Source organism: Gopherus evgoodei, chromosome 15 (genome assembly GCF_007399415.2).
Source record: "Gopherus evgoodei ecotype Sinaloan lineage chromosome 15, rGopEvg1_v1.p, whole genome shotgun sequence".
NCBI classification, from domain to species: Eukaryota; Metazoa; Chordata; order Testudines; family Testudinidae; genus Gopherus; species Gopherus evgoodei.
Window position 1 is genome coordinate 15,224,828 of NC_044336.1, and position 258,938 is coordinate 15,483,765.

At 46.6% G+C, this 258,938-nt stretch overlaps 12 protein-coding genes and 3 non-coding genes across 23 annotated transcripts; 6 read left to right on the forward strand and 9 right to left on the reverse strand.

Moving 5' to 3' along the window:
• Nucleotides 1-1,271: 1,271 nt before the first annotated feature.
• On the reverse strand, nucleotides 1,272-14,872 carry KCTD2 (potassium channel tetramerization domain containing 2). Its single transcript, XM_030533992.1, has 6 exons — nucleotides 14,286-14,872; nucleotides 10,445-10,553; nucleotides 9,597-9,688; nucleotides 8,391-8,486; nucleotides 6,190-6,315; nucleotides 1,272-5,057 (listed from the first exon to the last, which is right to left on the reverse strand). The coding sequence occupies exons 1-6, from the start codon at nucleotides 14,595-14,597 to the stop codon at nucleotides 5,028-5,030; spliced, it is 765 nt and encodes a 254-aa protein (XP_030389852.1). The 5' UTR covers nucleotides 14,598-14,872; the 3' UTR covers nucleotides 1,272-5,027.
• A 185-nt stretch (nucleotides 14,873-15,057) lies between these two features.
• On the forward strand, nucleotides 15,058-19,422 carry ATP5PD (ATP synthase peripheral stalk subunit d). 2 transcript variants are annotated; one of them, XM_030533994.1, is made up of 6 exons: nucleotides 15,058-15,170; nucleotides 16,070-16,200; nucleotides 17,160-17,256; nucleotides 17,670-17,741; nucleotides 18,998-19,060; nucleotides 19,212-19,422. In XM_030533994.1, exons 2-6 carry the CDS (start codon nucleotides 16,079-16,081, stop codon nucleotides 19,341-19,343), a joined length of 486 nt encoding a protein of 161 aa, XP_030389854.1. In that variant the 5' UTR covers nucleotides 15,058-15,170; nucleotides 16,070-16,078; the 3' UTR covers nucleotides 19,344-19,422. The 2 variants fall into 2 exon arrangements, with proteins under 2 accessions (XP_030389854.1, XP_030389855.1); XM_030533995.1 differs by lacking the exon at nucleotides 15,058-15,170 and adding an exon at nucleotides 15,428-15,514.
• Nucleotides 19,423-20,212: 790 nt separating this feature from the next.
• LOC115635618 (5-hydroxytryptamine receptor 3A-like) lies at nucleotides 20,213-29,962 on the reverse strand. The gene is made up of 9 exons (XM_030534632.1): nucleotides 29,914-29,962; nucleotides 29,468-29,625; nucleotides 28,175-28,219; nucleotides 27,976-28,085; nucleotides 26,830-26,996; nucleotides 25,212-25,372; nucleotides 21,388-21,598; nucleotides 20,945-21,109; nucleotides 20,213-20,475 (listed from the first exon to the last, which is right to left on the reverse strand). Exons 1-9 carry the CDS (start codon nucleotides 29,960-29,962, stop codon nucleotides 20,228-20,230), a joined length of 1,314 nt encoding a protein of 437 aa, XP_030390492.1. The 3' UTR covers nucleotides 20,213-20,227.
• An 8,962-nt stretch (nucleotides 29,963-38,924) lies between these two features.
• LOC115635736 (5-hydroxytryptamine receptor 3A-like) lies at nucleotides 38,925-46,591 on the reverse strand. The gene is made up of 9 exons (XM_030534882.1): nucleotides 46,543-46,591; nucleotides 46,097-46,254; nucleotides 45,046-45,090; nucleotides 44,846-44,955; nucleotides 43,724-43,893; nucleotides 42,066-42,202; nucleotides 40,144-40,354; nucleotides 39,675-39,842; nucleotides 38,925-39,196 (listed from the first exon to the last, which is right to left on the reverse strand). The coding sequence occupies exons 1-9, from the start codon at nucleotides 46,589-46,591 to the stop codon at nucleotides 38,925-38,927; spliced, it is 1,320 nt and encodes a 439-aa protein (XP_030390742.1).
• A 2,394-nt stretch (nucleotides 46,592-48,985) lies between these two features.
• On the forward strand, nucleotides 48,986-54,452 carry LOC115635737 (ATP synthase subunit d, mitochondrial-like). The gene is made up of 3 exons (XM_030534883.1): nucleotides 48,986-49,008; nucleotides 50,256-50,358; nucleotides 54,272-54,452. Exons 1-3 carry the CDS (start codon nucleotides 48,986-48,988, stop codon nucleotides 54,401-54,403), a joined length of 258 nt encoding a protein of 85 aa, XP_030390743.1. The 3' UTR covers nucleotides 54,404-54,452.
• Nucleotides 54,453-55,841: 1,389 nt separating this feature from the next.
• Nucleotides 55,842-63,316, reverse strand: LOC115635632 (5-hydroxytryptamine receptor 3A-like). The gene is made up of 9 exons (XM_030534678.1): nucleotides 63,268-63,316; nucleotides 62,822-62,979; nucleotides 61,767-61,811; nucleotides 61,566-61,675; nucleotides 60,418-60,587; nucleotides 58,739-58,899; nucleotides 57,041-57,251; nucleotides 56,591-56,758; nucleotides 55,842-56,168 (listed from the first exon to the last, which is right to left on the reverse strand). Exons 1-9 carry the CDS (start codon nucleotides 63,314-63,316, stop codon nucleotides 55,921-55,923), a joined length of 1,320 nt encoding a protein of 439 aa, XP_030390538.1. The 3' UTR covers nucleotides 55,842-55,920.
• Nucleotides 63,317-66,303: 2,987 nt separating this feature from the next.
• TRNAR-UCG lies at nucleotides 66,304-66,376 on the forward strand. The gene has a single exon. It is a non-coding gene; the product is annotated as a tRNA-Arg (tRNA).
• A 9,742-nt stretch (nucleotides 66,377-76,118) lies between these two features.
• Nucleotides 76,119-76,191, reverse strand: TRNAR-UCG. Its single transcript has one exon. It is a non-coding gene; the product is annotated as a tRNA-Arg (tRNA).
• A 1,314-nt stretch (nucleotides 76,192-77,505) lies between these two features.
• TRNAR-CCU lies at nucleotides 77,506-77,578 on the forward strand. Its single transcript has one exon. It is a non-coding gene; the product is annotated as a tRNA-Arg (tRNA).
• Nucleotides 77,579-79,879: 2,301 nt separating this feature from the next.
• On the reverse strand, nucleotides 79,880-86,808 carry MRPL58 (mitochondrial ribosomal protein L58). Of its 4 annotated transcripts, none has more exons than XM_030534370.1 (6): nucleotides 85,806-86,036; nucleotides 84,530-84,566; nucleotides 83,148-83,249; nucleotides 82,278-82,360; nucleotides 80,966-81,135; nucleotides 79,880-80,101 (listed from the first exon to the last, which is right to left on the reverse strand). In XM_030534370.1, the coding sequence occupies exons 1-6, from the start codon at nucleotides 86,001-86,003 to the stop codon at nucleotides 80,017-80,019; spliced, it is 675 nt and encodes a 224-aa protein (XP_030390230.1). In that variant the 5' UTR covers nucleotides 86,004-86,036; the 3' UTR covers nucleotides 79,880-80,016. The 4 variants fall into 4 exon arrangements, with proteins under 4 accessions (XP_030390230.1, XP_030390229.1, XP_030390231.1 ...); XM_030534369.1 differs by having other exon boundaries at nucleotides 83,148-83,255; XM_030534371.1 differs by having other exon boundaries at nucleotides 83,148-83,207; nucleotides 85,806-86,029.
• Nucleotides 86,809-90,740: 3,932 nt separating this feature from the next.
• CDR2L (cerebellar degeneration related protein 2 like) lies at nucleotides 90,741-117,954 on the reverse strand. Of its 2 annotated transcripts, none has more exons than XM_030534367.1 (5): nucleotides 117,545-117,954; nucleotides 99,149-99,261; nucleotides 98,108-98,256; nucleotides 97,030-97,194; nucleotides 90,741-93,919 (listed from the first exon to the last, which is right to left on the reverse strand). In XM_030534367.1, exons 1-5 carry the CDS (start codon nucleotides 117,621-117,623, stop codon nucleotides 93,034-93,036), a joined length of 1,392 nt encoding a protein of 463 aa, XP_030390227.1. In that variant the 5' UTR covers nucleotides 117,624-117,954; the 3' UTR covers nucleotides 90,741-93,033. The 2 variants fall into 2 exon arrangements, with proteins under 2 accessions (XP_030390227.1, XP_030390226.1); XM_030534366.1 differs by having other exon boundaries at nucleotides 96,997-97,194.
• Nucleotides 117,955-126,679: 8,725 nt separating this feature from the next.
• HID1 (HID1 domain containing) lies at nucleotides 126,680-171,650 on the forward strand. 3 transcript variants are annotated; one of them, XM_030534363.1, is made up of 19 exons: nucleotides 126,680-126,959; nucleotides 138,769-138,918; nucleotides 142,102-142,272; nucleotides 146,596-146,709; nucleotides 152,056-152,162; nucleotides 153,186-153,302; nucleotides 154,920-155,142; nucleotides 155,892-155,948; nucleotides 156,058-156,198; nucleotides 157,198-157,288; nucleotides 157,857-158,008; nucleotides 159,339-159,417; nucleotides 160,176-160,340; nucleotides 162,221-162,448; nucleotides 163,697-163,863; nucleotides 167,539-167,619; nucleotides 168,089-168,180; nucleotides 168,629-168,787; nucleotides 169,291-171,650. In XM_030534363.1, the coding sequence occupies exons 1-19, from the start codon at nucleotides 126,894-126,896 to the stop codon at nucleotides 169,352-169,354; spliced, it is 2,424 nt and encodes an 807-aa protein (XP_030390223.1). In that variant the 5' UTR covers nucleotides 126,680-126,893; the 3' UTR covers nucleotides 169,355-171,650. The 3 variants fall into 3 exon arrangements, with proteins under 3 accessions (XP_030390223.1, XP_030390224.1, XP_030390225.1); XM_030534364.1 differs by having other exon boundaries at nucleotides 126,681-126,959; nucleotides 163,697-163,830; XM_030534365.1 differs by lacking the exons at nucleotides 126,680-126,959; nucleotides 138,769-138,918; nucleotides 142,102-142,272 and adding an exon at nucleotides 145,799-145,906.
• Nucleotides 171,651-176,360: 4,710 nt separating this feature from the next.
• Nucleotides 176,361-186,750, reverse strand: OTOP3 (otopetrin 3). The gene is made up of 7 exons (XM_030534884.1): nucleotides 186,354-186,750; nucleotides 184,111-184,247; nucleotides 182,120-182,178; nucleotides 181,035-181,132; nucleotides 179,491-180,113; nucleotides 179,191-179,400; nucleotides 176,361-176,531 (listed from the first exon to the last, which is right to left on the reverse strand). The coding sequence occupies exons 1-7, from the start codon at nucleotides 186,748-186,750 to the stop codon at nucleotides 176,361-176,363; spliced, it is 1,695 nt and encodes a 564-aa protein (XP_030390744.1).
• A 10,105-nt stretch (nucleotides 186,751-196,855) lies between these two features.
• Nucleotides 196,856-202,400, reverse strand: OTOP2 (otopetrin 2). The gene is made up of 6 exons (XM_030534904.1): nucleotides 201,995-202,400; nucleotides 201,368-201,504; nucleotides 200,584-200,642; nucleotides 199,395-199,525; nucleotides 197,966-198,861; nucleotides 196,856-197,026 (listed from the first exon to the last, which is right to left on the reverse strand). Exons 1-6 carry the CDS (start codon nucleotides 202,398-202,400, stop codon nucleotides 196,856-196,858), a joined length of 1,800 nt encoding a protein of 599 aa, XP_030390764.1.
• A 5,298-nt stretch (nucleotides 202,401-207,698) lies between these two features.
• Nucleotides 207,699-224,509, forward strand: USH1G (USH1 protein network component sans). 2 transcript variants are annotated; one of them, XM_030534964.1, is made up of 3 exons: nucleotides 207,699-208,031; nucleotides 221,619-222,860; nucleotides 224,144-224,509. In XM_030534964.1, the coding sequence occupies exons 1-3, from the start codon at nucleotides 207,868-207,870 to the stop codon at nucleotides 224,145-224,147; spliced, it is 1,410 nt and encodes a 469-aa protein (XP_030390824.1). In that variant the 5' UTR covers nucleotides 207,699-207,867; the 3' UTR covers nucleotides 224,148-224,509. The 2 variants fall into 2 exon arrangements, with proteins under 2 accessions (XP_030390824.1, XP_030390823.1); XM_030534963.1 differs by lacking the exon at nucleotides 224,144-224,509 and having other exon boundaries at nucleotides 221,619-222,864.
• The last annotated feature ends 34,429 nt before the right edge of the window (nucleotides 224,510-258,938 follow it).

Genomic DNA, 258,938 nt, shown 5'->3' on the forward strand with positions numbered 1-258,938 from the left:
CGTGATCTTGAGCAAATCACTTCTCCATCCTGGTACTGATGGGAGGCTTATTTTACATTTAGTACTTTGAGATCCCAGCACAAGGATGACAATAGACAGAAGTTTGGCCTCAAACTGCTACATGCTGATCTCCTGAAGCAAAAGCCATGAAAGGAAAAAAGGGGATAGTGACCTTGCTCTTGGAGGTAGGCTGTCACCAGAGCAGAGGTATTTGTGCTAAGCAAGGAGCCAGAGCAGCATCAGGAACAGATGTAGGAGGCAGCAACGGCTTGGCTCCAAAATTTAGACATGTCTTTTAATATATGGAGATATACCTATCTCATAGAACGGGAAGGAACCCTGAAAGGTCATTGAGTCCAGCCCCCTGCCTTCACTAACAGGACCAAGTACTGATTTTTTCCCCAGATCCTTAAGTGGCCCCCTCAAGGACTGAACTCACAACCCTGGGTTTAGCAGGCCAATGCTCAAACCATTGCTTGGCTTTCAGGCTTATTACAGGCAGACTGAATTTTTTAAAACTTATTTAGTTCTTTCTCCGCTCTCTCCTCCATCCAATTCTCCATCTGTTGGTGCCTCTGTGTTCCAAGCCTTTCTGAAAATTAATCCCTCTAAAAAGGAAACAAATTGAATCTCTGCTAATCCATCAATCCTGTTTAAGAGACAAATAAGGAAAATGCTGGGTGCATTATGATTGGGGTAATGTAATTATTTAAAATACCTTCTAGAAGTAATGAGGACCATTTTTACTGTTAAACACTGCCGTACAACGTCTTTCCAAATGGACACTTGCAGATCACCATTTCATGCGGGGGAGAGGGGTTCTGTCTTTTGTGCTTCATGATGTACAGAGGTCTAAGATGTGGTGGTGTTTGAGGGTTGTCAATGGACAAATGCTTTTTACCTTGTACAGGTCTGTCGCATCTTGCGCGCATTTAACGTGTGATTTCAACTTTATGCGGTCGGCAAAAACAAAAAAAGAGAGAAATAATTTTAATACTGTACCTGTAGTGCAGGCAATTCTGCCTGCTATTCAGCTCAATGTAATTTTGACTATACACGATTTTCACTTTACGCATTAACCACGGAATGGAACCCCCGCGTAAGATGAGACTTGCCTGTAATCTTTACAGCTGGGTACTGTGAGTTTACACCAAAGCATCCTTCCTCCCAAGTGTTAGGCAGTGGAGTAAAACAGGTGTTCAAAAAGTTATATGAAAAGACAACAGCGCAGTTGAAAAGTCAATACAAACAAAGCAGCAGGACACAGGATGTTAGTTCAAACTTCCAACCCATTTCAGAATCTTTATTGAAAAAAATTCATCACAGCATCTGAATCATTATTCAAACACATTCAATAAACAAAGAGAAACAGTAGCAAAGGGCACTGACACGACAAACTGTACAAAACCTCTGGGTTTGCAGGCAAAACCTGAGGGGGAGGAGCCCATGGCCAAGCTGCAGAGGTCTGAGGAGCTGTGCCCCTACCCCTGTGGCTAACCCGCCCCCCCCCACTTCCCCTCAGACCAGTCACCCCTGAGAAGATTGATTTAAAAATGTGCAGAAACAAAGACACTTTCAGAGACGGTTAATTCCAGTCTCCCCATAATGGAACAATTTAGGCCACTGGGAAATTTAGATAAAACTTGCTATCAGTTCCCAGTGCTAATGCTTTAAAGTGAACCTTCCCCAGAGATTCAAAACCCCACAGCTATCTATCAGACCTCCTACCACTGCTTCCCCGCTCCCACTCACCAAAATATACTGCCCTCTAGGGTCAACAGGACTGATTTGAGGTGACACCCCTCCCCCCGTTTCAGATTGAGGAAATAGTTGTGACTGAGCTAAATGAAATGGAACAAAAAACCCCTTCTCCAGCCGTGCAGTGATGCAACTCGTATGGAATGCGGAAACCAAGCGAGACCAGTTCTTCAGACTTTCACAGGGCTAAAGGTGACCTATCACAGACAGTAAAGAGGAGAAACTCCCAGCTAGGTGATCTAGAAAGCATCCTGCTCTTGATGGATTGCAAGTCTTTGTACCTACAGGAGTCCATAGCCTTCCAGAAGACTACAACAGTCCCTTCTTATCACCAAAGAACTTGAGATCCAGTGAGGATGCAAACGACAGGAATCATTTTTTAGATCACTCATTCTATTGGATTTTAAGAAGAAGAAAAGGCAATTAGGTTCCAGTGGGGCATTAAATCCACTGATAAGCTCTAACAATTCTCACTGGAGGAGGAAGTTAGGGAGAGGATAGGATTTAACTTTTATAGTCTGTTCCCCAGGTATCTGGCAGAAATGTTCAATCCATTGCAATTTATACAGGACACACTCAACTGGTCTCTGCCTGTTGTAACTACCAGGTTCTTCTTGTTTGTTTTACTGGAGCCGTTCCCTCTGGTGTGGAGAAGGTAGGGCGGTAGTATTTTTCAAACTGATTCTGACAGCAGGCACTCCTCAAATGGGCTTCATGAGGCATGGTGTTTTTGATGACCCAAAAAAAGCAACGAGGTATCATTCTGTCAACTCAAATTGTACTGGATTAAAACATCGCCCTCCAAGCAAACCTAGCACTGCTTTGTACCCGCCAGCTTGAAAAGCAAGTCAGTTAGGCTTGTATTGACTGAGTCTGACAGGGCAGCAAAGTGACTCCCGTTATTAGAACAGGAGTACTTGTAGCACCTTAGAGACTAGTACTCCTGTTCTTTTTGCAGATGCAGACTAACATGGCTGTTACTCTGACTCCTGTTGTTGTTAGTCTGATCTTTCTTGACTAATTCCCAACTTCCCTTTCTCCCTAGGGGGAAAAGATAGATGGTGGTGTGAAGGCTAGTGTGATATGTGGCTTTTATGCTGCTAAACTGCATATGCATTTTTTAATTTCTCAGTTGTGACCACAAACTGACAATGGCTGGGTCTACAAGATACCCATAGATAAGAGCTATATGTACACATCACAGTGTTATTTGGGCCCAGCCAAGGCATCCAGTCCAAGCACACCCACACCATTTCATCACATGACAGACAGGGAAAATTGGGGGACTAGGAAAGCTGGATTGAGTATGGTGCCACACCAACTGAATTTCAGCAGCCCAAAACTGACACAATGAGTTCGGACATTTGGCACAGTCTGTTACCAAGACTAGCTACTACAGATAATCAACCTTCCTTCCTGAGAAAGAGGCGAAGACCCCACTGGAGGCGGTATGCTGACAGCAGCGTGGGGAAAAGCTGGACTGGAGAGTGTGTGTGGGGGGTATCCCTCTGAACTTCTTTACTGCACCTTGTTCACTGAAAAGGTCATCCATATCCACAGAAACCACTGGTCACAGCCCTCTGCCCCAAGTCAATAAGGAGACAGGATGGGGAACTTCCCCGTGCACAAAACACTGACAAGACCACAGTGAGCCCAATTCCTTCAGGGAGAATCCCACACTCATCAATCCAAACAAGGAATTCTGTGCTCATGGCCTACTCCAGGACTGTTCACTATGGCCTTGCTAATGCCAGTGAATTCCAATGTACCTGGAACTTTGGTTCAACGGCAATTTGGGACTCAACTCAAAAGCCCAGGTACCAGAGCACTGGGCTACAAAGGACAAAGCCAGGACAACAGGAAAAACATGCAGCAAACTCCTACGAAATTCCATTTACCAGATAGTAGGGACATGTCACTGCTTAGGGATGGCACCGATTAATTGAAGGGACCAGTGAGTCCAGTTTGGCTAAGATTAGAATTAAAGAGAGAGGCACAAACGAACATTTGCACGTCCATTCAAGGCATTCCAAAAAAAGTCACAAAAGTAGACACGTCACTTTGGACAAGAAACATTACAACACTTTGGCAACTTTCATCAAGCACCCCCCAAAGTCTCTGCAATGCCCCTTGGTACTTCAGGCTGACCTGCTGAAGGCGGGGTAATGAGCAGGCTGCAGATGTGGAATTGCCATATGTAAATAGGGGCTCTCCTCCCCAAACTATTGATGGATTTAAAACAAACCTACCTGCTTGCTACAGTACAAAATAAAGCCTCCCCTAACTCCTCCTGCTGGGAGAAGACAGCAGGAGATCAAGGGAGTCCATGCTGCTGGAGACAAACAAGGCAAAGCTGAACGTGGCAGCAGCAAGTCCCTAACCTGGGTGAATCAAATAACATCATGCCAGGCCAAGATAAAGCTGTGGCAAGGGACTGGAGGGGAAGTGGGACAGGATCCCTGTCACCACTTTCATCCAACCTGGAGAGAATAAAGGACAGAACCATTTACTCTCTCACTAGCATGGGCCAATGTAGATTTTTAAAAAATGCATGAAGAGCAATGGGCTTTGGGATATGCCAAGAGCCCATATATAATAGTGCCAGCAGTAGACCCCTCCCAAGGCCCACATTAGACAGAAACACAACTGCTCTCCCCACTAGGATTATTTTGTATCTAACTCAGCTCTCAGGAACCTGACAAGTACCAAATATAAAGCAAGAATGAAAAAAGTTTCAGTATAAAAAAAGACAGCTCTTGTTTTTGTCACTCACTTCTAAACCCTCTTCATCTGATTTGTGTGGTGCCAACTGGTGGGGAGGAACGCTGCAGGGTATCTCTACTTGATAAACCCGGGCACACAAAATGGCACAGCTCTAATACAAATCCTCTTTCACCTACTCCATCCCACTGGAGGCTGGGCTGACTACATGGGCTCATGGACCTGAACAACCCTCCCAAAGGCTCTGACTGGGAATCCGGCCCAGCCAGTGTTGGAAAAATTCAATACAGCGCCGGCCAAAAAACAAAAACAAACATTTGAAAAAGGGACTATCCGACTGGAAGAGTCTCTTCTTTCCTTTGTTTCCTGGGATTAGGGGGAAGCCTTTGGTTTTGACCGGAATTATTCTCTGTTGGCAGGACAGGCTCAGCTTTGCTTTGCGTTAGCTCGGTTACTGTACAAGAGCAAGGCTGAACTGCGAAGAAACGCTCTGCCCAGCTAGATTGCCCTTTTGACATCTTGGAGTATAACAGAACCAGACACGTGGATCACATCCTGGATCCTCGTTCCTGAAGAATCTGAAAAGAGAAGGACCGGTATAATAAAGGCTGAACTTGGACATATTTGGGTATTAGTTCTCATGTTTCGGAAAATGCTATTTGTGTCAGTAGGGGAAGGAAAAATTGATGGAGGAGGGAAATGCACAAAGAATCATCAGGAGTGGCCGCTGGTTTTTACGTAACTCTTATGAATGACTTATTTCCTTGGAAAAGACAGGCCTGTGCTAAAAACACTTGGCTTTTGGTCACCGCAAGGCATAACATTCTGCTGCATCTTGACAAAATCTTTTATGATTTGAGGCTGTGATCTGTGCGTGTTTAAAGATGCATAGTCTTGGTCCATAATGCAATTCTTTCCATTTTTCTACCCAGATACCTCACCCACTCAGATTCAGCAGCATGAGTTGTAGAAGGATTTTTAAAAAGTATATATTGTACTTCACAAATGTTAAGATGCTAATCCTAGTCACCTCTGTGAGGTAAGCATTATAACCATTTTACAGCTGGGAAAATGGAGGCACAGATTTTAAATGACCTGCCCAAGGCCACACACAGCGGCGTGTATGGCAGAGCTAGGAGTGGAGTCCCTAGTTCCAAGTTCTGTACTCAAGACCATTAAAACCTATGAGCCTCCCTCAGATCCTTAAGAGAAACTGGAGATAAGAGATGATAAAGCCTCTTCTAGAGACGGGTCAGCTGCACGCAGGAAATTCAGAAGGATAGTTTCATATTTTTCAGATCCTGATCAAAGGTTGATCAAAGGAAAACAACCAACCAACCTCCTTCACTCCCTGCAATGGCTGTCAGCTAGGAAATGTGATCTGCTTCAATCTTCCTAGTTGTGCTAACCCTTTCTTCCCTCCTTTTTACACTTTTAAAAACAAAAAAAAAAGGTTCATCTCTTTTTCCTATATATCTATGGCTCAATGTGAAATGTACGAAGAGCTTTGGATCTGGATATATTTGCTGTAATGTCATCTAGTAAAACTGCAAATCTCACTGGAGGAAGTGGGTTTGGAGGGAACAGTGGAAGAGAATAAGCATGTGCAAGGAATTACTATCATCAACCTCATGGCATTGTTAGAGCACAGAGGAATTTTTTTCTATGTACAGGGACATTTAAGACAACTCTCTTAACCAGGCTTCTCACCTTTGCCTTCTCACTAGGTTCGATGACAATGCCATTAGTAGAGTTATTGAGCTCCCTTGAGACGACACAGAGGAATTCTGCCTGGTCCTCATTCCCATAGTTATAGGAAGATCCAATGCTGATTAGCTGAAGAACAGGAAAATAACCGAGAGAATGTAAGGATTAATGCAGCAACAGCCAATCGATTTTGCTCTGTCCTTGTTATTGCCTTGTGTGTGGCTGGTTGAACCTAGTCAGAATTAAAATTTCAACAGGACAAAAATCTCTGGGATATTAACTTGTGTTATAAGCTTTCCTGTCAAATAGTACGCATATTCTTGGTCCATGACTGGCAGTGCTACAGAGCCCCCTGGTGGTGGCTAAACTCAGGGAAAAATGACTGAAAGGGTAACATGGAAAGCTGTGATGCATTTTCCAATTAATGAAAACACTGAAAATATTGATCATATTTTGTGATACAAAATATTAAGCCTTAGCCAAATACTTCAGAGACTGAATATGCTAGGCAATGTGGGCTCTATAGAAGGAGTCACTCAGTCTAGACGATACACCTGTTTAACGAAATTCTAGGAATACAGCTTCTGACTTTTTGATGCAGAAACACTGGACAGGCAATTTCTTTGTCACAAAGGTAGGGCAGTATATTCCAACAACTAAAGGACACCTGGCAAACTAGCACAATTCTTTTATCATTATTACATTAAAGTGACAGCCTGGAGTAAACAGCATAGCAGTAATTTGCATTTCTCAGCATTGCTCTTCAGACTAGTCTCGGATTTTACATCCTGAAGAAAAACAGTATGAATCTTATGTGTATTTGAATGGCTACACTAGTTCTGCCCCAAGGATTTTAGAAAAGAGAACCTCACACTTATAACAAGGGATAGATGCAGCTCCCTGTCCCCTGAGTATAATAATCATATCCATTGTTCTGTGGGTCTGAAGGAGGATTAACCAAGCTATAATAATGGAAATGGCTTGTACAATGAATGAGCTTTAATGGTTGCATTGACTCACTATTGAGGACAAAAGACTTGGTTTTAGGATGTCAATGGACTGTGTTTTCCCTTTGTATTTTACCACTTGACTGTCTAAACTATAATGAACATAAACAGCTGCACTTCAGACCACAAATCACTGTGGATACACAGAATCCATGTTAATTAGGAAAGATATTTAGCGGCTATCTGCCCTCCCTCAGCTACACTGCTATTTATACTCACACTAGCTCTCATTGAGCTAGTGAAGTATGTGTACATGAGCCGAGAAATCGCATCCTTAGCTCATAGCATAGATATAGCCATAGAGAGAACCTGTCAGGATAACAGGGGAATTGAACTCCTCTTCCTGGTCAATCCTCGGTGTCTGTGTTAAGACTGCTAATAAAGAGTAAACTGTGCCAAATGTGATATGGACACTTGTCCGTTGGAAAATGGCCACTGAACCATCACATTGATTTCACATTGGTGACTGCACAGCTAGCAGACAGTCACAGCTTTTTGTCACTACTAAACTGGGCTGGATTTGAATAGATCTACAAGTGAAGCCTCTGTCCTATTAGTCCTATGAGCCATTTGGTGTCATCGTATTTCATTGTAAACAGATATTGCAGATCTATCTCTGTCACAGTTCAGGAACTGTCATGAGGGCTTAAGTTCTTTGTATATCCACACAAGAGAACAGTTTGTGACTTCTGATACCAAAGTTGGGGCTGATTTATGCCCTCGGCAACTCCCTTGAAACATGGCCAGGGAACTTGTGTTGTAAATGCAGCATGTTTTGCATTTGCAGGGCAAGGTATTTCTCATGTCACAACACTTCTCTGTGAAGGGGTTGTGCTGCTGGGCTCTGAAGAAAGTAGTCTTCACTTCTCCTGGATCTCATTCATTCTCCTTGGATAAAAGCTCCACAATGGGGCCAGGAAAAAGTGGGAGGAGAGAAGAATTTCTCAAGAGTCCGATAAGGATTCAAAAGATCTCAAGGAAATATTATTTCTGGTTATGGGTTCAGTAAGCTACCGTTGTTCCCCTGCCAGTTATTCCATATAAGGTGGACTGATTCTGGATACAGACTCCCCGCCGCCAGCAGGAAGGAGTCGTGAGAGGGGTAGTTAAACAGAATCTAAACTCATTCCATATGCTGTTCCCACAGGGGGGATTTCTTTCTTTGGATATAGGAATGGCAATCATTGGCAACAGTACCTGTTCAAATTTCCATCCATCAGACATAGTGGACACCATCTGTGTGAGCTCTTCCTCTTGGCACTGCAGAACTCTGTACACATGTTTCACAGGTCCCTAAAGCACCAAGGGGAAAAAAGCAAAGCAGGAATTTTAAAATCAGGAGAGGGAGTTGGCTTAGCGGTGTTTGCTTTCAGACAAAGAAATACAGCTGAGGCTTTAGTGTCTTCTTGTAGGGAAACCTGATCTATTTTGTGCCTTGAGGATTATAAAAGAAGAGGAAGTCTGAGTTGCATAGACTTTCCCAAGCTAGTCTGCATGATATAGTTTTTTTTTTCTTGCTGAGGGTCGTGAGGATTTTGAGGTGACACTATCAAAAGCATGTAAATGACAGGAGCCCAAGTCCTCCAGGTGTGTTTTTGAAAATTTTACTCGTCTAGTATTGATTCTACAAATTAAAAACAGTTCAGCAGCAGCAAAAAGAATTGCAATAAAGAAATACTGAGAGAAGATGCTGGTCTGAGAAGGCTTATATTTGATGGAAATATTAAAATTGTCTGGGAAGGACAAGAAAAGCATATCCGTAGATCTCATTTTGTAAATATAATGAGAGAAAATCACCCAAGTTCCCTTTCTTAGGGTTGACTATAGAGAAAGAGCGACCCACAGTTCTGATAACGTCCCACACCAGGGAAAGGGAAATAGACTACACTGGGCACTCACCCAAACTGTTTATGCAACCTAACGTTTTCTGCCAAAATAGTATCACTGCACTTTTATTAATTGCAAATTTAGTAAAACATATTAAAGCAACTTCCATTTTCTAAATGGGATGCATGGCCCATGTACTCATAAGATCTTTTAGTAGGTCAGCTAGCTAATCTGCTTTTTGGAACTCAAAGTCCCATCTATTGCCTTGAGTCCTCATTTTCAGACCTTGTTTCAACTGACCCCATTTCCAGCCCCCTTCTATTCAATTGCTCCTGACCTCTACCTGCAAATATCGGAGTAGATTTGAGAGCCCTTGCCAGTAGCCATGAAGGATGCGCACTCTCAATCATATGTCGGATCAATCAGAAAATAGGGACACCCAACTACTTGAGAGACTAGACACCAAGTGTGCTGTCCTGTGTCTCCCCCTGCAGCGCACTGTCCCTCTGTCACATTTTTATTAATGACTGAATTCTGATGACTGAGTTTTTCTACTTAAGTTTTAACATGCGTTACTTGAGAGGTTCTGTTCTCATTGTCCCGTATCCGCTCCTTCACCAGACGCACCAGGGATGCAATATTGTAAAACTCAGCTTCTTCCAGTACCCCTACAAAAATCCAAAAGCAGAGGAAGAAATTCTGTTAGTCAATAGAAAACAGAATAAGCACAATTTTATCAAAAGTGCATGGTATCAATTTGTAGTTAGCTTTTATATTTGCAATCTAGCCTGTATGTGGTACAATAAATGGATGCAGAATGGATGGTGGTATGACCTGAGTCTGGAAGAAAATCCTCTGCTCAGATGGTCATAGCCTCCTTATGTGAAAGCATACATCATCTAACAGAAGCATACTCCCCCTTCTCTAGGATTATAGAAACCCACCAGGCTGTAATAGGGAAATACTGCTCTTTTATTGGAGGATTTTGGCAAAATAGGTTTAGCCATCTCAGATCAATCTGTTTCATCATCTCAGCATATTACAAAAAAGCCATTTACGTCTCTGGATATACAGGACTGCAGTTTTTGAAAACAGAACAAGAAAGATCATTCTCTCTCTCTCCTCTCTAAAAAACTACAATTTGCTGTTCAAAGCTAATGAGTTGAGCATAGCAAGGATAGCCTGCATTATGATCTAGAGGTCTCTGCTTCCAGTATATATCTGCTTCATATTATTCATGAGCGTCCTTTGTGGGAATCTAAAAGAAAACACAGTATTATTGCAAAATGGAGCTTACACACAAGGCACCATGTTAATGCATTAGGAAGCCTCCACACCCAGACTAACTCTAAGTAATTACTGGCAAGTCAAACCGTGCCAATGGGGCATTTACAGCTGTTTCCTCTGCAATAAATTTTCCTTACCTTCTTCTGCCAGCTCCTTGTTTATTATGAGTTTTCCATGTCGGAGGTAGTTCAGGATCGGACCAAAATAAGTGGGATCCCTGTCGATGAGATATGCCCCTGTCTCATCCTGTGAAACACACATGGGAGTCAAGCTAGATGCCCCCCTTCATGGGGACTCTAAAATTACTAACCCCGTTGAAGCTGTATTGGTGTTAGCAATGATGAGAAAACTTCGCAAAATTTCTGTAGCGTAGACAGGCCCATGTTTGCAATGTTGAGTAGTGTTTGGGTTGGGGAATGTATGGCAAGTGAGCCTGTTTACACTAATTTTCTTTCTGCAACTTCTGATCCAGCAGGAGTACCTGTTAAAGGGATGGTTAAAGTGCACCAGAGAAGTTGGTGTGTGGGAGTAATAGCATGAAATAAATCATCCTGATCACAGGAATTGGGCTCTCTTTCATGTAAAAAGAAGAGGCAACTCCAAATTTTGTTTAAAAATCTTCTGTTTATATGTAAATGCCAATCTCTAAACCTTATGCTAACTCCTAAACTCCTTCTTATTTATCTGAAAATTACACTAAGGGCAATCTTGATGATGCAAATTAGCATCAGCTCTAAAATTTAACTACTCTGAGATGCCTCTTGTTCCATAAAATGCATCTTTAGAACAAAACTTCCTTGCACATAGTCCAAATTTCAGTTTATCACTCAAGATACACATTTCACATTTTACTCATTTCTCTCTCTCAATCATGTTTCCATAGATACAGTCCTTGATAATCTTTATTTCAAATCTCTATCTTTATATACCATGCTGGATTCAGCATGTCTTATGTACCAGTTCATCTCTTAAATGCGACTACTGGCACAAATATCTGCTCCTAAAGCACCAAATGCTACTGATGAGGTTTAAAATTAATATAATTTCTACAGTATTTTACAGACAAATAAGGTAGTCTGTGACCTGAATATATTACAACTTTAGAACATAATCTTGCGAACTCTATTTCAAGGGAGTCAATGGGGCCTACTCTTATGAGGATTTGCTGGGATGGGCCCAATATTTAGACATAATGTGATAATGGAAGCAATACACAATTAGTAGGGTTGGGGAGAGGGTTACAATAAGGTAACTGTTTGTCTTGGTGGTTCTAACATTTATTGATATTGAAATTTTAAAAATATTTTTGGCTGTTTATGAACTAATCCTCAAATCCTATAACTGGATCCATGCAGGCAGACCTGAAACCTAGGCACCTTAAGGGACAAATGCTTTTTCCTATAAATCAAAATAAATAAAAATATAGGTCACCTTAGCACTCAGCACTGTGACAACAGGGACAAACATTATTGCTCCAACAAAAACTGCAGTCTTTTTAGGTCAGTCTGCTTTTTGTTTCTGTGACTTGTTCAATCAAAAAACAAAATAATGCTTCTGAGGAATTAAAGAAAAAAAGACACATGCAACCCAGGCCTCACTGCAAATTATTAATGGTTTGCATCTCCTCTAGACAACACATTGATTTCCAAACTATGCATCAGACACTTAAAGCAGATCCTTATTTTTCCACTTCTTAAAATCAACATTGCAATAACAAGTTAGATCTATGTATGGCCTTTCACATTGCACAAAATTGTAAATTTATCAATAATTAACAGGTATAAGAAAACATTTATTTCCCACATATGATTTAGTTGGGGATTGGTCCTGCTTTGAGCAAGGGGTTGGACTAGATGGCCTCCTGAGGTCCCTTCCAACCCTGGTACTCTATGAACCAAGTTTAATGTGTTGACACGGAACAACACAGACCTTTTAGAAATACACTGATACAGGAACATTCATGATCATTACAAGTAGGTCAAAGTGCTGTTTTAAACACCATGTATATGATTCAGCTTATTTTGTTCATTGAGTAAATTTGGTGCTACTGAGATTGGGGCAGTCTGATTTACAGCAGAATAAAGAATCCCCACCTGAAGCCCCTTCTTACTCTGTACTGAGATACTAAGGTAATGGGAGCTATTATAAATACCTTAATAAACAAATTATTTGACAGGCAGGAATTTTAACTCCTGATTAATCTTGTAGTTGGAAGGAGTGTTTATTTAATTATGTATCTAATCTCTCTGTTGTGTTTTGTGATAATTATATAAAGAATATTATAGAAAAAGATTGCAGTTACAGTTGATTTATTTGTGAAATACCCAGTACGGGTAGCAGGTTGAAATCTGAGTTTTCAAAGCCACAAATCAAAGTAAATAGCCTATACTAATATACTTAGTAAGTATTAAAGCAAGCCACAGAAGAATATAAAGAAAAGGATAAATGACAAATATATTCCTAGGCTGAGAAAAGTTACTAAATACTTAAATCTAGAGAACAGACAAGTGTTTTATAGTTGATGAGGACTTCCCCAAACTCATTAGTCCTCATAAATAAGTCACTGTTTAGGTGCAGCCTAAAGGATGTGGAGGCATGTGATACTTATCCGTGCTAAGTATACATGGGTGTGGGAAACAAAAAGCTGATAGTGTTGTGATGTGGGTAGAGCTGTAGTGGAAGAGTATGGGGAAGGGTAATAGGTTGTGTCTATGTCTAGCTCCGTTTATGACAGGAGATGTGCAGAGGCGGTCAAAAAAGCAAACAGGATGTTAGGAATCATTAAAAAGGGGATAGAGAATAAGACTGAGAATATATTATTGCCCTTCTATAAATCCACGGTACGCCCACATCTCGAATACTGTGTACAGATGTGGTCTCCTCACCTCAAAAAAGATATACTGGCACTAGAAAAGGTTCAGAAAAGGGCAACTAAAATGATTAAGGGTTTGGAGAGGGTCCCATATGAGGAAAGATTAAAGAGGCTAGGACTCTTCAGCTTGGAAAAGAGGAGACTAAGGGGGGATATGATAGAGATATATAAAATCTTGAGTGATGTGGAGAAAGTGGATAAGGACAAGTTATTTTTTAGTCCCAAAATACAAGACCTAGGAGTCACCAAATGAAATTAATAGGCAGCAGATTTAAAACAAATAAAAGGAAATTCTTCTTCACGCAGCGCACAGTCAACTTGTGGAACTCCTTACCAGAGGAGGTTGTGAAGGCTAAGACTATAACAGCATTTAAAAAAGAACTGGATAAATTCATGGTGGTTAAGTCCATAAATGGCTATTAGCCAGGATGGGTAAGGAATGGTGTCCATAGCCTCTGTTTCTCAGAGGGTGGAGATGGATGGCAGGAGAGAGATCACTTGATCATTGCCTGTTGGGTTCACTCCCTCCGAGGCACCTTGCATTGGCCACTGTCAGTAGACAGATACTGGGTTAGATGGACCTTTGGTCTGACCCGGTACGGCCATTCTTATATTCTTATATAACAGAGGAAAGATTTATACTCACAGCAGATGATCTGGATGAGAGGGGTATGGTTGGTGTTCATGCTGGATGAATGAATGCCCCCAACTTCAACCCCCTCAAGTTGTCTGATCAGAACTCGGTCCCCTCCTACCAGCAGAAGTAGCACAAAGCCTAGATTGGTGCGTGTGTGAGAGGAGCCTGCTGTAAATGGAGGGGGCGTTAGAGGCTGAAGGGACACACTGCCTCCGGCTATTTTGGGATGGTGGTTATGACTCACACGGGTTAAGTGAGTTTTGTATATATGTGGACGCTGCAGTCCTGCTATTGCGGGGGGGGGGGGGCACTGACCTTTTTGTATCTCTACCAGGGGGCAGGTTAGTCGGTGCGGGGGGAAGGGATGAAGTTTCCGTGAGGGTGCGATCGGGACTGTGGTCTCCATAGGAGTTTGCACGGCGTCGGCGGTTTCTATAGGGCCCGTTGCCCGCCCCGCACAGCCCCATACCTTGTCCGAGCTCAGCTCGGGCCCGTCCTGGCAGCAGAGGCGGCACAGGAAGGACTTGGGCTCCCGACACAGGGTCTGCCGGGTGCTCACGAAGTATGTGCCGCCCACATTGAGCCGGACCCACTTGGAACCGGAGCCAGGCCTGTCCGGGACGGGCGGCTCGGAGCTACGAGGGGACAGCCCCCCTCCGGAACAGGCAGGCCCGGCCAGGCGGGGGCTCGGTGGCCCGGGAGGAACCGAGATGCCCCCCAGCACCGGGCTGGGCGTACGGCCCCGGGGCGGTCCATCCCCCGCCGCCATCAGCTCCGCCATCCTGGACCGTCACTTCGTGGGGGCGGCCACCCTCGCTCAGCGCTGGGGAGAGAGCTGAGTCCGGCGCCCAGCAGCCATCGCTTCCCTCACCACTGTCCCCCTCCTCCCAGGAAGAGCCGGACTTAACTTCCGGGTCAGCACCGACCTCCCACTCACACCAAATTCCTCACGTGACGCACACAACTCAACGGCTAATCTGAGTTAAGGGGGGAATCGCTAGGCGCAAAACGGTAAAGAAAAACACAGGAATTCAATATAATAGGCAACCCCCGAGGAAGAGCGAAATATTACTTCCGGAGCAACCGGAAGTGAGATAGGGACATGCCCCTGGAAAACTCGGAATTTTGGAGGCTGGTGTTTGAAATGAAGAGTAAAAGGGAGGGGAAGATTTTTGGAAATTGCATTGGTGTTAAAAGAGCCGTTGAGAATCACTTCCCGGTTGTCTAAGGGGTGGGCGGAGAGTGCGATTGAGTACTTCCGGGGGCACCGGGCTATGATTGGTTGGCGTAGGGCCCGGTTTCCGGAGGGTGATTAGCTGGAGGGTGGCGGCTGCGGCGGCTGCGGTCGCTGAAGGTGAGACCAACCCGGGTGGGTTGGAGACCCCGGCGCGGGCGGGGCTGTGTGTCTGGGGTAGGGGGACTCTCACAGCAGGGCGATGTCTCTGGCTGGCCTTGGCCGGGGAGGGGAGCGGTGAGGCGCGCGGGGTCCCTAAAGTCCGCTAGCAGGTGGGGGAGGGGGCTGTATCCTCCTCGCAGCCGGCGCTCGGATCCCGTCACCTCCCCCGAGCTGTGCCGGCTTATGGGGGACTCGTGCCTGGAGGGGCGGTGGTGAGTCGAGGAGCACTTTCTCCCCCGAGTCAAACCTCCCGTGATGTCCCCGCTTGGCGTTAGTGGTGGCTTTGTGGTGCCGCCTTTCAGGTGAGAGGGGGCTGGACTGGTCTGTCGTGGCCCCTTCCAGCCCTCGAGCTATATGATAATTCTGTTAAATCAATGTAGTGATAACAATCAGAGTGCCCACAGCAAGAGCAGGGTGATATCCGGAGCCTGGCTGTGGCTAAGTAACTACACATTGGTGGTTATAATTCCAGTAACTGGGTGGAGTAACCTTGACTTTGTCTTAAACAGTTCGATAGTGTTACTGTGTGCTGCCATGTTCCACCCCAGGGATGAATGCATTTGAGTCCTGTTGAAATGAGCTCTGTATATCTCATCTAGCTAAGCGAAGTATTGTGGTGCTCAATTATTGCTTGTAAAGTGCTTCTCTCTTCTCAGCAACATAAGAAATGTCAAGTGTTCTTATGAGTATTACTCTTGGTGGGAATCAATAGAACGAGTGAAATAGCAGCAAAGAGAGAGCTGAAGTGATGTTTCAGTTGATAAAATGCCCAGACTTTTACATTGATTATGATAAACTTACCTGTTCTTCTATATCTCTCTTCAAATTTAAGTTTCTCTGCTCTTTAATTTTTCTAGAACACAAAAATGGCAGGTCGCAGAGCCGCTCTGAAAGCGATTGACTGGATGGCATTTGCAGAGAGAGTGCCTCCCAATCAGAGAGCTATGTTTAATGCCCTGAAAACACGAAACGATGCCCTTTCAGCCAAGTGAGTATATTTCAGTGTGAAAAGTTTGCTCTGGTGAGAAGACGGTGGCATTAGCAATTCAGCACTGGCAGTCCATGTGTAAACCAATGTAAAAATAGTTTGAAATGCCATTTTCATAACTGTGCACCTGCCATAAAGATGTTAAAGGAAGTCTTAATTCTTCATGCTTTTTTTTTTTTAAAGCAGACTTTAACAGCCAAATTTTGTTCTTTCTTGATCTTCTCCATGGTGCTACAGTAGCTATAATGTTAGAGGGAGTCCTGGGGGAGGTTACATATGCAGCTAAGATTTGGCCTTCACTTAAAATTTATACCTGCATTGCTATGTCGATCAGGTGTGAGAAAAATATACACCCCCCAGTGACATAGTTAGGCTGACAAAACCCTCAATGTAGATACAGCTATGCTGACAGAAGATGCCTTTTGTCAGCATTGCTGGTATCGCTGGCGGAGGTGGTGTTCCTGTGCTGGACAAAAACCTTGTTTTGTTTGTGTACATTGTGTCTACACTGGGGGCTGTGCCAGCACAGGTTCTCTAGTGTAGATACAGCTAAAATACCATTGCTTATTATCTGGCTTTTTTTTTTAATCCTTTGTCAGCCTTGCAAAACTGTAATGAAAACTACCTGTCCCATTCACAAACTCTCCTTGCTGGCTCCTACCAGTGTTCATGATGGAAAAAAAAATGAGAAAACTTGTCCATCCACTCCCCCCCCCCCCCAAAAAAGAAAAAAAAAAAAAGAAAAAAAGTAGAAATGTAGAATTTTGTGTGGCTCCTTTATTGCCATTTCTGTCTTAATGGTGAGTGAAAATATTGGCAACTAAAATTAGTGTAGTTGCTACTCTGGGGCCTGATGATGGGCGGAGCAATGGATACTGCACAGTTGTCTGATGTGAAACAGGGAGCTCTCTAAAATTACTGGGAGTTGTTCTATCAGCTGTTCTACTCCACCTGTACAGGTTGACCTCCTTGCCTGAGAAGCCCCCAGCTATTGATTGGGTTTATTACAAGACTGCAGTTGCTAAGGCTGGCATGGTGGATGAGTTTGAAAAGAAGGTGAGATTCTCATCCTCAATTAGATGTTGCTGCTGTTTTGAAATCCAAGTGGAGGCTGCTCATATGCTTTGTGGGACAAGATAGTAACCCTTTGACATTAGGTTGTTGTTAATGCTTCCATACAGCATGTTTTGGCTCTGTACAAGACTACAAACATCCTGGTGACAGTAGTGCTGAGTATGTTGTGTACATATGAGAACCAACCAATGCTATTTGTGAAGCTGGCATCAAGTTGACTCGATTGGTGACCTACTGCAGGAAGCCGATTCGCTTGGAAGGGTCCGAGAGTATTTTTGGGGAGACCAAAGAGCACTAGTCTGCCTATTGGGGAAATATTTGCTCTAGGAGCATGCAGGGCTTTTAATGGAATTGAGAGGCAACACATTTAGAATTTATTTCTTTTGAATTTACAGTACAATGCACTAAAGGTTCCTGAGCCTGTGGACACACAAACAGGCAAGATAAATGCCCAGGAACAGGAAGCTGTAAGTATTTAAAGACTCTTTCCTGCCACACAGTTTCTCTTTGATCTTTGAAGAGGTATAGAATAATTCTGTCTTGGAGTCTGCTGGTGGGTAACTGTGCTGAGGTACAGGAGCTGCACGTCTGGGTTTGTGCATATAGGCAGCTTATGAGCAAGAATAGTTCTCTCTACCTATACAGGAGCACACTTGGGGATTTAGAGTCTGGGACTGGATTGCAGTTCTGCTTGTTCTTCTGGTGTAGTAAACTTAATTCATGCAAAACAAAGGCAACCGAACTCTGATCAATTGAGGAGCATATTTGTATCTTGTCAGCAGCCCAGAGGATGCACCGATGTTGCATAAAATAGGCCTGACTCCTTTTTAATGTGGAGTTGGCGTTCTTGGAGACTGCAGGGGGTCAAGATGGAGCATTGCATAGTGGAACTTCTATTCTATGGATTCCTCCTCAGTGTGAAAGAGGAGGGTGGGTGTAACATAAACTCCATGGGTTGTGCTCAGATCATTGACGTTGTCTTTAGCCAGAGAATTTATCGGCCTCAGGAGCTCCTTGTGGCTTCCTGTTACAGAATGTGTCTCCCTAAAAACTTCTAGATCACTAAAGTCTTGTAAATCCGCTGTTCCAAACAAGTTTGAACAAAGCGGCGTACGTGACATTTTTGTAACACTTAGCCGCAGAGGCTGAAGCCTATGGCTTACAGAGTTTACCTGACTTCAGACTCTCCCTTCAATCTCTTCAAAAAAGGAGTTGAATCCACTTCCTAACTGATCAGTGCAGCAGGGAATGGTAACTTCAAAGCTCTCTCCATCTTTCCAGGCTTTGGGGGCAAAATCACTTAGCAGTTGTTACAACTAACACCTAAGATAACTAACTTCTTTCTGTTGTAGTAAAAAAATAATCTATTCAGGTTTTTTTTGTGCTTTTGAAAGCACTTTGGGGAAATGATTAAACTGACTATGTATTAATCGATTTCCCTCTTGTATCTCACATAGCAACAGGGGAGAGAGAACTTGTATTAGAAAACAGTTATTGTAAACCCACAAGTTGCAAGGAGGCTCAGGGGCAGGTATAGGGCTTGATATTACTTTTACCTGTTTTTATTTAAAGCAGATGCTATTTTAAGGTCCGTGCCTCTTTAAGGAAGAGGTAAGATGAGAAGGGGGACTGCCTCTAAATTGAAATAGGATGAGTGTCACAGCTTCACTGCAGGAAACAATCTAAGATTAATGTGCTCACCAAATTCTTTGTTCTCTTGCAGGCTAAGAGTGCTGCTGAATATGTGCAAGCCTCTAAATCCCGTATTGTCCAGTATGAGAAACAGGTAGGGTTGATGGGTTCTACCCTGTTAATTTCATGCTTAAAGCAGCTTGCAATATAACTTTGTTTTCATTTCTAATTGTACATCTAGTTTAAGTTGAATTCTTGCTTACAGCTGACTTTTAACATTTTCTTGTCTCTCCACCCACTTCAAGCTTGAGAAGTTCAGAACCATGATTCCATTTGATCAGATGACGTTTGAGGACTTGAATGAGGTCTTCCCTGAAACCAAACTGGACAAGGAGAAGTATCCATATTGGCCCCACAAACCCATTGAAGACCTGTAAATCTGTCTGAAAGCAGTTTCTGGTAACTGTCAAATTCTCTAGAACCTTTTAAATAAAGTAATTGTACAGGGCTCCAAAAGAGTGTCTTGTCTTGATCTCAAAACTAAAAGATTAAATCCACTAGGAGTTTTTGGTGGTTTTTTTTTTTTTTTTTTAAGTGGGTGATGAATGCTGTGAAGTAAGCAGGCAATTGGTATTGGAAGCTCTGCACTCCTTACAGGGTGGGGATAGTTCCTGAAGGAGGACAGGATTGAGTCTTCCAAGCAGGATAGCCAAGGTTGAGTGTTTGTAGAATACTCTCCCTGTTCTTGCTGTTCAGGTTAAACCTAAGGTTATTTGGGTGACTGAGATAACAGTCCAGCCACATGCATGTCCATCCCAGTTTAACTTTCAGCCTTTTTCTGTATTACAAACGCAAGCATCTCTCTGTAGCCTATCTATGATATGCTCATTGGACCTGGTTAGTGGTGGCCTGGACTCCAATCACAGTTGGAGGAGCCTGTCTCATCCCATCAAGACCAGCACTAATCTAGTCCATTGTGCTATTTCATGTATGCTTTGTTCCCCCCGGATCTCCATGTGTAGTTCAGCACTTTTGAGAGATACAGCTAAGATGACTTATACATACTCCAATAATTCCCTGTCAGCTGGAACACTAGCTCCATTAATGTATTTTATTCAAGTAAATAATTTGCTGATGGGATGCCCTAGGTGTACACATTGTTTTACATAGCACATGCAAGAACAAAGCTCCTGCCCTGCAGAGCTTGCACTGTTATTCAGACATGCAGTACATGACTTTAATTCAAGCATAAGAAGCAGGAAAACCTTGTTAGGGAGGAGGTTGAGGCAAGAAAGTATTAGAAAAGGCAATTAGCCCACATTTAACTGCTCCATTGTACAATGATGATGATGCTAAACAGTAGTGATAAAAGCAAATGACTGCAGAAAAGCGCCTTCTCCAGAACAAGCAGAGCTGACTTACACTCCTGTAGCTCTGCCTGGGTCCCAATTCGCTGCCCCTCTGCATTCATTCTTCTTGTAAGCATGGGTAGTTCTGTATTTCCCTTTCCAAGTGGGCTTGAATCCCTGCTCTCCTCTTGTCCCCTGGCCATCTCAATCAGCGAATCTCCTACAATGGGCAGAACAGCAGCCAAATCTAAATATATATTAGAGGAAATTGTGGACAAGAGCAGAGGTGTGCATGATGCTAAACTTGACTTTATTTGCTTGATAGTTTATTAAAACTTCACATTTTTCTATCAGAAAATCTCAGGTACTATTCTGGCTCAAGGGACTCATGGGGCTGGCCAGAGTTGGTGGACTTGGGAGTGGGCTGGGCTGCTGGGTTTACAGCTGCGCCTACATAAATAACACAGGTGCAGCTCCTTTGGATACATATGTTGCCTATATATATTTGATTCTTATAATATATACATCATCATGAGATTGAGAGGTAGATGTCTAAACTGTGTGTGAATTTATGATCAAATGTGGCCTGAAACACAATGGACTTGGGTTCTAAGCCTGATAGTATGATTGGTTCCCCACTGACAGAATCCTGGTTACGGAGTATCAAATATAGGTAACCAAACACCAACCCTGTTTGTGTAGGAGGCTTCCGGATGTTCTTTCTTCCTTGCGGCATCTCAGCAGTTTTCTAGCCTTGAGTAAAGGGTGTAGGGGTTTCTTCTTCAGATGCATTAATAGGCAGGTCTCCAATACACCCATAATCATTAGGACAAAGACACCTATGAAAAACATCACTGCAAAAGGAGATGAAGAGTATGTGCTTCATAAACTCTCTGCCTTCTTCTAGATCCATAATTCTATCTACTGTGGGCTTCTGCTTAATAGAAGAAATATAGTGTCCCAAATTCAGAAACTGCTCTTAATAGGACTTCTAGTATTACAGCTCAACCACAGTGACTAGTGTTCCTCTTCTTAATATCTTTGAACAGGTGACATATTTGTACTCTGCTCTCTTCCTTACAGCCAGTGCATGTCTAATATACAGTGACTTTTACTCAATAAAGACAAGTACCTATAATGGGTGGGTCATCGGAAGAAGTGGGAAGGATGTCCTTAAGAATCAGAGCTAACACAGACTCTCCAATGATGAGTGACAGCTGGAAGCTGATCTTGTCCCCATAAGAGCTGGCACTGAACAAAATAGCCATATCCAATAAGTAGAGAGCACATGTTGGGAAGATAAGGTTCAAAACATATAAAATGGGTCGTCTCTTCATGGAGATCTGGAGGGAACAAGACAAACATGAAATAACAGACTGGCCTGGATGAATGCTGGTCTCAATGGGATAAGATTGATGCCTCCAGCTGTGAAGATAAGAATGGCCATAGTGGGTCAGACCAAAGGTCCATCTGGCCCAGTATCCTGTCTTCTGACAGTGGCCAATGCCAGGTGCATTGGAGGGAATGAACAGAACAGGTAATCGTCAAACAATCCACCCCTGTTGTCCGTTCTCAGCGTCTGGAGGTTAGGGACACCATCGCTGCCCATTCTGGCTATTAGCCATTGACTGACCTATGCTCCAGGGGGGAAGGGATAGCTCAGTGATTTGTGCATTGGTCTGCTAAACCCAGGATTGAGAGTTTAATTCTTGAGGGGGCCATTTAGGGAACGGGGGTAAAAATCTGTCTGGGGATTGGTCCTGCTTTGAGCAGGAGGTTGGACTAGATGACCTTCTGAGGTCCTTTCCAAACCTAATATTCTATGTTTCTAACTTATCTAGCTTTTTTTAAACTGTGTCATTGTCTTGGCCATCACAACATCCTCTGGCAAGGAGTTCCACAGATTGACTGTATGTTGTGTGAAAAAATACTTCCTCTTGCTTGTTTTAAGCCTGCTGTCTATTCATTTCATTGGGTAATCCCTAGTTCTTCTGTTATGGGAAGGAGTTAAGAACACTTCCTTATTGACTTTCTCCACACCAGTCATGGTTTTATAGACGTCTATCATATCTCCCCTTAGTCGTCTCTTTTCCAAGTTAAAAAGTCCCAGTCTTATTAATCTCTCCCCATATGGAAGCCATTCCATACCACTAATCATTTTTGTTGCCTTCCTCTGAACTTCTTCCCACTCCAATATATATATATTTTTGAGATGGGGTGACTACATCTTCATGCAGTATTCAAGATGTAGGTGTACTATGGATTTATATAGAGACAATATTTATTCCTAACCTTTGTTTCCTATCTTTTAATCAGTTCCCAATCCATGAGAGGACCTTCTCTCATAGACTTTAAGGTCAGAAGGGACCAATGTGATCATCTAGTCTGACCTCCTGCACAAAGCAGGCCACAGAACCCTACCCATCCACTACTATAACAAACCCCTAACCTATGTCCGAGTTATTGAAGTCCTCAAATTGTGGTTTGAAGACCTCAAAGCTGCAGAGAATTCACCAGCAAGTGACCCGTGCTCCATGCTGCAGAGGAAGCGAAAAACCTCCAAGGTCTCTGCCAATCTGCCCCCGAGGAAAATTCCTTCCCGACCCCAAATATGGCGACCAGTTAAACCCTGAGCATGTGGGCAAGACTCACCAGCCAGCAGGAAAGAATTTTTTGCAGTAACTCAGATCCCATCCCATCCCATCCCATCCAACATCCCATCACCGACCACTTGGCATACTTATCTGCTGATAATCAAAGAGCAATTGTCAAAATTAAGCTATCCCATCATACCATCCCTTCCATAAACTTATCAAGCTTAGTCTTAAAGCCAGCTATGTCTTTTGCCCCCACTACTCCCCTTGGAAGGCTGTTCCAGAACTTCACTCCTCTAATGGTTAGAAACCTTCTTCTAATTTCAAGTCTAAACTTCCTAGTGTCCAGTTTATACCCATTTGTTCTTGTGTCTACATTGGTACTAAGCTTAAATAATTCCTCTCCCTCCCTAATATTAATCCCTCTGATATATTTATAAAGAGCAAGCATATCCCCCCTCAGCCTTCTTCTGGCTAAACTAAACAAGCCAAGCTCTTTGAGTCTCCTTTCATATGACAGGTTTTCCATTCCTCGGATCATCCTAGTAGCCCGGCTCTGAACCTGTTCCAGTTTGAATTCACCCTTCTTAAACATGGGAGACCAGAACTGCACAGAGTATTCCAGGTGAGGTCTCACCAGTGCCTTATATAATGGTACTAACACCTCCTTATCTTTGTTGGAAATACCTTGCCTGATGCATCCTAAAACCGCATTAGCTTTTTTAACGGCCATATCACAGTGGCGGCTCATAGTCATCCTGTGATCAACCAATACTCCAAGATCCTTCTCCTCCTCTGTTGCTTCCAACTAATGCGTCCCCAATGTATATCTAAAATTCTTATTATTAATCCGTAAGTGCATGACCTTGCACTTTTCACTATTAAATTTCATCCTATTACTATTACTCCAGTTTACAAAGTCATCCAGATCTCTCTTATCCCATGATAGCTTAACTCTCCAACTGTGGTTGGAATCCAGGCTACCATTTTCAACTCAAATGCGGGAACAGGCCCCAGTAGGCCTCCTACCCTTTAGTGCAGTCCAAACGTTAAGTGCCAGCCTTAAACACTCACCCTCATCCTGTCCCCGGCTTTCTTTCCTTGCTTGCTTACTGTCATTTCCTGCTTGCTAATCCCAACTTTCCATCCTCTCATAGTCTGACCCTTCTTCCACCTGTCCTGCTAACTCTTCCTTACCTGCCCATCTCTTTCTACCACCTGCTTCCCACCCCTTCACCTAATCCTCTTTGCCCTCATTTTGGGTGGAGCCCTATGGCTTCTCTGCACTCTTGCTATTTTCCTACTGGTATTCTCTTTATGAATATTCATGCACAGGTGCCCATTGAATACATATGCCCTCACTGATCTGGGTTTTTTTCCTTCTACTCCCCTAAACACACACATTGAAATGGGAGCAGACAAAAAGGTCCATCTGCAGGAAGCTGTCTGAGTGGCCTGTAATAGATGCCTCAAAGGAAGATGAAAACCATCTTGGCTGGTATAAATCAGTGTAGCTCCAGTAATGTCAGTAGGGCTATAACAATTTGTACCTACTGAGGATCTGGACCCATAACTGTATAGTGCTATATCATGAAAGTGTTTTTGTTACCAGCTATGAAGGAATCCAGTGACTTGCTACCATTCGTGTATGACCCCATGTGCTCCTATAAGAGCTGTACTGTCAAAGTTCATTTTGCCAAAGCATGATCTGGCTTGCACAGTAGACTGCTTTGGTTCCACCCTCTTTTTGGTCTTGCCTCTTGCATTGTTAGAAGCGAGCTGCTTGGAATGTGGCAGTGGAACTGGTACCACGAGTAGTCTTGGGCACATGTGCTGCTGGGATTTGTGAGACTGCTGTAATCCTCCCATTTAGACATGTGAGTTGCCTATTTCCTCCATGAACTCCTTGCAGAACAGAGCACTTGGTATGAACAGCAGATCGTGCTCTTTCTTGATTCAGCTCTACAGATCTACATTGTAGAGGTCAGGCAAATGCTGCAGAGGTGCCACATTCCGAGCCTTCCATTTAGAGGTATGTAACTTTCTTTTTTATCAGATCATTCTGTTTTGAGATTTTAAACTCCCACAAAGTTGCTAAGGTAGCAATACTAACTCTTGGATGTAAGTGAATAATATATATCTCGCTGGACCTTTTCTTAAAATACCTATACTTTATAAAGTGCTTTGCCTGCTGGGGAATGTGTACTTGTAATTCTGGGGGTTAGTCCTTGAAAGATGACTAGATTTTGCTTGGGTTGTGTTTTTAGTTTTTGTAGATTAGCCCTGATATTCTGAAGGGCACATTTGTGATAAATCAATGAATGAAATATACAGTGTATGAAATACACTGATGATGCAATACCTCATAGGTGATCACAACAAACTCTTCTTGCTCTAGTAAGTCCGTGTATTGTATGATGTTTATGTTCGTGAACTTCCATTCTCCATTGGTCAGGTGATAAAGTTGGCTTTGTTTGTTCGCCTCTTCTGTTGTCTGATTGGACAGGATTATAATGTCTGTTGCTATTTGAGGAAAGAAAGTGAAGACAGAATGGTTAAAAGGTGGTTCCTTTCTCAGTTCAGGGAGTTCAGATCAGCCACCATAGCCAGGTGTGTATTCAGAAGGAGGGAAGAGACGATTAGGATCCCTCGCCCTGGTGGAAAAATTACATCTCTTGCCCAAAACAGAACTGGCACAAAGGTCACTGCTTAAATGGGAACAAACGTCTGCTGACAGTAGGAGTTTCATAACTCCATTGGTCTTGGATACCTGGTTGAATTCTGTCTCCCATTTTATGGCCTTGATCCAAATCCTGTTGAAGTCAGTGGCAGTCTTTCCACTGACTCCAGTGAGCTTTAGCTCATGCACTTAGAGGAGCAGTTGGCAGTGGCTGTCTCTTTCCTGTGCTTCCATAAATACTTGGGAGTAGCTACTGTCTGGTCCTTTTCTGCACAGACTCACTGCAAGCACATTCCTTTAGCTACAGAAGGATGATCCTTAAGGTGGCAATTGTGCAAATGGAGCATTTTCTTAGGAAAAATATCTAGGTCTTGATACCGAGATGGCTAGCCCCCTTTCCTGGAATGTTTCACTTCCGGACCTGAACTGGGTGACTTTACTACTTGCATTCCTAGCAAAGAGTTTCCTCTTCAAATCATGGCTGGCTGGCTTTCTGGAAGAGCTGCTTTAGCCAAACACAAGCTATTGGGCTCAATTCACGGGTAACTGGGTGGCATTTAATGGCCTGTGATAAACAGAAAGGTCAGACTAGATGATCTAATGGTCCCTTCTGCCTTTAAACTCTAGGAATGTCATGAAACATTTGCTACTTTTAGTTTAATGAAGCCAGTTATTTTTCAAGGAAAACTGAATTATTAGAATAGTTGTAGCTAAATGGACACCTGTTCTATGCAAACAATAAAAGATCATGCTTGAAAGTGAGTCTTGCCTCTCCATTTCTGCACCTACCATGGGGATAAAATAAGAGAGCATGCAGCAGTCCAGACCCTAGATCTCTAGCCTGGAACTCAAATCTCTAACTCTGGGTCCCATTCTGCAGCCCTTTCTCAGTCATGTGAGAAAGCCCTTGGAGTTTTATTTTGAATCTAGACCCTCATGCACATTTTAAGGAGTAGACCTTGCAAACTCTTATACAAGTAATCCCTATTGCAGTCAGTGAGACTAGTCATTTGGCTAAGCTGTCCACTCCTGGGAGTAAAGGCTTTGCAGAGGCGGATCCTGGATTCTTTCAGGGATATACATATAGGAGACTCCATAGTGGGAGATCATACTATGGCCCAGTTTTTCCCTTGTGCCATAATATTTTTTTAGCGCAATAGACACTGTTGAGTAGTGAACATAAAAATGTCAATAGTAGATCAGACCTGTGATCCATCTAGTCCATTGACTAGTTGAGGACAGTGGCCAGCACCAGCCAATTCAGATTAGTTGCAGTAAAAGTGAATAAGAATGGACATACCTGAATACATTGAGGATATGGTCATGTTGCATGTCTGGGTATCAAATGGAAATTGGTGCATCTCCAAGCTGCATGTTATGGTGACCTGATGCTGTTGGATTGTGCTAACGATGCCGTTGTGAGTAATGGACAGAAGGGGCCTGCTGAGGGATTTCTCTTCATCCACTCTGAAGGAACCAATGATTCAACAACAATGAAAAGTAAAATGACAGAATGCTTGTTGCAGATCTAAAACAATATTTTTTTGCAAACTCACCGTTAGTCTGACTTTGAATGGTCAGTGAACCTTACTACATACAATGGGAAACAGAAGGGAGAGAGTGAGTGACAGCGAGTAACCAGGGATGAGAGATTTAAAACAAACGGGAGGACAAAAAGGCTGTGGGAGGAGATAGGAGAGATGGGAAGAGATAAAGCAAGCAGAGAAAGTCGGGGGCACAGAGAAGGGCTGATAATCCTCATCTACACCAAGACTTGTAGTGCACCCCATTAGCATGCCAGATGAGATAGGAAAGGCATACAAGGACATATGACCCACTTGCCCCATTGGACCAGGGACTGTTGGCCTAATTCTGATCTCACTCTGCTTCTACCTTCTAACTGAATTACTCCTGATTTCCACCATGTAAGTGAGAGCAGAATCAGGAACTATGTTTTTATTTGTGTCTTGTGCAGTGCTGAGCATGCTTTTGTGGCTTAACAAATAATCCTTAATAATTAACTATTTAGGGACAATACCAAATATCATAGTACAATGGGCATATCCTGGACCTCCAGAATAAACAGTGACAGGAGCCTCTAAGATACATTGTTGGAGTCTGTCTCCTTTTGATTGGCTTCCTTGTCTCTCAGATAGTTTTCCCATAGCCTGCACATGCTCTACTAGTGCCCTCTCACTCAGGGACTAAAAAAACCCACAGTTTTATTTAATAAATATTTTACTACTGTAGCATGAGATCAGGTAATTGATTCTTAGCTATTTCGTACCCCCTCTTCTCCCACACAATTCATCGTGCAAAACCTTTCCTTATGTGAGTGATCCTCATTCAGATGAGTCAGTCCCATTGATCTCAGAGACACCAATCATGTCCCTTGTAATTATCCCTCTTATGGAAGCAAGTTGAAATTAGCCAAGGAGAGTCTTACTGTTCATAAATGACGATATGTGGGGACCAAAATGTATCCACTGGCAGAACGAGTTTGGAAATGTTACAGAAATCCTGAGGATTCCAAGTCACAAAGACATTTTTCCACTTCTAGAGGAAAGAAAATCATAGAATGGAAACAATTTCTGGACTCACAGCACACAGGAAATAGCTTTGATTTTACAGAAAATAGCTCTTACCATGGTCACTAAGAAATAGATAGTGACAGTTTGTAGCTTTTCAGTCTAGAGAAATAAAATGAGAAAGTGATTATCCTGATTTCATTAACTAAGATAGGTACAGAGCTTGGAGGCTGTTCACCATTTTTCTTACAATGAAGGTGTGATGGGTGTCAGAGATATGAGAAAATCAGATCAAGGCAATAACTTACTGTTCTTGGTCTTACCCTCCCATTCTACTCTCCAGTTGTAAGATTCAATGTTTGGAAAAAATAGTTGCCTGATAGAATACACTTGCCTATGTAAATCTGTGCTAGGAGAGGATCCAGTGCAGTAGAATGGGAGAAGATTTGCAACATGGCTCAGGGAAATAGAGTCTACAGAATCTGATCATAAGAATGGCCCTACTGCGTCAGCCAAAGGTCCATCTAGTCCACTATCCTGTCTTCTGACAGGGGCCAGGGCCAGGTGCCTCAGAGGGAATGAATAGAACAGGTAATTATCAAGTGATCCATCCCTGGCTGCTCATTCCCAGCTTCTGACAAACAGGTCCCTGATATATAAGAAGGGAAAAACCAAACAAGAACTGCACAAATCTCTACTCACTCTCCCCGCTCCCACAACTCCACTTTGCTGTAACACCAGATAATAATGTGGGTTCCCTTCACCCAGGTTAAGCAGAGGGTGGTGTTTCCCTTGTAAGAGGGGCTTTTGTGTGTGTGTGTGTGTGTGTGTGTGTGTGTGGTGTGTGTGCAGGAAACAAAAATAAAGAAGTTCTGATGACATCCAAATTAAGGACTAAATTCCTGAATATTCTTGGACAATTTTGCAGTGCCTTGGCAGCACAGGGCAGCTTAACAGGCTAATTAAAAAGTTGATAGGAGGCTGCTATAGAAATGAATTTTGCCCTGGACTTTAAAACAAACAGGAGGACAAAAAGGCTGTGGGAGGAGATAGGAGAGACGGGAAGAGAGCTCATTTTAATGTGACATCTCTTCAATATGTGATCACTAAAATGATTTTAAACAACTCTCTGATTTGTGCAGATGTGACAAACTATTTTACACCTAGCACCTCTAAGAAACATTGCTCTGGATTCTACTTTCAATCCACAGCCATGAAGTCTGGAGAAGGTCAGTAGAAGACTGAATGTTTGGGTTCTACTCTTTCACATCAGTGACAGTAACTCCCGATTTCTGCTGGTATGAGTGAGAGAAGGATCCCTCATTTACTCTAGGATCATCAGCTGCCTCAACTTGTCAATTTAACAATATTTCCTACTATACAGAATAATAAAGAGGTTTGTTTTCTTACCACCAAGAGGATGGAAAGCAGTATAAATTCTACCTCCACTTTCAACGGCTCTTTCCAATTTTCCTTGGGTATTGTATGTAGTTGGGGTGTCTTTTCAGAGAAGATATTTAGGTGCTGAAGAATGTCATCGTACTTACAGAGCTGTTCTGTCGCAGCACCTGTGGAAATAAAATGGAAGTCTGGTTACATCCAAATTCATTTTATCAGAGCAATACCAGGCAAGATCTTAGCATACACCACACAGCCAACCTGTAGGATGGGAATGCATCCGAGAATAAAAGGCATTGGGCTGTAGCTTTTAGGAAACCACTGTCAGATCTTTGTTCCCTTTCGCACTGGCAGGACTAGGGTGCCCGTCTTAATCTTCCTCATCCATGTATGAGAATATATATTACTCATGGGTAATCCAGTTGGTTTTCCCCTAGTTCTACTACAATTTAACTTACCTGTTGCCAAAGACAAAGTGAGAATAGCTAAGAATGTGTCCCACATCATTCCCCTTTTCCTAATGAAGCAAATGGTACACCTAATGCTACAGCTAGTTGCCAGTGACTATTAGATGATATGCAGCTGGTGATTGAATATTAATCAGTGTAGGGAGGAAGCTTATGTAATTGAAGCCTTGTTTTTTTTTATGAAAAATTCAGTGATAATGGCACAATGCACTCAACTGGCTCTTGGGATTAGCTCGTCAAATTATTGTTGTTAAATTAATGTTGTGGGACCAGTGCTGTGGTAGGAATAATTTACTTTAACCCCATCATCATCATCATCACATCATGTTCCCATTACGCTTCTGGCCTTTAGGGCAGTGACGAAGCTCCTTCACTCCTATCCGTTTCTGGGAAGTCTTTCAATAGTTCCCCAATTGAGCCCCAGGTTTTTCAGCTCAACTGCCACAGCTCTTTGCCATGTTGTTTTCAGGCAGCCTTGTTTTTGCTTTCCTTCAGGTGTCCATCTTAATGCTATTCTGGTGATGGAAATAGTTTCCATTCGAAGTACATGACCGATCCATCTCCAACGCCTCCTGGTAATGATGGTGCTCAGATCCTCTTGACTGCGCTGTGTCAATAGGTTTTGGTTTGAGATTGTTCTGGGCCAAAAGATAGAGAGGATTTTTCTGAGAAAGGCTGTATGAAATGAAGACAGTTTGGACATGTCACGCTTTCTCATTCTCTGGCATTCTGCACTATAAAGTAGTGTTGAATGTATGCAGCTCTGATAAATCTTGAGTTTGGTTTTGGTGTTGTATTTTGATGATTTCCAGACTGCGTTTAAGCTCCTGAAGGTGTTCCTAGCTTTATTGATTTTGTTCCAGATGTCTTGGTTTGTTCCACTGTCCTGGCAGATGGTGCTGCCCAAGTATGTGAATATTTCTACCTTGGTGAGAACATGATCCTCTATCTGTACTGCTGATGGTGAGGCAATATTAAAGGTCATGATATCTGTCTTATTACAGTTGATTTTCAGTCCAATTTGCTGGCTGAATATGTTGAGTAGAGTTGTTTTTTCTTGTATATGGTGTTGGGTATGTGATAGGAGAGTGAGCTCATCTGCAAAGTCCAGGTCTTCAAAGGATGAGAAGGGTGTCCATTTAATGCCTCTCAGCATATCTTCTGTTGTACGCTGCATTACCCAGTCGATGGCAGTGTTGGAGAGGATTGCAGACATGATACACCCCTGATGTATTCCTGTTTTGACTTCAAAACTGTGATCAACACTGCATGTAAAGTTGAAATAGAAGCTTTTGATTATGTTGATTATATGGGGAGGGTATCTTAACTATAAAACCATTGGTCCACTCATCTGGCTTTTCCCCCCCTTTTTGATGTAAATAGAGGGGCAAGGATAGATGCTGCTAACTCAGGATTTACCTTGAGTAATTCTGCATTCAAGTTATCCTTGCCAGGAACTTTCCCATTGTTTAAGGATTTGAGGGCTTGAATGATCTCTTCCTTAGTTTGGGTGTCTGTGTTGATATCAAGAACTTCTTCTGCCTCCCGGATGTTTGTTTCCTCTTTAGGTGGCTCCTTGTTCAGCAATTCTCTGAAATGCTCTGTCTAGCGCAATTCATGTTCTTTTTCTGTTGTCAGTAGGTGGCCTTGTTTGTCTCTGATGAGAGTGTTTGTTGGTCTCTGTCATTTACCACTGATAAGCCGCATCATTTTGTAGACTGTTCCTTGTTCACCATGAACAGCTGCATCCTCTGCTTGTGTTGCCAAATTATCAATATAATGTCCTTTATCTGCTTCACAAGCCCTTTGACCTCCTGGTGTGCCTTGCTATACTGCTCGGGGTATTTGTCCTTTAGCTTCTGGGATTTTGTGTCAAAACCCATTTTCTTCAGGGCTTGTCTGGTTACTATGGCATTCCATGTGCTGGGTGTAATCCACTCCTTTCTTCTCTTCTGCCTGTAGCCTAGACAGGCTTCACTGCTCTGTTTATAGATTGTTGTTACTTTGTCCCAGTTCTTATTGATCTTCTTATGACGTTACATCCTGTATTCTTCATAGAAATATTGTTGATATGAATATGGCATAACTAAGATATGTTTTATGCAAGAGAGGTCATGTAAGGTATCATTGAAAAAGCGGCAGACAGCACATCCTTCGGCCCTCACAGCTTCCTGTAGCAGCGAACTGCAGCCAGTGGGAGCTGTGATCGGCTGAACTCATGGACGTGACAGGTAAACAAACTGGCCTAGCCCACCAGGGTGCTTACTCTGGCGGGCCACGTGCCAAAGGCTGCTGATCCCTGGTCTATGTTGACCCACACGTCTCAGTTTTAGCTTGATGGAGTTTGGCGTAAGGTGGTAGTCACTGCCAACATCTCCCCTTTTCACTTTCACATCTGTCAGTGAGCATTCCCATTTGCCATTGATCATCATATGGTCAATCTTGCTCTGTCGTTGTTTGTGTTGTCCTTATCAACCTTGGCATTCAGGTCTCCCATGACCATAGTTAGGTTGTGGCACCATACTCTCTTGAACTCCGCCTGTAATGTAATATAGAATTTGTCCCTTGCTTCTTCATCACTGTCATTTGTCAGAGCATAGCACTTATTCAGGGTGATATTATTGTGTTTCCCTTTCAGTTTGGCTTTCATAAGTCTGCGGCTGATGGACTTCCGCTCAAGCAGGGACTGCTCCGTTCCCTTCTTCAAAAGGATGGCAACGTGGTGTTGTACATCATCCCATCCAGAATACAGTAAAGTTTCTCCTGAGACTGTTGTTAATCTTCCTGATCCCATCAATCTGCTGTTGCTGACACCCAGGATGTGTAAGCTGTAGAGTCTCATCTCACTGTGACCTGAACTAGCTTCCCTGTTTCATACAATGTACATATGTTCCAAAACCCAAGTTTGGTTTTTGTCTTGGTGTTGAGAACTTCAGTCTTCATGCCAGTGGCTTCCTTTTGGCTTTCAGCACTAATCCTATAGCCCCTGTGCGCAAAAAACCCCAAACCTTATGCAGAGAAAAAAGGAAGGATTCAACCTCACAAAGTGTAATGCCAAAAGCTTTAGCCCTTTAAAGGCCAAATCTTGTTCATTTTTATGTGTCGGGTTTAAATCTGATCCAACTCCACTGACCTGCCTGGGTTTTCTCTGGAAATGGAGTCCCTCTGGGTTTTTACTGGCCTGACAGAGCATCATTTGGGGCTACACAACCCAATTAAGATTCTCTTTTATCTCTCTGAATTCCTGTCCCCATATGTAGGCTGCTCAGGAGAGGGAGAGGGAGTCACCCTGTGGTAGAAATTCTCCATTTTCTAAACCATCAGTTTTCTCCCATTCACCCCACCCGTATCTCTTTTACCTTTTGTGGGCTGAGCAGACAATTTCAGCACCTAGACATCATTCCCTAGAACTTCCTAGCCCTAATTCCCAGTGAGGGTTTGTCACTTTCCTTTATGTCACTTTCTTCAATTAAAAAATCCCTCTAACTTCTACATGTTTATTGTGTTAGACCCCTGGGAGACTTTGGCAGGAGCTGGAGAGGCAGCAGCAGGATACAGTTTCATCTCTGAAAGCATTTAAGTCCATGGAGTTGCATTAGGGGTGATTTGGCCTACGCATTATGTAGCTAATTGGTTCATTGTGTCATTTAACTGTGTTATCTATTGTCATGGCAAACTCCTCTGTTAGTCCACATGTAATCAATGTATGAGACATAGATTTCAGTTATATGTATAGTGTGACAGGGTCAGGCCAGATGGCTACAAGAGAGTGTTAGAAGGCAGATATATTAGTCCCAGATTAAGTAGATCCCTTTTTCCTGGGTAAGGTAACAGGGGCAGTTCCAGAACAAGCAGGAACTTGCTGGAACCACTTAATGCAGGCAGGCTAATTAGGACACCTGAAGCCAATGAAGAAGAAACTGCTAGAATCAGTTAGGAGAGGCTGGCTAATCAGGGCACCTGAGTTTAAGCAGGATCTCACTTCAGTTTGTAGAGTGCATGAGCGGAGCTGTGAGCAAGAGGCACTAGGAGCTGAGAGTGAGAAGGCGTATTGCTGGAGGACTGAGGAGTACAAGCATTATAAGAAACCAGGAGAAAGGTCCTGGGGTGAGGATAAAAAAGGTGTGGGGAGGAGGCCATGGGGAAGTAGTCCAGGGAGTTGTAGCTATCGTGCAGCTGTTCCAGGAGGCGCTCTAGACAGCTACTGTCCACAGGGCCCTGGGCTGGAACCCAGAGTAGAGGGCGGGCCCGGGTTCCCCGCAACCTCCAACTCCTGATCAGACACAGGAGGAGTTGACCTGGACTGTGGATTCCACCAGAGGGGAAGGTCTCTGGGCTGCTCCCTGACCCACATGGTGAATCTCTGAGGTGAGAAAATCTGCCAATAAGCACAGGACACACCAAGGTAGAGGAGGAACTTCTGTCACAATAGGTAAAGATACAAGTAAGATAGCATCATAGGAGTGTGAGACTGACAAGTAGTTAGGAGTGATGAGTGTGTATTGGGTAAATAAGAAAAGCAAGGCTGTAATGCAAGGCCTACAGGCTAAGGCTTGTAAGAGTTTAGCTTAACCATGCTAGGCCTCAGGCTTAAGGAAGCATGATATATGTAGGTGACCTAGGACTAACCTTGTGCCAGTCAAATTACAAGATTAGGTAAAGAATGTGCCAGTAGGTCAGGGTTTCTCAAAAAGGGGTTACGGCTTCTTTAGGGAAAGCCTCTGGCGGGCCAGGCCGGTGTGTTTACCTGCCCTGTCCGCAGGTCTGGCCGATCGTGGCTCCCACTGGCTGTGGATCGCTGCTCCGGGCCAATGGGAGCTGCTGGATGTGGCAGCCAGTATGTTCCTTGGCCCGCGCCGCTTCCAGGTTAGAGGTTAAACTGAGCGCTGCTGGAAAGGAGGGTGAGTTCCAGGAGCACCATAAACCAGAACATCATGGGCCAGATTCCACCCCTACTGCATTCCTCATCCCCCACCTGGGAGTCAGTGTGGTAACAACCAAGCCATGAATTCGCTGGGCTGGGATGGTGCATCCTCACCCAGCAGAGATGCTGGCAAAAGCCCACCCAGCAGAATCAAACCTCCTGGGGTGCATGTGTTGAATAGCGACCTCCCTCACCCCCAACAGCTGTGTGGAGAACAAACCCTGAGCCATGTGTCTAAAAGGGCAGACTGGCTTTCAGAGCCTCTGGTTGCCTGGTGCACAGGTGCTGGAACTTGAAGTGGTTTCCATGTTTATCTTTCTTTTTTTAAACCTTTTGTCAGCCTTGCAAAACTATAATGAAAACAAACCAACCCATTCACGAACTCTCCTTGCCTGCTCCTACCAGTGTTCATGATGAAAAAACAGAGAGTATTGTACTTGCCTATTGAAGGGTTGAAATCCATGTGCATTTTATATAACCACCTGGTACATGAATTGTGCCAGCTCTTTCTCAGACCCAAAGTCCAGAGTTTGGTCAAGACCAAAGGCCTAGCAAATAGTGATTGGTTAAGAGAAAGCTGGGGTAAACAAATAATATTGTTTTGCTAAAATAGGCCTGGTCAGCAAATTGCCAGGTGTTGGAGCTAAGAACTAAATAATTGTATCTTATTCAGAGTTGCAAATTGAACAACGGATCCCTGTTCCTATTATGTAAGTCTCTTCTGTAGGAAACAATCTTCCCACAGATCCAACCCTGAGTTTATAAAAAGTTGGCACATGTCAGTATAAGATATGGCATCCTTCCACCTCCCTTCTCAGGGACCAGTGCCTGCCTTAATACATAAAGGGGACAATCTTTATTGCCATATACTTTCACTGTTTCTCCCCTAGGAATGTACCTGGTGGACAATCAAAGGAGTTGCTCCATTCCTGTGGACCCCAAATCAGAATTCAACATATATATTTTATACTAATAACATTTTATCAAAATATTAATTAAATGTTAACTTGCTAACTTGAGACCATGGGCAGAGACATTATGTAACCTTTTAACCATTGGCTAATGTGCTATCTTGTCTTGCTGCAAAAAAACTGCCTACCCTGTCACCTTCCCCCGCCCATGGAAAATCTATATATTCTATTGTAATCAATTGATTGACAGTGTCTCTGAGCCTAATAAGCCAGGTGACACTCCACCAGCGCTGTGTGTAATAAAAACTCCTATGTTTGACGTCTACACGGTGTGGATTTATGTCCTTCACCTAATCCACACACCCAGATCCCTCCCCCCCAAAAAGGCAAAAGTAGGCTTTATAGAATTTTGTGTGGCTGCTTTATTACCATTTCCGCATTAATGAGGAGACTGAAAATATTGGCAAATAATATTAGCAAAGTTGCTACCCTGGGGCCTGATGATGGGAGGGCAATGGATACTGTAGAGTTGCCCTGTGTGGAACTGGGAGCTCTCTGAAATTACTGGGGGTGGTTCCATCAGCTGTTCTGCTCCATCTATACAGGTTGACCTCCTTGCCAGAGAAGCCCCCAGCTACTGATTGGGTTTATTACAAAACTGCAGTTGCTAAAGCTGGCATGGTGGATGAGTTTGAAAAGAAGGTGAGATTATTGTCCTCAATTAGATGTTGCTGCTGTTTTGAAACCCAAGTGGAGACTGCTCGTATCTGATTCACAAGATATAGAACTGTGAACTTTTTCTATAGCAGGCTGCTAGGAGAGATTATTAGGAGGTTTTGGCCCAGGTCCTTTAGTGTGGTGTGCAGCTATTTTGCATCACACTGCTAGCACAAAGCAGTCCAAAAGCTGGCATAGCTAACTATAGGAAGGGTCATTTTAGTGGAGGGTGATCCTCCAGTGGTATAAAGCTCACACTTTTTCTCTTCCAGCCTGCACAGGTTTTTTCCGGCTGTTGGTGTAGAAGTGACTCTAGAGCTTCCTTATTCCTTAAGCTGCCCCTAGAATTGTGCCACCCCAAGCACGTACTTGCTTTGCTGGTGCCTAGATCTGGTCCTAAATTTACAGTACAACGCACTAAAGATTCCTAAGCCTGTGGACACACAAACAAACAAGATAAATGTCCAGAAACAGGAAGCTGTAAGTATTTAAAAACTCTTCCCTGCCACGTGGTTTCTCTTTGATCTTTGTAAAGGTATAGAAGAATTCCCATCTGGAGTCTGCTGGTGGGTAATTGTGCTGAGGTACAGGAGCTGCAAGTCTGGGTTTGTGCATATAGGCAGCTTTTGAGCAAGAATAGTTTCTCTCTACCTATACAGGACCACACTTAGGGATTTAGAGTCCGAAACTGGACTGCAGTTCTGCTTGCTCTTCTGGTGTAATAAACTGGAAATTAGTATAAGATAAAGGCAGCCAAACTCTGATCAACTGAGGAGCATATTGGCATCTTGTCAGCAGCCCAAAGGATGTTCCTAAGTTGCATAAAGTAGGCCTGACTCCTTTTTAATGTGGAGTTGGCGTTCTTGGAGCCTGCAGGGGTCAAGATGGAGCATTGCATAGTGGGACTTCTATTCTATGGGCTCCTCCTCTGTGTGAAAGAGGAGGGTGGGTGTAACATAAACTCCATGTACTCAGGTCATTGAGGCTGGCAAATTCTCTGGCTAAAGACATCAAGAGCTTGTACCTGTTTTATTTAAAGCAGATGCTATTATAAGGTCTGTGCCTCTTTAAGGAAGATGTAAAATGAGAATGGTGACTTACTTACCATGGCTAAAGTGAAACAGGATGAGAGTCACAGCTTCACTGCCGGAAACAATCTAGGATTAATGTGCTCACCAAATCCTTTGTTCTCTTGCAGGCTAAGAGTGCTGCTGAATATGTGCAGGCCTCTAAATCCCATATTGTCCAGTATGAAAAACAGGTAGGGTTGATGGGTTCTACCCTGTGAATTTCATGCTTAAGGCAGCTTGCAATATAACCTTGTTTTCATTTCTAATTGTACATCTAGTTTAAGTTGTATTCTTGCTTACAACTGAATTTTAACATTTTCTTGTCTCTCCTCCCACTTCAAGCTTGAGAAGTTCAGAACCAAGATTCCTGTACATCTCCCAGCCACAGTGTGCCAGCTGTGTTTGTGCCTCGCTCCTATTATGTAGCTGTGCAATTATCCCATACTGCCTCAGTAGGGGTTAGGAGAGGGCCATCCTGGTTGTAGAGGCAGGGATGTGGGAGGGCTTTGCCATTACATGGCCAGATGAATATTATGGACTGATTACATGAACCTATCAAAGAATAGGCAGATATGCTGCTCTTGATCTAAAGGTTGTGTGTACCACTGGGGACTGTAGGTAAAATGAATAGGAGAGCAGCCTCACCACAGGTGCCTTCTGAGAGGATTGTAAGATTCTATTAGGTAGGTTTCACCTTCAGCCAAAGACATGACCATCTTTGTGTGTGTTATTTCTGAGTGGTCCAGGTCTCCCATTAGTAACGTGCAGTACTAATAAGGCAAACACTTCTAGTGGTCTGCAAAAATCAGATATATGGTATGTTTATGTAAGACAGCATGTTCTGTGACCAGCACTAACTGGCTGGGATTTTTGCTATGGTAAATATACCTTTTCCTCTGGAGATGATTATTCTCCTTTAAACTTGCATCCTGAGCTGTCGTTGAGGGTAGGGAGCCCACCCTGGCCTGTTCTCTCCTTTGAGTTGATAGTGGTGGCCTGGACTCCCATCACAGTTGGAGGAGCCTGTCTCATCCCGTCAACCAGCACTAATCTAGTCCATTGTGCTATTTCATGTTTGCTTTGTTCCCCCAGATCTCCATGTGTCGTTCAGCACTTTTGAGAGGTACAGCTAAGATGACTTATACATACTCCAGTAATTCCCTGTCAGCTGGAACACTAGCTCCATGAATGTATTTAATTCAGATAACTTATTTGCTGATAGGATGCCCTAGGTGTACACGTTGCATTACAAAGCACATGCAAGAACAAGGCTCCTGCCCTGCAGAGCTTGCGTTATTGTTCAGACATGCAGTACACAGCTTAATTCAAGCATAAGAAGCAGGAAAACCTTGTTAGGGAGGAGGTTGAGGCAAGCAAGTATTAGAAACGGCACTTGGTCCGCATTACACTGCTCCATTGTACAATAACAATGATGCTAAACAGTAGTGATAAAAGAAAATGACTGCAGTAAAGCACCTTATCCAGAATAAGCAGAGCTGACTCGCACTCCTGTAGCTCTGCCTGGGTCCCAATTTGCTGCTTTTCTGCATTGATTCTTTCTGTAAGCATGGGAAGTTCTGTATTTCCCTTTCCAAGTGGGCTTGAATCCCTGCTCTCCTCTTGTCTCCTGGCCATCTCAGTCAGAGAATCTCCTACAATGGGCAGAACAGCAGCCAAATGTAAATATACACTAGGGGAAATTGTGCACAAGAACAGAGGCCTGCATGATTCTAAACTTGACTTTATTTGCTTGATTTTATTAGAACTTCATACATCAGAAAATCTCAGGCACTTTGCTGGCTCAAGGGACTGGTGGGGCTGGCCACAGTTGGTGGTCTCTGCATGGGGCTGGGTTTTCAGCTGAGCCTACATAAATAACAAAGGTGCAGCTCTTTTGTATACATATGTTGCCTGTATATATTTGATTCTTATAATATGTGCACCATGATGACGTTGAGAGGTAGATGTCTTAACTTGTGTATAATTTTATGATCAAATGTGGCCTCAAACACAATGGACATGGGTTCTAAGCCTGCTAGCATGATTGATTTCCAGAGATAAGGGGCTCCCTACTCACAGAACCCTGCTACTGGTTACAAAGTATTCAAATGTAGGTAACCAAACACCAACCCTGTCCGCTTAGGAGGTTTCCAGATGTTGTTCTAGCTTGCTTGCGGCATCTCAGCAGTTTGATAGCCTTGAGTATAGGGTGTAGGGGTTTCTTCTTCAGCTGCATTAATAGGCAGGTCTCCAATATACCCATAGTCATTAGGACAAAGATACCTATGAAAAACATCACTGCAAAGAAGACAAAGAGCATGTGATTGATAAACTCTCTGCCTTACTTCCTCTAGATCCATAATTCTATCTAGTGTGGGCTTCTGCTTAATAGAAGAGAGATATATATATATAGAAGAATATAGTGCCCCAAGTCCAGAAACTGCTCAGAATAGGGACTTCTAGCATTATAGCTCTACTGCAGTGACTAGTGTTCCTCTTCTTACTATCTTTAATAGGCGACACGTTTGTACTCTGCTCTCTTCCTTACATCCAGTGCATGTCTAATATACAGTGACTTTTACTCAATAAAGACAAGTACCTATTATGGGTGGGTCATCGGAAGAAGTAGGAATAATGTCATTAAGAATCAGAGCTAACACAGACTCTCCAATGATGAGTGACAGCTGGAAGCTGATCTTGTCCTCATAAGAGCTGCTGCTGAACAAAATCGTCATATCCAATAAGTAGAGAGCACATGATGGGAAGATAAGGTTCAAAATGTATAAAATGGGTCGTCTCTTCATGGAGATCTGGAAGGAACAAGGCAAACATGAAATAACAGAATGGCCTGGGTTAGTGCTGGTCCCAATGGGACAAGACAGACTCTTCCTCCAGCTCTGGTTGGTGTCCAAACGATAAACTCAAAGGAGGGAACAGGGCCCAGTGGCTTCCTACACTGTAGTGCAGCCGTAAAAACTCACCCATATCCTGTCCCCAGCTTACTTTCCTTGCTTCCTTACCTTCATTTTTTACTTTCTTCCTACCTTCTAACCCCAACTTCCCCTCCTCTCATAGTCTGACCCTTTTTCCACCTGTCTTGCTAACTCTTCCTTACCTGCCCATCTCTTTCTACCACCTACTTCCCGCCACTTTACCTAACCCCCTTTGCCCTCATTTTGAGTCGAGCACTATGTTCTTCTGTGCACTCTTGCTATTTTCCTACTGGTATTCTCTATGAATATTCATGCACACTTGCTCGTAGAATACAGATGCCTCCACCTGTCTGATTTTTTTTTTCTTCTACTCCCCTAAACACACACATTTAAACTGGAGTGGACAAAAAGGTCCATCTAGTGCAGTAAGCAGTCTCAGAGTGGCCTATACCAGGTGTCTCAAAGGAAGATATAACCGCCTTAGGCCACATCCTCTGCTGGAATAAAGCAGTGCAGCTCCAGTGATGTCAATGGAGCTATAGCAATTTGTACCTACCGAGGATATGGACCCATAACTGTGTAGTGCTATATCATGAAGAATGTATTTTGTTACCAGCTATGAAGGAATCCAGTGACTTGCCAGCATTAGTGTCTGACCCCCTATGCTCCTATGAGAGCTGTACTGTCAAAACTCATTTTGCTGAAGCGTGATCTGGCTTGCACAGTAGACTGCTTTAGTTCTACCCTGTATTTGGCCTTGTCTCCTGCATTGTTAGGTGAGAGATGCTAGGAATGTGGCAGTGGAAATGGTACCATGAGTTGTCTTGGACACATGTGCTGTTGGGATTTGTGAGACTGCTGTAGTTCTCCCATTTAGACATGGGAGTTGCCTGTTTCCCCCATGAATTTCCTTGCAGAACAGAGCACTTGGCATGAGCAGCAGATTGTGCCCTTTCTTGATTTAGCTCTACAGATCTACATTGTAGGGGTCAGGCGGAGGGTGCAGAGGTGCCACATTCTGAGAGCTCTGTTTACAGGTTTATCATTTTGATTTTTATCAGATCATTCTGTTTTGAGATTTTTAGACTCCCACAAACTTGCTGAGGTAAGAACATTAACTCTTGGGCATAAGTCAGGGGTTCTCAAACTGGGGGTCAGGACCCCTCAGTGGATCATGAGGCTATTACATGGGGGGTTGTGAGCTGTCAACTTCCACCCCGACCCCCGCTTTGCCTCCAGCATTTATAATGGAGTTAAATTAAAAACAGTTTTTTCTATATTTATAAGGAGGGTCACAGTCAGAGGCACGTATGTGAAAGGGGTCACCATTAAAAAAGTTTGAGAACCACTTCCATAAGTGAATAATATATATCTCCCTGGATCTTTTGTCAAAATATCTGATTTTATAAAGCGCTTTGTCTGGTGGGGAATGTGTATTTGTAATTGTGGGAGTTAGTCCTTTAAAGATGACTAGATTTTGCTTGGGTTGTGTTTTTAGTTTGTAGCTGAGCCCTGATGTTCTGAAGGACGTGTTTATAATAAATCAATGAATACAATATATAGTGTGTGAAATACACTGATGCAATACCTCATACGTGATCGCAAGAAACTCTTCATGTTTAGTAATGTTTATGTTTGTGAACTTCCATTCTCCACTGGTCAGGTGAATAAGCTGGCTTGTTTTAGTCACCTCATCTGTTGTCTGATTGGACCAGAGTATAATGTCTGTTTGAGGAAAGAAAGATGCAGTGGTTTAAAGGTGTTTCCTTTCTAAGTGCAGGGAGTTCAAATCTTGTACCACAGTCCAGGTGTGTATTCAGAAGGAGGGAAGAGAAGGTTAAGATCCCCCACCCACCCACCCACGGTGGGAAAATTACATCTCTTGCCCAGAACAGAACTAGTTGTGTACTTGGAGCTTGATTCTTACTCCAGGGTAAAGTGAGAATAACGTCATTGAAATCAAAGGAGTTATACAAGTATGAGATCAGAATCCACCCCAAAGGTCACTGCTTAAATGGGAACAGATGTCTGCTGACAGTAGGAGTTTCAGAACTCTAGCAGTCTTGGATACTTGATTGAATTCTGTCTCTCATCTTACGGCCTTGATCCAAATCCTGTTGAAGTCAGTGGCAGTCTTTCCACTGACTCCAGTGAGCTTTAGATCATGCACTTAGAGGAGCAGTTGGCAGTGAATGTCTCTTTTCTGTGCTTCCATAAATACTTGGAAGTAGCTATTATCTGGGCCTCTTCATCACAGACTCACTATGGTGGCAATTGTGCAAATGGAGCATTTTCTTGAGAAAAATATCTAGGTCTCGATACCGAGATGGCTAGCCCCCTTCCCTAAAATGTTTCACTCTGAGATGTGAACTGGGCCTGTTTAATACTGGCATTCCTAGCAAAGAGTTTCCTCTTCAATTCGAGACTGGCTGACTTTCTGGAAGTGCCGCTTTAGCCAAACACAAATAATTGGTCTCAATTAACTGGGTGACATTGAATGGCCTGTGAGACACAGAAGGTCAGACTAGATGATCTAATGGTCCCTTCTGCCTTTAAACTCTAGGAATGTCATGAAACATTTGCTACCTTCAGTTTAACGAAGCCAATTACTTTTCAAGGGAAACTAAATTATTAGAATAGTTGAAGCTAAATGGACATCCGTTCTATGCAAACAATAAAAGATAATGCTTGAAAATAAGTCTTGTCTCTCCATTTCTGCGCCTACCATGGGGATAAAATAAGAGAGCATGCAGCAGTCCAGACCCTAGCTCTCTAGCCTGGAACTCAAATCTCTAAGTCTGGGTCCCATCCTGCAGCACTTTCTCAGTCATGTGAGTAATCCTCTCAACTTCAGCCCTTGGAGTTCTATTTTGAATCTAGACCCTCATGCACATTTTAAGGACTTTAGACCTTGCAAACTCTTATACAAGTAATCCCTATTGCAGTCAGTGGGACTAGTCATTTGACTATGCTACCACTCCTGGGAGTAAAGACTTTGCAGAGGCAGATCCTGGATTTTTTCAGGGATATTCATATAGGAGACTCCTTAGGGGGAGATGATGCCATAGCCCAGTTTCCCTCTTGCGTTATAATTTTTTTTAACACAATGGACACTGAGTAATGAACATAAAAATTCAATGGCAGATCAAACCTGTGATCCAACTTGTTCATTGTCTTGTTGCGGACAGTGGCCAGCACCAGCAAATCCAGTCTAGTTGTAGTAAAAGTGAATAAGAATGGACATACCTCGATGATTAATTGAGAAGAGGGTTATGCTGCACGTCTGGGTGTCAAATGGAAACTTGTGCATCTCCAAGTTGCATGCTATGGTGACATGGTGCTGTTGGGTTGTGCTAACAATGCCATTGTGAGTGATGGACAGAAAGGGCCTGCTGAGCGATTTCTCTTCATGCACTCTGAACAACAACAAGTAAAATGACAGAATACTTGTTGCAGATCGAAGATAATATTTTTTTTGCAAACTTTTTTGTTAGTCTGACTTTGAATGGTCAGTGAACCCTACTTAATAGAACGGGAAACAGAAGAGAGAGGGTGAGTGACAGCGACTAACCAGGGATGAGAGATTTAAAACAAACAGGGAAGGACAAAAGCTGTGGGAGGAGATAGGAGAGATGTGAAGAGGGACCGCAAGCAGAGAAGGTCTGGGGTGCAGAGAAGGGCTGATAATCCCCATCTACACCAAGACTTGTAGTGCACCCCATTAGCATGCTAGATGAGATAGGAAAGACATACAAGGACGTATGACCCACTTGCCCCATTGGACCAGGGACTGTTGGCCTAATTCTGATCTCACACTGCTTCTACCTTCTAACTATTGACTTCTGCTGAATTACTCCTGATTTCCACCGTGTAAATAAGAGCAGAATCAGGCCCTATATCTTTATTTGTGTCTTGTGCAGTGCTGAGCACATCACTGCTTCTTAATAAATAATATTTAATTGTTTAGAGACAATACCAAATATCATAGTACAGCGGGCATCTTCTGCACCTCCAGAATCAACAGTGACAGGACCCACTAAGATATGCTGTTGGAGTCTGTCTCTTTTTGATTGGCTTCCCTGTCTGTCAGATTTCGCATAGCCTGCACATGCTCTACTAGTGCCCCTCACTCAGGAACTAAAAAAACCCCATTTTATTTAATGAATGTTTTCTAATTGTCATGAGATCAGTTAATTGGTTCATAGTTATTCCGGAGCCTCCCCCCCAATTAGTCCCACAAAACCTTTGCTTATGTGAGTAATCCTCACTCAGATGAGTTAGTCCCATTGATTTCAGTGGCATCAATCATGTCCCTTGTAATTATTCCTCTTACGGAAGCAAGTTGAAGTCAGCCAAGGAGAGTCTTACTGTTCAAGAATTATGAGATATGGGGACCAAAAGGTATCCACTGGCAGAACGAGTTCGGAAACGTTACAGAAATCCTGAGGATTCCAAGTTGCAAAGACATTTTCCCACTTCTAGAGGCAAGAAAAATCACAGAATGGAAACAATTTCTGGACTCACAGCACACAGAAAATAACTTTGATTTTACAGAAAATAGCGCTTACCATGGTCACTAAGAAATAGACAGTGACAGTTTGAAGCTTTTCAGTCTAGAGAAACAAAATTGGAAAGTGATTATCATGATTTCATTTACTAAGATAGGTACAGAACTTAGACACTGTTCAGCATTCTTCTTACAATGATGGTGTGATGGGTGTCGAAGACATGAGAAAATCATGGCAGACCAATAACGTACTTTTCTTGGTCTTACAAACTGAGGTGTAGGTTGGAAGGGTAAAGTTCAATGTTTGGAAAAAATAGTTGACTGATTGAATACACCTGGCTATGTAAATCTGTACTGGGACAGAATCCAGAGAAGGAGAAATATTGCAACACGGCTCAGGGAAATTGAGTCTACAGAATCTGATCCCTGATATATAAGGAAGGCAAAACCGAACAAGAATTACCAAAGTCTCTCCTCACTCTTCCCTGCCCCCCCACCCTTACCTCACTTTGCTGTAACACTGGCTAATAACATGGATTCCCTTTACACAGGCTAAGCAGAGGTATTTCCCTTTGAAGAGGTGTTTTTTTTGGAGGAAACAAAAAAAGAAAGAAGTTCAGATGAAATGCAAATCAAGGGCCAAATTCCTGAGTATTCTTGGACAACTTTTCAGTGCTTTGGCAACACAATGCAGCTTAACAGGCCAATTAAAAAGTGGATAGGAGGCTGGTAGAGATATGAATCTTGCCCTGGACTTTGATCTTTTAGAGCTCATTTCAATGTGACACCTGTTCAACATGTGATGAGCACAAAAGCAATTTTAAACATCTTCTCATTTGTGCAGATGTAACAAACTATTTTACATCTGGCGCCTCCAACCATACATTGCTCTGGATTCTGCTTTCAAACCAGAGCCATAAAGTCTGGAGAAGACCTAACGTGCAGGTTCTACCCTTTCACATCAGTGGCAGTAATTGTGGAGTTACTCCTGATTTGCGCTGGTCTGAGTGAGAGAAGAGTCACTCACTCACTTTAGAATCATCAGCTGCCTCAACTTTTCAATCTCCACAATATTTCCTACTATTAAAAATAATAGAGGTTTGTTTCCTTACCACTGAGAGGATGGACATCAGTATAAATTGTATCTCCACTTTCAATGGGTCTTTCCAATTTTTCTTGGGTATTGTACGTAGTGGGGGTGGCTTTTCAGAGGAGATGTTCAGATACTGAATAACGTCATCGTACATACAGCGCTGTTCTGGGGCAGCACCTGTGGAAATAAAATGAAAGTCTGGCTACATCCAAATTCATTTTATCAGAACAATACCAGGCAGGATCTCAGCATACATCACACAGCCAGCCTATGGAATATGAATACATCAGAGGATAAAAGGCATTGGGCTGCATCTTCTAGGAAATCACTGTCAGATCTTTGACCCCTTTCACACTGGCGGGAGTAGAGTGCCTGTCTTAATCTTCCTCATCCATGTATGAGAATATAAATTCCTCATGGGAAATCCAGTTGGTTTTTCCCTGATCCTACTACAATTTAACTTACCTGTTACCATAGACAAAGTGAGAATGGCTAAGAATGCTTCCCACGTCATTCCCGTTTTCCTAATAAAACAAATGATACAGCTGGTGCTACAGCTGGTTGCCAGTGGCTATCAGATGAGGTGTAGCTGGTACTTTGATATTAATCAGTGTAGGGAGGAAGCTTATATAATTGAAGCCTTTTTTTTTTTTTAATGAAGAATTCAGTGATAATGGTGCAATGCACTCAGCTGGCTCTTGGGATTAGCTCGTGAATTTACCGTTAATGGATCTGATGTTATGGGACCAATACTGTGGTAGAAATAATTTGCTTTAACCCCATAGTCCCCTGCTGAAAGGTATTGCTTGTTGTTGGGATTTATTTACACAAAAGAAATCAGGGCTCTTTTGTCTTTAAGTTTGTCCAAAGTGGGCCTTGCTGCTTATTGGACAGCCTTGCCGCTGCACTCTGGCAGAGGGGAAGTGACCCCTGGGCTTCCATATCTCACGTAAGCTCCCTAAGAACTAAGGATGGCTGTCTTGTGAATGGAGTCATTTGAAAATGCTTGGGAACAAAATTTGCTGGGTTAAACATGTTTTGTTTGATCTGAAATCAACTTTTTTGATTCACTGAAATTTTTCATGACTTTCAGATTGTTTTGAAACCCGCCCATTTTATCTTTTCAACACTGCCAGCCAGCCGAATAGTCAATCATTTGCTGTAAAAGCGTCACCTAGCCCGAAAGTCGTATGAAGTTAACAAACTACCTTCCTGGTAAGAAAGTTACATGGTCTCTCAGTGCTGGCAGCAGTTTCTCCACCTTAGTTCCCTCTGCTTAAAGTGCTGGCTGTGTCCTGACGTCCATTCTTCACCGCTCTCTGCACTGTTTAGGTCCCATACGATTGGTGCCTTCACAACTGCCCAGCCCTGCTTTACACGGTGCAGCTCTAAAGCTCAATCTTTCTGACTTCAGATTCTCTGCACCTCCAACTTCTGTGCTTTGCAGGCTATATGAAGCTTAGGAACCCCAGAGGCTCATGACTCCAGATCCCTCTTATAACACACACCCTGTTGAAAACTAAAAAGATGTGGAAAGAGGAGCTCTTAGGTAGTGTGGAGAGAGAGAGGCTAGACTGGTAGTTAGCGAGACTTTGCAAAGCTCTCCCTTGCCTGCCATGGTCCCCCTGACTGTCTCTGCATTCTCTGGTTTGTTGTTTGATGTGGAGGATCCTTCCATGCTGAGCACGGCTGCTCCTTCACTAGTTTCTTGTCTAGCAAACAAAGCTGGCTCATATGCCTGTATGTCTGAGATTCAACTGGCTGTGTGTGTATATATGTAAATATACAGTGTGTGGGGTGTAAGTGCCACAGTGGAGTCAGGCTCTAGGGCACCCTCTCTATCATTCCCGCTTTCCCCCAGTCCTCTGATTTATAACCCATGGAGCCAAATCCTGCTCTTGTTAGAGCCTGGCAAAGCTCCCCAAGGGTGGAGACTCCATCCCCAGAATGTCCAGCTCTCTGTCCCAGCTAGATCATGGAGGCTGAATGATCTCACTGAACCCAGCTGCAGCAGAGGGGGGGTACAGGTCACCTGGGGAGAGGGGTTCCCCTCCCCAGCTCAGCCCCTCTCTGCGCAGTCTGGCCAGCCCTTCATGGGCCGGTGTTGGGATGAGTCTTGGTGTCCAGCCAGGGGTGTCTTCCCCTGTAGAGGCTGATCTAAAGCAGGGGGAGTTGGGACCAGCCTTTTCTGCTCTCCCCCATGGCCTGGGTGCCTTGGAAAGATGAAACTAGCCAAACAGCCCATGCATGGCTGTGGTTAAACTGAGTGTTGCTGGAAAGGCGGGTGAGTCCCAGGAGCACCATAAACCAGAACATCATGGGCCAAATTCCACCCTACTGCATTCCCCTCCTCCCAGGAGTCAGTGTGGTAACAACCAAGGAGTAAATTTCCTGAGCTAGGATTGTGCAACCTTAGCCAGCAGAGATGCTGGCAAAAGCCCACTCAGCAGAATCAGATCTCCCGGGGTGCATGTGTTGAATAGCGACACCCCCCCCCAACAGCTGTGTGGAGAACAAACCCTGAGCCATGTGGCTAAAAGGGCAGGTTGGCTTTCAGAGCCTCTGGTTGCCTGGTGCACAGGTGCTGGAACTAGGGGTGCTGCTGCACCCCCTGGCTTGAAGTGTTTCCATGTTTATTAGCTTTCTTTTTTTAAAACCTTTTGTCATCCTTGCAAAACTGTAATGAAAACAAACCAACCCATTCACGAACTTTCCTTACCTGCTCCTACCAGTGTTCATGATGAAAAAACAGAGTATTGTACTTGCCCATCCACCACCCCTGCCCTCACAAGGCAAATGTAGGTGTGCGGAATTTTATGTGGCTGCTTTATTACCATTTCCGCATTAACGACGAGACTGAAAATATTGTCAATTATAAGTAGCATACTTGCTACCCTGGGGTCTAATGATGGTCGGGGGGGGGGGGAATGGGTACTGCAGTGTTGCCCTGTGTGAACATAAGAATGTCCTTATTGGGTCAGACCAAAGATCCATCTAGCCCTGTATCCCATCTACTGACAGTGGCTGATACCAGGTGCCCTAGAGGGAGTGAACCTAAGAGGTAATGATCTCTCTCCTGCCATCCATCTCCACCCTCTGACAAACAGAGGCTAGGGACACCATTCGTTACCCATCCTGGCTAATAGCCTTTGATGGACTTAACCTCCATGAATTTATCTAGTTCTCTTTTAAACCCTGTTATAGTCCCAGCCTTCACAACCTCCTCAGGTAAGGAGTTCCACAAGTTGACTGTGCGCTGTGTGAAGAACTTCCTTTTATTTGGTGGCCCCTAGTTCTTATATTATGGGAACAAGTAAATAACTTTTCCTTATTTACATTCTCCACATCACTCATGATTTTATATACCTCTATCATATCCCCCCTTAGTTTTCTCCTTTCCAAGCTGAAAAGTCCTAGCCTCTTAAATCTCTTCTCATATGGGACTCGTTCCAAACCCCTGATCATTTTAGTTGCCCTTCTCTGAACCTTTTCTAGTGCCAGTATATCTTTTTCGAGATGAGAAGACCACATCTGTTCGCAGTATTCAAGATGTGGGTGTACCATGGATTTATATAAGGGCAGTAAGATGTTCTCTGTCTTAACTTCTATCCCCTTTTTAATGATTCCTAACATCCTGTTTGCTTTTTTGACCGCTGCTGCACACTGTGTGGACATCTTCAGAGAACTATCCATGATGACTCCAAGATCTTTTTCCTGATTAATTGTAGCTAAATTAGCCCCCATCACGGTGTATGTATAGTTGGGATTATTTTTTCCAATGTGCATTACTTTACATATATCCACATGAAATTTCATTTGCCATTTTGTTGCCCAATCACTTAGTTTTGTGAGATCTTTTTGAAATTCTTCACAGTCTTCTTTGGTCTTAATTATCTTGAGCAGTTTAGTATCATTTGCAAATTTTGCCACCTCACTTTTTACCCCTTTCTCCAGATCATTTATAAATAAGTAGAATTGGATTCGCCCTTTGGGAACACCACTAGTTACTCCTCTCCGTTCTCAGAATTTACCATTTATTCCTACCCTTTGTTCCCTGTCTTTTAAACAGTTCTCAATCTATGAAAGGACCTTCCCTCTTATCCCATAACAACTGGAACTGGGAGCTCTCTGAAATTACTGGGGGTTGTTCTATCAGCTCTTCTGCTCCACCTGTACAGGTTGACCTCCTTGGCAGAGAAGCCCCCATCCCCGGCTATTGATTGGGTTAATTACAAAACTGCAGTTGCTAAGGCTGGCATGGTGGATGAGTTTGAAAGGAAGGTGAGAGTCTCGTCCTCAATTAGATGTTGCCGCTGTTTTGAAATCCAAGTGGAGACTGCTCATATCTGATTTACAAGACAAAGAACTATGAACTTTTTCTCTAGCAAACTGGGTGCTAGGAGAGATTATTAGGAGGCATTGGCCCAGGTCCTGTGCTGTGGTATGTAGCTGCTTTCAGGACCCGCGCCAGGGTTTCTTGCGCCCTAAGCACACGGCCATTTCGTCGCCCCCCTGCACTGATCCCGCGGCTCCGGTGGAGCTGCCGCAGTCATTCCTGGTGAGGGTCCGTTGGTCCGCAGGTCCAGTGGAGCTGCCGCAGGCATGCCTGCGGGAGGTCCACCAGAGCCGCAGGAGCAGCCGACCATCTGCAGGCATGACTGCGGCAGCTCCATCGGAGCCGCGGACCAATGGACCCTCTGCAGGCATGCCTGCAGCAGGTCAACCGGAGCCACCTGCCGTCCCCCCGGCAAAATGCCACGCCCTCAATAATCCCGGCACCCTAGGTGATTGCCTAGACTGCCTAAATGGTAGCGCTGGCCCTGGCTGCTTTACATCACACGGCTAGCACAAAACAGCCGAAAAGCTGGCATAGCTAACCATAGGAGGAGTCATTTTAGTGGAGGGTGATCCTCCAGTGGCATAAAGCTCATGCTTTTTCTCTTACAACCTGTACAGGTTTTCCTAGCTGTAGGTGTAGAAGTGGCCTGAGGAAGGAGTATATAATCAGAGCTTCCCTATTCTTTGATGATTCCCAACTGCCAAAGAGCACTAGTCTGGCTATTGGGGAAATATTCGCTCTGGGAGCATGCACGGCTTCAACAGAATTGAGAAGTAACACATTTAGAATTTATTTTTTGAATGTACAATACAATGCACTAAAAGTTCCTGAGCCTGTGGTTTCTCTTTGATATTTGAAGAGGTATAGAAGAATTCTCACTTGAAGTCTGCTGGTGGGTTTGTGCTGAGGTGCAAGAGGTGCAAGTCTGGGTTTGTGCATATAGGCAGCTTTTGAGCAAGAATAGTTCTCTTTACCTATACAGGACCACACTTAGGGATTTAGAGTCCGAAACTGGACTGCAGTTCTGCTTGCTCTTCTGGTGTAATAAACTGGAAATTAGTATAAGACAAAGGGAGCCAAATTCTGATCAACTGAGGAGCATATTGGCATCTTGTCAGCAGCCCAAAGGATGCACTTAAGTTGCATAAAATAGGCCTGACTCCTTTTTAATGTGGAGTTGGAGTTCTTGGAGCCTGCAGGGGTCAAGATGGAGCGTTGCACAGTGGGACTTCTATTCTATGGGCTCCTCCTCTATGCGAAAGAGGAAGGTGGGTGTAACATAAACGCCAGGGGTTCTACTCAGGTCATTGATGTTGTCTTTAGCCAGAGAATTTGTCAGCCCCAAGAGCCTGTACCTGTATTTAAAGCAGATGCTATTTTAAGGTCTGTGCCTCTTTAAGGAAGATTTAAGATGAGAATGGTGACTCCTTTTCCATGGCTAAAGTGAAATAGGATGAGAGTCACAGCTTCACTGCCAGAAACAATATAGGATTAATGTGCTCACCAAATCCTTCGTTCTCTTGCAGGCTAAGGGTACGTCTACACTACGGGATTATTCCGATTTTACATAAACCGGTTTTATAAAACAGATTGTATAAAGTCGAGTGCACATGGCCACACTAAGCACATTAATTAGGTGGTGTGCGTCCATGGTCCGAGGCTAGTGCCGATTTCCGGAGCGTTGCACTGTGGGTAGTTATTCCGTAGTTATCCCATAGGTCCCGCAGTCTCCCCCGCCCCTTGTAATTCTGAGTTGAGATCCCAGTGCCTGATGGGGCAAAAATCATTGTCGCGGGTGGTTCTGGGGAAATGTCGTCAATCATTCCTTCCTCCGGGAAAACAATGGCAGACAATCATTTCGCGCCCTTTTTCCCTGGATTGCCCTGGCAGACGCCAAAGCACGGCAACCATGGAGCCCGTTCAGCTTTTTTTTTTTACTGTCACCATATGTGTACTGGATGCCGCTAACAGAGGCATTACTGCAGCGCTACACAGCAGCATTCGTTTGCTTTTGCATGATAGCAGAGACAGTTATCAGTTGTTCTGTACCGTCTGCTGCCATTGTAAATTGGCAGTAAGATGACGGTTATCTGTCGTTCTGTACTGTCTGCTGCTATCATGGGTGCCCCTGGCTGAGGTTGGCTGGGGGCGCAAAGGCAAAACTGGGAATGAATCCCCGAGTCAATTCCTCCTTTGTGGTTTCTAAAAATAGTCAGTCCTGCCTAGAATATGGAGCAAGTGTACTAGAGAAGCAGTGTATCAGAGAGCACAGCTGCTCCGTGTCAGATCCCCAGAAATGATGAGCTACATGCCATTCACGGGGGGTGCCCCTGCAACAACCCCACCCATTGCTTCCCTCCTCCTCCAACCTTCCTGGGCTACCATGGCAGTGTCCCCCCCATTTGTGTCATGAAGTTATAAAGAATGCAGGAATAAGAAACAGTGACTTGTTAATGAGATAAAATGAGGGGGAGGCAGCCTCCCGGTGCTATGACAGTCCAGGCAGGACATTAAGCGGTGCGGAGGAGAGGAGCCCAGCATCCCGCTGCTATGATAGTCCAGGCAGTACAGAATCTTTTCTTTGCACAGGAAAGGGAGGGGGCTGATGGAGATCAGCCCCCAGTTGCTATGATGAGGTCAGTTACCAGCCGTTCTATCCCATCTACTGGGAATGACCAGGAATCATTCCTATTTTACCCAGGCGCCCCCAGCCAGCCTCACCTGAGGCCAGCCAGGAGCACTCATGGGCTGATGGTGACAACAGATATCAGTCATATTGTACCGTCTGCCACCAGGGAGGGGAGAGGAACAGATACTGCTCTTCACTGCTGCAGCATCGCGTCTACCACCAGCATTCAGTAGACATAGGGTGATGTTGAAAAAAGTCAAGAAACGATTTTTCCCTTTTCTTTCATGTGGTGGGGAAAGGGAGTAAATTGACGAGCTATACCCTGAACCATGCTGGACAATGTGTTTGAACCTACAGGCACTGGGAACTCAGCCAAGAATGCAAATACTTTTCGGAGACTGCTGTGGACTGTGGGATAGCTGGAGTCCTCAGTACCCCCTCCCTCCCTCCATGAGTATCCATTTGATTCTTTGGCTTTCCGTTACGCTTGTCACGCAGCACTGTGTAGCCTGGAGATTTTTTTCAAACGCTTTGGCATTTCGTCTTCTGTAACGGACCTCTGATAGAACAGATTTGTCTCCCCATACAGTGATCAGATCCAGTATCTCCTGTACGGTCCGTGCTGGAGCTCTTTTTGGATTTGGGACTGCATCGCCACCTGTGCTGATCAGAGCTCCACGCTGGGCAAACAGGAAATTTAATTCAAAAGTTCGCGGGGCTTTTCCTGTTTACCAGGCCACTGCATCCGAGTTCAGATTACTGTCCAGAGCGGTCACAGTGGTGCACTGTGGGATACCGCCCGGAGGCCAATACCATCGATTTGCGGCCACACTAACCCTAATCCGATATGGTAATACCGATTTTAGCACTACTCCTTTCGTTGGGGAGGAGTACAGAAACCGACTTAAAGAGCCCTTTATATCGATATAAAGGGCCTCGAAGTGTGGACGGGTGCGCAGTTCAATCGGTTTAATGCTGCTAAAATCGGTTTAAACGCGTCGTGCAGACCAGGCCTCAGGGTGCTGCTGAATATGTGCAGGCCTCTAAATCCCATATTGTGCAGTCTTTAGAAAGAGGTAGGTTTGATGGTTTCTACCCTGTGAATTTCATGTTTAAGGCAGCTTGGCATGCAACCTTGTTTTAATTTCTAATTGTACATCTAGTTTCAGTTGAATTCTTGCTTACATCTGACTTTAACATTTTCTTGTCTCTCCACCCACTTCAAGCTTGAGAAGTTCAGAACCATGATTCCATTCGATCAAATGACATTTGAGGACTTGAATAAGGTCTTTCCTGAAACGAAACTGGACAAGGAGAAGTATCCATATTGGCCCCACAGACCCATTGAAGACCTGTAAATCTGTCTGAAAGCAGTTTCTGGTAACTGTCAAATTTTCTAGAATACTTTTACTTTTAAATAAAGTAATTGTACAGGGCTTCAGCAATGTGTCTCGTCTTGGTTTCAAAACCAAAAGATTAAATCCACTAGGAGGTTTTTTTTGTTTTTGTTTTTGTTTTTTAAAGTGAGTGACAAATGCCCTGAAATAAGCAGGCAATTGGTTTTGGAGGCTCTGCACTTTACAGGGTGGGGATAGTTCCTGAAGGACAGGATTGAGTCTTCCAAGCAGGATGCCAAGGTTTAGTGTTTGTAGAATACTCTTCCTGTTCTTGCTGTTCAGGTTAACCCAGGGGTCGGCAACCTTTCAGAAGTGCTGTGCCGAGTCTTCATTTATTCATTCTAATTTAAGGTTTTGTGTGCCAGTAATACATGTTAACGTTTTTAGAAGGTCTCTTTCTATAAGTCTATAATATATAACTAAACTATTGTTGTATGTAAAGTAAATAAGGTTTTTAAAATGTTTAAGAAGCTTCATTTAAAATTAAATTAAAGTGCAGAGCCCCCAGACTGGTGGCCAGAACCCAGGCAGTGTGAGTGCCACTGAAAATCAGCTTGTGTGCCGGCTTTGGCACACATGCCATAGCTTGCCTACCCCTGGGTTAAACCCAAGGTGATTTGGGTGACTGAGATAACTGTCCAGCCACACAAATGATCAGCCCAGTTTAACTTTCAGCCCTTTTCTGTATTACACGTGCAAACATCTCTCTGTAGCCTGTCCATGATACGCTCATTGGATCTGGTTACAAACCTGGCAAAGCCTACAGCAGTTTCCTTCCCCCACAGCTTGAATGTGCCAGCTGCACTTGTGCCTTGGCAACTACTATGTAGCTGTGCAATTATGCCATGCTGCCTCAGCAGGGGGTAGGAGAGGGACATCCTGGCTGTAGAGGGAGGGATGTGGCTTGTCCTGTGACTGGCACTAACTGGTTGGGATTTGTGCTATGGTAAATATATCTTTTCCTCTGGAGATGATTATTCTCCTATAAACTTGAATCCTGGGCTGTAGTTGAGGGTAGGGAGCCCACCCAGGTCTGTTCTCTCCTTTGAGTTGATAGTAGTAGCCTGGACTCCAATCACAGTTGGAGGAGCCTGTCTCATCCCATCAAGACCAGCAGCACCAATCTAGTCCATTCTGCTATTTCATGTTTGCTTTGTTCCCCCTAGATCTCCATGTGTAGTTCAGCACTTTTGAGAGGTACAGCTAAAATGACTTATACCTACTCCAGTAATTCCCTGTCAGCTGGAACACTAGCTTCATGAATGTATTTTATTCAGGTAACTTATTTGCTGATGGGATGCCCTAGGTGTACACATTGCTTTACAAAGCACGTGCAAGAACAAGGCTCCTGCCCTGCAGAGCTTGCACTGTTAGTCAGACATGCAGTACATGACTTAATTCAAGCATAAGAAGCAGGAAAACCTTGTTAGGGAGGAGGTTGAGGCAAGCAAGTATTAGAAAAGGCAATTGGCCCACATTTAACTGCTCCATTGTACAATAATGATGATGCTAAACAGTAGTGATAAAAGCAAATGACTGCAGAAAAGCACCTTATCCAGAATAAGCAGAGCTGACTCGCACTCCTGTAGCTCTGCCTGGGTCCCAATTTGCTGCCCTTCTGCATTGATTCTTTCCTTAAGCATGGGTAGTTCTGTATTTCCCTTTCCAAGTCGGCTTGAATCCCTCCTCTCCTCTTGTCCCCTGACCACCTCAGTCAGCGAATCTTCTACAATGGACAGAACAGCAGCCAAATGTAAATATACATTAGAAGAAATTGTGGACAAGAGCAGAGGCCTGCATGATGCTAAACTTTACTTTATTTGCTTGGTAGAAAAATGTATGACGTTTTAATAAAAACTATCAGAAAATCTCAGGGACTGTTCTCACTAAATGGGCTTGTGGGGCTGGCTCTTTTGTATAAATATGTTGCCTGTATATATTTGATTTGTATAATATATGCACCATAATGATGTTGAGAGATAGGTGTCTTAACTGTGTGTGAATTTATGATCAAATGTGGCCTGAACCACAGTGGACTTGGGTTCTAAGCCTGCTAGCATGATTGATTTCCAGAGATAAGGGGCTCCCTATCCACAGAACCCTGTTACTAGATACAGAGTATTCAAATGTAGGCAACCAAACACTAACCGTGCTTGCTTAGGAGGTTTCCGGATGCTGTTCTAGCTTGCTTGCGGCATCTCAGCAGTTTGATAGCCTTGAGTAAAGGGTGTAGGGTTTTCTTCTTCAGCTGCATTAACAGGCAGGTCTCCAATACACCCATAATCATTAGGACAAAGATACCTATGAAAAACCTCACTGCAAAACAAGATGAAGAGGATCTGATTGATAAACTCTCTGCCTTACTTCCTCTAGATCCATAATTCTATCTAGTGTGGGCTTCTGCTTAATAGAAGAAATGTAGTGCCCCAAGTCCAGAAACTGCTCTGAATAGGGATTTGTAGTATTACAGCTCTTGTGCAGTGGCTAGGTGTTCCTCTTCTAACTCTCTTAAAAAGCGGCACGTTTGTACTCTGCTCTATTCCTTACACCCAGTGCATGTCTAATATAAAGTGAGTTTTACTCAATCAAGACAAGTACCTATTATGGGTGGGTCATCGGAAGAAGTGGGAATAATGTCCTTAAGAATCAGAGCTAACACAGACTCTCCAATGATGAGTGATAGCTGGAAGCTGATCTTGTCCTCATAAGAGCTGCTGCTGAACAAAATCGTCATATCCAATAAGTAGAGAGCACATGATGGGAAGATAAGGTTCAAAACGTATAAAATGGGTCGTCTCTTCATGGAGATCTGGAAGGAACAAGGCAAACATGAAATAACAGAATGGCCTGGGTTAGTGCTGGGCCCGATGGGACAAGACAGACTCTTCCTCCAAGTATGGTTGAAGTCCAAGCTATCAACTCAAAGGAGGGAACAGGCCCCAGTGGGCTTCCTATGCTTTAGGGCATCCCAAGCTTCAAGTGCCAGCCATAAACACTCGCCCTCATCCTGACCCCAGCTTTCTTTCCTTGTTTTCTTACCTTCATTTCCTGCTCGCTCCCTACCCTCTAACCCCAAGTTCCCCTACTCTCATAGTCTGACACTTCTTCCACCTGTCCTGCTAATTCTGTCTTACCTGCCCATCTCTTTCTACCACCTATTTCCAGACACTTCATCTGGCCCCCTTTGCCCTCATTTTGGGTTGAGCCCTATGATGTTCTATGCACTCTTGCTATTTTCCTACTGGTATTCTTTGTATGAATATTCATGCACATCTACCTGTTGAATACATATGCCCTCACCTCTTTTTTTTTCCTTCTACTCCCCTTAAGACACCCATTCAAAATGGAGCGGACAAAAAGGTCCAATTAGTGCAGTAAGCTGGCTCAAAGTGGCCTATACTAGATGCCTCAAAGGAAGATGAAACTGCCTTAGCCCACATCCTCAGCTGGTATAAATCAATGCAGCTCCAGTGATGTCAATGGAGCTATAGCAATTGGTACCTATGGAGGATCTGGCTCCATCATGAAGAAATTTTTTTGTTACAAGCTATGAAGGAATCCAGTGACTTGCCAGCATTAATGTCTGACCCCATATGCTCCTATAAGAGCTGTACTGTCAAAGCTCATTTTGCTAAAGCATGATCTGTCTTGCACAATAGATTGCTTTGGTTCCACCCTCTTTTTGTCCTTGCCTCCTGCATTGTTAGAAGCGAGATGCTCGGAATGTGGCAGTGGAACTGGTACCAAGAGTTGTCTTGGGCACATGTGCTGCTGGGATTTGTGAGACTGCTGTAATTCTCCCATGTAGACATGGGAGTTGCCTATTTCCCCCATGAACTCCTTGCAGAACAGAGCACTTGGCATGAGCAGCAAATTGTGCTCTTTCTTGATTTAGCTCTACAGATCTACATTGTAGGGATCAGGCAGAGGGTGCAGAGGTGCCACATTCTGAGACTTCCGTTTAGAGGTATGTCACTTTGATTTTTATCAGATCATTCTGTTTTGAGAGTTTAGACACCCACAAACTTGCTGAGGTAGGAAAATTAACTCTTGGGCATAAGTGAATAATATATATCTCCCTGGAGCTGTTGTTAAAATACCTATACTTATAAAGTGCTTTGCCTGGTGGGGAATGTGTATTTGTAATTGTGGGAGTTAGTTTTTTAATGATGATTAGATTTTGCTTGGGTTGTGTTTTTAGTTTGTAGCTGAGCCCTGATGTTCGGGGGTGGTAGTGTTAATAATAAATCAATGAATGAAATATACAGTGTGCGAAATTCACTGATGATGCAATACCTCATAGGTGATCAAATTAGAGGTTTCCTCATTGTTCTGTAGTACGTCTGGTATAATGTTTATGTTTGTGAACTTCCATTCTCCATCGGTCAACTGATAAAATTTGCTGTTTTTATTCACCTCTTCTGTTGTCTGATTGGGCAGGAATATAATGTCTGTTGCTGTTTGAGGAAAGAAAGTGAAGACGCGGTGGTTTAAAGGTTGTTCCTTTCTCAGTACAGGGAGTTCAAATATACTGCCACAGTCTGGGTGTGTATTCAGAAGGAGAGAAGAGAAGGTTAAGACCACCCACCCACCCACCCACCCTTGGTGGGAAAATTACATCTCTTGCCCAAAACAGAACTAGTTGTGTACTTGGAGCTTGATTCTTACTCCAGGGTAAACCAGGAATGACTTCATTGAAATCAGTAGAGTTATAACACTATGAGATCAGAATCCAGCCCACAGGTCACTGCTTAAATGGAAACAGATGTCTGCTGACAGCAGGAGTTTCATAACTCCATTGGTCTTGGATACTTGGTTGAATTCTGTCTCCCATCTTATGGCCTTGATCCAAATCCTAATGAAGTGGGAGTCTTTCCACTGACTCGAATGAGCTTTACATGAAGCACTTAGAAAAGCAGTTGGCAGTGGCTGTCTCTTTCCTGTGCTTCCATAAATACTTGGGAGTAGCTACTATCTGGGCCTCTTCTGCACAGACTCACTGCAGTGGCAACTGTGCAAATGGAGCATTTTCTTGAGAAAAATATCTGTCTAGATACCGAGATGGCTAGCCCCCTTCCCTGAAATGTTTCATTCCTGGATGTGAACTGGGTCTGTTTAATACTGGCATTCCTAGCAAAGAGTTTCCTCTTCAGATTGAGACTGGCTGACTGGAAGAGCTGCTTTAGCCAAACACAAGTTATTGGACTCAATTCAGTGGTAACTGGGTGACACTGAATGGCCTGTGAGACACAGAAGGTCAGACTAGATGATCTAATGATCCCTTCTGGCTTTAAACTCCAGGAATGTCATGAACATTTGTTACCTTTAGTTTAATGAAGCCAATTGATTTTCAAGTGAAACTGAATTATTAGAACAGTTGTAGCTAAATGGACACCTGTGCTATGCAAACAATAAAAGATCACGCTTGAAAGTAAGTCTTGCCTCTCCATTTCTGCGCCTACCATGGGGATAAAATAAGAAAGCATGTGGTAGTCCAGACCCTAGATCTCTAGCCTGGAACTCAAATCTTTAAGTCTGGGTCCCATCCTGCAGCCCTTTCTCCGTCATGTGAGTAGTCCTCTCAACTTCAGCCCTTGGAGTTCTATTTTGAATCTAGACCCTCATGCACATTTTAAGGACTAGACCTTACAAACTCAACTAATCCCTATTGCAGTAAGTGGGACTAGTCATCTGACCAAGATGACCACTCCTAGGTGTAAAGGCTTTGCAGAGGCAGAACCCGGATTCTTCCAGAGATAAACATATAGGAGACTCCTTAGGGAGAGATCATGCCATAGCCCAGTTTTCCTCTTGCATTGTAATTTTTTTAACACAATGGACACTGTTGAGTAGTGAACATAAAAATTCAATTGCAGATCAGACCTGTGATCCAACTAGTCCATTGTCTTGTGGACAGTGGCCAGCACCAGCAAATCCAGTCTGGTTGTAGTAAAAGTGAATAAGAATAGACATACCTTGTACTATGTCTGAGAAGAGGGTTATGTTGCACGTCTGGGTGTCAAATGGAAACTTGTGCATCTTCAAGTTGCATGCTATGGTGACACGGTGCTCTTGGATTATGGTAATGATGCCGGTGTGAGTGATGGACAGATAGGGCCTGTTGAGGAATTTCTCTTCATCCACACTGAAGGAACCAATGTTCCAAAACAAAGAAAAGTAAAATGACAAAACGCTTGTTGCAGATAGAAGACAATATTTTATTTGCAAACTCACTGTTAGTCTGGCTTTGAATGGTCAGTGAACCTTACTACATAAAACAGGAAGCAGAAGAGAGAGGGTGAGTGACAGCAAGTAACAAGGGATGAGAGATTTAAAACAAACAGGGGAGGACAAAAAAAGCTGTGGGAGGAGATAGGAGAGATGGGAAGAGAGAAAGCAAGCAGAGAAAGTCTGGGGCTCAGAGAAGGGCTGATAACCCCCATCTACACCAAGACTTGCCATGCACCCCATTAACATGCTAGATGAGACAGGAAAGACATTCAAGGACACATGACCCACTTGCCCCATTGGACCAGGGACTGTTGACCTAATTCTGATCTCACACTGCTTCCACCCTCTAACTATTGACTTCAGCTGAATTTCTACCATATAAGTGAGCAGAATCAGGCCCTATGTCTTATTTGTGTCTTGTGCAGTGCTGAGCACACAGCTGCTTCTTAACAAATAATATTTAACCATTTAGGGACAATACCAACTATCATAATATAGTGGGCATCTCCTGGACCTCCAGAATCAACAGTGACAGGACCCACTAAAATATGCTGTTGGAATCTGTCTCCTTTTGATTGGCTTCCCTATCTGTCAGATTTCGCATAGCCCGCACATGCTCTACTAGTGCCCCCTCACTCAGGGACTAAAAAAACCACAGTTTTGTTTAATGAATATTTTCTTATTGTCATTAGATCAGTTTGTTTGTTTGATTGATTCTTAGCTATTCCACCCTCCGCCCTTCCCCCCCGCAATTCATCCTGCAAAACCTTTGCTTATGTGAGTAATCCTCACTCAGATGCGTTAGTCCCACTGATCTCAGTGGCACCAATCATGTCCCTTGTGATTATACCTCTTACGGAAGCAAGTTGAAATCAGCCAGGGAGAGTCTTACTGTTCATAAATGATGATATATGGAGACCAAAATGTATCCACTGGCAGTTTGAGCTTGGAAATGTTACAGAAATCCTGAGGATTCCAAGTCGCAAAGACATTTTCCCACTCCTAGAGGGAAAAAAAAATCACAGAATGGAAACAATTTCTGGACTCTCAGCACAAACAAAATAGCTTTGGTTTTACAGAGAAAGGCTCCTACCATAGACACAAAGAAACAGACCGTGACAGTTTGAAGCTTTTCAGTCTAGAGAAACAAAATGGGAAAGTGATTATCATGATTTCATTAACTAAGATAGGTACAGAATACAGAGACTGTTCAGCGTTTTTCTTACAATGATGGCGTGACGGTTGTCCGAGATATGAGAAAATCAGGGCAGACCAAGAACGTACTTTTCTTGGTCTTACAAAACTGAGGCATAGGTTGGAAGGATAAAGTTCAATGTCTGGAAAGAGCAGTTGCCTGATAGAATAAACCTGGTTATGTAAATCTGTGCTGGGACAGGATCCAAAGCAGGAGAAAAATTGCAACACGGCTCAGGAAAATCGAATCTATCGAATCTGATCCCTGATATATAAGGAAGGCAAAACCAAACAATAATTACCAAGTCTCTCCTCACTCTCCCCTCACCCTCCCCACTCCTCTTTGCTGTAACACCGGCCAATAACATAGGTTCCCTTTACCCAGGCTAAGCAGAGATGTTTCCCTTTTAAGAGGTTTATTTTTTTTGGGGGGAAGAAACAGAAAAAGAGAGAAGTTCAGATGAATACAAATCAAGGGCCAAATTCCTGAGTATTCTTGGACAACTTTTCAGTGCTTTGGCAACACAATGTAGCTTAACAGGCTAATTAAAAAGTGGATAGGAGGCTGCTAAAGAAATGAATCTTGCCCTGGACTTTGATCTTTTAGAGCTCATTTCAATGTGACACCTGTTCAACATGTGATGAGCACTAAAACAATTTTAAACAACCTTTTCATTTGTGCAGATGTGACAAACTATTTTACATCTGGCGCCTCCAACCATACATTGCTCTGGATTCTACTTTCAGATCAGAACCATGAAGTCTGGAGAAGAAGACCTAACGTGCAGGTTCTACCCTTTCACATCAGTGGCAGTAATAGTGGAGTGACTCCTGATTTGCACTGGTATGAGTGAGAGAAGAGTCACTCACTCACTTTAGAATCATCAGTTGCCTCAACTTTTCAATCTCCATAAGATTTCCTACTATAAACAATAATAATGTTTGTTTCCTTACCACTGAGAGAATGGACATCAGCGCAAATTGTATCTTCACTTTCAATGGGTCTTTCCAATTTTTCTTGGGTATTGTATGTAGTTGGGGTGCCTTTTCAGAAGAGATATTCAGATACTGAATAACGTCATCGTACTTACAGAGCTGTTCTGGGGCAGCACCTGTGGAAATAAAATGAAAGCCTGGTTACATCCAAATTCATTTTATCAGAACAATACCAGGCAGGATCTCAGCGTACATCACACAGCCAGCCTATGGAATATGAATACATCAGAGGATAAAAGGCATTGGGCTGCATCTTCTAGGAAATCACTGTCAGATCTTTGACCCCTTTCACACTGGCGGGAGTAGAGTGCCTGTCTTAATCTTCCTCATCCATGTATGAGAATATAAATTCCTCATGGGAAATCCAGTTGGTTTTTCCCTGATCCTACTACAATTTAACTTACCTGTTGCCATAGACAAAGTGAGAATGGCTAAGAATGCTTCCCACATCATTCCCGTTTTCCTAATAAAGCAAATGGTACAGCTGATGCTACAGCTGGTTGCCAGTGGCTATCAGATGAGGTGTAGCTGGTGCTTTGATATTAATCAGTGTAGGGAGGAAGCTTATATAACTGAAGCCTTTTTTTTTTTATGAAGAATTCAGTGATAATGGTGCAATGCACTCAGGTCGCTCTTGGGATCAGCTTGTCAAATTACCATTAATAGATTTGATGTATGGTAGAAATAATTTGCTTTAACCTCATAGTCCCCGTCCCCGGTGTGGGAAGAGGAGTTCTTAGGTGGTGTGGTGAGAGAGGCTAGACTGGTAGTTAGCGAGACTTTGCAAAGCTCTCCCTTGCCTGCCATGGTCCCCCTGACTGTCTCTGCATTCTCTGGTTTGTTGTTTGATGTGGAGGATCCTTCCATGCTGAGCACGGCTGCTCCTTCACTAGTTTCTTATCTAGCAAACACAGCTGGCTCCTATGCCTGTATGTCTGAGTATATATGTAAATATACAGTGTGTGGGGCTTAAGTGACACAGTGGAGCCAGGCTCTAGGGCAGTCTTTGTAGCATTCTGCCCCCTCCCACTCCAAATCCTTGGTATTTGTAACCCATGGAGCCAAATCCTGCCTCTGTTAGGTCTGGTAACGCTCCCCAATGGGGGACCCCACCCCCAGAATGCCCAAGTCTCTGACCCAGATGGATCTTGGAGGCTGAACTTCCTTACTCCTCCCAGTTCCAGGGCTGGATCCCTCTCCACGCTGCATGGCCAGCCCTCCGTGGGCTGGGATCGGGATGAGGAGCTGCCCAGCCAGGAGCGTCTTCCCCTGTAGAGGCTGATCTAAAGCAGGGGGAGCTGGGACCAGCCTTTTCTGCTCTCCCCCATGGCCTGGGTGCCTTAGAAAGATGAAACTAGACAAATAGCCCATGCATGGCTATGGTTAAACTGAGCATTGCTGGAAAGGAGAGTGAGTTCCCGGAGCACCATAAACCAGAACATCGTGGGCAAGATTCTATCCCCCACCTCTGGGAGTCAGTGTAGTAACAACCAAGGTGTGAATTTGGGGGGCTAGGATTGTGCAACCTCACCCAGCAGAGATGCTGGCAAAAGCCCACCCAGCAGAATCAAACCTCCTGGGGTGCATGTATTGAATAGCAGCCCCAACACCCTCTACAACAGCTGTGCAGTGAACAAACCCTAAGTCACTGGGCTAAAAGGGTGGATTGGCTTTCGCAGCTTCTGGTTGCCTCGTGCACAGGTGCTGGAACTAGGGGTATTGCTGCACCCTCTGGCTTGAAGTTGTTTTCATCATATACAGCAGATGTTCTCAAACTTTTTTTTTCCACAGACCACTTGAAAATTGCTGAGGGTCTCGGCAGACCCCTTACTGATCTTTCCAAATGTTGTTTGTACTGTTAGCTAACTATTGTAAAGCTCTTTGGATAAAGGCACCATATTAAAAAAAATAAAGTTTTTTTGTTCTACAAATAAAAGCCCACAACTCATATCTTAATATCAGTGGTCTTACCTTTCTAATGTGATGGATGTGCTCTCTCTCCCCCACCACTGCTCTCCCTGAGCTGGGGCTGGGAAGGCGGAGGGTCTATCACTCCACTTCCCCCTCCCACCTATCCCCTATTCCCCCAAGGGTGCCACCTCACCTTACATGTGCATCTTCTCCAGAGTCCAGGCACCTAATTAGTGGAGCCACACCTGCACGGCTCCACTAATTAGGTGGGTGGCCCTTCATTCTCTCACGTGCAGCCACCTTAGAGGAAACGATCCGTGCGGGGCGGCTCTAGCCATTTCGCTGTCGCAAGCACGGTGGCATGCCGTGGGGGGGGCTCTGCTGGTCGCCGGTCCCGCGGCTCCGGTGGACCTCCCGTAGGCGTGACTGCGCAGGGTCCACTGGTCCCGCGGCTTCCGACGAGCGGACCCTCCACAGGCACACCTGCAGGAGGTCCACCGGAGCTGCAGGACCAGCGGACCCTCCGCAGGCATGTTGCCGAAGGCTGCCTGGCTGCCGCCGTCCCGGCGAATGGCAGAGTGCCTCCTGCGGCAAGCTGCCCCAAGCACGCACTTGGCGTGCTGGGGCCTGGAGCCGCCCCTGGATCTGCGGACCACTTGAATAGAGCTCCTGGACCACTGGCAGTCCATGGACTACCGTTTGAGAACCTCTGATATACAGGGTTCAAGTTTGGTTCAATGGCTCTCAGCACCACCACTATACACGAGGTCAGGGCTGCTGGAACAATTTGTATGTGCTCCTCTCTCCATTGCAGGACCCCGATGCCTGCTCACCTCCCTGGCTCTGGGGGCAGAGCGTGGACACGGGCAAGCCGGGGCTGAGCCCTGGGACTCCTGCCAGCCTTGGGTATCCATCCAGGGCTCCCAGGGATGTGCGGGGAAGGGAGAGACACGAGGTGATGCGGGATCTGGCGCCACGCGGAGGTGGGATGCACCCGCGTACGTGCCCTGCTGTTCCGGGCGGAGGGGAGACAGACTGGGAAGGGAAGGAAAAATCCCCCAAGAGCAGCAGGGAGCGAGCCGCTCGTGAAGCGGGCCAGGGACAGCGGCTCCCGCAGCTGGTCTGCGTCCCTCTCCAGAAGCGATGGCGGCTGCGGAGGATGCTCTTGGCACGTGGGGCAGGAAGAGCAAAGCAGGCCGTCGGACTGGGGGGACCACAAAGGGCAGCTGCCCCCCTCCATCGCCCCAGGTCAGGCGCCCCTTCCCCCCGGAATGCCCGTGCAGACCAGGCACACGGTGCTGAGGGTATGTTCCCCTCTTCCCACGCTGCACCTGGGCAAAAATGTCTTCCTTGGTCTCCTTGCCCAAGCTGGGCGAGCACGTGGGTGGGGGACTGGTCAAGCTGCGGGTACCGGGCGCAGCCCTATTGCTCTGGATTAGCTTCTGCAGTGATGAATAAAAACCCTTCTGAGCGGTAGCCAGGTGACAGGGATGCTCTTTCCTATGATGTGTCAGGAATTTAGCTACGACGACCGCGTGGCCTAATGGATAAGGCGTCTGACTTCGGATCAGAAGATTGAGGGTTCGAGTCCCTTCGTGGTCGATCGGCTTTTTTTTTCTTTCTCAGAGGTTTGTTCTTCCTTTGCAGAACCAGTCCTGCCCATGCAAAATTAGCTGCCCAAGGAGCTTTAATACAACCAGCCGATCTCAGAGGCGCCACTAGAAAGTCATGCCAAATTCATTGGCATAAACCGAAGGCTAATCCCAGTGAAGTTTTTATAGAGGGTCCTAGCTTGACATACAGAGCCCAAGAGAACAAATAACACACTATCCTCTGTAAACCACAGATCAGGACTTGCAGATTTCTTCCTTTTTCCCTCTGAAGTTATTAAAGGATGGACAAGCATTAGTTAGCACCCGTGATGGCAAGAAAGGAGACATCAGCTTTAGTTATAATGAAGGAAGATGGTGGGGTGGAGAGAGGGCCCCCCACTGAGACAGGGGACTGCAAGTATGGGAAACCTGAGAAGTCTGGGACAGTTGCCTATGAAAACTACATGACTTCTAGTTCTGTGCATGTGTTGCAGACACATAAAAGTTCATCACTGAAGATGAAGGGCTGGCAGTGCATTTAGGTAGATCCCCTAGTCCCAAATCTCTACCTTGGGAAAGTCCCATGGGGGGTAGCCAGCTGACCTGTTTAATTTCTTTATCACAGCGCCTCAGAGTATAATGCCTTCATCCCTAAGGAGTATTAATTATCATAGAAAAATATGAACCACATGCTGTTGTGCATTTTTATGGGTCCTCAACAGAGAGCTGAACTTTCACTGTAGCTTGACTATACCAACCTGATCCCACTTCAAAAAATTATTTGGAGATCAAATGAGGACCAGGCCAATCTCTGTCAGCCCCAGCAAGTAAAAAATGAATGCATCTGTTGGGTCAGGGAAGGCAAAGTATGTATCAACACTGAGGTGTGTTTCAATACTGTTTAAAAAAAGCCAGACCACCTGGGCACTCTGATTTTAGGGATATTTCCATTTATCAGCCCCAGACACTGATTCCTAATGGACACACAGATTTCTATGTCCCACTTAATAGAATAAAGCACTAAAGATCATGTGAGTCTTGAAGCTCCTACAGCACAATTGCTGCCCTCTGAGTGACATTAGCTTATGGAATAAGGGTTGGGCTTTCAGACCTGGTGCTGGATGAGGGATAGTGGGTCAAGAAAGGACTATGTAAACTGGAAATTGGTTTGTGTGTCTTGTCTGTAAAAATCCTTGGACATGTAAATAGGGTGAAGCGGAGTGTTGTGAGGGAATTGTTAACTTCAGGTTCCCTCTCCATAATCCCCAACAAGACACTTTAAGAGGTAAAAACGAAAGGCCACAAAAATGGACCTGTAAAATAAAAACTAGATGAAGCCAGTGGGGCTGACAATGAAGAACAGACGACAGAAGAAGACAGGAAAAAGTAATTTTTTGTAGGAGGCCAGAAACTGGGGCTGGATGGCAGGGGGATCACTCAATAACTGCCCTGTTCTGTTTATTCCCTCAGAAGCATCTGGCACTAGCCACTGACAGAAGACAGGATACTGGGTTAAATAGACCATTGGTCTGATCCAGTATGGCCATTCGCTTGTTCTTAGGATAAGCAAAAATGTATTAAGTTGTCACTATTTATGCATGAGAATGTTTTAATTAGGGGGTTTAGAGTACATAGGTGCACAGATGAGGTAACTTGGTAAACTGAGTCTGTGCAAAATTATGGGACACAGAATTAAAATATAAGTGATGGACAATAGGAGAGTAAAGAAGACCAGAGATTTGAAGAGTTGCTATGTCCCCAGGAGAATTAACTTGTTCAATGATCTTTCTTGCCTGACATGCTTTTGCATGTATTCCTATGTTGTCACAGGTGACAACAGCATGTTCTTAAGCCATACAAAATAAAGGCTAAAATAAACTGTTTAAGCCTAAATTGAAATGGATCTTGTTTTTCACCCAACAGCCCCAATCTTTAGGGTAGGGTTGGAAGGACTGGGTCTGCTGAGGCCCCAAAAGTCTGTGTGCAAGTTCTGATCTGAGACTGTCATGGACTTGTATCCATAGAAGAAACCTCTTTTTGTGGGGTGTGAAAGGACTGCTCCCATGCAACACCTTTCCCAAAGCACCCCACATTTCTGGAAGTTCAGTTGGTATGACATTATACCCCATATTCTTCATAGTAATATTATGATATGAGTATGTAGGGTGTATGATATGATATGAGTATGTAGGGTGACCAGATGTCCCGATTTTATAGGGACAGTCCTGATTTTGGGGTCTTTTTCTTATATAGGCTCCTATTACCCCCCACCCCCTGTCCCGATTTTTCATACTTGCTGTCTGAGTATGGCATAATCATGATGTATTTCATGCAAGATAAGGTATGTGAGATCTAATTGAAAAAGTTACGATTTACTGAATATGTTGATCCTATTTGTATGCTTGGATCATTTTTGTATCTGAAGTTAGGAATATTGACTGTGTATATATATTTCATGCAGTTATTCCTGGGCAACACTCACTAGGCAAAAAGCTTTCAGTCTAAATGACTGGCTGGCAAGGACCCATGCAAGTTGGGTGTCCCATCAGGGGAACACTTGGCTATGAATGGACTGTGGAAGACACTCATCTACATCTAATGGGCTTTCCTGTAAACATTCTAACTAAAGTATGGGTAATAGCCTCTGCTATGACTAAGCGATGCAGCCATGGGCTTGTGACTTGCCCACGTGACTCTACAGGAACATGTGATCAGGTCACCTGGTGCTGGACTCCATCTTGGGATGTCAGTGCTTTTCCATAGGCTGGCATGGGACCCAAGCTTGGAGACAAAGGGGTCCCACCCTATGCAAAAGCTATTTAAGTCAGGGGAGTGACATAATCATGATTCTTCTCTGACTCCCTACCCAAAGAGACTTCTGGAAACACCTGAGAAACAAAGACTGGACTGAGGGGAAATGCTGGACCCAGGCTAGAGGGATTTTTAGCCTGTGAAAGGAACACCTGGGTTTTTTAAGCTCTAAGCAAGCGGAGACTGCCTGCATCATCATTTAGGATGAGAATTTGCTACTGGTGTCCAATTTCATTAGTATAGTAAGCTTAGTTTGTGTATTTTGTTTGTTTGCTAGGTAATCTGCTTTGATCTGTTAGGTTTTAATGATTATCAGGGATAGCAATCTTTTATAGTTAGTAAACTTATTTTTGCTTTGTCTAAAACCAGTGTATGTGAGTCATAACTTGGGCCAGAAAGCTGTTGCATAGCCTTCTCCACATTGAGGGAGGTGGCAAATTGCATAAGCTTATGCTGTACAGATCTCTGTGCAGTGCAAGGTGGTATAATTTTGGGTTTACACTCCAGAGGGGGGTGCATGTCTTAGGAACTGGGAGATACCTTAGCTGTGCCATCCCAGGCAGGAGCTGGTTAAGGAACCTGTGTGTAGGTAACTACAGTTGGGTGTGTCCCTACTTGTATTTGTGCTGGAGTCCGGAGGAGTGGGGAGGCTTGGCAGGCTAGTCACAGCAGTACAGTGTATAGGGAGCCCAGGCTGGTGGGTCAGGGGGGTTCAGTAGTACCCCAGTTCCAGGTGGCACCCCAGGGGAATCTGTCACAATTGGCTCTAGAAAGATCATTAAAACTGATGGTGTTGAGGAACTTCCTATTTTGTTTTAATTGTTTTCAATGTAAAGCAGAGGCGCACATCTCTTGTTTGTTTCTTCTCCATTTAACTTCAGTGTCTGGATAGAAATTTCCCTCCTAACCAAAGTCGACCTGCTGCTGGCACAATTGCAATCCAGTACCCAGCCTCCCCTCTGCAACTGGATTTTGCTTGCTGGACTTGTGTCAACCAAACAGATTGTAGATACAATTTATCAAGGTGCCTCCTCCCATTCTTCATGCTTCTGATTCTTTTCTACATAGGAGAGTTTATGGTATTGCTGGGATTTTCCTCCTCCCCACCCATTCTGACTTTAAAATGATCACAGATGTATGGGTGAAAGCATAACTCAACAGATTAAAAAAATCTCATATGGAAGGAGCTTTCATTTAAAAGCTTGCTTTGTTACTTCTCTCGTTGTTTTTGTGACACTAGCAGACCAGATGTCAGCTCACGCCAAGGCCCCTAACCCTCACTGAACACTGGTATGTGCATAGCTGGAAACCAGGTGGGCTAACCTGTGTGTTAGTATTGGTAAAATAGATATTAGAGTTATAAGAATATGTTTAGTGTTTGAAGTTCTTGTAGGGTTCTGGACATGTTAATCTTGCTTAACATCAGTACCCCATGTTATAAGGTTATATTAAGTGTCTGCATTGTAAACCTCTGGAGCTATTTAATGCTTCTTCCCTGTTTCAGTTACTGGCTTTCTTTCAGAAGGTGTTAGGTCCTACACACAAGAAGGCCCATTGAAACCAAATGATCCATTGTGAAACATCAAAAAACAGACTTTGTGCTGGTGGAGAAGCAATTAACACCTATGAATAGGAGATGTGCACAAGGCCTCGTCCCATCAGTTTGAATAAAAATCCCTGGAAAGAAGGAAGTGTATCCATTTGCTGCTTGGACTTCCTGGAGAGGGCAGGACTTCAATCAAAGCATAAGCAAGAGATCCCTGGCTGTTTAGCTTGTGTTTGCCCCAGGGGCAAACACAGGAATTGAAATGTGACAACTTTTGGAGAGGTATGTTCTGTGCCCCTGCTGTGGCAACAGGAATGAAGGGGCTCTGGGCCTTTGCAGATTACTGGGGGGACAAGGCTTGCCCCACTCTTGTGCACACCCCTAGCTAAAGGATCTATAGAGCTTGCATATTATAGCAGTTTTCTGACACCTTTTGGAACCCAAACTAGCTAGTGTGTGTGTGTGTATGTTTACCTGCTTTAACCTTGTAAATAACTCATTTCTTTTTCCTAGTTAATACATCTTTAGTTAGTTTATGAAAGGACTGGCTACAAGTGTTCTCTTAGGTGAGAGATTTAGGGTGCACTTTGTGACAGGTTCCCTCTGGGGTCCTGCCTGGAACTGGGGTACCACTGAACACCCCCCCAACCTACCAGCCTGGGTTTCCACTCACACAGTACTTCTGTCAAGCCCCCTCCCAGACTCTAGTACACACACAGGTAGGGACACCCCCAGCTGTAGTTACATACACACAGGTACTTTAACAAGCTCCTGCATAGGAAGGCACAGCTAAGGCACTACCCTGTTCCTAAGGCACATCCCCTGCCTCTGGAGTGGAAACCCACAATTATACCATCTTGCACTGCACAGCAAACTGGACAGTGTAAGCTCCTGAAATTCACCCTCTCCCTCAATGTGGAGAGAGAAATGCCACAGCTTTCTACCCCAAGTTATGACTCCCACACACCAGTTTTAGATAAAGCAAAAATAAGTTTATTTACTACAAAAGATAACTTTTAAGTGATTATAAGGAATAGCAATCAGATCAAAGCAGATTACCTAGCAAATAAGCAAAACACACAAACTAAGCTTAATATGCTACATAGGTCAGATGCGAATGGCAAATTCTCACCCTAAATGACGATGATGCAAGCAGTCTGCAGATCCTTAAGGCACAAGCTGCGCTGGCTTGCAGCTTAGAAACCCCAGATGTTTCATTTACAGGCTAAAAATCCCTCTAGCCTGGGTCCAAGACTTCCCCCCAATTCAATCCTTGTTCCTCAGTGTTTCCAAGAGTCTCTTTGGGTGGGGAATCAATGAAGAACCACAATGATGTCCCTCCCCAGCCTTAAATAACTTTTGCATAGGGTGGGAACCCTTTGTCCAGTTGGTGGTGCTGCCTGTCTAAGGCAGGCTGGTTCCTACCTTCTTCTGAAACCATACTGTGCCCTGGAAGCAGCCAGCAGCAGGTCCGGCTCCTAGGCAGGGGGGCCGCAGGGCTTTGTGCGCTGCCCTTGCCCTGAGTGCCGACTGTGCACTCCAGTTTCCGGCCAATGGGAGCTGGGGTGGGGGTGGTGCCTGGAGGCAAAACCATTGCAGAGCTGCTTGCATGCCTCCAACTAGGAGCTGGACCTGCTGCTGGCCGCTTTCAGGGTGCTGTGCAGTCCGCAGTGCCAGGAGAGGCAGGAAGCCTGCCTTAGCACCCCGGCTGTGCTGCTGACTGGGAGCTTCCTGAGGTAAGCCTGCACCCCAATCCCCAGCCCTGAGTCCCACCTCCAAACCTGAAGCTCCTTCACCCAAAACCCCTCATCCCTGTCCCCAGCCCAGAGCCTGCATCCCCAGCCCAGAGCCCTGACTCCCTCCTGCACCTCACCGCCCTGCCCTAGCCCAGAGCTCCCTCCCACACCCTGAACCCCTCATTCCAAGCCCCACCCCGCAGCCCTCACCCCCGCACTCCAAATCTCTGCCCCAGCCCTGAGACCCTCCAAACGCCTCATCCCCAGCTCCATTGTGTCATGGGGATCAATAATTTTCTTCAACTGTGTTGCCAGAAAAAAAGTTTGAAAACCACTGATTTAGACTGAAAGCCTTTTGCCTAGTGGGCATTGCCCAGGGATAACCACATGAAATACAGATACAGTCAATATTCCCAGCTTCAGATACAAAAATGAACATGCATACAAATAGGCTAATCATATTCAGTAAATCATAACCTTTCCAAAGACACCTTACATGACGTATCTTGCATAAAATACATTATGATTGTCATAATCATATCATAATAATATCTTGGTGAAGAATAGGGGGTGCAATGTCACAATGATAGGATACAAGTGTTCTCTTAGGTGAGAGATCTAGGGTGATCTTGACCTAGGGTGAGTGACTTGTTCTTTGGGACTGGGAGTCACCCGACTATGGTTGGGTGTAGGGTGTTGGGTGTGTAAGGGACCATCTATCACAGGGGTTCTCAAACTTCATGGAATCACAACCTCATCCTGACTACAAAAAAATATTACATGACCCCAAGAGGAGGGACTGAAACCTGAGCCTGCCCTAGCTCTGCTGCCCTGGGCAGGTTTGCCAAAGCCCGAGCCCCATGGCCCTTGGGAGGGGGACAAAGCTGAAGTATTTTATCAACTACAATTGGTTAATACCATAGTTAAAACATCCCTGACTGGTTAATAATTAAATCACAGTGTTTTAATATCATGTGCTGCACAGAGCCACTTGCAGCTCAAGAACCACTGGCTGAGTAGCCGTGTGTTAATGCCTTCCAGCATTACAACACCTCCATTTTATCTCTGCCCTTCTTCCCAATAGAACTGACTATGTTGATACCGTGAATGACTTATCTCCCAGACAGAAAGAAGAAGAATGGGGGTGGGGGGTAGAAGAGTGGAGTTGGGAATGGGGACACACACACAGCCCCTAACAAAGGGAAAGGGAGAATGGTGGACCTTGGTATGGGGAGAGGGGGCACACAGAATCCCCTAGCATGGAGGAAAGATGTGGCATGCAAACCCCACTCGAGGCAGGAAAGAGTTAATGGGGTACTGAAGATGCAATCAACCTGCTCTGCAACACCAGGGAGGCATTAAAGAGGAGAGGTGAGCACAGCTCTGTTGCTAAGAGGCAGGCTGGGTGAGCAGGTGTAGGGTGGGTGCTCATGATGGCTGGGCCTAGGGAGGCTATTGGTGATCAGGTATCCTGGAGGAAAGGGAAGAGTTGGTTTCTTTATGCTTGTGGTCTGGTGAGTGGGTACCCTGGAAGGGGTAGAGCTGTCAGAGGCCCAGCGGGAGCATGGAGCAGCGGAGGACCCATGAAGTTGGAGTGGCGGCTGTGCTGCTTGATGCTGTGAGGGGGATGTTCTGGTAAGTCTGTGCTAATCCAGTTGGGAATGGGGGTTGGAGGGGCAGACAGAGCACCTGGCATGGGGGGAAGTATGGGGGACATGGGAGTGGGTGGAGGGGGGAGATGGAGGATTCTAGTGAGGTGTTGAGAAGGGGGTGCACACAGAGCCCCTCTCAGGGGGACCCTAGGAGGGAGTAGTAATAGGGGCACACACCGCTATGGGGAGCAGGCTCACAAACAGCCCCTGGTGGTAGTAGAAGACTGAAGGACCCTGAAAAGAGGGAGGGGGTACACACACAATCCCTGCAAGGAGGGAATTGGGGGACTTACAGGAAGTCCCTGAAATAGAAGGTGATGGGAGGGTGGCACACAGGGTTTGTTGAGGGAATGGAGGGATACATCAGGGACTGTGTGTGCAATGATCTCCGCCTACAGAAGCTATAAAGTGTGTGACCACTGACCCTTCCCCCCATAATACATTTTGTGTGTGTCTATCCGTGGTGCTCAGCCTTTACATGAAGAAATGTTTGCTTTAAAAGTGAGAAGGGCTATAACCTTCAAAAATCACGTGCAGTGCCTTGAGAGAGTTACAAGTAAAGTCCTCATGGCTGGATCTCCAATTTCCCTGAATGAGGTGGATAGTGATTTAGTTCTACTGAAAGACTATTACTTAATATGAAAGAAATGCCAATAAAATGGAACATATAAAATAAATAGAGGATAACTTATCCCTGTAGGACAGATCAGATCACTCACTGACTACATCTACTACATCTTGGTCTGCAATAAATAAAAAGTATTCTGTTATCCTTTCCAAAATTGTTAGTTTTTCAAATTGTTTTATTTATTGTTCCTGGAAACAATAAATAGGCTAGATGATGCGTTAAATATATTTCAATTAAAATAGGCTCTAACTAAAAGGATAATATATAGCGATTTGAAACACTTTTTTTACAATTATGAAAGCAAGACTTCACCCTAGAGGTGAGACTTGAACCCCTAATTTCTAGGTTAGGAAGCTAGTGCCTGTATTAGGCCGCTAGAACTGGGCAAAAAGGAGTTTGCATCATTTGCCACTTGATTTCTCATATTGCTCTGAAGTAGAGTTGCATGAAGATTTTTGTTCCTTCAAGTCCCTTTTCTGCCTCTTGCTGAAACTAAGCCCTGTTTGTCCCCTCCTACTGCAAGCAGCTTTTTATCATCTGCTTTTTCCAGATGCATCTGCAAGAGTCCTCACTCAAATCATTTTAGCACTAAGCAACTGGTTTCATACCAGAGTGCCAGTGACTCAGGAGCTAGACAGCATATCTCTTTCCCAAACCTAGCTCACAAGAACAATATCACAGTGCTTTTCTTATTTGGACACTTTCAATACAGAAAGTGAATCACCCTGAGAGTAACACGCTCCTTTCTCTGTGAGCGTTTAACTCCGGGTGGGCATTTGGACACAAGCCCTTTTGATTATACACAGCGCGGCTGGGCATGATCACTTGTGTGCCTAGGTATATAGCACATCTGTGTATGCATTCTTTGTCCTGAAGCTTTATTTTTCATCACACCCACATCTGGTGGCAAAATCATCAAAGTATAAATTGTGGGTAATTTTCACATTACTTCCTTATGCATGCATTTGTAGCACCTCTTGTTTTTCCGGCTTATCTTCCTCCCCACCTTTCTATAGAGATGCTAGGCTGACACCATGCACTTGTCAAAAAGGAAAAGGGTTAAATTAGAGCTATAATAGTAGGACCTATTTCTCATGCATAGGGATCAATTCTGAATGGGTTGAGGAGGGCAGGATCGTTTTGTCTGTGTTGCAGTCTGGGAGCTAAGCTCTGCTTTCCCTACTCTTGTGGGGAAGCTGCTTTCTCAGCCTGGCACTGAGGGGCCCAAGTGTGTGCAACTACGTCTTGGCAAATCACTCTTCAAAACAATCTCCATGGCCTTTCTTCTAGACAGTCTCTTTAACACACACCTCCTTATTTTCCCTTTGAACGCTTTGATCTTTTCCCGCTGGTTGGAAATTATCTTATTAAAAGAAAATCGACCACGAAGGGACTCGAACCCTCAATCTTCTGATCCGAAGTCAGACGCCTTATCCATTAGGCCACGCGGTCACATTAAAAGAGGTCAATACAACTATCATAGCCAGCAGTTAGTTGTCACCTTTAAGGCTCGTTGGAGGTACGCAGAGGAGGCTCACGCTATAAGAACAGTGCGATGCTAGTTACAGTTACCCCTGTGCTGCGAGGGAAGCTCACGATACCGTTTGCATCTCTTCCGCATGTGTACTGGGTGTGGGAATATTCTCATCTGAGCCTCTTAAAAATGTTGTGGCCAAGTTAATTAAACCCAGAAGCTGTTTTTCCAGTTTTATTTCTTGTTCTAGGCAAACCCTCGTTTTCTTTCAAATATTATTTCAGTTCCTGTAGCTTTTCTGATCAAACTATCGATTTACATCCCAGCGCAGGCTGCTCGCGGCGGTTGTCGGAATTGAAGGACTCATTTCCCTGCTGTAACTGTAAAAGCGGCTGTCCAGGGTTGTGACAGTCACCTGACTCATTAGTGAGATCACGCTAATAAGCTGCTGTATAAAAATGTTGTCATTGCCCCTGATGAGGTGTGACAAAATTACCTTTGAAGGATGGGGAAGCAATGAAAAGTGAATTCAAACATTGTGACATGCTTCTATAACTGGCTGTTGCTTTCAACAGAGCTGCCTTTATGTTTCTTGTCTTGGCGGTCGGGGGCACATGGTAAGTAAGAGATATTATAGCACCCCTGGGCGCTAAGCTGGTAACTAACGCGGGATTCGAACGCGTGACTTGCCGCTCTACACTGGAAAGCTCTTTCCTCCAGGCCACGGGCTGACAGCGGTTCATCGCCCAGCCCTGTGGTAACTAGTATGTCGCGCGCAGCGCTGTAGCTGTTTGTGCGCGGCTGGGCGGGAGGGCAGCCCCGTGCCCCCAGGGCCCGGCAGCGGCTCTTTCCCGACCTCCCCCTGGGTTTGCAAGGGGACGTCACGCTAGTTTTGGCAGGAGTTTGACGTGATGGTGACATCATCCCTCAGGGGCTCGTTCCTCCTCTCCCCGCTGTCTGCGTTGGGCGGACAAGGCGGGGGGGGGTCCCTGCAAGGGACCGGGGGGGGGGGGGCAGAAGCATTTCGGCAGTTTTACTAACCAGTGTGAGGGAGGGCAGTCCGCGACGTTGGCGATTTCCTTACACACCCTCCCCACACACACACACACAGAGTTACTGATTTCAGGAGGCGCTGCGGGATGGGAAGCGCCAGAGGAGATTAGGCTGGAGGCTGTTGTAGGGCTTTATGGAAGAGAAATCCCAATTGTTTGCAGTGGAAAATATAAAATAGGAGAAATAAAATTCGGCCACCACAGAGTTAAGGAACAGTGTGAGTAGATTATTGTCGTAAAGCCCCAGTGGCCTAATGGATAAGGCACTGGCCTCCTAAGCCAGGGATTGTGGGTTCGAGTCCCATCTGGGGTGAAGAATTTTTCCTCCCCGTTTTTTAAAAGTAAACCCTATCTCCATCTCTAGGCTACATTACTGGCTACAAATTTAAACAGCACAGCGTTGTCCTCTTTGGTGCTCTCCAGTTTTCTCATCAGATAAAAGGTAAACCAACAAGGGACTCCGGATCTGTGTAATCAGTTCTTGGCTGACTGGCCTTTTCCAGCACAGCTTTGGCGCTGGGCACAGAGGGACAAAGGACCCTGAGCCCTTGAGGCAACAATCGCTTCTAAGGGACCAGAAGCAGGGAATGCCTTTTTGAAGGGGATGGGCCAACTGCCTCTGCAGAATAGCAGTTTGGGCCTGGCTAGTGACCATGGTAGTCTCAGTGCTATTCCACCAATGTCCCTCACTACGACTTTCTAATAGATCAGCTGCCTATTTAGCTGGTCCCAACCCCTGCATTGGGAGCAAAACATGTGTCTAAAGCAGTGGTTCTCAAACTTTTGTACTGGGGACCCCTTTCACATAGCAAGCCTGAGTGCGACCCGCTGCATAAATTAAAAACACTTTAAAACATATTTAACACCATTATAAATGCTGGAGGCAAAGCAGGGTTTCAGGTGGAGCTGACAGCTTGCAAACCCTCTCCCCCCAATAACGTCACCGCTGCCTGAGGGGTCACAACCCCCAGCTGGAGGACCCCTGGTCTGAGAGAGACCAGTTCCTCGCACTAGCTCCTTGCCATGTCTGAGCTCAGGGCGCCATCGTGTGGCTTTTTGATTCACTCAAGGAGTTTTGTGAAAACTTTATTTCCTCCTATTGATTTTTCCTTTTCTGTTTTACCCGGACAGGTTCACTGGGTGCTATTCAAATGTGTCCTGTTTTCCATTAACCATAAAAGCAGCAACTAAGTCATGCCTCTAACAGAGTTGAAGACATATTCCTTATACACCCACAAAGTACTTTAAAGGCCATTGAATCAATTTAGTGTGGACATCCTTTACAACTGAAACGAACATATTCTCCCAGCAAGCCTCAGCGTTTTTTTTTCTTAATTCATTGTTTATTTAGAGTAGACTCTGATAGAGCCCACAATATGCTAGGGGTTTCCATATTCATAAGCAAATGTAGTTCCCTTGCTTTGAAGAGTTTATACCCTCAGGGCAGAGGGTGGGGAGTTACCACAAGGGGGGGCTCAGGCTGGAGGGGGGGGGCGCTGCCGTGGGGGGGGCACGCTTCAGGGCAGGGGCGAGGGGAGCACAAGGTAGAAGTTTCACGTAGGGCACGAAACATCCTTGCACTGGCCCTGGTTGGGCTACAAAAAAATCATGAGTTTGGCTTTAAAGCAATATGCTTCAAAAAGCCCCTTGAATGCCTTTTCATTGGTTTCTGGGTTCTGAGCCTTTAGTTTACCCTTGCATCACCTTTTCCACCTTCCCCCCGCCCCCCCAATCATGAGGGCTATACATTTTTTGTATTTAACAAAAGCTGAAATTCTGATGTAATCACTAGTTTGCAGGAGATGGGATTTTAAAACACCAAATGTCACTAGACTTGTGATAAAATCACAAGAGCTGGCACCATTTATGCCTTTATATAAGCTTATAACACTTTATTCTATGTCATTTTTCATTCAAGGGAGACAAACATGCCCATTACGATCTTCTAACTCAGAGATATTCACTGTCAGCTGGTAATGATGTTTGCTTTTCTTTAATGAGACAAAACTTAAGTCACCCTTCTTTGCTTGAAAAGTTCATCAACATGCAAAAGTGTCAGTGAGAGATATGTGGCTTTATGTTAACGGAGTGAGCTATATAATAGCACCTCTGACTTCAGATCACAAAAGTGAGGGTTCACGTTCTTTTTGTACTGCAGCAGTCTGGTAAAATGTTAAACTTCCCGCAGCTCCCATTGGCTGGGAACAGTGAACCATGGGAACAGGGAGCTGAGGGGCTCCATACCTGTGAATGCTCCAGGTAAACAAAACAACAACGTATTAGATATTCAATTCAATGATTCCATAGAATTTGAAATCATCAAATTTTGGTGTAGACCCGTTCATAAGCTGACCCCCGCTCTTTGATGTGTCCCTTTTTTACCAAAAATATTTGTCTTATGAATGAGTATATATATTCTATAGAAGCAGGGATTGCTCTCACACATGAATACAGAAGGGCCTACAATAGGGGCAGGAGGAATTAAAAAAAAAAATTATGTCCAAAGAAAGCCTAAGCATTTGGCTCTCTTTTAAAACATGGAAAACTTCTGAGACATAAATATTCTACTGCAAATATTGTTACTGAAAACCCACTTTACTAAATACAAGAAAGCAGATGTTAAATCACATTTTATTTTTACATGTTTTAAGCAAAGACTTTTTTAAAGACAGTTTATAATTTTGAGTATTCTCTTCAGTTTCCAGGCCAATGTGTTTAAAATAAGGATATCCAGGCAATTTTTTGTTGTCTTCAATCAAAGTCTACCCTCCTGCTTTGTTTTATAGTTGAATGAATTTTTTTCTGTCGCAGTCGTTCACGATTCATTTTTTGCACCCTAAGAACAGAGAAAAAGTGCCTTAAACAGCCTAGCCCTAGAAACACATTTAAAAACAACTATTATTCCACACTTGTCTTATGATAACACACACCACATGTTACTAGGTGCTGTCCATGCATGCAAGGAGGCAATTCCTGCCCTTTGGATGTTGTAATCTAAGTAAATTGCTGAACTACAATGAATTATTCATGCTAAGGTAGGAGTAGAAAAATCTCATGTTTCAGAGTGTAAGTTGATCATCCCAGAGGCCAGGAAGGAATTCCAGCCCTTCTCAACCCAAAACAACATTACACAGTTGGCCATGGGGATCTTTCACCTTCCTTTAGAGCAGTGATTCTGAACCTGTGGGCTGCTTCCAGGGCTAGGCTTGTGGCCCAGTCAGCACACAGCTGCTGCCCATTGACATCCTCAGTGCTATACAAATAGGATATATACTGTGTGGATGTGGCCCATATAACACATAGAACGCTGCATGTGTGGCCTGCCGCAATGGTAAATAGGTTGAGAACCACTGCTCTAGTCACTTGTAGAATGTGGATACCAGATTTGATGGACCAGTGGTCTGATCAGGTATAAAAAAAATTATTACAGTGGCTAGCACAGAATAAAGTTGCATTAAAACACTCCAGGTCCAGAAGTGATACAACAGTGCAAGTTACTTTGAATGGTGTAGTAGAGCAGCCCTGCCTGATCCATTGGCTCCCTGTTGCAGCTCTGCTACAGTCCCTCCTAGCATCACGATAGCCCTGCCCAGGGACGGCTATCTTTGAACCACCTGCAAATTCCAATTGGATTGGGTAACTGGATTCTGTCTGGATAATCCAAATCTAGTTGAAGTGGAGCCCTGTTTTTGTTTTATACCTGGCTATGAGGAGCTGGGAGTTCTCCTTTGATACCACACTGGATTTCTGAGTGGCCTCCTTAATCATGTTTCTGATTTTTTCCAAGCAGTCTGCCAGATTCTTCATTTGGTAGCGACTCACTTCAGAGTTTATGATCAGCTCGCCAGATTTATTTATTTTATTCTTGTGCTGGGGAGGAAAAGAGGTAAAATATTTGACCATGAACAAACGTATCATTTCCTGGCATAGAAACTGTGACAGAAATGGCAATTTTCCACAAAATCTTTGAGAAATCTTTTGAATTAAGTTTAAATAGCTTTGAAATCCATTGTATTATAAATACAAAATGTATGTATTATTGTGGGATTGTAACTTCTTTAGGGGGCAGATGTGGCCAACATCAGCCCCCGGGAAGTGTTATGAGCTTCAAAGGACTATTTTAAACAATGTACCAGACAAAAAGGAACTTCTGGGACATAGTTAAGTGGGTTTCCTAGGAAATAATGGTGCAGAGAGGAATGCAAATTCCAACCTCTGGACCCAACCTTTTGAAGTGGAGCCCTAAGGAAAGAACCATAATCTGATGCATTACCTATGCATGGTCCCTGAAGATCACAAAATATTAGGGTTGGAAGGGACCTCAGGAGGTCATCTAGTTCAACTCCCTGCTCAAAGCAGGGCCAATCCCCAGACAGATTTTTACCCCAATTCCCTAAACGACCCCCTCAGGGAGTGAACTCACAACCCTGGGTTTAGCAGGCCAATGCTCAAACCACTGTATAAAGGAAAGGCTAACCCATGCATGTGTCCTAGGTCTGAGCTAACTGTTATAAATTTGTAACTGCAGAAAACCCCCTTGGGGGTTTGAAGGTCTGATCACCTGCCAGAGCCCCTGTTGAAGCTGGAAGTGATCTCTGATAAGCTTAGCAACATGGGTGTAGGTTTTGTTGCTCTACTTCCACAGTTTTTAATGTTTTCTTTGCAATGCTTTCATAAACATGCTGGCCTGGAAAGGACTGTTTGGTGATTTATAACTGTGGACAATTATGCTGTTTATAGCCTCTGAGGAGAAAGCAAAGCAGGCCTGCTTAGGCAGTCTGACTTGCTGGGGAAATCATAATGTAGGTAGGGAATCGCGCAGCCCAGAAAAACTGAGGTCCGGAGAGAGAAAGATGCAGGTCTCCACCCAAAGGAGATGATAGCTGAGGAGCTGCAAGCCTAGACTGGGTGCCCAAGCCCATGCTCGTGAGTAGGAAATGCCATCATCTGTGACAGAAGGCTGTAAAGTTAAACAAAATGGTTGGAAGGGGGAGGAAAAGTTTGACAGTTACCATCACTGCTATTTTCTGCCTCACATCTTCTGCAATCCAATCAGCTGATGCCAAATGGAATCTAATTTCTGCCTTACTATTCACTGTGAGTGAAAGAAAGAAGGGAATGTTTAATTCATCTCATGCAATTCACATTCAAAAGCAGCTGGTGATTAGATTGCCAGGTTGATTCTAATTTGAGTGCGCAGCAGGATCACAGCAGTTTCCTCTTTTTTTACATCCTTTTTCTGCTCTTCTTGGTGCCACGATTAAAGAAAAACCCTACCTAGCTGTTTATATGGACTTAATCATACTATCTGATCACCAGGGCATTATCAAATAGAATCTAACTGCTACTTCCAATTACAAAGACTAAATTACTTAATACTTACTTTAAAAAATTTTTATCCTGATATTTACCTTTTTTAAAAAAAGTTTCCCACCATATGTTGTTTGTAATACCTTAGTTAACTGGAAGCTGGTGTGGTTTTTTTAATCTGTTTTTAAAAACTCTGATTACTTTTTGCATGTTTCTCAGTCAGTTTCACTTTCAGGTTCTCATGCATTGCAGTGTTGCACAGTTCAAGTTGCAAACACTGCAGAGACCTGTTATTGTTTAAACAAAATTATTTCTATTGGAATAAAAATAAAATTATTAAACATTTCTCCTGGTCTTAAGTTTTGCGATGACTTCCTTTTACAACTCAAATTTTGGGTTAAGCTTGGCAGGTCTAAATGTCCCTTTGAATGTCTTAACAATGTTGCTCATTTTTCATTAATCAGAAGGTCAAGCTCAAATTTGATTAGGATATTTAAAAAGCATTGGCAATCCAAGTTTTCAAGTTGTTGTACAGTCTATAAATTTTTAAATCCACAGAATATTGTTTGTACCTTTATTAACATTCTGGCCTCCGGGTCCACTGCTCCGGCAATAGGAAATGGACAGACAATCTAAGAAGATGAACACAGAAGTACTTAATCCCACAGCCAGATCTACAACTAATCACAGAGTAAGAAACAGAGAAAAGAAATGATCTAAATCAGTGTCTCTCAATCTTTCCAAGCTACTGTCCCCTTGCAAGAGTCTGATTTGTCTTGGGTCCAGTTTCACCTCACTTAAACTACTTGCATATAAGATCAGACATAAAAACACAAGCGTCACAGCACACTACTACTGAAAAATTGCCGACTCCCATTTTTACTATATAATTATAAAATAAATCAATTGGAATATAAATATTGTACTTACATTTCAGGGTATAATATATAGAGCAGTATAAACAAATCATTGTTCGTATAAAATTTTAGTTTCTACTGACTTCATTAGACCTTTGTAAAACTAGGCAAATATCTAGATGAGTTGATGTACCCCAGAAGACCTCTGTGCACCCCCAAGGGTATGCACACCTCTGGTTGAGACCCACTTAAATGACGTGGGGATGGGGGAGAGAATGCAACTTGAAAGTTGAGATGGCCAACTCAGAATCCACATTGACTAGCTCTGGTAGAGTTAAGACAGCTCCTCAAGTGGAAAGGTAGCTACAACAGATACGATCCTCTGAGGTATTTGATATTTCTATGTCTAAACCCACTGTTTTGTTACAAGGAAACGTGCTTACAGATTATCTAATCAGGGCCTGATCCAAACCCTACTGAAGTCAGTGGAATGACTACTAGTGGAGCGGGTTTTGGACCAGTACTTTACTGCTTTAATCCCCAAAATGAGAGTTAAAGAATTCCACCTTATCCCGCCCCCCCAAATACTTTCCTTGCTCACGTTCAGAAAGGCTTTAACCATTACAGGCAAGATTTTCAGTTTCATTGCTTTATATTAAATACTGATCTGCCTTATCCAAGTCATTCTAAACTTTAATTGCCCTTCTGCATTACATTTCCTCCACCTATCCCATTTTCTATCATCAAATATCATAATCATCATATAGACTCTCTTCCAGCTCTTAGAGTGCACAAAATGAATTCAGAATTAATTCAGTTTCTTGTCAGGTTCCTCCACCCTCTTCTTCCAGTCATCAACACATCTTGTGCACAAAACTTATTCTGTGATCAATTCCTTATGTTTATGGGTAACATTTCAAAGCTAATGGAAGCTGTAGAAATTAATACTTTGCTAATGACTTACTACTTTGCTTTTTGTTGTTTCTGTGCAGGTAACTGAAATCCTTTAGATTATTTTGATTGATTTACTGGCAATAAAACCCCACTGAAAGCAACTTGCACAAAGAAAAGGCATTTGTCTTATACACTAGACTTACCCATAGGAATATCAGGAGAGGTCTGTCTTGTCCCATCCTATAAAATACACACATACAATGAAGCAACTGCCATTTGATGCTACAGAAGGCATTTTTGCAACAAAGTCAGTCTCCAGAGCAGTTTAGAAGAAAAAATAATTACAGAAACTATTGCTACATAACTACTCTCTCCTTCAGAAAATGACATGTTCAAAATAGCCTTGTGAAAACATCCCTGTAATCAGTTTTATATCATGGACCTAGAACTATTCTTTTATCTGGTGTATGCATCTGAGAGTGAGTTGCTGCAGTGGCCTGGTTTATAATTCTCATTTTTGCACCTTTCACCTATGGTGTCCATGTTGGGTATTTTCCTCTTTCCCTTGTATAAGAAAACACATGAGCTAATCTATTTACAATCCTGCTCTACAGGCTCTTTCCACACAAGCTGTTTTTATTGCCTATTTTAGGCATTTGTAATATGCCACCCAGACATTCCATACATGTTGTACTAGTACAGCCTTACCTTACCTCCTTACTGCTCTCCCTTTTTCCATAATTATGCTACATGTCACTTGGTGGTTTTCAACTTCCCACGGGAGATTGACATCTCTGCCATGACAGACATCACAACCAAGGATGCTGTTACTCTTTTTATCTTAGGCCTTGTCTATATTACCACTTTACAGTACTGCAACTTTCTTGCTGAGGGGTGTGAAAAAACACCCCCCTGAGGGCTGCAATTTTCGGCACTGTAAAATGGCAGTGCAGACAGTGCTCCCAGCGCTGGTAGCTACTGCTCTCGTGGAAGTGGGTTTTTTATACCTGGTGCCATGTTAAAGCGCTGAAGACATACCCTTGGAGTCTCCTAGTTTTTGTTGTTGAGGTTCTGCTTCCTGTAATGCCCAGGACAGAAACAGGTCCTCAAAGTAACTTCTATGGCCAAGAGACATCACATGAGGCTGTGTTGCAAGGCTGTTTCTCTAGCACAGGATAATGTCATGGGGCAATGGATCACAGGGAGGATTCTGAAACCACCCCACAGCCATGACATAGCCACTAAAGGGGGGTTTGTTTTGAATGAAACAAGAGGCAACAACAGATGCATATAACTTCCTAGCACCTATTATTTGCTACCCCTAGGCTCCCCCATTGCACTCAAGCCACGCCCATCATCTTCTATTACTATTAGGCCCCGCCCATTGCAGTATGCCCGCCCCTCTGTCCCCACCCACTTCTATCAGGTCCCACCCATTGCACTCAAGCCACGCCCCTGCCTTGACCCCTCCCCACGCACTTGGGTGCCCTCCGCCGCGTCGCTTCTGTTCTGCTCCGGATAGAGCCTGTCCAGGGCGTATTCGCTCCGGAACTCGGAGCTGGGGGCGGCGCCGGCGGCGGCTCGGTGTAGGATGCCTTGGGGGGTCCGCGCGGGGAGCAGCGCCGGCCTCGCCCGGCAAAGGCCCCGCAGCACGGCCGCCGCCATCTTGGTTCGCATGCGTGCACTCCCCTTAGGTGTCCGCCGCCTGGCCGGGAAACAGCGACTGCGCTGCGGGGGTTCCGGGGCAAGTTCCCTCGGCCCGTGCTGCTGTGAGTGCGGGCGGGGCTGCGGACACCAGGGGCGCCCACGCCGCGTGGGGCCTGCAGGATGGCGTGGCGTGGGCCTGGTTTCGCAGGGCTGTCCCGCTCTGACCCCCCCCTCCAATAGCCAAGACCCTGCCCCACGCCTCCCCATCTTCCCCAACACAGAGGGTTGCAGCGTCACTTGCTCAAATTTGGCCCCGTTGTGTCCTGCCCCCTCTCCCACCCCCAGTCGGGGATGCTGGGCCAAACCTGAGCAACACCGTGCCCCAGGACCAGCTTGCAACGCACGCAGGTCCAGCTGGGCCAATGGGGCAGGAGCCACCACAGAGGGGTGAGTGCAGGCCGCCTTGCTCTGCAACCACCCTTGCCCCCCAGTTCCCCACTCCTTGGGGACAGGACCCAACCCTGCAGCCTCTCTCTCCCCAGAGGCAGACATGGCCTACTACCCTACTGGGGACAGGAGGACCCATCTTGCTTTAACCGCTGGAATTTGGAGGGATGTGGAATGGTGGTGAGGTTGCATGGTCAAGCAGAGTGTCCTAATTCCAAGGCTAGAAGGGATCCTTGTGATTATCTAGGTCAGGGGTCATCAAACTGCGGGTCATGAGCTTATTACATGGGGAGTCATGAGCTGCCAACTTCCATCCCGGAGTTCCAAACTCTGCTTCTCCTCCAGCATTTATAATAGTATTAAGTATAAAAAAATGTTATTAATTTATAAGGGGGAGTGGGTTGCACTCAGAGGCTTGCTGTGTGAATGGAGGTCACCAGTACAAAAGTTTGAGAGCCACTGATCTAGGGTGACCGTTTAACACAGGCCAGAGAATGTTCCCTAATTTCCTTTGGGGAGTGGAGTGACACGTGGTAGTGTGTGGCTCTGATAATGCGTATTGTGGGGTGCGCAAATGTCTTGGCTTTGTGTGCAGATGTTACCTGGCCCTGTGTCATAAACAAAGTGTTAAGCGTTAATGTCTCTTATACCTATAAAGGGTTATAAGCAGGAAACTGGACAGCTGACCGGAAGACCAATCAGAAGACAAGATACTTTTAAATTCGGGTGGAGGGAAGTTTGGGTGTGAGTTCTTTGTTCTTCTCTCAGAGGGTCTGAGAGAGACCAGATATTACTACAGGCTCTCTAAGTTTCTTTTCATATAGTAAGTAAAACAGGCGGTTTAGGCTTTTTAATTGTTTTACACTATTTGCATTTGTGGATCTGGCTGGTTAACTTTTATATGTGTAGTTGCTGGGAATATTTTGATTTGTATTAGTGCTGGTGGGAAAGTCTCTTTCTGGTGTCTGTAAGCTATAAGACCCTGTAATATTTACATCTTGAAGTTACAGAGATAATTCTTTACTTTTTCCTTTCTTTTATTAAAAGATTTCTTTTTAGAGAACCTGATTGTTTTTTCTCTGTTTCCCTTATTTTATCCCAGGGGATTGGGATAACTCACCAGGACTGGTGGGGAGACGGGAGGGAGAAAGATAAAATATCTCTCTGTTTTCCTTGAATCTGTTTGCCTCGTTGTGGAAGGGAAGGGAGATGCTTCTCTGTATCGTGATTTAAGAGGTTAGATCAGTATCTCAGGATAGCCCAGGGAGGGAAGTTCTGAGAGGGGGAAGGTGCGGGAATGGTTTATTTCTCCTTCTTTTAAGAACCCAAGGGGTCTGGGTTCTTGGGGTCCCCAGGGAAGGTTGGGGAGGTCAGAGTGCCCCAAAACACTATATTTTTGGGTGGTGGCAGCCTATCAGATCTAAGCTGGTAATTAAGCTTAGGGAAATTCATGCTAGTATCTCATTCCTGGACTCTAAGGTTCGGATTTGAGAAAGAATGCTGACACTCTGTATTGTGCATTGATCAGTATTTCTGTTTTGGCAATGCCAAGTGTTCAAAAATCACGAGTACTCATCTCCCCCTCTCAAATCATAGGATTGATTTAAAAATCATGAGATTGAAGATAACAGGATTTTGAATTCTTTATTTGCATTCCGGCTTTTGCATGGTTAGGGTTCATTTGTTCAAGCTTCTCTTTGCAATCATGATGACTAGAAACTTTTTAAAAAATGAAAGCTGAGATTCTGGTGTATTTCCTTGATGCCAGGCTCTAGGGCCTTAACAGAACATCAAGTATATTAAGTCTTGCATAAAATCGTGAGAGTTGGTAACATTGGTATTTTACAGTAAATCCCCCAGTCCCAACAGCATATGCTAATGTTACTACAGTATCTTGGGCCAATTCCTATAAAATCCCGGAGTATTTTCTTTTTGTATGAGAGGGTGCATATCACAAGTCGTTATCTGTCTCCACCCCCTCTTTAATGATTACATATAGTAATGATGAAGTGTTTTCTGGGCACCTGGACTTCTCCAATAGACCAGAGATAAGGCCTAGTCCTGTGAGATTCTGAGAGCCTTATGCAAAGTGCTGAGCACCCTCCATTTCCTTTGAAATAGGAACTTTACTACTTGACAGAGACAGGCAGGAGTCACTGCTTCTGGCAGTAGGATAATGGGCAAAGTGGGGACAGTACTGCCAGAGCCTCTTACGGTTTTGGCAGGAGTAGAAATGGTATTAGAGATAAGAAGTCAAAATATTTGAAATGTTGGCGTGGCGGGAGGCTACTCTGCACGTGTAGGGGTTGCATAACAGGGATCTGAGCTTGGGTCTCTGGTAACATGCTCACCTCCTTGGGAAAGGAGTTAAATGTTTTATGTCCTGCTATGGCTGATGCTAAGCAGTGCTAATGGGCCATGGAGGGCACTGTGTTTTAATCTGATCTGTGTAGTACCATGGCAACGCAGTTGTTTGGGAAGGGAGACCCTGGGGACATCTGCTCTGATAATTGAATGCTTTAAAAAAAAGAGTCAGTCATCAGAGCCAAGTCATGCCATCTGGTGACCTTAATTTCAAGCAACAAGCAGGTAAATGTTTTATGATTTGTAGCCGAAGGGATGGAGAAGAAATAGCGGTAGCAGGAGGACTCATTTTGCCAACTGTTGTTAAACCTGTCAGCATTATTGTCTCACTGGCTGTACATGGCAAGAGGATATTAGAACGAAGGTGACTGAAGTGACCCAACTGAACCCAAACTTTGAAGACACCTTTCCTCTTTTTCCACCTTGTGTCAGTTGAGAGCTCTGCCACAAGAACCCTGTGTGAAGCAGAGACGATATTGGGTTACAACCAGCACCCTTTCACCTTTCTCTTGTTTAGGGGAAGGGTATGGATGAGAGATGTGCATGTAGAGGTGGTTTGGATAAGACTTGACTTTGATGTAACTTAAACAGAATCAGGCTTTTAAGGCTTAATGAAGCATGGAGAATTAAAACTACCAATGTTGGGGCTTGTTTTTAAAGCAGGTTCATTCCATCTGGTTCATTCCATCTGGTGACATATGTTATTGTGGAGCAAGGGCTGTACAAAACCATCCCATAATTTGTGATGGTGAGGCGATGTGCCTAAGGATGTATTCACACCTTGCACAGTGATCCTGGCAGATTTCACAAGCCAGTTGGGCTGGGCCAGGTCCATACTTGGATGGGAAACTTCCATAGAAACCATAGGTGCTATAAGAAATGATGCAGGTGACTCTGTAGATGGCATTCTTCTCTCTGAGGTCTCAGTTCTGAAAAGCAATTAAGCTTTGCTTAAGGAAATCCATTCCTATTCCTGATTGCGGAGGCTTTTCAGATTTGGGACTTGAATTGGAACCAACTCATTGTCCCAGAGTGGTGCCAATGGAGCTGGGCTGGGTGTAAGTGCTGTCTTTCAAACACAAAGTAAAACTGAGTTTTAGACCACGTGGTCATTAAAGATTCTCTCACACCTATTCTGATGAACCTAGGTTTTCTGGCCAAATTCTGATCCTGCTGCTCTAAATTTCCCCTGCAATTGCAATTAGGTACAGTTTGTTATTCACTTCCTGTCCTAAACTGTTTTAAGGGTGTTTCTGTGTGGTGTTACACAGATGCCACCTTCCATTAGACAGCTGTCTACATTTCCATGGTGGGTAAAAGGATCATTATAGCTTCTTGACCTACCTCTTAATAGTGTTGGGATGCTTAATTAATATTTGTAAAACACTTTGAGACCCTTAAATATAAGATTCTGTCGAAGGGCAAAAATGCTTATTTTGTCCTTTTTGTAGAGACGCAGTTCACTGGAACCCTCATTTAAAACAGACAAACAAACTCCCTCCCCCAATTGACTGTGAATCACAAGTCTCTCTCTGTGTATGGCCACTAATACTTTTGGATACAGAAAGGATGCTCTCAGCACTTTGCTGTACAAGCAGCTGATATGCTGCAGCTGTTCCTTTGTTAAGCCAAGTGTTAATACCTTGTCACTTGCATTAATAATTTGTCTGGATCCTGTTTTTAAATTTAAAAAAAAAATCTGCCTTTGTCTTGGGAACTCAGAATTTTGCAAGTTAACAGACTGTTGAGAATTGGTAAGGCAGTGCATTTTCATGATGTGGTTGGTAATGATAACCCAAATACATGAAATGTATGTTATATAAATAACTGTAGCTGTATATTCACTCTGCTGCATTCTCTCCGACTCTCCCAAGGAGCCTAAAGCATTTTCTTGCCCTACATCATGCCAGAAATCAAAGAAACAGCACTACCTGATATTCTTGGAATCAGAAACAGCCACAAAGAAAGTTTCAGCTTTCAGAATACCGGGGTTTCTTTTTATTTAGGAAGAGAATAAAGCATTTTTAAATATATTTATCTGATGTACACTTAAACTCAGATGCTGGTTCATACTTTACAGTGTTTGAAACTGAAAGTGATAGTGAATCCCCTTCGCAATGATGCAACAAACAGATGACTTTAGAATAGACGAAGGTTCAAAAGTCCCCTAGTATAAAGATTTAGGAAAAGGAACATTAATAATCAGCACACTAAGTATCATGACAGTGGCAACAAAGAGCATGATGAATTATCTGAGAAAATCTACTTGACGCATACTTTTTTTTTTTTTTTTAACAACTGCTTTCCATTATAAATAAATAAGGCATGAAGGTTCTCCATACGGTTACCAGACTGGTAGCCACAATCATGTGTGTGGCTCCTAATACTTAGAGTTTGGGGCCACTGGCCATCTGAAAATGTCAAGGGAGCAAGAGAGAAGCTTTTGGCATTGGGCAGGAAGGGGGAGGGTATTTGTAGAACTGGGCCCCTCTGGCAGGCCAATCTAAGAGGCAGCAGTGGTGATGGTTTGGAGATTGCACCTTTGCAAACTGCCATGATGGCAGCTTTTTGAAAAGAAAGGACAGAGGGACTGATCCTGCAAAGTTCTGAGCACCCTCAATCCTCACTAATTTCAGTGGGAGCGGAGGGTGGTTGGCTTCTCACGGGGTCAGGTCCTGAATTTGGAGAATAAGACAAGGGAGAGGGGAAAAAAAAGAAAATTAGATACATTATGCTAAAAAATAACCAAAAGCCAGATTCTGATCTCGTTTATACCAGTGTAACTCCAGAAAAACAGACTTTGGGATTTAAGCTGGTGTAAATGAAATCAGAGTCCAGCCCAAGGTTTCCTTAAGTGCATGTTGAATACTGTTCAGTAATTTATAGACCCAGTAACTTATACCAGCTGTCAGGATCCTCCCCTGCAGCTGAGCGCTCTGGGTCTGTATCTGAAGCTCTAGTGAAATGCTGTTTATCTGCATATATTCATGAGCCCTGCAAGATGCCACATACAAATGTCTGACCAAACAAGGCCCACTCTTGGTTTCTGAGAAATGGATACTGGTGATTCCTGAGATTGGGGAGGGGGTGTGTGTGTGTGTGCGCTTGGATTATTGTCAGCAGAAAATGCTATCTGTCAGCTCAGTCAGGAGTATTAACGGTGAAGGTCTGGAGACAGTGTGATAAATACTGTTGTTGGTAATCACTGCTCTTAACACTTTAAGAATGTGGTGCTTTGTTGTTATCCCTCCACGGCTGAGTCACTGCTAATCTGTCTTTGCAAACCCAGACAAGTCATATTTTAAGAGCTTGCTAGGAGGGGCAATGATGATCTCTTGAATAGCAAGGCACAGAGGACCAATACCCAAACCTAGAGATGAGGGGTATCTCTCTGAACCAGTAACGGTACTTCTTGTTTGGCTTCTGGGAAAGCCCTGGTCATCAGTTTCAACCATTAGATGAATTCAACCAGACTGTGATTCACCTGGAGTGTAAAAGAAGGATATCCTATATGCTTAAAGTCCTAAGACTGACTCATCCGGGGAGGCTGCTGAAGACATAACAGTAACCAGTTCTACATTTCTCTTCAAGTTTTTCCAGTTGCAATGAGTTTGCGTTGTAAATCTCTGAAAAACCTGTCTGATAAGAGAATGGCTTAAATAGGAAGAACATACGGCCCTTTGTGGAACAGAAAGGTCAAACGAAAGTGTCTCAGGTACAATTGTGGGTCCTTTGCAGTAAACCAAAGAGAGAGAGAAGGGCTGAATGTTTTGAAGCAGTCTCTGGAAGTCCTGATGGCTTTTTTGTAACACTGCACCCATGCCATTCCAGGACACTGCAGGAGATCCAAGCTTTTGCCTGCAGATAATCAAACACAATAGCTGGAGGAGAAGCTGAAAGGGTGGGTAGTTGGTTGGTTTCCGGTGTTTGTGATTTCTGGCTGCTGTAGCAATACATGCAGGAATTCATTGTAAAGTTTCTGAAACAATCTAGAACTACAATATACAGCTTTTCCAGCAGGTTCAGAAACCCTGGCAGCTGGGTTCACTTGGAGCACTAACTTACAAAAGTGACTTGAGTCTTCATGGCACTTTCTTGTCCTTGAGCCGTGTAGGCCCCCTTCCTACACAAGAAAACAAAGTGAGAGGCCTCAAGGCAGCAGGGCCACTCGATATTTCCTGGAGCAAAAGAGAAGAGCTGGTTGTTGAGGTTGCATGTGGGAGAAAAAGAAACACAACGGCGGTGGGATTCATTTGCTAGACTTGTTTTTCACCTTGGTGGCATGGATGTCAGCTTTCGTCTTCTGGATGCGTGAGAAGATCTCCTTGAAAAGGGCCTTGTACTCTGGCTGACTCTGCTCCAGCCGCTTGTCCACAGCCTCCACGTGTTTGCTAAGGCTCTTCTCTAGTGTCTTCCGCTCTTCCAGCTCGTGACCCTCTCCCCGGAAGTCCCTGAAGGAGCTGTCACGAGAGATAGGGCGGGAGGTCTGGACTCCGGTGTGGCGCACGCTGTCCTTGTGCTGCCGGCACTTGCTGAGGAGCTCTTCGTACTTCTCCAGCAGGGCGTGGTACTGCTCGTCCACCTCCCTCAGGATTGACATGCCCCGCTTGCGCACGTTGTTGGCGTGCAGCGTGTAGTTGCCTTCGTGCCGGCTCACAGCGTCCTTGGCCACGATGGCATTGAGGGCAGTGTCGCTGCAGCTTTTCCGGACGGGGTGATTTGGGGACACTGTCATGGATGCACAGTGAGTTTTACTCCCGTCTTCCTCTGGGAGGTCGATGTAATCTGCTTCGGGGGCATTGTTTAATGGCTCCAGAAGTGCTTCAGATAGGTTGTCTTCTCTGCTAAGAAGATACTTCTTGACTTGTTTCATCTGCTGTAGCTCCAGGAGCTCAGCCTCCAGCTCCTTGATGCGCAGTTTGCCGCTCTCCATCTCGCACACCCGTTGCTCAAGGTCTGAGTACTCCTGGATGACGGCAGTGTATTCGCGCTCCACCCTTTCCTTCCGCTGCTTCTCCTGGTTGACCTGGGACCTAAGGGAATTCACCATGGCCTGGAGACGCTCATTCTCTCTCTCCATAGGGTTTTGGTTGAGCTCCATTGAAGAGCTGTGGACCTGGAACGCATCTTCAGACCTGTGGCAGAGGGAGACTGTAGTGAGTTATTGACAAAATAATGATCCCTTAAGGATACTGGAGTCAAATTCTCCTCTCAGTTACACTAGTAATTTCACTGAAGTCCATGGAGGAGCTACCCTGGATAGACACTGGTGTAACCAAGTGAGATTTGGTTTGAGTGCTTTGTTATTATTTGTATTACTGTTATGCCTACAGGCCACAATCAAGATTGGGTCTCCATTGTGCCAGGTACTGTACATAAAAATGAAAGACAGCCCCTGCCCCAGAGAGTTTACAGTCTAATTATATGAGAGACAAAAGAGTAGGAGGGGAAATGAGAGACACAGAAAGGAAGTGACTTGCGCAAGGTCACATACAAGTCAGTAGTAGAGATAGGAACAGAACCCAGAACTTCTGACTCCCACTCCAGTATCCTACCCAGGCTGCTTTATTCTTTCCCTTCACATGGAAACCTGTATCATGGATTCAGCAGCTGGGAGTTCTCCCTTATAACTGTGTTACTTTGCAAAGGATCTGGTGAAATGCTACCTGCCCAAGAGCACTGGAGATGGAACTTGTCCCCCTATATACAGACTAGCTATAGCTCAAGCACTGGCCGTGTTAGCTTCCCTATTCTGCCCCTCCCACATGCCTCCACTTTGTCCTGGAGAACCATTGGTAGGGGTGAGAGGATTGTTCACCCTCCATGATCCATATTCAGTCACTAAGATTTCTGACAGGATTGCCAGTTGGGGCTGCACTTTTGTGACTTGGATGCTTGGACCTTGTCTGTATGAGAGTCATCCCAATTTAACTTAAACTGGCTTTGAGACTGATTCCGACCCCTGTGCCGGTTAAACTAAATCACTCCGTTAGTTAAACCAGTGCAACTTTCTCATGCAGATAAGGCCTTCGCTTTTGGCAACATGAGTGACAGCCGCCATATTCATTTTCCACAAACCACCTCACAGCCATTTCATAATAGTATCTTCAAGGCACTACCAACTTGGGCTGAAAATACAGGGCTTGAGATTTTTCCTCCCTGGGCTGGTAGGGATTTGTTGCATCAACTTTCTATCCTGGAGAAGGACGGGGACGTGAGCCAAATGCTAGTCACCTTGCGTTAGGAGTATTTGCCCACCTCTCACTCTCTGGTAGTGATTCAACATCACTGGCCTAGTCAGCAGGGAAGGGTCTTAGTCCGTTCCCGCCCCCTCTGTCTGAAATGAAGACAAAGCACTAGTGGCACCTAGGATTGGAGGGAGAGGAGGAATTGGCAATAATGGGAATAAAGTCTACACAAATGTAGTGCACTAGGAACCTGCAACCCATCTCCCCTTCCCCCTGTGCCAAAGGCTAACATTGTAAACTGCTGCTGTGGGAATTTGTGCTCTTCAGGCATTTGGCTTTGCCCACCCAGGGAGGCCAAAAGTGGGAGAACCTGCCCTGAAAAACTGTGTTGTCTAAAACAACAAAGTAGTAAAATTGTGGAATGTGTGTTGCAGCCTCTGAGCTTAACCCCTCCCTGAACAACAAACAAACAAAACTTGATTGTGCTGTTCTGTGTCCAGGAAGTTCCAGCTCTCCAGAAAGAGTAGGAGGAGGTTTATAAAATGAGGGTAATGGAAAAAGACTCTTGCTGGAGTAACCCCTCTTCCAGTGCTTCTGTATCATGGAAACCACATGAAATATTCTCCCCCATAGTGGTCAGGAAATCTGTTTTCCTTCTCCACTCCAATAAACACTCGAGTTAGAACAGATTGGAAAGGATAAAATACCATTCCTTCCCCTCTAGGGCTTGGATGGTGATGGGGTGTATTGAACAGATTTCCTAATTACTGTAGGTCAGAGTGACCTGCAAACCCCAAATGCAAATTTAAAAGCCAAACTGTGCAGTGAGGCAATGTGGGTAAAGTGCTACAGGGGCATGGTGGGAAAACAACCACATGGATATTGAGTAGACTTTGCCTGGAGGTAGATTATGCCCTTGTAACATCCCCTTCATTGCTCCAGTAGAATGCCGTGCATTTGTATCCCCTGGCAGTGCAATGCTTTCTTATAGGATAGCAGGTTTATTGATTCTCTAGTTAGAGAAGATTCCATCATATAGGAAGCTGAGCAAGAAATGTCCCCAGGAGGTCAATGAATTACTACCGTGGCTCGATTTTAGACAGGGTGGGATGAACATGTGTTTGTACAGCATCTAGCACAATAGGGGCCTGGTTCATGATTTGGGCTCCTGGGTGCTACTACAATACAAATAAATAGCAGTAACATGCGTGTAAAACCCATGGCTGCTCTATTGTAGCTGCAGCAGAAGGAGAGGATGCAGGATTTCCCACTCCTCTACATCATCTATCTGGGTGCAGTTGATAGGGAGGTGCTGGCTGTGTCAGCTGCCTCACCAGGGAGCCTGTTGGGGTAAGGCTTTGCCCCCCCCCGTGCACTAGCCAGTGGTGGGAGAATCATCGTGGAGAAATACTGGCTACAGCTTTTTGGATGTAGATCCTGCCCTGCTGCCTAACGTGTTTCTCTATAGCACTCAGGAAGCAGCGTGCATGAGAAAGGTGAAACCACTCCAGGCCTTTCCACTTGGGCTGGGCACCTCCTTTCCTTCCCTCGGTGCAGCTCCATTTCATAACGGTGTATGAGGCCCCACACCCCCCAAAGGGGTAATCAATCTCATGATTCAAGGCATCAACTAATATAGTGACCAGGAAGGAACCTACCAATTACAGAACGGAACAACTGTGTGCATTGCCTGGGGGTGGGGCTTGCCTTCCTCTCAAGCATCACGTATTGGGCTCAGTTGCAGAGATGAGATACTAAACTGATGGTAAATGGCAAATCCTGTGTTACTATCCCTTTTTTTTAAGAGTCATATCCAATGTTCCCTGACTTGTGCTACTCTAATGGACTGGGGTAGATAGGAATAAAACCTGCCCTCATCTCGTGCTGCTGGTTTTCCCCTTCCCCTCTCGGCAGAAATGCCAGGTTGAATGGGAAACGTGTTCCACATACAGTCCAGGGTAATTAAGGCAAAGGAGTATTTGCTAATTCCTAGGACCTCGCTGATAGTCCCATAGTCTCCGCACCTGCCTTTCCCTCTCCTGGCTTCATGGTGATACCTGGGACTCAAGCACAGCTCCTTAAGGCAGGGGAAGGTATGAATGGTTCGGCGCCGCTCCCTTTTCTCCCGCCGTATGCGCAGCTGCTCTAAGCTCCGCAGCTCCTCCACCTGCTTCTGCAGCTCCTCCACTTGGTTCTGCAGCCCTTCGATGGTCTCTGTCAGGCTGCCAGGGTCAGAGAGAAAGAGAAGTGAGGCGAGGCAACAAGGAAGTTTAGGCACTCATCTGCCGAAGGTCTTGTTTAACAATCCCCTCTCGCTGTAGGGGAAGAGTGCACTCCTCTGAGGGCAGATCCTGCATTCCTTGCATAGACCAAAGTCCTAGACAGGGAACATTTTGGGTGCACTTCCACCTGTGACAAATTCTGCCCGAGTGTTTTCTCTCTTGATTTAGATGAGGGGTGCTTATGTGTGGAGGGGGCAGGTGGAGGTGGCAGACGAGTGCAATCATTTGGGATTCTATTCTTGAATCAATTGGCTAGAACAATAACCTCCTGGGAATTTGCTCAATCCTAGGATATCTCAGCATTTAAAAGATGAAAGTAGGATGATGGTGAGTTTATTCCTTCTTCTCTTTCTCCCATAGAAATAAAAGGCAGAGACTGGCCAGGGATGGTTTCTACGCCAGTTGTGAGTTCAATTTGTCATATAGTAAGTAGAGCAGTGACACTAAAGCTTTCTGCATGTGTAGCCATTTTTAAAAGACATGGTGTTGTACAAGACACAGTGTAACAATCTGGTGCTCCCAAGGACTGACCTTGGTCAGGGTCTCCTTTTAGAAGGGAAAATGTTATTGATAAACTGGTGTTAGCTGGCAGGGAATAACCTAGTCTGGGCTGCTCTAGAGGTGGAACTAGTATCCTAGTACTGAGTGGTGAGCATTATTCTCCTTTAGTGCCTCTGCGCCTGTAGTTCAGGGAATGGGGAACTCAAGGTGTTTTCCAAACACTCATCTGTTCTTGTTCAGGACTGCCAGTCCTCTGCCCTACAAGGCAAAGCACCTTACCACATCCTGGTCCCCTGGTTACCAATCAGGTCGCTGACCTAAGGAATCCAGCACAAGCAGTGGGGAGCATTACCATTGTATCTTCTGCTGGGATGTCTTGCTCTCCAGCACAAGCTTCTGATTAGCCAGCTCCAGGTCCCGTGCTGTGAGGTCCAACTGCTCATAGACCTTAGCATGCTGTTCGTTCATCTGGCGCAACATCTCCAGCTGTTTTGTGAGGTACTGCAAAAAAAATTCAGGAGTCCGTGAAATGTGAGACAATCCAAGACCTGTGCTTGTGCACAAAGCCCATCCCTGAACCACCTCCCTTTTCACTTTGTCATCAAGGGACTCGATCGTGCAAGATACTGAGATCCCTCACTTTCCACTGACTTCCAGGGAAGTTCATGCTTTTGGTTCATCTGCCTAAAGGAACCATGTTATCCTCACTCTTCCCCAGCCTCCCAAACACTATTCTCTTGAGTATCTGCAATGACCCCTGCTGGCCAAAGACCAGTGATGTGCTGCTATTAAAATGCTTCCTCTCCACCTGTGGGGTAGGGTGAGGGACTGTGGAATCTATTCATTTGCAGTCATTGCATTGTTCACTCTCCCTTTCCCCCGCCCTGCATCTGTCTTGTCTTTGGGGCAGGGACAGTCTCTTATTCTGCATTAGTGCAGTGCGTAACACCATGCAGCTCCATGCTCAGATGGCTACTAACTACGGTCACTGATAAATGGAATCAGGCAGGCAGGCACTGGAATGATCGCACCCTTTCCTACAACGTTCTGAACAGAAGTCGGTTTGGAGTCTGGCTCGGGCAGAATAAGGCTGAACATAACCTAGAGCCATCCAAAACAGAGGCTCCCAATTGAGAGGGCAGAGGGACCTTCTGAGTGTGAAGCCCAGACTGGCTGATCTGCTCTATTAGGACTTAATCCACCACTGGTTCAGTCCCTTCCATATGTGGCTTTAACTCCCCTCCCCCTCTCAGCACATCCCTCCACTCTCTTAACAGCCTAGCAGCTCCCATTGGCTGCAGTGAGGCGGCTGAAATGTCCCCCGCTTTCTCTCAGCTAAGCCCCTCAGATGACAGCAGCAGGGAGTTACCCTGGCCTTAGGCAGTATCTGTACCTCTATCTCCTGCACTTGCTCCTCATTGGTTGCGTACATCTGTTGCAGCGAATCCTCCAGCTCTTTATTACGCTCCAGCAACGTCTTCCCCAGTTCGGCTGCCAAGTGCAGGTCTGAAAAGTAAAAGGGAAAAACTGCTGAGACTGGGGCTCCCTGGAACCATAGGTCTGAATACCAGCAGGCCAACTGGGCAGAGCTGCTGAGGTGTGGGTTGTTCAGACGAGACCCTGAAAACCAAGTTCCTGTCGTCTCTGCCTGGACGCTATGGCACCGTTGGTAATAGTTGTGGTTTGCCTGATTCCCTCCCGAGACCACGATTTTGCTCCCCTAACCGTGGTGCCATGCACTGTTGGTTGGTTGTCTGCTGTTCTCCATTTTCCAAATGTTGGCTGCATGTCAGGGGGGCTGTATGCATACAGGGGCCAGGCCTAGAGTCCTCAATCAGTGCTCAATCTTCTGCTTCACCCAACTGTAAAGGGGCCAGCTCAGCCCCTTGAGGCTGTTCTAAACTACATCCTACCTGCAATGGCCCTAAGGGGTATGTCTAACCGCTGGGGAGAACTGGAGCACAGGAGACTCTGGCCATGTCTCCTCACCCTGATGCAAGGGGGTTGTGTCCTGCCAGCTATACAGGTTTTATGCCACTCCTGGAGTCCCCATACATCAAGGGACTCCCCATTCGGCTATTTAAGCCAGTTAGATGGCCTCTTTGTGCCCTAACAGGATGACTGTAGGAGAGCTCAGGATGGCGCAAGGAGCCTATAAGGGCTGATCTCACAAGATGTTGAGTGCCTTCCACTCTCACTGTTGAGGTCAATGAGAGCTGGGGTGCTCAGCACCTCGTAGGGTTGAACCCGTAGTATGTAAAGCACCTGGAAGTCCTTGGTGGGGGGGAGGGAGGGAGAATCCTCAGTAGATATTTTTTTCTCCACTTAAGGGAGTGGCTAGCCCTCCCCCAGCATCCGTTGCCCATTAATAGTGTGACATGAGTAATAAAAGCTGCCTGCAGCCTGGGGGAGACCGCACGGTCTCTTCCACCAGCCTCCGCACAGCTGGCTCTGTCACTGTCTGTCATGGCACCGTACATCTGTCTATGGGCATCGGAGGCAGCGGTGTGGAGTGGCTGCCTGGAGGGCAAATTGGCATTTGGCCACTTAACTGGTTCCCAAGTTCTTCATCCTCCAGGCATGTGATTCAGACACTTGGCTAGCTCCTGAGTCTGCCTGTCTTTCCAGGAGAGCCTCTCTCTCCTAGTCCCTGGGAGAGCAGCAAGGGTAGCTGTCCCAATCATCCCTCCCTGGCGGGATGCAGAGGGGACAGTGCTGGCGCTGAGGTGCTAATTGATTCCCACCCTCTCTGCTTGCTGTCAGGGCGCTTTAATGAGCAGTCCCTCTGGGTGCTCACTGCTGGAGTCTGTTACCATGGTAGGAGAGAGAGATCAGAGCCCCTCTAGCTCTCCCCCCGCGTCCCCTCCCGCTCTTAGGCCTCGGCTTTCACAATGGAATTAGCGAGTTCCTGTTCCAAATGCCTTACCTGTGATTAGCTCTTATGGAATTGCATCCAGCTTCCATGGGATTTAGACCTTGTGCTGGCAGGGCTGTGTCTAATATGCTACAATCAGGACAGTGAATTTACTCACTGGCATCTGCAGTTCCCCAAATAGGGCTAGTAACTCTGCAATGTCTCCAGGTCACTCACATGCGCTCTCTTCTTCCCCCTGCCCCCGCAGCCTCCCCTTGGTAAATAAAAACAATCTTCTTTGCCTTTCAGCCTGGTAACGCAGTGTTGCCAACTCTCACAATATTTCTGTGAGTCTCACAATAATTGGTGGTTTTTCTTAAAGCCCCAGCTCCTGGAGTCATGTGATTATGTGAGACTCTCAGCTTTCATTTTAAAAAAAATGAATTGCTAACCCTCATGGTTGAAGAGAAAACCTTGAAAATGTAGACCCTACAGGCTCCAGAATCAGAAAGGAAATAAGATGAACTTCACAGTTTATTATTTTTTAAAGTCTCATGATTTTTTTTGAAGGGGCCTGGCTCATGACTTTAGAATGCTTGGGCTTGGCAATCCTGCTGTGAATATGAGAAACTGGACCCGATATGCTAATATTTCCCCAGTACATTACAACATCCACTCTGGCCCCTAAATAATCAAATGTAGGATGAATTTCAGGATAGCTATGCTGTGTCCTAAAGCATTTGCAGCTTCTTCCAGAGGTTAATTTGACTTGGCAGTCGATTAGGAGGCAGTGATATTTAATTGTTAGAGCAGGGGGTGGAGGTCTGGTCCACACTATGTGGTTAGGTCAACGTAAGGTGCCATGCATTCTGGAACTTTCTGTACTTAAACTTGGCTCCCATCAACGTAAGTGCCTCTCCACGCCGATTTAGTAACGCCCACCCTAAGTGGCGTAGAGTTACGGTCAATGTAATTAAGTCGACGCTGTGTCAGTGTAGACACTGCGTTGCTTACATTGACTGTTGCCGGCTTTCCGGAGCCACCCCACAATGCCCCAACCTGATAATACAATCAATACCAGCGTTCCTGGTGAGGGACGCGCACTGCCAATGCAAGGAGCCAAGCGTGTGTATACACAAGCGATTTAATAACTGCAGTGGCAGTGTGCCCACGTAAGTTAGGTTGATGTAATTTTGTAGTGAAGACATGGCCTGGGAGTCAGGACTCCTGGGTTGTATTCCCGCCTCTGCCACTGACTTGCCATATGACTTAGGGAAAGTCACTTAACCTCTCAGATTCCCCATCTGCAAAATGGGGATTATATCTACCACTTGATATGGGATCTTCAGAGGAATGATGCTCCACTGATGATGCAAGGTATTATTTTATTGTTACTAATTAGTTCTGGCACTTTCTGATTTTTATCTGTAGACATAATGGAGCCTATGTGGGAAGAGTGTTTGAGTGTATGTGGCAAATGGCAATGCATCTTGGCTGGTTGTGCTGAGAGACCTCAAATTATAGACAGGGCTAGCTCTCTGGATTTTGTCCTGTACTGGTTGGCTGGCAATCACATTCTTCTCCCTTTTCCCTGCGAATCTGCTCTCCAGCCATGGACTGTCCTGTGGGGGTTAGTCTGAGATCTGACCTTTGAATGACTATCAGAGTGACTAGGTCTGAGGGCTGCAATCATTGGAATGACTGTAATCAATATATCGGCACAACTACTGGTACATAGACGACCTTCACCTTCCTTTAGCCACGGAACAGCCCCCAATTTCCAAAGTGCTCTCAGGGAACCAAATGCCTGACAGAGACAGGGGAATGGTATATTAGACTCCAGCTGGGCTGGAGAGAATTGCTTCTCCTTCAGCTGCTTAGGTTGTGCTTAACCGCATTTTTGTTGACAATCCCCCATTCCTCCCCAGATCATGTATTTTTGCCAGTCATAGACATGTTGCAAATCTTCTCCTGTCCAGCCTGATCTGGTTGGCAAGGAAGTCACCCCCAGCACAGAGAAACCTGGAGAGAGGCATCCACGCTGCGTTCCGGGTAATGAGGCAAGAGACTCCCCCTCTGTGCGGGATTACATCAGCTCTTTCCCACCATATGGCATCCAATTTAATCAGCCGGGGTTGAGTTAAGTGGATTAGGCCACACAGGATCCTGCATCATAATTTAAAGGACCCTGTCAGCAATAATTGAACTAGAAAACAGGCAGTGTCTGGGGAGAGGTGTAAAGAGATTCTACAGATCAGAGGCAGAAAACTGTCATCTCCCTCCCCCCCATTTTTTTTTAAAGAGCGTGGGTAAGGGTCCAAGAGAGTCAGTAAGAGGCCAAGAGACGCAAGGCAGGAAAGAGGAGGATCATCTGCTCTGGTACTTGTAACTTGACTCAACCCTATAGTTCTCCACCATCCAGGGACCCTACACAAATGCAGCTCACCAGCCGCAATGCCACTGACCGTATTGTCTCGTCTCTAGTTCTTCTCACATCTGGGTCTCCTCTCACCCACTTCAGTTGGTTTCTTGATTGGCTTTTCCCTCCCACTAAGAGCTGTTGTGGGCACATGGATGTGTGTGGGCAGCTCCCTAATATCTTACTTCACATGGGTCCCAGCAGGACCTATGGCCAAGCGTGACTCCTGCTCAGCAGAACTCAGATGCCACATTCCTTTTTTCTTAGCTGCTGAGACCTTGGAAACTGCTGCCTGTTGTATTTTTGCCCACAGATCATTCAGGAGGTGGTTAGAGTGTTACACAAGGATTTAGTAGAACAGTTGTGGCCATCTCCTTGATTTAGATGTTATACTGAAACCTACCTCCACTCCCCTTCTGCACACACACAGTGCGAGATAACTCACCCCTTCAGCAAGTGTGAATTATGGTGCAACAATCCAGATACAAACTAAGGCTCTGTCTACACTACAAAGATAAGTTGACCTATGCTAGGTTGACTTACAGCCACCATATTAATTACTGGAGTGGCCGATGTCCCTGTTACCCTCCTTCTGTCGGAGGTGTATGCCCTCACCAGGAGCACTTCCACCGACTGACGAGGGGCAGTATGAGGACTGAGAGCCAGGGCTCTCGGCTCCATGCATCTCCCCACCAGGAGCCCAGCTGCCCCCCAGGATTCTCCCCTCCGTGCTCCGGACTAGGAGTGGAGGGGAAGCAGCCCGAGGTTGCTTGCCTTTGGTGGGGAGATCCGCACTGGGAGTCCAGTCAGCTGCTGTGCTCCCAGCAGGGAGTCAGGACCCCAAGGGCACCAGGGCTCTGACTGGGGAGCCCGGGTGGCAGCCCGCCTTGGAGCAGAGACCAGGTAGCAGCCTGGGAGTCAGCTTTCTTGTGAATTTCATGGCTCCCGCCAACAGCTGATGTGAAGAACTCACCCTAACTACACCAACATAAGCCCTGTGCTTCTCGCTGAGGTGCTTTTATTATGTTGGCATAGCAGGGGAGTTGCATCGATGGGAGGAGCATTTCAGACAAAAGCTGACTTTGGTTTACAAAACTGTATAGGGTAGACAAGGCGTAAGGCGCTCCTGCCCTTGGTAATGGGCTCTGCAGTTCACGCAGCACAGCTTCATTCTACAGGGCCAGCTTTGGCACCACCAGAGACCTAGGTGATACAGCTACAGAGTTAAAAAGGCATTAGTAGCCGAGACTGTTACACCGATATAAGAGCCCCGGGAGGGAAGGTGTGCTTTTCTCTGGGGTTGGGAGATGCAGGAAGGTTAGTGCAGATGCTGAGAGGCGCAGAGGAGAAAGCTCTGGCATTAACAATGATCAGGTTGTGTGGAGTGGCAGAGAGGCGGCCAGGGCTAGATGAGTGGAGGGACTGGGCAGGGGAGAAGGGCTCTGATTCTGAGGGGCTGCTAAGCTGAACTCAGGGCAAGAAAGAAAGGTAGCTCACTGCTGCCTTTTTAGTCTGCCCCCCCTTGGATTCAGGAGGCAGCTGGAGAACGTTCCAGTCTCTTGGATAAGTTAAAACTACTCCAAGGCTATTGCAGCAGCCCCGGATAGCTCTAGCCACATGCTTAGGGTACGCTTACCCTGGGATCTGAAAGAGAGGGCAGTGTCAGGGTATGCTGCTGGCCTTATGCCTCATGGGGAAAAACCCCAGTGAGCCTCCTTCAGGCAGTGGGAGTCTTTCCATTGACTTCAATGGGTGGTGGATCAGACTGTATGTCTGGGGCATTCCCAGGTGGCTCTTTCAGACAGGTATCCCGGCATAGCCAAAGACACGTTCTTCGCCAGCATATAAGGGTTGCCATGAAATAGAATCAAGCATCTCTTGGCTGCTCTGCTGTACACTAGTTGCTGCACCAGCCTACATAGCGCAACCCCTGATGGAGAGAGCACAAGGGTGACTTAATGTCATTGTTGCCCCTCACCCTCTGGGCTGAATCTGTGGAACACAGACCCCGGTGCAGAGGCCAGCCCCGAGGGGTATTTTCCTTCACCATCTGAAAATACCTTGGTTTGTTTGGGGGATTTGGGGTCTGATGTTTGTTTTACCTGCTCCTTGCTGCTAGCATTATGATCCTTTAATTGTGCAGGGTTCCTTATTCATATGGCCTTACTCAGGACGATATGATCCTGTCATATGGAGCAGGTAGTTCTGATTTTTTTCTCTTTACATTTAGATAATTGAGCTATTTAGACTACAAAAAGCAGCCCCTACGTAATAAGTTCCTGATTTTCAGCGGGGCTAGTCACCTGCAATTCTAATGGAAGCCAAAGGGAGGAGCAGGGTGCTTGGCAGCTTTAACCACCCCAACCTCGCACCCAGACCCTCCGCTGCTTGTTGTAATGAGCCAGATTCATCCATCATGGAATTATGCGGAAGTCTAGCCAATTACAACAGGGATCAAAGGGCTGATCCTCAGCTGGTGTAAACTGGAGGTACTCCACTGATTTAAGTGCACTTATTGGTCTCCAGGTGGAGCATAAGGTCCTATGACCTGGTATCGGCTTTCTCCCTGTGCCATGCGGCCACAGCTACAGTCAGCTACGGCACTTGAGCTGGATCCTCTTGATATAAGGGAGAGGGAACATCTAGCTGGGAGGGCTCTGGGGCTCTGGAATTTGCTCTCCACCTTGGTCTGAAATAGGCCAAAGTTGGTGATTTTTTTTTCCAGGCATGCTGCAAAAGGCACCTGCTTGAGAACGTCTCTGGAGAAGGCTGAGGGTCCGCAACCTAGCAGCTGAAGGTGGTAGTTGGCACAGATGATTTGAATGTCACTGAGATTGAATTTAATTGTAATTACTGTATAATTAACAATGTTAGGGTGCCAAGAGCCTTGGAGAAGTCTCTCTATCATTTTAAATCTAAATAAGGAGAACTACCCTGATTTACAGTAACTGGGGATCTGCCCCGAAGATTTTAGTGGAGGTTTGTGCATTCTGGGCCCATTGCAATGAGGATCAGCTCCAGTGAGGCTTTGCATATTGTATTACCATGGTCACTGCTCCACCACGGGCAATGCAGTGAGTCTGTACATTAAGCGGTTAGAGCTCTCAAGAAACCTTAACAATGGAACTTGCCAGAGTACGGAGAGAACAAGCTCCAGCTGACAGCAATCTGCAAGATGCTAAATAATCTGCAGCATGTGTACTCTTGTAGTGGGAGGGTGATTAAGGTGCGCTCTCTCTGGGGAACTGCTTCTTAAATAGGTGTAATGTGTGGTGCAATCTGGCACATTTCAAAGCCGAAATAACTGAGGCAGGGATGGCAGGGACAGGTGGAGTAGTGCCAGGAGAGGGGCATGGCTTGAGGACGTTCTGTTCCATGGCAACTTTTGAGGTTTTGAGATTTGGTTTAGTTTTGCATTGGAATGAAACCAAAACCTTTGGTGTCTGCAAAAATGAAATGTCTAGGGTTTTTTTGGTCAAACCGAGAGCTTTTTGGGTGTGTGTGTGTGTGTGTGTGTGTCTCTCTCTCGGCCTGGCCTGGCCTGGCCTGGCCTGGCGTGTATCAGATCCAGGATGAAGTCCTTGCTCTGCCTGATTTAGAGCAGAGTTTTTCATCCCAGATCACCGTAACTACCAGGCTGCATGCATGAGCGCACAATCTTCCTCCCCCTAGCCCCCCAACAAAAACCTCATGGGAACTGATAAGTCTCTGCAAAATGGAAGCGTTCTGACCCCTCTAGTCATTAAATCCACCAGAGACAGAGCTAGCTCCCCCTAACTTCCTTCCTTCATCTCAGATGGGTTATAATGATCATGAACAACCATGATGCATATGGATGTCATTGCTGATCTAATGAGATTTGCTGGGACTTTTTCTTGCTTTTGTCATTTCTTTTCTTTGTCCTTTCTTGGCCTCACTTCCTACCCTCTCCAATACCAGGCTGGATTCTGCTATCCACCAGCCTCCATGGCAGAGGCTGTTGGCAGTGGAAAATCCATGGAGGGAGAAGTTGTGGTGGTGCAGGAGTGGGAGCCAGTGCAGCCCACACAGTGAGCAGCTGACTGGGGTTGGAGCATGGCTTGGGCAGCTGAAGCATGTGCTGGATCAGGGGCCTGAACATAAGAACAGCCATGCTGGGTCAGACCACTGGTCCATGTAGCCCAATATCCTGTCTTCCAACAGTGGCCAATGCCAAGTGCTTCAGAGCCTGTGTGTGACAGGCTACTATAGAGCCCCAGCCACAAACTAAGGCCTGGTCTACATCTAAAACTTGGGTTGTTCTAGCTCCTTTGCTCAGGGCTGTGAACAATTCATCACCCTGAGAGACAGCGTTAAACTGGCCTATGCCCCCGGGGTGGATTTACGAGAGCAATGGGAAAGCCCCTTCTGTCACTGTGCTGCTGTAGTGTGTGTAGTGCAAATAGACCCTAAGCTGCCATCCTCCACCCAGTGGAAAACCCCAACCTACCTTCTCAGGGCACAGGGGCAAGGCTGGCCCAGAGAAGTATAATTTGCACCTCACTGTGGCAGCTTGAGTGAATCTGCCCCCTCCAACTTTTCCAGCATCTGTTGCTCTCACTCTCTTGCAATCTAACCCTCTTTCTTTATATTCCTTCCCTCTTCCCCATCTCTCTCTTTTTGCTAATGGATAAGAGAAATAGCTTCTTTTGTCCCTCCATTAGCATCTCTTTCTTCTCTTCTACCCCATGAAGAAATTCCCCTCTGAATGGTGACAGGTGTAGACTTTCCTGGCAGGGGTCACTTTGGAACACTAACCTATCACAGGGATTTTCACACTCTTTGTGAGTGCCTGTGTACACACACGTATATAAAGCTAGTGGGCCTAATCCTGCTCCTGCAAAGGCACCCTGTCTTTTGCACTGATTCCAATGGGAGCAGTGCGTTTCTGTGCCATTTTCCACCTCTTGTCTGAACAGCTGCTTTGTCACAGCCTCTCGCCTGTGTTTGTCTTTTAGGCACAGTAGTTTCAAAATGGCTCAGCGATCAGTCACATTGACTCTCCATTATCGGGCACCTATCATAAAAGTTTCATAAAGAAATAAAAAGCCTCAGCTGCCCAGGAGATAAGAGGATGCTGACACTTTCCTGTGCAATATCCTCCCCCAGGCAGCTCTACAGTGAAAGGAGAAGAAGCTTCCCTAGCCAGATCAGCTGATAAAATTTGCTGCCCATTGACAAATTCTTCAGGGAGAAGCACCTCTGTGTAAACTACTAAGGGTCTGTGTGAGAAGGTGGCCTGGCCTGGAGCACCTTCCTGTGGCAAGCTGCCATGTGACAAGTGCACCTGCCTCAGTGTCCCCAGAAATAGTCCAACAGTCTGTCTTAGGGCAAATGGCCCCCGTGCATATAAATCATAACAAAAGCCCCACAGCCCCAGCATCAAATACAGCCCTGTTGTCCCTCACCACACTGCTGCTCTCCATTGCAGCCGTGGCGCCTCTCAGCGCTCCCCAGCACAGCCCCAACTCTGTCTGTCTTTTCCTGTCCCTGGACCAGCACAGCCCCTCCAGCCCTTCGAACTGGAGCACAACCCTGCTCTTCCCAGTGGGAGCCCCCACAACCGCTTTGCTGGGAGTATCCTTTCCAGGGGTGTATCCCTCCCCCTGGCGCTCTCATCATTCCTATGGATCCAGCTGTCCATCCCTGGAGATGACTGAGGGGAAGCACCTCTGCAACTCCCCTGCCTTTCACCCTCTCCAGCGTTGGCTCATGGGCTTGGGGATGCCAGCCAGAAACCGCTTTATGCCTCCCTCTGGGACTCCTATACTCCCCTGCTCTCTGGCAGCTCTCACCTGCCCTTCCTGACTGAACCAGTCTGCTCTGATTCCCTTACCTGGCACCTCCAAGTGCTGCCCCACCCTCTTAACTGGTCAAATGGAACCACCTGCTCTGGCACAGAGGAGCTGGACCGGCTTCATTTACTGGGGCCAGCCACCCGGTGACAGTCTGATTCTCCTCTCCTTTACCCTGGTGTAAGTCAAGAAGCCAATGGAGCTGCACTGCTTTTAAAAGAGATTCATGCCCCTAATGTGCTCGTGCCTCTGGCTGTCTGTGCAAGTATCTTGTACGTTCTTCCTTCCCTTCTACTTCTTATTACATTGATTTGATATCTTTTGGTGCATCCGGCTCTCCTGGGCCATCGCCACCAGCCCTATTGTCTTTGCCTTCCATTTAATCAGCAAGAGTTGGCTCCATGCCTCTGAGCAGCATCCTGGTGGGAGGGGACAATGGATGCAGAGCAGTTAGTGGCTGGCCTCTTGATGAGTGACCACACTGATATCCATGCTATTCCAGCAGCAGTCCTTCAGATGTGGCAAGCTTGGAAGCCACCTACCTACCAATACTTCTGCCTCCGATTGCTCCATGTGCTCTGTCATATGATGACGGTGTATAGAAAGAGTTGCTTTCTTTTAGCACCGAACAAAGAACTTTAACAGAAGAATAAGGAAAACAGAATTATCCCTACCTTACCTTCTCTCTCTGCTACACCGGAGAGCATCTGCCTAGAATTTCCCCTAGTACTGCTCCTGCCTGGCTTCTTGCTTTAGTTTTCAAGAAACAGTACACACATCCTCACCACTTTCTTGCCTGTCATTTATTTCCTTTGTTCTCTATCTTTTCACAGCCACATATTCAATGTCTAGAAGTCCCATTAGTCCAAAGCGGCAGTCAATGGCCAGTAGAGGAAAAGATTAAACAGGGGGTATATGACCAGAATCTCCCCCTCTTTTGGCTGGGCTTGAGGGTCCCTTACCTACAGTTGAATCTGTGCCTTCCAACTCAAGCCATGCACAATCCTTCTAGCATAAGTTGCTTCAGGGGTAGGGAATAAGCTATAAAGCCATTTCCCTCTTAGATCAATGCTTTTCAGCCTTTTTTTATTTGCGGACCCCTAAACAATTTTGAATGGAGGTACATACCCCTTTGGAAATCTTAGATGTAGTCTGCGGACCCTGCCTCTCCCCCCCCCCCCCCCGAGGTCTGCAGACCACAGGTTGAAACCCGCTGTTCTGTGGTAATGACAACCTTTCGCAGACCCCTTAGACACAGTCTCTATGGCCTCCGACCATAGGTTGAAAAACACTGCTCTAGATTGTTAGTTCAAATACAGCCCAGCAATTAGTATCTGAAAGTCATTATCAGCTGGAGGCGATTGAGTGACCTACATGAAATGAATTAGTGATCTCAGTCCAGTTCTTGGTGGACAAGCTGTGATGGATTTGAAGCTGCCTCTAATAATGTATGAATTGTATATGTGTGTTGGACTGTTGTATGCAGTCTTGGTGTAGCTGTGTTGGTCCCAGGATATTGGGAGACAAGGTGGGGGAGGTCGTATCTTTTATTGGACCAGCGTCTGTTGGTGAGACCGATAAGCTTTTGAGCTACACAGAGCTCTTCCTCGGGTCAAGTCTGATTGTTGTAAGAAAGGGTTATAATGTGAATAACAGAGGTTAACTGGGCATATGCAGGAAAGAGGACAGTGGCTTCAGATAGCCACCCATTTCCACCCCCCCCCCGGGACAATGCTAGAGCCAGCCTCTTTGAAGTGTCACCTTTGACACCCTGCTGAGCTCAATGGACCAGTTCATCAAAGGTGCGGGCAAGGGGTCCCTGGCTGTAACCACAGGGAGGATCCAAAGCCCTGGAAAATTGAGACAAAGGACTGTTTGTGCTGTGTTTCTACAGTTAAGATTAAACAATACTTCATTTTGAGAATGCTGTTTTGGGTCTCTGTATTCACTGCTGATCACAGCTCCTGAAGGGAAGAACCAGAGGTGCCCAAGGCCAGTCACACGCGTTGAGTAATCATGGCTGGTACATGCGTTACTGTAGTTAAGCACCCAGTCTAGGAGCAGGAGGATCATGGGATTTCACTCTGAGAGATGAAAGCACAAGGCCAGAAACCTGAAGGGGTGCACTGAGACTACAGAAGTGAAGCTAGCTCTGCAACCGTGAGACAAGCATCCACATAAGGAAAAATATTGTTGCCCCTTCTTCCAATATTATTGTCCCTTGTGGTGGCAGATGTCTGGGACTTGCTGTTTGGCTTCCCAGTCCTGGAACAGAGGTTGATACAAACGACATGCAGGGCAATACCTTCTTTCAGGAGTCTCTGCCCAACACCAATGCCCAAGGAGTAGCTCTGCTTCAAGAACTAACTCTAACCAGAGCCCAAGGCAGAGAGCAAATTCCTCTGCTGCTTGCACAAGCTCTACCTCCAAGGACCACTGCCTCTACAGAGACCCTTGCATAACTTCAAGCTAACAACAACCAAACATGTCTTCCCATGACTGAACATTTGCTTGCAAACTTGGAAAAAGAACTTGGAAGACTATGTGTAACAGCACCACATGACACCTACGATAACCATATTGCTGTAACTGGCAGAGAGAGGTCAGAGACGACAGAATGGGCTTGGAGACTGAACCCTCTCACTCCTAGGATGAGGAATGTTATCAGGGCTAGGGAAAGCTTGCACTGTTAATGGCCATCCTGTACCCTGCAGGTGAGATCCCTGACTGGTACAAATCGGTACAGCTTCACTGAAGTCAATGGAAATGGGCTGATTTATACCATTGGAGATCTGACCTATTTCGTAGATGCACAGAGGAATTCAGTCTCTGGGGCTATCGGCCAGCACTTTTTACAAAAAACTAAATTTACTTTAAAAGAACAACAACAAAACAATTGCACTAGGTGCAAGGATCAGAAATGTGAGGCCCTGAGCTCTTTTTCCTCCAGAACATTTTCCAGGAAATGAGGTGTATGGATGAAAGAGCAAATATAACACCAGCTTCTGCAGCTAAGCCTGGCAGGTTGCTTGGGTTTGAGAAGAGACTGCACATTGCTACTGCATGTCGCCTTAAAGCCCTGAGCTGTGTAGATTTTCTGAGTGTGTCTAAAGGGCAGCGCAGCTCTAGCAGAAAGATGCATTCCTTGCAGTCACAAAGCTGCATTAAGTCCCACTGGTCAGAAAGAAATGTATGCTTAGGAGCTTCCAAAGGGAGATGAGGGAGCTTGCTTCCCCCTTCCCCTCTTCATTTAAAACTCTGGTAGCAATGGAGGCTGGTGGCCTCTGAAACTACGTGAGCAAGGTGTGCACAGCAGAACATGTTAAACAGAACTGTCCCATTATATGCAAAGGGTCTGATCACTGATGAGAACTCAGCACTTAGCAGGATTGAGCCCCCATCTTAACACTAATATTTGTTAAATATTAATTAAAATATTGTAATTAGAACTAGTTTTTCTGGACTGGGTTGCTTTATTTCTAACTTGGGACCTTATCCCCACCACCTCATGTGGAAAGTCAACCTGGAAGCTCCCATTGCCTTAGTGGTAGCAAGATCAGGCCTTTTGCCTTCTTGCTCTGAGTGGTTTCCCCCTCAGTCTGCCACTCTGGATAAAATCCATCTCCCTGTCACTAGCCAACTCTGTCTGGTACGGAGGAAAAGTGTGAAGAACTGAAGTCGTGAGAATGATGCATCAGACTGACTGGGCTGTTTTCTAAATGGTCGGTTGCTCTTAGGCTCTGACTTTCCTAGACCCAGCAATAATGTGGCCTGCTATGGCTGGAATGTCCTTTAGGATTCATACAGCAAATCCTCCAGGAACAGCCTAGCCAAGGAGAAATACCTCTGGTCAGCTGGGGCTGGAGACACAGAATCCATCTGGTTTTCCTCTCTTCTAATTCCACTGCCTCCCACATCTTGGAACTATGTGCCTGAATTTTAGCAGATGGTGTTGAAAGAAGCTTCTATGTGGGATTATGAAAGGAGATTCCTAAACAGATTCTACATGGGGTCCTCCTACTCCCCACTGTCCTGCCTTTTACAGCTGATTTGGGGATTTTTATACAGGGATCTTTTCAGATTTGGAGAATCTCAATTCTTCCCCAACTGGGGTGCAGAGCTAAATATTCTCCCTTTTCCACATCTTATCTGGCCATCCGGTCTGCTGTGCTTTGCTTGTTGTTTTAAGCATCTTATTTCCAAGTGGCTCAGCAATTAGTCACCGAAAACGTTCCATTACCCAAAGACACATTCAGTGTCACATTCATAAATAAATAAGAGAGATCCTGGGTCCTTCCAGCTGTGCAGCTTTGGAGGAAACAACCACTGCAATCCAGGTCAGGTAATCATTGTGACTTCTCTCCCTGTGCAGCCAGGGTTGTTGCATCAGGAGAGATGGAAATTGGGATGTCCTGTGCACCCTAGTGCAGTGATTAGTTCATTTCTGGATGAACTGAGTGGTAGTTGTAGCTTTATGGACCACCATGTTTTAATGTAGACTATGTTAGAAAACTGAGGGCTGAGTCTCTTAGGCATGCCAGGCGCTGTGGTTGTTAGTTAATGCAGATTCTAATCCTACTACACATCCCACATGTTTTGGGTCCATGGCAACATATAGGGCCTGATTTTTAGAGGTGCTGAACACTTGTGACTGCACTTTCAATCCTGTAAGTCAATAGGAGCTGTGAGTGCTCAGCACCTTGTGTCATTTTCATTCTGCGTATGTAATGTAATAAGCAATACAAATGCCCAGAGGAGGAATAAGGCACGATACTTAGGCCTGGAGATCTCAGGGATGTTGAAGCTGCAAGTAGTGACCAGAAGGGACCAGGCAGCAAGTATGAAAAATCGGGACGGGGGTGGGGTGGGGGGAAATAGGTGTGTATATAAGACAAAGCCCCAAATATTGGGACTGTCCCTATAAAATCAGGACATCTGGTCACCCTAGCTGCAAGGTCCAGATTCCGCACTGTAGTGAGGCTGCTTTGCACCACACTTCTGGTGCAGAATGGCACGGTCTGCAAAACCGGCCATGGGAAGATCACAGCAATGTAGGGGCATGTAGAGTGGCAGAGATCTCGCTTAGTGGTTTCTATGCTACCCCCCTTCCTGCTGCCAGCATGAAGAGGTGTCCGAGGGAAAAGGACTATGATCAGGGCTTCCTTCAATTTCTCTCAATGCCCCCTGTTGCTGTGTTAGCCCCTTGAAACTGTTAGCAGCTGGTATAACTTAGAGCAGCTTCCAGGCTGTTCTGATTGACAATAGGGGGATCTGGCCCTGAATCAGAGGAGTGCAAATGTCACCCTTGCAGCCTTCTTCCTGAGCTGCATTGTGTGCTTTTTGGCTGTAGATCTGAGCAAATGACCAAGGAGTCCATTGGGGAACATGTAGGACTCTGAGGCCTAAGGAGAGGGATGACAGAGAGAAGCACTTGTTTGGGAGGTCTGTAGAAGGAAGATGAAGGAACCCTGGGAGAGGAGTAGAAAGAGCTGCTGGATTCAGTGTCCACTTAGTTAGAATCCAAGTGCAATTTACTTTGAATGTGTTCATTTGTTTTTAGTGCAAATGCTATTTTAATGAACAGAAAAGGTGTCCCTTATTCTCTCCAGGTTGGGTTTTCTAATTCCAGCTCATCCTCTCTCTGGAGCTCTCTCAGCACAGACATTCCAGCTGCTAGGGAAAGGCTCATTGTCCCCTCTCTCTGTGACTTTACTGTCACTACACTCCTGTTTTATTCCTTTCTTAAAGTCACAAGACACCTGCCCCAATATGCCTTTCCCCAGCCCATGGAAAATGATGCTGTAGCTAAACTGAGCTCATACTGCCTGTATCCTCCTATGGAATGTCGTTCGTGTTAAGACAACTTGGAAGGAAGCATTGCTGGAATTGGAGAGGCACAACCCAGAAATCAGTAGCATTGTTTAAATTGTGTCAGAATAGCCTTAAAAAAAACATTAAAAAAAACAAACACAAAAGCATCTCCAGAGACAAATCATAGGCATGAAACAGTCCAATTAGATCCTCTGGTCCATCTCCCTGCTGGTCCTGGACTTTACAAGCTGTCAGATTTCAGGGCTGGAATTTAAATCTACATCTCTAGGGGAAATGGTGACCTTAGTACATCCCCTTAGACCATTCTGCAGTGAAATTAGCTAACTCATGCATCAGAACTGTTCTGTCTGTGTATGAACTACACACATACTACAAGCTCCTTAGGGGTAGAGACTGAATCTTTTTATACGTTAGCACCCCCATGGTGCCTGGTGGATAATTAGCAATTACGAGGGTGCTTTGGAAAGAAAATGATTGTGGTTTTATTTTCTCTTAAAAAATAGACAATTTCAGCAACATTTTTTAAGTGCTGAGGGCTCCAAAGGGCATATTGGGAAAGAAGCATGTGCTTGGCCAGCGCCGGAGTTGTGATTTATGTTACACACTTACCGGTACCCAAGTAGTTAATAAACATAAGCATCACAGAGCTCCCAGTTAAGCTGCCCGTTGCTTAGCAAACAGTTTTGGGCATAAATGTAATAAATATTTGATGACACTGCTAAATCATGATAAAGTCCCAGCAACCAACGGGTTCATCCAAACTGCCTCCCCCTTCCTGGTACTAGTTTGCCTTTCGCCCTCCCATCCCTTGCTCAAATAAACGGTCTTGTGGAATATCCTTTTATCATCTCACTGTCTGCCAAGCACTGCCTTTTCTCTGAGACCCATGGGCCACTGGCATTCTGATCCTCTTAGTAATACATAATGCCTAATAATGTCACTCTGTCTTGAGTTATCCCCCCTCCACTCTGCCACCTCCTAAGAACTAACAGCACCATGACCCGCATATTGTCATTGAAGATTTGACCATACATTATTTTGCTGTAACAAAAATGCTGTAATAGCAGTGTCCTTATTGAAGAGCTTTGTGCATCATGCAGATTAATTACTGTTGTAATTACCCTGCAGTACCATTTCATTGATTTCAATTAAGGGCTTCTCTGACATTCCCCTTCAGAGCTAGCTTAGATATAAATATTTGTATATAGCCCCCACTTTCATAGGAGACCGCAAACCCTTTAAATGAACATTGTTTTCTTCCATCCCCTAAAAACTGAGGGCTGGATTCTGATCTCAGTTACATGGTTGTAAGTCTGGAGTCAGTGGAGTTATTCTGGATTTACACCAGAGTGATGGAGATATGAATCTGACCTGGTTTTAAGATACTTTCAGTGTTGTAAATGTTTTACATCAGAAATGCTGACTCACGAAACAGAGGCTAGTTACAAGGCTAAAATAAACAAGCCCCTCATTGTTCTAAGTTTCCTGCATTAATTTTTGTTTTTTGGTTTGCATTTCTGTTCCATAGCAAGGCCTTTAGCAGCTATGGGAAGAAGCCCCCAACTAAGTGTATCCTGGATATTCAAAGAACCCATCATGTTTATTCAGTTGACTAGTCTGGGCCACCCAGGTCCCGGTTTAGTTCAGGCATCATATCTTGTGAAACAGGTTCTGCTATCCAGCAATATTTCTCTTCTAGCAGCTGAGAAAGCAGAGTTGGAAACTGACTGGGAGGGCTCTGTCTTCATTGTTAATTCCTCAGCTCATGCCCTTCAGATGAAGTTGTGAAAACTTTAGATCACAACCACCATCTACCGTAGTTATGGGTGACTAGCAATACACATGCAGCTGGACAACCTTATCAACTACTTATTTACAGTTGACTTTTAAAAACCCAAATCTATGCATATAACACACAAAAAATCACACTGGGACCTTATTTTAGTGTCATTGATTTTCATTGAGCATAGACAGTTAAGTTCATTCATGGGCCTTTGGTCTGAAATGGGAGAGCAGTTTTTCCAGTCATTTATTTACTGAAGTTTGACTCAAAAGATGAAGATAAGCAAAAACAACCCCTCCCACCACCAAACACACAATTCCACTAACTACCCCCCTCACCAGTCTTTAGAATGAACACTGGATGGAACAAATGCAAATGTTCAGGTGGAATTATGAATACAGACTGTTACTTTAAAACAAAACTTCACAAGTGAATATTCAGATTTTTTTTAAACTTCTGCTATTTCTCCCCCTCTCTAGTTCTCCGCTGCCTTTGAGGCAGATGGGGAAAATCTTCCAAAGTGCCTACAGGGCTAAGGAGCCTAAGTCCTATTGCATGTAGGCTCCTAAATCTTGCAGGAGCTTTTGGAAAATTTGCCATATGTCCTCAATTTGGGATAAGTCATTTCTGATTATTGGTTGAACTGCCTCGCCTGACTCTCTCTAATTTAATCTAATATATCTAAAATTTAAACAGCCCATCTAGGTTTTTTAACTTTCTGGCCTGGATTCTGCCCCTGCCAATCTGACACCAGTATAACTCCACTGAAGCGCATGGAGTTCCACCAGATTGACATCAGTGTAACGGAGCAGTATTTGACTCCCTCACTATATCCAGGGTTTGAAGTTTACAGTGGCTCTTCCCTATTAAATACCCGTGATGGTTACATTTAGATTTCCATCCCGATGCTGGTATCTTACAGGCATCAGAGTTGATGGGATTTGAAAATAAGGAGGGGTGTGTGAGTGCTGGGGAACAGACTATTTTCCCCTTAGAGGATTTGCTTTCCTCCTCATTATCCCCTCTGCAGCATGTCTGCACTCCCCAAAGCCCCCCCGGCTCGGATGTGGGTTCAAACCTTTCCTTACCCTGCTCCAGGTCCTGCTGGTCGTACCAAGGCTCCTCTTCCTCACTTGGAAACTCCTCCATCCTGTCAGCGCTCAGCATTTAGCACCCGCAGCCCAGGACACGCAGCATTAAAAACCAAATAAAAAAACCCTACTGCCGTAAACCCACGAGAGGGTGAAGGGGGCTACTGCTGCAGCGAGAGCAGAGGTGGTTAAGGACTAACGGGGGCGGCAGGGGTCCACTCCAGTGGATCAAAGCTCTGCTTGCGGAGGCGGGTAGGGACCGGGGGCCAGGCTGCAGGGCTGAGATTGGCCAGTATTGCCCGCTGATGCAGAGCTGAGGCTGGGACAATGCAGCTGTCCTATGGACTGAGCTGCTACAGCTGGTACCAGGCTCCAAACCCTCTCTCTGCTCTTGCATCACCTTCTCTGTCCTTCTCCATCATCCATCTGCCCTTGTAAGGGGGAGACGGAGGGGCGGGCAGGGAGCGGGGTTTGAGACGTGGCAGGCGTCCCTTTCCTTCCCTCTGCTCCCAGTCCGACTGTCCGGAGGGGCGGTTTTGTATGGATTAACTAGGAGCCTGGAGACTGCAGGGGTGGTGAGTGGTTGTGGTTTTTTTTTTGCACCGGGATATCTGAGTGATGCACAAAAGAAAGAGGAACCTTCCTAGGCAGCTAGTTCCTGTTTCTGCAGCTCGGTGGAGACCTCTAGCATGGTACTGCTGGATGCAAAGCCATGCAAAAGGCGGGTGCGGGAGGCTCTCCCTTCCCTGTTCTTCCACCCCCCATTTTAATCAGAGGAATTTCAGATGCATTTTAGCTAGGCGGATCTGAGGCGTGCAAGTCCCACCCACCCCTGCCTCCGAGATAGCCGGCGCAGGGGCTGCACCCGGAATGGTGCCAGGCAGGCGACGTAGGAACATGCACATTAGAGGGAGGAGGGATTGGCTCCAGCCGTCCTCACGGATGTTTGTTTGCAGGCGACGGGATCGCGTTGCACGGAGAAAGGGAAAGCGTCATGATCATTTGTGCTGCTTTGCTCCGGGGAGGGGGGGGGAGGATTCTCCCCAGCTGGAGAGAAGAGCGTTTCCTTCAAAACTCTGCTGCTGCTGTTGTGCATTCAGCAAGGAACGTGCCCGGGATTGATCATGTGGCAGTAGCACGATCATGGCAGCTGTAAGACGTGGCAATAAGGAAGAAGTGTGCTAAGGATTTCTGCAGGGCAAGCTCTTCCCCGCAGAGACAGCACCAATTAGCCAGCGGAGGCAACTGATAGCGGACAAGGCAAATCCCTAATAGTGGGCAAAAGTGAAATGGTGATGTGAGCAGCGATGGAGTGGTGTAACTTGCCATTCCAGTGTGCAAAACCAGTGTAACATACACCCCAAGCGGGCAGACGGGCCTAGCTGGGAAACGGGGAAGGATGGTGGTGTTAAGGCGCTGGATTGGGACTCAGTTCCTGGCTCTGTCACAGACGTCCTGGGTGACTTTGGGTAGAGCCCTGCAAAGCTGTGGATAGCTGCAGACCATGCATGCAGATACAAATGTATCCATGCAGGGCTCTAACTTTGGGCAAGTCACTGCGTGCCTCAGTTCCCCATCTGTAAATTGGGCAGAAGAATAGTTCCTCCTATCTTTTGTCTATTTAGACTGTATGCTCTGTAGGGCACAGAATATGTGTATGTACAGTGCAAAATACAATGGGACTCCAGGCTCCATTAGGGTCTGTAGGTCACTCTTAATAATAACAACTGAGGTCACACATTTGTAGCTTCTGTAGGCTGAACTCACTGCACAGACCAGGGGTTCTTTGCATTCCTTCATTTTCTCACAGTCGGCCTGTTTGCCACCTCCCCGTCCTTTTGTATTTCAGACTCCCTCATGCCAGGGGCTATGTATGTGTCCCCATCCCCCACTTTCCTCCATGTCCCCCTTGTCCCTTTATGCCTCACATTTCTCCTTTCCACTCATACCAGGGTATCCCATTCTCCCTTCACCAGGGGTTCTGTGATCTCCCCATTTCTCCACATACTATGGGGTCTCTGTGCCCTTATTCCCTCCATTTCAGGGGTACCTATTCTCCCCCATGCTGTGGGATTCTCTGTGCTCCTCCATTCCCCCATGCTCTCCTCCCAGTACCAGGGTCCACATATTCCCCATATGAGGGGCTTTGTGTGCATCCCCTTCTACCTCATATCAGAGTCCTCCATTCTCTGCCCCACCCTGTGCCAGGGGATCTCTGTGTCCCCTAGTCTGCCAACATTATTATTTCTCTCCTTTCTGTCTGGGGGATAAATCATTCAGGGTGTCAATATGTTAAACTCTATTGGGAGGATGGGCAGAGATGTGATGCGGTACTGTTATGCTGGAAGGTGTTAATTGGGGCCATCAACCTGTTCTTTTATCTATAGACAATTGCAGAGGTGCTTGAAGCTGTGGCTTGGCTAAGCAGATGGCAGGCGCATTACGTGTCCCCTGCATGCCGCCTATCAATTTTCTGATTTTTTCCCCCAAACCAGTGGGATTCTGCCCAACAATGCCTAGAACATTCCCTGAAATTCTGGAATTGATTTGAATGCTGTGTCCAAAAGTTATTGTATTACATCCAAACAGAGAAATGCCCTCAGGTTGAGTGAGGTCTCCAATCCTCCTCAGCCAATTATTTTTTTTAATGATTTTTATTATTCTTAACAGCAAGCCGGAAGCTGTAAACAAACCCCCCCCCCAATTCCACACACCCCAGACTTTTGTACATCTCCCATTAGTTACTTTTCCAGCTCTGCACCTTGTCCACCTCCTCAGCATGTGAGTGACCCTCATTTTGCACACCCGCTGAATGAGAAATCAGTGCAAATTATACTCCTTTATCACTTACGCACACTTCCACCCAAACCATCACATATGGCTTTGCTGCATTTGCTGCACTCACTTACCTCAGGGCTCAGCATTCTTATTTTCTGTAGGTTTCTGCTGCTTTTCTTTTACTCTCTAGTTCTCTGAAGTTTGTGCAGATCACTGAAAAGCAGGCCAGACACTGCCCACCAAGCCTGTTCTAGTCTGGATCAGCTGCTCCTGGAATGATCAAATACAGTGCAATCAGGTTCACCTAGGACAGCCAGGGGCAGTGTTCTCCATCCTTCATTACAATCCTGAAGTACTGCAAGCTGCTGGAGGAAAAGCAGGAGGGGAATTGTGGAGAGAGTCACCTCCCTTTGATGTCCCAGAATAGACGAGGAAGAGACAGACAACTAGGAAGTGGCCAAGTCTGAAAAGAGCCCGCAAAGCAATCAGCTGTTTGTGCTTACAGTCTGTCCTTATGAGTTAGAGGAGACCTGGGTTCAAATGATTGTAAGCTCTTTGGGGTAGGGACCATCTTTTTGTTCTGTGTCCAGCATCTAGCACAATGGAGTCCTGGTCCATGACTGAATCTCCTAGGTGCTAAAATAATAATTGGCAATGCCAGTCTCTGGGCTGGGAGTTAGTTATTGAGCTGGCTGAGCCTAAGGTGAGGAAATGCCTTGTCTTGCTCAAGATCAATCCCTCGCTTCAGTTAAGGAATAGCATTGATAGACTCTGAAGCAGGGGTGGCTCCAGACACCAGCATGCCAAGCACGTGCTTGGGGCGGCAAGCCGCTGGGGGCGCTCTGCCGGTCGCGGCGAGGGCGGCAGGCAGGCTGCCTTCAGCAGCATGCCTGCGGAGGGTCTGCTGGTCCTGAGGCTTCAGCGTACCCTCCGCAGGCAAGCTGCCGAAGGCAGCCTGCCTGCCGTGCTTGGGGCAGCAAAATGCCTAGAGCCGCCCCTGCTCTGAAAGGAAGTTCATCCAGTCCTCCTTGGCTAAGCAGATAGTGGTTGTGATGCAAGGCCTCAAGAGTGGAGGGAACTTAATTCAGAAAAAAATGAGGATCCATAGAGGCTTGACTGGGAATCAGGGAAGGGAACAGGAAGAGGTCTCACCGACATGTAGGTGAGTATGTGAGAAGCTGTGTGTTTTGATACCTGCAATTGAGGTCAGGGGGCCAAACTCATCCCTGGCAGAAGTGGATGCATTTGGACTGATGTCAGTAGAACTGAGCCTAACCTATCAGTTAACCTGTCCCAAGATGTGTAGCGCTGCCCAGTCTCTGTCATCCTTGAGCGCACTGCAAGACTCACTACCAAAGATGCCAATTGGTTGATATAGTGATGTTTTTGGAGGAGGTACTGCCCTCGGTGTGGTAGATCTATATCAGACCACAGCAGTCCCCCCCCGCCCCTTCCCTGCTCACACACAATGGTGGAGAGTTATCTGCAGAATCATAGAAATGTAGGGCTGGAAGGGACCTCGAGAAGTCATGAAGTCCAGCCCCCTGCGCTGAGGCAGGACCAAGTAAACCTAGACCAGGTGTTTGTCCAACCTGCTTTTAAAAACCTCCACTGATGGGGATTCCACAACCTCTTATTCCAGAGCTAAACTGCCTTTATAGTTAGAATTTTTCCCTAATGTCCAGCCTAAATCTCCCTTGCTGTAGATTAAGCCCATTACTTCTTGCTCTGCCTTCAGTGGTCATGGAGAACAATTGATCACTGTCCTCTTTATAACAGCCTTTAATGTATTTGAAGACAGTTATTAGATCCTCTCAGTCTTCTTTTCTCAAGAAATGCCCATTTTTTAAAATCTTTCCTCACAGGTCAGGTTTTCTAAACCTTTTGTCATTTTTGTAGCTCTCCTCTGGACTCTCTCCATTTTGTCCACATCTTTTTTAAAGTGTGGCACCCAGAATTGGACACCGCACTCCAGCTGAGGCCTCAGCATTGCCAAGTAGAGCATGGAAATTACCTCCCTCGTCTTGGACGCAACACTCCTGTTAATACATCCCAGAGTGATATTGGTCTTCATCACAACTGCATCACATTGTTGGCTCATATTCAATGTGTGATCCACTATAACCCCCAGATCCTTTTCAGCAGTGCTACCACCTAGCCAATTATACGTTGCACTTGTTGTTATTTAATTTCATCTTGTTGATTTTCGACCAATTCTCCAATTTGTCAAGATTGTTTTGAATTCTAATTCTCACCTCCAAAGTGCTTGAAAAACTCTTCCCATCTTGATGTCATCTGCTATTTTTATAAGCCTACTCTCCACTCCATTAACCAAGTCATTAAGGAAAATATTGAACGGTACCAGACCCTGGACTGATCTCCGTGGGACTCCACTAGCTCTGTCTTCCTAGTGTGACAGTGAACCATTTGGTAACTACTCTTTGAATATGGTCTTTCAAACAGTTGTGCACTCTACCTTAGAATAATATTATCTAGACCACATTTCCCTAGTTTGCTTATAAAAATGTCATGTGGAACTGTGTCAAAACCCTTACTAAAATCAAGATATATCATGACTAATGCTTCCCTTCATCCACTAGGCCAGTAACAAATGAAAGAAAGAAATTAGGTTGGTTTGGCATGATTTGTTCTTGTCAGATCTGAGCTGGCTGTTACTTATAACCCTATTATCCTCCAGGTACTTACACTTGATTGTTTAATAATTTGTTCCATTAGCCTACCAGATACTGAAGATAGGCTGACTGGGAGTGTTTAATTTGTACTAAAAGACGTGCCAGGGCTCAAGCAATTTTTTTACTTTCATAATTGATGTGGCAAGCCCAGAGGTGCTGGGGCGATGATCTGCCAAGCCTAGAGATGCCAGGCTCAGCCCTGGCACAAATTAAGCTGACTGGTCTATAATTTCCTGGGTCCCTCTTTGTTCTCTATTTTAAAGACAGGTACCATGTTTGCCCTTCTCCAGCCATCTGGGACCTCACTCATCCTCCATGAGTTCTCAAAGATAATTGCTAATGGTTCTGAGATTGTTTCAGGTAGAAAGGACAGTGTATGTGTTCCTGGAAGAACAGTGGACATTTTGCATGCCTAAATGCTGTGATATGTATCAGAAGACTCTGGTCAATCCATGAGCAGCACTGACTGACTCCAAGGAGGCTCTCTACTAGAAGATGAGTGGTCACAGTTCAGAGGGCCTCATGGGCGATGGTGGAAAAGGGAAATGAAGGAGGGAGGGATAAGGAATTTCTTTCCTATTTCCTCCCACAGCCTCAAAAAAATCGGTAGCCGATTTGTAAGTCTCCTTCCTTCCTTTAATCAAGCTGCAAATGAGGATCAAGGATTGTTTGAGTATCCTGCATTGTTGAGTTAATATGATGGGTCTGACATCCATGCCTGGGACTCAGGTGATCCTGCACTCCAGCTCCTTTCCACAGGCAGTTTAATGAACAAATTAAAAAATCTTATCTATGAAAAATAATCGCATGTGAAAAAGATTCTGCTCCCAGCTACAAATCATCCTCATCTGTCTATACCAGGGGTAGGCAAGCTATGACATGGGTACCAAAAGTGGCACGGGAGCTGATTTTCAGTGGCACTCACACTGCCCAGGTCCTGGCCACCAGTCCAGGGGGCTTTGCATTTTAATTTAATTTTAAATGAAACTTTTTAAACATTCTGAAACCTTATTTACTTTACATACAACAATAGTTTGTTTATATATTATAGACTTTTATAAAAAGAGAGCTTCTAAAAAGGTTTAGAATGTATTATTGGCACGCGAAACCTTAAATTAAAGTGAATAAATGAAGACTTGGCACAGCACTTCTGAAAGGTTGCTGACCCCAGATCTATACGGTGTGGCTATTCTGAATGTGTGAATGATTGGATGCAAACTCCTAGATCATTAGAAGGTGATGGTCATGCCATGTGACTCTGGGAAGGTAATTTCCTCTAGATTTACACTGAGGTCTCAGATCTGATCTATGTCCTTGATGTGAGAAGGTAGTAAGGATTTCTAGACAGGTAATATGCAGGCAAAATCACCATTGAATTATGCCAGCTGAGGACCTGTCCACTGTTGTTTTGTAAGTTTGGTAAACTTTTTATTATTTTACAAGAATGAACTCGTTTAATCCAAGTCTTTAAAATGCAATTTACTTCCACCAGAGAGACGTACTTCTAGTCCAAGGAGCACTAGAAAATACAAAACATATTGAGAATAGATTTAAAGACAATTGTAAATGTAAAAATATATTCCCCTTTGCCATCTTAAAAATGTACTGTCCTCTACCAGGTGCTTAGTACCTCAGTTCAGAGCACATTTTTAACTGCTCAGTATTGACCAAATCCTTCCCTGATCTCGAATCATGTCAATCCATGCACTTGTGTGCAGAGCCAGTGACTTCAATGCATGGAGCTTATTGCAAAACTGTCTTTTACTTAATCAAAACTTTCTTTGAAATCAATGGAATGAAAACTCAGTGAGGCCCTTAGGATTTGGGCCTCAGTTAAGGTAGGAGAAAAGCAGGTTTTCTTTTTCTTTCTGCTAACCCTGCCTCCCCTTCCATCTTCCTGATGGATCTTCTGTACAATTCACAATCCTATTCCACACAAATGTTATTACCTCTTGGACGTGAAGGATTTCATGATGAATGGTGGCAAGATGGTACTGTTGATAAAGTTTGGGCCTCAGACCAGCTAAGCATGGGGCATGAAAGGAGAAACACAAAGACATATGGAATTGAGAGGGATAGGATGAGATGAGGAGGCAAAGGAAATGGAGGGAGAAGAGGCTACAATGAAGGTGAAGAAATGCTGGGCTGCTGGCCTACCAGAGGCGTGAGGAAGAGCAAGGAGATGAGAGATTCAGGCTGTGTCCTGTTAGCATGGAAAAATGTCCTTGGAGATGAAAGCAAAGAGAAGGGAAGATAAGATACAGGACACAACCAAGGGAGAGGGAAGAATGACAGATAAAGCAGGTGAAGGCAAAGAAGGAATGATGGAAAAAAGAGGAAGGGGAAAGAGACAGAGGAAAAGAAGCAGGAGATCAAATGAAGCAGGGAAAAGGCCAGGTGAGGAAGAGGGAAGGGGTGTAACAGAGAAGAGAAAGGTGACACAGGGAGATGGAAAAGGAATGATATAATTGGGAAAGAAGGAAAAGTGCTGGGAAATCGAGAGGAGGAGAAATGAAAAGGGAGGGAGGGAGCAACAGAAGGGGAAAGAGATTGAGAGAGGAGGGGATGAAAGGGAGAGAGGAGATGAGGAGGAAGAAAGACTGAAGGAGGGAGAAGAAAGTGTGGAGGTGGAACTGGCAGGGATGTAAAAGACAGAGGAGGAAGGATGATTACAGAGTGGAGGATCAGTTAGCAGTAAAAGGAGGAAAGGGGACAATGGGTAAGATCAGGGCCGGCTCCAGGCACTAGTTTATCAAGCAGGTGCTTGGGGCTGCAACTCCGGAGCCAGGCGCCACTTTCAGGTATTCGGCGGCAATTCAGCGGAGGGTCCCTCACTCCTGCTCAGAGCGAAGGACCTCCTGCTGAATTGCTGCAGATTGCAATCAGGGCTTTGTTTTTTGGTTTTTTTTTTAGGCTGCTTGGGGCGGCAAACCCCCTGGAGCCGGCCCTGGGTAAGATAGGGACTTTGAAGGGACATGTAGGAGAGGAGAAGGGTTGAGAGAGGACTGGGCTGTGGGGGAGAGGAGATGGAAAAAAAACTGGAATGGAGGAGAAAATTGGGTAGCACCAGAAATGGGAGTGAAGGCGGTGTGCGGGGGCAGAAAGGGATGGGGGAAAAACCAGCAGCGATGAAAGGACGGGAGGGAGCAGGCAGGGATGGGAGAGGAAGAGGGGCTATGTGTGGCAGCAGGGAAGGAGGGATGGGGAAGAGGAGGGGCTGTAGGGTCTGTCTGGGAGGGAAGGAGGGATGAAGGGAAAGAGGGAGGAGGGGCTGTGTGCTGTGGCAGGCGGGAGGGAAGGAAGGAGGGATGAAGGGAAGGGGAGAGGAGAGGAAGAGGGGCTGTGTGTGGAGGGGGAAGAGAGGAAGAGGGGCTGTGTGTGGCTGGGAGGGAAGGAGGGATGAAGGGGAGGAGGAGGGGCCGTGTGCTGTGGCAGGCGGGAGGGAAGGAAGGAGGGATGAAGGGGAGAGGAAGAGGGGAAGTGGGGCTGTGTGTGGCTGGGAGGGAAGGAGGGATGAAGGGGAGGAGGAGGGGCTGCGTGCTGTGGCAGGCGGGAGGGAAGGAGGGATGAAGTAGGAGGAGGGGCCGTGTGCTATGGCTGGCAGGCAGGAGGGAGGGGGGTCGGCAGGAGCATCTGCGAGGCTGGGTTTGACAGGCGGGCAGCGCCGCGGCAGCAGGTGAGGGTCGGGGATGGAGGCAGCGTAGGGAGAGGAGGAGGAGGAGGAAGGCGGCGAACGGCGCTGTTCGCGCTGCCGGAGGGGAGGAAACGGCCCTGCCGGTGTAACGTGTTACACCGGCCGCCGGGACTCGCCGGGAGGAGGGGAGCGGAGCCGGAGCCGGAGCCGGGTCCGGCCTCGGGCAGGTCCGGCCGGGAGGATGGGCAACGCCGACTCCAAGCTCAACTTCAGGAAGGCGGTGATCCAGCTCACCACCAAGACCCAGGTGAGGGGCCGAGCCGGGCTGGGCCGAACGGAGCGGGACCAGGTGTCCCGGGGAAACCGGGCCGGGGCCGGGGCCGGGATGTGCCTGGAGATCCAGGCCGGGGGGGCGCTCGTCGGGCCCCTCGCCCTAGCGCCTGGGCGGGGGGAGGCACCGGGAGAAGGGGCTGCAGCGATCATCGTGTCAGATGGGAAAATGGGGGCCGGGTCCGCCATGATCCGTGTGGGAGCCGCCTGGCCGGGGGGTCATTAAGGGAGGCTCCTGTGAGGTGGCTGGGGGGGGGTAAGGGCAGACTGGGGGGTCGGTTTAGGGGAGGACTGGAGGAGGCCCTTGGGGGGCTGGTTGGGGGACCCCCGAGGCTCCTGGGCAGGTGGGTGTTGGGGTGGATAGTGGGGGTGGCCCCTGGCGGGTGTTGGTTTCCGGGGAGACTCCTAGGAGGTTCCTCTGTGCATTTCCCGGATCCCCTGGAAGGAGGTAACCCTGCCCTTTAATAACAGCTGGGTTTCCTCAAAGCCCTGCATGGTGGCACCCCTCCTCCTTATGCTTTTAAATAGCACCCACCGGAAGGAATGCCAGTTGGGTGTTCCCAGATTCTAAAGCTGTCCCCCTCTGGGGCTTAGACTGGCAAGGGTGGAGGTAAGCCAGGATCCTTGGGGACTGGGCCTTGCAGGTAGAGGGGGCCTGGCTGGAGTTAGAAGGTAGCAGGGGGCAGTGCCAAGGAAGCCACTGCCCATGTGTCTGAGCCATTCTCATCACACGTCTTTCACAATATCCCTACATGTGTGCAACCCTGCCCGGCAGCCTGGATAAATAATATGAATTTTATAACTCCCCTAGAGCTTCTTCCCATAATAACTGCCTTCCAGGCACAGGTGAGAGTGACTAGGTGTAACAGCTGTTGGATGTTAGCACCATCCCACACACAGAGCCAATTAGCTTGCAGTACTGCTCATGGACAGAGGTGGAGAGTAGTAGTGCCATGTGATTTTTAACTTGAACCTGGGCAAGCATGAAAACCTGAGTAAATGGAAATTCTCTCTGGGAGAAAGGCACATTCACCAGTACACTGCTCCTTGTTATGCTATCTAGTTAAGAGTGTCTCCATTTTCTGAAGATTAGGATTGGAATTTGAGACCTGTGGTTTTAATGTATTGGTGCTAATCTACAGCCCTGCTGTTTCATATCTGCCGACTTGTAACAGCTGGGGGATTCTAGTTCTGAGGACCTAGTAACTATAGTTAGAACCAGGCTGTACAAATTTCCGTATATTGCTCTGTCAATGCGTTTCAACCCTGACCACCAGCAGCCCATACTATTCCACTGCTGAGCCTTCCCTGTCTTGAGATTGGCAATTATGTGCTAAATTGTGTGATGACTTTGTGACATGGATTAACATCCTGTTAGGACTCAGTTTTAGCTGTGATTAAATCTGTATATGAACTCATATCTTTAGAAGTTAGATGCATTTATTAAAATAAGAGAAATAGATGCTAATCAAATCTTATGCTTCAGGGCACCAGCTCACCACCATAGGGGTCAGTAAGGATTTTCACCCTATGCAACATCGCACAATTACGTAGGTGCATTATGTTTTTCTTTATTGTCCTCTGATGCATCAGACTTTGGCTACTGCCAGAGGCAGGTTACTGAGCTTGGTGGACCAATTTTCTGATCTGATAAGGTAGGTTCTGTCTTCTTAAGGCATTCAGTTCCTCAAGGGTTTAAATCAACAGAGGATTCCTCCACTTTTTCTCATGTCTCTGCATTTTCATATAGCCCCTTCAGGAGAATCCTGTCTGTTGGACAGGAGGTAGCTGAATGAAACTGGTGTAGCTGGTGTGATTGTTGTTAGTTTCCTTCTAATCCTGACACACTGCTGGGGAAGAGCTAAGAGCCGCTTGTATCAGAGGAGGATCACACCTGTGGTGCTTCAGTAGGTGCTCTATCTCTGTAGGTTTAAGGGGGAGAAGGAAGTAAAACAAATATCAGAACTGTATATTATAGGGAAGGTGGCTGCCCTGGTGAAGTAGCAGCTGTGGATCTTAGTTTGGGACCGAACTGAAGTCTTCTTTTCTTATGACAGCAGATAATGGGAGTCTAATGGAGGCAGCTCATGTTACTCTTTGGACTCTAGCATCTCTAAGCATTTCTGAGCTACAAAGGAGAGCTGCCACCCTGAAGGATTTCTGATGGCAGGGGGATTATGGATCCTCTACAACTAATTGGAGGTGATAGTGGAAGGAAAGGTGACTGGAGGAGAAGAGAAACAAGGGAAGGGTGGGGGAAGAGAGACTTATTAATAAAGGGGTGCAGAGTAAAGAGAAACATTTATGAACATAGGGGTCTAGAGACAAAGATTTGGTTTGGGGAATGAATAACAAAGAGAGAATAGCTTCATTTTGGTGCTAATACAGTCATAGATTCCAAATCCGTACAATTCTGGATTCTCCTTCCACCATTTGAAAGTGTGTTTGTAGAAGGAGAGATTGCAAAATGAATGAAACCCTTGCCCCTCCATCACCTAATCTTGTCATATCTGGAGCTTACAAATAAAGCTCTAAGCATGGCAATCACCTGTACTGTAGGCCCAGAAGGCTGCGTGGCTCCTCTGGTTTGTTGACATATGTCGTGAGATAAAGTTCACGGTGACGCTGAATAAAACAAAGACAATCTATGTTCTTGGCTGGATTTGTTAGAGGCATCTGTAGAAATGTAGGTGAGACGTATGCCATGCGGAAAAGAGGGTGGGGTAGTGAAACGCCCATATTTACATACCTGAGAAGGGCACTGGTGTTTGCATGCGCGATATGCAACACTGGGCTTTCTTGCAATCTTTTGACCTTATAGAGGCAACAATCTCTGTGTAACCTCCCAGTCCACTGAGTTGCTGGAATTAAAAACAAAATGTTGGGTTGGTTTGGATAGTTTCCCCACAGGTATTTACCCAAACTAAGCTCTGCTCTCTCAGCAGCATATGTACTCTTTCTACTTTCTCTTCTAACACTGGGCAGCAGGACAAATGGAAGTTTACATTTCATTAAATCACTAGTAACTTAAAACCTTTAGCTGAGCAAGCAGGAAAGCACAATTGTGGTATTCTAAGGCTTTGATAGCAGGAAATGATCCAGCTAAGAACAATGTTCAGTCACTGGTTAAAAAGAGTCCCGATTTGGCCCAAGTTTAGATTTTTGTAAAAACAAGCTTTTCTAAACTGGAAACATTTCCATTAATTATAATTAACTTCCCCTGGAGTCAGTTTTTCTAAAAATCAACAAATACACATTTCCTTTCAACCCAAACAATGTGGGGTCCAGAACCTGAAAGTGAAATTGACTGTAAACAAAAATGAAATTGACTTAATCCATTTTAATGGCAAGAAAAATGCTAAAAGCCAATAAATAGCATAAAGGGTGAAAAGTACATTGGATTTTCAAAGTGCTTTCAGTTCCAATTATATAAATTGGTGGTAGTCACATAGGAAAGATATTTGTTTATAGTGCTGGTATACCTGCATTATAATCAGATCTGTTCCCTGAGCCGTTTAGATAATTGGAATTTATCTAGATATGATTTTTAAGTTGTTAATGCCCATTTAATAATACTACTTGTGCCTTTCATCTGAGTGTCTGGGGATGCTTTACCATCATGAATGAACTATCCTCACTGCCCCTGCAACACTCATGTTACTTAGATGGTATTTTACAAATGGATACTTTGAAGCACAGAGAAGTTGCGACCTGACAGGGTATCACAACAAGTCAGTTGCAGAGCTGGGAATCAAACCTAGGAGTGCTTTAATCATTAGACAAATTAACTCTCCCTCTTCCTAAATAGATTAGTGATAAAATTGTCTTTAAAGTTTCAAGAAGTGATCAGTTGATAATATAAAATTCATGATCTTCTGACATTTTCTTGTCATGTTTTATTGCCAGCCATGTAACTGTTTTTAAAGAGATGAGAAGGAACAAATGGGGGAAAAAAAACCAAACATTTGAGTCTTTCTCACACTGGTGTGCATCCGCCATATCTTGATAAAGTGTTAATCTGAGCCTGATAAGATAATGCCTTGTGTCTAAAGAGAGATCAATTTAGTAATCTATTAACCTGGTTCTGAAAATTTCCAGGCAACTCAGTCTTGGCTTCATCAAAAGAAAATCTTGAATGCATGGGTTAGCCTTTCATCTGTCAAGTGCACCTGTGCTTTTCGGACTATATTTTTTTATACAGCTGGCATTTATCTAGGTCCCTGCCAAAGTTCCATCAGCCTGTATCATGAGGAGCCTGCCATGAGCCTCCTCAGGAGCCTGTATTATGGCCACCATTCTTTTGGTAGTGGAGAACTACTAGTAAAGGGCTTTCTATGGAATCTCTCCATGCTGTTCAATTGTTGACTGAACGGGGCACTGTTGTGAAGCTCAAGATGCTCTTCCCCCATAACTACCCCCCAAAATGAATGCAGCCTCTGGCCTGGGGAGCTAAAATCAAAGTGGGCGCTCTCCAGGGCCGGCGCAACCCATTAGGCGACTGGGCACTAACATTTGGGGGGCGGTGACCGCAGCGGCTGGATGTTCGGCCGCCACGGTCATCAGCGCCATTTCGGGGGCGGGACCTTCTGCCACCTCTCTCGGGGGTGCCATTTCGGAGGCGGGACCTTCCACCACCTAGGGCGCCAAAAAGGCTGCTGGCGCGCCTGGCTCTCTCACTTGGGAATATTAGCACTAGGTCCATCCATAGACCTGTTTTAACCTTGGGTGTGCACCCTGGGTCAAAAGCAGGGACCTATACATGCCTATTCATTGCCACAAATTAACCATCAGGCTGTCCAGGCTACAGGGCAGATGGGATCTCTGGAGCCCTTTTTCATGGAGCTCAGTTAGGTGTTCCAGGGTGACTTCAATAGTCTTCACATTGCAGTTCTCCTTCATTTCATCTCTATGGGGTTGCAGAGACTGTCATCTCTTTGGTGTTTTTGTGGGTACAAGAGGAGAGGGTGGTGTCTACCCTTAGCATAAACAAGGCAAGTTACTTCTTGGGGCCCTGGATTTTTGATGTCCCCTGTATCTCCATCATGTCATGGCCTTATCTGTCTTTTTGACAGTGGGATTGATGGGGGAGACTGCTCATGGACTAATTCCCTTCAACCCACCCCTGGACTTGAGGGCGGTGATCAGTTATGATTTATTTTATTATTTGTATTGCTGTTGCATGAAGGAGCCCTAGTCATGGGAGAGGATCCCACTGTGCTAGGTGTTGAATAAACACAGAACAAAACATGGTCCCTATCCCAAAAAAGTTTATATCCAAATAGACTGGATATTTGCAGCAGTGAGAGGGGAGACAGTGGACAAGAGACAACAGGTGGATACAGAAGTCAGGCAAGTGGCTGACTGAGCTTGCAGATTACCCTCTGTAAGGGCTTGTCTACACAGGGATGCTCAGGGAAATTAATCTGAACTGAATTTAAAGTAGATTAGTTAAACTGCATTAAACCCCTGTGTGGACACACCCATTCAGAATTAAATTTGTGGATTAAACTAAACCAGATTAAGGCCACTTTAATTCTTGCAAATTGTAAAGCCGGTTCTGAGCTAAGCTGAATGGATTCTTGGGGACATTTTATTTAAAGGAATAACTCCACAGCAATGCTGAGTACTGGCATTTGAGATAAGGTGGTAAATGTTGACTCTGACTGAGGTCATGTATGATGGTGTCTGAGTGACAGCAAATTAGGATGTCAATGATGACAATAACAGGTGAGTGGGGCAGTACCCCAGGGCTTTCCTGTTTACAGGCTATTATTCGCACAGCTCTATTCTTCTGTTTCCTGTGACGTGTCCTGTTTGCACAGGGATCCTTTCCAGGGCTGTGATTTAGTGTTTGATAACTGGCAGGATCACTGACATCCAAGCTGCTTCCTCTTTGAATTCCCGCAATAAAAAAACCCAAACCCAAACTCTTAATGCCAAACTAAGACTGAGAAATAAGACAGAAAACATGCAGGAAACTTTCAATAAAGGTGCCTAGTATAATTGCTGCTTTAACCCTGTGCATTCATCTCCCCTTGCCCTCTCGCCACACCCTTCGCAACCATGTTTACCCTCTGTATCTGTGTCGGAAATAGCAATCCTCTCCACCCCACCCCCATGTGCCACATCAGCCTTAACTCTGCCCACTGTACTCTCAACAACTACTTCAGGCTCCAACAACCCTCTCTTTATCACTTTACCCTGGAAAGCTCAGCTTAGACAGCTGCATATTTGTTCTGCTGGCTGTCTCCTTTTAGGGAATTGCAGCAGGGGCAGCCTGTGTATTGACTTCAGGCCTTTTCTGTCCAGATGACCTAAGGTTGTGCTCTCAGAGGATAGACCTGGCTGTTAGTCCTGTAATACTAGGTTTTTGCTGCAATGTGACCCCACTGATAATCACCTGCTGTTCTTTGTCTCCCAGGAGCAACACAGCTCATTTGCAATGTGTTGAAGGCAAGTCTGGCACTCTGTTGTTTGGTGCACTCTACCATGCTGTCTTACTGTTCAGGACCAAGAATGCCTTGATTGTTTTGAACTGTGTGCTTGTTCTGAAGAGTTAAGGCTGCTGAAGTTTATAGCAACACCAGTGGGGATGCTGAGCCTTGTGAAACAGGACTGCCCAAACATCCTTTTACAAAGGCCCTGTGTGCACACATAAGCCAGCTTTGTGAGCCGATCTGCAATGTGCCTAAATATTTCTATCAGGGTTTCAGATTTAAGATGCTCATGATGGGTGAGTGAAGCAGCCTTCTGATCCTCCTCAACTCCCAACTTTAGAAACCAGATAGCAGGGCACCTGGTGAACTCAATCATGGTTTGGGCCAATTGCTATTTAATCCCCACTGAGAATCTCTCTGTCTCTGGAAGGAACCCCGAAAGGTCATCAAGTCCAGCCTCCTGCCTTCACTAGGAGGACCAAGTACTGATTTTTGCCCCAGATCCCTAAGTGGCCCCCTCTAGGATTGAACTCACAACTCTGGGTTTAGCAGGCCAACGGTCAAAACCAAAGTCTCTGTAAAGATCAAGTAGTGCTCTGTCAAGGGGATGAGCATACATATATTGAGCAATACTTGGAGGGGAGGCCCCTAAGAAAAAGCCAGGCGCTGCAGGAAGTGGTGTTAATGACTCGGTAAAGTGAACTCTTTCTCCAGTGTCCCAGGATGGTACTAGTGAGTGCTATGGTGCTGGTGCCACCTGCTTTGAGGTGATGTAAAATTAACCTCTTGCAATTATGAAGGAACCAGGAAATGGTGTGTTAATGTAACTCATTGGGCAGTCGTCACGTTAGCATTAGTGCTTTGATCAAAATTACAGCTGCTATTCCACCTCCCTAAGTTTCCCTTGTAGTTTCGGTTGAATATGTTATATTTCACTTCCTGTCTTAAACTGATCTGCACTTGTTGTGCATTGTAAAACAGCAACTATGTGCCACCCCAGAGATGGCTGCATTTCAGTGCTAGATGAAGTGATTATATAGTTTGGAAAAGGTTTGGAATCCTTCCGCATGGCAGGTGCTATAGAAATGTAAGATATTGTGTGTGTTACACAATTAGGGCTAGAGATATTCAAGAGTTCAGGGCCAGAATTTCAAGTGCTCAGCTCCCTTTTATGCATGTAAATAAGGCTCAGATTTCTGCACCCAGAAGCTCCCACTGAAACACTTGTGGGCAAATTTTCAAAACAGCGCAGCACCTATGTGCGACTAATAAGCTGAGCTCTATTGCAGAGCTGGCCCTAAACTCACGAGCATTTACAGTGATCTCCTATGGGACGCAGCATGCTGGATTCTTTGGAAAAATCCCTTGAAAGGGGTCTGATGGAGACTTACTGGGCGGCTCATTTGTTAAAATGAAAAGGGTTTCCGTACTAGCGCAGTCAGTCACCTGTGTCTAAGGACCTTCTTTCCTAGGTTGGAGAGAGCCTGGAGGATTCATTTCATGGCTGGCAGGAGCAAGACAAGGGCAGTGATAATAGGAAGGTTCTTGGCATCAGTGTGTTACGAAACAAAACCACAATGAAATGAACCTGCTCTACCAGTTTTGGCTCTGCTCGCCTGCTCCTCTTGCTTTCTGGCCTTTGGGTTTTAATGACACATCACCTGTACAGAGCTCTTAAGTGCCTCTGAGGTTAGGGCTGCTAGTTCAAAAGGTGCTCCCTCCTCATATCCGGCTAGAAGAATGTGAATCTGAGTGCTTCCCTCTGTCTCAGTGTGAAGAAGGCAGCCCCTAATTGAGGATCCTTGCATGCACTTAGAAACTTGTTGCAAAGGCGGACAAATTAACAATGAATTGTAGCAGATGTTGGGAAAATGTTTAAATTAAACTCACGTTAATCTTTTCCCCCCTGCACTGCAACACAATGGAACCACTCACTGCACGTAACAAGCATGGTTAGGCAAGAGCTGTTGTTTGTCTTTGAGTTTTTATTACGTCAATTGCAGGAGGCACCAGGCACCCTCTATCCCTAACCTAAGGGTCAGGAATGTTTAGCCAAGCTGGCGTTCTGACTGACTGAGCACTCCTTCTTCGTGTGTTTTGATGCTGGAAATTCCCCTTGGCTTCTGATGATCCAGTAATATTGTACACTTGCATACCATCTCCTGTTCAAGGAGCTCCCATTGCTTTACAGCCTCACAACACTCACTTGTCCAGCAAGGGGCAGAAAAACATATATTATCTTAATTTGACAGATGGGGAAACTGAAGCCCATTGGTTAAGTGTGTTGCTTCAAGTCACACAGTAAGTTGGTCGCAAAGCCAGGCGTAGAATCTTAGAAATGTAGGCATGGAAGGGGCCTCAAGAGGTCACCTAGTGCATCCCCCCACACTGAGGCAGGATTAAATATACCTAGAGCAGGACATAGACCCCAGGAGTCCTGACTTCCAGACCTCTAATCCTGGTACTGAGTTCTTATGTCCATTGGCTGCAGCCACTCACATGCCTCTTATGGCTGGGTTTTGGGCACTTTTAAATGAGATGTTCCCATTTCTTTTTCATAGTGTGGATCATGTCTTCATAGGGATGGTGTCTCTGAGAGGGGACCTGATATCAGTTTTCAGGTATCTAAAAGGGTGTCATCAGGAGGAGGGAGAAAACTTGTTCACCTTAGCCTCCAATGATAGAACAAGAAGCAATGGGCTTAAACTGCAGCAAGGGAGATTTAGGTTGGACATTAGGAAAAAGTTCCTAACTGTCAGGGTAGTCAAACACTGGAATAGATTGCCTAGGGAAGTTGTGGAATCTCCATCGCTGGAGATATTTAAGAGTAGGTTAGATAAATGTCTATTAGGGATGGTCTAGACAGTATTTGGTCCTGCCATGAGGGCAGGGGACTGGACTCGATGACCTCTCGAGGTCCCTTCCAGTCCTAGAGTCTATGAGTCTATGATATCACTGTTCCAGTCTCGAGTCCCATGGACCATCTCCAATCTCAGTTGTCATCACATAACATCTTTGTGGCTACAATGGCAGCCGCTTACGTGGAAGAATAACATTAGCAAAGTGGTCAGTGTAATTTCAGCTTCTCTAATGTGACTTAGAAGCTGGGAGCGAGAACAAGAGTGACTACCATGGACAGCCACCTCTCTATGGACCACAGCAAGTGTTCCGCAGTGGTCCATGGAGCAGTTTGAAAACTGTTGCTTTGCACCAAATAGAAACATGCTTCCCCAGATGGAGGTTCAGCAATGAGGATTCTGTGTCATATTAAAACCTAGGTTCTGATCGTGCAATTGGATTCACATGGTCAGATCTGGGCACCTTCATGGAGCCCCATAGACTTTGGTGTGTTTCCACAGGAGTCCACGGGTCCATGTGGTTCCAGTTGTGGGATCCAGGGCCTTTGTGTGCATCGGTCATGATCGTCACAGTTTTATCAAAGACTAACCCTGAGTGGGTAGCAGGTCTGGGTGGGAGCCATACACGGAGCCTCAAAACAACAGTGATGGTGCCGCGTCAGGCAACAGGTACAGCTGACTTATTTTTGGTTCATTTATTTGAATGTTTCTGTGGAGAGGTGGATTTTTTTTAAAGAATATTTTTAACCAAGTAAACCTTGACCAACCTCTTTCACACTGCACAGTATAAATACTCAAGTAGGTGAATATCGCTTCTGTATTTAAACCTTGTAAGCATTGTTGAATTGGATGGTCGCTCCCAGGCCATGGATTAGTTAAGGATGCCTTCACTTGTGGCGAGGCTTTTCTGCAGTGAGTGGCAGGGCTTCTGAGTGGTGAGTGATGTTTGGATTTGAGGTGGATGAAATGTTGAGCCCTTTCTGAGCTCTTCAGAGCTCTGTGCTCACTTACTTCCGATGCTCAGAAGAGTCCTGTGTAACAGTGGCACCTTCTTGCTCTACATATAGTGTCTGCTCCCTGCAGCCCCAACCCTTCCACAGCTTGGTGAGTTCCTACGCAGGCAAGTCCTTGCACTGATTGCAGTGGGAAGGGCTGCATATCTGGGCCCTGTGGCTCTCCGGTTCACTAGTGAAAAACATGGCAGTTGTTTCACTGCTGACAGTTATCCTCGTTAGCCCTGTAGATCCAGTACAGCTACAAGAGAGAGAAGTGGAGTCTAATCTGCTTTGTTCATCATCACTTAACCTGACCTGCAAATTTTAGCATCTCTATTAGTGGTGGTGATGCAAGCGGCAGAGCGAACACGGCTTGAAGAATCATTGTTCTGACTTACAGACCAAGTGTCCTCAGTTTATAAGTGTTTGCGAGGGAATAAGATTGGAACCCAACACTATCAGTTGCACAGAGTCACTTTTCTGAGTATAGATGGACATTATGGGGAAACCTGACAAACTGCTCTTGTTTCCAAGGATGAGAACTCCTGTTCTAACCTCTGTAAAAGGACTTGGAGAAAAATATGTGCTCCCATCTTCTGAAAGGGAGACAGCAGTGCTGGGAAGAGAGGAATGTCCCCTCCTCATAGAGCCTGCAAACTGGATAAGGAGAATTGTGTTTCCAGATGTGGAGCAGACATGTTCCTTTGGGGCAGCGAGCTATCAGACTGCGATAACTTGATTGTTTTGTACAGTACTTTTGCCCACTTTACTGTTGCCTTATCCTCCCCTTCTCAGCCCCAGTGTCTCATCCACTTGTTGCACCTTGGCATGACATAGATTGTAAGCTCTCTGGGGTGGGGGCTCTCATTTTCCCCTGTGTCTCTAGCCCAAAGAGCCCTGATCCCTCCCCTGAGGCATTACTGCAATACAGACAATAGCAGGTGAGTACTCAGAGCTTCCTCCATATGTCCAGGAACTGGCAAAGTGCAAAGAGCAGCTCAGCTCTCATGCTTTGAAAGTCATTGAACCTGGCATGTGCATCGTAGGTTGCAGACGTGCCATTCTGTACGTGGACTCATGCTCGTGTACTGTCTCTTTTGGTTCTCATTAGGACTGGCCCCTTAAAAGACTCAGAGAGTCCTACATTGGTACAAATGATACAAATGTGCCATGTAAAGAGCCTGCCTGTGCCCATTGGGCCTCACCAACATAAACACAGGTATAATGTATATACCATTTAGTAGTTCGGGATCCAACTACAGCTGTGTGTTATAACAGTTGAGGCTTTGGTACCAAGAGATGCCAATATACAGTATAGTACTGATGGATTGATACCAGTGCATATTCTCTCCTTCCAGCTCCTGAGCACTGACCAGGTCTGGCTTGGCCCCATCGCTGAGCAAGTCAGAATGGCTTGTGTTTGGCCCCCGTAGAATGAGCTCGTCCTCTGTTTCCTTGCTGTCCATACCTGTAACTCTGGATTTGTCTCTTCACAGCCTGTGGAGGCAACGGATGATGCCTTCTGGGACCAGTTCTGGGCAGACACTGCAACTTCGGTGCAGGATGTCTTTGCCCTTGTGCCAGCTGCAGAAATCCGAGCAGTGAGGGAAGAATCTCCTTCTAACTTGGCCACTCTGTGTTATAAGGTAAGGTGCCTTCTCCTTCTCACCTGGAATTAGTGGGAGTCATTCCTATGCAGAGTCCAATGCTGACATGGATCATAGGTGTTGAGCTGATCTGCACAAGGGTTAGTTTCACAAATAGGCACCTCTCGCTTACATTACCATCGTGCCTAGGAATCACGAACAAGAATCCCATTGTACTGGGCACTCTACAAACACAGGACAACAAGACAGTCCATGGTGCTGCTTTCTGTGATTAGCAGCTCCTCATATGTTTGCCAAGTCCAGACTTGGCATTTATGAGTATCAACCATATGAAAGAGTAAATGGTTGTAGCAGAAATGCTTGTTGGTTTTGGAGCAGATACAAAAGTGATCCAAGTCCTTGCAAATTCCATTCCTTACCCTACTCGCTGTGATCCTTTTCAGGGCTGCTTGCCCCTTTATCCTCCTGAGGTTTAACTGCAGCTCCCCTCTCTGCCCTGCAGGGCATGGGCAGTTTGTTCACGTTTCCTCTTCTGGTTTACCACAAACCACAGCTGGTATTTGATCAGTTCAGTCATCACCCATCACCTCCCCAACTCTTGGTTTAAACATAGGCTGCCATATACTTAAGGATCCTGGCATGCAAGCATTGTGTATCCTTGGTGGATCCAGTACTCTTGCTTTCTCATCAGAACATCTGATTGCTGCTCAACAGCAATCTCAGCTTCTGGAACATAGGAAGTCCCCAAAGGTTTGAGTTAACTATGGTGTTGGTCATCCTAAAAATGCCAAAGATGAATAAATATGGGAAAGAATTTTGAGCCTCTGTGTCCACAAAGAGTCTTAAGCCTATTTCCCCATTTCACTGCCCTGTCTCCTTTGGCATTAGCACTAGAGGTGGAATGTTTTTTCATTGAAAAACACTGATTTGTCGAAACAGAAACAATTAGTGAGAAAGCGTCAATTTCAGTGAATCTCCCGATTCAAAACATTTTTGGAAGAAGTAGTTCTGAAATTGTCAAGGTGTCCCATTTTTGACACTGTCAAAACAAAGTTTAGTTTTGCATAGACTCTAAAGCCAGAGGGACCACTGGGATCCTGTAGTTTGACCTTCTGCATAACACAGACCATAGAGGCCTTCCCTGAATCAATTCCTGTTTGAATTAGAGCAGATCTTTTACAAAACATCCAATCTGGATTTGAAAATTGTCTGCTTTGATTCCAAATGACTATTTGTTCTGAAATTTCAGTTAATTTACACTAAAAGTTCAAAAACAATAAGAAGATCTAAATTGATGTGAAACATTTTGAATGACTCAGAGTGAATGTTTATTTTCCTTCTTTCCCTCCCGCCAAGATTTTGACTTTTCCCATCCCAAAACGGGACGACAAATTTTGAAATATCAAATTCTTGCTGGATGGGAAAACCATTTCCCATGCAGCTCTATTAGCATTTCCCTTGATGCTTTTCTGTTGGCCTTGCCCTCTTGGCGTGTGCAACACAAGGGACATCTATTCATATTTCTTTCAGTGCCAGAGCTTGTCAGTTGTCAAGCCAATAGGACATGGCTTGCTGCTGGTGCTTGGGGAACAGTCTGGTCAGCAAGACTTAGCCTGCTTAGCAAGGCCTTGGCACTAATAATGCTTCCAGCTCTTGCAGCACTATGGTTTGCACCATGCCAACAACCACCATCTTCAGAAATAATTGAATGCAGATCTAGCAGAGCAGCACTTGACAACCGTTTCCCACCATGGCTGCTGTTAGCATGGTTTCCTTTTCCAGTGTAGATGGACTATAGACTTCTGAGAGAACCGTGCTGTGCTTTTGACGCCACACTTCATTCCTCACAAAGCAACTCTATGGTCTGTTCTACCCAATAGAGGCTAATGAGTTGAGAGACCTGGTTCCAGCATGGTTGTCCCTCCAGATGGTAAAGGATGGTTAGCTCTTGTGATGCAAGTGGGAGCTAAGTGCATTATTTTAACCATGTTTCTGATCTATGCAACAACGTGGATGTGAGTAGGGCTGTATCACAATTTGGGACTATGGTTTAGTGCTGCAAGGTAGTCTTACGCGTGGTGTTAATGGATTTTGCAACGCTGTTGTTTCTTTGGTTTAGATGAGGCTATGGCACAATTATAATGTCCTTTGCAACTGAGTTTGGTGCAGACTAGGGTTGTGTACAACATACTGAACAGTAACTGTTCCTGGCAAGAGATTCAAATGCAGTCCCAAGGCGGAGCACAGTCAGGCCCCGGGTAGCACAAATATGTCCACTGAGGCAGTGATGCAAACTGACAAAGTCAGTGAACCAGAGACATGGCTGGGAACCTCAACAGAGAGGCACAGCCTGAGAATTAAAACCTACAAGTCAAATCCTTAGTAAATGTCCCCATAATTCATCTGAGAGGGGAGGGGAAGGACCAGGACAGGAGACCCAGGGAGGAGAGAAAAAGGGCTTCACCTTCTGTCATGCAAATAAAGTGGTTTGCCTTTGACCTCAGTAAGCTGCAGTGGCTGTTTGGCAAGACTAGCGTCCCCATCCCGAAAAAACCAGCAGTGCAGTGCGACTGACCTCAATGCTCCCATCTTCGGCCTCAGCAGAGAAGCCAAGCAGTGGATGGCCCTGGGGATTGAACCCCCCTCTTAGCCTAGAGGTGGGCTCCCTGGGTCAGTGCAAAAGTACACGGAGAGGGTGGTAGGAGCTTGGGCTGCTTGTCTTGTAGATACCGGAGGACTTTCAGTCTCCAGGGCTTTCAATCCAGCACCATCTACCAGTGCTAAATTCACTTCTTCTGGGAGAGGGCAGAGGAGGCAGGAGGCTCTGTCTGGAAGATCTGCAATTTCCAATTGGCATATTCTAAGAAAGTGATTTCTTAGCATACAAGCTTTTTGCAGCTAGCACAATGTAGCTCTGGGCTATGGCTGGGGTTCCCAGGTGCTATGCCAATACACATTATAAGTGATAACAACAGGCATTCTCTTGGCTTCCACATCCTGCACAAGGTAAGATGCCTGCTGCGATCACAGGAGCGTTTAGAATAATCGTACATTTCTGCTGCTTGTTTCTAACTGCAACCTAGAGAGAGATTTTCCCCAGAGGAACCATAGCGAGCCCTTGGGAAGTGGAACCAAATGCTGTTTGTAATTTTGTGGCAGTGGGGCCTGTGTGTCCGCAAACCTTATGACTCCAGATTAATGCCTTTGTTTCGTTGCCATCAGGCCGTAGAGAAGCTGGTTCAGGGAGCGGAGAGCGGCTGCCACTCGGAGAAGGAGAAGCAAATCATCCTGAACTGCAGCCGGCTCCTCACCCGCATCCTGCCCTATATCTTCGAGGATCCTGACTGGAGAGGCTTCTTCTGGTCCACTGTCCCTGGGGCCGGCCGTGGAGGGGTTTGTATCTATTGGATTAGAATGTTCCTCTTTGGGAGGGAGGGAGAAGCTGCAGGAGGCAGAGACCATGTAGGCCCAACGTTAATTAGCTGGGAACAACCTTGTTTCAGTGGGTTCAAACTTTGTGGGAAGGCTTGTGATGGAGTAAGGGATAGGATGTAGCCTTGAAACTTAAATGTGCTGATAGCAAAACCCCGCTTCTCCCCCTCCCCCAGCAAGTGGCAGTTTTGCGGTAGCTGCCTCCATACTGAGCATGCTGGACAGGGCCAGCTCCAGGCACCAGCCCAGCAAGCAGCTGCTTGGGGCGGCCAAGGCTGAGGGGTGGCACATCTGAGTCTTCGGAGGCAATTCGGTGGCGGGTCCCTCACTCCCTCTCGGAGTGAAGGACCAGCCCTCGAATTGCTGCCGAGGACTGAAGCGGCGGCAGTAGAGCTGCAGGTTGCTATCGTGGCTTTTTTTTGCTGCTTGGGGTGGCAGAAACCCTGGAGCCAACCCTGATGCTGGGATGGACTGAAATTAACAAGACAGCATCGGCTCTATTGCCTTCCTCCCCTTCTCAGCTCTGTTTGTTTAGTGCAGGCTAATGGGTTTATTGGAGCATTTCAATCACTTGGGTGTAGCTGTGAGTAAGGGCTTGTTCATGCAAGAAAGTTGCTCTGATGTAACCTAAGTTGTCAATTTAAACTGATAGCTACACACGTGCAAAAGGCTGTGTGGATATTCTTATTTCACCTGAAGAGAGGCTTCTTTGCTTTAGCTTAAACTGTTTGGAAACAGGTTCATTTAAAATGGACATACACTACTCTTAAATCAAAATAAGAGTGTCCCAGGCAGCCTTTTGCAGTGGCTTAACTCTATTGCTTTAAAAGCAGATTCCAGCTTTACCAGCGCAACTTAATTGTGTAGAGAAGCCATAAGAGTCATGGTCAGTGGCCCATTCATGAACTGAACTTTACAGTTTTAAGCTGGGAGTATGGTCTAGTGCAGGGGTCGGCAACCTCTGGCACATGGCTCACCAGGATAAGCACCCTGGCAGGCCGGGCCAGTTTGTTTACCTGCTGTGTCGGCAGGTTCGACCGACCGCAGCTCCTACTGGCTGCGGTTCGCCACACCAGGCCAATGGGGGTGGCGGGAAGTGGTGCAGGCGAGGGATGTGCTGGCCGCGGCTTTCCGCCACCCCCATTGGCCTGGGACAGCAAACTGCGGCCAGTGGGAGCAGTGGTTGGCCGAACCTGCCGATGCAGCAGGTAAACAAACTGGCCCGGTCCACCAGGGTGCTTACCCTGGTGAGCCGCGTGCCAGAGGTTGCCAACCCCTGATCTGGTGGTTGGAACCAAGGACTGAGAATTGGATCCTAGCTTCTATTTCTGGCTCTATTGCTGACTTGTTGTGGAACTTTAGGCAAGTCATTGAAACTCTTGGTGTGCCTCTGTTTGTCCCTATCTGTAAAATAGGAATAATAATGTTTCCCTTCATCACAGGGAGAGTCGAGGTGGAATGTTTTTGAAGCACTTTGGGATCCTTGGCTGAAGTGCAAAGTATCATTATTGCTGTGAAAATTGACATGTCAGGAGAGGAGCAGTTACTGTGCCTTGCCCACTTGCTGGTACGGCAGCTGGTTCTTAATGTACCAGCAGCGCTGTCCTTGTGGACTCTGCATCTGCAGACTGGGCCTTTTGTGTTCAGCTGCTCCCACCATAAGCTGAGTGTTCTGCAGCGCTTTTCATAGCAGTTTAACAGAGATTTGCAAAGGGGGGGGTGCAGTATTGGTGCAGCCGGAACCTTGGGCTGTCTCAGCCTGTCCCGTCTAATCTTTTTTGCCTATGGCCACTTCAGTGGGAAGTTCTGGGCAGCAGGAGGAAGCAGGTTTGATGCCTCTTTTCTCTGCTGTGGGTTTGGGCAGGTGTCTGGGGATCCAGTCTCCCGATGGGGGCCTGAGTCTGCATGTGCTGGGTGATTAGACTTGCTTTGGGAAGGATAACACAATGTGGTGCATGTGGAGATACAGCCAGGCCATTGTTAGGAACTGAATTTGCACCTTACTCAGAAGCTGCCTGGGCCATCAGTGATTGACCCTAAGCATTCTGGCTTCTTGGGAGTGTGGGGGGTGGGTATGGCAAAGACTGACTGTGCAGTTGGCCGTCTCCTGGCCCATTTGTCGTTGTCTTGTGCCTCATGCATACTGCGTTTGGGCCCCTCCAATGAGTCAAAGCCCCACAATGGTGAATGAACTAACACTGTAGTTTTAGTAGTTCAAACTGATGTAATCTTTATGAATAAGGCTGAATAAGGCTGGCCAGAGCGTGAGGCAGCAGATCCTTATTCAAGGCTGGGACACTGAGGAAGCCAGCAGTTCGTTCCAGTAGTCATACCTCATCTCCACCTCACCCACCAATTTGGGAGAAGCCCCAATGCATGTTAAAGGGCGGCTCCACCCTCTCAACTGGAGCGTGAGTGGGTAGGAGTTACTGGGATGCTTGGCTCACTACCAGAGAGGACAGAAGTGAACATGTCCCCACCTTTTCACTGAGGTGAAGGTCATCAATGTGTGATGGAGAAAGCCCCTTTACCTGGGCCCCGAGTACTGTCCTCCTGGCCAGGCATGCCACCTGGAAGGGGCTGTGGTCTCTGTGTGGCTGAGACAGAACAGGTGGCAGATATCAGTTTTGAGAGGAGGGAATGGATGCTAGACCCCAGTTTGTTGGGGTTGTGTTTGGAAGTAGGGAAGATCCCGGGGGGTTGTGGATGACAGATATAAATTCAGCAAAGAATCCTGTGGCACCTTATAGACTAACAGACGTTTTGGAGCATGAACTTTCGTGGGTGAATACCCACTTCCTCAGATGCATGTCACATGCACCCACGAAAGCTCATGCTCCAAAACGTCTGTTAGTCTATAAGGTGCCACAGGATTCTTTGCTGCTTTTACAGATCCAGACTAACACGGCTACCCTCTGATACTAGATATAAATTCGGGGAGTTAGGGGAAGGGGAGGAGATGGTGAAGGAGGCAGACCACAGTTTAGTGGAGGTGATAAGAGACTTCTGGAGATCTCTTTGGGAACCAGGGACCTTCTCCAGCTTCCAGGTGGGTGGGACCTACTGGTTTGTTCTATTTTGTCTGAATCACAGCTGCCTGCAGGGCAGATACTCCCAGTGGGGAGGTGATTTGTCTGGAAGCCCAGGCTGAGGTGGTGCAGATTGTCCTTTTTATTTCCATTCTGACCTCAAGGCTCCTCTGTTTCATCTCTGATTTCAAAGCTGGAATAGAAGCGTCTCTGCTGATTGCTGGCTCCCCACCCCCGGCCTTGTTCCTGCGTCTAGGATCCTGTTATTGGCCTCTCCAATGTCGCATTAAAAGACGTCAATGCAGTGTAGGCTATTATCTCCCTTCAGCTTGCCTGCTGTTATTTAAGAGCTTTGTGTATCTGCGCACTAACGGTGGCCTGGCTGTCACCGATAAGCTGCCTTTTTGCCTCGCCCCCTCCTGGCAGAAGCCTGGATTTAGCCGTACCGGGTAAGACATGACATCCAGGATGCTCTTTGAATGGCAGGGCTGGTGGCTTACTGGAGATGTTCCCCTGGCAACGGCTGCAGAGGAGTAACCACGTGTGATGCTAGCAGCTGTCTCTGGGTAGGCTGGGGTTTGCTTTGAATGCCAGAGAGAGAAAAATCCACTCTGCAGGCAGCTGCTTGCTCTGCCATGGCTGACTGAGACACCCTCCTACCTGAGTGTTAGAGCCCTGTCTCCATAGCAGCCCCTCAGTTCTGGACAGGCCACTCTACTCTGAAAGGCTTTTGTTGCCTGCTAGGTGAATCCAATCCCTGCTCCCCATTGTACATGATCTGATCACCTGCCTGGTCATGATGGGGTGACTCTTTGCTCCCTTGACAGCTGTAGTCCCTATTCTAGGTAAATGGTTTCCTTTCCTCTGTATTAACTGGAGGATCCCAAGCAGACGAATAGCTCTCTGATGACTTCTTGTAACCCCCAACAAAGCCCAAAGAGGCAACTCCATGTCCGCTCTGATCTTTAGACCTTGAGTCCTTTTCCTTCCCACAGCTGTTTGATTGTCCCATCCTCACTGAAACTGCTCCCTCTCTGACTACATCTGCCACCTGCCTGCTCTCAGGGGTGGCTTCTCACTACTCCTATGGGTGGGTTGCGTACCTCTCCCTGTTTCCTTTCCCCCGCCCCATCTCTCTTTCTTGCCTGCTCTTGGGGAAAGTGCTCCTTCCCCTGCTGCCATGTTCTATTAATATTACTGTGCACTGACTCTCAAGCTTGGGCTGAGAATATTCTACCATATTTATCATTTTCAGAGTGATGAAGAGGATGAAAATGCCCGGCCCCTGGCTGAGTCATTGCTCCTGGCAATTGCAGATCTGCTCTTCTGTCCAGATTTTGCTGTCCAGAGCCACCGGAAGAGCACTGTGGTAAGCTGGGGGATATGCTATTTAGCTCCAGGTAGCTGAGCAGCGGGCCTGGCTTTGGTTCAGTTTCTAATAAGGCAGTCATCTTTTCTCTATACCAGTCCAGGCTATGTTTCCTTCCTGCTCATCTTGGTAAAGCTGGATAGCACTTCCCTTGCATGTGGTGGGTATGGGCTGATGAGATGCAGAGGAAAGGTGCCAAGCTGAAGATCGCCCAGTTAAAATTGAAATGGAATGAATTCTGAGAAAGGAGGAGATGGTTCTTAACTAGGCATATCAACCTGGTTACTCTGTGAGGGAGGCAGGACAGAATGTCAGTGTGCTGGTACATAACAGGGATGAATTGTGAAACATACTGCTTAGTAAAGAGCTCTGAGGAAAAACCTAACTGGTTTATTGCCCTGTGGCCAGCGACGTATTTCCCTGTGGTCTGAAATAAGCCTACTCTGGGCAGCATTGTCCTGTTAAACAAGAGGAGCTCACACATGATGTTGGTGGGAGCCATATAAGAACTTAGATCATGGAGCACCAGCAATGACACAATTGAGCTAGGCGTGAGGTTGAGGCCTCTTCCACTGAAATCCACAAAAAGTCGTAGTGGTGTCCAAATTGGTGAGCAACATCTAGAGCTAAGGTGGGATTATGCTACAAAAATTAAATAGGATTGGATAAGGAGTTCCTGATTCTACCAACCTAAAAATAGAGCCGCTCACCCAAGTGGCCAAATGTCTTCTCATATCTTTGCCACTTTGTAACAAAAATCCCTCTGAAAAGTAAAAGGCCATTTCCTGGGCTTCACTAGCTGAGATCTAGTGAGTAGCCCCACGTTTCTGAAGTTGAGATCTGACTTCAAAAGGAACTCCCTTCTACACATAGTATTTCCTGGGTTTCTAACATTTGAAGTTTTATTTGAACTGTAACATTCTTGAAAGGCCACTGATCTGTGCCTGCAACCTTCATTCCGCCTCCACAATGTGTTCTGTGTGGCAATAATGCTGCTGACCTTCATTGTAAAGCACTTTGACATCTAAAGATGAAAAGCTTTATATAAGGATTGTTATTATTATGTTACCCAACTGTGACATTCAAACTTTGCCCCACTGATGTCTGCATTGTCATCTTGTCAGGAGCCAGACGAATGGAGCAAATTGCAGATGCTGTTATCTTTGATACAGATGAGAGAGCCTGTGGAGATTACGGTTTCATTTGCTAATGTTTGTACAGCACTTTGAAAATGTGAAGCACTACATAAGCACTGAGCATTACAAATCTAGTCTTGCAGTGTGCAGGCATGATCCAAGCAGCCTTCATAAATCGCATATAATGCTCCATCCTAATTCAACCATATCTACCATTAAGATGGAGTCTTACAACCTGGACCGATAGTATCTATGGACCCTGTTGCCATGTTAAAGAGAGATGCAGTTGTGGCTGGGAATTCAGAGCTACCTCTGAAGTAGGATATCCAGGAAAACCGAGACCAAATCTGTATGAGATGGGCTGGGATGAAAAGGCTCGTGTGTCACTTGCTAAGTCATCCTCAAGGGTTTCAGGGCTGTTCTACACAGCTATAGGCGGCAGAATGGTGTGCCACTGTGATATGAACTTGCTGTGGCTAATGATGGAGCTGCCTTCTCTGTCCTTCTGCAGTGCTCAGCACTTGCTCCATTGTATCCATTTGTTGTAAAGGGACATTGATTAAAACAACCCATCATGATATCTTAAAAGATCAACCTGGTGTTGTCCCAGGCTAGTAGTCAGCTAGAAGCCACTGCTAAGCTTCCCAGAGATGGGATCCAGAAATAATGGAATTGTATACCTAACCATTAGACAACTTGCAGTGCTGTGAGGTTCAGTTCTTTGGTATCAATAACATTTTTTGTAACCTCATTCTCATGGTTCAACTTTTAAAATCAGATTAATCTATGAAATTCCAAGTGATCCTGCCAGGCCCCTCTGGAATTGGAGGTAAATATGAGGCTGAAATAAGGGACTCCTGAGTGGAATGTGAGGTACGGCAGTAGTAGAAGCAGCTGGAACCTTGGTGCGATACACTTCCACATTTGGAGCCTGATTTTTCAAAGATGCTAGATACCAGGAGGTACCACTGACTTTCACTGGAGTTGGGTGCACTCAGCATCTCTTAGAATTAGGTCCTTGACTTAGAGGCCAATGTTACACACTGTTGTAATTAGTTGGTCTTAAATTCATTAATTTAATCCCTACCTTTTCCACGCTTCCTAGATCACAAAAGGTGTTATTGCATCATATCTGCTTTGCTTGGTTTGTGCTCACATACTAGGTCTTGCTAAGATCCTATTCCTTCCCCCATCAGACTAGATACGACAGTCAATTCATTTTCTGAGTCAGTGTCAGTGGAGTGATGAGATCCAAGAGCCTTGATTTTTCTAAGAAGCCCTACTCTGAAAAGGGAGGAATTGACTTGCATATCTCTTCATTTTGCCTTGAAGGTGCACCTGAGCAGCTTGTTGACTCTGAGATGCAACTTGGGGTATCTAATATTGGCTTTTTGAGGAAATATCAGTGCAGTCTAGTAAGGTATAGAAGAAATTCTCATGCTTTTGGTCTCTGGATTCAGTACTGCCTGAATGGAGGAATGATGATCTTGTGCCTAAGATGATGTAGGTCTGGGAGACAGGGACCTTGGTTCTAGTCCCGGCTCTGCCACAGACCCTTGGACAAGTCACTCTTCCAGACACACAACTGGTGTCCATCAGCAAAACTCCATTGAAATCAGTGGACCCGCACTCATTTTCAGCAGCTGAAGAGCTAGGCCTTGTCTGTAAAGTAGGGATAATGCCTATGCCACAGAAGAGCTATAAATTACTAGATGTCTGTAAAATGTGCTGAGGTCCTCACATGGAAGGTGCTATAGAAATTCTGTGAAATATTGTCTGCTTCTGCTTGATGCTGTGGATGCAGAGGAATAACAGCAATGATCTTCTGAACTCTGGCTGGCAGCATGTTTAAGGGTTAACCCCTGAATTATCTGCAGGTCAGTCTTGGAAGTTTTCAGAGTAAGAAAACTCTAGAATTACTAACCCTCCCCTCTTCTCACTGGATAACAAAGAAAGTCTGTGGCATGAAGGAGGAGATAAACTTCAAGCTGCAGGCCAAGTATGTATAATGACACAAAGTTTCTCTCCTATATGATTGGCCTGTGATACCATTACTGAGATCAGAGCTGAGTTGCCTGGTACTGGCTGGGTGAAGAGCAGCAATAGCTGGGTGGTCTGATATGGCCGGGTAAGTACCAGCTAGAATGGCTGGCACTATTCCATTTTTACAGATCAACCCCTGCAGAAAATGCAGTCATCCTGGCAAACACACACACTTCCATTGTTCCCTCAAGAGTGGAGAACTTTAGAATCTTGTTCCTTTCACCAGCGTGTGTTACACACCAGGGACAGCCTTAACCCAGTGTTTGCACAACCGCAGAGCTCTTTCATTGGGATTGTAACTCAAGTGAGTAGAAGGAGCCTGTCAAGTCTCAGCTTCCTCTTCATAAAGTTGTATTGTCTGCAGCAATTGAGCTGCAAGCCTGATGGCCTGACCTTCAGAGCACCTACAGCTTCCATGAAGTTCAAAGCCGTGTACAGGTGCTCTTCATCATTGGAAGTCAGACCTTGGGCTATTATGTTTGGTTTTAGCCTCTCTCTTGTTGAATTTTTTTTTAAAAACTGCAGTATTTATTCCAGGCCCTGCCTGTAAAGACAGAAAAGTGGAACCCTCCTTTAAAAATATACCTGCGAAGGAGCATCAACATCACATCAAACTGGGGTGTGTGTGATGACTGCAAAATTCACTGAGAGATGGGGGTTTCCGAAGAACCCATGACTTGCTCTTTGTGCTCTATCTTGTTACAGTAACGACAGTAATAGGGCAATAATATCATTTAAAACATCCCAAAATGTTAAACAGCAAACAATGTAGCATGGACTCAGATGAATAGGCAGAGGCCTGAAATAACCTCTGGGGTTTAGATCCCCACTGGGCCTAAGTGGAGGGAGAATTTTTTATGGTTGGCTGGTTGTTGGTGTGGCCTGTCTCACTGCATATGGCTCCTGTGCTCAACTCCCCAGCTGACTGCAGTTTAATCATCAGAGGGCAGGGATGGAATTCTCTCTCTCACATTCACACACACATGTGAGTGTATGTGCAGGGGATCTCATGACTGTTCCAGTCCCAGCAGGAATTGTTGTGAAGGGTCATGCAGGAATTGTGGCAGCAAGGGAGTTCCAGTCTCTGTCAGCAGGAGGCGCTGAAGGGGTGGTACAGGAGCCATGGCGGCACGGGGAGCTTGCAGTTGCTCCAGTCCCAGAAGGAGCAGGTGTCTGTGCGCTAGCTTTGTGGGAGCTCGTGGTTGGGAATGAAGAGATGGTGGTGTGATTGCACTTGAACTTCTCCATACTGAGAGCAATCCTGGGTGTGTGGGAGAGAATGTTGCATAATGGATCACTTGATGATTACCTGTTCTGTTCATTTCCTCTGAAGCACCTGGCATTGGCCACTGTCAGAAGACAGGATGCTGGGATAGATGGGCCTTTGGTCTGAGCCAGTATGGCCGTTCTTATGGGAATCTACAGTAATTAGGCAAGAGTTATCCTGTGAACTGAACTCCTGCTCCTGAGTGGACCAGGAATAAGGCAGCACAGAGAATTTGATTAATTAAAACACTGAAAGGAACAGTTTAAATGCGCCAAAAGCCTTTGATGTAAATGCATTCATCTGGGCACTTTTACCCTGGCTGCTCCTGAAGAGTAAACATGCTGCTTTCAATGTCCATTTGTCTCCACAAAGTGCATGTGTGGAGGTTTCAGTTCTGAACAAACAACTGGCTACAGCAAAGAAAGATGAGCCAGGGCTGCTACCAGGGGGCTCAAAGTTCATCCCCTGGTGTTACAAGAGTGCCTGTGCGGGAAGACAGAGGCTGTAGATCCATACTGGGAACAATACCAGAGGGGGAGAAGTTGCTTGGATAATAGTGATGTTATTTGTATTATGGTGGGGCCTATGGGGCCCAAGCAGGGATTGGGGCCCCAGTGTGCTAGGTGCTGTACAGGCACATAATGAAAAGACAGTCCCTGCCCCAAAGAGCTAACAGTGCTGGAAGCTGGACTGTGCTCTGTTGGGCTTTTTTGGGAGAGGGGGCGAGAGGATGGGAGAGTGTATTGGGGAGGGGATAATACTTCAAACAATTAAGAGTAACACATATTTTGACTCATTAGCACCATGGCTTCCCCAGTGCAGGCATCTTACCGTATTCCCCAGTGGACAGTTGACTCAAGCCTCTGCATGCCGGAGCTCTGACCTTTCTCCTCTCCACAGGACACAGCTGAAGATATCCACTCTATTGACAGCTGTGAGTACATCTGGGAGGCTGGCGTGGGCTTTGCTCACTCCCCCCAGCCCAACTACAACCATGATTTAAACCGGTAAGACAGTCCAGAGGTGCAGGGCAATGTGCTCAGGCTGTGTGTGGTGGGGCCCTGATGGAGATTCGCATGGAGCTGGGATCTGTTCATTCACTTCCCCAGGAGTCCAGGGTTGCTATTTGCTGTGGGCAAGGGAGTGCAGTTGTCCCACCAGAGCTCGGTTTGCCATGCCCTAGACTTTTCATCAGTTTGTCTTCCACTCCCCTCCACTCCCAACCCTCACCTCTACGACTGTGCAGGATATGATATAATCACCTACGATGTTCTGTGTAGTGACACAACTCCCCCCCCTCACAGTTTGTTTGAATGATGCCCCTGCCAATATCTGTGACTCCCGCATGGGTTTGCTCCTTGTTTTGGGAATGCTTCTCTTTATTACTACCTATTATACCTACAGAACTTGTAGTACAGAGCAGGGAAGTACCTAGTGGCTGCAAAATACGCTGTCATGTTGGGACTGCAAGCTCAGACCCTGGGCTCCCCATTGCAGTAGGCGCAGGGAGTGTGGCAGAGGTAACGCACCTGTTTCCTCATGCTGGGGGAGGAGGAGGATGAGCATCTTGCATCACTCTGGTTTCCCATTCAACTCCCTACCTCCCACACCCTGGGTAGCACGGCATGGCTTTGGTAGGTCCTGAAGGGAGCCACATTCAGCCTCTGTTGACTGGAACATGGGGCCTTTGCAAAGAAGGGCTGCAGAGTGCCGTAAAGCTGTTGAGGGGAGTTGGTGGGGATGCATGGAGGGCAGGGGCAGGTTCTGGTCTTCGTAGTGGGGGCAGTTACCTGGATTCCAGTGTGTTAGCTGCCGGATGGCCCAACTCACCACAGACCCACCAAGAAGGGTTCTTTGTTGTTGAGGATGAGCCTCCCTTAAGTGTCTGTTGCTGGTGAGAATGGTGGTTGTGTGTCTGAGGTCTTAAAAGGGTGTTTCCAGCTGGCTTGGAAATAACTGTCCAAGGATGCAACTGAGGACTCTCTACCCAAAGGACTCCAGGACTTGTCCTCTTGCTTTTTCTTTTTCAGGACAGAGCTGCTGAAACTCCTGCTGACGTGTTTCTCGGAGGCCATGTACCTACCACCCTCCTCGGACAGCAGCAATGCCAATCCTTGGGTGCAGTTTTTTTGCTCCACAGAGAACAGGTGAGAGGGACAGAGGGCAGTGCTTTTGGGTGGGGTAACGGGATGAGTTCTGCTCCCAGTTCATCTCCCCAGTACACAGGATAGTTTATGAGGCGTAGCAGGCTTAAATTTTCTTCCCTAGGCTGGGCAGGTTGTGGCTGTTTTCATGTCACATTCTCATCATGTGACTCTGTCCCCTACCTCCTTCTCCATACTTGGCTCACTTCGTCTACCTTACACACAATCACCAGTATGAGATAGGTCAGTATTATTCCTGTGTTACAAGTGGAGAAACTGAGGCACAGAGCAGTGATGTGCCTTGCCCCAAACCCTGATGGGAGTCTATTGCAGAGCTGAATGGATAGGACTCAAGCATCTTTGGTTCTCAAGCCTGTCTCCAATGACTAGCTTCTCTTTTTCCCTGCCTTGGTTCCCCACTTCCCCTCTTTGTTAATATGGGCATCTTGTTAGTTGTAATGAGTATAGTGCCTGGTTTGCTGCATTTGGTTGTAGGGGAATGCTGTCCCCTACTGGCTGAGCAATGAATCTCCTGTGTGACTATCAATCGGCAAAATGACAGTTGGCTGTTTCTTTGATGCTACATTTCACAGGCCGAAGGAGTCCAGCTTCATCCCTCAGTCTGGAGTGCTTCGAGAGTGCTGCCATCTTTCTTATGTTTTGTGTGTGTATTGCTTTAATTGGAGAAGGGTGCTGAATTGACAGCCTTGGAGGCTAAAGTCCTTTAATGGGTCACAGAACAGGCAACCCCCACAGACAGGACCACCGCAAAAGTCCACCATCCAACACCACAGCCTTGACCTGAGAGGCCATTTAGAAATCAGACTGGAGATCAGTTTCCGTGGCCCATTAAATCTTCAGCCTCTGCTGAAACTGACAACCCAGTTGTCAAACGGAGGGTGGCTGTAGGGGGTGATTTTTGTGATTATACATACTTGTCTTTGGGAACTAGACTGAGACCTCCAAACCTATTCCTCACAGGCCTCCAAACAACTGTCAGTAATACCTTTTTATTTGCTGTGGATTTGAACCAATAATCTGCTGTAGAGGTGAAAGGCTCAGTAAGTCATTGCTAGATCTTTGAGCTGGATGGCCCCCATGTCCTCCATGGTAAGGACTTAAATTGAGAGCCTGCCCTGTCTGTCTTACCCGTGCTCTGTCTGTGAGGCCCATATTCTGACTGCTGTGTATACACTGTTATAAGTGACTCCTACTCCACCCCACACACCTGAATATGGCTTTGTAGATTCTCAAGCTAAGCTGATGGTTGTGCTTTGCATAGGAAGCCTGCTTCCTTTTGGAAGGGCATTGATCAGGGTATTGAGTGTGCAGGGTAAGTACCTTCTGTGGCCTCTCTCTCAGGCTGTATCTACACTACAGCAGCTGCAGTGGCACTGCTGTAGCACTTCTGGTGAAGACACTCTCCCACTGGTTTAATAACTCCGGCCTCTGCGAGAGGCAGTAGCTGTGTTGGTGGGAGAAGCTCTCCCACTGACATAGTGCTGTCCACACCTGTGCTTAGGTCGGTGTAACTTACGTTGCTCAGGGGTGTGCATGATAAGTTATACTGGAGTAGTTTGTAGTGTAGACATAGCCTGAATCTCTGGAGTTCTCTTGCAGGCATGCGCTGCCGCTCTTCACCTCGCTCTTGAATATCGTCTGTGCCTACGACCCAGTGGGTTACGGGATCCCCTACAACCACCTGCTCTTCTCCGACTACCGGGAGCCCCTTGTGGAGGAGGCAGCCCAGGTGCTGATAGTCACTTTGGACTACGACACCTCCACCAGCTCAAACCCCACAGTGGATGGCACCACTACTGGCACCGCCATGGATGACGTGGATGTAAGTTACACCAGGATCCTCTCTCACCCTTGCCCCTCCGTCTCTAGTGTCTTTGCAGCAGATCTTTTTTCTAGGTCTTTCTGGTGCTGCCTCCTCTCTACCAAGGGCTTCTCTAGACTCACGCTTGTGTCTCGTCCCAGCTAGGACACTTTCTTTCTCATATCCTACAGTGCAGGTGTGTGGATGGGTAATGCTGGTGAGTGATGCCGGCAGCCTCAAGTCCCTGAAGGCTGCAGTCCTCTCTTTATATACAGCACAGGCAGTACAGGTCTCCCCATACTGACCTGAAGACGCCCGCTTTAAGGCTACAGAGAAGTCCAGTCCCTCTCCACCACCCTGTTTGGCCTCTCTGCTCCTCTCTGGGGCCAATTGAGGTGGGGTTTATGCTGTGGACACTTATCTACTAGGCCCAGTCTGACACAGTCCAACCTATTTCCCATAGGCCGCTGAACAGCCAGCAAATGGGAATAACGTTGGTCACAGTGGCTTGTAGGCGAAAGTCCCTTACCCCGTTCCCAATCCCTTGAGCCATCCGGTCTCCTGGCATTTAGAAATGGAAGTATCTGGGTCACTCACTGAGAAGCTGACAATTCGAGAGCTGATGCGAGTGTCACTAGCCCATGGCCCCAGTTGTTGTTGGTGGTTTGGCTGGTGGTGATGGTGAGCATCCCCTTGCTGTGTGCTTACGCTTGGCTTCCCAAGGAAGTGCTGTGACTAATACGGGGTTCTTAAATTTTCTTTTAACGCAGCCTCCAGGGCCAGACAACCTGTTTGTGAATTATTTGTCTAGGATACACAGAGAGGAGGTAAGGAGCTCCTTCATTAAGATTCTTCCTGATTGATTTCCTATATATTAGGCTAACTCAGGCCACCACACGTTGGTGTTTCTTTACCCTCTCGGTTCGTGTGTCCCAGGACTTCCAGTTTATCCTCAAAGGAGTGGCACGTCTGCTTTCGAACCCACTGGTCCAGACCTACCTGCCAAACTCAGCCAAGAAGATCCAATTCCATCAGGAGCTCCTTGTTCTCTTCTGGAAACTCTGTGACTTTAATAAGGTACAGATAAATTAGCATTGTGTGGGGAGGGAGACAAACATTACGAGTCAGTGTTGGAACCAGGAGGTGGGGACAGAAATAGGAGAGGGGCTTGGTGACCTCAGAAAACAGGGTTTCTGGGGAGCCCCGAGCTTGTGCCCAAAGATGGGTCTTTTTTAGACTAATGAAATTTCAAGCGTTTAGAGGTGAGCATGTGATATACATGGTTGGTTGAGCTGGCTCCTGCTGAGAGGTAAAGGGTGATCGTGTGACACAAGGAGCTCTGGCTGTGCTAACACCTGGAAAGTTGCTAGGAGTGATTACGTGAAGCATGACCTCTGGTTGCATTGGCCCCTGCCCAGCACTTAGTGGTGACTGCATAAATCATGGAGCTCTGGGTGCATTGGTCCCTGATGAGAAAGAAGATGTGAACATGTGACTTGTTGTGCTGGTCCCTCTGAGGGGTTAAGGGTGATCTTATGACAGCTGGGCTCTGACTCCTCTGACCAAGGACTAGGATGAAACCCAGAGCAGTGCGTGAAAAAATTCTAACAAGATTTTAAAAATAAAAGGATTAAATCCCCACGAGACAGAAGGTCTGGATTGCTCCCCCAGAAGCAGGACACATGCAGGCCTGGATGGCTAGGCCCAGCAGAGAGGCTGCCCTGTTCCTTTCCTTTCTCATTAACTGGTGGCTGGGATCAGTGACTAAAGAGTCACATTTTAAAAAGCAGTCAGTGATTTAGATGCTTCAGATTTTAGGTGTGCATCTTGAGACACATAGAGCCTCCCAGTGGGACCTACAGATCCTCAGTCCCTCTGAAAATCAGGTCCTAGATAACTCAAACTAACAACCAATTCTGGCAATGCAGGTCTGGCTGTCGGTCTCCTTTTTCTAGCTAGGATGTTAAAGCACCTTTGACTGACTTGTCAGGGCTGATACCAGGACCTCCTACAGCACAAGTTCTGGAGAAAACAGAACCCATCTGAGATCATCTTACCTCCTTCCCTCTCTTTCAGAAATTCCTCTTCTTCGTGCTGAAGAGCAGCGATGTGCTTGACATCCTGGTTCCGATCCTCTACTTTCTCAACGATGCCAGAGCAGATCAATGTAAGTTCTATATCCGTTGTTCCAAAGCCTTGGGCTGCAGATTCAAGTCTGGAAGGGTGTCCCTGATCCCTCTGGAGAGAAAGAGACAGACAGTGGGTCCCACTTCTGCTCTCACCCCCCACCCTCCAGTAAATCAGGGGTTTCTGCACTAAAATTGCTATGATTAAACTGGTGTAAGTGAGAGGAGAATGAGGGCAGGTGTCTGCAATTCAGAGACTTTAAGCCTCACACAAGAATTTCATGGAGGAAAAAATGGGTCCATGCGAATCCTTCAGTATCCTGGAGCCGACCTCAGAAATGTTCTGGACCCCAGGCTGGTGGAAACACGAGAGATTTGTTACCTTCCTCTTCCAGCTCCATTCCTGGAGGCAGCAGGAGTTGCTGGCAGTAGGTGGTTTCCTTGCCCTCCTGTGCTGCTGCCGGAGATGGAGATCGGGTCCTCCCCTGTATGGGCAGTTGGGTTACATTGTGGTTTCTCCTTTGGTCTCGCTCTTTTTTTTTTTTCTCTTCTCCCTGCTCTTCCTTCTCCATCGGCCAGCTGGCTTCAGCATTGTGCTTCTTTCTGCAGCTCGAGTGGGACTGATGCACATTGGCGTCTTCATCCTACTGCTGCTCAGTGGGGAACGTAACTTTGGTGTCCGCCTGAACAAGCCGTACTCTGTGCGAGTGCCCATGGACATCCCCGTCTTCACAGGGACGCATGCGGATCTTCTCATCGTAGTGAGTATGGCTCTGGCTGGCACCGCCTGCCTCTGCTAGCTCCTGCTTCATCTAGCCACACTTCACCAACCCTCTTCCTGCTTTTACCCTCCAAACGCTGGCACACCATAGGCTGCCAGCCAGTGAGGAGCCGGAAAGACTTGGGTGCCTGTCACTGAAGTGTCTGAGCATTAGTGGGATCCTTGCATCCCAATAAGTGAGAGGATAAGTCTTGCAGGGAGCATGAGAGGAGAGGATTTGCTAGAGGGTGGTTATTCCAAAGAACAGGGTACTGATGTAGAGGTGAACAGGCGTCCCAAAGAAGTGATGGGGTGGGGTGGGGTTAGCACCACTGGGGCAGAACTGGTCCTTAGGAAAGGGAAGGGTGGTCTTGTGTTTTAAAACAGATGACCTGGAACAAGTCATTTCACTTCCCTGTGCCTCAGTTTCCCCCGCTGTAAAAATGGGGACAATAACACTTACCTCCACCTCATAGGGCTATTGTGAGGTTAAATTCACTCATTGATGTGTATAAGGTGCTGAGCATCATAGAAATGCCTGTGAACAAAACCTGTGTACTCTGGCAGCTGGGGCTGAAATCTGCAAAGCCCCATGATTTCTGTTGTGCTCTAGTACAGCAGAGCGGATTTGCTGCAGCAGCTTCAGGTAGGCTTAAAAAATGGAGGCCTGTACTGAATGAAATATGAAAATGAATAATCCAGCCAGTAAAGTGTCCCCCTTGCTATTTATTTTATATTAAATTCAGTTTTTTTTATACTGCATCTAAATTTTCAGTGGGCTGCAGACTCTTGTGTTGACAATGCATTACTGTAATGGAGTCAGGTGGGGGGCAGTTGAGGCTTTTGGCACCTGGGGAGGCATGGGAATCAGTGTGAGATTGTGGGATAAGCACATTAACTGGATGTTTCTGCTAAAATTGCAGTGAAATTGTTAGCTCATATTGGTGTTTAAATGCCATCACTAGGTTTCAGGGTTAACACCTTATTGAGATTAATAGGGCAGGTCACACCTCTCTTATTTCAGGTTGTCTGTAGACTTCAGGAAGATGGCACCGCATCAGCTTGTGCTCAGTTTCTGTTTTTAATGTGCCCTTAACCGTAAGGGCGGGAAAGGAGTCTGTGTAAATGAAAGCTTAGCCTCGTGGAGCGCAAGTCTACGACAAGGGCTGCATTCCATGCCTGTGTAATTGCAGAGTAAATGGGCCCAGCCTAGGAATGAATGTTGTCAGGAAGCTATTAGCATGGGAGTGGAACTGGTATTTGTGGGGATAGTTGTTTCAACAGTGCAGCTGTGCTGGCTCTCCCATTGCTCAAGTCCTTCCTTGCTACAGGTCTTTCACAAGATCATAACCAGTGGGCACCAGCGACTGCAGCCCCTCTTCGACTGCCTGCTCACCATCATCGTGAATGGTAAGCAGCCCCAACTCAGGGTAAAGCAGCCTCTGGAGGGAGGGATCTGGGTTTTCCTGGTAATTTGAGTGTAGGAACCTAACTCGCCTAAGTTTGGTAGCATTTGCTGTTCCAGTTTAACCTGTAGCCAACATAGAAGGTGGCAGCAATGGTCAGGGCAGGAAGGTGCTGCAGGAGGATTAGCCTGCGCAGCTTTTGGGGTAAAGTCAATCTGGAAATTCACCGCTTCACTAGAGAGGGACCTGTGGAAATGGGGCTGGGTGGAAGGAGTGCTGGCTGGAGCTGGATGGCTGTTGAATTAGACCCCTTCCCTGGGAGCTTTCCCTGCAGAGGAGGGTGGGAAGGAGGAGCCAGAGGGGTAACCTAAACAAGGGCAAAAAGAGCTAAATGAAGTGTTTGGAATAGGACTGAAGAGGTGTAATACTAACTCTTCTTCAGCAGGTGGCGCCAGTGGTTTTCCGATGAAGGTACTGTATCTGGGTCTGAATTATAGCCAATGATGTCTCTTCTATGGGATGATTTTTTAAAAAAAAACCTGTAGAGAGAATCTTTCTCTCTTCAATTCTGTAGGTTTTTAGAGTGATTTCTGTAGGACCCTGTTGGGTTCATCCCTCTTATATCCCATGAGACTTTTCAATAAGGAGTATGTGGGCAGATCAGTGAGGGCTTACAGCGGGACTTTCTTACCAATTAACCTGCTCCCGCTGATCAGCCTTCTCTCTCCATTCTGCCCATTCCTCCCTTTTCCCTTCCCGTAGTGTCTCCCTACCTGAAATCTCTTTCCATGGTTGCTGCCAACAAGCTGCTGCACCTCCTGGAGGCATTTTCCACCACCTGGTTCCTCTTCTCCACGGTCCAGAACCACCATCTCATCTTTTTCCTGCTGGAGGTTTTCAATAACATCATCCAGTACCAGTTTGATGGTAAGTGGCTAAAGGTGAGCCAGGCCTGACTTCGTTCTGCTGTCTCAGCCCAAGGAGCCTGGGGAGGAATTTCAGAGAAAATGTTGGTCTGAGATATAAACTATTCACTCTCCTTTGCCCAAGAAAGATGGTTCAGAAACCAGCTAGCAGCGGGCTTGCCTAGATTAGAGAAGTTTGCACAGATGTAGCTACTCTGGTGCCAAGTTCTAATGTAGACACACCACATTGGTGCAAAATGGGGCTTTGCTATTTAACAATACAAAGAAAACTCCTGTACAGACAGGGCCTGAGATGGATGATAGGGTGAGCAGGATACCTCTCTTGAAGTGTGAGACACAAATGATGGGTACAGTGAATGTGTGTGAGGGGGGTGGGAATACCCAGAAATATGGCTTAGTGATGGAATCAAACTGCTTAAATCATTCAGCTTTGTAGGGGAGGGAGGAAAACAGCCTCCTACTTTTTTGTTGAGTTTTTAAATGTGCCTCCTAGCTCTGCAGCTCCAGGTGTTTGAAATGTTCCTCAGTTCGAGGAGAAACTCCTCATTGCTTGGAGGAGGTTGAATATTTACTAAACGAGTTCCAGCCCCGTCCACCATTCTGACTTGTGCAGAAATGGAAAGGGGTCTGACAGCCTCCTAGGGGCTCCTGGACTCTCCTGTTCGGAGTTAGTGCAGTGATTTCAAAAATAAAAAAGAACTAGGAAAGAGAGCGCCATTTTTCTACAAGTGACTGTTTTAACTGATGGAGTTGTGCCCTTTTATAGTGCTTTGTGGTGGGTAAAAACAGTCCATGATGGGGATGTGGGTGTTTGTTTGTTTCTTCCTTTTAATTGTTTTATTTTCCCCTTGGGAATCTCAGGCATCTTGACTCTGGTCCTCCCTATGGTTTTGAGTTTTTTGGGGTTTTTTTGTAGGTCACATGGTGTGAGCTCTTAATTGAAGAGGGAGAATGTGGGGTCATTAACAAAGACATCCTTTCTCAAAAATGTTAACTAGGCGCTTGAATTAAATTTGTGTTAACAGAAAACAGTTTTAAACAGTCTGACCAAAAATCCCTTCTGCTCTCAGATATTGAAATGTCACTTTCTTGACTCTTGTGATGTCCTCATTTCACTAGTTCTCTAATCGTCACAGTGAAGATAAAGATTGTGTCACGGTTATTTTTAGTAAAAGTCACGGACGGGTTGCAGGCAATAAATAAAAATTCACTGAAACCCATGACCCATCTGTGACTTTTACTAAAAATAATAGAGGGGAGTCTGAGAGGGGATGACTGAAGCCTGGGCCCTATGGGAGGAAGAGAGCCTGAGCCCTGTTGCAGTGGTGTGAATCCAGCACCCACTGTCACAGTGGCTGACGGCTCTGAGGTCCCTGCTGAAGCCCCAGCAGCTGACAGCTCCAGGGTCCCCACTGCAGCCCCAGTGGTTGATGGCTCCAGAGTCCCTACCACCCATGGTGGCTCAGAGCTCAGAATGCCCCCGCCTCTGCCCACGGTGGCTGGGGTCTCCAGGGGCCCCTCACTAGCTGACAGCTCTGCTCCCACCACCCTGGGGCTGAAGCTAAAAATGTCATGGAGGTCTCTGGAAGTCACCGAATCCATGATTTCCATGACATAACCTTACAATTAATCATAGTGTCTTCCAGCCTAGACAGGATCTGAATTTCTCAGATCTTTGTGTCACAAAGGGTGCAAGTCCAGTTTTCTTCTTTTGCAGGTTGCCTTTATTGGTGGAGGTGAGGCTTTCTGAACTGCCAGGTGCCCTGCTAATGCATGTTAGGTTACTGTGTTCCCTTTGAGATGCCCAGATTCCTGGTGGTAGATCATGTTAGAGATCTTGGAACCTTTTCTCTCTGCTCATTTTGTTGCTGTGATTCCCAGGGAACTCCAACTTGGTCTACGCCATCATCCGCAAGCGGAATGTGTTTCACCAGCTGGCCAACTTGCCCACGGATGCTCAGTCCATCCAGAAAGCTCTGCAGCGCAAGAAGAAGACTCCAGAGCCCATTTCTCGCACCAACTCCCAAGATGGGCTCTCCATGGAAGGGTCCCGCCCTGCTGCTCCTGCTGAGCCAGGGACACTGAAGACTAGTCTGGTGGCAACTCCAGGTCAGCCTCTGCTCACTTTTACAGTGGGGGTTTGGTGAGGAGGGTCTAGAGGCCTTCTCTGCAAGATGTGGCCAGGACTCAGCCTTTGCCTGGGTTTTGGAAAAGTCTAAGGGCTTGTCTATGGGAGCAAGTTGCACCAGTGTAACTATATTGATTTAAAAATGATTAACATCTGCTCAATGAGCAGCGGCAGTCAAAAAAGCTAAGAGAATGTTGGGAATCATCATGAAAGGGATAGATAAGACAGAAAATATTGTATTGCCTTTATATAAATTAATGGTACGCCCCCGTCTTAAATACTACAATCAAATGTGGTCTCCCCATCTCAGACAAGAGATATTGGAATCTGAAAAGGTTCAGAAAGGGGAAACAAAACTGATTAGGGGTATGGAACAGCTTCCATGTAAGGAGAGATTAATAAGACTGGGACTTTTCAGCTAGGAAAAGAGAGGACAAAGGGGGATATGATAGAGGGCTATATAATCATGACTAGTGTGAAGGAAGTAAATAAGGAAGTGGTATTGAAATTAATAGGCAGCAGATTTAAAACAAACAAAAGGAAGTATTTCTTCACACAGTGCACAGACAACCAGTGGAACTCCTTGCCAGAGGATGTTGTGAAGGTCAAAACTATAACAGGGTTCAATAAAGCACTAGATAAGTTCATGGAGGATAGCTCCGTCAATGGCTATTAGCCAGGATGGGCAGGGATGGTGTCCCTAGCCTCTGTTTGTCAGAAGCTGGGAATGGGCAACAGGGGATGGATCACTTGATGATTACCTGTTCTGTTCATTTCTTCTGGGGCACCTGGCATTGGCCACTGTCGGTAGACAGGATACTGGGCTAGGTGGACGTTTGGTCTGACTCAGTATGGCCGTTCTTATGTTCTAATGGGGCAGAAAGCTGTGGACACACTTTTCTCAGGGTAAGAGTGGCTCGATGCAGTTTAGCCTAATTCACTTAGGAACTGGTTTAACTAAACTGAAATAAGCCACTCTTAGGCTGAATGGAGGCTCCACACAGCTTTGGGCCTCAGTTTATCGATTTGGATTCACGCCTGATGTTATACCAGTGACTCTTGCTCCTGTAGACACAGTCACTCCTTTGCCATAACCCTCACCCCATATAGGTAAAGGGAGAGCATTTCAGGTGGAAACAGAAATGCAGGGAATTTGTTTTTGTAGGACCTGAAGGATAGGCCACTTCAGAGCTCTTGCTTAGACTTTCTAACTCTCCCTCTGCATTCAGGCATTGACAAGCTCACAGAAAAATCGCAGGTATCAGAAGACGGGACCATGCGCTCCCTAGAGCCAGAGTCTTCACAGTCTCCTTCGGAGGGTAGCCCGGCTGCGGTCATTAGTGACACAGAAACCTGGAGCGGGGTAAGGCCCTATGCTCCTCTCCTGCATGGAAAGGTCTGTAAAACAGCACCGAATGGGTGAAAGTCTGTGAACCCCAAAGGAGAGGCCTTGACAGGATGGCCTTCATCCAAGGGATAAAATCTATGGTCCTAAAGCAGATTGCAAAGCTGTAGAATTTAAAAACACCCGTAGCCCAAGGACATTGTGGCACAGAAGCTGCCAGCCTTGCCTTCTCTGAGACTTTCATCTAACGCAGCAGCAGTTCCACTGTTTGTGCTAAGGAGACACTTCACACTCTGTGAATCTCCGTAGTGCTGGACTCCCAGGCCTTTGTCACAGAGTTGTCCTGCTACTTTCCCATCAAGAACCACCAAGCTGCACTATTCCAGTTCCAGCAGAGCCAGTCTGCCCTTTTATTGCATGCCATTAATTCTTCAGCCAGCCCTTTCCGTGCAATACTGCAAACCCTGAGGCTCTTTCTCAGGGCACACCTCATGTGCTGTCATATGGGCCCTCTCCCTGATAGAGAAGGCATGTTTATAGACATGGCTCTGCGTAAGCACTCGTTCCTAGAACGGGAAATTCTTCTAAGTTTTGTTATAATCTTTCATTTTAGTTTTCAGGAATTTCTTGCTATTTCATTTTATCCTGGCGTCCTGCCCCCTGGAGGTGTGAGGCACTATTGGGGGTGAGGTGTAGAGCAAACGGCCCCACACTCATGCTGTAATGGCAGTTCCTGTCCTGCCGGGCTGGGGCTGCCTCCCCACTCTCGGTGGTGTGACCTGGCAGTGCCACGTCGCAGTGTCTGGAGCAGGGAGCCGGGCCCAGCCCCGCGGACAGGAGCTGCTGCAGTGGAACTTTTGTTTTATGTCATTTGAATAGTTTTTCATTTTATTTTGTGGTGTTTTGCATTTGAGAAAAACATGGTTCTCCTATTCATGGTCCACCATGGTGTTTTGCTTCCCTATGGACATTGCACCTCTGGCAACTGGAGGGCAAGACTATCCTTTGTGCAATATGTGACCTTTCCCCAGCTTCTCCTCTGGGTTCCCTGAGCCTTGTTTGGAATGACTGGTCAATCGCACCGATATAAATTCACCCAGTGTAGAACAGAAGTGGGCAGCAGTTTGGTTTGGTATGTATGTGTTGCAGTGAAATTAGTATTTGTATTAGTACCTAAGAGCCCTAGTCACGGACCAGTAGCCCTGGATTGTCTCAGCATTGCAATGTGCAGGCTGCTCTTTCAAACACAGGCAATCTCTTCTTGGAGTGAAGTTGTCAAGGCTGATCTCAGCTCTCCTTTAAAACATATCCAGTTTCTTCCCTTTTCCCTTCAGAAATGTAAACTGCTTTCTCGGTCTGAAACTTTGTCACAGATTTCTCTTAAAGATCACCGGTTATTCATGGCCCTTGTCCCCTCATCCCCGTGGCTGCTTGAGGCGGGACTTTGAGATGTGTGAAACCTTCCAACATGGGCACCTTGATGGTTGCATAGGACCCAGTCCAATGACCACCATGGGGAGCTCTGGCTAGGCTGCTGCTTATTTGCACTTGGGCTGCCACAAATTCCCTTTCCCCCTTTCCCTTGCCAGCTGGCTGCCTACCGCTGAACAACTCCTGCATCACAAGATTTAGCAGCTCAAAGGCGCCATTGCGGTCTAATGCACCGAGCAAGGGACCCCTTCTCCTCTAATGACTCTGTGACTTTGGTTATATACTGGCTTAGGGGGTCTGATCAAGTGTCTCAAAAGGCAGGACTGGGGCCATGGAGCCCAATCTTGCAGACACCTACACATGCGGTAGCTATGTGCATACCTAAGTGTTGGCAGGACCGAGGCCAAACAGTAGACTCGATGAGATGAGCAGCAAAACCTAGGGAGTGGTGGGGTGAGGAAGGGTCGGGGTTATAACAGTACAGTCACATGGTACTTCAGTTTAGGCACATGCCTGTCTCCATGGATCCACATTGATCTAGTTGGTTCAGACCATCTAAACAACGTGAGCAGGGAACACTTGCATAAATCATGTCCCTTTTCTAAACAGGCTATTTCCACGCTCTTCCTCCTTCCACCCCCACTCCCAAGACCCTTAGCCCAGTAGTATGAAGTTCAATCTCCTGCCCACACTGACTGAGTTAAACCACTCCATTGAGCTTACTGCAATGATCTCCTCTTATCAGTGGGAACCATCTCGAAAGCATCTTTGTTTAACATATTGCAGCATAATTCCATCCAACGTCCCCTAAACATGTCAGCAGCAAGTCAGCTGCTAGGCGATGGCGGGAAGTGGGGAAGGACAATGAGAGAGTGAGAGAAAGAGGAAGGGGGCCTGGGCAGGTCTGCTAAAAAAAGTATTTTTATGAATTTATTTTTAGAAGCTTGATTGAAACAGGATACTGAAGCTGAACCATAAGGATGTTATAACTGCAAACATTGCAAAACTGCCTTATCATTCAGATGTTGAATAGACAAGGATAAATAGAATTCCAGAGAATTGAGTTTTCCCTGACTTGTTTTCCTGACCCTCCTGATGCCCTCAGCCTATAAGGTGTGGTGCTGGTTTTGGCCCCGAGTCACCAGGTTATTTAAGTAAGTACCTGTCTGTAAGCACAGGAGTAGTTCAATCAGAGTCAGCAGGACAAATCTAGGCTTTCATCTGCTAGGGTTTTGTGGAATAAGCTGTGTGCATGATCAGACCTCTGTGGAGGATCAGTGACATTCCCTCTGCAGCAGAAGCGAGCCTTTCCTAAGTACCAGCACTTCTGGGATTCTGGTTGTGAAGATGACCTGCAGGAACCCACGCAGAGCTGGCTTACTGCCTCTGCGAGTATAGATGAGACAATGACCTTAGGAAGTGAGAACTGGTTTCATTAAACTCAATAGGGAGTGTTGACGCTTGGGCTCTTTTTTACCCTGTACAAAGAAGGTCTGAAATGATTTTATAAAGGGGGTATTTTTCCAGCTTTTTGAATGAGAGATATTCTGGTCTAGTCTTCTAGGAAAACATAGCAGACTCTTGAGTGACCACAGAAGTAGGAGGATTATGACAGCACTAGTCTCAAGGGTATAAAACTAGAGTAGTTGAGAGGGGAAGAGATTTGTAATCAGACTATTTAAAACGCTTTGGCCAAGGCTCTCAAAAGTGACTAGTGATTTTTAGGGCCTGTGTTTTGGTTTCTCTCTGAGGACACCCTAAAGAGGCCTGGCTTGTTTTTCACAAAGGGCTGCTAACTCAGTCTCAGAAAATTGGGCCCTGTTAAGGTGTTTCAAGTTGGGCAGCAACAAATGGCAACACTCCCAAATCGCTAGTTGCTTTGGAAAGCTTTGGCTTCTCTTTTGTTTGTTTAATCCCTGTATGACTCAGACCTTCTTTCCATATTAGAAAGAAGCAAAACACAGGCCCAAACTCACTTTCCCCCTCATGTAGGTTCCCGTAACTATTCCAGTGCTCATGGGCTTAGCAGCAACTTCAAGGTTTGTGTCCAGAGTTGTAACCTTGCCACTTCCTCAATTTCACCCCTGGCTAATCTCTGTTTGAACCCAGGCTAGTGCATTAGACCGAACAGTGGGTAATGAAATGCTGGTGGTGGTACCTTTTCCCGGAGGACCTGGCCAGACTGCTTTGCATAGTGATTCTTCAGGGTGACCAGGAGGAAGAGATGGTGTTCAGCAGAAAACCGATACTGCTAACTATTCCATGCTCATACTGACTCTGATTATATATTAATAGGAGGCATCGCAGTCCAAACGGGATCGAAGGCGCCTGTCCAGCGCATCCTTGAGCGGGCAGTGGATGCCAACGTCTGACTGGGTGAGAGGAGCTGGGATGGGGAAATGCCCGAGGAAGGGGATTGGGATTGGGATTGGGATAGAACTCCTGTTTCTAAAGCTGGGATGTCCCAGCTGCGCTGAGGATACTGCTGCAGATGAATCTCTCTGCAGAGATTTCCACTGATTTGGGGCCTGATCCAAAGCCAGGGGAATAACTCCCATAGAGTGAGCTTTAGGTCAGGCTATTGGTGCATATCCAGGCTTCTGTACTAATGTGATAGGCCTTAGAGAGAGACCCTAAGTGTGGACAGATCTCTCTTCAGGGATTCCCACTGACTTGCTGTTTATCCCACTAGTTACACATTCCTCTTCAGGGACTTCCAAATCTGAATACTCAACATACTGTAAGCGGAGATACTTGAAATGCTAAGCACTAACATAACCTGTGAGCTGTTCAGACCCTTCTCCATGGGGCACTGATCTCCTCGTTGGGGGGTTTTCACCCACAGGTGCTGTCTTGGAAATCGAAGCTGCCTCTGCAGACAATCATGCGGCTCTTACAGGTGCTAGTTCCCCAGGTGGAGAAGATCTGCATTGATAAGTAAGTGTGTTGTGTTATGTAATAATTGGGAGGCTGCAGGGGTTTGACTGGAGGTTGATTGTGAGAGGCTAAAGGCTATGATGTCGTCTGGGAGACAATCTAGGATTTAACCAGGGATGGACTTGAGTGTATGCTTAAAGCCCAGGAAATCAGGCCACTAATTCAAGTTCATGTATTTCTTTACTCTGGTGGTACATTCAGCTAGATTTCAACTCCAGCAGATACCAGGTGCTAGAGCTCTTCCCAAGTTTACTGTTTATCTCGTCATTTACACGATCTCCTCTTTTCAGTAGGAGCAGTTCAGAAGTCAAGTCCATGGTGTGTATGTGTATATCTGTTCATGCATGACGTGTATGTGTTTGCCTGGGTCAGTACTTTCTGCTGCAGCAAACTTCACAAATGGCAATTGACGATGTCCTGGATGCTCACGTTCTCGCTCTCTCTGCAGGGGCCTCACAGATGAATCTGAAATCCTCAAGTTCTTGCAGCATGGCACTCTAGTGGGACTGTTACCTGTCCCTCACCCCATCCTGATCCGCAAGTACCAGGCTAACTTGGGCACTGCCATGTGGTTCCGAACCTACATGTGGGGAGTTATTTATTTAAGGTAAACCAGCTAGATGAGTTCTTAGCCCATGTTTTCCTAGCACTAGCAAGGTTTCTGTGCAAATCCCTAGTCTGTAGAGCAGCCAGCCCTAGACACTCCCTCCCTTAGCCGGTGTAGAGTGTTGGGAGAACTTGCAGCTACTCTATGACTTTCCCTTTTCCAGCAGTGGGTGCTGTAGGGAATAGCGTAGACACGCTGGCAGTGGGAGAGCACAACTGCTCCAATGCCTGCATCTCCAAGCAGGAGGTGTTGCAGGGAAATGATGGAGGAGTGCTGCCTGCCTGGAGTCTTGCAGCTCCTCCTGTCCCTGCCTCTGCTCACAGGAGCTGCTGCAGGGCATTGGGCCAGGAGCGCCGGCTTTGCGGGAGCTCACAGCTGTTGCATTCTCCTCTTTGCCAAGCGGTAAATGTCTCAGTTCTTGTTATCCCAGCTGGCAAGATTTGAGTGCCATTAACATTTGCTTGTTTCATAGTAAGTGACTTGACCGTCTTTTTCTCTTCCAGGAATGTGGATCCCCCCATCTGGTATGATACGGATGTGAAGCTATTTGAAATTCAGCGAGTCTAAGATGAAAGAAGGCACTTACCTCTGATAAGAGAGAAACACTGGAAACAAGGACCTCGCTGTGCATTGCTCCATCACAGCTGTTCCTGCATTTCACAGCCAGCTGAGAGACCAAAGGGACAATCACTTCCATTTACCTACCTGTCATTTTAAGCTTTAATCAGGATCTGCTCAGAGATACCGGCCCCTAAGCCCAACTCCCTTCCTGTCCCTCCCCAGGAACCCTGAGTAAAAGATGCCTAAGAAGTGTCCATTGTGGTTGTTGCACTGGAAACCAGACCATTCTTAGTTCTTCTGTCATTCTCTCACTCCTGGCTTCGGTCTGGAGACAAACCTGAACCTGACCAGCTGGAGGCTATGACCTCCGCTCCCTCACCCCCTGGTCAGATTCAGCATTTGATTAAAAGACTCTGAATGTAATGAGTTAAACTGGGTCAGCGAGGGAAGCTACTGCTGCTGCGGGAGGTGCGTGGTTTTTTTTTTAATTGTAGAAATACATCGTTTTTGTGGTTCTTTCCAAAGAATTTATTCCAAGACTCCATCAGGTTGCAGGTCATCTTGCTGCTGCCTCTCCTCACTATCCATAGCAGGGCTGGAGGATCTTTTTTTACCAGCTGAATGAAAAGGGAATGCTAAACGGAATCTATTTGTTCATCCACTTCATGTCTGTGTTTTGAGTCCCTCTTTCCTTCCCATTTGGTTGCTGTAAGCCAATGCTTCAATGCAAAGTACAAAGCTTGGCCCTTTCCCCTTCTTCCCCACTCTGTCATTCACTGCCCTGGAGGTTTGCAGACCTGGAATGATGCTGTGCCCTTAGAGATGGGCTCTTTAAATGACCAGAGTGTATGTGTCTAAAGCCACTTTGAATACCTTCCTCAGGCTAAGGGGGTCAGTGCAAAGGCTGGGAGGAAAGGCCTGGACCCGGAGGCATAAGCAGGCTTTTCCTTGCAAGGAGAAAGGAACAGTTTGTGTCGCCCTCCAGCAGCCGTTTCCCGTTGATTGAAGGAAATTGATTGAAGGCAGCATGTCCACCCTTGGAAAAAGCGATATCCCACCTTCCTTGCTGGGCATGTTGTCATGGCACGTGGAGAATGGTGGAAGGGATCAATTGTGCATTGCTTTTTCAGGGCAAGGGGTTGAAGGAAGGTCTCAGGGAAGTCTTAAGCAGCATGTTGAAGGCAGCAGGAGAAAAGCGGCTAGACACTGGTGGGAGTGACCGCTGGGGTGAAGTTGGATCCTTCAGAAGGCCTTGATGGCTTCTGGTTTAAAAAACTAGACTGTATTGGATCCCAGGCATGGTATGTGTGGGAACCTATGGTTTTCAGGGATATTGGGAGATCATCTGCCTCAGTCACAAGATATTGTGATGCCATGCTTGATGCAGCAGTGCAGGGTTGCAGTTCTGTAGATTAAGACATGAGCCAGAGGTGTTTCTGTTCCCCTGGAAGGTCCTCATGTGTTGCAGACGTGGACCACAGGAAAAGGGGGATCCTCTCATCGACCAAGTTCTAACTCCTACTGCTTAGTCCTTAATGTTTCATTCTGCGGACCGCCAAGGACAGCCATTCTTGATCCCTAGCTTTAGAACCACTGCTGTAGATGACTCCATGTAAACCATTCTCCTTACCCGTATGCAGAGGGCAGCTGTGTTATGGGGTCAGCCACCATGTAATTCTTCCCCTTAGGAGGAGGTCCATGCTGTGGTATGGGCAGCCACTGGGAAGTAGCCCTCTGTCTGGTTTAATTTGGGTAGCTCACTGATTTAGTATCAAAGCAGTCCCCCTCCTGTGGTGCTGGAACAGGACTAAAGCCCCCAGCCCAGTTTGGTACTGGAGTATAGCCTGGAATATCCTTGATAGGGATAGATGAAGGAAACCTTTTTTCTCTCCATTCCCAATGCATTTTGTCATCATTTCCATCCTCTACCTCCCCCATCTGTATACAGACATTTATAGATTGAAGTCTATATTTTGCTTGGAATATCTCTCATTGGAAGAATGTGATTGATGGAGCCCTGGTAATGGGCCGACATTTGATTGTACTGCACCTGCACCTCACAGCTGGACAAGGGACTTCTTGTGTCCCAGACGCTTGCTTTTCCCCTGCCCCTGTCATGCACACTGGTTTTGTGGTATCTTCTGTCCTTTCAGTTTGCCTTGTGTATCTTCTATTCCTTTGTGAATTCCTCTGCAGTTTTACATTCCTTGATGTTTCAAGTTCAGTCTTTGTTCCATGAAAATCAAATTGCACTGTAAACTATTTGCTCATCTATAGAGATATAAAAATTATCTTAAACATGGCACCTGCTTTGACTCTGTCTGTCCCAGAGGGGTTTATCATCTTGTTTGTGTTACTTCTGGGGGCCTATTGCATGATTTATGTGACTGGAGGATATGGTATCCTGGTTTCCTTTGCAATGGGTGGCTTACCACCCCGTTATCTCTGGTAAACTTACCTGACCTGTGCATTTGTGGCCTTTGATATGCTGCGAGTAGAGCCTGTTAAAATGACTGAGGCCAAGGGCTTCACAGGATTCCAACAAGGGATTGGATACTTATATGAATAATGAGTACATAGAATTAATTAAATATAGGGCTAGAAAGGACCTTGAGATATCATCAAGTCCAGTCTGCTGTACTGAGCCAGGATCCAGTAAACCTCGACCGGGGTAGGCAACCTTTGGCATGTGTGCCGATTTTCAGTGGCACTCACACTGCCCAGGTCCTGGCCACCAAACTGGGAGGCTCTGCATTTCGTTTTAATTTTAAATGAAGCTTCTTAAGAATTTTAAAAACCTTATTTACTTTACATACAACAAGAGTTTAGTTCTATATTATAGACTTATAGAAAGAGACCTTCTAAAAACGTTAAAATGTATTACTGGCACGCGAAACCTTAAATTAGAGTGAATAAATGAAGACTCGGCACAGCACTTCTGAAAGGTTGCTGACCCCTGACCTAGACCAGTCCTGACAAGTGTTTATCTAACTTGCTCTTAAAAACCTCCAATGATGGGGATTCCACAGCCTTCCTTGGAAGCCTGTTCCAGAGCTCAACTACTCTTATAGTTAGAATTTTTTCCCTAATGTTTAACCTAAATCTCCTTTGCTGCAGATTAATTCTTCTTGACCTACTTTCAGTGGACATGGAGAACAATTGATCACTGTTCTCTTTGTAACAGCCCATTACATATTTGAAGACTTATCAGGTCCCCTTTCAGTTTTCTTTTCTCAGGACTAAAAATGCCCAGTTTTTTTTAATGGTTCTTCGTAGGTCAGGTTTTCTAAACCTTCTATCATTGTAGCTCTCCACTGAATTCTCTCCAATTTGTCCATATATTTCTTAAATTGTGGCACCCAGAACTGGACACAGTACTCCAGCAGAAGCCTCACCAGTGCTGAGTAGACCAGGACAGTTACTTCCTGTGTCTTACATACGACACTCCATTTAATACATCCCAGAATATTAGCCTTTTTCACAACTGCATCACAGTGTTGACTTGTATTCAATTTGTGATCCACTGTAAAGCCCCGGATCCTTTCCAGCTAGAGTTTTTATTGTTGTTGTTCTATCTAATTTGGGGGATATAAATTCTGTGCCTCAGGGCTTGACAAACTATCTATGGTTAGAGAGAAACCTCCCCTCTGGGCAGGGTATTCCAGCATTGTCCATTATGGGGTTTCTTGTACCTTCTGAAGCAGTTGATGCTGGCCTCTGTCAGATGCAGGATACTGGTGTAGCTGGACCATTAGTCCAATCTGGTCTGGCAGTTCCTATGTTCCAGAGCTGATTAGTTATTGGCCTCTTTATCACTGGTCAGTGAGATTTCATAGGTAAGTTCATGATGTTGCCACAAGAGACTACATCTGAGTTTCCCCCTCATGCTCTGTGTGCATATAGAGTGCATCTACGCTGCTAACTCCCCCGTGGCAGCGACCCTCAGAACTGGGTCTACAGACTCGGTTTACGGGGCTTGTGCTACGACACTAAAAATAGCCACTTACAAGTTCCCACTTGCGCTTTGAGGGGGATGCATCTCAGAGCCCAAGCTCCAACCTGAGCAGGAACATCTACAGAAAGTGTGAGCCCCGTGAGCCTGAGCCTGAGTCTGTAGACATGGGCTCTGAGACTCGCTGCCACGGGTGTGTTTTCGCTGTGTAGACATGCCTGCAAAGTGCTAGTATTTGTATCCCAGGTGTTAGGCCTCCAGAACTCCCTGATCAGCTAGGCCCTATCAACTCAAGTGTGACTTTCTCAAGCAATTTTCCTCTTCCCCACGCGCATACATCATTCATTGCTCCAGTGTCTTTTGCAAACAAGGGAGAAGGTTTGAGAACTTGTTTTCATTTGAAAGGAAAGGACCTTTGGTGTGTTCCTTGGGTGAGATTCCTGGTGCAAACTGAAATGGAAGTAATAATTAACTTTATTGGTGCCTAATTTATTCAGCTGTAATTTCTCCTGACGTTTCTTGTTGACATAAGGCTTAGTAAAAGTATTTGAGGCAAAGTCCATGCTCACTTGACCTGTCTCACTTGTAACTTCCAGACTAGTTGCAGTAATTGTGATCTGTACCCCCTGGGATGCCAGTGTCAGGGGCTCTTCGGAGAGGCATTTCTGAATGACATTAGCTCTCTCTGCCCCTGACTATGGCTTGTAGGGAGTTTTGTTTTTATACAAGGCTGCAATTCTGAGAATCCAAGCTCTGAACCTAGCCAAACCCTTCTTTAGACTGATTTATGTTGGACGGGAGCAGTAAAGGTAGTGGTATTTGCACTTTAATCCATCACCTTGGTTAAGTGACACGAAGGATTTTGATAGCAAGAAAAGATGGATTGAGTGTAAAATCGGGACCTGCCCTTAAATCTTTATATAATCTTTGTACTTGGGAAGGACTGGATCCGAAGCCTGTTGCAGCAAATGGGGGGCTTTTCATTAACTTCAGTGGGCTTTAGCTCAGGCTCTGTGAGCAAAGGGTGAAACAAAGACTGCAACAGCAAAATGTGACTGTTCAAATTGTCTTTATTTCTATTCACTGAGATCAGTGGGCACTCGGTCATGAGGCCCACCCCTAGCCTCTGCATTCCAGTTCCACCACCTAAGCACCTTTGGTAAATCAAACACCTGATGTGTTTCTCATCAAACACAGTGTGTTAGTCTATAAGGTGCCACAGGACTCTGCTGCAAACACAGTGTGGTGCATTTTTACTCCCGGATTTGCACACAGGTTAATGCACATTGCTATGTCCTGTACAGACTGTGGAAAGCACAAGAGGGGGGAGGGGTCACAGTAGAATTATTAGCAGCTTATTTTAGGGTTTTCTTAAATTCCGAGGCTAGAGGGGTGCGTTGTGATCATCTAGTCTGACCTCCTGTGTACCGCAGGCCAGGGCACTGCCCCTAGCCAGGCTTTCAAAACGGCAGGCAATGGCGTGATCTTCACTAGCGCAAAAGGAAGAGCAGATTCCATTTCATGAGAGAACAAGAAACGCACTCGATAAAAAGCAGGAATGAGGAATGTCAAGTATAAGCTAAGTGGTAACTATAACGCTTCTCTAGCGCGTTCCACCAGCGGCGCTCCGAATGCCTGTCAGAACCTTCACTGAGCCCAGTTAAATGGGATAAGTGGTTTCATTCCCATTCTACAGATGGGGACATAGAGGCACAGAGCTTTTTCATGGCCTGATGTGCAGAGATGCTGAGTGCCCATAGCTTCCTTTGACTTCAGTTAGAGTTATGGGTGCTCAGCACTTCTGAAAATTGATCCCAGAGGCCCAGATCCCCCAGGGTATTCAGGCGCAGCACAGCCTTTGTGCTCCAGCTGTGCCACTGTAGCACTTCTGCGTAGACACTCGTACAGTGATGGGAGGGGTTCTCCAGTCACTGTAATTAATCTGCCTCCCTGAGAGGCGGTTGCTAGGTCAATGGAAAAATTCTTCCCTCTGCTTAATGTGGTCTACACCGGGGTTAGGTCGGCAACGAAAAATCCCCATCCCCAAGAGACGTAGCTGTGCCACTTTACATTTCCTGTGTAGACCAGCCCGAAGTCTCAATGAATTCAATGAGAGTATGGCCAGGTCTACACTAAAAAGTTAGGTCGACCCAGCTACATCACTCAAGGGTGTGAGAAATCCACCCCCCTGAGTGGCCCTAGCCCCTGGTGTAGACAGTGATAGGCTGGCAGAAGAATTCTGTCAACTTCGCTACCGCCTCTTCGGGAAGTGGGTTACCTATGCCGATGGGGAAACCCTTCCTGCCAGCATAGGTAGCATCTACTGACACACTAAAACAGCACGGATGCAGCCACATTGCTGTAGCATTTCGAGTGCAGACAAGTCCTTAAAAAACTAAATATCTTTGAGCATCTGGCCCAAGGATACATACAGAGTTAGTGTCAGAATCAGGAGCAGAACCCGGATCTGCTCTAACCACTACACCACGCTCCGTAGGTGCTCATATGAACCTTATACTTCCATACAGCCATGTGAAAAGTGGGCATTTTTGTTCATTTTTGCTTGAACCTGAGGGTATTTCTGTGGCCTCTTCCTCAGATTGCTGGTAGGGTTCCTGCCCTTGATTTCAGAGGTTCTGTGGAGTGCATTTCAGTCTGTGCATCATGATGCGGCTCTTATGTTCAGAGGGTTGAAGGTGGAGCTGGTTAAAGTCCCATTAATTACCATACAGTGTCCTGAGTGCAGTATCTATATTATACCTATTATTCTGGCACTAGTTTGTTTCCATTGAGCAGTATGGTATTTTATAGACCGGTCTAGATTGTTTTGTTTTTCTATGGAGAAAGTTGACACCAGCATGTTCAAAACACAAAACAACTTCCCTTTCATCTGAAACTCCTTGAGAAATAGGGCTTAGAGGAGCCAAAGTGAAAGCCAGAATGAAAGTGAGCGAGCAGCATGTGTGTCTTTGTTCCCAGGTCTCCCCCATCTGGCTACTGTCCAGTGACTTCAGCGCCATTTCTCCCTCCACCACTGGGTGAGGGAGGGTTGGACCTGGTTCAAGATGACACATACACCTCCAGGAGCCCCCCGATGGAGTGCATTCTGTAGAACACACCCAGGGGCAGGCCGAAGTTCACGATGGCAAACCAGGTGGAGTAACCGTAAAATGACTTCTCCAGCCCGTTCTCGAAGGCAGGGTGCATCCCGAACGTGGGCATGATCCACAGCTAGAAGGGGGGTTACAAAGAGCAGCGGTCAGAGGAGGTTAGGGTGTCCTGTATCAGTGGCTCTCAACCTTCCTGGGCTTCTGTTCCCCTTTCAGGAGTCTGATTTGTCTTGTGTGCCCCCATGTCTCACCTCACTTAAAGACGGTTTGCTTACAAAATCAGATGTGAAAATACAAAAGTGTCACAGCACGTGGCGAATGACAAATTGCTGACTTTCTCATGGCTACCATATAATTCTAAAATAAATCAATTGGAATATAAATATTGTACTTGCAGTTCAGTGTATAGTATACAGAGCAGTATAAACGAATTATTGTCTATATAAAATGTTAGTTTGTACTGACTTCGCTAGTGCTTTTTATGTAGCGTGTGGTAGAACTAGGCAAATATCTAAAGGAGTTGATGTACCCCCTGGAAGATCTCTGTGTATCCCCAGTGGTATGCATACCCCTGGTTGAAAACCATTGTTCTATATATATTCAGCATAGTCCATGGCACTGGCTATGCTCAAAAGCCTATGGTGCTGAATGGACGCAGGGCTGGCTGAGGCAGTCACTGGGGTATCTCTGATTAGGGTGACCAGACAGCAAATGTGAAAAATCGGGGCAGGGGGTGGAGGGGAATAGGAGCCTATGTAAGAAAAAGACCCCAAAATCGAGAATGTCCCTATAAAATTGGGACATCTGGTCACTCTATCTCTGATTAACAGAGCAAGTCCTCTCCCTAACAGAAGACATCTCAGAGGGATGTTTCCTCCCCTTACACTACTGCAGTCTCTGCCAAATAAAACCATGTCTCTAACATAACCCCATCTGGAGACTCAGTAACAACACAGTTGCCCCCACAGCCTGGTTCAGGTTTTCTCATGTGTCTGGCATGAGGAACTTGGAAAATGTAGCATTTTTATGACTATTTTGCATGACTCGGTTTCCCTGTTGTATTGTGGCCTGACTGCTTGCACAGTGCTAACTCACAGGTGGCTGTGAAGGGGGAGTTATAGAACTGAGCAGGCCAGGTAAAACACTGACAGCCTCTCGGGTCCTCAGCTTCAACGGAGTTAAGATAACAAAGGCTGGGCCAATGGCTGGAAGCAGAAGTTACCTCGCTGACTTCATCCAGGCTAGGACGTTTTACTCTTCCCAAGAATAAGCCTGGAATCCAAAGGCCTGTTAAAAAGGTGCCCATTGCCGAAAGGGAGGGATTTTTGCAAGGGGGTGAGCTGAGAGAGGCTGGCCAGGATGTGTCACTGAAACAGCTGAGAGGACTCACTCAGAGGCTGAGGAAGCAGGCTGGAAGCAATGAGCTGTTTCTCCCAACTCCAAGATGGGGAATCAGCTGGATCCTGCCAGAGCTTTGGCTGGAGAGGTGGAAGTTGGGTAAAGGACTATGCAAGTTGGTCTTTAAATCTACTTCAGTTAGCACTGTGTACCTTTGGGGGCAGAATAAATCACGCTTTGTTTTGAAGAAGCTGCTTCTGTTTCCGTGCAAATGCACACTGTCACCAGCTCCCAATGAGACACTCTTGCACGGGCCAGCCCCAATGGGACCTGCAGAATCAGCCACAGTTGGTAACCAGAGGGTGTATCCCATGCCCTGGTCTATGAGTGGGTGGATTGCAGAATTCCACCTGGGGAGTGGTAAAGGCCTGACACCCGTGGGTGTGCACTTAGAGACACTCAGAGAAGGGACAGCAGAAACCGTGACAGATGGGAGCCACCTAAGTTTTAATCACATCCTCAAGCCAATGTTATAGCTCTGTCCAAAGTTTTTATCACAGTTCAAGGATGTGGTTAAGGTCCTGCCTATTCTGTTCAATGGAAATGGGTTGTAACTAGCTGGGTGGGCACAGATGTCATTGCAGACAGGTCCTAATACTGGAGACTCTTGATGACAAGGATCCACTACTATCCGCTGTGCTTCCCACTTTTCTAGTTAGGCACTTTTTATTCAACACCAAATGTGTCTAATAACTTCTAATATACTTAAAATCAGGGCATCTGAGAGGGTTTTAGCTGCCTATGTTCTGTGAAAATCTCCCCCTGACCCGTGTACAGAAAATCTAGCCAGGCTGGAGTCATTCATTTTAAAAAGATATTTTAGGGTCAAAGGAGTGAGAAGTTAACAGGAAACCTTGTCTGCACTGTAGCATGAGCCTCAGTGCTGGTGTGTAAGAGATTACTAGCAGGCCTGGGGAATGTGGACGAACAAAATGGATGGCTTAAAGGGAAGAGAAGGTAGGGGCAGGGGCGGCTCTATGTATTGTGCCGCCCCCAGCACAGCAGTCAGGCGGCTTTCAGTGGCTTGCCTGCGGGAGGTCTGCTGGTAATGCAGATTCGGCAGCTTGCCTGCGGGAGGTCCACCGATCTGGCGCCTTCAACGTACCCGCTGCCAAATTGCCGCTGAAACTGCTGGACCGGCGGACCTCCCACAGACATGCTGCAGAAGGCAGCCTGACTGCTGCCCTCACGGCGACCAGCAGGTTGCCCCCTGAGGCTTGCCGCCCCAGGCACGCACTTGGTACGCTGGTGCCTGGAGCCGCTCCTGGGTGTGTGTGTGTGTGAGAGAGAGAGAGAGAATGTAGAACCAAGGTGTTCTCTGGTCTACTTGTTCTCATTCCAGGCCCAGGATGTAGAGAAAGCAGCTCGAGAGAGATACTCACTATGATGTTGCACAAGACCAAGAAGATTGAGATCTCCTTTAGGGCTTTCCTCTTCCAGTTCAGGCGGCCGTAGGTATGTCTGTAGGTATGTGAAACCCTCCTGAGCTCCTGTCTTATCTCTAGCGGGTAAACTCTTCTCGGGTCACAGTTTTCATGCTTCTCACCTTCTTTTGCTTCAGTCTCTTTGTTGCCAGGGGGTGGCGTGGTCTCCTGGCTGGTGTGTGACATGGCCGTCTCTTCACTGGATGGACCCGAGTGCTGTGTGTGGGGCCCAGCCGGGCTGGTGTCAGGATTCTCCACCAAAGGCTGCCGGTGAAGCCCCTCTATAATGAAGATGTTTTGCGTGATGTGCTGAATGATGAGGCTGACCGCATAGGTCAGGCTGAGTCTGTCCAGCAGGTCTCCAGGGTTGGTGGCCACAATGGCGACAATGGAGAAGTAAGAAATGCCAATCTGGCCTAGGGCTGCTCCCATGAGCAGGATCACGTCCAGGCTTCGGGTTGGGTTTTTCAGAGTATCTAGCTCACGCTCTTCCAAGCCATGGATGACCGTCCCAGCCAAGGCACCCACAGTCATCATCGGCAGAAGCGCGACATAGTAGGAATAATAAAGCACAAGGGTCTCCTGGCTAGGTGCTGAGCTGGTAGCCTGGATCTGGTAGGTCATGAAGATGCAGATCCCTATGAACAATGTAGATATGCCCAGCACCAGCCCATAAATGACACCACGGAGCTTGAACTTGGGCTTGGCATGAATGGCGTGGTGGGGAGGGATGCGCCTGCCCACATTCTTCCACATGACGTACAGCATGGAGCTGCCGATGAGGCAGTATTCCGGGTTGAAGGGATACAGCAAGACATAGCCCTTCTGGAGGATGAGGCAGGCTGTTGTGTTTGGACACGTGCATGAGCTGGACTCATTGCCTGGAGTGAGGGAAGAGAAAGGGGGTCATTTGGGAGGCATGAGTAGCCTGGGAAGTTTTTTTGTCTGTTTCCTGGCTACCTGCAGTGAGGTCCTACGTACCTGCCTGCCCCAGAAAGCCTTATGACCTGCATGCCCCTTCCATGCTCTAAGCCCGGTACAAACACTAACTAATCAGCCCTCCCAGTTCACCCTGGAAGGGGGGTAATATTGGTTTCTCCATTTGCACAAGACACAGACAGGTGAAGTCACCTGTCCAAGGCCACACAGCATGCCAATGGCAAAGCCAGGATCAGTGCTAAGGCTTTTCTGATTCCTCTGTCCCTGCTCAATCCACTAAACTCTCTTCACATGCATCTGGGAGGTTAAGACTCCCTGATAAAGGTCTGCACCATCGGCCGGAGGGTTTGAGGTTTCTGCTGTGTCATGATGAATTAGTCACGTAGGGAACTGATGGGCATCTCTCTCTCTCTCTGTCTGGAAGAAGAGACTAGACCCAATCCCGGACCATGATTACGTGTAGCCCTCGCCCTGTGTGTAATATGTATTCTCTTTCCTTCCCTACATAGACCTTCTCCCAGGAGAGCTCTTTATCTCCGAAGTTTAGTGGCTAAATAGCTTTCCAGGCAAATCAGCATGTTCCGAACAACCCACAAACTGTAGTATGGATCGTTCAAAAATCTAGATCTCTACGGGTGACCTCAACCTGCAGTTAAGCAAAACTTCCTGTTTCCCTGGAAAAATAGACACCAACTCCTTGTGCTTTAGTGAAGCCATGCATCCTGGTGGAGATGATCCAGAAAACTGAATGGCTGGGGCCAATGGCTAGTGCTGACCTCGTGGATTCTCCATCCTACCTGTCTACCTGTTGCTATTAAGAAGCAGTGAAGAATAAGCCATGCCTGGAAAATTTTATACAAAACCTTTGAGTGCAGATTCAATTTCCCTGTGAACAGAGTCGTTGGTCACTGCTAACAGCCAGAGAAGGAGGTCTGTGGCCATGGTCAGCATCAGTCCACATCTGTAAAAGGGAAAGAGCACTTTTACAGCATGTCACCGGAGAGCGTCTCTTATGGTCTTTTGCCTCTAGCTCCTCCTTGCTTTATGGCGCACACACATTCTCCAACCTGGATGGTACCACCTGCACTCACATGGGCACACCCACCCACACCTGTGCTTGCTCATACACTCGGCCATGCACACTCATGTATTTGCACACATAAGCACGCCCATTCCCGCACAGTCACAGCCATTCCCACTTGCAGTAATTTGCACAGGTTCTCACGTCCACTAGACATACACCTGAACACTTAAGCCAGTTGCGAACTGTGCAACGGGCCCATTGGGGCTTGCAGTTGTCACAGGAACATGTGATGGCCAGAAGAAAGCTGACTAACCCATGTAGACATAATAAAAATGGGTGAGGTCAAGTCAAAACCTAATGCCTCAGCAAGCCCGTGCAGTAGACAGATTCTTGAGGTTGGGGGTTGGTTTGTGAAATCTCTCATCCTTTAAAGATGAATTTTCCTGCTTGGTGGAATTGGCTGTAATCCCGCTGGCCCCCAGCACTGGCATGGCTGTCAGCTCTAATGTGGGTGCCACAGTTTTGTACGTCTACCTGCAAGGATTGTGCCTCTCCACTGTAATCCACAACCGCCTATTCATGTTGACTAGGTCATTATCCTCCACTGAGGAAATTCAAGTGGACTGGAGATGGGATTAGGAAATCAAACCGGTCAATGCCACACAGACCAAACAAGAAGATGGCTCAGAAGGCAAAGCCTATCCGAGGTCCATTTGAAAGAGTGACACATTGATCTGCCTTGCATTTAAATAGAAAATCCCTCAGTTTTAAGAAACAAAGATCTTTAAAGCTGAAAAGCAGATTATAAGGTGCCCCTGGGAGGGCTGCTGAGGAGGGGAAAGTAGAGTCAGAAAGGCCGGGTATGGGAGTGTTCAAAGTAAGGTGAAGGGCTATTAAACAAGGCCCCTCCTTCTGTAGTCCTACCTGGTGAGGTTGTGCTGGACTTGAGTGCAGTCCTTAGAGTGGTGCCATAAAAGGTACGTCTGAAAGCAACAGAAACAATCAAATGACCCTATTGTAAACCTGGCACCAGGTGCGTGTGCAGATGTGCGTGAGTGGGAGCCTGTGCAAATGCAAGCGTCTGAGTGGGAATGCTTGTGACAGTGTGTGAATGGACGCAGGAGTGCGTGAGCTTATGTGTGCATACGCATCCATTTTGCAGCATCTGCATGTGGGCAAACATGTATTGTCTAAAGTGCAGCCAGCTGCTTGACTAACACTTGCGGTTTGATATTGAAAATAATATTCAAAAGACCAAATAACCAAGCGTAGCCATTTAACACCTACGGCTCTGCTCTTTCCAGGAAGCAGCTCTCTGGCAGCCTGCAGTTCACCTTACACAGAAGGCTGCTCCGAAACAGGCATTTCAATTGGCCATATTTATAGTCGGGTGGTTTACAAACTAAAAGCACTTTATACAGCACCCAAGACTAAAATCCACCAATCAGCTTTTTACCTTGTTGTTCTGTATTAACGTCTTCCTGCCTTATCTTTTGTTTTGGATCCCACATTTCAAAGGCCGGGAGGGGCTGTGGAGTCACAATACAGCCTGTACTAGGACACACCATTCGGGAGTCTTGTCCTTGACAGGTTTCCTATTTGCTAATGCCAAAAGTGACATTTAGATTTGCAGAGCATTGTGGGATAGGTAGCTAGATAGCATGACAGAAGTGAGCCAAATATGAGTCAGTTAGCAGAACTGCCCAATGTTAATATGGAGAATAACATACACAGTATTAATACCACGTGCATGATACCTATTGTATGTGTGTGTGTGGGGGGACATATCTGGCTACATCTACACTGCACACCAGTGCTGGAGGCATGTGGTGTACGTGCAGGGATGCGTCCACGCTGTAATAGTATGTAACACCATGCATCGGTGGAAGCCTCTGGCAGTGGCAGAAGGCTTCAGCAGCTCCCTGCTGCCAGAGCCTTTCACTGGGTGAGGAAAGGCCCTGGTGGGGAGGAAGCAACCTGGAAGTCCCCTGGCTGGAGCTGCCATAGTCTTTCCCTGCAGTGGGAAAAGGCTCCAGCAGCAGGGAGGCAGCAGACCCTCCACTGCTAAAAATAGCAGCGTAAACAGGGAGGCAGAGTAGAGAACATGTGGGGTTTGTACTCTCAGGGGTGTCTTTACTTGCCTAAGCTGTGCCTCATGGTCTACTCTGCTACTTATACCCATGCTAGGGGGGCAATGCAGGGATGTAACATGCCGCCAAAGGAAGCATGCGGCACAGATGTACCATAGGTCTGGCTGACGTGTAACTGTATACGTTATGTGTGAATATGTGTGAATGTGAGGGCGCATGTATGTACGAATCTAATCCAAAAAGAGAGACTTGAAAATGCATTTCCATTCGCTCTGCTAGGCACAGGAGTTTGCTTCTAATAGAATCTGGAGAATTTGCGTACATGGTTTTAGGTCACAGAGATGTCATAATTTACAGAACTTCTGGTTGTAAAGCACATCTGAATAATTTAAATGGGCAATTGATTTTGCCATTGAGGTTTGGCAATTGCAAACAGAGAGAAATCCTGATTTCAAATGAGAAAGCTTCCTGGGGCACATTAGTGCAGAGACAGCTGTCTGGGCTGTTGAGGGGTAATGTACCAGATTTTCACTTATCTCTGTCTCATTACCGACTTTGCAGAAGGAAGTAGGGGAACTTCCACTAAGTTCTATGATAGATTTATTGTCTGTTATCACAGTAATGATTTCATTTTACTTTTATGTCTTTGAGTACTATTTGTGCCACATGTATTGGCACTGTATGTGGTTTGGTATTTAAAACAATAATTGACACAAAAAATTCTTTTAACAAGAAACCCCTGCCTCTGATCTCTCTCTCCCCACTTCCTTGCCTCCCAGCTATAAGGCGGAGTGACTGGATTCCAGAGAAGATGACGTTCCATACCTGAATGCAAATGAAGATGATTTCTGTGCACGGGAACAGGATTTCCAGTGGGGATTTGCAATGTATGTGGCTGATGATGTAGCCGATCCTGAACACATGCAGGAGGATGGTGCAGGCTCCAAACAGCACTAGAGACCCTGTCCAAACAGTATAACCATGAGCGAGGGTCCATACATGAAGTAAGCTGAAAGTGGTGCAGGTTTAGTAACCATCACCACATCTCCTGCTTTCATGCTTCCTGTGCTCAGTGGGGCTGGGAGAGTTCTAGTTTTGGACTGTCGGGAGTGGGCCTGAATTCAAATCCTGGATCCAGGTGCTCTGAAATTTGGGAAATTTTGAAAATCCCATTATTGTTTGGGGGGTGGGGTGGGGATCCCTGAATCATGATTTTTGAACATTTGGGTTTGGCAATACTGGCTCAGTCTCTAATTAAGTTACTTGAACAACGCAAGCCATTCACCTGGATGATATGTGTGTGGGAGGTGGACTTCATCCCAGGTTTTGCACAAAGTGCTGCAGGAGAGACTAGGTCACTGGGAGTGAGGATTTCTGGGTAGAAATCTAGCTGCGCTGGATATTGCTCAGTGAAGCTTTGAGGGTCAAATTTTCAAAGCTGTTTAGGTGTTTAAGGATGCAGAGAGGCACCTGCTGGGCTTCTCAGCAGTTTAGGTGGAGAGCTGAGTGAAGAACTGAGTTTTCAGTTTGGTGGTTGAACCAACATTTTTTTTTTAAATGTTTTTGTTTCAAGTTCACTTGGAACAAACTATCTTTCACATGTTCATTTGGCTTTCAAGTGTTTGAACCCTTTTCTTTTGTTTTTTAAAAAACCTAGGTCAGCTTCTGAATGAAACATCATTTGGAGACCAAAAAAACAGAAGTGGTTAGTTCTGAAAATGTTGCAACAAAACATCTGGACTTTGTTTTCCTTCCAGAGCTACATGCCAAATTCAATTCAACTTCACGTATAGCTTCAGCCAACCCCGAAACCGCATTTTTTGGCAAACAAACTAAATTTTTTTGGCCAAAAAATGTGTCTCAGCTCTAGCTTGGTCCCTTGCTCCCACTGATTTCAACCTAACATGCTTAACTCCCATTGAAATCAAGGGGAGGTAGGTGTCTAACTCGGTTAGGGGCTTCTTAGGATCCCCGTAGGCACCTAACTGCATCTTTAGGTGCCTAAATACCCGTTGAAAATCTGTCCCTTAGTGCTTCATTTTACTCCTGAGCCAGTGCAGTAATTAAAAGGCCCTATTAACCAAGGATAGAGCAATTTGGAGGTGTCATCTCATCAACTAAAGCGGGCTGGGCCTGGTCAGGCCTTGGCTGGGAGCTCCACAAGGAAAACCCTGGTGCTGCAAGAAGGGGATTCGCTAATCAGAAATCTTCCCTTTTGACTCAGTATGAGCCAGTACGCCAGCACTGCTGAAGGGGCGGACAGTACTCTGCTGCAGAAAGTGCTGTTAGCTATAATGGTGTCCGTCCCATTTGTGATCACTAAAGGTAGATCTATACTGCAATTAAACCCCTACACTGATTCTAGTTCAGGCGGCGGGGCTATAAAATTGCAGCATAGATCCTATGAATGGGGAAAGTCCCAGACATGGGTTCCAGCCGGACCCTGAACATCACCACAATCTTTTAGCCCTGTAGCCTGAGCACTGCTAGCCCAGTCAGCTGACGCGGGCCAGCCGCAGGTGTTGAATTGCAGTGTAGACACCTGCGAGGTCCCCTGGTTCTCGCTTTGCAAGAGGAAGGATGATGTGGTTGGTTTCCTGGATACATTCCAAGGTGCAGTTACACTCTGCTGTTCTGAATTCCTCCCAGACCTCCAGCTGCATGCAGGAGTCTTGGGCTACTTGTCTTAGAACAACAGCCTGGCACTTTTCATCAGAGGGTCTCAAAGCAGTTTTCAAACATCCAGGACCTGAAGCCTCCCAGCACCGTTGAGAGGCAATGAAGTCATATGACCCCAGTCATTCAAATGGAGAAACTGAGACACGGGGGCGAAGGGTTGGGCGGGGTAGGGGGGAAGGAGAGATGAAGTGACTTGCTCAGGGTCACAGATTGAGACAGTGGCAGATAGCCCAGATCGTCTCATTCCCTGTGCTCTAACCAGAAGGAAATGCTGGATTGCTGTGCCAGAGGTGCAGCATTCTGATGGTGGGTGAAATGGTCTCTTGTGCGTAAAGTGATCTGAGTGTGAGGCACTAAACAAAAGTAAGAGGGTTGTGTGCAGCACTTACCCTGCACCCAGACTGGTCCGGCATGGGAGTCCCTGTACAGCACAGCATGAGGCTTCCTGCTGGTACACAGCAAGTAGTAAATGATCCAGCAGAGAGAAAGGAGCTTGAGGATGGAGAGGAAGATCCCGACGTCGCGCAAGGTAATCGCCACCCTGTTGAAAATCATGCTGCTTATGAAGGCGCAGCCCAGGAACACCACGTTCATGGCCAGCAGCCCTGAGAACAGCTGCCCGGCCTTCCGAGCCTGCTTGTCCTTGTGGAGCAGCGAGGAGCAGCGCCGGTGCAGCCAGCACGTCTCGTAGCGGATCTTCCAGGCTTCAGCCTGCACTGACGTTGACTCTTCACCATCAGTATCCTGGTTAAGGTGCCTCTGCCGTGTAGCTTCCTTGCCAGCCATGTCTCACGATTTTCTGCTGTCTGGTCACGTTGGGATCCCCTGCATGGTTAAACAAATGGGGATTAATAAGAGCATCGATGGAAAGGATGTTAGGGGCTGCTGCTGTTTACATACTTAGCCACTTGACTTCACATGGAGATAAAGTCACATGTGCGATGAGTTTGGTGGTCTCAGCTTAGTCCTTGGCACAATTTATCTACATAAATCCTTCCAGGACAAGCCTTGAGTGCAAGAAAAGCAAGTGCTCTGGGGGACCTTCCTCATTTGGGGCCTCCACCCCTTGTGCATGCTTTGCAGCTCACAGGAGGAGTTCATCTTTCCTCTCTGGCAGCGGGATCAGAGAAGGAGGAAACAGCTCGTGGCCAGACCCTCTCAGCTGTAGGGTCAGATGTTAAAAGTGGCCTCACCCTTACCAGCAAAGATCCCCCCAGAATGAAGGAAAGATGAAAACATAAATGTCAGGTTAAAGGCAGTTTGGCATGTTCCATGCATTATCTTTTACATTCTGTGTGTGTGATCCTGGCCCTTTGTCAAGTCTGGATACTCCCATGTGATCATCACATGTGCTTGGAAGCACTGTGAGGCCAGCTGAAGTTTTTGTTGTTGGTTAAGGTACCTTGAGGCATTGAGGCAGGGTACCAAAGACAGGGAGCACTATTCACACCCTGCTCCCCAGACTTCTTCCAAGTCCAACTCTGCATCCAGGTTTTCAGCTTGATTCATGATAAGTATCTAGATTGGCTGCAAAGTTTGGATCCGGATCAGAACTTCTCCAAAGTTCAGGGCTATCTGGTCATGAGATTTCGACTGAGGCCCCTCTCTGCTGACAATTACCCCATGCTATTCTTATTGAATGCATGAGACAACCAACCTGCATGTGTCCGAGGAGCACAAAGCAGAACTGGGACTTTCAAAGATGTGTGAGACATGCCTGGGCCTGCACCAGTTTGTCAGCCAAAGATCCTGGCTGCTCTTTCCCCCCATCCACCCCCAAGTCCTATCTCAGGAAGGGGACAGAGCTGGAAGACTTTTCCCTCCCTTCCCCCCCGAAATGCAGTGGGAGATGGTAGAATAAACACCCGGAGCTTGTCCCTAGGAGATGGTAGATTTTGAACAGAGAAGGGCCCAAATCAACCCCGGCAGGTCTGAGCAGGTCCAAACTTCGGGGCACTTTTCAGTTTGGACCTAGCTGTAGTTTACAGCAAGAACTGTGGGAGAAGAAAGCCTCGGAGGCAGAGACAATGCATCAAATGATGTTTAAAATGGTGCTTAAATCAGATCTTACGATGCAGCTCTTGAGGGCTAAGAAAATGTTCTGTTCAAAGCAGGTGAAAAGACTCTGCTAGATCCTAAAAGACCCAGCATGATTTGCTCTGTTAGTGGGGTAATTTATACATGTCTTCCAAGCAATGGACCCAGGCTGATTCAGCTGCTCCAGGCAGCTTAAATATACCAGGGGAAAGCAGATCCCTAGGCAGGCAGGGGCTTGCTCACTGGGCCAATCTCATTCTGATCGAAAGGGATCCACAGTGTTAGAAGAAAAACCCAACCCCTCACTTTGTCAGAGGGATAGAAATCCCAGAATCTCCCTCTCTCCACTTTATCAGGGTGGTGATATCCCCCCTGGCTTTGAGGGGAACGTGGTCCCAGACCCAGACCTCCTTAGAAAGGAGATAGTCTCAGAGCCCAATTTCAGCAGCTGGTGCTAATCCCACCCTCACTCCCTCAGGGGGTGATCCATAGAGCAAGGGGCCTGAACTGAGCGGGGGTTAGGGAGAGACTGGGTGGAGACACTTCCTAGCTGGACCTACCTCCAAAATAACAGTATCAAAATACATCTGTCCTGCTGGAGAAGATTCCTCAAGCCAGCAGAAAAGGGACCCAGCGGGAAGCACAGGACCACGTCCAACCTTTCCGCCGATCCCCAGGAATGGCCCAGAGAAAGGAGAAGCCGAGAAGAGGCATCCATACTGGCCAGAGCTCTCAGATACGTTCTTACCTCCACACGGGCTGGTGAGATCCGCAGGGTGGAAGCAGCGACTGGGGGGGGGGGCCCCCGTTTTACGTTCTCCAGGCAGGCAAAGCTACAATCACCCCCCTCAATGACTGCTGTTTGGCCCCGGCCCTCTCCAGGCTTCTCTGAAGAGCTGCGGCAGGCAGGCAAGTCTGCCAACTGGAAAGTGTAACCTGGGCTCTCACAGCGCATTGATTTTTGCCTGTTTACTTTTGGAATATTATTGTCATTACATTAATGACCTCGCTGAGAGACTCATTAGTTCGGCTGAGGGCAGCCAATAGGAATCAACTCTCTTAAACACCTGCCTGGCCAGCCCATGTCAACTGCCTGTTAGTTCTCTGCACAGGATGTGCTGACTGGTGAAAACCTCAAGCCGTAGTGACTAATGCCTTATGAAGCTCCACAGTGTCTGAAAGCCACTTCTCCCTCACTGATGCCCTCGAGGGAGTTCCAGGTGGGGGTGATGGGCAAACTGGGCTGACTAAAACAACCAGAACTTTCTCCCCAGCATCATCATGAACCTCAACTGAACTGGTTTTCAAGTTTAAAAAAAAATTTTTTTTTGATCTCTTTGCACCCCTCACCCCCACCACTTTTCATTTTCTCTGAGCCTCTCTGGAGAAACAGGTCAAAAGGGAGGTGGCTTTTTCTTAGGTGATACCAAAACCAGGTGAGTTTGGATCCATGACTCTTTTTACCTGAGTCTGCAAAGTGTGAGGATTTTTAGAGACCTGGTTATGCTGTTTGCACTTCTCTGAGCTGTTCTCTTGGGTTCTGGAAGCGGAAAGGCTGCGATACACAGCCAGATCCTCAGCTTCAAGTCAGTGGAGCTACATCAGTTTGTACCAGCTGAGGTTCTGGCTCAGAATGGAAAAAACTGGTCTCAAGGTATTTCCAAACTTGCCAGAAGCAAGAGTGGTGGTGAATCTTGGGAGATGGTGATCAGGAGAGGTGTGTAGCACAGTGTGGCTAGACATATGATCAGATAAACACGCAAACTCTTAGGTGCATCTCCAAACCGAACCACAGGAGTATGTGAAGATTAGTTACCTGTATCACTGCCTGACATGAGAGATGGGCTCCAAAGGAGGAATTCCTAAGCAGACCTGAATTTCCAATAGCACAAAGTTTTGGGGTGTTCAGATCCTCAAGTGTGCTTAGGACTCATCTTGTTCTGAGCTGTACAATGCTTGTTCTCAGCCTGCTGTATGCTCCCAGCCCTACTGAAGGTGAATTTCTTTAGGCCACTGGAATATTTTTGGTAACCGTGAACTGACCTCTGTTTTTGTTTGGAAGCCAGGGACAATACTGTGCTGTTCTTAGCTGAGCTGGGGTTCCCTGAAAGCCCAAGTGCAATAGGGTGCAGATACAGGTGAAATGATACCGGGAGAGAGGTTATTAAGAACAGAAATGTCTAGCGTTGCAGCTCTGGGGTTGTCACTTTTACAACATACTTTGAGTTAAGAGTCACAAAGTCCCTCGCAAGAGATTGATAAGGAAAGGAAGGAGCCATGGGGTGAGATGCAAAGTTCTGCCCTGGATCAGAAACTAGCTAAGGCACAGAAAACAAGGTCAGGAATTATTTATTTGTCAAAAAGTCAAGAGTGGAAGTGCCCCAAAGTTCTGTCCTAGGAATGGCGTTTTAAGATATTAGTGCATGTTATAAACCACCATGCTTCATGTTATAAGCCAGCCAGTAACTGATGGGGAGGTGGAAGTAGGAAGAAATTTCCCCTATCAACAAGTTATTTCATCACTATCCACTACACTGTTTCCTGCACCTACCTCTGAAGCATATGGTACTGGCCACTGCCAGAGCAGGATACAGGGCTAGATGGACCACTGTCTGCTCTAGTATGGCATGTCTTATGTCTGGGAAATCAACATTTTAGATAGGTAATCAACTTCCTTTCCTAATGCCCATTTTGGAGCTTAGCAGGTCACTGGGCTACCCAGAGATGCCATTTGGTAGCCTATATGTTTAACAGAAAAAAACAGATTTCCAGGTAGGATAATAACAAACCTGGAATCTTCTTCCCAGAGCACATGGTGCAATATTGGGAGCCCTCCTGTGGATTTTAAAACTGCAGGCTTAGGTCTTCTGCAGCTGGGTCTGGGTATCTCCTGGGCAGGAAGACGGGAACTGGCTTTGCTGAAATCCTAGATTCTACCTTTAAAACCAGAGCTCCAAATCCCACCCTCCCTGCAGCTTCGGGGAAGGCTGGATGGGGATTGGAACTGGGTGATCAGCCGCTCAAATAGACCAGATCAACACCCCCTACCCCGATCTGAACACTCCCAAGGGAAGGAAAAGAAGTAAATAAAGTTCCCTTGAGGAATAATAGTTTAAGGTTTTGAATCCTGTGAAACTTTTTTTTTCAAGTGTTTCGTGAAACTCAATGCTTGAAAAGTGCTGGGAGTTTACAGACCCCGAAACCCAACTGGTTCACCTTTGCTTAACCCTGAGATTCTGGCCTTGTATATGTTGAAAAGTGCATCTCTTTAACTGAATCTCCCCTAGCTTTTAAATGGATTGATGCAAGTTGAATCGATACAAACCAGGGTTAAACTAACTTAAGTGTGTCTACATTGGGGGTTGCATTGGATTAAGTTCAATTTTTAAGTCCATTTCATTAAACAGGTGCAGTTTTCTAGCATAGTGGCGGCTTTCTTTGCTCACGGGCTGAAACAAAGTCATTAATACCAGAAATAACCTCTCCCCCTCCATTATCTGCAGCATTCTGATTAACAGCTTTCTTTGTGCACTCAGCATTAATAAAGCTATGGGCTGTCTCTGAGAGTATCTGCATAGTCAAACTGTAAGTCAGAGCCAAGACAGTAGTAGGCCAAGCTCTGGTGTTTGTCCAAGAGGGTTCTGTGGAATTCCTGTTGCCTAAGACACTCCACAGAACAGCTCCACACCCTTCCCCTCCACAGATAAATGCCCCAGAATGACTTCTCAGTGTGGAACTAATTGGCAGTTGAGATTCTGGTGTGATAAGGTGATTGAGGCTCTCCGAGATGATGACCGCCTCTCCCAGTCTGTGCCATTTCCCCCAGAGAACTCTCTGTGTGCCCTTCCCTTCGCTGCGGTGGAAGGCAGGGGAGCCAACCTTCAAACCTGACAACAGCTCCCCTGTCCCCGCACGCATTGAGCAGCCAACCTCTTCCACGGCCAGTGGACTGGACACATCTCCCACCTGGCTGCTGAACTGTTGGGTCAACAGGTGATTATCTCCCCCTCCCACTATCTCACCTTTGACTAAATCAAAAACTGACCTTGGGAACAAGGAATGGTTCAGAAATCAGGGAAGAGGGACAGATTCTCTGTATCTGTGACACCATGACTGAGGTCGGGCCCTAATCACATCCTTTTCCTCTCCCTATTGTTCACCTGCCATAAAGCAATTTCTTATCTGTTTGTTAGATTGGTTCCCTCGCTGTGTACGTACATGGTGAAAGGTCCTGGCTTTTGTGCGTTTAATGGTTCAGACCCAAGAGACTCGTGTCCTCTCTTGGCACCCGGATTTGAATTAGATCTGGGTGGGATTTTCAGGTTTGGGCAGAGCTGGGCTGAAGCCATCAAACCCAGCTCTACGTCTGGATGGGGCCTTCGTCAGAATTCAGGGGTGTCTGGAACTGGAGCTGGTGAATGGGGAAGGGCCCAGCTGTGAAATCCAGATCCAAACTGAAACAGAAGTGAACCTGGGCTCCTCAACCCAAATTCAGGCTAAATAGTGGCCTTCTTCTGAGAGATCCTGAGCTCCTGCAAACCCCATTGACACCAATGGGAGTGCGTTGGTGCCCAGTACCACTGGAAACCAGGCTCCTTTTATTTAGGTTCCTAACTCTGCATTTAGCAACCAAATCGTAAGGATGAAGCTCCAGCTTTGTCCCTGTTCTCCTGCAGCTCTCGAGTTGCTTTGTTTGATGTCAAATATCAGGGGGTAGCCGTGTTATTCTGTAGCCACAAAAACAACAAGGAGTCCGGTGGCACCTTTAAAGACTAACAGATTTATTTGGGCATAAGCTTTCCTGGGTAAAAAACCCACTTCTTCAGACACATGGAGTGAAAATTACAGATGCAGGCATAAATATACTGACACATGAAGAGAAGGGAGTTACCTCACAAGTGGAGAACCAGCTTTGATGAGGGTGGGGGGCAATACAATCAAGGTGGACATAGGTCACTCCCAATAGTTGGTGGGGAGGTGTCAATTCCAGGAGAGGGAAAGTTGCTTTTGTAGTGAGCCAGCCACTCCCAGTCCCTGTTCAAGCCCAAACTGATGGTGTTAAATTTGCAAATGAAGGTTAGTTCCGCAGTTTCTCTTTGAAGTCTGTTACTGAAGTGTGGCTACTTTTAAATCTGTTACAGAATGTCTTAGTCTATAACATTTGCAAATTTAACCCCATCAATTTGGGCTTAGGGTTAGGGTATAATAATGCCTGCATCTGTAATTTTCATTCCATGCATCTGAAGAAGTGGTTTTATTACCCACGAAAACTTATGCCCAAATAAATGTTAGGCTTTAAGGTGCCCCTGGACTCTTTGTTTGATGTGATAGTTGTTTGGTTTGTGTCCCATGCAGACGTTTGATTATCTCCTATCTATGCTGCCAGGAGCTGCAGCCCCTAATGGAGAGCTGATTTCTTTTCCATCCAAAATGGCTTTACTTTGAGATACTATGAAAGAAAGGCTGGTCCAGAGGTTAAGATGCTGGTCAGGAGACCTAGGTATAAGTCTCTGCCCTGCCACAGACTTCCTGCGTGATCTTAACAAGTCATTTAGCCACCTAGTGCCTTAGTTTCCCCTCTGTAAAATAGGGATGGTGTGAAGATAAATACATTAAAGACTGTGAGGTGCTCTGTTACTAATGGGGAACCTATAAATATCTTAATGTTGCAAATATTTTGATTTGAAAAAATTGATGATTTGAGACCCAGGCCCCCAGAGGTTAGGGTCTGCCAGTGCCTAGGACTCTAGTTAAGATAGAGATGAGTGTAGATCTTTTGTTTTTTTTAAATCTTTTTTTCTCTTATGTTATGCTTTGTGTTCCTGTGGTTAAAATCAATTAAGTCTATTCACCATTGGTGACAATCCTGAAGGGAAGAAATACAAGTACCTGAACTCATTCGGACCTGTTGGGGAAGTATGGTTGATGCACAGGGTTCTGTAGCCCAAAGAGAGCGGAAAGCAGGGGTCCTGATGCCTGTGGGGTTGGACTTAGAGAGATCAGAGAGGGATCCGAGTTATAGCCAGCCCTGTAACCTTGACAGAGGGTAACATGTTCTGATGGCAAATAATAAGAAAAGTACAATTCACCAGCAGTAGTAAATTCTTCAGAGGGAGAACTTAAGATTCTGGCTAGTTTTTCTTTTGTCCAGCCAGTTCCAGTTCATTCACTTGTTTCTCTTACATATTAATTTGTAACCTCTGAAGAGCTGGTCTTAAAAAAAGTTCTAATGGGCTTTGAGCGTAGTGGAGAACGGCATTACAAGAACCAATGGCTGGGACATCCCTCCCTGACCTGCTTGCTTAATGATCTAGGAAAGGATCTGCATTTTAAACCGAACGGCATATGAATTTCATTTTTACTGTTAGCATCTAGACTCTGTATTGCAAATTATTGGAAAAATGTGACACTTCCACCCCATGGAATTGTGGTATAGTAAAATACGGACTGTTCTTGTAATGGAAAAGCTTTCACGCCAAGTACATACACAAGAAGAAAACTCAAAAGAGGAAGGGTATTTAGAAGAGGGCTCCCGAGCCAGCAAGTCAGAATCTTTAGCCAGGTTCTCTAAATATTAACCTGATTCCAAATAGGTAATATACAATGTAGAAGGCTGACATTTTAGTGTGATTTTGCCTTAATAAAAAGACTAAAAGAAAAGCAACCAATGGCTGGAAGTTAAAGCCAAACAAATTCAGATTAGAAATAAGGCACATTTTCTAACATAGTGGCTCTCAAACTTTTGTACTGGGGACCCCTTTCACACAGCAAGCCTCTGAGTGTGACCGCCCCCCCTATAAATTAAAAACATTTTTTTATATATTTAACACCATTATAAGTGCTGGAGGCAAAGTGGGGCTTGAGGTGGAGGTTGACAGCTCATTGACCCCTCCATGTAATAACCTCATGACCCCCTGAGGGGTTCCAACCCTCAGTTTGAGAACCCCTGTTCTAATGAGTGAGGGTGATTAACCATTGGCACAAAGTACCAAGGGGAGTGGTGAATTATCTCTCTCTTGATGTCTTCGGATCAAGACTGCACACCTTTCTGGAAGATAAGCTTTTGTCAAACACAAGTTAATGGACTCCATAGAGAGGTAAATGGTGAAATTCTGTGGCCCAGTAAATCAGACTAGATGTGCTAACAGTCTCTTTTGGCCTTAATATCTATGAATTTTTGAAATGTGAACTCTTTTTTGGGAGCAAAATATTTCAGCTCAGTGGTTTGAGCTTTGGCCTGCGAAACCCAGGGTTGTGAGCTCAATTCTTGAGGGGGCCACTTAAGGAACTGGGGTAAAAATCTGTTTGGGGATTGGTCCTGCCTCAAGCAGGGGGTTGGACTAGATACCTCCTGAGGTCTCTTCCAACCCTATGATTCTATGATCAGGTCATGAAATGCAATCATCTATGAAGCACCACAAAATCTTTGTTCTTCCCTCTCACTCTGGTGTGACATGGGCCGAATCTCCATGTGATGCCAGTTGGCTGGTGAAAAGGAAACTCTGCTTGGTAAAGTAGCATGATTTTCATTTATTCTTTTATTTGAGAAATATACAAACAGCCTCGGGAAATGATTGTTAATTTTCATCAGCTCTGCAATTTTCCTCTTCAGTACAATGACATTTCTTTCCTCTGTAAACATAACTTTGTAAGAGAGAGACATTGAGCTGTGCCTTGTTGATTCACTTGCTGATACTTATATGCACCAGCCAAATGAAGCATGGCCAGTGTAGAGTTCATGAGGCTTGCTTCAGGTTAGGCAGATATCATATGGATCAGTTCTACTCTCTGATGCACAGGCGTACAAATGAAATCACTGGCATCTCTGTGTGTTCATCTAAGGCCAGGAAAGCTGGCCTGTAGAATGAATTGGATGTGCATTGTGTGGCACTGTGAACCATTAGCCATTCATTGTTACACTGAAAATCAATAAATAATTTTTTTATATAAAATAAGTTCATGTGTTTTTTAAAAAAATCATTACACTATTTTAAAAAATCCTTTTAATTCTCGTAATAGAATTAACTATCGGCCCTGATTCAGGAAAGAACTTAAGCATGTGCTTTAGTCTATTCCTATTCAGGACAGCACTTAACCATGTGCTAAGCACCTGTTCACTTCAGTGGGAATTCAGCACATGTGTAGGTGCTGTCCTGAATAAGGATGCTTTCAGTCATTCTGGGCCTTGGCTGATCAGCAGCTATGCAGTCTCAATGGAGGAGAAAGGGGATGTGACCAAGGACAGTATTGTGAAGCCGTCAGGACCGTGGTCGGGTAGCGGGGAGAAAAGAATTCTAACGTGATTTCAAAAGCCTTCAACATTCACCAGTTCAGTTTTCCTGTCTGTGCACTTGATTCTTCTCCTCTGCAATGGAGCTCCTGGTGGTGGGATGTAGCTTTGTGTCCTGTTTGCCTTACACACCTGAGTTATGTCATTGAAGCCAATGGGTCTCTTAAAGTGAATGAGATTCAGCCTGCACATAGATGGGCTCTGACAAGGTACCATGCGCCCCCTGGGAGAATGAAGTCAATGGCGTTGGGAGCAGTCGGCAGGATCAGGCCCTTAGTAGGAAGAGGTGTCAATTTGAATGAACCGCACGTGGTTTTCATTGCCCTACTTTGTAAACATTCCACTTTTCTAAAAGCCTTAGAACTTAAAGCAATAATTGAAATCAAACACACGCACTCACACATGAGTAGAAAACAACAGTGGATTATTTCCACGGCGGTGCAGTAATGCCCTGTCATCGCTAGGGCGTGGGATGCATGCAACCCCCAAACCCTTCAGTACAGCCGCTTAGGCTTTCAGTCCTGGGGCGGGAAAGGTGGGTGGATAGAGTAGGTGTTCTTCCTTTTAAGACATGATGTAGACCTCCAGCAGGCTGGCCACTGCGTGCATGCGGTAGAAGATCCCGAAGGGCAGGCAAATGTCCACGATGGCAGCCCACATCGAGTAGCCATAGAAGCTGAGTTCCTTGTCATTGTCGAACTGTGGCCGGGCGCCGAATGCTGGCATGATCCAGAGCTGTTTGGAGGTGGGAAGCAAACGGGACAGTCTCAGTGAGAGGGATGGGATGTGGTGAGTGGCTGAAGCTGCTGCTAAGGCTTCAAAGGTCAGAAGATAAATCTTCTAAATTCAGGACCATATGAACGACAGAAAAAGACCTACTGAGTTGGAGGCTCTTTATCTAAATCATCTGTGCCTGGTTTGTTCGGAAGCCGCAGCTCCCATGAAATATGTGTATTTCCACCATAATTTTCCTGTAAATCAAAAGTGCCTTCAAAACACAGGGGAGTCACACTACATTTAATTGGCTTCCCTTAGGGCTTGCAATGAAAAGCGTGGCTGCTAATCGAGTGTAATTGCTAATAAAAAGCAGGCTTCTAAGTGAAGCTATCTGGGGCCAGATTCTTCTCTGACATACACCTGCCAATAGAGATCCTGAGAGTACAATTTGACTCATGGGGTGAAATCCTGGCCCCACTGAGATCAATGGAACTTCTGCCATTGACTTTAATGGAGCCAGGATTTCACGCATGCTACTTAACTATTGATCACCAGACATCATGTCTTTTGCTGTCTAACGTATAAGAAAATGGCTTAGATCGGCCTCTAGATGCCTTTTTCCTAAAAATGTAGCACCCAAGGATTAAGCCTAATGAAAAAATATTGGGCCTGATTCTCCTCTCCTTCGCACCAATTGTACAATGTTATGGGCTCAGTTCTCTGCTGCCGTAAATGGGCAAAACGCCACTGAAATCAAGGGAGTTGTGCCTTGTTCTACCAGCAGAAAATGTTTTCCAGTAACTCCACTGACTTTTATGCAGCTACTTCTGATTTAAGTGAGAGATTTAAGGTAAGAAAAAGGAACATTTTCCTTAGACCATATCCTCCTGGACAGGACCCCCTGCCCTCCACCTGCCCAGCCACCCTCCCAAAAATCCCTTTCTGATTGTCACTTACAATTATGTTGCACAGGAGCAGGAACAAGGAGATCTCCTTTAGGAACTTCCTCCTCCATTTCACCTTCTTGGGGATCATTATGGACTGCACTACATCTGAAGGCTGGATTGCTACCGCACCTTGACTGTGGGGCAACGGGGACGGCTGGGCACTGCCGCTTTCGGGGACGCGGAGGGATACGGCATTGATGTTGACAAAGGTGAGTCCATATAGATCCTTCTGGTGAGGATGAATTTTGTGGTCGTCTTCTGGGGGCTGCCGATGAAGGCCTTCGATGATGAAGATGTTCTGGAAGGTGTGCTGTGCGATCATCAGCAGCGAGTAGGTCAAGTTGAGGGCACTTATGGCATCCCTTGGAGTGCTGGCCACCACAGCCACAATTGAATAGTAGGAGATAGCATATTGCCCCAAGGCAGCCCCCAGCAATAAGGCCATGTCCAAAGTCCTGGTTGGATTCTTGTGGTGGTCCATGTCTCTCTTATCAAACCTGTAGACAATGGAACCTCCGATGCAGACAAGAGACATCAGGCTCAGACAAACTATGTTGAAGGTGTAATACATGATGAGTGCTTCGTCCTTCTTGTCTGGCTGGCTGCTGCTATTCACCTGCACCTCATAAATAATGAGGACAGCCAGGCCGCTCACTAGTATGAACAGCCCCAAAATGATGCCCACAAAGAAGGTCCTTCTGAAGAGCCTGAATTTCAGGTGGTGGATGTGGTGGGTGTGGTGGTCTATGAGGCGTCCAACGTTCTTCCACATCACATACAGCATGGCAGAGGCAAAAAGACTGTACTCAATGTTGAAGGGATACAACCAAAAATAGCCACTCTGGAAGATTTGGCAAATTTGGCTGTCACAGCTACAGCTTTCTGTTGAGCCACTTGCTGTTCCAGCTGGAACAGGAAAAACACATATGTGTTACATTGTTACTGCAGGAAACAAGCACTTGTTAACAGTCCTGAAGAGCCTCATTCTGGAGAATCACAGTCACTAAAATGCAGGACCAAAGATACAAGTAGATCTCATGACCCCGAGACCCAGGGTTGCCTGGACACTGAGAATCCACCCATTGAAACCTCAGCTTTCCTTTGGTTTCTGCCTTTTGGAATTGCTTTCCCTTTATAAAACAATTGGTTTAGTGAACATTCTTCTCTCATCTGGGCCTATCTAGAATCCCTTTCTGCTCTCCCATCCTTGTTCTTTCTTTTGTTCTCTCTCTTTCCTTTTCTTTTCCTCCTCTCCCCTCCTTCTCCTCTGTTCATTCTAGGTTCTCCCTCCATCCCCATGACTCCTGCTGGACACAAAGCAAGACACAAATGCTAAGGTCCAGATTGGAATACCCCAACTCACGCAAGATAGCCCCTTACTTTGAGCTAGGAGTCCCCTTGCTCCAGAAATTAGCTGGCTTTACTAATGGACAAATTACCTTTCATGATCCATCTGTGTGTTCCTTCTGTAACGTTCTGGAATTTTGTGTGTGCTTTATGCACAGACTCGTCCGTTACGGCTGACATCCACACGGCTAGGTTAGTGGTCAACGTCAGCATCAAGCCACACCTGTACGAGAGAAGAGAGAGAGAATCAAGGCAAAGTCTGCTTCTCTGGCACCTTTCCTCTCTAGGCCTCAATGCACCCTTCAAACGTTAGTGAATTAAGTCTCTCCTCTGTGAGGCAGGCAAGTATCATTATCCCCATTTTATATATGGATGAACTGAGGCACGGGGAGGGGAAGTCACTTTCCCCCAGTCACATAGGGAGCCTGTGGCAGGGTCAGGAAGAGGACCCAGGTGTCCTGATTCCCTGTCTGCTGCCCTAGCTTCTTTCTATCATTCCCTTCACTCTTCATACCATTACCTTGCCTGGAAAGCACCAACTAAGTTTCATTTCTCACTGTTTCTGGCTCAGCCTCTCACAGGGCGTGGATGGAAGTATGTAGAGTAATTGGTCAGGGTTGGCCTGTCCAGAAAGGTGGAGCCAGTCTTGCGAAAGTGAATATGATCATCCGAGGTCTGGTTTCTCATTCCATCAGCCTTTTGATCTTCCTCAAGCTCCTTTGTCTTCCTTCCCAATACCGGGGAAGTGACCAGGAATTTTTTTTTTTAAATGCAAGTATTATGTGCTAGTGTAAGGCTGTGCCCCTGGATGGGGATCAGTCTTCCCACTTCTGGATCTTAAAGTGTGAGGTACTAGTACCGGAAGGCCCATTGTAGCTGTCTCATTAACATCTCTCTGTGGCTCATCTGCCACTGGAGGGGGACAGAGTGCCACGCCACGTGGGCCGGGATAACACTGGAGAGGCGCTCAAACCCAAACCCTGGCTCAGCCTCTCAATTATGCAGCTGGCTCCCATTTCTACTGTTTTCTGAACCTAATCTCTGAATGGACCCTCTCCTTTTAGCACGTCAGGGTAGCTGGGAACCAAATGGCAGCTCTCCGCTTTTCACTACAGGGCCATCTCTTGTGTGTGCCTGGTGGGATAATCCTGTAACAGACCCACTGAAAGGAAAGAATGTAGGAATGTTCCCCCAGTAGCTGCAGCTAATTGCAGGGAGGGCTCGGCAGAGGAAGGGGGACGAGTGCAGAAGGGAACACAACCAGCTGGGAGAAATGCTTGCCTGGTAACGTCCAGGTGCACGTGAACGCAGTCTTTGGCAGAAATCCACAGAAAGTACGTCTGGAAGAAATATAAGTGTTGATTAAGACTGAACCTCAAAGCGGCAGTGTCAGACTAGAAACAGACCCGGCCACTCCCACGCTCTGCAGGATGAAAATCAGGCCCTGCCCTATTCTCTGCTGCACCAGACCCGTTATCCCACCCATGCTGCTCCTCTGCCATCCATTCCTGCCCCATTTACTTTGCCTTGTGCTGTAGCCCTCCCATGCTTCCCACTCCACCTCCACAGCTCCTTCTTCTGCCCACCATTGCTGCACAACATGCTGCTCCTGCTTATCCCTTGCTCCCAACCAGCTCTCTCTGCTCCACAGTATTGACATCCCTCAGGGGTTTCCAACCTGGGGGCTGAGACCCCACAGGCAATCATGAACAGATATCAGGGGTTATGGCCATCCTGCCCTCTCCATGTTGCTAAACCCTGGCTAGAACCTGGTTAGGGGTTCATGTGAGCAGTCCTGCAATGCAAATAATAGCAGGTCATAGTATGGAAAAGAGTTATGAACCCTGACCTACAGTAAGTCACCACAGATCAAATATGGTACGGCAGATGGGGAAGTGTTTTCCCTAGGGGAGAGGAGTTTAATCAGCTGAGTTTGTTCTGGTAGGTTAGAATGGATCATGTAGTGAGCTAAGCTCACTGGGCAGAGATTGGTTCCCTGGGAAGGTCAAGCACCATCCCTGAGCTCACCCACCTGCCCCTAGGCACTGAAAGAGCCCACACTCACCTGGATGATTACAAACACAGCCTGCACGAGAGGGTAGATGATTTTGATGGCGGACAGGCAGTTGAGGAAGCTGGAGTAATATCCAGTTTTAAACACGTCCATCACGAGGGTGAAAATGGCAAACAAAACCAGGCCTCCTGTTGAGGAAGCAAAGGCAATTAGAGACGACGTGCGCATGTTGGGGGTGGACAGTGAGCCCACGCTGTCTAGATGGACAGTGGAGGGAGAGAAATGGCATTGCCATGTAGAGGTAGATGGCATTTCGGGCTTCCCCTTTTATAGTGATCCTAGTTTTCTTTTTACCCTAAAGCCTACAAATCCTTTGCACCAACAGCCCTTGGAATGGTGACTGATAAGGCTGAAAAATAACCAAGTACTTTGGAGAACCCTCCCACATAAGGACTGGATCCAGCACGACACAGGTTAATGAGACTGATTATTGGAATCCAACCCTCAGACCCAGAGCACTAAGGAGAGGAAACTTCTGAAGTTCTCTGTGAGTGATGTTTTGAGAAGGGCCTCTAGGAGGCCATCTGGGCAATGCTTTCCTCACAGAGTGCTTACCTTGTGTGGAATCCCATCTTTACCCCCCTCCATCCCAAGGCATCACCCATGGTGGCTTCCTACCTCTCAGCCAGACAGGTCCTGCATGGGAGTCCTTGTAGAGGATGGCGTCCCGGCGCTTGGCGGTGACGATGAGGTAGAAAAGGATCCAGGCAATGCAGATCAGCATTATGATGGTCAGCATGAAAAACACGTCGTAGTCGTGCACAGCTACCTTGTTGAAGGCCGCACTGCTCACCAGGGTGCAGGCCAGTAGCACCAAATTGATGGCCAGCAGGACCGAGAACATGCGGCCTCCTTTCTTCCAGATCTCCTTGGGGTTGTGTGTCAAGGGGGACGAGTGCGGATGGTGACGCAAGGAGCCTGTTGGGCTGGAGGCCGTGCTGTCCTTGTCTTCTCTCTGACCGGAACCCATGATGGAGTCTTCGCGAAGGATCTCACTGTCTGTCCGCACTGGCTCCTCTGTCATGGTTCCACTAATGCCAAAGCCAAGCGTTACTGCTGTCAGGAACAGAACCCCTGAAATAAAAGGATCAGTCCATCTGAATCAAGAATCATAGAATCGTAGGACTGGAAGGGACCTTGAGAGGTCATCTAGTGCAGTCCCCTGCACTCATGGCAGGAATAAGTATTATCTAGACCATCCCTGACAGGGGTTTGTCTAACCTGCTCTTAAAAATCTCCAATGACAGAGATTCCATCACCTCCCTAGGCAATTTATTCCAGTGCTTAACCATCTTGACAGTTAGGAAGTTTTTCCTAATGCCCAACCTAAACCTCCCTTGTTGCAGTTTAAGCCCATTCCTTCTTGTCCTATCCTCAGAGGTTAAGAAGAACAATTTATCTCCCTTCTCCTTGTAACAACCTTTTATATACTTGAAAGCTGTTATCATGTCCCCTCTCGGTCTTCTCTTCTCCAGACTAAACAACCCCAATTTTTTCAGTCTTCCCTCATAGATCATGTTTTCTAGCCCTTTAATCATTTTTGTTGCTCTTCTCTGGACTTTCTTCAATTTGTCCACATCTTTCCTGAAATGTGGCACCCAGAATTAGACACAATACTCCAGTTGAGGCCTAATCAGCACAGAGTAGAGCGGAAGAATTACGTCTTGTGTCTTTCTTACAACACTCCTGCTAGTTGTACATCCCAGATTGATGTTTGCATTTTTTTGCAACAGCATTACTTGATGGACCACATGCAAAATGAGAGTTAACTATGACCCCCAGATCCTTTTCCGTAGTACTGCTTCCTAAGCAGTTTTTCCCCATTTTGTATGTGCGCAACTGATTGTTCCTATGTGGAGTACTTTGCATTTGTCCTTATTGAATTCCCTAGTTTGTCCAGATCATTTTGAATTTTAATCCTATCCTCCAAAACATTTGCAAACCCTCCCAGCGTGGTATCATCTGCAAACTTTATAAGCGTACTGTCTATGCCATTATCTAAATCCATTGATGAAGACTGTGAACAGATCATGACCCAGAACTGATCCTTGTGGGACCCCACTTGTTATGCCCTTCCAGCTTGACTGTGAACCACTGACAAACATGCTCTGGGAATGATTTTCCAATCAGTTCTGCACCCACCTTATAGTAGCTCCATCTAGGTTGTATTTCACTAGTTTTGTTTTTGAGAAGCTCATGACAGGTGGTATCAAAAGTCATACTAAAGTCAAGATGTACCACATCTACTGCTTCCTGCCCCCGCCATCCACAAGGCTTGCTACTCTGTCAAAGAAAGCTATTAGGTTGGTTTGACATGAATTGTTCTTGACAAATCCACGCTGACTGTTACTTATCACCTTATTATCTTCAAGGTGTTTGCAAATTGATTGCTTTATTATTTGCTCCATTATCTTTCTGGGTATAGAAGTTAAGCTGACTGGTCTGTAATTCCTTGGATTGTCCTTATTTCCCTTTTTATAGATGAGCACTATATTTGCCCATTTCCAAGCCTCTGGAATCTCTCCCGTCTTCCATGACTTTTTGAATGTAATCACAAATGGCTCAGATATCTCCTCAGTCAGCTCCTTGAGTATTCTAGGATGTATTTCATCAATCCCTGGTAACTTGAAGACATCTAACTTGTCTAAGTAATTCCTAACTTGTTCTTTCATTATTTTAGCCTCTGACCCTACCTCATTTTCCCTGTTAGATGTCTGATTGCCACTATTTTCTCACAGGGTGGCACCTTTTGTGCAGTGTGCACATGCCCTGCTTCCGCTGTTAGTGGAATGAGATTCAGTATCTGTCCCTGCTAAGGGGAATCATTAGATCTGAAGAAGCCTGTTTAAAAGGGTAGCAAGACATTTCCTCAGTAGCATTTGGTCCCTGAGACCCTATGGGCTGCACTCACTGTTTTGTCACTTTTGAAATCCCAAATCAATGCTTGTGAGAGTGAATTCAATGTCAGTTTAACACAAATATTAACTCCCTTTTAAATGTTTATTGACACGAACTATTGGAAGGCATGAGATGCAGGCAAGACCAAAGGTCTCAGGGCAAATGGCCAACATGGCTGGATTTAAATGCCGGCCACAAAACATGTAGACAAAATGTCATGCTCTCTGCAAAGAAACAGACCTATTACAATGATAAACCTAACAGAATAGGAATCCATTAGAAGAACACAGTGTAGTTTGCAGCAAGCTTAGCCACTAAAACAGGTTCCTTAGCGAGCTTGTCTAGCTTTCCAACTTCTCCAAAGCCTGTTAGAAATAGGTTAAGCTCCATGCTTTATTAATATTTTATAAAACTTTGAATTTATTACTAGGGAAACCTGGGGTGAAGTATCTCTGAGAGCAAAGCTATTATTAAAGCTGAAAGCCATTCCACCAACCTGCTTGTACGCCCGTCACCTGATTCTCCGATCTTACCTGGGCTGCTACACGAGGTTCCTCTTCTCTCAAATCTGGACAGAAGAGGAATTTATACCTATTTGGACATAGTCTTGATTTACACCATCTCTGGAGCTGACAGCGCCGTTTCATAAATTTCTCAGTGAAACTCCCATGATCCATTGTGTGCAATGGGCTGGTTTTAGGGAAGAGAGAGATGGGGAGATAAGAGTTATTTGCCTTTGAAGGGCATGAGGTATGAATGCTACCGAACATGGCATGAGCCTCCCCTCTAGGTCACAGGATCATAGATAAAGATCTGTGATCAAAGATCCATTAGATCAAGTCCAGGCCCCTGCCAGGGCAAGCTAGATTGCCCTGACAGATGATGTATTACATGCTACACTGATTCTCCATTTGATCTTAGTTAACCTTTATGGGCTACTCAGTCCCACTATAAAGTACTCCAGGCATGTTAGACCACTCAAAATTGCTCTACCAACATACTTCAGGCCCTATCTGGACACATGCTTGAGGGAGAGAAAGGAATTCACTCCCATATCCATTCAGTCCTGGGTGCTCCTCAGCCTTTCTCTGCTTGGTCAGTGACTGGGGATGGGGAGGTGTGTTACTGGGGCTGAGTAGGACTTGTTGTCCTCAGTCATTGGATTCCATGCATTGCTCCATCCAAAGGCAGCCCCGGACTTGCTCTGCTGGGGCTGCCCTTCCCCTTTGTCACTGGTTAATTAACTTGAGTTCTCTTCCTTCAGATGACAAGCTGATTTGTCACTGACGGAGTGTACACAAGTAGCATATGCACTGTTCTCCCATGGCTGCTCAGCAGTGGGCCAAAGCCGGTTGCTTAACGGAGGTGGTCTCAATAGGGTCGGGTCAAGTTGTACTCTGTGTTTTGGCAATGGTCACTTAAGACAGAAAGCTATCGGAATGGGCCATTGTACGGCCTTCACTCTAGCTTCACCTCTTCCGTGTGTTTCCTCTCTATTGAACTGGTCTGTCTATGGCACCAATGGGTCTATTTTCTGTTTTTCTTTCCAGTAATTCCCTCTCCTGGGGTTGGGATAGATTGGGCGATAATGTCTCTTCCTTTTGCAACATTGTCCCTGACCATTTCATATCTTTTCCTTACCGTGCCCTCTGCTGGCTGGCATGGGTTTTGCGACACCCTTTTCTGCTCCCCTTGCTCTCCTGTTACTTGTTCTACCTCATTTGTTTGCCTCGACCCACATGTTGCTCTTTCCCCTTACTAAACAGAGCCAAGGAGAGAGTATTTCTTTCACAGAGCAGTTCTCTGAGAACCCCAGGAGTTACAAGAACAGGCCCATTAATAATAAGATGAGAATAACTAATATCTAAGTAACAAATAGTTTGCATTACTATATTGTCTTTCCTCCAGAAGGATACAAAGGGCCTTAAAACTGACAACTATCTCTTTAGCTACCACTTAACCTCTCTGGGCTCAGTTCAGACATGATGTAATATGAAGGGCTGCAAATCCACTGCTGACAATGGACCCCCACACCTGAATTTGGCCCTGGTTGTAGGATACTTACCTGTATCCTTAGAGGGTTGAGAGGGTTGATCAGTTAGTGTTTGCAGAATGCTTTGGCCTAAGTGCCATTTGATTATCACATTAGCCCACTCACCGATGCAGCCTGGAGCTCCACATGTCTCTATCTTTCTCTTCCCCCTTTGTGTTGCCCGGCTCCTTTTTGCCCCTTTCTTGCTTTCACTATCCCTCCCGTTCCCTCCTGTCAGTGATGCTTTCTCTCTCTCGCTCTCAGTCCCTTTTCTGTTCTCTTTCTATTTCCCTCCTTCACCCTTCTCTCCTCCCAGTCCTCTCTGTCTTCCTTCCCCTCTCCTGGGCTCAGCCCTGCCACCTCCCCTAGCTCTGTGGTCACTACTGCCTGCAGGCTCAGCCTTTCCCACGCCACAGGGATGAGCTGTAGGCCAGGTGCCCAGGGATGTTAGTGACCTGGCTCCCATTCATGTCAAGGGAGCAACAGGAAATTCCCCGCACATTACACTGCAAGGCGCCCCAGTGAACCCAAAGAAGGAAAAGCAAAGGTCCGGGCCACGTGCTGGGAGAACCATGTGGCTGGTTATGGTTTGGCCTCACTGGGCAGCAGAGGGCGCCACAGGATCATGCATCCTGCCAGGTCTGGCAGAAGGAGGATGGAGCCCCATGTCCAGGCTGAAGTCTCCCAGCATCCTGAAGGGGATGGAGTGGGGTCAGCACCAGTGCGTTCCAGCCAGAAAATTCGGTCCATAGATCTAAAGGAGGTGCTGCCATTTTACCTACAGGCCAAGTCCTGCCCCCTCCTGAGGGAAGGCCTCAGATATCTCTGCTGAAGCGGGTGCTTGGAGCCCTTTCGGGGAGCCCACACCCTGAACGTGCTGTTGGTTCCAGTTCTGTAGGTGTCCTGTATGCTGACCTGGAAAGTTGGGGGTAGGCGGGTGGAGGAATGCTGCTGCCGTGTAGCTAGTGTGCCCACACACATGCCCAAACTGTCTCACGTCTTTTACCATGAAAAACTGAGCCACGCTTTCTTGAAAACTAAACCCTAGTGCAGGGGCACTGGGGGACTGGCTGTGCTTGCAGGATAGAGCTGCTGCTGCTGCCTGGTGTTTCATTTGGCTTCCTCCTCTTTTAGAAAGATCCCTGGGGGCTGAAAGAGCCTGAAGGGAGATGCCTCCAGCACGAATTCCCCTTAGGAGGGCTCTGGGGAGACGTGGCTGGCCCTAGGATAGAGACGGTAAAGTTAAAAGGTGCTTGGAGCTGGGGACAGGGCTGAACTGCACTTTCTCCTCCTTGCCATGAGACCTGCACCGGTGGGAAAGGAGGATTCTTAGGACCCAGGGGGAGCTTTGGAAGAGGCATCTCCTGCATTCATTTCAAGGAGTTCCTCCTTTCACTGATCAGGACTTCTCAGGTGTCCTGGTAACCACTGCTCTCAGCTCCCTCCTCGGCTCTCAGGCAGCTGCTTGCCTGGAACTCCTACCCGCATCAATGCCCATCCTTTGAGATACTCCTGCCTGCCTCCCTGCCCCGATGAGCTGGCCAGGGGACTGCTTAGCATCATGAACGACCAGTATCACCGAGCAGCCCGGGACGGCTACCTGGACCTGCTAAAGGAAGCCACCAGAAAGGACCTAAACTTGCCCGACGAGGATGGCATGACCCCGACCCTCTGGGCTGCTTATCATGGCAACTTGGAAGCGCTGAGGCTGATAGTTAGCAGAGGGTAAGTGCTGATTTCTGCCCTGATCCTTTCCTAACCTTGATGGAACAGCTCAGTGAAAACCCATCCTTCTACCCCTCACAGATCAGGAGATCAACACGGCCTCCATCCTTTGCCCTGCACAGAGGCTGCTACTTCTTTCCTCCTGCTCCCCTGAGCTATTTTCTTTCCTGCTAGAATGTGAGTCTGGTTGAGTCAATCCATAGTCCGTCTAATACGCCCATCAGCGTAGTATCCAGGCATCTGGGAAGTGAGAGATTGATACCCCTGGCTAACCTCAAAAGTAGCGTGAGCAGGGGTTGAGCAATCGTCACTCATTCAGCTCTGTTGGTGCCTGTTGTTCCAGGCCTGGAACATCCCCGTTAGCCCAGTGACCAGCCTCCAGACAGCTCTGCTAACATGCTTCCAAACCTACAACCCCACTTCTGTTCTGCTACTCTCCCATCTCTCCCAGTGCATCTTGAACCTGCTTTGCAAACACCCTCGCTAGTCTAGTACTATGTCCGACCTGAGCAGTGTTGCCAACCCATCTCTGTGAAGTGCACAGAGTTCCTCAGATGAAAGGTGGCGTGTATTAGTGCAAAGTAATTATAGCTGCATTTCTCCTGTGATATGATCCGGGCTGGCTCTCAGCTCTCCAGATCTCAAAGGCTGAACCATGTTTTGCCACAGCCTTCATAGTACTGGTTTGATGTTGAAGCTGAGGGGGGTGTTATAATGGTTTTCCTGTTCCTTGGGGCTTTTCATGGGGTTTTCAGGGTCAGTGAGGGTTGGTGTTTCCATCTCTGAGGAATATGAGTTCTTAGCCATTGTAACCTTTCGGTGGATTCCAGCCACTCTGTGATCCGGGCAATGGTTAGTAGTGATCCCAGCCTGGATTCTCAAAAGTGACTAGTGATTTTTGGGTACCTTGGGTGTTCAACAAGAGATACCTTAAAGAGACTGATTTTCAGAGGGCACAGCACCTTTAAGATGCCTCTTGGGCACCCAAAAATGGAGACACTTAAAATCACTGATCATTTACCCTGTTCAGCATTGTGCTCCATTAAAGTCAATTGGATAAATGTCATTGTCTTCAATAGAGAGACAGGGTGGGTGAGGTAATAGCTTTTATTGGACCAACTTCTGTTGGTGAGAGAGACAAGCTTCTGAGCTACACGGAGCTCTTCTTCAGGTCTGGGGAAGGCAGAGCTCTCTGTGGCTCCGAAGCTTGTCTCTCTTGCCCACAGAAGTTAATCCAATAGAAGATATGACCTAGCCCACCTCAACTCCCTAACATCCTGGGACTGACACAGCTACAACTCCACTGCATAGTGTCTTCAACAGCCATCTGATTAAGACTCTGGTGAACTGGCTTGCAGAAGCTGAAGGGCTGGCTGGTAAAAATGGTACCAGACTTGGGAGAGAAGATTTAGGCTCCAATACGGTTGTGTGACCAATGCCTGTGCCATAGTCTTACCCAGGCTTAAAAATCTCAGCAAAGTTTCTTTGTGTGTTACAGGACAGAGAGGCATCCGGCTAGGGGCCGGGGCAGAAATTTCAGGAATGGGCTACTGGGGGGCTCTGATCTTTGGCTTTAACTTGTTTAACACTGAGTGATTAAAGAGGGTCTTTACCGAAGGGTTGAGATTGTCATTAAAATGAATGCAGTGCAGAGAGAAGGGCAAAGCATGTATTTCATTTTATTTCATTTCCAAGCTGCATCCATTATTGCTTCATTATTGGTCTTGTTCCCTGCAGCATCCCCTGCTGTTCAGTTCTGGCACTCCCCCACCCCCCCGGTCTGACAGTGCAGCTCACAGCTCACCCGAAAGCTCATTTTCAGCTCCTTCTGCCATGTCAGCTTCAGATCTCTAGAAAGTTCTGCCAAGCCACCCCCGTCTGACCTGGAGCCTGCCCTGCCCAGGAGACTGAAGGCAGGTTTCCGGCGGAGAAGGGCCCTTTTATAAATTCTAATTGGAATTGAAAGTCCCAACTGAAACCCTCTTGTGTAGCTTAGCTGGTGTTTAATTAACAGCATAAAATACATTGGCTGTTGACAGGGAAAATCGAACGGGGAAGGGCCAATGCCCTTTTGGTGATTAATGGTACATGCAGCGCCTTTGTTAGTGGTGCTTAGAATGCGTTTTCCTCACTGCATGGGTCACACTTTGTCAGGGACAGATGAAATATACCCAGATGGTTAACTTAAACCAGTGGAGAGTTCACAGAAGCTACAGAGGTGGCCTCGTTATATCCGGGAGGCAATCTGAGGGGCGAGATTAATAAAGCCCTTTCTTCTCTCCCTGCTCCCAAATGCTGCTCTTTCTCCTGAGGTCTGTGGCCTGCTGCTGCTCAGATGCTGGGATGGGAGAGAGTGGAGGACATGCAGAATAGCCAGTCAGGTGCAGGGCTAGGGAGAGACAGAAGCATGGGTAATGCGTATGCCCCCACTCCGGGGAGGCTAGCCATGCGGCCCTGCCCCTACCACCCCCTCATCCCCCAGAGCCCCGACTCCCTTCCCCCGCAGCCAGACAAGCCCCAGAACCAGGCCATCAGCCAACGCCAGCGCCGGGCCCAGTGCCAGGCCACCGGCCACCCTCAGTGTCGGCCTCAGCACTGGGTTGCCTGCTGGCCTCTGGCTGGGGCTGAGCTCCTGCCTGCCATCAGCTTGGTGGAGTGGGGGCAGGGCCAGGGCTTGGCTTAAGGGAGGCTTAGCCTCCCTGACCTATTATATCTGCCATCCCTGGACAGAGGGTACATCTACACTGCAATAAAAGCCCTACAGCGTGGCCGCGACTGGCCAGAGTCAGATGATTTGAACATGTGGGGCTATAAACCTGCAGTGTTGACGTTCAGGCTCAGGCTCTGAGATTCTGCCAGGGCGAGGGCAGTGTAGCCATACCCAGAGAGACAATAGTTGCCAGAGAGAGGGATTCACTCATTAGCAACTGGGCTGTTGGAAAGAGGAGAATTCCAAACATGGGGGCCAAATGCAGCTGTCAGTTACGTCAGTGGAAGGCCATTGTCTCCAATGGGATTCCTCACGTGGAGGTGGCAGCAGGATCTGGGCCATGCCCTTTTTTATAAGAGAATTGGGGAATATTCTATTGAGTCTTCTTTGCTTCTGTACCCTCCCTCACCCTCAGGTGCAGAGAGCGTCCATTTATTTCGGTCTCGTGCTGGTCTGTTCAGGCGTTTGGGCATCAGGTTGATGGATTTGGGTTCTTTCCCTATTGTCTCTAGATTGCTCCTTTTTTTTCTCTTCCCAGGTAGTGTCCATATTATCACCTGATGTGGAAAATGTATAGGTGGCATCTTTAAAGCATGTCCTAAAAATGTCCATTGTTGTCGTCTTCCCAAGCCTGATGCCTTAGATTGGTGTGCTCTACTTAAAGTTTCTGATGTTGCAAGAAACTCTTTGCAATGAACTCAGAAGATCTTTCGCAGGCATTTACTTTGGAATGAGTTGATCCTCTTGTCAATTTCTGTTATAGATTTCCATGACTCTGCTCCACATGATGCCAGTGTTAAAAAATGTGTATTTTTGTGTCAGCGCCAATCCTGCTATTTTTGCAATTTTTTTTCAAGCTTGTGAAAGTCGTTAGCTGCCTTCACTAATTGTTGCTTGACATCTAGCGTGATGCCATAATCACTGCACATCTCACTCGCTAGCTAGGTAAAATGACTAACTTCTGTTAGTGTTTCTCTGTCTATTCTGATGGTTGCTTCTGGGATACTGATAGCCATGTATTTTGTTTTCCCAAACCAGCTTGCTCTGCTGTATCTGCCAAAAGCTGGATCTTTTCTTTCATTAAGCAATATTTTGAACTAAGCAAGACAATGTCATCAGCAAAAGCAAGATCATCCTATTGTGCTTTTATCGTTTGTCCATAAAATTCCTCGGTTGCTCTCCATGGTTACTTTCCTCCTGACATAGTCAGTGACCAGTGCGAAGTGGGGACATAATACACCCGTGCCTTACTCCATTTGTCACTGCAAACCATTGGCTGATGCTGTTGCCATCTTTAACAGCACATGTGAAATTTTGATATAGATCCTTAATGATTCAAATAATTTTTGCTAGTATGCTATGGTGTACCATAATTTTCCAAAGACTTTTCTGCGTATGCTGTCAAAAGCCTTCTGGAAAAATCTTTAAAATATATCACAAGAGGTTCTTGCCACGCCACACTTAGTTCTATAATATGTTTGAGAATAACAGTATAGTCTGTACATGAACTTAGTGGTTTAAAACCTGCTTGTTCCTCTCTAAGTTGGAGATCTAATTGTTTCTTGATATGTTCTAGGATGATGTTGCACATTATTTCCCTAGGCACTGAGATAATGTGATTCCTCTCTACTTATTTCAGGGGTCACCTTTCTCTGGCAATTTTAGTATAAGGCCTCTCTTCTGCTGGATTGGGTTCTTTCCTTCACTCCATATTCTCAAGGGAAGTCCAAGGGCTGTTTCCTCACTTGCTTTTAGCATCTCTCCGATAATGTTACCCTCTCCATCCGCTTTCCTATTTTTAAGTTTTCTGATGGCTTTTCTAACTTCTATTGTAATAGCTCCTCAATCAACATCAGTCTCTGGTGGTAGATCTTTGTAGTAGTTCAGCTGGGCTTGGTCTATTTAAAACAGCCCTCTTGAGTAACTCCCATTAATTCTCTCCCTCACCCCCTGTCGCAGCAAAGAGAATGGACCCTGAGATTCAGACTAAGGGCTCACAGAATGCAGTCAGTCCAAGTGGATTTCACCCATGAATTTACTCTTTAGTTCAGGACACAGTCTCTTCTCTGACGTTGTTGGCAACCTATTCCATATAGCCTAGGTTTCTTAGAGGGGCTGCAGTGTGTGTGGTGCGGGGGCTCCCTATGCGGTCACTTCCCATCCCATCTCCAGCCTTTTGGCATGTCCCTGAACCAGGCTAACACCTTGAATACAATTATGAGCCTGTCTTCAAATGGGAGCTGTATTGTAATTAGGTTCCCTGACTCAGTTTTAATGGTAGTGTAGATGGGGGCTGTAAATGAAGGTGTGTGTCTATTCAATCCTGTCATAACAAGTTTCAGCCTCTTCCACTCCTACTCTGCTGAACCACAATGCCAATCATGGCTAGACTTGGTTGTTGTCATAGCACAGACAGGGTCTGCAGCACCGCTTGGCTGGCATGGTTCTCAGGACAAAATATTTCCCTGTCCGCACTGGTCTGGGAAGCCATCCTGGAACGCAGTAAGCTGTGGCTAGAGTAGTTCTTATGCCCGTATGGATGGGAGTTTCAGTTCTTGATCACTGAAGTTCATCTCGAAGGTGTGTTGAAATATCACAGCTAGAGCTGGTCAGAATTTTTTTTAACTCAACGTTTTTTCTGTTAAAACATAGCGTTTTATGGAAACCAAAAAATTGACTTTTTAAAAAAAATCATGATTTTTTGCAGACGTTTTAGTGATGTTTTGTATAGATTTTTTTTAATCAACCCAGTTTTCAGAGAACGGAAGGTTTCAATAACAGCTTTAGGGAAAAAGGTCGACAAAAATGTTTGCCAAAAAAATTTGAAAACAAAAAAATGAAAAATGGGTCCATTTGGAACCCATGACACGGAAACAACTTTGAAGTGTCAAAATTTTTGTGTGAATTTTTTTATTTCAGTTTTCCACCTCGCTCTGGGGTGAAATTTCCAAACCCACTTAAGTCAGTAGGCTCCTAAGTCACTTTTAAAATTTGTAACTTAGTCACAACTATTAGAAAGAGTGATAAAAACTGAGTTATATCCAAATGTTTCAAGGGCTTTACTTTTAAACTAGTCTCTTTCTGGTGCCTAGCAGACTCTGCTTGAACATGAAGAAGTCTGAACTTCCGGCCCATAGGGTGCTCACCTGCAGTACTTTGTGGGGTGATGAGAGATGGGGTGATCTAGGGGACTAGCCAGAGACTGTGGTCTCAGGGGGCAGCTGGGATCACAAAGGATCCACTAGCTACTCTTTATCAGTGCCAGATAAGCAACCCAGAATTATGGTACTGGCAGACAGACAAGCCCAGTAAATTGCCATCTCTCTGTCTGTGCCCAGTGAAGTGGATGCTGGGGACAGGCCATTATGCAATGTTCTAGTCAGTGAGCATAGATAAGGAGGGAGGCCAACAGTTACCCTTGGGCAACTGAAAGTGTGTGTGGGAGATGGAAAAGAGAGAGAGGCAGTTGAGGGAGATAGGTTATTGGGAATGCAGTGCTGTGGCTTCTTTTAAAACAAGTTCCTGACCTGGCTGATAGATCTGTCAGTGCTAGCTAAGCTCTGCCAATGCCTCAGAATGAATCCTCCAGCCCCTGTCTATACTACAATAGCTCCTGTGCTGGGACACCCAGTTATGTTTGTGTGTGTCCTGAGAGTGTTATAATATGGTTTGCTCTTTGCCTGGGTGGATGGGAACAGGCCATGTTATAAGGACCTTCTGGGAAATGTCCTAGAGGCTGGATCATCTCAGGTTTGTGGTTTTCTTACAGGTTTATAAAACAGCCTCTGCAAGCAAGACCTAACTGTCTGCTGCCACAACACAGTAGCTTTGATAGTGTAGACAACCCTGGCCATGTTCATGTCCTTATCTTATCTACCTCCAGTTGCTGGATCTCTGCAGCTCATAAGGGCCCAGTATCCCCCACAGTATCCTACAGAAGCTCTGCAGGGTGTTCAGGCATTGCATAGCGACTCAGGAGATCTGGGTTACATTCCTGGCTCTGCCACAGACCTGGCTGTGAGACCTCAGCTGATTAATTTAACCTCTGTGCCTCAGTTTCCTCTTCTGAAACATGGGAATAATAATCTGTACCCACCTTGCAGGGCTGTTATGCTACATTAATTAATGTCCGTGAGAGGTTTGGACACCACAGGCAGGGCCGGCTCCAGGCACCAGAGCAGCAAGCAGGTGCTTGGGGTAGCCAACGGAAAGGGGTGGCACGTCTGGCTCTTTGGCTGCAATTCGGATGGAAGGACCTGCTGCCGAATTGCCGCTGAAGAATGAAGTGGCGACGGCAGAGCTGCCACCAAAGTGCCACCGATTGCCGCTTTTTTTTTTTTTCCCCCACCGCTTGAGGCAGCAAAATCACTGGAGCCGGCCCTGACCACAGGGATGGGAACCAGGGGGAGGAACACACCGAAGTATGGAATAGGTGATAGCCCAGGGGGACGTGAGTTTGGAGCAAAAGAATAGCCTATCGCTGAACGTAGCCATGCTAGTAATCACTCTTGCTGGCTGCCCTGGGTAAAGTTCACGGTCTCAGCCCATCGAAAGGAGCTAACAAAGCAGGTTGATGGTGAGGGGGGTGCTGGTTGGAGGGGGAGATTTCTTAACAAACACTGCCGTGTCTCCTCCCCTCAGTGCAGCAGTGGGATGAGGCGAGGGGGGAAGAGAAGGGTTCAGAGGTGGCTCGTCCGACTCGTTAGTTGCACAAAAAGCCTTTTTCATGTCCCTGGCTGGGCTCTGGCGAGGGAAAGGAACCGAATTAACTGGGTGGCTGGGAAAGGGGAGGCAAAGTGGCATTTAGTGGAGACAATAACCCTTCAGTGTGGGTATGACTGGGATGGGAGTCAGGCCAGCTTCTGATCTGCCGGGAGGAGACGTGCTCGACAATGAGGAGCGTAGGGATTCTTTGGCAATGGGGTGGGCTGGAGAGGATTTGTCCTTCTGTCCTATGGAGCAGGAGAGAATGGTCTGGACAGCAGAACATTCTGTTCTGTTTTCTGTCCTTCCCAATTGTCCCTCATTCTGTTGTAAGCTGAGGGGAATATATCCTATGCCTCAGGGTCGCCAGTCAGCTGTGGTCTAGTGGACTGAGCACAGGGCACCTGGAGACCTGGAATCTATTCCCAGCTCTGTTGCTGTGTTTGGCCATCACTTCAGCCGTCTGTGCCTTAGTTTCCCTATCTGTAACATGGGAATGATAATACACTTGCGTAAGGCATTGTGAGATGTCCAGGCAAAGGGACACATTCAGCTCTGGTGCAGGCAGATCAAGCGAGTCGCACCCTCTTAGCCCAAAGCTGAATTTGATCCCAAAGGACGCTGGGACTGGCTGGGGACAGGTGCCACTGACTTCGGTGGGACTACTTGTGTGAGTAAGAGCCGCCCAGACTACAGGAGATTGCAGAATCAGGTACAAAGCAAGGACAAAATATTATCAACGGGAAACCTGCATTGACGGCCATTGGCCTTTTGCTGAGAGGGCCCTGTGCTGACTGGGTAATTCGCACTCTATGGCCCATTCAATCCCTAGCCTTGGTTAGGCCTCCCAAGAAGGGACCCCATTACCTGCTGTTGCAGCTGGCCACTAGCAAGGGGAATGAGCTCTGTTGACTCATTTCACCTGAGCCCTAACCAGCCATCAGGGTTAATAATAGCTAGAGCTGGGGTCATATTTTCAAAGTCGCTACGTCCCATTTTCAGAAGCGACTGAGGGTACGTCTACACTGCAATTAAAGGCTTGTGGCTGGCCTGGCTCAGGTGACTGGGACATGGGTTGTGGGGCTATAAAATAGGAGTGTAGATGTTCAGACTTGGGCTGGAGCTCAGGTTCTGAGACCCTGCGAGGGTGGGAAGGTCTCAGAGCCCGGGCTTCAGTCTGAGCCAGAACGTCTATCCTGCAGTGTTTAGCCCCACAGCCCCTGGCCCGTCAGCCCAAGTCAATTGACCTTGGCTCTGAGACTGCTGGGTTTTCTTATTACAGTGGAGATGTACCCTTAGGCACTCAGGAGAGTAAGTGCCATCGACTTTCAATGAAATGTGGGCTCCAAAGTGCCTAAGTCACTTCAGAAAAGAGGACCAAGGTTCCTAAACCACTTTGGTGCTTTTGAAAATTTTAACCAGCTCAAACATTTTGGATAGAAAAGGGCTTTTCAGTGGAATTTTCACAAAATGAGTTTAAAAAAACAAAGAAAGAAACCACAAAGATTTCCAATGAAATGAAAACTTTTTTTCTTTTTTAATCAACATTTCTGATGAGAAAAAAAAATTCCCATGCAGCTCTTGGAATAACCTTTTGTTACCACCACTCGGGGCCAGAGTTGAACTGGTAACATAGAGGTGAAAGAGTCTGTATCATCCCCTGAGATATTTGCTCCCTATAAAGTTTTAATTCATGGAATTTATGTCCAGCCCAGTTTACAGATGGCACCAGTGGCAGAGTCAGGATTTGATCTCAGGAATTACTAGCTCCCAGCTCTCCAGACAACTAGACAACACTGTTGCTATATAGGAATAGACATGGGCACGGACTGTCTTTTTGTTCTGTGTCCGTACAGCACCTATTGCACTGGGCTTCTCGTCCATGACTAGGGCTCCTAGCCATTACCACAATACAAATCATACATAATAATCAATAACAACATCCCAGCCACCCATTAAAATACAGAACGAACCAGTAGAAGAAAGATCCATTCCCTCTGCGAAGCCTTGACATGGGCTCAGGCTACAGAATCCAGTTCTGGATTTCAAATGCACCAGAACTCCCAAGTGATCAACATCCACAGTTTGATCCAGATCCAAACCTACGTTTCTCATGGACAGAACCAAAACCCTGGATCCAGTTTGGGGGTGTTCACCTGCCCGCTCTGGATACCAATTTGATCTAGTCTTTTCTGAGGGAGCGAAATCCCCTGAGGGCGATTCCAACAACAGTCGATTGGATATTGGCAATGGCATGCTGCTTATTAAGAACATTTTTCGGAAGAAAATCCCTAGCTGCAGGCAGGTTTGTGAGGCTGCAGCCGGTGAAGGAAGTGCTGGGACGTGCTTTCCCTGCCTGCAGCCCCACAAACCTGCCTGTGGCTGGGATCAGCTGGTCCCAGTGCTTCCTTCTCTGGCTGCAGCCTCACAAACTTGCCGTCTGCTTATTGGCAATGGCTGCATAATGGCAACCTTTTGCAGGTAACCAAAGGGTTGCTAATAAGGGGAATCTACCATATCTTGGCAACAGTTTTGCTTTTTCAGGCAAAGAGTAAGAATTATTACGCTGACAGGACAGATAGAAAGATACTTTCTCTGCCCCAAAGAGTTTACAGTCCCAGCCAGCCCCCCCGCCCCAAATCCTGCAAACACATCGACATGCAATTGATTTTCCATGTGCAAACTGTCCCATTGATTTCAAAGGGAGTACACACATGCTTTAAGCTCAGGACATGAATAAATGTTTGCAAAATCAGGGCCTAATTTTAGCTGCAATGGCACAAGTGGAGCGACACAAACCCAAGGAATGGGCTGGAATGAGGAAGGGTGAGCAGTACAGTGATAAGATAGCACGGTGACTCAGTGTAGGCTTATGTACACCTAGGGGGCCAGTTAAAAGTAGTTTAAAAAAAAGTAATATTAATAATTGCTGTGATTGTTGACTCAGCACTTGAAAACGCTTTGACGCTGAAAAGTGTCACGCCGAATAAACACGATGTATTACCTGTGATTAGAATATGTTCCCACTTCCTGGACTTTGCAATTAACAATGTGCAATGCCCTGGAACTGTGGTTCTGCTCTGAGAAGTGATTCTAAAAACAGTAAGTGACGGTAAACTCCTGTTCATCGTCTATCCCTGACTCCGGATCGGATATGCCCACTTTACAAGGAGTTGTTTATCATGGACATTTCTAGTGCCTCAAGGAGCCAGGTATGGGGCCACAGTAAGAGATCTAGTCTTGTTATAATTAGGGTGACCAGACAGCAACTGTGAAAAAACAGGACTGGGTGGAGAGTAATAGGTGCCTATATAAGAAAAAGGCCCTCAAAACGGGACTGTCCCTATAAAAACGGGACATCTGGTCACCCTAGTTATAATGTTTTGGTCCTTGGATGCGGGACATAGTCTGATGCAGCTGGACTGCGTGTTATTTCTCCCCAGCTAATGGCTCCCTGCGGCAACAAAAAGCATAAGGAAAGCATGATAATTATAATAATCCCTAGTTGTTTATATGGCACTTTTCATCAGTAGATCAAAGAGCACTTTACAAAAGAGGCCAGAAGCATGCACAAGAAATACCCCTCTGCAGTCCAAAGCACATGAGAAATGGGCCTTAGTTGTGCTACTTGAATCAAAGTCCAGTCATTAGGTTTGGAACCAGAGTTTTGCTCCTGGTCCACACATAACATGTGAACATGCTGATCCATCATGCCCTTCTCTCTCCCATACACTCCTACCCATGCACAGAGGAACATGCCCAACTCTGACAAACGTGTGGCCACTCAGAACAAACACAAACAAACAACAGTTCACACCCGTATAAGCCCACTGCCGGCACTGGCTGTTACAGTTTTGCTGGCTCTTTAATCCAGCTGGATAAATAATTTACTCCTCTCTTGCAATTCATCAAATATTTATCCTCCCCATGAATTTCCCAGCCTTGACATGTCATTACTAGGGTGGAGGGAGCCAGGCGGAGCTAGCAGAGGAACTAGGAAGTAACTACACCTGTCACCAGAGCTCAGATCCTCTAGAGTAGGTAGGATACCTGCAGCCAAGATCAACCTTCCCTGTCCTGCTGCTGGGTGAATGGATCCCTAACGTTCATTGATCCTTTGCCTGATCTTTCTGGGCCTGATCCTCAAAGTCTTTCGAGCACAACGCTCCCTCTGAAGCCAATGACAGGTCTGGATGCAGGACTGGACTCAATGTCTTTTTTCCATTAGGGGTTAGATGGATCCAGGTGACGCATTGCTTGGGATTTAGTTTTGCAAAATTGAACGCAGGAGCAGCTCTGGTCTAGGCTCTGCTCCCAACGTTTGGAGGGAAGGGTGGGCACGGGAAAGGGAAATCTGCGACACTGAGGCTAAAGGAGACGCTGTTGGGAATGGTGCAGGCCAGGCTGGCTGTGGGAAAGCTCCCCTCCCTCCAGTCCCAGCCCCTGCGGTAAAAGGGCACAGCCAGTGGGGAAGCTCACACCTATTGCCAAGTGAGCCTCTTCTTGCAGGTGTCATCTTCGCCTCTTGCAGCACGATTGGCTGGAGCCAAGCCCTTACCCCATGGCTGGTGAGGGAATGTCTGGTGCCTCCATATCAGCTCCTCTGAGTGAGAGGCCCTGTGACTGTAGGAAGGAGGTCACTGGTGCAGGATGGAAGAAAGCTCTCAGCCTCTCCAGTGCCAGTCTCTCCCTTCTCTTCCCACCAATCTGTTCTCTTTCTTTATAGGCCTGGAGGATATGATATCCATCCACAGGAGCTGGCAGAGCACTGGCTGTGTGGTGGCTCAGCTCCCATTTCAGTCCCTCCCAGTGAGGCCAAGTTTTGGAATGGTGCATCAGTGGCTGTGAGGGAGCACCCAGTTTCTCTAATGGCAGCTGTAGTTCATCAGGCAAGATTGTAAGGAAAGGTGTAGGAATGCTGGTGACAGTAGAACTCAGAGCTGTGCAGTCCCATGCTCTCCCAGGAGGAGTCGCTCTAGGGAACGGCGTAGCAGTGTAGTTTGGTAGTTCTGTTATTTTGACTGTGCGTGAGTGAGGCAGGCTTGTTGACAGCTGGGGACATTTAATTGACTCATAGACACAAGTGCATAGTTGACGCTGGAAGGGGAATAGCTGTGTCTTATTTCAGCAGATCGCAACTAGAGGGGACTGTTAGGAGCGCAGACATCTCCCCAAGTATTCTCAAGTGCACTTTTTCTATGGCCAAATCCTGTTTCACAGACCCTATTGGATCTTTCTCATTAGGGGAGGCTGCAAAACTGGTGACCAGCAGTGGCTGGCGGGGATAGGTGCTGACATCACTACAGAGTTTGCTAATCACATTAGTTGAGTCTGTGGCTCTTGAGAAGGATGGAAACCTAATCTCCACTTCCTTTGAAACCGGATTCTCAGGATGTGCTAATACCAACTTGCTCTCAGCTGTGCAATCGAAAACCAAACTTGGTAAGGTAAAAAAAACCCACCTGGTCTTATTGAATGCTGCCCCAGGCACAACTATGAGACAGGGATGCAGTTCATGTCGTGCACATGAAGGTGCAAAGATGAAACAGCTGATGTGATTTAGGTCCAGTGCTTTGGATGGACATTTATCCTGGCATCTCCAGCAGGGGGGACCCTAGGGAGGATCTGTAGAAGTGCACATGGAGTACAGGGCTTATTTTTGGGAACACCATCAGATTTTGGAGATGGTAGAGATTTGAACCTGCATCTAAATTTTGCAAATGGCCTCTACCTGCATAATGGACCAAACAAATATTCCAGAACTAGTCCCACCAACTCTTGGATGTTCGGAATCTGGATCCCAGTTTCACAGCTCAGGTCCCACTCCAGCATGGAGAGAAGACAGTGAATTGGACACAGGTGCATGAATGTAACCTTTGGGGCTAAATATGGGTAACAGAAAGGTTGTCTGTAAACCGTATGATTGCCTGATGCTCACAACACTTCTTCAGAAGACTTATGGGGTGGGGTGTAGTGGCTGTGCTAAAGGACCTGTTGCTTATATTGCAGGGGAGCTGCAGGAAGAAAGAGCTTGTATGGTAATGGGGGTTGTGGCACACAATGCATGAGCGTATTGTCTAGTAAATATCTCTTTAAACCCCACTTCATATCTGCACAGTAAGGTCAGCCCAATGGAACCACGCATTAATTAGTTGTTCCAAACATTGTTTTAGGGGTGATCCAGACAAATGTGACATCTGGGGGAACACACCTCTTCACCTAGCGGCAGCCAATGGCCATCTGAACTGCCTCTCCTTCCTGGTGTCATTTGGGGCCAACATCTGGTGTCTGGACAATGACTACCATACACCACTGGACATGGCTGCCATGAAGGGACACATGGAGTGTGTGCGGTACCTAGACTCCATTGCCGCCAAGCAGAGCAGCCTCAACCCTAAGCTGGTGAGCAAGCTGAAGGACAAGGCTTTCAGAGACGCAGAGAGGAGGATCAAGGACTGCGTGAAGATGCAGAAAAAGCACCACGAGCGGATGGAGAAGAGGTACAAGAAGGAGATGTCTGACAACTCCGACACCATGAGTTTCTCCAGCTACTCTAGCAGCACTCTGAGCAGGAAGTTCCAGCACATGTCCGTGGTGACGTCCCTGCCATATTCCCAAGCCACTCTCCACGGCACAGCCAAGGGCAAGACCAAAATGCAGAAGAAGCTGGAGAAGAAGAAGCAGGTGGATGGAACGTTTAAGATCTACGAGGATGGGCGGAAAAGCATGAGGTCCTTGTCGGGCCTGCAGCTGGGGAATGATGTCATGTTTGTGAAGCAGGGCACTTACGCTAGCCCAAAGGAGTGGACCCGGCGCAACATCAGAGACATGTTTCTAACTGACGAAGATACCGTCTCCCGTGCCATAAGCGACCCAGGTTTGCACATAGACTCAGCCCACTCGGAGGTCAGCACGGATTCTGGCCATGACTCGTTGTTTAACCGGCCTGGGCTTGGCACCATGGTGTTCCGGAGGAACTACGTCAGCAGTGGGCTCTTTGGGATCGGCCAGGAGGATGCCAGCATGCTGGGCGAGGGCAACCTGGATGAGGTAGGTGTCAAATTGCGGAGCTGCCTGCAGCGCTCGCCAAGTCTCGATGACAGCATCGGCAGTGCCAACAGCCTGCAGGAGAGGAACGCGGAGGAGCTGCCCTGGGAGGAGGTGGAGCTGGGCCTGGACGACGACAACGAACCCGACACCAGTCCCCTGGAGGCCTTCCTGGCTTCCCTGCACATGTTTGAGTTCATCTCCATCCTGAAAAAAGAGAAGATCGACCTGGAGGCCCTCATGCTGTGTTCAGACAATGACCTGAAGAGCATCAACATCCCACTGGGGCCTAGGAAAAAGATATTGGATGCCATTCAGAGGAGGAAGCAGACCTTGGAGAGGCCTGATGTTATTGCAGACACCGAGCTGTAAGTAGATGTCCCTTGCTATCTAGCCCTAGAGCCATATATCCCTCAGCATGGGGAGACGGGGAACTGAAATGCTTAAATATGTGCTCAACGTATTGTCCATCTGAAGAATAGGAGCCCAGCTAAGATCAGTATTTCTTCATTTATACGCAAGACAGGAACTTGCCAGCCCACGGAGATCTTGGGTGGTTACAGAGTTGCTTGAGTTAGGTAATTTCTCGGTGTTTCTTATGCTGGGTGGGTGGGAGTTGAAGTTCTTGCTGCTCCGTAACCTGAACAAACTCAGACTGTTCTGAGGTCAAATTCCTAGCGAGTACTCCTGGGTAGGAGCTTCAGAAGCCCCCAACCTTGACCTAGCTCTGCTTCTATTGAAATCAACAGGAGATTTACCATTGATCTCAATGAGCACAGCGTTAAGCCAGTCTGCAAGTCCCACCCCAGATGCCTGGGCTTTTATCCAGAGCTCTTGGGTTTGCAAACTTGGGTTGAGAGTCTTACAAAATCATCCCTTTTTGGTGGCATTTTGGCATTTCCACCTGTAGTGCTGCCTGGGACTGGGAAGGACAAAGGAAATTGTGTGCACGTGATGGGGGGAGAGTCTCCGGGTTTGCCTCTATACATTAAGAAAGGTTTGGTTCCAGTTCTGACTGAAGGTTTGGGTCAAGTCTATTTGCACATCCATACTGGAAGATAACTAAACGGAAGCTAAGTTCACATGTTGGGACCCTAGACCCTGTTTTCTAAAAAGGTATCATCAGTTTGACCTTCGTAACGGTGGGTGCAGTTTTGTGCCTGCAGTTAATTCCCAGCAGAGATGCTCCCACCTAATGACTTGGGTTGCAATCAATAGGTGTCTAAGTGGTAGCATCTGTGCCCTCAATAATTACAAATTCAGAATTGGGGTCACTTTTTAATCTTTTACTTCTGTTACATGTCTGCTAAACTGTGTGTCCACGATCCAGTTAAGACTGCCACCTTTAGCTGTTTGGCTAATGCTCGTTGAGATTTTCAGAGCTGTCTGGGGTATTTAAACATGTCTTTCATTAAGATTAATGGAGGGCATGAGTCTAAATCTCCGAGTGCTTTGAAAATCGTCATCACCAAGCGGCATATCCATTGAAAATCCGATACCTCGTCCTTCATTGTGGGACCACATGCTGGACTCTAGCTTCTCTGATGCATTCCCTCTTCTTTTCACCATTATTCAGTGTTGGTTTGGGCCATCTGCTCAGTGTTTGGCCCCAGGGTGAGCTTGCTAACAGGTTTTCTCTTTTCCTTCACAGATAGCAGTTTTTATGAACAACAAACAAAACCAGTTCTAAGTTGCCAGAAAACCCAAACCAGTGACTCCTCCACTAGGACAACTGAAAGCCACAGTGTAGTCCAGTCCCTCCTGGCTGACTGCCTCCTTCCCCATTCTGCTTTCAGCCTGAGGGACTCTGCCCAACAGGAACCTGCTGCTGAGAGGAATCATTGAGCTATGACCTGCCTGACATTCCATCTTTGCTGAATGGAGCTCCTTTAGCCTGCTTGCTAGAGGGGTGACAAGATCGTCCTACGCTATGAAGCTGATAGCTGAAACTCCATGTGATCACAGTTTGACAAAGCACAGGAAGCCATGGACAAAGAGAACCATGTGATACCTTGGAATGGACCAACAAATAAATAATCAGGACACTTTGCTTCTGTTCCTGGCTCTGCTGTTCACTCAGTGTGTGGCTTTGGAGAAGTCATTTGCAGCCACCATTTCAAAAGCGATTGCTGGTTTTTGGAGCCTCAGGTTTTGGGTTCCCAACTTGAGACCCCATGGGTCTGAGTCTCACAGCCCCACAGCTCTGATTTCACATAAACTTGGGAGGTTCAGCTCCTGTGAAAATCAGGCCCTAGATGTCTCAAATGGGACATCCAGAAACAAAGGCACCCCAAATCAATGGCACTTTTGAACACATTGGTCTTTACCGCTCTGTGCCTCAGTTTTCCATTCTGTAAAATGGAGAGAATGCTCCCAGGAGACAATAATCCTGTCCTAACTTGCAGGGGTGCTGTGATGCTTAAGTAATTAATGTCTATAAAGTGCACTGAGATCCTTATATGGAAAAAACTCCAGAAGTGCAAAGCACAATTATTAATTTTAATAGAGATGGATCCAAACCAAAAACCTGATTCCGGGCACCCCTGAAATTTGGGAGCTCAAAATCCCAGTCTGAATTCCCATCACGGTCTTTGTAGTGGGCTTAACCAAACCCCATCACCTGAATACTCCTGAACTGTGGCTACAGCTGGTGCATCCTGAGCCCAGTTTCTTTTGGACAAATGAACTTGCTTCCAAACACTATGCTCCTGAGGGAGACATGAGAATTCTTCACCCTTAATAACCAAGAGGGTGATGAAACATGGGTGTGTAGGAATAGGGTAGTATCCCTTTAAATAATTTGTGAGCACCATAGAGTGTCAATTGATACCAAATAACTGGTATCAAACATGTCACCGCAGCTCTTTACCATCCTGCCACTAACAGATCAGTGCAAAGATTTATCCAGATATTCAAGCAAGTGCCTTGTGCCTTATGGTGGATTTCCTACAGGAATGTCGCCTAGAGACACTGCAGCTCTGGTTAGTTTCTGGTGGGCTCTAAAACACAGAATGCGGTGAAGGCTCACAAACTATTTAAAGGGATACTACCCTATTCGGACTTGCCTGTTGCTCTGCTGTCTGTGGATGTGCCTGCAAGTGTCACTTCTGTGCATGTGATATTTCCAGGAACTGATTACAGCAGGATTGAAATGAGTGGCCAAAATGTCCCGCATATTCCAAAGGGAAAACTTCTCCCAATTCTTTTGTCATGCTTGTGCTGCAAGGCCTATGTGATCTGCTTGTTCCTTTGGGTTTGTGGCTCTGGTATTCTTAATGGATTCAGGGAGCTCCATCCTTGGGAACTTCCAGAAAAGGAGGTATACGCAGGGGTGGGACCACCAGTAAAAAGGAGTCTTCCAGTGGCAATTTATTAGCCATATTTGTACCATGACCTCCCTCATCTTCTTCTATGAATTATACAGGGCTTTAGTGACTAGCTGCACAGTGAGCCCATCACCTGCAAACAGAACTCGGATTCTCCCCTAACTCCTCTCAGGCCGATCTGAGACTCAGCAGTGAGCTCTGGCACCTTGAGTCTTTTGGATATTGTGACTCACTAAGGCATAACAGCCAAGAACCATTCTGGCAGTAGGAGAGAGGGATGAAGCTCCATTTGGCTCTTCCTGGAGCATTTGCAAAGAAACGCTGGATGCTTGAGTGAGGCGAAACATAAACCTGCATGGATCAAGGCCATTCAGAGGGTTTGCTTTCTAGCTTCCCATAACCCAGGTTTGGGTTGGGTTTGTGGAGCCTATTTTCATAGAAGAGGATGATGGGAAATGACCCAAGAATGGCTGGTGTGTGGGAACACCGTGATCAACCGAAGAAGAGTTTGAGGCAGTAGCTATCAGATGACTCCCTCATGGGTTGGGCTTAGTAACTAAAACACTTTAATATCCATTTTGTTATGGACCTAAGCCTCCAAGTTCAGATCCACATTTCCCCCAAGTTCAGGGGTGCTCTGCTGTGGGGTTTTGGTTCTGATCCATACAGTCCGTGTTTGCAATAATACCCCTCATTCCAGTGTTTGCAATAATACCCCTCATGCAAGTGGAACTAGTCAGGCATTTTCCAATGAAACATTTTTATCTGAAAATGCTGATTCATCCAAACCCGAAACCACTGGTGGGAAAGGGTCCATTTCAATTTTTGTTTTTCAACTTGAGAAAATTTTTGGAAAAAAATAGTTTCCAAATATTTTGACCTTTTCAAAATGAGCAATTCTGTTTTTTTTAATTGAAAAACTGTCTCCTCTAGAAACAAACTAATCAGAATAAAAAACATTTTTTTTAAACAATCAGAATTGAAATGAAACATATTGATTGACCTGAACCAGCTTTTCTTTGGTTCATGAAAATTTTCCAGATTTTGCCTTTTCATCTGGATTAGGGACAGGAAATTTTTTCAATATCTCAAAAACATTCCTGGGGCAGTAAACTCACTCCATGCCCCACTCTATCAGCCAGGACCTTTTTAGTTGCTTGAAAGCCCATGGCCCTCTGGCTCCTGCTGGAAAGCAGGAGTAACCCCTGTATAGTTCACGTAAGAAATGCAATCCCTGCCATTTGGTAGTGCTCCTGATTCATTGTTTTCCTGGAGCAACCTGGATTACCTGTTTGACATGTGACATTAGGTGACTGCCTGGAGGGAGCTGTTTGGAGCAGCTGGGATTGGGTCACTCCTGCTCTCTCACAGCTGTTCCTAACCTCCCAGCTGCACCTACTGTCACTGCCCGCTCCTGGCACTGCGTGTGTCACTCTGGGACAAAGATGAAAGTAGAAACCCAGCCATGCTGTTTGCAAAGTGTCGTGTCCAGTGAGTGTTGTGTTCAGGGCCGGCTCCAGCCCCCAGCACAGGAAGCAAGTGCTTGGGGCGGCCAATGGAAAGGGGCAGCACATCTGGGTCTTCGGTGGCGGGTCCCTCAATCCCTCTCGGCGCGAAGGACCCGCCGCCGAAGAATGAAGTGGCGCGGTAGAGCTGCTGCCGAAGTGCCGCCGACCGCGGCTTTATCTTTTTTTTTCTTCTTTCTTCCCTGCTTGAAGTAGCAAAAAAGCTGGAGCCAGCCCTGGCTGTGCTGGTTAATGTTTTGTCTCCTGGGACATGGCATGTCAATCACAGAGTGTTGTACTAGAAGGAGGGTTTTGGGGGGGGGATTGGGCTCAAGTCCTCCATGTACGTGGGGAAAGATGTGACAATGGGGTTGGGCCCTGCACCCACACTTTCCACTGAAGCCAGGGGGAGCTGGTGGAGAACAACCTGTAGCAGAATGTACCTGGTAGGCCGCCATTCAGCCATCCAGCCTTGTTCAGCAAAGCACTGAAACACATGCTTAACTTCAGGGACGTACTGAAATCTGGATGATTTCAACAGGATTTAAACGCGTGCGTAAAGTTATCCCTGTGCGTAAGAGCTTTGCTGAATGGGCATGGCCCCTGCTGAGCTGGGGCTCTAGTGAGGAAGCAGTAGTACGTGTGCTACTCACCCTGACCAGCCTGGCTCACACGGGCCCTGAGCTAAAGCCTATTGAAATTAGAGGAAAGACTTGCATTGACTCGGGTGGGCTGTGGAGCATGGCAAGAGGGAGAGCACGACAGGCCCTTGGTAGTGGCCACACCGAACAATCCACCTTGACTATGGCCCCCGCCCCGAAGTGAGAGGTTCCAGAGAAGACAAACAAAGCTAAGTCGGAAGATAGTCTCAATCCAGGCCCTGACCCTTGTTTGAAAGCAGCTGGGTAGATGATTCAGGTCCATCCTGGGGAAAACTTGAATGTATATGAACTTAAATAGTCTGAGCCCCAATTCGAGCCCCAGATGCAAACAGCCCACAAGCTCAGGGCAGTGTTTGAAACCCTGCTCCAGAATTCATTCAAACCAGGGAGCAGTGGGCCTGTTATAAATGACTCCACAGATGGGATAGGTTCAACCAGCCCCTCCCTTTATAAAGGACTAAAGGAAAAGCCCTGGATCCAAACTCTCAGCTGCTCCAGCTGTGAATGGTGAGGCTGGAGTCCATCTCCAACCTAGAGTGAGGTGGGCCCAGTATGTGAAGATGTGAAAAATGCCCCCCCACCACATCACTTCCATTCTACACATTCCCTCGCACCAGGACATTCCTGCACCAGGTACCTTTCTGTTTATTAAATGTATATATGTAAAACCTCGGACCTCTGCAGGTATCCATTCTCTCTTCATTGTATGTGATTCCTACCTGTTCAAGGACCATGTTGTTTACCGTTTATTTATTAGAGACCATGAACTTCCTCCCCCTTAAACTGCCTGATAATTACACATTTTTTAAGGAACACACCCTCTGTACAGTGATGTCCTTGACGCTGATTTGGATGCTTGGCTGTATCAGTAGGTCACGCTTGTGTGGGAATTTGGGCTTCTTTTGCTTCCCAAGAAGAAGTGAGGGTGGAAAGGTTCACACCAGAGGGCAGAATCTCAAGTTAACACCATCAGTGCCAGGGCTTGAATTTTATTCCAGAGACTAGTTAAAAACCCAGCTGTAATGTTGCTTCTCTGTCACAGCTTTGAGCTCCAGCAGATCCCATTATAGAATCTTTTGGGGCTCTTTGATACACCTTGTCCCCTCTCTGTGGCTCTGGGAACACTTCCTGCTCCTGGTCTTGGGTCTAGTGTGTCTCTCTCTCATTCCTGGTTGCTGAGTGTCTATGCAGATGCCTGTGCATATTTCTGTCTACACGTCTGTGGCCCTGATGAGATCAGCTTGTTCGTTTTACCCCAGAGCAACAGCCTGAGCCTGCCTATCAGCTACAGACACAGCTGTGACTCCCAGAGGGCTCCGAATTAGGAGCATATAAAGAGGGAGCTTGGTTGAGTGCTTAGGGGAGAGGCAATGGAATCAGGACTGCAGGGGTTAGGTCCTGGTTGTGCCAGTGACTCGCTTTGTCACCTTGGACAAGTCACTGAATCTCTTTTAGGGTTTGTCTACAATGCAAAAAATGCCGCGTTCCTACCTCGGGTTATCTAGCTCGGGTTAAAACAGCAGCAAAGCCCGAGAGATTCGGGTTAGCAGCTCAAGTACAAGCATGTAGTGGCGCCTGGGGTTGAAGGTGAGCTGCTAAGACAAGTTTTAACTCTTGTTTTGGCAGTGGAAACATACTCTCAGCCTTTGCTGTCCAGCCGTAAAATGGGGATGATACTAAAAATCCCCTGTGGCCACAGGGTGTTGAAATGCTTTAATCGCTGAATAGTTGTAATGTGCTTGAGGGTGAAAGGAACTCTTAAGGATTTATTCCTTTATTACTGAAAGGGTTATTAGCTCTCTGAATATACAAAGCAGTTAAATCTGGCCCTTTGTAGAACCTCTGGATTAAAGTCCAGGACAAATGCACTGAAATTAGATGCATTGACTTTTCAAGTTCCCAGCCGACAGACAATGAATACCGAGTCCCACCAACTGGTCTTTTCATGCAACTACACGATTGTGTCCGCTTCTTTCTACGGCAAAGAGCATGCTAGATTTACAAATAAGGCAACAGCTCCCCCTGCTGGAATAAATTGGCAGTCACACTGGAATTTAAAACCATCTTAACCTCTGCAGAATTAAAGCCACGGGGCCTAGGGTTTGTGTGTGAGTGCAAGAGGTGAACACAGACCTATGGATGACCAAGGTTCCTTCCCCTGATTGGGTAACCCAGCCTGCTTGTCCATGAGTTGTCCAAGGGCAAAGGATAGGAGTAATCAAAACAATGTATTTGCTCCTTTTGTCACCAGGCCATTTCCAGCCCATTGAGATGGAAAATGGCTGATGAACTGGTAAATCCCAGTTGTAATCTTGACAGTGGGAGCCGGGCTATGCTGTATTCATGCCCTTCCATGGTAGAGCTCACTTCCCCATGTCCCTGTGGCTTCTTCCACATTGCCCTTGTGCAGGGAATGCTCTTGCTAGGTGCATCTACAAGGACCTTACCTGTTCTGCAGCAGGGTCCCTCTGGAGGACTGACCTACAGCCTAGCCAAAGCTAAGAGCCCCCTTAATTTAGCTGAATTTAACTTTATTTTGCCAAGATGTGGACAAGACGCCCCCTGACAACTGCTGATGGATTGTAACCCTCCCCCCAACCTCTGCCTGTTTGTCTCTTGGTCTGTGAGCTCCGTGGGGTGGAGCTCTTAGCGCACTGTGAGCACTCCCATTGAGTCACACTCGAGAGCCGGAATGGAGCTTGGCTCAGGATGTCAAATTCCAGTCTGGATCTGGATTTGGAATGCTCCGAAGTTCGAGGGGGTTGGGTTCAGCTCCTTATAGGATAAGACCTGTTTGGAACTGAAGGGAGGGGTTTGGAATGCTCCTAAATTCAGGGCTGTTCAGACCTGGAGTTTGCTTTGGGCCTGTATCTGTTAATTTAGATTTGCACAAGTATTAAATGCAGCCACTATCCCTACACTCTCGGTGCCCTCAATAACATCAAAAGTACGCCACAAAGAATACCCTAAGGGCAGCAGTACTTAGCAATAGTCAGGATAGCCCATCCCCAATGACCCAGGCAACTCAAAAACTCAAATACCACCCCTCCCCTACCCTCTTCCAGTAAGGACTATCACCCAGAGCTCCTATGAGCTGTGATAATCTAAATAATGACCATTCCACCAGCCAATCACTCCTCCCACTTCCAAACATCTGGGTAAAAAGATGACTTTGCACTGGACCTTTTGTCTGCTCTGGGGTTTATAAGTAAACAAAGGAAATACCCAAGAGCTGTTGATTTAAATTCTTAGCTGCTGATCACATAAACGGAGCGTTGTTGTTAAGGACCCTGTGGATTTTACGGAGGGCACGAGAGAAAAGCATTTTGTTGTGGTTGTGAAATCATCCACTGTTCTGTTTTAGCTTGTACAGCTTAGAGGGCACAGGGCCAGAGGGTGTCAACTGGGAGGCATTACAGAGCTAATGGGATCTCTCAGCTGCACCAGAGGGCTGGGCAGAGGCAGGGTCCTTGGGAAGGACTGTGTGGGACAGGGAGGTAGGAAGCCCTGACTAGGAGCTGCCAGAAAGGCCAGTGGCCTGCCAGGAACACAACGGTGCCCATGAACACTGGGATCTTTCAAGAAACAAGGCACCAGATTCCTGGGAAAGGACAAAAAGAAACAAGAGGGGCAGCCTCCACTAGACCAAATACTCTTCGCTCAGGCCAAGAAACTCCCTTCCCGCACCAAGATGGAGATTTCTAGGCTGTTCTGCTCTTCAGACAGCTAGTCAGTATCAGTGATCAGCCTCTTTTTCGGGACCTCTGGGATCATGGAGCTTTGTGATTCCAGTATCCTGTTCAAGAGCTTCCCAGCTCCTAGTTCCCAATACATAAAAAAGTGATGTCTGATCCTTTACAGCGATGCATTTCAACCTTTTTTTATTTGCAGACCGCTAACCATTTTCGACTGGAGGTGCGGACCCCTTTGCAAATCTTAGACATAGTCAGCGGACTCTCAGGGGTCTGCGGACCCCAGATTGAAAAGCCAGTACTTTAGAGTGTTAGACAGACACTCGCTTTCCTTTCTTTCACCAAAACAGCTGGTTCAGCAACTACTTTCCCAGGCCTGGCAGAAGAGCCAGATGTGTGTGAAAACCTACAGGTGAGGAAGCCTTGAGGCTGAGCCCATCAACAAACCAAACCACAGCAGCTAAGGAGCCCCCCGCCCCGTCTCTGGGTCTTACAGCAAGAATAGGAACTACGTGGTCTCAGGGTTTCCACCCAGCGGGCGTGCCCTCCGGTGGGAAGGCATTTCCGAGCTCCCCAGACAGGCTGCGATACGTAGAGCAACAACGTGGTGTGGCTGGGAGGAGGTTGTGCCCATCTGACAGTAGCACAGAATTCTGAATGCTCATCAGGAGCCGAGTGTGATCCTGTCGCAGGATCGCAGCAAACACCTGCCGTCCTTGGGTCACGTGTCAGAGGGCGGCAGATACGTGGCACAACTCCTGCCAGGCTATGTGAGACCCACGTGTTTCCACGCACTGTTATAGGCCTGGCACGCTCTAGTTCCAAACCAGGTAGTGTTGGCATCTTCCCTGGAGTCTCAGCACTTGGGTAACAAACAGCCTGGCTGTGGAACACAGGCAGCGAGGTCTGACAACTGGGTCAGTGTGGCTGGGGTCCCTGGCCAGGCATTAAAACAGTGCCAATCTACCCCTTCAAGCACCCGAGGGGAGTGCAGGCCTCTGAGTGGTGTCAGTGTCACTCCAGACTGCCACAAGCACCATCAGCCTTTGCTTTACTCTAGAATCTGGACTTTTACAGTGGCCACCCATCAAGCCTCATGCTGCACGTGCTGAGCAGCAAACTGGAGTGGCTACAGACAGATCCTGCTCCCCTTATCTGCTTATGTTGAAGCTCAGGAAAGAGCCAGCAGAGTCTACACTGCATTGTAATCCCAGGTCTATGGGAGCCGGGCTAGTGGACTCTGTGTTTCCAAGCCTGCACTTGAATGTCCACACTGCATTGTAAATCTGGCCTTACAAGTGCTGGACCTGGGTATTACAGCTGTGCTAATGAGTCCATATATGACACTGAACAGCCCTTCTGACTCAGGTCTGGGGCTTGAGCTGCATCCAGACTGCAGAATGACAGGGCTTGGACCCAAGTCACAGCAGGACTCAGGGCTTGGCTACACTTGAAACTTCAAAGCGCTGCCGCGGGAGCGCTGCTGCGGGAGCACTTTGAAGTGTGAGTGTGGTCGCAGCGCCAGCGCTGGGAGAGAGCTCTCCCAGCACTGCACCTACTCCACATCCTCAGAGGGTTTAGCTTGCAGTGCTGGACGCTGCGCTCCCAGCGCTGGGGCACTGTTTACACAGGCGCTTTACAGCGCTGTATCTTGCAGCGCTCAGGGGGGTGTTTTTTCCACACCCCTGAGCTAGAAAGTTGCAGTGCTGTAAAGTGCCAGTGTAGCCAAGGCCTCAGGTTCTTACCCACCCCCAGCAGGGTCCCAGGATCTGGACCCTGAGTGCTTGCGGATCAACTCAGATTGATTTGTGTGTGGACAGAAGGGGGGCATGGGCTTAAACCTGAGTCAGAGCCTGGGCTTAGTGTGTAGTATAGACATACTCAGTAAGACCAGCGGGATTTTGTCTCTGAAGTCACCATAAACTGAACAGCTGTCTGACTCCTCCCCTTCTTGGTATGGTTTGCTTTTGGTGCATTGCCCATCTTCCCCCAAATAAAAAAGATTCTGCTCCCAATGCAATTTAAAGCAGTTCCCTGGCTTAGCTCTCAGGAGGAACTCAGCGTTTCTAACTAGTTACACACGTTAGTCAGACTCCCTGACTGCAAGGAAGCACCAGTGACTCCTAACAATTCCTAGCTCCTACCTAGTGCTTTTCATTTGGAAAGCAACTTTATCCCCATTTTACAGGTGAGGAAACTGAGGCAGAGGGCAGTGAAATGACTTGCCTAAGGTCATACAACAATCCAGTAGCGGAGCTGGGGACAGAACCCAGGTCCCTGCACAGTACTCTACCCATTAGGCAACACTGCCTTCTCTGGTTTGTATGCATGACTCGTAAGTCAGCTGGAGAGTTCACATGTGCTAATTGCATGTCAGAGGCTACTGGGAACAACAAACTCCTTTTGGAGAGGTTGCTTGTGAAAGCAGAGTGTAGGCCAGTCTGGGCACACCCCTCTGTAAATAGACTGCCCTTCGACACAGAAACTGATTCAGGCTGTCTTTGAGCCCAATACTAAAAAACATCTGCACCTTCTTCCAGAGATGCCCTGCTGTGGGAATCAAAGGTCAGTGCAGGGCTCAAATACTTTCCCTGTGCCAGGGATTGGGAACCTGAGTTCTTACACTGAGCTCACGCTTGCAAATCAAGTAAAATTCCACTGAAGTCAATGGGCACAATCCAGCGGAAGTGAAGGAGAACCGCGCTTCATATGGCCAGCTTTATAAACCATGTTTAACTTTCTCACCAATGCCCGGACTACGCCCTAGCCTGTGCAGGTCCCTAATTGGCATGGCTGCATTGGACTCAAACTTCTGGGAGAGCTCTGCCAGGGGCCAGAGCCATAGGGAGGGCAAAGGGGCTCCAGGAAGACAGAAGTAAAATGCTGTGATGCCATCTTCACTGCAAGAAGTCCCCTCCCAGGGTCTGTATTGCAGGGGCCGACACGCAGAGCTGTTACTACATGGGAAATGTGAAAGATGAAATAGAAACTTCAGGGTTAAAAAATGAACCAAGCTTTGTCCACAGTGCTGCACTCCCTGATCTGCTTCTCCACACTCCAAACACTTCCTCTCCTGCCCCGCCTGTCCCTAGGCGTTATTTCGACCCATTCTTACAACAAATGATCAAGGTTTTATCTACAGTTTCCTTTACTTCCTACTGCTCGGTTACTGACTTCCCACTTATGCAGAGCCATCCCAGCATGCAACGTGCCAGAGACATCATGAGCGGCGCCGAGTTGGGCCCGACATGGCAGCCTGTGGGAAAGTTGGCTCCTTGGTTCTCTCTTCACCAAGCTACCCAGTTACAAAGTCATGTTGGAAAACCCCAGTGCGGACTCTGTTGGGATGTCTGCCACTGAGCCAGTTTGGAAACTCTGCATTTGTGCAGCCTTGAGTTGTCAGCTCATCAGCTGCACAAGTTAAACAGGATAGGGGCTGGCCAGTACTTGGAAGGGACAAAGGAGCCTTCCCAAGGGAAATCAGGGGCCAGATCAGAGCATCCTCTGTTGCTGAAAGGGGAAACTTACTACAGAAAGCCTATTGGGCTCATGGAGGGTGGTGTGCTTCTGTCTCTGGGGTGAGGTGATTTGTCCACCTTGGAGAATGATAGAGACTCTCAGGATCTCCTGTGGCTGATCTCTCCAGGCATGTACCTCAGGAGAACACTGCACCTCTGTTAGTCTTTAAGGTGCCACCAGACTCCTTGTTGTTTTTGTGGATACAGACTTACATGGCTACCCCTTAATACTGCAGCTCTGAGACAGTAGCTGCTCTACTGCTGGAAGTGCCATCTTTGAAATGAGATGTAAAACTGAAGTCCTGACAACATGTGCTCATTGCAGATGTCCTGTCCAAATCCCAGTTTAGGTAAGTCCAGGCTGTCTACTTAACTATCCCCTGCAGGTCCAGTTGGGGCTTCACATCCTGCCCTAAACTGTTGTGTGTTGCTGAGTGCTGGGGTATTGCCAAGGGCTGATGCATTCCACCCCCAGAGGTGGCTGCATTTCAGCAGTGGAGGAAGTGTCTGTAGTGGATTAAATGCTTTGGGAGGAAGTGCTCTATGAACACATAGCATTATGAGGATTTTTGAAGACTTCCCCCATTTGTTGGGTCCCTATCTTTGCTCAGAGTGAGATGTCTTTCTGGAAGATCATGAGTACATGGTGGACAATGATGAGAATGTTTCAAGTCCCTGCTTTAGGAGAGCAGGCACGGAGGGGGGAAAAAGCACAATTCACCAGCCAACTTTATCTTCTGTGTTGCCGTGAAAGAAATTCCACAGAGGCAAGTGGGTGACTGAACTCCAGGGGCCAAATCCAGCCCTGGCTTAAACCTGGGGTGGCAGGAGTTTCACCCACTCACTCCAGGCGGAGTTTGACCCAGTTAACAATGAGCTTTGCATGCTCAGGGCTTGAGTCTGATCTCGCATTGATGTAGATCTGGACCAATGCCTGTGAAATCAATACTGTTACCCTGGTATGAGTCGAGATCACAGTTAAACAAAAGAAGTTCCAAATATGCCTCTGTAAGTGTGTTTTTCCTGCTTGTTTCCAGGTGTTCCCAACACCCATTCACAGCCAGAAAGCTGCACAGCAGCAGCAGCTGTGGCCAATTGGCCATAAACAGAAGGGCTTAGCAACCACCCCCAGCGTGGAGAGGAGCTAGAATGGAAGCACGTGCCCTGCTATCTGTTGCCAGAAAGCCACTGATTTGTAAGTGAGAAGAGAAGGTTCCTGGGGATCTGTTGTGTGCTAGTTTAGGCCAGTGGAGGGTAGGATGTGTTTCATTTTCTCTATTTAAGTTGTTGCCTGCAATTAACAAAGCAGCTTTGTCTACCTCTGGGAGAACCAGGTGCTCCAGAGGCTTGTGTGTAATAGTCTCTGCACGGAATCACTGCGTGCTTTAAAACAGTTACTATGTGAATGTGCATCATTGCCTCTTTGAGATCAGAAGCTGTTTAGGGAAGGGGCTGTCCTTTGCTCTGTGTCTGTACAGTGCCCGGTATAAGGGGGATCTGACCTGGCTGAGGCCTCCAGGGTGAGTAAATACATTTTAGATCCTGCCTGAAAATCTCTTGCAACAAATTAGCTAAGGTGGGTTCCTATCACTGCCCTCTGCTGGAGAGAATCAGACCAGTGCTGTGGCATAGGGCATAGACTGCTAATAACGGAGATTCTCCTTTAGTGAAGTGCTAGGGGCTTGTTCTTTTGCTCTTGGGCTCTACATCACCACAGCCCGTGGTCAGAGTTACTTAAAACTCCTGCGGGGGCTTTCCTGCAGTGACGTTAGCGGACAAAGGGACCTGCTCTATGTATTGACTGCTGGATGGGGGATGGTCTCTCCTACAAAGATGAGCCTGTAACAACGCTGCTGGCATTCCCAAACAGAGAGTTTAGTCAAGCATTTTAATGGCAGGCACAGGGGATGCTGGGCACGTTCCAGCCTGCTGAAGCCTGCATTAGGGATAAATAGCTCCCAGACCTGTGACTTGCCAGCTGAGAAGTCGGTCAGGGCTTTGGCCCACAAAAACTTGCAGGCATCACAATGTTCCAAACAGCAGTGCTGGAATGAAACACGAGGCTCGAGGCGTATTATCTGGGAGACTGGGCCCTGCTGTTGTTCCCAAGAGGCTTTGTCAGGTGGCAGAGGGCTTTGAAGTTGAGTGGGGGAGGTGGTTTATGAAATACGTTCCTTTGGGAAGAGGCAGCTGTATCATGTAAACCTACTAGAGCTGGCTGAGCAGGGGTAGTGGCTAATAAATCCATTGAGAGGCACAAAGAACCGAGGATAATTTATGGTGCTGGGAGCACATCTTGCTACGGTGGGTCTGTAAGAAGGCTTCAGGTACCCCGAGCACAGACCTGTGCCCCTGTAGCAGTGTGCGCAAACCTCCCAAATACTGGAGGAGGGTTGTGTTGTGACAGAGGCTCTGCCTGGTCCCATACACCAGGGATTTTACTCCCCTCACCATCAGGGCCAAGTGCTGGAGACATCACCCCATCATGGTACAATGACTTCTACACTTTTCTCTTTTTAATAGTTCAAGTTGCCCCCCACCACCTCCCCAATGATTCACATTACAGGCTCTTCTGGGGCTATAACATCCCAGCATGCACCATGCTGTGGCATCATAGTCTCATGTGTTGTTTTCCTGGCATACTCATAGAGAAGTTAGATAAAAGCATAAAATACTCTTACTGGAAGTTGGACCATAACAGGACTCTCTTTCTTAGAACTCAGATTAACACCAAAGAATCCAAAAAACAGAGAGGGACAAAGCAGGCTGCTCCCTATAACAGAGAAGTATAACTCCCTGCACTTTATTCTAGGTTGGCTCTGATGCACCCTAGCTGACAAACAGCAACAGAAAACGTCTTGCACGTTAAAAGTGATAACTGTATTAAAATAGCAAGCTTTCAATATGCTAGGCTAGGGAGCCCTGCTGCAGCATGGAGCTGGCCGGTGGGTAGGCAGGGAGGTTGGGTTTGATTATATGGTGCCATTTGCTCAGCTAGTTCATTGAAATCAGTATTCTGATTTCAAAATGCTCAGGAGCCAGCCAGTGCAGGTTCCCACTGATTGTTCTAATAAACTGGCGGGGAGGAGGAAGTTTTCAAATTGTTGACACTAGATCAGATATTTGACTTAATGACATTTGAGCCAAATCCTGGTCCCTTGCACCTGTGTTCCAGTTCTGCAAAGCACGTAGGCACGTGAATAGTCCCATTGACTTCAGAGAGGCGTGTGGACTTCAAGTTAAGTACACGCTTTAGTGCTTTGCTGGAGCAGGACCCTGATCCCCAGCTCTGTGACAAAGGGTGGAGCATCGGTGTAGCCACCCTAGGCCTGCTGAGCCCACCCAGCTCATGAGAATTTGGTCACTGAATCCATAAAGATGCTGATCTCCTGGCCATGCCTCTTCTGCCTCCCTGACCCGTCCTCAATACCGCTCCACACGCTGCTGAGGAATGAGCTGCCATGCAGCTCGGGGGCTGGGAATCCCTTGCACACCCTCTCTGACCTGTCCCTTCGCTCCCCGTCGCTATAGTAGACCCAGAATGATGCTGCTTTGTGGGGCTTATGCACCTAGGCAGTTGGGTACAGCATGTGCCTCTAATACACTAGCTAAGCATTAATTCTGGGGGTTCAAGACCTGGTGGGTGGCGCTGATCGCCCAAGGTGCTGAGGTTGCTAATCCCCAGGCAACGTTCATCGTCAAGATCGTTATTGCTGATATCAACTGAAAATGGAATAAAAATAAAGAGACGCCAGTGTGTGGATCTTCTGCTGCGCGCAACTTCAGCAGGTGTGTGCAGAGATGCCTAGCAATGCAACAGCCTGGGCATTACCTTGAGTCATCAGTCTAGTTAGCTTGCAATGACTGGCCTGGCGTGGTTGGCTTTGAGCAAGGACCCCAAAACAGAGTGGGCGAAGCCGGGAGCGGGACAGTGTGGTGGAGGGAGTGAGGAGGAGCTGTTAGATGATGTGGGTGATTAATGCTGGATGTGTTTTACAGTGGCTAATAAATCCATTGAGAGGCACAAAGAACCGAGGGTAATTTATGGTGCTGGGAGCGCATTTTGCTATGGTGGGTCTGTAAGAAACACATCCTATCTTTCACTAAATCGGGCAAATTAGCAAACACCCATTGTGGCAGCAATAACAGGGCCCTAGTGGCTGATAATGTTGAGGCATCGGAATCCACGTGCACAAATACTGTCTGCTTCTCTGTTCCCCCGTGGAACTGTAGTTGGTACAGTCTGACTCTAACAGCTGTTAGATAGTCATGTAGTGAAGGCACCAGAGTGGGATGCAGGAGAGCTGGGATCAGTTCTTAACTCTGCCACAGACTCCCAGTGTGACCTTGCACAAGTCATTTATTCACACTGTGCCTCAGTTTCCCATCTCATAATACTTCCCTGCATGCCAGGGGTGTTGTGGGGAGAAATTCCCTGATGCATGTGATGTGTTTGGATACTACAGTGGTGGTCTCACATAAGTACCTGGATAATTCTGGGAGCCTGCGTGGAATAAGTTCATTGTGGATGAGTGGAATGCTGCCCTCACAGGCATCTGGCAGAGAGGACAAGTCCTAGGGTGGCCCTGCATGAGCCCCAGCCTGCCCCTGCTCAGGGATGACTTGAGTCTCACTCCAGCCTTTATCACAAAAAGAGGCAGGGTGTGGTGAGAACAGGCCTCTACTATTACCCTTCCCAGGGTGAGCCTTGATTCCTGACCTAATCACCCCGGCCTGCATTGTCTTCAAGCTGTTATTGTTTGTGTTTGGAATGGTGACATATGTGAAGACAATGACCCTAGGTGTGCAGGATACAGCACAGAGAAGGAAGGAGGGAAAAGCAAATAGCCAAGCATGCAAAATTGCCCCTGGGACAGATATCAAGTTATCACATGGGGGCACCACGAAAAAGTGGCTCCTGCCCTGCAGCATGAGGGATTAAAAGCCCTTGTCATTTAATGCCATTGCAAATGCTATTTTTATTCATTTCCCTGCTTCCTCCTTCCTACGAAACCCTGGCTAATTGCCCCACAGCGGTGAGTGCCACAGGTTAATTACATGCCATGGCATCCAAAAGGATTTGCTTCACGTTGGCTGCAATGTGGGAGCCACTTTGACAAAACAGATTGACTGGAATTAGGAAAGAACAAGTTCTTTCGGAGAACTTTACCCCCGAGGTCATTCGGAACCTTCCTATGTCAACTGAGGCTGGGGGCCATCCTTGGACCAGCATCCAGATTTTGCCCAGATGCCTGACGGAACCTTCCCTGAGGTTCCTACGTGTCCCAGTAATGTTGTTTTCCATTCCAAGCCTGGAACCAGAAATGCTGCAAGCCAGGCCAGCCTCTCCCTGCGTTTCTGGCTATGAGTGGAAGCAGCTCACCTTTGGCAGGGGGATAAGGGACAAACAGCCCTGCCAGCCAGAAGTCCCTGGAGGGATCTGGGGATTTGCCCACTAAAGAAGATCCTTGTGTAGAGAAGGTCTAGCATCCTAATGCCAAGCACACCTTCCACCAGGGAGGGGGATCCAGAATGTGCTGGAGGGGATGGGGGAGTGGAAGCGCTGATGAGGCAGAAAGGAGGGTTTTGCAGGGTGCTCAATAGCACCTGATAATGGGGACAGGATATGCTGGGCTTCCCAGCGTATCCTGTCTTCTCTGGGTTTATTCCTTAAGCCCTGATCCTGAGTTCCAGGTAGCCGACCCCCAAATTCGGGCAGACCCCCATTAAAGCATGAGGGGTGCAAGAAGCATGTTGCAGGATGGAGGCCTTAGACTGTAGGCTCCTTTGGGCAGATCCTCAGCTGGTGCAAACTGTCACAGCTCCACTGGCTGCAATAGATCAATGCCAATGTTACACCAGGTGAAGATCTGTCCCCAGAGCGCATTGCTGGCACTCGAATAACAAGAGTGCTCGTCCAACCAGAGCACACAGCCACCAAGCCTTCAGAGAGAGCTGCCCACTGCTAATTTGGGCATGTACAACATTGCTTTGGTTCCATTCCATTGACCTTATTGTGTTTAAGTAGCGGAGCCTGACTTTATCGAGTGGCATTTAGCAAAGCTGTGATCTGCGTGTGACAAAAACTCTGCAGATGTGGCTTCTTGTTGCTTTTAAGTACACTTTTCTAGTGCTGGGTCCGATCTAAGTTTTAATGCATGGAGCTTCCACCTCTTCTCCTGGGAGAATATTGCCCAGTCTGATCCATCTCACTTCCTGATATTCAGCCTAAATTCCCCCTTTATTAATTTCCTTCCACTCAGTGATGTTCCCTGGTATCACCCTCAGTAATTCCTCTCTGTCTCTGATGTTTACACCCTTTAAGGACTGGCAGGTGGCTATGTCTCCCCTTAGTCACTGCTTTTACAAGAGAGAGGGGAGTGAAGTAAGGCCACGTCTACACTACAGCATAAAATCGAAATTATTAAAACCCGTTTTATAAAACTGGTTTTATAAAATCGATTTTACGCGTCCACACTAGGGCACATTAATTCGGTGGTGTGCATCCATGGTCCTAGGCTACCATCGATTTCCAGAGCGGTGCACTCTGGGTAGCTCAGTAAAAGAATGAGACCACTAACTTCGATTTCCGTCCACACTAACCCTAAATCGATATAGTAATATCGATTTTAGGGTTACTCCTCTCGTTGGGGAGGAGTACAGAAATCGATTTTAAGAGCCCTTAAAATCGATTTAAAGTGCCTTGTAGTGTGGACGGGTACAGCGTTAAATCGATTTAACGCTGTTTAAATCGATTTAACGCTGTAGTGTGGACCAGGCCTAAGAGATCAAGAGACAAGTGCTTAGAGAGGTGGTGGAAGAACCTAGAGGGGATAGCAAAGTGCTCCAGGTACTGGGGAAAAACGTCCTTGGTAAAACCCTCAGCCTGACAGTCTGGAGGTCCCTCTACACTGACACAAATGAACCAAAAGCCTGACACTGAGCCAAATGGTGATTTCAGTCACTAGGGTAAATCCAGAGTGACTCTGCCTTCACCAGAGGAGCAGGATTGGCAGCCTATGGAAACAGAATCAATCCCCCCTTTGCCTTGAGTGTGTTATTCTGGATTTCCACTTGCATGACTGAGATCAGATGCTGGCCCCATGAGCTTTCATTTATCCCAATGAAATGTGGCTAGTTAATGCTTTACCTCTCCTGGCTATTGCCTGTTTCTCCATACCCGCCTCAAATAGATAATGGCAGGCCAGGTGGCGATGATGTTCTTGAGCAGAGCACCCCCGTGTGGGGAGTCTCTGAATGAAACTGACAATCCTTGCAAACTCCTGGAAAGCTCTATCGCAGAATCAGTGACCCCTTGGGTCATTTACACCAGAGCAAAATGGCTGGGAAACACTATCAAATCAGAACCCTCTCACGCCCATCCCAGGCAGGGTTTTAAACTCACTTTGCACATGGAAATAGCTACATGTGGTGCAGGGCAATGGAGAATCAGGCCCTGAGATCCTGATTCTCACCTCATTCAGGTGTAAGTCAGGAGGAATGCCACTGCAGTCCATGCAGTTGCCCCAGCACCGAGGTCAATGAGAGGCATAACAGACGGTTTTAGCATGTCTTGTTCCATAACAGAGCTAGCCAATGCACCTGTCAGTGAGTCTGCAGCCTCCCCGCCTGAGTTAAGGAAGGACAACTCCAACAGCAACAATAAAGATGAAAAAAGAGGAAAAACCTCCTGTTTCACTGACCTTGCTCCATCACTGGCTTCCCAAGTGTGTTGTGGCTCAGTTGCTATGATTGTGTGGAGATGTTGTGGCCAGTGGTTCAGACACAATCTGGGAATAAGAGGAGGAACGGGTGTCAGGTCTTCAATCCCAGCCAACCAGAAGATCCAGAAACCTGCTCGAGGAGTAGCAGTGAGGCACCAGGCAGGTAGAGCAAAGGGACCCAGAAGAGAATTAGCTTTGACAGATGCTGGTATATCACCCTTGCTCCTTACTAAGGTCCCTGCCTCCCTCTGAAGCATTGCTCCGCCCCCTAGTGTGTGAATAATGCCTGTTGCTGAAGCTTTAATCCCTGGCTCTGCCACTGACTCATTCTGTGACCTTGGGCAAGTCCCCTGACCTCCCTGTACCTTGATTTCCCCATCTGCAAAATGGAGAACAAGTCTTACATTACGGGATATTGTGTAATTTTCTAATGTGTTTTACAGCATTCCCCAAAGTGCTGGGAACTGGCTTCTACTCTCGTGTATGGTCAGGCAGCCCTGGTGGACTTGCATGGTGTAACTGAGGGAAGAATTCGGCGCTTTGAAAGTGCTATAAAAACATGACCGCTCTGAGGTTGCTGAGAGTAGAATTTTGTCCAGTGATCATTCATGTTTGTTCACTGTGTGTACACGTGCTAAGGAGCTTGCATGCTCAGCGTAACAGATTTGGCGGCCTGGAGTGCAGGGATTCAGTGATCCTATCTCAATCTCAGGTTCTTATTCATGAAATCAGAGGTTTCTGTTTGGTTTGCATCCCCTGGCAGTTAGCCACCGACTAGCAACACATTGACAAACCAACTTGTTTTGCCTGCAGGCCGGATGAGCAAAAAGGTGTACCCTCTGCTAACATGTTTTGCATGCATGTGCCATAATCATAAAGGGGGAAAGTGCTCTCCAGTTATGCTGCGCTTGGCACTGGCCTTCCTCTTTCCCCATGTGCTGCCGTGAATTCATTCCATCATGCTGCCTCTATCTGTAGGGAAGCTAGAGCCCAAAGACCTGGCTGCCCTAAGCCCCAGGGGTGCACTTTGTGCACTGGGATCTGGAAGACGTGTTGTGGGTTTTTAGAAGCAGACGGAGGTTTGTCTTGGCTGGTCCCAGTGCTCCCTCTCCACCTTTGGCCACTAAGAGCAGCCTAAAGCCTCTCTCATCTGGGTTCTTTTTCTTCTTCCACCAACTTCCATCACCTCTTGCTTTGTTGCGGGCAGCCGAATGGAGCCGCAAAGCCAGAGGAAGAAAGAAAGAAAACTCCTGGCCTCCCAGGGGGATGGGGAGCATGTTGTCTCCTCCACTTCCATGTGTTACCCCAACCAGGGGCATGGGTCGAGTGAGATCTGGGGGGTCTGCCAGGTGGGGCAATGATGGGGGGGGAGGAATGAGTGGGAGAGCAAAGCTGGGGCGTGGGAGGATTGCTAGAAGTGCAGGATGGTGGGAGGGGGCTGGTGAGGGATTGCAAGGGAATGGAGGAAGGAGGAAGAGAAAATTAGGCAAGTCCAAGGGATATTGTTCCTCTAGGGACTTTCTCCCCAATCCATGCCAGTGGAGAACTGGAGATAAGGATGGGAAGAAGGACAGAGAGACAGACGATGACTGGCCCAGACGGAATCCGGCCTCTGATGTAATTTTGTCTTGCTGCACATACCTCTTCCTGATACTACTCATTCCTTACATCATGTGGCCACAATTAGCAGCATAATAGGATGTAGATTCCCATGGTTGCATGGGTGGGCAGTGGATAAGACTCAGAAGGTGTCTGGCTTGATACCATGGTGTTTGATTTGCCATGTACAATGGAAGCGGGGGTCGGTTGCGGGGGGTTGTTATCTCAGCAAGATCCTTTGCTCTGCCCTTACTCTGGCAGCGAGTGAGCAACCCAAATGGCAAGGAAAGCATCAACAGAGGAAAGCAGGGCTGGCTTCTAATGGGAAATGAGGAGATGTGGATCCTAAGGATAGTCTCAGCCCAGGCTCGAGCTCTCTCCACACAGGAAGTGGCTTCTGCCTTCTGCTTGAGTGATCCTAGGGCTCTCCCCATGCTGCTGCTGCCCTTCAGCTGGGGAGTCCCTGCCTCTCCCAGGACGCCACTATCCTTAGTAGGGTGGCACCCAACTGGAATTTACGATGGGCCTAATGCTGCAGCCAGGCCCCCTGGCTTCTGCTCCAGATGGGAAATTCTATGGCAGCTGAATTTTTGTGTATTAAACTACTGACTTAGGTTACTTACTGAGTCTATTGCTGACTTAAATATGGGAGTGACTGATACCCACAGCACGGTGCCCCTTGTGCTGTTGAGTTTGACAGACTAGTTAGTTCACACTGTTTGCAGCCTTTCCGTTTTCAACGTGCCGCCTAGCTCTGTAGTGGCGGCACATAACTGAGTCACAGAAGTGGTCCAGGGAGGGACGCTGGAGGTTTTGGCCCCTGGGGAGGTGTAGGAGTGTGGAGTACACTGGACCCCATTTTGGAAGCCTTTTTGCGGAACAGTGAAAACAAACAGAGGGCTGGGTCTCAGGGGTTTTTTCCCAATAGAGCTTTGCCTAAGCAACGAAGCTCAGAAACGGGGGAGATTTCGATGTGGGTTTCTGGTTCCAGCTTGTCCCTACTTCTCAGTTTAAAAGAAAAGCTTTTTATTTAATTCTTTTTGGCGATAGCAGGACAAATGACTGGTTGGAGGTGACGAGAGGCTGTGTCCCAGCCGAACGCCCCCTAAGGGTCCACAGTTGTGCGCGCAACCTCCCCATCAGTGCTCTAGGGGAAGCGGTTAAAAATAAAGACACATTCCGCTGTCGGGAAATAGGTTGAACTACTAGCCTGTGGACAGCCAGAGTTGGAGAGATGTGATGTCCCTGGATGGGAGCCCTGCTCTGGCCGGCACGGTCACAGTGATTAGGATGGCAGCTTGTGTGGGGAGTGGGCAGGCTGGTCATGCGTCAGGAGGTAAAGACAGGGAGAGATGGACGGGGCTTGGGTGTGAAAGTCAAAATCTAAAACTCCATCCAGTCCTATAGGATCCCGCTCCAGCATCCTGCAAATCTGTCCTCAAGCCTGGGGATGAAGCCTGCCAGTTCTCGCTCCTTTATGCCCCTTAGCTAGGCAAGGTGCTACCTGTGGGGAAGATTGTTCTGCCTGCACCCTCCCTTTGTTCTCTCCCTCCGGGCCCAAAAAGACAAGGGGACCCGGGTCTGCCAAAGGGATCAACCAGTGATCCCAAGAGCTTGTGTTGAGCAGAGGGCTGCTAATCCGAGCCCCAGAGGACCTGAGGGACTTTTAGCTTTTGAATTCCTGCTGCTCCCGAGGTTAGTGGGAAGAGCTGCCCGTGCCACATAGACTGGACAGACCAGTGCAGTGTATTTCCACTGAATGCCCAGGGGATGAAACCAAACCTGAGCAGGGGAGCCGTGGGTTCTCCTCCCACTGCAGCAGCACAACGCCTGGCTTATGTAAGAGGGTTATATAATTTGGCTTGAGCAATGTTGAGCCATCCTGGGTGATTAGCAGCAGCATGGCCCTAGTGTTTGTGGTGAGTGCTCTGATGCCACTGCAGGATGACTCCTTGGGTAACGAGCTGAGCGATGTCCTCCTGTGCTGGGCATTGCCTGTGTGAGCGATAAACCCCGACAGAGGGCGTGGGCCACTCGCATGTTGGTGTGCTCCTCAGGCATGCAGCAAGGCAAGCGGTTCAACTTGAGCTCTGAGCCAATGGCAGCAGAATGAGCCGGGGTGCTGGTAGGTTAAAGCAGTCCTGCAGAATTAAACCAGTCGAGGAGCAAGATTGACCCACCTGCCTTTATCAAGGTGAGAGAATGAATAAACAGTTGGGATTTTACTCAGCCATCCAAACACATTACGTATCCTGGGCCTGCAGGTGACAAGAATTCTGCACGGCAGGAGAACCTTGTCTATTTTAGTCTAGTTCTCACCCCTCTGTGCTCCCTGGATTGCCAATTCTCCTGCCACCAAGAGAAGGCTTGGTGGAGGGCAGAGGGAATACAGGACAGCCTCCCACCTGAAGGCCTCGACCTGTCTGTGCTGAATTTACTTTTGTATTAAGCAGGTCTGTACCTGAGATGGACCAATGCTTGTCTGGGGACTAACCCAGAGAAAGTCACCCGGTGGCAAAGAAATTGTCTGAAAAGAAGCAAAACTTCATCTTGCAGCCAGAACTCTCCCCAAGACGTCCTCTCAGCCTTGCCCTCAAGTCCTGTTCTCCTACCGGTTGAGTCCCCAGTCACACCGGGCCACTGGTCACTGACCCCTGTGTCAGAAGCATGTGCTCTTCACAGAGGCCAACAGGTGCCCCCTCCCTGCAGTTGGAATTTTGCCCCTAATGTCACCGTAGCAAGAAGAAATGGATTTGTGAGCCCCCCCGCAGCTGTCCAGAGTGTTGATGACAATGGAAAATGTGCTGTAAGAGCATGCTGGGCTGGATTTTCTGCACAGCCGAGCACCCACTAATCCTGCTGATTTGCACTGAAGTTAAAGGGCCTCTGGCAATCAGGCCTTTAAGACCTGGGCAGCAAGGGAAAGAAGAATTCGTTGCTATTTGAATGGGATTTGTTCTTTATGCTACTGGGGCAAGGCAGGAAGTAAACATCCTTATTTTATGCGTTGAGTTTTCTCCCTTTCATTGTTCCCAGCATCGCCTGCCCAGACTTTAGGGGGCCACATGAATCTCTGGGTCATGGAGGAGCCCTTGAGTTCCCATAGAATTATTTGAAGGGATCTGGGTAGGTCACACTCCTGTGGCTCTGAAGACCCTTGATGACATTTGGAGCTCATGGAAGTCAAAGGGAATCTTGTCATTGACATCAGCAGGGCTAGGATTTCACTCCCTGTTCCAACATGATTTCACAGGGCACTTGTGCTTGATCAATGACACTGTAAAAAAGAGACGCCCCATCCTTGTCTGATCTTCATTGCGCAGCCTCGTACAGAGCGGCAGGGTATTTTAATTGGGACTCAATTATCTCAATCAACACTTGGCATAGAGTTCATAGATCATCTGTAATGGGCCTTCTGGGGTAACATTCCACCCTCCAATAAGAGGCTGCGTCAGGCACTAAGGGGAAGGCACAGTGATACACAGACATGCAATGAAATGCAGCACCACGCACAGAGAATAGAGTGAGCAATCCCTTGAAGTCCTGTGGCTGCTTCATTCCTTTCTCCTCTAAAGAGTCTGAGGCTACTGCCAGGTATGGAGAATCAGTCCCCAAGATATCATGAGACCCATCCAAGCATAACTTGTAAGAAACTGGTCTGGCCATGAAAATGGGACTGGATGGATGCCCCCATCTGTGCAGCCCAGGGCTGCATACACCCTTATTGCAGGCTGCAGCACTGCTTTGCTCACTAGTAATTGTGTTAATTCTTCACATTGAGAGAGAGAAAGAAAGTGGCCAATGGTAAAAAATCAATGAGTGCTCAAGAGCAGGCTCTGAAGAAACTCCCTCAGGAATCTGCTGAGCTGGGTGGCCGCATTTCTGTGGGCCTATAAAGCTAGCTGGGCATATGATTGTGTTACATCACAGTCAGTGCTAGGCCCGTGGAACATGTGAGCTAGCACAAGGCTCCCCATTGCTTGTGTGATAAATGTTATGTCCTGGCCACTTGGTTGGCAGATTGGCACCTCCCACAGGTGGCTTTTGCCCATCCTTAGAGGAGATCACAGACTGGCCCCGTGTTTTCTATTATTTTAATAATAGTCCTCTGCAGGGCCATAGCAGTTCTCCTATAACCATCTCACAGGGCTCGGTAAACATTAATTAAGCTTCTCCACAGGGAGGAGGTGAGTATTAGAATCCCTGTTTTATGGATGGGAAACTGAGGCTTAGAGAGGTTAAGTGACGTCTCTAAGGTCATGCATCTGCCTTATGTGCCTGTCTAATGCCCCCATCACAGCAGTTCTACTGGCACCTCATTCACCTGCTATAAACTTTCCAGACCATTCTCCTCCCACAGTTTAGGTTACACCCTGATTTCCATTATTAATTTCTATTTTTTTTTTTTTTACTGCATATCTTTCCATCCTTCCCTATTTAGCTTTGTCTAACTTTGCTCTCCCCCCATGTAAACTCAAGTAAGCGGATCTTCACATGATGATCACCCCGATCTCAGCCCCTGGGTCCTGATTCATTATTCCAAAGCAGTGGAAAGTCTCCCACTGATTTCAATGGGCATTGGCTGAGGCCCAGATGGGCAGTCAGATCCTGAGTTTGGGGCTAATTCTCAGTATCGACAAGGCCTGAGACTCTGGCTGGAGGATATTCTTGGAGGTGGGGAGAAGGGAGTTTGAAGCAAACACACTAAGCTGCTTTTGTCTGTTCACTTTGTCAAAGGTTAACATATTTGCAAAACTAGTGGCTGTCCCAGTGTCGTCCGTGGCCCAGTGGGGACCTATGGAGGCCTTCCTCTGGTCTTCAGAATTTATGTTGGCAGTGGGACTAGAGTGGTCAGGTGGAGCAGTGGGTCCATGAGGCTCTCTTAAGACGCAAATGCTGGAAGGTGGCAATGGTGACATCCTGCTTGGCAGTGCTTAATTTGTAATGAAAGAGGTGCCGGGGCTCAAATAATTTTTTTACTTTCATAACTGATGTGCCAAGCCCAGAAGTGCCGGGGCGAGGAACTGCCCTGCCTAGAGGTGCCGGGGCTCAGTCCTGGCAAGCCCTGGCCCAAATTAAGCACTGCTGCTTGGTGTTAGGCCTTTGCAAGCTCTCCTGCTCTTTCCTAGGCAGAGGGGAATTCTGAACAGAACTGGCCTGAACAGGTTGTCTGAGGGGTTTCTGGTGTTACAGACTAACTGGTTCCCTGAGCCTGGCTGTGCCAGCAAAATGGCTTGTTGACGGCTTGTTCGCTAACCCTTTAATTACCAGTGCTCATCTAAACTTTCATGTAAAAAGTGTGTTTTGTTTTGGTTTTTTGGATTGTGGTAGCACCTGGAGTAACCCCCGTCACAGCTCAGGGCCCCATCAGGCTAAGTACTGTACATATATAATAAAAAGACAGTCCCTGCCCCACGGAGCTTGTAGTGTCTAAGTGTGTGATGAGAGATAAGAGGTGGATGCAAAAATGGCAGGTTATTGTTCTTTATCCTTTGACAAGAAAGGGAACTTCCAAAACATTCTATGGTCCACAAAACGTGCTGCTGTGCTGTGTGCAGGGCAGGTGCAAGGATGTTTCACGCCCTAGGCAAAACTTCCACCTTGTGCCCCCCTAGCCCTGTGGCAGCTCTCCGCCCCCCCTTGCGGCAGCTCCCCCCGTCAGGGGAGTCGTGTGGCAGCTCCCTGCCCCAGCTCACCCCTGCTCCACCTCCTCCCCTGAGTACGCCGTCGCTGCTCCACTTCTCAAGCCTCCCAGGCTTGCCGTGCCAATCAGCTGTTTGGCGCAGCAAGCCTGGGAGGGAGAGAAGCAGAGCGGAGCAGCATGCTTGGGGGAGAAGGCGGAGCAGAGGTGAGCTGGGGCGGGGAGTGGCTCCCCTGCATGCCGCGCCCCACCCCGTGACTTGCTGTAGGTGGCTCTCCCTGTGCCTCCCTGGCCCAGCTCCCTCCGCCTAAATGCCGACAACGACAGGGGCGGCTAAAGATCTGGCCGCCGCGGTTCCCACTGAAGAACCCAAAATGCCGCCCCCGAATGCTAGCGCCCTACGCAACTGCCTAGGTCGCCTAATGGGTTGCACTGGCCCTGACAGTGTGTACGGCTGAATGGAGCCTTTGGCACAAGTGCATCAGTGGATCCCAGCCGAGGCGGCTGGGCTCTATTGTCATTGAAGAGAGACACTGGGAGTTCTTGGGAAGCCCAAGGAAGGAAAATGTTGGCGAAGGGAAGCAGAGAAGCTGGCAGGTTTGGGAGGAGGGAGCCTGGAAGATGAGAGAAGAGAGGCAGCTGTTTTCTGTTCTGAAGGGGCTGTAGGGAATGGCGGAGTGCATGGGCAGCCTAAGGCTCTTCCATACTGCAACAGAAAGGGAAGTACTGGCCACATGATATGTACAAATATGGGGACAGAGGCCTGGATTCCAGGTGCAGAGAGGGGGCTCTTTGGCATACAACCAGAGGAATGGCCCAGTGCATTGGTTTTCCACCCTCGCTCTCCTGTTTGCTCCTGGCTAGGGTGCTGCTACCACACTCCCATATCTGGCCTCGCTGCATAGCATAGGCCCAGAGCTAAATTGCTGATGTCTAGCTGAGCCAGAAGGCTCTGCGTGTCCAAGCCTCGCTTATCTAAACCCCTCCAGCGCCACGGCCCTGGGATTGGGGATATGCACGGTTCAGATCATTGGAGTTTCTGCTGTGCAGCTGGTATGGCATTGAGGTGCTGCTTTCTCTGCTGTGAGCTTGGGCCAGGCTGCTTGTTGTCCAGGGAGCTGGAGGCTGCGCTACCCCAGCCATGCAGGGAGCAAATGGAAGAATAGGGCCAGTGTTGGGAAAATGAGAACATGTTACGGAGACTAAGGGGAGAGCTGATTGCTTCCGCCTACTTCTCTATGGGAACCCCGTGGGCATTTCATCTGAACAATGGCCCCTCTGTTGTTGACAAAAGGAAGTAGGATGAGAAGTATAAAGAATCCATTTTGCAGGCTATATGCGGTGATGTTGTAGCCCTGTTGGTCCCAGGATGTTAGAGACAAGGTGGGTGAGGTACCAACTTCTGTCAGTGAGAGAGACCTGCAGACGAGCTCTGTGTAAGCTCGAAAGCTTCTCTGTCCTGCCAACAGAAGTTGGTCCAATAAAAGATATGACCTAACCCACCTGCTCTCTCTTTTGTCTGTGGGCATTTCTTTCAATGTAACCTTACACATATGACGCAGCTATAAAGAGAAGCAACAAATAAAAAAAGCAGCTACTGGGTGGGCCAGGCTTATCTGTGACTTTTAGAACTGGGCAAACAGTGGCGAAAGGTATGCACAAACATTTACCTGCAAAAGGAAAACCACCAATTTGCTTTGGTCCTCACCACCTGTCTTATTTGCTGTCTGTGAACTTTCAAACACGCAAGTCTGTGTTTGCAAGAGTGTTTGCTGAAAGAGAGAGTTTCGCCTGAGCTAGTAGTCCAGATTCAGTCCATGGCACTTCAAGGGTCCCCATTCCTGAGCAGCTCACAATCTTTAACACACTGTTGCCCGTTTTTGACCTGAGTGGCTAGTCCAAGTTCAGGGCTCTGGAGATGTTCTAGTTGGGAGTTGAAATAGATGGAGTCTGGTATTTTCTTTGTGCAGTCTTGTTTATTTACAAGGAATATACAAGTCCTGCTGCCCTGAATGCAGGAGGAACAAAGAAGAAAGGTTTAGCCAACAGCCCCATGAGGTCTCTCTGTTGCTTTTTCCAGGGTTGCACTGTGCTCACAAGCTGCTGCTTGGCTTTCTTGCTTTTTGCCTCTGCCTCTTGCTCTCAGTGCTGTCTGTCCTCAGTTTCTCTGTGGTCTCATACACACACACAAAATTCCCTGCAAAACTACGAGCCTACCCAATGCAGTCTAGGCTCCTGAGTGGCTTCACACAACCCCCATTTGTCTTAGCTGGTGGTGGGGGAACTTCTGATTAACTCATCCTGACAGTTATGTTAATTGCAGGGTGCGTTCACACCCAATCTCAAAGAGATTTGTGACCCAAGCAGTTACTAGCACCTCTCAGCAGAATAGTATTTGTCCTCACAGCACCCTGTGATGATAGACTGGGCTATTAACTCCATTTTACAGATGGGGGAGCTGAGGAACAGGAAGCGTGACTTGGTCAAGTTCACCCAGGAAGCCCGTACTGGAAAAATGTAGCCCAGGTCTCCCAAGTCCTTGGCCTAGTGCCATATAACCACAGCAGCCCCCTTGGAGACTGGAGCCGCGGGCTGAAGTCTGTTTGCACAAAGCATTTGGCAAATCGTTTTGAATAAACAAAGACATTCCTAAAAGCTGAAGTATGATTGAGGATTATCTTCTGTGGTGGCCTAGATATTGTCTACCCAGATGCCTCTATCCTATCACCTAAAATGACTAGCTGATTATTTGTGAGTAGGCAAAAGAGATTCAAGGATAGTTTCTTTAACCCACAGAGAGCTAAGCTGTCTCCAGTGTTTGAATAGATAGTTTCCTAACAGGGGGCATTATATGTGATATGAGAGATTTTAAGGGACTGTATTAGCATGGTAAATACAGCAGCAGGCTATGATATTGTTTAATTTTTGTCATGTTTAATTTTCTATCTCAGATGTGATGAAAGGGAATCTTTGTAGCATGGTAGTATGCTTATCTACAGGGAACTATCTAGGAACGTAGAGACCTCTACTTCCAGAAGTGCTTTCTAGGAGTGTACAGTGTATGTGGAGGAAGGAATAAAATCTGAATGTTGCATTGTCTTGGCTTTCTCTCTTCTTCTCCTTGAACACTGAACACCAGGTAACCTCTTCACCAAGGCAGTTGAAGCCTAATTAACATCCAAAAGGATTTCAGCGAAAACAGGCGGAGACAGGTGAAGGGGAGAGGCCATTAGTTTTGGCTGGGCCAAGAACAGGTGCACACAAATTGGTAATTACCTTTACTTGGAGCTTCTAAGCAGAGAGAGGAAGTCCATTATTAGTCAACACCTCAAGAGAGACTTTGGAAATTAACCTGGGATGGGACAAGGGGTGGATAACACTGGGTTTATTCATGGAAACAAGTTGATAGAAGAACATGCTATAGCTATTGCGTCAGGATGCTCCCTAGGCTGAGGCAAGCAGGTCTCAGTGGAGAATATGCTAATGGACTGTCACACCTACTGACTTGGCAGGGTTCAATGGCCATGGCTGATGAGCAGGACTAACTTTGTCTATGCTTTGAGCAGGAGGTTTGTGATGCCCAGCCAGAGACTTACTCATGGTACTGCTTCTCAAATCAGTGCACTAAAGATAGTGTGTAGCCACAGCAGTGTGAGCGGTGGGACAGGCTAGCCACCCCATGTATGTGCCTAAGGTCTACCACCAGCACGTCTCCTGAGCTAGGAACCATGCCCCCAGCTTGAAGTGTAGACATACCTTGAGCAAGGAGGCTATTTTGGCACTGAGGGTTGGGACTTAGAAGACTTGCACAGCCGACGGGACAGACTCCGAGCTCTAGCAATGTGAGCATTAGACATGTAACTCTTTTCTGTAAATTCAAGGGTTGGGGGTTGACTTTTCCTGGGCAAGGCTAGGGAGTCTCAGACCTCAGTGGGTTTGGTCTATTGTGTTGCTTTTCTTTTAAGGTGAAACTTGCTGCTTTTTCCTAATAAACCTCATGGGCCAGAGCCTCAGCTCATGGAAGCTGGTGTTAGTTCCACTGGTGTCACTGGAATGGAGATCAGTGGACCAATGATGATTTACACAGAGCATTTGGCCCTGTTTATTTAAGATCCTTGTGGTGTTAGGGAATATTCTTGTAGAGGTGTCTTGGAAGAGGTAAATCAATGGCTGGTAATAAAAGGGAAACTGGAGTCTAACTGTACTCAAGGTTCACGGTCAAAGGCATGTGGGAGGAAATCTGTCCTATATGGCAGAGGTTTTCAATCTTGTTCTTTCTGAGGCCCCCACAACAGGCTATAAAAGCTCCATGGCCCACCTGTGCCACAACAACTGGTTTTCTGCATATAAAAGCCAGAGTCGGCATTAGGGGGTAGCAAGCAGGGCAATTGCCTGGGGCCCCATGCCACGGGGCCCCATGCCACAGGGCCCCCCACAAAGCTACACTGCTCAGGCTTTGGCTTCAGCCCTGGATGGCAGGGTTCAGGGCCCTGGGCTTCAGCCCCAGCAAGTCTAATGCTGGCCCTGCTTGGCGGCCTCCCTGAAACCTGCTCGTGTCCCCACAGGGGGCCCTGGACCCCTGGTTGAGAACTACTGCTCTAAGGTGCAGTAAGTGCCAGAGCAGAAGGCATGGGAAAAGCCTTATCACCTTGATCAAACAGTTCAAGGTGACATTCACATCCCGAACAAGGATGACGTCTCTCTAATAATTTGCTTGCTGTGAACAGTTCAGCCAGCTCTAGTTACACCAGTGTCCATTTCACGGAAGTCAGTGGAGTTGCTCCAAATTTGCACCAATGAAACTAGATTAGAATATGCCCCAGTGTCCCAGGGACAAATACAGATGTGATGTAAACGGTGATATAAATTCCACGTTGGGTGTAAGCTGCAGAGTAGTGTAATTTTCAGCACATTGTCATTCCGTGAGTGTCACTTCCATGGTAAAGGGGGAGGAGTCTAGCAGGAAAATAAGAGAAGGATGTGAACTAAAACTTACATCACAGCATCCCCAGCATTCCTGAGGCTACAGCCAGCCCTGCCGCAAGCAGTTGCAACTCCCATTGATTTCAATACAGTGGGAGTTTGCCCAAGGAAAAATAGGCCTTAGGATTTGACCCAGTATCTGTATAGTGCTATACACATGCCTGGTGCTTTACAACAGAGAAAGTGGTGGCAAGGGAAGACCAAAGGCACTGCCCTGAAGAGCTTAAAAAACGCAGCACAGCACAAACCCACTGGGGGCATGTTCTGATCTCTGTGACGCCTGTAAATCTGGAGCAATGCTATGCCAGTAAGTGGCTTAACACTCGCAGGAGTGAGACCAGAAGCTGTCCCAGAAATGCTAATGATCATTATAGATAAACACTTCACTGGTTATATTTGAATCCATATTGTTGAAAGACCGGGGTGTTGGCTAGTGCCCCGAAAGTGTCTCCTGGCCACGTGGGAGGTTGCTACATTATAGTTGCCTGGAGCCTGTGTGACGGATTGGATCACAGAAACCCCTTGGGGCTACCAACTGATGTGCCAAGGCTACTTCTGCCCCTGCTTTCTCTGCCAACTTGGGACTCCAGCACCCTGTCTTGCTGAGCCAGACACACCAGTCTGCTTCAGCACAGACCCAGGGTCTGAACTACGTGCCCCAAAGCTGCAGCCTTAGCTGAAAGCAACTTAAGAAGTGTTCCTGTCTTTAACACTCAGATGCCCAACTCCCAATGGGGTTGAACTCCTAAATAAATCTGTTTTACCCTGTATAAAGCTTATAAATTGTCTGCCCTTTATAACACTGTCACAGTCTGATTCTAAAAAATTATCAGGAATCTGGTGCAAATTCCACACTTAGGTGAGAGTTTCTTGCTTCATTTATTTTTGTTCACACCAGATCTTCAGAGAGAGATACAGACAAAAATCCTTCATCAACAGGAAAATGAAGAAGGCTTGTAGCAATAATACAGGTTTTCCTGCCAAGCTCCTCTGCACTGGCTCCAACCTGCGGTGGAATTTCAAACCAGGGGAGTCAAATATTATAGGGCCAGGCTCCAGGGGGCTGGACTGTTAAGCCTGGACTGAAATAGACTCTCACATGAAAGAAACCCCAGCTACAGGTCGAGCAACACAATCTTTATTACTGTTGTGTTCTATAGAAAGATCCCCTGCTGGGAGCTAGTAAAGGCCCGGATTGGGGAGGGGACGTGTTTATGGCAGGATTCAAGGATAAGTGGATTCAATGCATCTCCTTAGCAGTCTCCACCTGCTGAGCTCCTATGAAGCTTAGGTCGCAATACAGAGTGTAGCAATAATACTGGGTCCTTAGGTAGCTCTCTTAATCTGGAGACCTCCCAGCGCTTCCCAAAGGCGGATGAGTATAATGATCCTCGTTTTCAAACTGCCCTTCCCTGGTGGAACCTACTGCAGCACAAGTGCCTCTGCCCTACACTGGGGTGACTGCCCTCTGGGGCACAGATCCCCACTGACACAGGAAGGTGCGTACAGCACCTCCCTGCACTACTGGGGCGAATCGAGTTCACCAGCTATTGCCTATGACTAAGGACAGGGCCCATGATTAGGCAAATCAAACTCAGAATTGGCTCATCTACATGAAAAATGGAGCACACCAAAATAAGACCCTCATGTTCAGTGATGGGACTAGTCAGTGTATTGTAGAGCTACTTGTCCTGGCCTTTGCTTTGCTTTCTGATCCTAAACTTGTCTAAACTGTTCCTCTGCTCAGCCTGATACCAATCTCCTCCATCATCCCTTTCTTTCTCTGCCGCTGTAATAAACTGAACGCGGGTGGTCAGGTCCAGCCCTATGTTGGAATAGACAGCAAACATGGCACAGAGGTAAGGCACGCAAACTGAGAACTTATTGTGTCACAGTAGTGGCCAGAGGTCTAAGCCCCATTGTGGTAGGTGGTCCCTGCCCCAGAGAGCTTACAATCTCAGCAGTACGCTGCCAGCATTGTGCTCTGCCATTGACGGTGGAAGTTGACAGTGGGACTAAATACAAATTCTATCCCTTGGGACAAATCCTCCTCTGGTGCAATCCCGTTAATTTCAACAGAGTTTGACTGATAGAAGTGAAGGAGATTTTGGACCACTGAACACTCTTCCCTTCCAGGACGTGAAGGTGGGAGTTGCACATGTCATGGGCTTAACTCAGGTCCAATCCATTTTTGTTCCACTAGGTCAGGTACATGGAAGCAAAACCTACTGACTCAGCTGGCTTCTTAAATTAACTTGCTGGGTCAGTGGGATTTGGAAGAGTGTGGGGTGTGTAATATCCAAGCAAGAGCACAAGCTATGGGGCAAGGTCATTTTGACTTTCAACACCCACGAGTCTCTGCCACACCTCCTTAGAAAAACAGATTTAAGAATTGTCAGCCAGACACCACCTGGTTTTGTGCTGTGACACCCAGCACCAATGGGAGGTTTGCTACCACCTTCAATAGCCCCTTAATAGCCTATGCTGGCCTCATGAATGCAAACACATTCCAGGTGTCACTTGATCCAATGGGCACATTCATCATTCTTCCAAATCCACCAACCTTGCCCCTTCAACCTACTCATCCCCATGCAACCCATCCTTTGGAAGACCCTGCTTTTCACCCCCAGGAAATAAACAGGACTAGAACATGCCCTGTCAGCAGCCTGGGTTGGGTTCCATCGTATCCAGAGTCAAGGACCCTCCATAGCAACCTCCCTGCCTGCAGTCAAATGTGTCTAGGGTTTCTAGGGGGGGCTTTTTGCTCCTTGCTTTGGAGTGGAAGAATGTGAAACCGCTTTTTAGAAGGGCAAATTCTTTCCTCAGATTCCTGGCTCCTATCTGATTGCAACTGCAGGGGTTAGGGAGGAGTGGAAAGTCTGTCTGTACAAACAAACCAGTCTGGACTTTATAAATCAGAACCAGAACTTTGATGCAAACTGGAAGCCAGTGCAGTGTCTGGAGTCCAGGTGTAATATGCTTCCTATGCAAGACATTGCACAATGGAGAGTGGTCTCCAGGAATATCCCTGCACAGCAGGGGGCAGTCATCCAATCTGTCATGTCTAGTTTACTTCATGCTATTCCGTCTGCTGCCTATCTCTTGTCTTATATATTTTTGTGCCGCTGCTTTTGGGGAGCCCTTTGTTGGTGCTATGAGTGCTCCCCAGTGATGCTCTCCTGCTGCAGCTTCTGGGGAATCAGTGAAAATATTCCTTGCACGTTACTATCTCAAGTGCACAGAAATCACTAGCATTCTATTATGGCAAATCTTCCCAGTTCTATGGAACTGTCTCACTTTAGCCTGAGAGAGCATGTTTGGCTCTGTAAAATAAACATCCCCACTCTGAGAGCTTGGCTTTGGGGACATATTTATCCTCTGCTGCCCTTACCTAACAGAATGATCTCAGTGAAAACCAGATACTGTTGATCCTTTTCCTTTAACACATGGCATGAGTCAAGAATGCCCCGTATCCCTTTACTGTTTGCCCCTAAAACCAGAACCCTGAAAGTTTTGCTTTAAACCTCCCAGTGCCTTCAAATCTCCCAAAGCTTTTAGAAATAATGGTAGACTAGTGTAATAAACCAGCATCGTGCCTATGACTGTGTCTCCCTCTAGTGGTTGGTTTTATGGGCCATAATAGTCTACTGCTTTCTCACAGCCAAAGGAGTTTTTTAGTTCCAGGCATGCGACTTTGGTGATCAATGTCCCAGATTTGATTCCTGATGACGATGGGTTTGTGCGTCTCTGTGTCCATGCTGTCTTAAATGCCAGCTGTGCATCGGTGTACAACCTA

What these genes read in the sequence shown, in the direction of transcription:
- KCTD2 (XM_030533992.1), bottom strand. Translation starts at nt 14,597, where the DNA reads ATGGCGGAGCTGATGGCGGCGGGGGATGGACCGCCCCGGGGCCGTACG. An exon ending in CCGAGCTGAGCTCGGACAAG is followed by an intron (nt 10,554 to 14,285) that starts GTATGGGGCTGT and finishes TGTGTTTCACAG; the next exon opens with GATGAGACAGGGGCATATCT. An exon ending in ATGAGAACAGAACCTCTCAA is followed by an intron (nt 8,487 to 9,596) that starts GTAACGCATGTT and finishes TTGGTGCTTTAG; the next exon opens with GGACCTGTGAAACATGTGTA.
- ATP5PD (XM_030533994.1), top strand. Translation starts at nt 16,079, where the DNA reads ATGGCAGGTCGCAGAGCCGCTCTGAAAGCGATTGACTGGATGGCATTT. An exon ending in AACGATGCCCTTTCAGCCAA is followed by an intron (nt 16,201 to 17,159) that starts GTGAGTATATTT and finishes CCACCTGTACAG; the next exon opens with GTTGACCTCCTTGCCTGAGA. An exon ending in TTGTCCAGTATGAGAAACAG is followed by an intron (nt 19,061 to 19,211) that starts GTAGGGTTGATG and finishes ACCCACTTCAAG; the next exon opens with CTTGAGAAGTTCAGAACCAT.
- LOC115635618 (XM_030534632.1), bottom strand. Translation starts at nt 29,962, where the DNA reads ATGATGTGGGACACATTCTTAGCTATTCTCACTTTGTCTTTGGCAACA. An exon ending in CACTTTGTCTTTGGCAACAG is followed by an intron (nt 29,626 to 29,913) that starts GTAAGTTAAATT and finishes TTATTTCCACAG; the next exon opens with GTGCTGCGACAGAACAGCTC. An exon ending in TCTATTTCTTAGTGACCATG is followed by an intron (nt 28,086 to 28,174) that starts GTAAGAGCTATT and finishes TCTTTCCTCTAG; the next exon opens with AAGTGGAAAAATGTCTTTGT.
- LOC115635736 (XM_030534882.1), bottom strand. Translation starts at nt 46,591, where the DNA reads ATGACGTGGGAAGCATTCTTAGCCATTCTCACTTTGTCTATGGTAACA. An exon ending in CACTTTGTCTATGGTAACAG is followed by an intron (nt 46,255 to 46,542) that starts GTAAGTTAAATT and finishes TTATTTCCACAG; the next exon opens with GTGCTGCCCCAGAACAGCGC. An exon ending in CTTCTCAATTAATCATCGAG is followed by an intron (nt 42,203 to 43,723) that starts GTATGTCCATTC and finishes TTCCTCAAACAG; the next exon opens with ACATTATACTCTGGTCCAAT.
- LOC115635737 (XM_030534883.1), top strand. Translation starts at nt 48,986, where the DNA reads ATGGTCGGGGGGGGGGGGAATGG. An exon ending in GTCGGGGGGGGGGGGAATGG is followed by an intron (nt 49,009 to 50,255) that starts GTACTGCAGTGT and finishes CCACCTGTACAG; the next exon opens with GTTGACCTCCTTGGCAGAGA. An exon ending in TGGATGAGTTTGAAAGGAAG is followed by an intron (nt 50,359 to 54,271) that starts GTGAGAGTCTCG and finishes ACCCACTTCAAG; the next exon opens with CTTGAGAAGTTCAGAACCAT.
- LOC115635632 (XM_030534678.1), bottom strand. Translation starts at nt 63,316, where the DNA reads ATGATGTGGGAAGCATTCTTAGCCATTCTCACTTTGTCTATGGCAACA. An exon ending in TATATCATCATTTATGAACA is followed by an intron (nt 60,588 to 61,565) that starts GTAAGACTCTCC and finishes TGGTTCCTTCAG; the next exon opens with TGTGGATGAAGAGAAATTCC. An exon ending in CGATGACCCACCCATAATAG is followed by an intron (nt 56,759 to 57,040) that starts GTACTTGTCTTG and finishes CTTGTTTTGCAG; the next exon opens with TGAGGTTTTTCATAGGTATC.
- MRPL58 (XM_030534372.1), bottom strand. Translation starts at nt 86,525, where the DNA reads ATGTCTGCCTCTGGGGAGAGAGAGGCTGCAGGGTTGGGTCCTGTCCCC. An exon ending in ACGCGGCGGAGGGCACCCAA is followed by an intron (nt 84,567 to 85,805) that starts GTGCGTGGGGAG and finishes TGTATTTTATAG; the next exon opens with GATGGGACAAGACAGACCTC. An exon ending in CTCTCCTGATATTCCTATGG is followed by an intron (nt 83,256 to 84,529) that starts GTAAGTCTAGTG and finishes CTCTGTGATTAG; the next exon opens with TTGTAGATCTGGCTGTGGGA.
- CDR2L (XM_030534366.1), bottom strand. Translation starts at nt 117,623, where the DNA reads ATGCTGAGCGCTGACAGGATGGAGGAGTTTCCAAGTGAGGAAGAGGAG. An exon ending in AGCAAGTGCAGGAGATAGAG is followed by an intron (nt 98,257 to 99,148) that starts GTACAGATACTG and finishes TTTTTTTTGCAG; the next exon opens with TACCTCACAAAACAGCTGGA. An exon ending in GCCAGGAGAGGGAAAGGCAG is followed by an intron (nt 93,920 to 96,996) that starts GTGCGGAGACTA and finishes CCTCTGCCACAG; the next exon opens with GTCTGAAGATGCGTTCCAGG.
- HID1 (XM_030534363.1), top strand. Translation starts at nt 126,894, where the DNA reads ATGGGCAACGCCGACTCCAAGCTCAACTTCAGGAAGGCGGTGATCCAG. An exon ending in CTGGGGCCGGCCGTGGAGGG is followed by an intron (nt 142,273 to 146,595) that starts GTTTGTATCTAT and finishes TATCATTTTCAG; the next exon opens with AGTGATGAAGAGGATGAAAA. An exon ending in TTTTGCTCCACAGAGAACAG is followed by an intron (nt 153,303 to 154,919) that starts GTGAGAGGGACA and finishes GTTCTCTTGCAG; the next exon opens with GCATGCGCTGCCGCTCTTCA.
- OTOP3 (XM_030534884.1), bottom strand. Translation starts at nt 186,750, where the DNA reads ATGGCTGGCAAGGAAGCTACACGGCAGAGGCACCTTAACCAGGATACT. An exon ending in AATTGAATCTGCACTCAAAG is followed by an intron (nt 180,114 to 181,034) that starts GTTTTGTATAAA and finishes CCCTCACTCCAG; the next exon opens with GCAATGAGTCCAGCTCATGC. An exon ending in GGCTTCACCGGCAGCCTTTG is followed by an intron (nt 179,401 to 179,490) that starts GTGGAGAATCCT and finishes CACACCAGCCAG; the next exon opens with GAGACCACGCCACCCCCTGG.
- OTOP2 (XM_030534904.1), bottom strand. Translation starts at nt 202,400, where the DNA reads ATGACAGAGGAGCCAGTGCGGACAGACAGTGAGATCCTTCGCGAAGAC. An exon ending in AGGACCTGTCTGGCTGAGAG is followed by an intron (nt 201,505 to 201,994) that starts GTAGGAAGCCAC and finishes CTTCCTCAACAG; the next exon opens with GAGGCCTGGTTTTGTTTGCC. An exon ending in ACACAGATGGATCATGAAAG is followed by an intron (nt 198,862 to 199,394) that starts GTAATTTGTCCA and finishes TTCCTGTTCCAG; the next exon opens with CTGGAACAGCAAGTGGCTCA.
- USH1G (XM_030534964.1), top strand. Translation starts at nt 207,868, where the DNA reads ATGAACGACCAGTATCACCGAGCAGCCCGGGACGGCTACCTGGACCTG. An exon ending in AGGCTGATAGTTAGCAGAGG is followed by an intron (nt 208,032 to 221,618) that starts GTAAGTGCTGAT and finishes ACATTGTTTTAG; the next exon opens with GGGTGATCCAGACAAATGTG.